The sequence below is a fragment of the Thamnophis elegans genome, chromosome 3 (assembly GCF_009769535.1).
Source record: "Thamnophis elegans isolate rThaEle1 chromosome 3, rThaEle1.pri, whole genome shotgun sequence".
Classification (NCBI taxonomy): domain Eukaryota; kingdom Metazoa; phylum Chordata; class Lepidosauria; order Squamata; family Colubridae; genus Thamnophis; species Thamnophis elegans.
The window spans coordinates 95248859-95537216 of NC_045543.1; the positions used below are offsets into that span (position 1 = coordinate 95248859).

At 36.9% G+C, this 288358-nt stretch overlaps 2 protein-coding genes across 2 annotated transcripts; one reads left to right on the forward strand and one right to left on the reverse strand.

Moving 5' to 3' along the window:
• Positions 1 to 2509: 2509 nt before the first annotated feature.
• Positions 2510 to 83203, reverse strand: DMXL1 (Dmx like 1). The gene is made up of 43 exons (XM_032212789.1): positions 82791 to 83203; positions 74120 to 74245; positions 72124 to 72198; positions 70488 to 70566; positions 69232 to 69358; positions 64942 to 65008; positions 62901 to 63076; positions 60467 to 60653; positions 60089 to 60254; positions 58367 to 58579; positions 57588 to 57841; positions 56841 to 57495; positions 56465 to 56586; positions 54049 to 54138; positions 53717 to 53819; positions 52062 to 52178; positions 50944 to 51168; positions 49000 to 50649; positions 48092 to 48202; positions 47000 to 47169; positions 43341 to 43438; positions 40616 to 40781; positions 39236 to 39488; positions 37617 to 38686; positions 36800 to 36991; positions 36504 to 36580; positions 32959 to 33086; positions 31314 to 31562; positions 24053 to 24225; positions 23049 to 23182; positions 21801 to 21886; positions 20745 to 20946; positions 18353 to 18470; positions 17716 to 17778; positions 16475 to 16561; positions 13678 to 13799; positions 13028 to 13169; positions 10888 to 10948; positions 10338 to 10465; positions 7697 to 7789; positions 6656 to 6747; positions 4748 to 4800; positions 2510 to 2722 (listed from the first exon to the last, which is right to left on the reverse strand). The coding sequence occupies exons 1-43, from the start codon at positions 82875 to 82877 to the stop codon at positions 2580 to 2582; spliced, it is 8730 nt and encodes a 2909-aa protein (XP_032068680.1). The 5' UTR covers positions 82878 to 83203; the 3' UTR covers positions 2510 to 2579.
• A 3730-nt stretch (positions 83204 to 86933) lies between these two features.
• On the forward strand, positions 86934 to 175554 carry DTWD2 (DTW domain containing 2). The gene is made up of 6 exons (XM_032214507.1): positions 86934 to 87901; positions 113864 to 113954; positions 122027 to 122121; positions 128328 to 128517; positions 169460 to 169588; positions 174657 to 175554. Exons 1-6 carry the CDS (start codon positions 87732 to 87734, stop codon positions 174825 to 174827), a joined length of 846 nt encoding a protein of 281 aa, XP_032070398.1. The 5' UTR covers positions 86934 to 87731; the 3' UTR covers positions 174828 to 175554.
• The last annotated feature ends 112804 nt before the right edge of the window (positions 175555 to 288358 follow it).

Sequence of the window (288358 nt, forward strand, 5' to 3'; positions counted from 1 at the left end):
ATGTAGAACGGGCATTAAGTGTATAAAGCTATTTTCACAGTGTCATTGTTGTGATTTAGCATTGGAATTTATATTCTTCCCACTGCATTACCTGCAAACTGACTCAAAATTTTTATTTTGCATCAAATAGCTGCACTAGCTATCTTAAAATGCTGCTATGTATTTCTCCTTTATAAGAATAGCCTAGGTTATTGCACAAATGTATTTTCAATTATGTTAACACTTGTTTCCTTACTTAATGCTTGCATAGAAATATCCTAAAATTACATTTAAAATGCTATATAAAAAGTAAGAAATGTTACTTTTAAAAGTAGTGTCCTGAGAATAGTACAAAATTAATTATACAAGCCCTTCACTTTTGTTTTATTTACAGCATCTATTCCCAGACAAAATCTGTTACACATGAAATTGTATTGGCAGTTTTTCCACAAAAATATTTTAGTAAACTGTTTATAATTTGCATTTAAGTAATTTATCTCTAATCCAATTATTTTTTGAGACTTTTACATGAGTAAAATAAAAATCGTTCAAAATAATTACACTACATGGCCTATTTTAGCACATAGAAAATTTTGAAAGCTTTGTACATTTCGTATTTGGTCAAAAAAGTAAGTGTACATAATTATTACATTTTAACAAAAACAAATTTCAAATTCTTGATTTTGTAAAAAAATATAAATCTATACTATTTATCATACATTAGAAGAGTTTTCTTTTGCAATCTTTTCTATTTTGTTTACTTCAGAACTGAAACTAAATACTATGATTAAGTGCCAGCGGAAGAGTAAGCATGTTGGATTAAAGGAAAACAAATTTACTGACAAAATAACATTATATCAATTTCCTGTGTTTTACCAATGATTTAAGCATAATGATTTTATAACCCCCATTCAGATTATTCAATTATCCTATGCAACATATACTTAAATTCAGTTTCATGAATTTTAAATGTTATGTATTATTTTTAAATATAATTCTTAAAACATCTGTAAGCTAGATATTTATACTCTATTTACCTATTTTAAATAAGAACTTGATTATATTTTCTTTATATCTCTTGGTTCAAGGAAAAGACTGCTATACTGATAGCAGTCATTCAAGCATGAAAGTTCCAACACAAACTTTTATCTTTCAATTCTTCACACTAAAGACCGAGTTCAAGTTGTAAAAGTGAACGAACTAGATCTCAGGAAAATATCACCAATGGTGGCTCATCTAGTAGCATTTCTTCCTATAGCAAATCTCAGTATAGCATGGGTATCTGCTTATGCCAAGTATGTTTATTTTACACGAGTACAACCCATATACAGTTAGAATAAGGAATTTGGCAACTGATTGTTCTGTCAGGCTAAAAGAGATGATATTATAAGGCTTCTTTAAGAAATGGTCTCTAGAAATTAAGTGATAAAGACCATGCTGAACAACATGGAATGAGGCATTATCAATTAAGAACAAACAATACTCAACAAAATACATAATAAATATTTACTGAATCATCAAAAACTATTCTTATGCAGAATAAGAAGGAACTTGCTAACCTTTAAGGCATTAGTGCATTAAGGATTATATCTCCAAATAAAATAAATATAAACACCAGGAAATATTACTATAGGGCTACCTGTACAATTATGCTTGATAATATTCTATAACATTTACAAGTGCTAACAGCACTTCAGAACACATATTTCACACCAGTTTTCAACACTTCACCAAATGAATTAAATCGATCAGGCAAATTCTCATCTTCACTGTCCCATCAGCTCCACAGGAAAATATGTGATTTGCTGGTCCTGTCTCAATCTGCATGACACCTGTCCCAAGATTTCTGAAAATAGATTGTCTAGATGTTCATTGAGGAAAGTATGAAGAAGACTGAAATTTGACAGACTCCATACCTAAAACACAAACAGAAAGAGAAAATGGATTGTGATTTTGAGTTGATCTCCCTAAGTTTGATCAATATGCTTCAATTATGTAAACACTCAGATGCTTTAGCTACGGTTTTATTATAAGTTTAATTAAGAATGAAATTAAAGATGAATATTTAAATAAGTATTTAAAAGGCTAAGAATAAAAGAGTTTAGAACACATTTTAAATAGGACATGTACCTGTCTTACCAAGTTAGATAGGGTGGGCACAATCCTAGCCCTGTCCCTTAAATATTGGCATCTTATGGGAGCTAGGAAGCATGCCATTTTTGTTGGAGTGCCTGTCCATGAAGTTCAGCAGGCTCTCCTCCCCTCCCCAAGCATTGGGATAAGGTGAGTGCATATTAGATGCTTGACTTGAAGCCAGATTATTGTTTGTAATGTATTTGTTTTTATAGTTTTAATAAGGATATTATATATTTTAACTTTTGATTGGAAACTGCCCAAAGTTTGTTATAAGTGGACAGTTATATAAATATTTAAATAAAATAAATAGTTCTCAGGAATGTTATAATGAATATAGAAAAAACTGCTCTATACAAATGAACAAGATGGAGTTTTGTAATGTAATGACCCTTGATATTTCCTTCTGCAGATCCTGTAACAAATATTCTTCTGTAGGATCTACAGCAATTGCTTTAACTGGAGAATCATGACTTTGGAAAAAACTGTCTCTGTTGCTTTTGACGAAGATCTATTAAGCAGGTATAGCCTCTTCTTCCACCAGATATTAATAGCTGGTGTTTGGGTGCATATGCCAAAACAGTTGCTCCAGTATCATGACAGGTGAATGCTGAAATACAAAAAAAATATTAAAAGAAATTATAATGTAAATAATATTCTATTACTATTGAATATGTTTGTTATATAATACTCTTAAATAAAGCCTCAGTACTGAATTATTGTATGAATCAACTTGATTTTGAATTAGATCAGTGGAAAACATTTTTAAAAATGTAGGCAAAACTCTCCTTTTTACCTTGACTATTTATAGATCTTTTGAAACCACCTCATTCCATACATATGTGCTAGAAGTTTGTGAATCCATTTGAATTTTCAATATTTCTGCATAATAATTATCTAAATGTGATCTGGTATCCATGCAAGTCCTAACACTATATAATAGGAACACAATAAAACAAATGAGTCAAAACCATTATATTATTCATTTATTTATTGAGGAAAATGTTCCAATGCTGCTTTGTGGCAAAAGTAAGCAAATCTCTCAGAATATCAGTTCAGTTGAAGGGGAAATTAGAGCCAGGTGTTTCAGTCAATGGGATGATGCTCAAGGGTGAATGTGGGCAGAACGTGCCATCTTGCCACAACCAATCGTCATGGCCAAGTCGCTGCGGGACAACTCACAGAAAGACAATTTAACAATTCAATGTAATTATTTAAAATAAATAAAAAAATATTTTTTGTCATTCAAACCTGAACATTGGGTCCTATCTAACAAAATGAAATGCAATGGTGAAAAAAGTAAGGTTCTACATTTAGGCAAGAAAATCCAAATGCAACAGTATAGTACAGGTGGTAACTGGCCATTTTTAGTAGTAATAGTAGTAATTGTGAGAGGGATCCTGGAATCCTGTGAACAATCACTTAAATATGAGCCAGCAGTGTGCTACAGCTGCCAAAAAAGTCAACACAGTCCTGGGCTGCATTAACAGAGGGATAGAATAAAGATAATGTGAAATGTTAATACCACTTTATAATGTCTTGATAAGACCACGCTTGGAATATTACATCCAGTTTTGGTCACTACAATGTAAAAAGGATATTGAGCGAAAAGCAACAAAGATGATTAGGGACTGGAGGCTGGAATTGGGTATGCCTAGTTTAATGAAAAGAAGGACTTGGGGTGACATAATAGCAGTTCCAATATCTAAGGAGTAGCTATAAAGAAGAGGGAGTCAAGCTATTCGCCAAAGCACCTGAAGGCAGAAAAAGAAGCAATGGATGGAAATTAATCAAGAGAGAAACAACCTAGAATTAAGGAGAAATTTCCTTAGAACAATTAATCAGTGGAACCACTTGCTTTCAGAAGTTGGGAATGCTAAACGCTGGAAGTTTTTAAGAAGAGATTAGACAACCATTTGTCTTAAACAGTGTAAGGCTTCCTGTCTGAGCAGGGGTTGGACTAGAAGACTTCCAAGGTCCCTTCCAACTCTGTTATTCTGTTACTTCAAGGAAAAGTCCCATAGCAAGATGTTTATTTCTATAAACTCTAGCACAACTTTCATTATGGCCTAGTTCACAAAACATGTTAAAGGTATACTATGGTAACATTCAGTATATTGTCTAAACAAAACACATCTGATATGAGGTCATAAGCCATAAATTGTAGCCATGTTATTTATTCATCTACTTTGTATTTATTCAACCAATTTATATAGCTTACATAAATTATATAAGTTTATTCTTGGCTGAGATATATTGTCATCGTTTACCATGTTATCAAAACCTGGTCTATTTTGAGAGCTGTTCCAAATTTAAAAACTTCTACAGTGACTCAAAAAATATTTCATGTGAGGTTGAGACAACTTCAAATTCAAAAGCATGGTTTTGAGTTCCAAATGTTTCAAATTTTGAAAGTTTTTATATATTCCTTATTTAGCATTACTGTATATGTACACAAAAATGGATAGCTCTTTTATCAAATCTTAACTGCATGTACAAGTGCATAATATTATATTAGCAAAATGGCTAATTCTAATCAAAATCTTATTTCTCAATAGGGAGTTGAAGTATAATTTAAGATTTTAAATCTTAAAACTTATAGTTTTATGTTTGTGTATATACTAGTTAAACTTACCATGAACCAAGCTACTAGAAGGAGCAACCAAAGTATCCCACAGACAAATATTTCTAAAAGGAAACAAACACAGGAATAGTAATGTATCTAATGATATCATGATAAAGAACAAACTGAATTAGTAATTAGAATTTAAAAAGCAACAAACAAGAGCAACAATTCCTTTGAAATTATCTGAAACATTTTATTTTTATTTTATTGGAAAGAAGTAATATCTATATGATTTTTTAACCTCTAACATCTAATGATTTCTACTCAAATATTTTTATAGAAATTGCAGTTTGACAGTAACCCTAGAACTATATAAAGAAAATATAATGTTTGGAGAGTATAATGCTAATATAATGCTTTCAAATATAGGTAGTTCTAGAGTTACGATCATAATTGTGCTTCATATTTATGTTAAGTGAGTTTTGCCCTTTTTTATGACCCTTCTTGCCATAGTTGTTAAATGAATCACTGCAGTTGTTAAGTTAGTAATATGGTTGTTAAATGAATCTGGCTTCCCCATTGATTTTGCTAGTCATAAGGTCACAAATGGCGATCATCTGATCCTAGGACACAGCAACGATCTTAAATATGAACCAGTTGCCAAGCATCTGAATATTGATCATATAATCAGGAAGATGCAGCAAAGGTCATGAGTGTGAAAAAAATCTCATGTCACTTTTTTTTAGTGACATTTTAACTTTGGTCACTAAATGAACTGTTGTAAGTTGAGGGCTACCTATAATATGATGCAGATATAGCAGAAAAGATTATACTTCAAATAAAAGCTATTGAATATAGATACAATATTTATTATTACAATTAATTGCATAGTCAGTCAAAGATTTAGACTAGAGATGGCATTTTTATCCATATTTCAAGTCTTTCCCAAGGGATACACAAATATTATTACTGTTATTATTATACAAAAATATGAAGTCATAGCTGCTGGTTCTTTAGCTGATTTTGGTCTTCACGTGTATAGAGTTCTTCCCAAAAACTTAGAATGTTGTAATGATCAGCGTAGTACAGGTGGTCCTGGACTTTCAACAATTCATTTAGTGACCGTCTGAAGTTACATCACTGAAAAAAGTGTCTTATGACCATTTTTCACACTTATGACCATTGCAGCATCCTGATGTTCATGTGATTTACATTCAGATGCTTGACAACTAGTTCATATTTATGACAGTTGCATTCTCCTGGGCTTAAGTGACCATCTTTTGTGACCTCCTGACAAGCAAAGTCAATGGTGAAACCAGATTCACTTAATAACTGTGTTATGAATTTAATAACTGTAGTGATTCATTTAACAAATGCAGCAAGAAAAGTTGTAAAATGGGGAAAAACTCACTTAACAAATGTTTTACTTAGCAACATAAATTCTGGGCCTTGCTTTCCCTTACAACAAGCCTAGATGAAAAGCTACATGACACTTCTAAACAATATCAGAGTGGGAGCCATCCAAATCTCAGGGGTAACCTTGCTGCAAAGGTTAGACACTACTACTGAGAAGATATGCTTCTGGGATCCTAAGAGATGATACCCTTTATTTGAAGGAACCTGTAGTACGTCAACGCTGCAGGATCAAATTAAGCAGACAGGTCTTATGGGGGAGGGGGCATTCCTAAAGGTCCTATGCCCTGCAGTCCTTTATAAGAAACAAGTAAAACAAAAATGGACTGTATCTAATGTAATTTTTTAACTTAATATATGCAATTTCTACTTTCATGTCACGGCACACTTGCTTCTTGCTCAATCTAAAAAGCTGTTCTCCACAGAATAGTATGGTATAAAAAGGAATGAAAACTGGGAAGAATCTTTTTGTACAAAATCACTACAGTACTAGATAAGAAAAGTAACTGATCACTTTTTATTTATACAGAGTTTATTGGTATGATCTTGAAGAAATTTTAATACCTGTTGTCAGTAGATAACCCGGCAGTAGCTATCAAAGACGAAGAACTGATGAAAACAAAATCACTAGCCGTTTTATTATGGCATTGCCATGTCTGAAAATATCAAGGAACAATAAATATAGTAAAGCAACAAACATACAGCTAATTTAACATTAGGGCTTATTTACTTAGAAATACAATAAATTAATTTCAGATTGAAACTTGAAACAGTATATTTAGCAGTACACTTTTTTCATAGAATAGCAGAACCTTCAATTCTGCTAGTAACTGAATCTTAATCCCTAGTTTATAGATTGTGCAGGTAGTCCTTGATTTACAACAGTTCACTTAGTGACTATTTGAAGTTATAATGGCACTGAAAAAGTGACATGACCATTTTTCACACTTATGACCATTGCAGTATTCTGATGGTCATATAATTTACATTCAGATGCTTGACAACTAGTTCATATTTATGACAGTTGCATTCTCCTGGGCTTAAGTGATCATCTTTTGGGAACTTCTGACAAGTAAAGTCCATGGGGAAACCAGATTCACTTAACAACTGTTTTACTAATTTAACAACTGCAGTGATTCACTTAATAAATGTGGCAAGAAAAGTTGTAAAATGGAAAAAACTCACTTAACAAATGTTTCATTTAGCAACATAATTTTGGGCTCAATTGTGATTGTGACTCGAGGACTACCTGTAACTTCCTGGACTGCATAAAATATTACAATCTAAAATCATAGTTAGTTTACAGATTTCAAATGATTCTTCAAGAGCATCAAATCTATGAAGAAAAATGTTTGAAGTATTAAAGTATGAAAGGCCTATTGTTGCTTGGAGAGAATTCTGTTCTCCCTTCCACAAATAAAAAATATAATGAAGATTTGTTATACATGCAGTTTTAAACCAGGAATATTTGTCTACTGTGTAAAAGAAACTATATACAAGTAAGGCAACTATGTAACAAATTAAAATAAGGAGTTAGTTGTCATGGTTATAAAAAAAATAAAAAGGTAAATAAAAAGACAACAATTAGGAAATATTCTGACTTACTAGGTATGGTTTGGGTGTGCTTCCATTATGTAGGCAACCTTTACAGTTTGTTTGATACAAACTTATATGCCCATCACCATCAACGATCCCAAACTAAAGAAAGTAGATACATGTTTTTACATTATATTAATATTTAATTGATTTCTTCATAGTTATGCTGCACCAGATGTGTGTGGATATGAATGTGTATTGTCATCAGTAATTCTTAGCATATCTGGAAGAACTGAATACTAATGGAATTCACATGAACAAAAGCCTCTTCATTCATATATTCAAAATATATTTTTGTGTAACATATTTTACAGTATAAAACAATAGGATACAACTACCATATTTTCACGACTATAAGCCGCACTGAAAATCCTAAAATTTGATCCAAAACCGGCAGTGCAGCTTATAACCCAGTGCGCTTTATATGTGGAAAAAGATCTCCCAGCTGCTTTCGCGGCTTCCTGGAGCGCCAAGAACCTTCGCGCTCTTCTCCGCTCCTCGCGACTGCAGTAGATGTCCAGAAGCGGCTTTTGGGGCTAATGGGGATTGGATTTCCAGCTCGATAGCCCCTGCCGCTTCTGGACGTCTATTGCAGTTGTGAGGAGCCGAGGAGAGTGTGGAGAAGAGCGCGAAGGTTCTTGGCGCTCCAGGAAGCCGTGAAAGCAGCTGGGAGAGGCGCGCGGTTTGGTTTCTCCTCCCTGGATGTCACAGCAGCAGCCCCAAACTCACCGATCTCGGCCCGATGCGAAAAACACTGAGATCGGTGAGTTTGGGGCTGCTGCTGCGACATCCAGGGAGGAGAAACCAAACCGCGCGCCTCTCCCAGCTGCTTTTGCGGCTTCCTGGAGTGCCAAGAACCTTCGCGCTCTTCTCCACACTCTCCTCGGCTCCTCACAACTGCAATAGACGTCCAGAAGCGGCAGGGGCTATTGAGCTGGAAATCCAATCCCCATTAGCCCCAAAAGCCGCTTCTGGACATCTACTGCAGTCGCGAGGAGCGGAGAAGAGCGCGGAGGTTCTTGGCGCTCCAGGAAGCCGCGAAAGCAGCTGGGAGAGACGCGCGGTTTGGTTTCTCCTCCCTGGATGTCGCAGCAGCAGCCCCAAACTCACCGATCTCAGTGAAAAACACTGAGATCGGTGAGTTTGGGGCTGCTGCTGCGACATCCACGGAGGAGAAACCAAACCGCGCGTCTCTCCCAGCTGCTTTCGCAGCTTCCTGGAGCGCCAAGAACCTTCGCGCTCCCTCGCGACTGCAACAGATGTCCAGAAGCGTCGGGAAACGTGCGGCTTATAACCCGGTGCGCTTTATATGTGGAAAAAGTTTGAAAAATTAACGTTAATTGATACTGCGGCTTATAATCCGGTGCGGCTTTTGGTCGTGAAAATACGGTAGTTTAATACAAAATGTTTATGTATAAACAAGACATTGGAGTCTAATAAAGTATGACAAAAAAGAGATTTCATAGATCTCACTATAATTTCACAACTGGAAAGATTCTGTATAATTTTGCTCATGAAATTGCATTTGCTAGTGGACAGGGTAAAGAACTTCAAAAATGAAACAGGAAACATTTTTCTATGGGAGATATTTTTCCCTCGTCTTAATGTAAAAAATGTAAAAAAACCAATCTCTTTTTTTAATCCCTTACAAAACAAACTTCAATAGGTAATTACGAAAGATAGAAACACTGATATTGCAGTATGTGGGTGCACTTTGAAAGATTAAAAACCCTATCATATAGTGCAAAAGATAGTGTGCACTAAAATTGGGGAGCTTATGCAAATGATGCCATACCTTTATAAGTAGACAATCCTTGTCATTTAAAAAGAAGAAAAAGAAAACTAGATATGTCTCCTATCCTATAATCGCTCTAGCTGTATAACAATCAACACTGTGTTAACAGCAAGGGCATATAATCAAACCCTATTAATAATTAAACTTAGTTTAATCTTTAAATTTAATTACATATAATATTGTATGCCTATGTTGAGAGCCACTTTTGCCTAGTTGTTAAGGCACCAGGCTAAAAATATATGAGTTCTAGTCCTGCTTTAGGTATGAAAGCCTTAGACATGATAAGTTAAAAGTCTAAATCTAGAAGAAAAGTTTCTTAGTAGCTTAATATTTTGGTTAAGGTTGTCCCAATGTGGAAGTGGAACCATGTTTCTCAATTCATTATTTGAATGATCAAATATTGATAATTGAAAATGAATGGTCAATCACTATTATTCGTACAATCAGTGATTAAAAAAAGCTAAAGAAAGTGCATTGGGATAGCAATGAAATTTTAGTTCAATGTTCTTTGCTAGACACACAAACTTTGAATTTAGAGGATGTTATATTGAGTAAAAACAGAGATATTAGCTATTGGATTACTGTTGGGCAATAGCTAATGTCTAATGTATTATGTTTTCAAAAGAAAAAAATAAATGTAACTATTCATTTGTGATGTTTATAATAGTTGGATTATTTTTAATGGTTAAAAACCATATACATTCTGGAAAGAAACAACAAATGTATAAGCAATTTTTATTGATCTATTTAGAAATCTGTAAATATTGTTATGATCCTTAATTAAAGGAATATAGAGCTATAAGTGACATTTAAATAGATTTATTTTTATTTTTATAAGAGATAAAAGGATGGTACCTTATTGCCTTGATAATTAAATCTCATCCGTGTAATTCTGGAGTTGCCACCCGATCGAAAGCATGCAAGTTGTTGAGAATGGCCCCATTCAAACATTCTTACACTGCCATCCTGGGCACCTGTCAAATCTGCAATAGAAAAATATATAATTTTGAAACTTAACGAAGGAAGGGAAAAAAAGGAACTTACAACAAACCCCCCAAAGAATTGAAGAATTATTTTCAAGACAGATTAGGAATTATAATCATTTAGAAGTATACTCCTAAATTATTAAAATAAACATTCTTCAATTTGTTCTTTTGGTTATACTTCTAGAAATAATAATATTTGGCTCTTTACTATTGAGGGCATACTTTGAATTGTATTACATTAAGGAGTTTTTAACTCATTCAAGCCCAGCCAAATCAAATACTATTGCAAAAAAATACAACTGCAAATAACTAACTGAAGTTGTCTATAATTTCAAAGATATTTAGACTTTTCTAGATTTCATCTAGAATTTTCTATCTTATGAATTACAACAAAGTTACAAATTAGAAATAAAACTTACAATATGGTAGTGTTGGGTGGGAAGCCATTCTTCTGACATTATTGAGATTCTTCTTGATCATCTATTAAATGTCCAAGATTAAAAGATCCATTTAGAATTATTCAGAAATATATTCATGTAACGTTATTAGTAGGGTAAAATGCAGACACTACTATGTTCACTTCCCTTCATGATTTGGGGTTTGAGTAATGGATGGCACTCAATGAAAATGAAACGCTTCCTACAGTGTTTATCCAAAGTTCATATCAACAGAATCTACATCCAGGTTCTTGGGAGCTTTTGGTCCATACATCTAAGGTTTGCTAAACACATACACTAGATTTCAATCTTACCTCTTTTCTTGCCAATTCCTTTCTGATTCCATTAAATTTATTGGAATATTCCTGTATATTGTAAGGTAAGTAAGACAAAGGCAGAAGCAGAGGCATGTAAGAGAGAGTTAAGCAAACTTTTACAAAAAAATAAGCAGGAGTGAAGAAACTATGTTTTTTGCATTTAATCACCCACGGAAGATTTAGGTGTGAAATATATTGGTTTGATAAAAATATTTATGTAATGAGTCTTAGATGACAAAGCACAAATTGTAGTAAACACTAAGATATAGTAATTTAATTCATAATTGGATTTTTTTAATTAGTCTGTATCGTAAAATTATTTTTTTCTAAAATGATATGTGAAAGATGTAAATAGAAATAAATAAATAGCAGTCCATCTGTTTAAAGTAAGGTTCATCTGATAAATTTTTTAAATGTATGTCAGCAATTTAATTATGTCTGTCTTTTTTTCTTTGATGTTATAACAGATTAAGATGACACTGAAGCTACGTTTTAGCGATTGAGCTATCATGCCTCTGATTTTAAGTGCTGGTTAGTGAAAACAAACAAAGGTTTTCAGGAATACTTATATGAGAAAATGATAAGACCTAAATGAAAAATTCACATGAGTTCCTGGTGAGAAAAGGAACATAGTACAATTAAAAACAAAATAGAGCTCAGGAGGGGGAGAAGTTTAAAGTTTGTTGGTAGAATCATTTGACTGAGGAAATATTGAAAAGCAAGAAGAATCAAATAAGATGTTGACTGTTGTCTGGTACACTTTTGTCAGATCCCTTCCACCTGTCTCCAAAATGGGTATAACATCTATTTATTATGCCAGTTTACAGTAAGAATTACAGTTAGTTGTGATTTACTTTGAACACTCTACATGGTAGTATATAAATACTGATTATATTGTCTTACTAAAAGAAGTAAAAAAACTATATTACATAAAATCTGTTAAGCAATGAAATATACAACAGTAGTTTTGAGTATAAACGGGGATGATTAAGCTGTGAAATGCAGAGCAAGCTAAAAACATAATAATTGGCAGAGACTTAATATAAGGTGGTCAATAAAATTGTGACTATAGACCCATGTTGCAATTTAATTGTTTCTATTAAAACTCATGCATTTATTGTAACTTAGGTTGAAGAAAACTTTGTCATTGCTGCAGGACAAAAATGTAAAAAATAAAAATGTAAGAGAGCTTTATGTTCTAATTTTAAAAATATTCTATATTGCATTTCATAAATCAATACATTATCTAACAGTGCATCAGAAACAATATCTTATTATAAAATACCAGCATAAAATCAACCTGTCACTTCAAAAATTCCAAAGATAACAGTTATTAAAGCTTGAAGCATTGACAAATGTAACCAAAAGAAAGAAATAAGTCTCATCCAAATCAAAAGATAGTGACAATAACACTCAAAAATAGTGTAAAGGTGCATTGAAAGAAAGCAAAGAAAGGGTCAATTCCAGAAGGGTTTCTTATAAATCAAGTATCAAGGAAAGCATGAGAATTTATTTGTTTTGCTTCCTTTTTTCACTTAGTCTGTATATTGCCTGAGAAAAAATACTAAAAAAGATAGGAAAACCCTCTCCTAGGTTTCACTTACACACAGAAGTTCTAAAAAGTAGTTTTAACATGTAACCTCACAAACAAAATTGTTCACATAAACCATGTTAAGATTGATTTAAATTAAAATTCAAAGTATTTGTTAAATCTTAATAGATTATTTAGAAGTATATATCATAAATAAAATAAAAGCCATTGAAATATGTTTATGGTCATTATTATTTGATAATAAGTGACTCACCATAGCAGCACCCCTGCCAGTCTGAGTGCTGCCAAGCCATGGCATATTGATTGGTGTTCCAGGAGTGCTGTGTGTATAAGGAGTAGTTCCTTGAATGTTTCCCAAGTCATCACGAGTATGTATAACTAAGAAGTCATCAGCTCTATAAAACAAAATGTTCAAATGACTGAATATTGCTCATGAATTACTACCTACAAATATCATATTCTATTCTAATTTAAAGATGCTTAGCTACCTATATCCATGAATTCTCACTTGATATCACATGAGTTATTGGCACTAAGTTATCTGATTGGTGGCACATTTGTACTTCAGACTTTCTTATGAGCGGTAATACCTATATAGCCAATCAATGGATGGTTCAAGTCATAGCCAGTTGAAGAGAAAAGAAATGCTGTCTGTCAGTCAAAAGAAATGTTTTTAATAGCACAATAAGTCAAATCTAGTTATCAGGAAGTTAGGTTTAGTAAGACAAAGAGAAAGATGTATAAGCTGAAGTTTACTAAAGAAAAGGACATAAGACTTAAAAGTTTTACAAAAAACTAGAAGATTGATAGTTATTTATAAGTATTTCAACAGGATATCATTAAATGTTCAATGTTAAGTCAATGTTAAGAATATTGGCAAAAAAATAAAATAAAAAGAAATACCCTTTAGCTTCCACTTCTATATCATCATCAACCCAAGTGTAGATCTGAGTTGCTAAAATTCCAGAAACATCCAGTTCTTGAATTTCATGGCTTGAGGCTATTGCAATACAATTCCTATTGGCCTAAAATGCATAAATACATGTTTATTTCACATCATCTGTCTATTGCCCCAATATGTATACCCAGACTCTAGGCAATGAACAAGGCATAAAATCAAGAATCAACTAAGGTAAAAGGACAAAAGATTTATACAATATGAAGAGAAACCAGAGAATCAACTAAGGTATATTCAAAGCAGAATTATACAAAGCTACAACAGGAACACAATCAACTTTGTCTAAAGGCACATTTGAACATTTTAAACAGTCTTACAAAATGTTGCAAAGGATGGAACCAAATACATTGGAGAAACACATTATCTTTTCTACTCCTGAAAAGGCCTATCACCTAACATTAAAGAGAGAACGGGCTCAGCAAGAATGGCAGATTAAATTTCAACAAGACAATTCCCGATATATGCTTATTCCTGTACGGGCTTTTAAGTAACTACCAGCAATTTGAAGAGACACACAAGACTATTATCAACCTATGCAACTTTAAATTGACATTATTCTGTAATGGTGAGATTGTCACATCAGCAGTTTTTTTAATAATATAATACATTATAAATATAATATTTAACATACATAATAATCTGAAATTAAAATAAGACTGCATAGCTGAGGTTTCTGAACTGTCTCCAGGGCGACATGAGATATGGATATGAATTACAAAGAAAATTGTAACAACAGAGGGAAAGACGACACTGCTACTCGGAGGCTGGAAGTTTGTGTATTGGAAACAAAACACTTTTACTTTCCTCACTGATTATTCTGGCACTTCAAGGTCTCACTGTTTTCTCTATAGAGAGTGATAAGAAGAAAAGCATACAGATGTTCCTTTGAAGTATATCTTTAACCAGAGAAAAGTGGAAATAAGACTTATTATGAATTTATGCTTAATCTTGTAAAAGCCTTCCAAGCCAGAACAGCAGTGTTTGTCAGCTTCAGATAAACACACAATCTCAACAGCAGAAAGAAACTTTGTTTGCAAAAGATATTGTTAGAAATTCAGAAATTATCAAACACATTTAACAGGACGGAAAAGTTGGAAAATCTGGAGCATCTAACAGTAACATATGATAAAGAAGTTGGAGATGTTTATCAAGTAGAAAAAGTGGAAGTTAGAATCCTAAAAACCGAAGAGAAAAATGACTACAAAGAAATTAAATCTGCTGATATCTATGGTGATTGGTTTGTGTCTGGAAATGGAAAGAGTGGAATACGGAAAGAGGAATTAAATGGAGGGGAACTCTACCTCAGATGGCAAGATACAGAAGAAGAAAAAATAAAAGAATTTAAGGATATAAAGAGAGAAATTTTGTTAGCAACATCGTTGAAAACACCACTGACAATTAAAGATAAGCTGATTAAGGAAACAGAAGAAGGGCATCGAAACTACATGAGAGACTTAATAAGCAATGAGTTGCAAAGAGGAGTCCATACAAGTTTGATTAAGGAGATGATTAGAAGACTGATACCACAAATGGCAGAAGACATGAGATTGTTTTGCTACTGGAAAGATACAGGTTGATAAATGAAAGGGTATAATCTAAAACTGGTTAAACAGTGAAATTTAGTGACAATATAGTTAAATAAATAATTGATAATGATAATAATGTATATATGTTTATTGCTATGATAGGTAATAATTGGATATGAATATTGAATGGTACCTATGAAAGGAAGATTAGAATTTTTTTTGGTTATATATAAACGTTAATAAAAAAGAACTAAGTTAAATTTAGTTAAGTTTTTTTTATTAGGAGGAAAAATGTTATGATAAAGGACACAGTCAAATAAAGGAGGGATAATGATAACAATGTATATATATGCATGGGTACAACATAAGGAAAGTAGATGCAAATTGTAAACAGTGAATTGGAAAGGAGGATTAGAAATTTTTGTTACTAAATATTATGGATCTTTAGCCAGAATAGGCCATAAGGATTCAGTGTTATTGGAGGATATTAGAAATAGCAAATGAAATGCCAGTATGTGGTTAAGTTTTAAATCTTGATATATTTTATGATGGATTTTTAAACAATTATAGTCAAATGAAAATGGAAGTATGATGATGGTACTGTGTATAAATATATCTGAGTTAAAATACTGAGTTAATATGAATTACGGTTGATGACTGTGGAAGATATGAATGAAAGTCTTTGTAACCAACTGATACACTTTCTACAGTATGTAAAGAAGGATTCTTTATGTTGTGTCTGTGTTGAATAATAAAAATTAAAAAAATATTTTAAAAATTATCAGTTTTATAATCATTTTAACATAAATTACTTCCCACTTAAAATTTTCCATATAGTTTGACCACATTAATCTGTTTGTCCTGATGCTATTCTTTAATTTTGTGGATATATGTTTGCAATGTTTTAAATTTTTATATTTATTTTTTATGTTTATTATATTTTATATGTTTTTAATGTTCTACTTGTACATCACACAAGGTCCCTCTGTGAGGAAGGTGGATGGTTTCTAAATGTAAACAATAAAAATAAAAACTATACTTCAAGAAAGATTTCAGTACCCTTAGTGCTATAGAACCAAAAATCTTTATTACAAAGTAATAATTTAGTGTAGATCTTCTAGTTGGAAGTACAATAGAAGTTACTTCATACGGATGCAAGTTACAACGTTTCAAAATATTTAAGGAATATTCCCCCGACCATTCCATTTGTCTATACCTTATTGACAGCAAAGGCAGTAATAATGTCAGACTCTTTATGGATAATTCTTGCTTTACTTCCAGGAGATCCTGCATCATGCTCTATCTGTGTTAAAAAGAAAAGACAAAAGGCAACATACACAATATAGCACAATGGTAAGGCTTTTCATCTTTTAGATCATGCTAAAACATATGATAAATATTAATCAGAAATATGTCTAGCCTAATTAAATATAATTATAAATTCAAGCTAGCCTAATAAAGCATTTTGGTGGGATCCTATCTCTATATAATCATTCATTCAGATTAAATTCAGTTCATTCATCTAAAAAAAACCCTCTAAAAATGGTAGTGAAAATTTCTAAAAGAAGCTGAAGTGAAGAAATATCTCATTTTTAACTCAGCACTGATCATGTAATTGCTTGGAATTTGAAAATTATTTGATATTTATTACATGTTATTTCAAAAAACCAGCAACTTCAAACCAGAACATTGTTAAGTGCAATATTTATTTATTTCATTTCTCTAGCCACTCATCTCAACAAGTGATTCTAGGTGGCATATATTATAAAAATATGAAGTAATAAAAAGCAATGCAGAATAAATGTACCTGATCACTGAATAAAACTATTGCTACACATAATGATAAGCCAACATATGGGACTCTAAATACATTCTAATTCTATAATTAGGTCTTTATGGCCTTACAGAATATTGTACAATTCTGTAAAGGTATTCCTCAACTTACAACAATTGAGCCCAAAATTAAGCAATACTAAGCAAGACAGTTAAGTGAATTGTACCCCATTTTACAAACTTTTTTGCCGTTTTTGTAAAGTGAATCACTGTGAATCAAATGGTTGTTAAGCAAATGTAGCTTTCTCCATTAACTTAGCTTGTAGGAAGCCAGCTGAGGAGGTTACAAATAATGATCACATGACAGTGCAACTGTCATAAATACATGCTAGTTGCCAAGCACCTGAATTTTCATCATATGATGATGGGAATGCTGCAATGGTCATAAATGTGATAACTGGTCAAAAGTCACTTTTTTTAGTGCCATTGTAACTTTGAAAGGTCACTAAATGAATGGTACGTCAAGGAATACCTGTACACTAGTATACTGCTTAGATTAAAAAGCCAGTTGATTGTAGATTTTAACAAATTTGGTTTGGTTAATATCTTACATATGAGGAAATAAAATATTTTCTAGAAAATGTTTTAGGATAATTAGTATACATTTATTATTATGATACATACCTTATTGACTCCTGATTCTTCTCCTGAACTAGTTTTGGTAAATTCAGACTGGTCTTCTAATGACTAAATCCAAAAGGAAAAACAATAACAACAAAAAGAACTACATGAAAAATTTATAGGTTAATAATATGAAACAATATACAAGGTGAGCATATATAGTAGAATCCTTTTTTTTGAAAAGCTCAAATATTACACCTAAAGAGTCAAGATTAAACTATTAATCATAGTTTTGTATGTACAGTAGCTATGAAAAAAGGTAAGGGGCCTGGCTGACAAAATTATTATTGGTGTTTTCTGAAGGTTAATTAGTTTACTTGGAATAAGCCTAGAAGATAATGCATGAGAACAGCAAAGTAATCAACCATATATTATTTTATATCATGTTATAGAGATAGCTAAAGTGATAAATATTTCTTTTTAATATTTAGTAATACAATCCAATGATTCAATAAACCATAGAGGAATGCAAATAGTTATGTGCAATACCTTCGCCTTTTCCATTACTAGAATCCTAGGGGAAATGTTTTGGAATTTATTTCTATAGAATAGTAGTAAAATTTTAAATTTGAAAAGAAATATTAGCTTAATTAAATTGCAATTAATGGATTTAAATTTCTACATAAATATAAACACTAACCTCATTTAAACACTTTCTTTTGGCAAATATGTTACTGATGAAGGTTTCTTGGACCATTTCTTGTTTAACAAGGTACTGCCAAAGTCTTTTTACGGATAATGCATAATGACTTTTGGATCTAAAAATGAGAATCATTTTTAACATGTGATATAATTTCAAACAAATAGCAAGTGATGAATTTGATATACATTAGTATACATATTGACAAAGCAGAAAATGGTAAAATCAGCAAGTTTAATGAGAAACAATAACTGCTTCATTCTAACAGGCATTTTGCTATGTACACGCTTCTTTAGTAAAATTGTTAGCATTTTAGAGAGCGATGACATTTAGGTTGAAGATACCTATTGCAAATATTTCTCAGGCATAGTAAGAAAATGGCATGAGTATAAGTAAAACATATCTGATATTATATAGTACATCATCTATTTTATTATTCTAAAAATAATTTCTATAGTTGTAATAAGTAGAACATAGGTAAAGTTTGCTAATCATACTGAATCATTTTACTGAGAAACTGCAAAAAGGTTTGCATATGTGATATGATGAATTTATAACATGGAATGATGGATGGTTGCGAGACTGAAGAAAGTTACTCAAATAATATATTTTATAAGGCAACATACATAATCTTCATCTTTTCTGTTCAGCTCGCATTAATAGCAATTATTGGACAGTTTTAGAAGTAAATGGTCACAGAATATTTGGGAAGAAATAATTAAAACTTGGTTTTCCCAAGCAGCTGTTTTTTACTGATAGCTATTGATTAATGGCTAAAGTTGAAAGCATGACTCAGGTTTCAAATTAGTATATTTAGAATATTAGTGTGGTTAAAGAATGGGTAAGGACCACAAAACTCATATTTAATCCTTAAAATAGCAATAGCACTTAAACTTATGTACTGCTTCACAATACTTTACAGCCCTCTATAAGTGGTTTACAGAGTCAGCATATTGCCCTCAACAATCTGGGTCCTCATTTTACCAACCTCAGAAAGATGGAAGGCTGAGTCAACCTTGAGCAGGTGAGAATCAAATTACTTGCAGGCAGCAGAATTAGCCGGCAACACTGCATTCTAACCATTGTGCCACCGTGGTTGAAAGCTCACTGAGAGAGTCTGAACTAATCCCTTTAGCTCTTAACTCATCCTTCTTTACATGGCTGCTGCTGTTTTATATATTTTTCTTGATATTTCTATATAAAAGTTACCCAAAGCATGATGTAATCTATTTTGCTGTACATAATTTTAAAAGATTCACAAGAATTAAAGAAGTTTCCAAGAATTAAAGAAGCTTCTAGAGAACACAAGTTATTACCCAACAAATTTTAAGTTTTACAAAGAAAATTGTCTATGTTGTCAGTAAGAGAAGAAGAAATAAAAATGAATGAGACAAACTCAAAAAAATTGAGTTTGCAAGAAATCAAGAAAATGCTAAAATACCAATTATGAAAGGAAAAAGGAAATAAAATGATATTAAAATTACAAGAAAAATAAGTTATAATAAGGTGAACATAAATGAAAAAATAATTTATCAATGATTCTAATTTATATAAAGGACAAGTAATTTCCCTGAAGAAAATGGATAAATAGTTAACAAAGTAACATTTATTAAAGATTACAGAGAAACACAGCTTTTGAACAGACATATAATAAGGGAAGTTTGTGGAATTATAAAAGAAACTAAAACCTGGAAAGATACCTGGATTTGGAGGGGGGGGGGAATATCTAGACCAGTGATGGGTAACCTTTTTGGTGCCGAGTGCCCAAAGTGCACGTGAAACCCCAAAACGCAATGCATTTTCCCTTCTTGCATGCATGTGTGTCCCCTGTACATGTGCCCCGTCCACCCTTGCCAATTTTTGGTTTCCAGGCTCTCTCTCTCTCTCTCTGTGTTTTCATACACAAACACAGAGCAAACAATAGGAAATAATAGAGAACTTGATAAATCTTGGCAAACATTAAGTCCTACATTTTATTTATAAATTCTGAGAGAGAGCATATTGGTAAGCCAAAGTAATTGCACCAAAATATCTATTTTTTTTTCTTGTGGGAATCACTCAAAACATATTAACCTTTTGGAGGTTTTGTCATGGAAACTCAAAGCCAATTTTTCCTTCTTAACTGTACCCATGGTTGTTCTTGATGGAAAACTTGCTTATCATTTTCAAGGCCCTAGTTTGATATAACTCTTACGTTTTCTTTTAGTTACTTAATCAAAGCTTAATAAGTTGCATTATTTGTGACAATGAAAAGTTAAAAAATGTACAAATGGCAGAGCTAAATTGTGAATTTGTGAATGAAAAATAAGCATTTCCAAGTGATTCCATATACTTCACTAAATAGTAGATAAGAAATGTAACAAAATTTATTCTGTTCAAGGTATAACCTTACTTGAAAGGAGTGTTTGTTGGCTCTAGCAAAGCTTTGTGGCGAAGTAATGCAGGGCCTGAAGATGAGGCATCTTGTAAAATGTGAATAGAAATAAAGTTTTCTGGTGGACCTCCATGCATTTCAAGTCGTCTGAGAAGAACCTGCTCCCACCGCTGAAGAGCCTTTAGAACTGCATGGCATAACGGTGAACAAACTGGAAGTTCTAAGGACAGATATTTTTTTATTCAGTATTTTCTTTAAAGTATATTATATTCTCTGAATGTTTTATACTACATAATTTTTACAACTGTTGCTGTTCTCAGAACATTAATAACACTAGACATGTTTTCTCATTAAGGTGAACTTTAGAACTTCAGAAGTAAATATCCAAAATTGAAGTTAGCAAACATATTATTGAGTGAAAAACAATGTAAGAACTCTTCAGACTAAACAGAAACATTTTACTGAGTTAAAATAGGACCTAGTTTCTCATTAAGTATGCAGAGGTTGTCTGCATCAGCTATTAATAGAATGTCCTAAAGAAAAATAAATTTACCCAATTCCTAGCAGCTCTTGAACTAGAAACATCGCCATCTGCAGCAGTATTGCTGAGAGAAAGGGAGAAATGCTTATTTCTCACCTCATCTCACCTACCCCATCCCACACTGCATGAATTGTGAAACTGTTTGTGAATTGGCAGTTGTGTCTGAAAAGTGTCTGCTGAAATTGATAAGAGAATAAATAGGCAGCACATATGAATTTAAATGACTGCAGTTAATATATTCTTACAATCTATTATCATATACATATATCATATATCAGATGTTCTGAATTTTACTGACAAAGTTCCATTTTGGCTGTTATCGTTCTGAAAGATCCCCAGATGAAAAACATGCACTACAAATTTGGTATTATATTTCAAATCAAAACTGGATCATTTCAAATGACACAACTAATAAAAGACTTCCCATTAACTCAAAATATCTGGCATACAGTACATCTAGTTTAAATGAATGGAGAGATATGCACATATAAAAACAGACAATGTCCAACAATGGTCAAAAATATATTAATTACCTGTAAGATCATGTCCAGCCAATGGGTAGAAACTTTTCAAGTTACGGAGAACAAGCTGAACCATAGCCAAGCGCATCAATGACCAACTAAACAACAAAAAATATGTTATTGTTTTTCCAGGAATTTGCATGTTGCTGAGGACCGAAAATATTTTGTATTTAACTATCTAGCTAATACTTGTTTTCCTTTTTCTCTTATAACTTAAACATATTTATTACAAGGCATTCTAAAATCATTTTAAGAGAAAAAAAGGATACAAATAATTAATATTTTATTTTAAATTTAACCCTAATTATAATGCTTTTGCAATCTTCTTCCCCATATATACTTAAAGTAGCTGTTCAAATGTTCTTTGGATAAAACATTATAATTAAGCAAGGCTACTCCTGAGATAAGATTTGAACAATGACTATCTAATTCACACCATATACTTTTAGTTACTAATCTAAAAATGAGTTTACATGCAAATTTTAGGAAGGACCCAGGTATTTTTTCTATTATTATTTGAACCTACAAAGTTGGATTGCTGTCAGTTATTCACACTTGCTCTTTCTGGAAAACCTGACAGTAAAGATTAGATTTTTTATAGTTCATGCTGCATAGAACAAATATTAATCCAAAAGAAATGTAAATTTAAATCTAGATTTCAGGAATTCTGCAAATGTAAGACATTCTGTCCTTCCCATTTAAAATGTGGTTTTAAATTTGTTTTGAATTTTATTTCAAATGAAATTATTTTATTTTATAAATTTTTAATATATATATTTTAAAAAATATACATTAAAGTATAATTATTGAAAGTGTCTATTTAATTCTTGCCCAATCCTAACTCTAATAAATCATTAGTCTGATCCATGGAATAGGGGATGGAAGTCACACCAATATATTAATAATTTTAAGAAATCATAGCTTTGGTAAAGAATTATATAATTTCTTCTGCAATTATATATTGCAATTTATGCCTATGCTAAACTAGAACCTGAGTTTTGCACCCTAGTTTTCTTTAGCGAATACTATAATGTGTTTCATTTGCAGGATTCAAGGAAAATATATAATGCATTGGTGAATTATCAAATGCTTTAGAGGGATTTCTTCTGACTAGTCTGCTGTCAAAACCAAAAGACAGGGAAAACTCTAAATTAGTAGCATCATACAATACATGACTTAATGTAAAATGAACGAAAACATGCCTACATGTTGAATTGTGTAAAGAAAAAACTATAGATACAAGTCAGTAATAACTTATACCTAAATGAATTTGAGTTAGAATGTTCCTGAAGTTTTGAATCTGATAAGAATGCTCCATCTTCATCTTCATCACTGCTGTCCTGACTTTCTTCTGAATCATATTCAAATCTAGTTTGGGATGCTGCAAGATATGGCTAAAAGAAGAAAACAGATTAAGAAAAAATTGTTGAAGTGTTACTATTTTGCTTATCAGAGTAAGAAAAATGCTAGCCTTTATCTTACCTTTATACTGAATTGGCATTTTATGCATTTCTAAGGTGGTATTATTATATTTATTACCGTATATACTCAAGTATAAGCCGAGTTTTTCAGCCCACTTTTTGGGCTGAAAAAAGCCGCCTCGGCTTATACTCGAGTCAGTGAAAAATTTGCCCGAAATGGAGGAGAAAAAGGGGCGGGGCCATGCCGTTGGGTGACGCTCGTGAATGGCCCGGCGCCCCTGTGAGTTTCCCCTCCCTCTGTGTCAGTTTGCTGCGCAGCGCGCACCGCACCATCCCCCCTCCTCACGTTCTAATGTACTGCAGGGCTGTCTTACGATTCCCCTTCCTCCCCCTCCTGCCACTCTGCAACGATGTCCCACCTCCTCCTTGTTATGGCAAGCAGCCACATAACGATGTCCCAGAGCTAGTTTACTGTTTTTCTTTGAAATAAATATTCAAAAACATTATTGGTATCTATTTTTATTTTTGAAATTTACCGGTAGCTGCTGCATTTCCCACCCTAGGCTTATACTCGAGTCAATAACTTTTCCAGTTTTTTGTGGTAAAATTAGGTGCCTCGGCTTATATTCGGGCCGACCTATACTCGAGTATATACGGTAATTAAATTTATAGGATATATACATGTAAGAATGCAAGATTAATCCTTATATATCTCAGCAGAGAGTAGGATATTATTTGAAAAGATGATCATTTGTAGGTGCACAAGTTTGAAGAAGGAGCTGACAGAGATAGATTTGTGAAGGAACAGTAGGACAAGTTTTATTTCCAACAACATAAAAATACCTTTGCTATAAAGTAGTCCCAAATACTAAGTTCAGGAGGAATAAATTTCTCTTTGTAAATTGAAGTATCTTGTTCTTTTCCAGGTAAATTAGTAGGTGAATTTTCTTTTGATGATTTTGATGTCAGTCTAAACCGCTTATTTTGCTTCTCACCATCATCTATAGGAGAAGAGGCTACAAAAAAATTACATTCATTTTTATAGGAAATGAAACTTATCAAATAAATAATATCTTCACCTTTCATATCAATTATAACCTACTTGCTTAATTATAACAAAAACAAACAAAAACAATCAATCAATGCCTGTTATGTTTCATTATTGCAATTAAACAACATGGCTAACTTTTATTCCCACTTGTAACTTTTTGGTTACGTTTCCAAGAAAATTTGAATGATTCATTATTTTTGCATAAATCTTGAGAATGGAAATATTCAATGCTCATACTACAAATATATATTAAATTTTATAAAAATGCATTATAATAGAAAATATAAACATATAAGGGGTATATAAGTTTCACTGATCTCTATTAGGTCTATGTAATAAGCATTTCTACTGAAAATAAATGTTATTTCAAAATAGTTGTCATCAAACTATTTAATATATAAAGATGAAAATCTCACTTACCTTAATGCTAAAGATATATCAAATATTACATATTACAGTTGAAAGTCTTTTAGCCAGAACAAGCATGCACATGCATTGCTTACTATGGAACGTTAGTTTTTCAACTAAATAAAATAAAACTTACTCTTATATTGAAATGGAGGCACCAAATAATAAGCTGAACAAAATGTTACATGATACAGAGACTGAAAAAAAATCTGTTTATCTCTAATTCCCATTCAATCTTCCCTATTAGGAAATAAATTTGCTATTTAAGCGGGCAATATTATTAACCCATAAATTATAAAATTATCAAACAACTTTAAACATATTATTAAAAAATGAAAATACCACTTTATTTTTTAAGAAATACACTTTAAACATGGTTTACCATTTTATTTTGAAGTTACAAGAACTCTTGTGGTATAAAGGTGTGGAACGGTTTATCTTTGTCAAAGACAAAAATGTTTTTTAAAATGTGTGTGGTACAAATGTAACACCTATCTATCTTAAAGCAAATGTTTCTTTCCAAGAATTCTGTTAATAGCTTTCCATAACAATCATATGACCACCTGAAATGACAATTTGGTTTAAGTACTTGCAGATCAGTGCTATATTTACTTGACATGATCTTTGACTCTGTCATTTTGAGAGGAAGAATTAAGGATGTGCGAAATCAAAATGTTTTGTCTTTCTAAAAGACAAAACAAAACAGATGATGAAAAAACTTCCGAGCCCCAAGCCTACAGAGATTGCACAAACCAATTCAGTCAAATACTATTCCAAATACTAAAATATAAATAATTTAAAAAGCATTCTGAAATGACACTCCCTTAGTATCAAAACCCATAAACTGTATCATGTTTTGCACAAGCAGCAACATTTTGAGCATTCCACAGCTTGCAATGGAAAGTTGCAACAGTCATCACAATATGCATTCCATTTAGCCATTTGAAATTCCAAACAGGCTGACCTAATTTTAATTGAATGATGTCACAGAATTATTTTGGTATGGCATGACTTTTTTTAATATATTGGGAAGAAATAGAATTACATTAAAATGTGGATTTTTAAAAAAGTACTGTATTTTTCGGACTATAAGACACACCGGTGTATAAGACGCACCAAGATTTCGAAAAGGTAAGTTTTTGTCCTCCCTCGCCCCAGGAGCACTCTGCAGGCTTCAGCAGGGCTGAGAAAAGGCAAAAATGAGATGCAGGGGCCAGACTTCGGGAGGCCAAAAAATGGCTGTATTCAGTGTATAAGACGCACCAATATTTCCATGCTCTTTAGGGCGGGGGGAAAGGTGCGTTTTATACTCCAAAAAATATAGTGATCTACAAATTTATTCTGTAAACTGTTTTTACTTGAAAGAATGGTATATATGCAATATTTAAATGGATATATATTCCCAGTTAAAAGGTAGCATTATTACTGAAATATTTGCTTGCAATATAATTTGTAAATCTGAATATACTGTATCCTTCTGTAATCTATCATCTTTTTACAAATGTCCTATTTATTTCACAAAATAGTAAGGTATGCAACTCATACAGAATCCATGCTAATTTATTTGGTAATAACGTATTTAAAATTTTTCATGTACATAAAACAAAGATTTTTACCATGATATTTTCTTTCTTACTACAATTTAATTCTCAGGAAATTATTTTATATAGGTTTTCAAAGAGGAAGCTATCATTTAAAGGTGTTATTCTTACATTTAAACTATTCAATGGCCTATTTTTATATGTTTTTAAATTTCAAACCTGACCTCCCTGAAACTTTATTGAATTGTTTAAAACTTTTAGAACTTAAACAGGTTTTCTGGGTACAAAAGAGGTCTGTTTTTTAGCACTTCAATCAAATAAATTGAAGAATTAATATAATAGCTAAACTAATCAGAGAACAGCTACTTACCCATAATGAATATACACTTTGTAATAAATCATTATAATTAATTACTGGTATAATATTTATTTGTCATATAGACTGCCTGAATGAATTCTGAATATTGATTTTGTTTCACCACTACTTCTCTACAGTATCTACATAGAATCACCCAATAATTGTTTCCATGAAGTAAGACACTGTATATTCCTTTGGCAACATCTGACCGGTAGTATGAAAATGCTTAAGCCTATAGCAGGGTAATGGCCTTAATAAGGTGGAAACATTTTTGTAGGTTATACAAACTAATTTTCTTTCTCCAGAGTCTCTTTTATTAAATTTACAACTGTTTCAACTGTTAATTCCATTTTTATTTCGAACATAGTTACTTTGGTGTTTGACACATTAATTTTCAGAGTCATGTTCCTCCTTGCATTGTACATTCTAACATGTATTGCAAATTATTTGGGTTTACAGCCAACAACATGGCATAAATTACATACTAAAATACAAACACATTCGTACTCCACCCAATACACTTCTGATATGCGCACAAGCTTCTACATTCCTTATTTATTCATCCACAATTGCATTATGCAACCAGGGAGACATCACATATCCTTGTTTCTTTCCTTCCACAATAATGAACCATTCACTCAGCATTCCTATGATTCCTATGCATGCTTTACTTTTTTCACATATTATTCTTATCAAGTTGAGCAAGCAATCTTCAGTCCATATTCTCATAAATCTTCAGGTTTATTCACATACTTTCTTTGAATCAAGTAACATAATATATTTTTCAATTATTGCTGAAGGACAAAAAAATGATCTATGCATCCTCTCCACAAAATAAAGCCTCATTTCACTCCCAAAATATTGCTCATGGTCACCATCTGTATCTTTTCAAACAAAATTCTGTCAAACACCTTTCAGGCACACTTCCAAAATTTTTGCATTCATTCTTGCTACTTTTCCTTTTATATAATGGAAAAGGGCATTTTTCTAGTCATCAGGCATAGGTGTGGTGTTCACACATACATAAAATAAGACCAAGGCCACACCATGAATTTTTTTTATTAACTTTTATCTAATTACCTATTATAACTCTGATCCTGAGATCTTTCGTTAGTATTATTCAATAGTCAACTGTCACCAACCTCTGAATTCCTATTTTCACATGCATCCACAAATCAAGATAATGCTAATTTAAACTTTCTGAGATATATCTTAACTCTTTATTTTAAGAATAAAACTTACACTTTCACATGCATTCATCAAATCCACCCCTAAAGATCAGGCAACTTTTGTTTAGATTATTGAATCTTTCTCATTTCTTGTATACACAATTGCATACTTTTCATTTTATTCATTAATGAATGAATGCTCCAAGTAGATCTTCTACATGCTCTGATCATTAGATAGGCCCATCAGCACTGGGCCCAGGGCCCATCATGCTTTTAGTTGACTGAAGTTTTCATATAACGCCTTTTAGCAATATGGAGCAGCAATGGTGTACATTAGATTACCAGCCTTAGTCAAACATGTGTCACATCAGCATTCTGTGCTACTAGTAAAGACAGTACTAGTGGCTGGTTGCTTTTGGCAGATTTAGGCCAGTATTCTATGAAAGCAACAAATTCTCAGTTTCAACTTAAGCATGGTTGTGTTATTCTACACAACCAGAATGCTAATTCATTAACAATCCAGATAATATTCCTAAATAATTAGAATTAGGTTTCATATCAAATAAACTCTATAGTAATATCAACTTTCTCCAAAGCTGAAATTTTGGATAAGATAGTACATTTTAATTTGGTGATTTCTTCTCGTTAGCACACTAAAAGTCAACACTTATGTCTTGGGAATCGTTAAAAAGTCTATCTTTTAATGCCTACCATAGTTATATTTTAACTACATAAATATTTCATAAACATAATAGCTAACTACAAATAATTTAAGTAACTAATAGAAAAATATTTATTTCCATCCCTCCATCCAACAACCCATCCATCTATACACACACACACACACACACACACACACTCAAAATGGCAAACATACTTAATACTCCTGTCACAATCCTGTGAGGTGGGGTTGGCTAAGAGAGTGCGATGACCCAGGACACGGCACAAGGCACAGTGTGACTGACTCAAAATCATCTAGCTTGCTTTCACGATTAAGTCAGGCCTAGAATTCACAGTCCTTACATCTATGCATCTTAACCAATCTTGCAACCCAAAATAATAAACTCACTTAAAAGGAATACTTTTTATTCTCAATTTTAGAATGTTTAAATCATTGAACGAACCAGAGAATGAAACTATATACAAGTAGGGCTTGACTTACAACCATTTGTTTAGTAATCATTCGAAATTATAATGGCACTGAAAAAAGTGACTATCGTTTTTCCCACTTATGACCATTGCAGCATTCATATGATTAAAATTTGGATGCTTGGCAACTAGCTCTTATTTATAATGGTTGCATGTCTCAGGAGTATATGACCACTTTTTGCAAAACAAGCAAAGTCAATGGGAAAGCCAGATTCACTTAACAATCATTTTATTAATTTAACAACTCCTGTGATTCATTTAACAACAGTGGCAGAGAAGGTTGTAAAATGGGGCAAAACTCACTTAAGAACTATCTCACTTAACAACAGTAATTTTGGGCTCAATAGTAGTCTTAATTTGAGTACTATCAATATACATTTTTGTAATATCAGTTTATTCTGAAAAGTTATATAATTTTCTATTTGTCTCTATCCAAACACAAACCCTTAAAAAGATTCCACCAACACTTCAAATCCAGATTAAATGTTTAAATCAATTATGCCTTCTCCTCCAAAACAGTCCAAAACATCTGTTAACCAATTAATTTCTTTTATCTGAATTACACTGAAATCAATTTTATTCCCTTCATCCTGACTTCTTCATCTAAACCCATAAAGAAAATTGACATCAGTTTCTATTTAAAATGTATACATTTAGTGTTGAAACTGTACGTATTTCACAATATTATTTTTACTTTACTAAAAATATTCAATACAAGATTGTAGATTAGAGATCTCTACTAAGATCTTTTGGTGTTAGACTTGCTAATTACATATTATAATCAAAATAAAATCATTTGTATAAGCCTATCATTTGTAAATGCCATTATGTTTTTATTATTTGCTAGCCTACACTAATCTTCAATTAATAAATGATTTTTTATTAAAAATATTTTTATGCTAAACTAATAAAAATTCAAAGCCACATGCATACAGTCATGTGACACAAACAAACAGCTTGATGGACACAAATATATTGAAATATTCTGATAATTGCAAGTCATGGTCTTCCTTCATTATTAACACTAATTTAGCATGAAAATAACCAACTGTGATTTGTAATAATTGAAATTTTGGTTAATTTTTCTGACATAATAAACCACAAATCAGAGATCATGACTTACAAAGAGACTGTTTTTGCTTTATTACTTTTTTATGCAAGATCACATCACATATCAACACTATATTCAAATGCCTAGAACTGAAGCTAGCATCTTGCCTGCAAGTTTGGTAGGACTATGAGTACTGATGGTTGTTAGAGATTTGGTAAACCCCACGCATTCCATAGAAAATACTACTACCTGATGTGGGCTAGGCATAGAGAAGTGCCTACCTGCCAAAGAGAGAAAACATAAGACTACCCTTAGATAGAATATTGCTGTCATACATAATAGAAAACAAATGTTTCAACATTTTTTTAAAAAAATGTTCAACCAATATGTTATTAACATTACAGTTACAAACAGAAAATGATTTTAATTTTCCATACAGAACTTTTTTCAAATCTATTTAGGATTCTTTATGTATGCATTATACATTCATAAGGCAACAATTTTACTTATATTAAAATTATGAATATAATATTTACTGCTGCACTAGATTCCTGAATATAGGGAAGTGTATTACCCTAAATAGGTATGAATGAAAAGGTATGATATTATTTTTTGACAATAGGCATATTATATACAATATTAAGTTATGTGCACTAATAGAAATCCTCCTATATTGGAGCCTGTTTTTTCTTTTACTTCTATGATGTTTCTCTCCCCCACACAAAATTCTAATATTATCATTGTTAAACAAGCTAGCAAGAGATAATATATCTTTCTCCCAACTTCTTTAGGATTTTTTTTCCACATTTATTTTCTTGTTCAAAAGGAATCTATCAACACTTCTAGTTTAAAACCAAATTCTAGTTTTTTTCTTTCCTTAAATTGGAAGGAAGAGATGGATACACAAAATATAAAAGTTCATTTTTATGTAATGATATTTCTGCTCATGTACGTAATGATAATTAAGGTTTAGTATCATTGTAGAATAATATAAAAAAATGTGTCCCTGCAGATTTTACTCCACCAGTCGTTGCCAATCATATTGGGTAGGGCCCATCTCCATTTCAAGGCCATTGACCTAGCGCTGTCCGAAGACATTTCCAGTCGTATCGTCAGCATTATGTCTCAGAGTGCTGTTATTTTCCCAATGAAGAGGTATATATTGATCTACTAGCAGTGGCATGCTTTTGAACTGCTAGTTTGGCAGGAGCTGGAGCAAGGATCTTTAACCTAGGCTGCCTGCTTTCCAGCCACCAAGCCCAGTGTCTTAATTGCTGAGCCACCACACCACTCTGATAACATACACAATATAAAAACTAGAAAGAAACAGAGTTCAGTAAATATTTATATACAGGAAAAAATAAGGAATGTACTAACCCATCTTGGTTGTTTCTTGAATTGGTCCTTTCTTGGGAATCTTTGCACCACCACCAAAGACAGCAAACCACATTTTGTCATTAAGGGGATGGGCCACAATCCTGAATAATTCATTGCTGGAATGAGTTGCTAGACCATGAATGAAGAGACTAAGGTAGATTGCCGTAAGAATTTCACAGAGCAAAATTGTGATCCCAGACTGAGCTTCTTCCCCAGCTTGATTCAGCAATTGTATTAAATCCATTATTCCTGAATAGACAGGGAGTACCATTTAGTGATAATACAAAGAAAGACAAAAGAAGCCAGTTGCAATTATCTCCACAAACACTATAATACTATAAGGTGTATAATACTATAAGGGGCAACTGCAGATGTTTGAATCAACATCCAGAACTCCCAAACAGTATGACGGTTACTGAGAATTCTGGAAGTCAAAATCCACAAATCTAAAAGTTACCAAGATTGAAGAATCAATGGCTGAGTGGGAAAAGAAAGGATTCCCTGGAGGTTACAAGGTATATTAAAAACTCTCTATGCATTCTTTATACTCTTTCCTAAGCAGAGAAGCATCCAATGCTTCCTTGGGTTATTGGTTTTTTATACAGATAACAGATTATTACTTGATTTAAATTTATATGTCTTTGGCATTTTTGTCTTTGTTTCTGATTTATACTATTATGATTTAGCTATTTTCATTTATTAATCATTTTATTTTATTGCAATGGCCTTCTTATTCTTTATTTTTGAACTACAAAATTCTATATCATGCTTTCTTTTTAAAATTAGTTGCCTTACCTTGACTTTTTAAAGTGTATTTACAATCAAAAAGGCAATCTGATATACTCATTGCAGCAATGTCAAAGGAAATGGATAAAATAACAAAAATGAAATTTCATGGATTTGGATAATACAAAAAGTTGCAAAATACTATTGCTTAACCAAGAAAATTATGATTAGAAGTTCATATTAAAAGCTTTTCACAAGAATTCATCTTGACTATGCTTCTGGTTCTGAAGAATGCAGTATGATTATGGGCTGAATTCAATCGTGAATACTAAACCAGGGGTCTCCAACCTGCAGTCCACTACCGGGCCATAACTATTGTGTGAACACTAGTAAGCATACTCATGACCTCATTCATGCACAAGCAGCCCCACTCGCACATGCACATGTGTGTGTAAAGGTACTTGCCCCTCCCTCCATCCGTGTCGTCAACCAGAAAGGCTAGGAACTCTGTACTCAAGTCAAAAGGGGTTTATTTCATAATTATTCATTTACCAAGGCAGAATGAATCTGGTTGACTTGGTGAATCTGGTTAAGCTACATGAGAGCAGGCCTGATTTAGGTATATTAATCTGAATGAAATCAAAGTTAACTATAGAGCCCAAAATAACCAAACAAGCCAGTTAACAACAATCAAATTATGCCTCATGAATTGGCCTTAATTTTAAAGACAATTAAACACTATGAGGTTACCTAATATTGTATTTAATCTAACGTGGAAGAAAAAACAACTAGTAGCCAGAAAGTCGTATTATAAGAAGAAACAGGCAAGAAAATATTTTAAACTCCCTGTTGTAACACAGAACAATATACTCTACTTCAAAGAAGCCAGACAGTTCAAAACTCCATAAATCTTGATTACCTGGCCATTGAGCTGGTGTAGTATTTGGTGTTACTGTTTCATCTGAACTTGCTGTTCTTAGAGAATGCCGATGGGAAAGCAACAACGTCTGATAAATCATTCCAGTGAATTGGTTTGCTTGCAATAAACTATACAAAAAACAAAATTGTAAAAATCAGTGTTAATTATGGTATTTTGTTTGAATATAGTGGTTGATCATAATTTACTTAGCTTAACTATTTTATACATATTCTAATCAAGAGTGTTAATAACATTAGCTGATGAAAAGCTACAAAATTTTGCATTGTGATCTGTTATTATAAGACCTGCTATTTAAAGTCAGCTTCAAACTGAGATTGATTAGGAATATATTAGTGATTTAATACAATTACTAATACTAATATTGATAGTATTTAATACTATCAGGTAAACTTCACATTCAGAAACAAAGTATATCACTTAATTTTTGGACTTCCTTGCTTCTTCCTAATCTTTATAGAAAAAGATAATTACATAGCACTGGAAATGGCATGTAGAAATAAGACGGTACTAAAGTACACACATTTATTTTGCATAGCCTTAAAATACTCCTAGTTACATGTAGCTGTTGTTTTTTGTTCAATTGTTCAATTGTTTTTAGAGACTGCCTGGAAAAGTCCCTGCAATTTACACAACAAGGTGGTTTGTTATTGTCTCCTTCCTAGGGATGAGAGAAAGTGACCCAAGTTAGCCACCTAGCTTTGTGCCTAAGATAGGATCCAAAATCATGGTCTCTAACCAGTATATGGTTTCTAACCTTATTCCTTATTCACTGCATCAAATGTGCCCTCACATTATAGCCTAAATGACCTTCAAAATACTAAATCTCTTGTGAAAGTATCAAAATATTAGACATAAAATAATTCAAAATTGTTTTAATATTTGTTCATGTTATTCATAGTTATGGCATAGAATCTTAACTCTGTAATGAGTGATCACACTGAAAAAAGCAGATTTAAAGGAAATATTTAATAAGATGGCCCATAATGCTTTGTGAAACATGCAACAAAAAGAAAAAAAAATGTCCTCCTACTCATATGTTTGCTTGAAATGTATGAATTCTAAACCTTGTTACTGCAAAAGCAAATTACAAGCAGATTCAAACTATGTTTGAATGAACCAGTACACCTAACCCTTTACTGGCAATATAATTATTTCATCTTTTAGACAATTTTAAAGCTTTATCACGAGAAAATAGGAATTTTTGTAATTGTAATTGTAAGTTTATTTATAGGCCGCCCTTTTCCCTGAGGGGACTCAGGGCAGCTTACAACTTGTGGGGAAGGGAATACAGACAGTGACATATAGAAACAGTACATAATTAAAAATAGAAACAACATTCATCATTCGGGTGGGGACGAATTACAATCTTTAACCCCAGGCCTGACAGGATAGCCAGATCTTGAGGGCTGTGCGGAAGGTCTGGAGGGTGGTGAGGGTACGAATCTCCACGGGGAGATCGTTCCAAAGGGTCGGAGCTACTACTGAAAAGGCTCTCCTCCGCGTGGTTGCCAGTCGACACTGACTGGCGGATGGAACTCGGAGGAGGCCTAATCTGTGTGATCTGATAGGTCGCGAGGAGGTAATTGGCAGGAGGCGGTCTCTCAAGTACCCAGATCCACTACCATGAAGGGCTTTATGGGTGGTAAGTAGCACCTTGAAGCGCACCCGGAGATCAACAGGTAGCCAGCGCAGCTCGCGGAGGATAGGTGTTATGTGGGCGAACCGAGGTGCACCCACAATCGCTCGCGCGGCCGCATTCTGGACTAGCTGAAGTCGCCGGATGCTCTTCAAGGGCAGCCCCATGTAGAGCACGTTGCAGTATTCCAGCCTAGAGGTCACAAGGGCGCGAGTGACTGTTGTGAGAGCCTCCCGGTTCAGGTAGGGTCGCAACTGGCGCACCAGGCGAACCTGGGCAAATGCCCCCCTGGTCACAGCCGACAGATGGTGGTCAAAGGTCAGCTGTGGGTCTAGGAGGACTCCCAAGTTGCGAACCCTGTCTGAGGGGTATAATATTTGGCCCCCCAGCCTGAGTGATGGAACACTAGCCAAATTATTGGGAGGGAAACACAACAGCCACTCGGTCTTATCCGGGTTGAGTACAAGCTTGTTAGCCCTCATCCAGTCCCTAACGGCTTCAAGACCCCGGTTCATCACGTCCACTGCTTCATTGAGTTGGCATGGGGCGGACAGATACAACTGGGTATCGTCCGCGTATTGGTGGTATCTTATTCCGTGCCTCCGAATGATCTCACCCAGCGGTTTCATGTAGATGTTAAATAGTAGGGGGGATAAGACCGAGCCCTGCGGCACCCCATATGTTAGGGGCCTAAGGGTCGATCTCTGCCCCCCAACTAACACCGACTGCGACCTGTCCGAGAGGTAGGAGGAGAACCACTGCAAAACAGTGCCTCCCACCCCCACCTCCCGCAGTCGTCGCAGAAGGATACCATGGTCGATGGCAGGAATAGAATAAAGAGACTTCTACATGTTTCCCAATTCTCAGATACATAATGTTTTCTAATACAAGTAATATGATGTTAGCAAAGATGATCAGGAAATAGCAAAGTATAATTATGAGAAAACAAATCAGTTTTGGATATCTGTAAGCCACAACTACCTCAGTAAAAGCTATTGTTTTAATAAATTGCTTGTTATGTCTGCTCTAAGAATTTGTAGCTTTTCTTATATTTCTAATTTAACTAAGTTAGCCAATTTAACATTAGCTGAGAAGACTCTGATTAAGCTAACAATCTAAAATCTAAAATAATCTAAAATAAATGTATTTGTCAGTATTATAGTTGGTTAAATACGAATTTATGTCAAAAAGTATGGATTCCCAAACTATAGAAATGTAATCTGGAGATGAAGATATAGCAATAATAATGGTAATAATCTTTAGTGAATATCATATCATAAATTAACCGTGGTATTAATGAATTATAGCTTTTCTTATATTGAGGTCCTAGTACTTCAGATTATCAGAGAAAAATTAACCCTATTTTTGAAGAATGCAGGTAGTCCTCAATTTACGATCACAATTGAACCCAAAATTTATGTTGCTAAGTGTGTAAATGAGTTTTGTCCCATTTTACAAGTTTTCTTGCCACAGTTGTTAAGTGAATCATTTAGATTCTTAATTTAGTAACCCAGTTATTAAGTGAATCTGGCTTCCGCATTGATTTTGCTTGTCAGAAGATTGCAAAAGGTGATTATATGACCCTGAGACACAACAGTGGTGATAAATATGAACCAATTGCCAAGCATCTGCATGAACTTGGGGATGCAGCAATGCTTGTAAGTATGAAACATGGTCATAGCTACTTGTTACAATTTTTGCTATTGTAACTTTGAACAGTCACTAAATGAACTGTTGTAAGTTGAGTACTACCTTTACAAGAAAAGATATATAAGAGGCAACATTTTGTGCATTTTATACCAAATTTAGATTCTACCTCACAGAAGAGAAAAATAAAAATGTTGTTCCCATTGTGCCCAAAAACTTATTTTTGTAAAAAAAAAAATACCTGTAGTTATGACCCCCGCAGAGAGACTGGTATATGCAAGCTGATAAAGATGCTGCTAATGTGTGCATTACATGTATCTGAAAGAAACATATATTTCAGAAAAAAATATTTGTATGATCTTGAATCCCTTGTTTTCATTTTCTTGTTCAAGATACTAGATGGCTATGCATTTAAACATAAAATAAACAACTCCCAATATACATATAATATTAAAATGGCTATATAATTACAGCAATTAATGTAATAAAATCTTTTTAAAAAGTTTAGTAAAATACTGTCAAATTATAGATACTTGCCTTATTATTCTGTACATCTGGGTGGGGTGGAGAGTCAAGAGAAATAATAGCATGTAGTATATCGTGTGTCAAGTTACTCAAATGCAATAATGGGTTGGCTACCACTGTTTTGGCACTTGCAGTACAGGCAAAAAGAAGAGGTATTGTGCTCGGCTCAGATACAATATTGCTATACAATTGCTCCGAAAATTCCTTTATAAATAGGATGAAAAATAAAGAGTATAATTTGACTTTCAAATTTCCTACAAAGATGAATTTTCTTCTCTACCTACACATGCATATTGATACAATGTTAATTGGAATAATTATTCTCCTTTCTAACCCAAAAAGGCCACTAAAGGTGGACAAAACAAGGAATCCAGAGGTTTTTTTTGGGGTGGGAAAATGTTTGTTTAGGTTGCAATAAAATCTAGGAACAATAGTATTGGCCCAGTGACTAACAGGCAGCATAACGTTGAATTTTCTAGGCCCAGGTTTAAATCTATAGCTGCTTTACTAAGCTTATTTTTAAAACTTCCAGTTCAATTTTCATTTTCAAGAAACTGAAAGTTCAAATACTGGAAGCATGAATTTAGAAACTTTTTATTGAAAAAAGGTAATCTAGAATTTTCCTGGTTTTTATCTGAAAACAAAATTATAAATATATAGTTCAAAACAATCTAGCATTCTAGATGTGGGGCCAGAAATATTTGATCAAATTGGTATATGCGCAAAAGTTAAAAATAGTTTGCTAGTACTTTATTTAAATCATTATGTATTAATATTTAAACCCAAGCCCAAGCCCAATCAATCAGGGGAAAAAATCCACTCCATTTACCTGTTGAGATTCTTGCAGAAGCAAAATCAGTTCCATTCGTACAGATGCCAAGCCTCCACCATGAGACCCATGGAGGATGCAATAACTAAGAAACATTCGCAAAAGTGATTGGTATTTTATAAGCCAGTGTCTTCTTTGAATATTTTCCTTTAGTTGTATATCTGATAGGTCTTCAGTTTTCTCATTTAAACAATTTTCACCCATTACTGGGATAATTTCCCTCTGAGAATCATCTGCTTCAATATTGTATTCACATGTCTTCTGAAGGGCTACCACCTCCCTTTCAAGCCAATTATACAGCTGGTATCTTAATTTTCCACCATCTACTTCATAGCCAGTGGATAATGTTCGAAGTTCCTCTGTAAGAATCTTCAGGCATGCCCTAAATTTCAGCTGAACAAAAATTATGTCTTCTGATGAAGCTAAGACATCATTCTCACCTCCTGAACTGTAGGTTTCAGTGCAGCTAGAGTTAACTTCATTTGTTTTTTCACCTGTTATCTTCTGCAAAGGTTTCATTACAAGGCAAGAATCCTCACTTTCCTCATCTTTGTCACTGTCCCATTTTAATTCCAACGGGTCATCTTGGAAGACTGCAGCTGGCTGACTCCAATCAAGCAAAGCATCAGAAACTGAATGTTTGTCTGGTGAAGCATCTGATAATGGCCCTAAACCATTTAGCACTGGTTCTGACCTGTCAGTCCTGAAAAACTGGTCATCTTTCAATTCTACTGGCATTGGAGAAGAGGGTGAACATTCTTTACTAGTGTTCCTTAAACTAAATGTTCTTCTTAAACTCTTTGACTTTTTGACCACTTTAGGCATCTTCGATAATACTTCTAAAGCCAACATGGGACAGCCAGACTTCAAATGAGTATATGCTGCAGTAAAGAATAATTTTCTTTCCTCTAAATTGATTTCATCTGCCAGCCCCTTTTCTCCTGTTACACATATCCTTGTGGAAGATAAATCAGAAGATCCAAAATGGCGTCTCAGCAAGAGAGGATGCGTCCTTAGATAATTATAAAAATTAAATACCGAAGGGCTACAGTTTGAGAAGCTTCCTTCATCTAGAAAGGTATCATATGAAAAAATAATGAAGAATTTATTTTCTAAAAGAAATAATTCCGATATTGTCTTGCTGTCAATATTATGACACATTTATACCCTAAGGAAACATAGATACCCCATGTATTTTAGGAACATGCAAAAAAGTCTAACCTTTGATAATGTTGTTCAATATGTCTATTCCGCTTCTTAACATGGCAAAGTGATTTATCATGAAATGGTTAAGACTTTTCCCTCTATTTCCGCTATATATTTTATTCCATCACAGTATGGTTCCTTAACATTCATTGTTGTAATAATCACAGAAAGCTTCAAGATGATGCTTTGGAATAACATTGTGACATAGTAAAAACAAATCAGCACCTACTTGTGCTTCTGGTAGTATGCTTCATTTAGATAACATTTGATCATTTCAAAATCACCGTTAGTTGGTTTGGAGGCCACAGTTCTTCATCATTCATGAGAACCACCGAGGATAATATGTAGAATATTACTTATTACCAGAAGAGTTTGTTTAATATTTTAAGGCTAAATATAACATGCACACATACCTTCATCATTCAAAGTGGGATGGCTTAAAAGAGTATCAAGAGCATGACCATACTCTTCCAAAATCCAGTAAGCCATACTTCGGAGAAAAGGATCAAAATGTGGCGTTGATGGACTTTCAGTAGAATGAGGCTTACTTCCCAGAATTCTCTTCTGAAGAATTGATTTGTAAGTACCAGATGTTTCAAATTCTGATTCATACAGTCTTGCAATTACAAGAGCTAGCTGAATGTCATTTAATTTCTCTAGGCAGACCTGATTAAAATAAACAAAGGAGTGATTTTTTAAAAAAAAGATCCAATCAGAAATAAGTAATACAGAGCTGTTTTAGTCCAGGATTATGTATGCAGCCATCCAGATACCTCTGGCGTATTTACAGATAATATGGAGGCTTAACCTTCTGCTGCTGTTGTTCCTTTAAAACTGGTTTTTGGGGCATGATGCCTACAACCTAGAGATAATGTTGCATCTTCAAGACCAATACCCTTTGATAAATCTGTCCTTCACAAATTTCTCCTACCCCCTTTTCCCAAACTAGAGTCCCATATAGTCTTGCCTTTTCTCATAGGGAAAATGTTCAAGACCCCTATATCATTTGATTACCTTCTTATATTTGGTTTTCAGCTTTTTCATATATAGCAGTTAAAAGAGTACATGGGGCTTACATAAGGAGGATGGCTCATGCTTGATTTGATGGCACCATGATTATACTCAGCCTATAACCAGTTTGGCCAACCTATGGCACGTGTACCACAGGTGGCACGTAGAGCCATATTTGCTGGCATGGCAGCCCTCACCTCTGGCTGGCACGCATGCACCGGCCAGCTGATTTTTGGGCAGATGGGTGGGCACACACGCGAGTTTTGGCACACCTTTAGAAAAAGGGTAGCCATCACTGGCATATAGCAATAGCACTTATACTGCACTCTGAGTGGTTTACAATGTTAGCATACTGTCCCCAACAACCTGGATCCTTATTTTACCAACTCTGGAGGGATGGAAGACTGAGTTAACCTCGATCAAACTTCAGGCTATGGGCAGAGTTAGCCGGCAATACTGCATTTTAATTACTGAGCCATCAGGGTTCTTTAGATTGAAAATTTCTCTATTCTGTATTAAAACATATTTTAGCATTCTATACTTCTTTTGTTTTGTTTAGACATTGAACAAGGCTATTCCTATTTTCAATCAGTTTTAAGTGTACTACCATATTTATATTCATTTCTGACAGAGCCATATTTAGATGAAACTATTAAGCATATAGCTGGACTTGAACATAACATTCAAATCTGCTTGTACTATTAAAACATTGGGTGTATGTAAATACATTATTAAATGCATTGTAATCTCTTTCAATAATCTGAAGAAAACATTTTAGTTACCTCAATGGCATCTTTTAAGTGACCAGCCAATAAAAAAAATGCTGTAGAATGTTCAAAACGTTGCTTGCCTAGCAATGAAAAAGCATTCTTCAGTGCTGCTTTACGCCATCTGTCCTCAGTAAAATTGTTTCCAAAGAACTGTGTCATTTTAGTATCTTTTAGGGACCTGCCAATGTAACCATTTATAACAATTAAGTCACAATGTATAAAAAAGCTGAATAATTTATGTTTATCAAACAATAAAACACATGCTCTCAGATTCCAAATGGCATATTTTAAAAATCAAGTTGCTTCTAAAATTCCCCATGTGCAATTAGAAATGGTCAATATTTAACTTGGGTTCTATGCTTATGATAGAATAAAAGTGCTCAAATGAAATGCCATGGCTAAAATAAGTCTTCAGAAGATATTGAAATAAGGCACATAAAATAATGTTTCAAAAACTTTCAGTAATTATAAACTGCTTGATAAAGATTTTAAAGCTGGGAGGATTGCCCAGTTAAATTAAGGTCCTATGTTCTGCTCTTTAAGAGCATGAGAATTCACATTCAATTATGTCTTTGCATTCCCTTCATTTATATTGTTTTAAACCAACAGTTCTCAACCTGTGGGTCGTGACCGGGGTCACCGAGGAGCCTCCCGTGGAGAGGCTGGCATGAAGTCATCCCGAAGGGAAGGAGCGGCTCGGGTTCCCCGTGCGGTGCAAGGTGTGTGTGTGTCCTCCACGAGCAACTCAGTGTCGGGAAGAGCTCCAGCCCTTTTCGTGCGCGCAAGCAAAATACCCTCTTGGGCCAGGATCAAGGTGGAGGGGATAACTCTCCTCCCGCTGTCGCCATTGCACAATGAGGTGAGTAACTGGGTATGCAGCGCAGGAGATTCCTCAGCGCCAGACTGTCAGCATGAACCGCGGTCCCCTTCATGTTGGCTTAGGAAGGATAATGGGGAGCAGCAGCAGCAGCTGGTTGGGTGCAGGGAGGGAAGGGCTCCAGTTCTCCTGTGCTACACAGGACTCTCCTTGCACAGGGCTCTGGAACTCTTCCCTCTCTGCATCCAGAGACGACTGCTCCAGCTCTTTCCTGAGTCAACACAAAGGGGAGCGACCTGAGTCTGGCGCTGAGGAGTCTCCTGCGCAGCGCAGCCAGCTACTCATTTCTCAGTGGTGGCAGGGGAAGGAGTCGTTGTCCCTGCCGCCGTGATCCTGGCCCAGGAGGGCATTTTGCTTGCACGCGCAAGAAAGAGATGAAAGAGAAAAGGGGAGAAAGAGAGAGAGAGAGAGAGAGAAATGAAAGAGAGCTGGAAGGAGAGAATGGAAGAGAGGGAAAATAGAGGGAAACAAATTAGAGGGAGAAGGGGGAGAGGGAGAAAGAAATGAAAGAGAGCTGAATGGCGAGAATGACAGAGATGAAAAAGAGAGGGAAACAAATCAGGGGGAAAGAAAGGAAGAGAAAAGAAAGAAAGAAAGAAACTAACTTTCTCAGACCTATGATGAAAGCAATGGCAAGCTAGATCTTTTGCTGAGAAAACTGCAGTTTGCCAGAAGGCAAAAATTGGAAGCAAGTCTGATTTTTTAAAAAGAAAATAACAGAGATGGCAAAAAGAAAATGCATCTGAAGATAAGATTATTTATAATTTTGGATAATGTATTATATTCTCAAACTCAAAAGAAATATATGTATGTATGTATGTATGTATGTATGTATGTATGTATGTATGTATATATATTTAGAGTTACAACCCCTGGTATGCCCAAATATGGGAGGAAGATTACTACTTCCATTCTCTGTCCTTCGGCTTGTCACAGGAGACCATCCAGACAGAAACCCAATATTTTTACTGTTGCCTTTGTTACATTTGTAACAAATACACACACACACACACACACACACACACACACACACACATTGCTGTTACTACAATCTTGTCAGCTTCTATCCTTAGAGTTAATTATGAAAAGATTACAGAGAAGCAATTTCCTACAATTAATAACTTTATTTTGGATTTGCTATCATATTCAATGAGAAAGAAAGAAAAAGAAAGAGGGAAAGGGAAGGAAGGAAAGAAAGAAAGGAAGAAGAGAAAGGAAGAGGAAAATAGAGAAAAACAGAAATGAGAGGGAGGGGGAGAGAAGAGAGAGAGAGACCCTATTCCCACAGAAAACACTGAGCCATGAAACCTTGGTAGGCATGTTGGGGGGGGATGTCATGTGGCTGGGTGGGAGTGATGTTGAGTTGGCCACACCCATCCAGGTTTTGTGGTTCCCGGTGTTACATAGTAGCAATGAAAATAATTTTATGGTTGGGGTCACAACATGAGGAACTGTATTAAAGGGTTGTGGCATTAGGAAGGTTGAGAACCACTGTTTTAAACCAAACTTTGAATCCAACATTTTAATCCAAATTTATTTATTTATTTATATTTATTTATTTATTTATTTATTTATTTATTTATTTATTTATTACTTGAATTGTTTTATGCACCCCATCTCATGTAACAGTGATTTCCTGAACAGAAATCACTTTCATATCACTGAGGATTATTCTGTTTCTGTTTTGTATCTGGTGACTCATATCTGGCTAGATAGCACTTAGCCTGTGCTTTAGTTGAGGCTCTATATCCAGTTGTTTCCTTTTATTATTCTATTTTTCTATTAGATGGCCACAAAAGTACAGCCTCAAGAAAACTAGTTGCAATATATATTGAATTAAATTCTGCTATAAAATTGTACCTGTATAGCCCCCAAATTACAGTCTTCTTTTTCATTGCAAGATAGAAAATGGCTGCATCCAGAGGGTCATTGTTTCTTTGAAAGGCTGCTTTAGCGACCTAAAAGGATAATAGTAAATTTTGTGGTTACAAATGTAGTATTTTGTCATAGTTCTTTTCAGAGAAATTTTGAGGAATTAATGAAATAATTTATTTGTATTGTTTAATACACAGAAAAAACTAAACCAACTCTTATTTATAAAGCATACATGATTTTTCTTTAGAGATGAAATCATTACTTATAAAAAGTAAACTTTATGTTGCATGTGGATAAGAAATTTACCTTCCCCAGAGGAGGATTGGGCCTACCTGATTGGGAATTATACTTCCAAGCAACAAACTTGATGTGGATTAAGGAATGGATATCACTAAAAAATTCTAGACTATTAAATGTAGAAGGTCATGATTTACTCTTGGGATGGCATGCTTTCTTATGGTATAAGGGAACTAAAGCATATGGCTATTTTAGAAGATACTATATAAGGGAGACTTTGTTATTAAACTGGGAAAAGGTAAAAAGATTACACTACTTAAAAATTCCAATCTGGATATCAACGATTGAAGCATTTTCATATCCAATAATATATAAAAAGGAACAAACAGTTAGATATGTTGAAATATTGAATGCAGAGGGTGAACTCAAATCTATCCAAGAGCTGAAACAAGAAGGGATAGAAATGAATTGGTATTCATATGTACAGATACAATTTAAATATAATGAAGATAGAAAATCCAAAGGTTTTTACAATAAAATGACTTAGATAAAATTTTAACAGGTACTGATGAAAAAGTAATTTAAAAACTATACGGATATTTATTGGAGGTTAAATTACCAGAAGAACAAGTTAAAGAAACTATGATAGCTTGGGGAAAAAACTTTGAGTATGGGATTGATTTAGAGAAATGGCAGAAACTGGTCTCAAAATTATAAAATGACAATGTCTACTGCATATAGAGAAAATTTGTATAAGATGTTTTACAGGTGGCATCTACACCCAACCAGAATTGCAAGAATGTCCAAGAATAAATCAGAAAAGTGTTGGAAATGTCATCAGATACCAGGCTCATATTACCACATATGGTGGATTTGCATTGAAGCTAAAAGATACTGGACTAAAATCCACATGTGGTTGGAGAAAATGACACACAAACAAATAGACTTCAAACCAGAGGTCTTTTTATTGGGGATCATACCAGAAATCTATAACAAAGACTTAAAATATCTGATTGTAAACGTGTTAACAGCAGCCAGAATCGTATTTGTAAAAAACTGGAAAAATGAAACAATACCAAAACAGGAAGAAATTATTCGAAAAATAATGGACTGTGCTGAAATGAGTAAATTGACACTTGAAATTAGAGAACAAGAGGATGAGCAATTTTATAAAATATGGGACTTGTTTTATCAGTGGCTGGGAGAAAAAACCTGGAAATGAAAAATGTCTTACTTATGTTTTAACTGAAGGAGTTAAATGATAACACAACCATGCTGTGAAATAGATTAACAACAATACAATGAAAAACTGATATATCTATGAATTGAATATTTTAGAACTTTTTGCTTTAAAAAGGATAAGGATTACAACGATTTTATGTATATTTGATAGAGGTTTGGTGATATAATGTATAACCTTAAGAACATATTACAATGATATCTTGTTGTTGATACATAATTTTAATAAGGGAATAATTAAAAAATTGGTATATATATGTAGCGACCACTCAGAATATTTTGTTGAAAAATGAAGGAATAAGATCTCCGTTTGAAGGTATGAGGTACAAGGATAACAATGAACATAAGCATACTTGATAGTTGATTGGTGGAATTATGTATAATGGAAAATAGTGATATATAAATATAAATGGTTAGTAAAAAAATATATCTTTTTTTCCCCACATGGGGATAATATAAAGATATACTGTTATTAAATAGATAATCAAGAATGTAAGGGAACTATGATTTATTGGAAAAAAATAATACTTCGTAATTGAATGTATACTGTACAATGAAAGGGAGGTATTTAGTTATACTAGATGAAAAATCTGTGATGGTAAATGTTATTCGAGAATATGGATGTTAAAACACCTAAACCAAACGACATGTTGTATGTGATGATGCTTTTTTTGTATGTGCATTTTTTTTGGTTTTTTTTTGTGTTTTTAAAATTGTTGTCTGTATGTATTGTTTGTGTAATAAAAAAAGTTTTTATTAAAAAAAAATTACCTTCCAGCAAACCTCTTGTATTTCATGCTTAGTGTAGAATTAGAAAACATAGAACAGGAATTTCCTGTTTGTACTGTATTGTGTAAACATAGTGTATGCTGTGTGTGGATTTTGTATGTTTGTAAATAAATAAAAATATAAAAAAGAAAGAAAAAGAAAACACTTTCTCTCCTTTGATCAACTGCTTGCATGAAATCTCATAAACTCCAGGGAATGCGTTTCTGATAGCTCATAGCTACCCTGCTAATGCTTATATAAAGAGCTGATAAAATATGAGAAAAGCAAAAGCTTGTCTTGATTGCATTCATGCCTGGTAATTTTGAAACTTATCACCAGATCACAGAGTTATGATCATTTTCATCTTGTACTTAAATGGCTGAGGACCCCATATCCGGTCATTGGGAGCTCTAACTCACCTGAAGGAATCTAGGAATAGTTGAACAACTTACTAAAGTAAATTCAATTAACATTTCTGCCACTTAAAACAAATAAAGCAAAGTAAACCTTGCAGACATAATATCCATATAAATGAAAACATATCATGAATGGGCTAGTTCAAAAGAAGTGTCTTTCCTTCAATTATCTAGGTGAGATATTCTAGTAAGAAATCTCAGCAAGGGGCATTACTTTGTCTACCTTGGTTGGTTTTGATTAAAAGCAGGTGAGTCTTTGTTTTACTTGTAAAGGAAAACATTTGTAGAGTTGTAGATTGGAATTTTGTAACAAACATTATAATTTTTCCTCTACTGATATCAAGGAAATGATATGGCTGTGTCCATGTAGTTATCAGGAATCAAGCTTAACGTAAAAAAGACTTTACTTTTACTTTACAAAATTATTCATTGCGTGACTCAGCAGTTAAATAAATATAGAAGAGGTTTTCACTTTAAGAGTAAAAATAGTAAGTCCTCTTTAGTTCATCTGGCTGTTCACTGCCATTTCTTAAAAGTATATCTATTTAAAATAATTAAAATTTTTGTTTCTACTTATTCTATCCCTCTTTATAAAAATAAAGCCATATACAGTTATATCAATAATTTCAAGTGCAAACTTCAGTTCTGTTCAAGGCAAAGTATTTGTCACATTGATTACTTTAACATTAATCAACTGATGTAAATCAGGCAGACAAAAACAGCCTATTACTGTTATCTGAAGCCATACTGAATGATTATATGAGAATTATAATATGTGACTACAGAAGATGAACTATATACAAGCCAATAGTAACAAAAGTAGAAAAAATGCTTTTCATGGCAGCATTCCTTTTCAATCTTCTTTTTAACCTATATGAAAAAACAATAACATTCTACTTAAAAAAAATCTGAAAAAAATGCACTCTATTATTTGAATGAAACTTACAGCAAGATACAAGCTAATTTGTTATAAATTGCCTTTACCTTCTCAATGCATCTGCGCAAATTATGGGTATTTCGAACCCACCATCCTATTCCCATAGCTCTAAGCTCTGACCATGTTGGATCACCTTTCTGTACTGCAGGAAGCATGTTTAGAAGTTCTTCTTCTGCAATAGAGTGAAACGCCCAGGCAAAATGACTCGAAGACAAACCTGAAATAATCACAAATAATTACTTTATAGTTATTTAATTTACTTTATAATTGATAACTATATTACCTTAAAATATTTAGTGATTATTTTTCTGATACTTTTTTTTTAAAGTTGGAAACATGAAGTAATATGCAAAAACAAAATCATGTTGTCATAATTTGTGTGAGTAATTAATGACTTGCAAATAGCTACACTTAAAAAGTTGTAAAACACAAAATATTAATTGTTGTGACTCAGCAGATGTCTTCTGTGAGTCTTTTCAGGATGCAAGATTAACACTGTAGCTGGGGCTCGCGAGTGGCGTGTTCTGGGGATTAAAGGACGGATGGTGTCACGCCCTGGTTGCAGGAGTCAACGTTCCTTGGTTCGTTCAACATTGATTGATCATCGGTCGTGGTTTATGTAAGATACACTTGGAGAAGTGCTTTGTTTTCCTGTAACCCTGATTCCAGGCTACACTTGAAGAAGTGCATTGTGTGTAAGGGTTTTTGTTTGGTATTTTGTTATTGCGTTAGAGACTTTATCTATGTTATTTTTGGGCTCGCAGCCAGTCGGAGCCGAGAACTGATAAAGAGAGTTCCTTTTAAGTTGTTTGCCTGTCGTCTGTTTAACGAGCGGAGAAGGGTGGACAGAACAATTAATTAAGTCTGTATGCCACAAATAAAACAAAAACTTAGATCCCTGTACTTAACTGTTTAAAAATACATCTATATCCAGAGACTTGATGATATTACCCTAGAGCCAAAAACAGTTAGAAAAACCTGTAGTATTCAACTGTTCAGTGTATTATCTTGATTATCAGCACTATGCCAAAGTTTCTCCATCTGCAAAGGTCACATTTCCTCAGAAACAATCCTAATTATATCTAAAATATTGTTCTATTTTGCATTAGTGCCTCACAAAGACTAAAGAAAATATTTACCTTGATATAATAGCTGAGGTCTGTGAGCAGGTGGTACAGAAGTTGTCATAAAAGTGTGAAGACGAACTGCCAAAAGAAACTTCAAACCACATTCGTCAAGTGTTTCTCCTCCTATGAATGAAGGTTTAATCTATAAAATGAAGCTCTTTAAACAAAACTATGACTATTTGCCACATTTTCCATTATTTTTATATATGTAAGTCTTACTTGTTAGGTAAGCGTAGTTTCACAATGTAGGGAATGGGTAAAAAATGTATGTACTACAATGGATTTTAAAGCAATCAATAATTAATTAATTAATATGAAGTAACATAATTATAGCAGACAAATATAGCCCTACAATGTTTATTTTTTATCCGATATCAATATTACCAATGGTTTCACCATAACTATTGCAGTATATGGAAATTTGCCAGTCCATATAGAAAGAGAGGCAATTCTTCTAACTTTTAAACTTCAAACCTTTAAGCAAAATGTTTCTATTTGTACACTGGGTAAAATACTTTCCTAGAAGTAGTAAACCTAATGCTAAAAAAATAACAGTAACTATAGAACACAGAAAAGGTATTTAGAGAATCACATTTAGTGTTTAAATAAAGTATAGTATTAATTTTCCTTGGGTACTTCCCAACTCAAGCTATTTTATTTATTTACGGAATTTCTATACCCACCCATTTCAATTAGTGACTTTGAGTGGCTTACAGTTCTAATTACCAAATTTAATCTATTGCGTATCAAATTTAATATAAGTTAGTAGTCTTCATAATTAATTGATATATTCTTGTATTAACAGTGGAATCTAATGTTTAGAAGTGTTTGCAATTGAATGACTGACTGATTAATCCAGTTAAGTAAGTATAGGCAGGACTGTTAAAAAGAAAACCTGGATTAGTCATTACAAAACTTACCTTTGTTTCTGTCTCTGCTTTCTCCTATATCAGTACTGGTAATGGCAATTGTATCAGCTAATGCCATCAATAGCATCTGTTCCATCCTGGTAAGTCCTGGTAAGCTAGAATGAAGCAAGTGACGAGAAAGAACTTGGGCATGCTCTTGTCCAAAGTAAGTTGGATTATACTGAGAAAGATCAATAACTTTTGGCTTTTTGTCATCTTCATCTACTTCAATTGTAGTCAGTTCATCTGTATACAGGCTGGAATTTTGAAATAGATCCTCATAATTTTCATCAGTCACATGTTTGTTAAGGTTCTTTGGAGTATTTGACTTTTCAGTACAAGCATAGGAACATTCTTCATCAGCAGCAAGCAATGCATACAAAGGAAGCGGTGGAACAGAATCTATTTCTGTATAGTCTGTTATTACACATCTGTTAAATGTCATAGGGTCTCTTGTACTACTCCCACTAGCACAGATTGAGAGAGACCGATACCTTTTCTCATGGCAGGGGTCACTTAAAGCAATAACTTCTCCAGCAATGCATTTGACTAGATGAGATAAAATGGCCTTTGCTCTACGTACTTTCCCTAGATCCATGAGTTCCAAAAGTTGCACAGGATGATACTGAGGTAAAGTAGGACATAATGAATGAGCTGCTTCAAAAAGACCAGAATCTTCCATCTCCAGTGACAGATCAAATACAGATCGTTTCCCACCAAGTTTTTGAGCAAAGCTAGCCATGGATCGGGTTAATGTTCGCTTTGATGGGGGAACACCAGACGACTGGCTTTGTTTAACTAAACTTGTTATAGATGGTGTACTAACACTGAAAGAGTCTGCAGTAATGGGATCTTGCTTTGAAAATGGCTGCCATTGAGAATACACATGCATTTCACAATCCATCCCAACCACAAGGATGCCATCACGAACCCAAGACAAAGAAACTGGTAAAGGAGGCGACCCTTCTACTGATGAGACCAAATCGACACATCGTAACAGTATAAATCTAGATGTACAAGAGGTTTTAGCATTATCCCATACTGGCAGTACAAGCATTTCCTTAGCACTTTGTTCCTGTATTTTCCCAGCCAACTGACCAAACATATAAAGCTTTGAACCAATGCCTACTGTTAATATATGAGAGCCATCTTCCCTAGACATCCAGTCTAAATGAACCAAATGCTTTGTTCTGAATGTTAAGTTCTTATTTCCTACTGCCATTGAACTACTATTGACACTCAGCGAATCCAATGTTAGGTTTAGTTCATCTAAATGAAGTGTTTGTTCCAAGTTCCAACAAGAGCCTCCTGTAGATTCACATTCAAAAATGCCGACATTCACAAAAAAATCTTGAGAATTACTGTTTTGGGGTGGTGTTCGCTTGTATGCCACAGCTAAACGATTTGTATGAGCGCAGCTAATTTCAAGAGATAAACCAGACACTTCAAGGGCACTGCTACTAAGATGTCCATCTTCAATTAGCAATGGCCATTCTTCCCATACATACATACCACTGTTCTTAGTATTCTCTGGTTTGGATAACACATCTGTTTCTTGTGCCATTCTACACCTCCAAAACCTAACTTTCCCATCTGAGCAAAGTGTTGCAAGAAGATAAGGAGCTTGGCGGACTGGATAAATTGAAGAAGAACTTAAGTGACCTAAGATTAAAAAACAAAAATCCTTAGGATACTAACCAGAGGAAAAAAATAATTGAACATGATATTTTCAAGCATTTTTTTCAAAACCTAAGAGCAAAGTTTAGTGCTCTATAGTTTATAAACTGTTGTAACATGGTGTAACTTTTATAGCAGTTTAGTAGCTGTTTTTATATCAATTTTCTTTTGCTTTAAAATTACCATTAAGATTTAATAAAAACTCTGAAGAAAAGTTAGATGAAAGACTGTTAATACATAATTTCCTCCTACCCTATTTGTTTTTTTTAATTTACAAACCTGCTGATGGTTTAATGCTTACTATCTCCACTCCTTCTGGTAAATTCAGTTCTTGACTATAGACAATTTCTGAAGAAAGAACTAATTGGCTGGTGCTCTGAAGATTATCTCTGCAAACTTGATATTTCTTTGTAAAGGAACTGTGAAGCTTTTCTTGGTCCGGAGAAGAAGAATGCAGTTCTTCTTGAGATGTTGTTTCAGATGCCTTAGGTGCTATTTTTTCATCTACAATAATTGGGATATTTTATTTAATGTTTACTTAAAATACAATCTGTTATAATAAGTTTCAAGATATTCTGAAATTACAATAACTAAATTCTATGTTTATATCAACATATTTATTTTTCTACAAGTCATTAGAAATAAACAGCATCAGAGGTTTAGCCAATTGCTAAAGACAATATTTCATATTTACACGGCCTGCCTTTCATATCCAAAATATTTTTCAGGACATATTGAACTTTATATGGACTATGACCCCTCTTTCATCATGAATTCTTTTGTATCCAGCACAATATTCTATGCTGTAGGAATTAGGGAATGGATTTAGTGTCTCTATAGAACTCTTTCACCAGCTCTGGAATTACAACTACAAACATTAAACATGTTGACCTTTTCCATTAAGCTTAGCATTTAGTTCATGTCCTTCATTAATATTCAGGTTCAAGCAGAATAATTCTGACTGCAATGACAAAGTGAAATTACTACCTTATCACTACCTCTTTCTATATGGAAGTTTGATTGACACTTTTGGATTCTACATACTTGTAATATCCTTCTACTTTCTAATTCTTATGGATTAGTGCACCACCAAAAAGCTAGTGTATACATTGTCTATTTAGTCTTAGATACAAAAGAGTTTTGAAATATTTTACTTTATTAATAATTTGCCCATGTCTTTAGTCAAAATATGTAAAGATTATGAGACAATGACAAAGAACAGCTAAAAACCATAGTTATGTGTATTTGAAAAAGAATTAAGAAATTATAGAACACAGAACTGAGAAATTCAATAATAAATATTTAATGAATTTATGCTGCAATTATCAAATGAATACATTCTTCAAGAAACATAATATATACATTCTTATATATATTGTCAAATATTTAGAACATACCCACTGAGACTGGTAGGGATTTCAAATGTAATTTCCACATATGTAACAGTGAGCAGTTTTGAGTATATTCAATTACAATTAAATAGAATTTTTCAGAAAATCCATTTTCCTGATATCCTGCAAAAAGAAAAAAAAAATTCAGTAAAAGACAGCAATTAAAAACATCTCCAGGTTTTTATTATTGTGTATTATTTATTTATTTATTTATTTATTTATTTATTTATTTATTTATTTATTTATTTATTATGTTTTAGCTAGGTCTTGCAAACTGATTTTTAAAGAAGCTGCAGTTCTCTACAGTTTATAATTCAAAAGTCTTTTTGGAACTGGTGGTGCAACTACAGATATCAATGGGACTTAATGTTCTTTATCAGATTAGGTTAAATTTATCAGATTAACTTTATTAAACAGATTAACTTCATTAACCATATGAACTCCTCACAGATGGTTCATATTACTATGGTATGTTCTATGCATGGACTACTTTAAGGGTTTTGGAATATGTTTAATTTAGTCCAGAAGTCGAAGTGATTTGAGAAAGGCATTGCTGTAGCTGCTGGACCAATCAGTGGCAATCTGAAGCACAGGGTATGACTGCATTTACATTTAGAAGAAAATCAATTGTTCGTTCTTATTTATACTTTTTGGCTTTGACTAATGTATAGCACATGTAAGAGGGAGGAGATGATAAAATGACTTACTATTTCAGATTACAAACAAAATGCAACTTTAGAAGTTTCCCTCACAATAAATTGTTCATAAACATAAAAATAAGGTAGCAAGGCATCAACTAAAAATGGATATTTATCCTAGAAAGACAACTTTGTCCTCCCATCGAAATTCTTCTCTTTTAAACTCAAAGATTTTTTTAACAATGACATATTTAATTTGTAATAAAACATTCAATCCACTCTGCAATTCATTCAGCTTCAGAGCCGAGATGACACAGTGGTTAGGGTGCAGTACTGCAGGCCACTTCAGCTGACTGCTATCTGCAGTTCAGCAGTTCAAATCTCACCGACTTAAGGTTGACTCAGCCTTCCATCCTTCCGAGGTGGGTGAAATGAGGTCCCAGACTGTGGGGGCGATATGCTGACTCTGTAAACTGCTTAGAGAGAGCTGAAAGCCCTATGAAGCGGTATATAAGTCTAACTGCTATTGCTATTCTTCTATTTGGTTAGTCTCAGCTCTATGGATCTTTCTTTCTTGTTGGTAATTATTACAGTTTTATATAAGAATAATGTATTACATGTAGTAATATTTGCCAAACATGATTCTCTTTCTATCCTGTTTGAATAAAAATGAACTTAGGAGACAGGAAATCTTTGACAGATATTTATTATTATTAAATTTCTATCTTTCTGTTCCCACAGTGCACAAGAGAAATTGCAAATTATAAAATCTATAAATATAATTAAAATAATTAAATTTAGGCATAAAATGGTATATATCAAAACCTTCCCATGTCAAAGAACAGATAAAACAGATAAGTCTTATTTGTATTATTTCAAATTATTAATATTTTAGTGTAGAAAAGAAATGTCAGTATCTGATTATAAAATATATTAACGGTTTTACTACAAACATAATGCTGCAAGCAAAAGTGCTTATTACACAATAAATGTTACTTAAGATTTAAAGTGTATATGCTTTACCAGGATCAAGTAGTATTGATTCTTTTTCGGAGAATCTATTCTCAAGATTATTCATAATGAAATCTTCTTGAAAAACATGAAGTAGCTGCATTTTCTCACCATGCTAAATTAAAAACAAATACATTAATCTATTATACATAAATATAATAAACAGAGTGGCAACAATCTAAAAACAATAAAAAATAAATTAATTCATTTGTGATGTAAAATATTAAATACTTGGCTAACAATAAATAATTGGATAACATTATTTTTGCTGTCTTTTATTTGTCAATATTTTACTGAAAAAGTTCAAATAAAGCATAATGAGATAAAATAATAGTAAATCTTACCAGCTCTGTAATAGAATTCAGTTCTACAATGCAACCCGGTCTAGCTGTAGATTGCTGACTTATGATGTTAAAAAATTTGCCAACGTATTTCTGCAGTTAGTAACAAAAGCCAGTAATTAATTGTCATGCAATTATAATATTTCATTAATTTCTTCATTTGGAACTACTTACTCTATTTAATACAATTAGCCATACTATATTAATAGGAACTACTTTTTGTACCAACAACCCAGTATTTCCTTACAGCAACAAAAATTTCCTTACAGCAACAAATACATGATGTATTTGCTTGTTTTGTTCTGTTGTGTATGCAATGCTTAAATGAATCAAAATGGATAAAATATTTTGCATATCTTGGAATATTTAATTAGCTAATTAAATATAGATTAGGTAAAATGTTATTTTACCTTATAAAAACAAGGACAAACCATATTTTCTACTTTTTTTACTTGAATATAATCTGAAAGCTATAAAATATTTATTTATTTAAATTTATAGTCCCTGAACTCCAATGGATTCTAATAGTCATTAGGGTAGTGTTGGATATTCCAATCTTCTCCATTGTATTTTGTTTTCATGTTACTTTTAAATTTTTGTGAACTACCCAGAATCAAGCAACAGCAAAACTGAAAATATAAAATAAGATAATGTTCATAAATTTTAATTCCTAAAAAATTACTTCCTTCAAGAGGCTCTTGCCCAGAGAGAAATAATGTTAGAAAGAGAGAAAACTGGAGAGAGAAGGGGAAAAAAAGAAACCTTCAAAGCAGATTTTTATCAAGTAGTCTTCAATGAGAATGTGTAGTATCTTTAAGCTAGTGAGTATATTTGGAATTTAACAGTGATTTTATAAAATAGATCCCAGTACAAAATAGATAGATGCCAATACAAAATAGATGTAAGTGATTTCTGACCAAATCAGAAAGTATGCATTTAGTAGAAGGCAAACTGCTTACATTTCAATAAAACTTTATGGAGTTATTTTGGGCAGGGAGGTAGATAACCTTCAAAACCTTGGCTCCAGTCATTCATGAAACAATTTTAAAGAGGTAATGAGATCCATGTAGATCCCATAGAGATTCTTGTAAGTAAAGATGATACTGGTTGTTGATAACAGCTTCCTTTTGTATTTGTTCCTTTTTTGTATTATGAGGGAAAAAAATCAAGAACTAATAACCTGGTATCAGGTCATCTTCCCTTCTCTACATTAAACTTCCACTTTTGATGGAATTTGGAAATTAAAATTGAAATAAGCAATTAACTCAGGTACAATGTAACATATTTAACTTTATCCTAAATGTTCAACGTTTGTGAAGGCAGCAAATCATCTGGGAAATAATAATTAAACCCACACAACTGTTGATAATGATTACAATTAAATTTATATATGGTAGTTTTTAGTTCATAGTTTAAGCAATTGTAAGACTACTAATTGTCTTTTTGAAAAAAATCAAAATGTACTTTATTAAGAGTGTCTATGCATAATACATAAAAATAGAACACTGACATTAATTCTGCTAATAGTGAAATACTGGAAGTGGGAAATAAAAATTTAAGATTTGGCAATTTATTATCCTTGTACTTAGTACTTTTTATTAAATTTATTTCAGATATTCTTAGTCCAGAAATGATAACGAACATACTTCAAACATGGTGGTTTATAGATTATATAGTTCAGCAATAATACAGTATGGTTAAGATGCCTAAAATAATATACTCATGTAACATTGCCCAAGTCTCCATTTATTTAAACCAATCCTACTTGTTAGGAATATAGTCTAATGGTTGGGTTGGCAACATATAAATCATATAGCAATGCTGTACCTGTTTCTTTAAATCATACAGTAAAATGTGATTGGTTGCTGTTTTCTCAATCGGCCATAAGAGGGAGCCAGAATGACTGTTAGCTCTCTGTTTGTTAAATGCTGGGCTGATCTGATCTGAGTGTTTTGGAAGCTGGCTGTTAGAAAGTGCCGTGAGCTATTGTAAGTTTTGCAACTCCTAGCAAATTTTGAGTACCAGACTGTTTGTATGATTACTGGACTATGTTATTTGGATTATCCCTTAACTGAAAGACCTTGATGACTGTCTTATCTGTGTATGACTTGGACTGTTTGATGACTCTGATACCTCTATTCCCACGAAAGTAAAAGCCTATTTAAACTGCAGTGTCTCTGTATGCTGGTTTGTGTGTTCTCCAACACAACTTTCACTACGCTTCACTGAATGTACTAGCGCTCCCAACGGGGAGCTTACCTAACACTACTCAAGAAAAAGATATGGTAGTTTCTTCAGAAGTTCTATGATCCTGAGATTAGAAAATATTTCTCATAAATCAAACTTAATCTTCTGGTTAAATAAACAGAGATAGATAAATTAAATTTAACTGGCAATATCACAAGTCTAGTTAACTTACAGAAATTCCTGGATTTGATAGTTCACAGAGTAGCTTTTTGGCATCTATTATAGCTTGATAGAGTCTTAAATGTTGTCCATCACTCGCAACAAAGCAAGCACTTGGTGAATTACAGTATGCACCTAAAGACAATGGGAAAAATATAACTCTTAACAAAAAGAATTCCAATGTCTTCATCCTAAGCTTTTTTTTTTAGATATGAAGAGCTTAATAAAGGCTATGTGTTTGTACATATCTAAACATGCTTCAGAGAGGCAGTTTAAAGGAGTTGCTGAGAGGTATTATGTAAGAATCCCCAAGAATTTCTTGTAAATGTTGTCCAATCATAGTATGTTTTCTATAATCTATATATATCAATTATAAGGAAAAAACGTACCTAAGCAGTAACTAGGTATGAGGCAAGGCAACCATGCCACATTTGAAAAAGCAGATACATGAAGAGAATTTATTCTTGCAAGCTCAGAAACTCCACCAGAAAAAGACAGTGGGCCAACTGGATCAACTCTCCAGAGGATAAGTTCACTGTAAACAGCAGTAAGATCCTGAGATTTGCAGGCAGAACTTTTATTTTGATGTTCTGGAGATGCCTCTTCTGTGCTATCAAGAACTGGTATCCTCACTGCATTGTGATGAGAGGTTGTGAGTAGCAATGGAAGTACTGAATGGCAAGCCAAGTCATTAAGGTGGAAACGATGTCCACAGTATCGTGATTTGTGGCAAATACTGAGAACATTTGAAAAAGCAGATTCCTCTGCAAAGCTGACTAGCCATTGGTTTAGCGATCCATCTGCATGCTTGGAAATCATCATAACATTTGGGGTGAAGATGCTTAGTTTTACATTGTTGGGCAATTTGCTATGACCTGAAGAAATTAACATAGAGCAGGAGCGACCAAGGCTAGTAGGTTTTTGTTTGCCTTGCTGAAGAGCAAGGTCAACATTTTTTGTACAAGCATACATCACTATACTTCTGCAAAGTGAATTTGCATCACCAGTAGGAAAGGCAACAGGAATCCTTGAAACAAATGACACCTAAAAAGGAGAGAGACAAAAAGTTCAGAATCAAGTCAAGCTTCCAAAACAATTACATTTTTAAATACATAGTACCTGGAAATTTGTAGTACCTGTACTTGACGAAACATGCCTGGTTGGTATTCATCTAGCCAATCGACATGCCATACGAGCAATGATCCATCCATTGGATGAATACTAAATAGCATATCTGCATTTTTATTCCATTCAGTTAGTTGTATTTCAATTTCATGATCAATAACAGCTGAAGACAAGGGAATGGAGCTTGAATTTAAAACAGGTTTTTCACCAGGAAATTCTTTCTGTTCTTGATTTCTTCTCTGTTCTTCTTTACTGTCATCAGTTTCTAGTAGAATTATATTTAAAAAGTGAATAGATCTCTATATATAAAAACATACTTAAATCTTAGGGTAAAAGACGTTTTTTCAGCTTCTCTGAAACAATCCAGTGAAAGACATCTCCAGAAATAACTATATAATTTAAAAAGTTACATTTCATTCATAAAATCCTTTGTTAGGCTAGTATTTGTTTGCACAAAGAGACATGCTATGTAGGAACTCTATTGAATTTTTATTCATAACTGTATTCGTTAACAATTTCCACCTCTTCTAAGAACCATCTCATTTGCTTTTACTATATGACCAGAATCCTAACATTTTCAGGAGAGCCAAAAAATGCCTAGGCTCATTTTATAAGCATCCCTATAAGTTCTATAAATGAATAATTCATAAATGTTTATACTCCCAAGGTCATAAGACTATGTAAAACACAAAAAATATTTCCACATTCTAAAATAGGCAGTGTACATGAATCGATTCATTATTCCATGAAGCCTGAAAACAATGAGAGAAGATAACATTATGCATTTTACCTTCATCAGATCTGAAAGTCATCTGATTAGGTTCTTCAGTGCTGGCTTCTGAGGAAATATGCTCAAAATTTCTTTTAAACTGTTGTAAAAAAACTTCCATTGATAGCGTAAAATGTAATTCTTTATTATTTAGCCAGTGCACTACAAAAGGACCACTTTTTTCTTCACTTTCATTAAGACTCAGAGACATGATAGAAGGGAGCAAGGGAATGTCTGCAAACAAAAATACACATTCTGTTCAGAAATACACATTTAAATTATTTTTACATTTTAGACAGACTGTGGCACGACAAAACCGCGCTTGACTAAAGCGCCCCCGATTAAACCGCGTCACTGACGTCATCAACAGGGTGACAACAGCGAGCGCGGAGAAAGAAGGGCGCTTTAAATAGTGCTTTGAAAGCAAGCCGATTCAAGTTAAGGTAAGGGTTAGGTTTAGGGTTAGGTTTAGGGTTAGGTTAAGGGTTAGGGTTAGGATTAGGTTTAGGGTTAGGTTAAGGGTTAGGTTTAGGGTTAGGTTTAGTGTTAGGTTAAGGGTTAGGTTTAGGATTAGGATTAGGTTTAGGGGGGTTAGGTTTAGGGGTTAATTTTAGGTTTAGCGTTTACAGCGTGCTTCTGTCTCTGCGCTGTTGTCGCCCTGTGATGACATCAGCTACACGGTTTCGTCGAGCGCGCTTTAGTCGAATGCGGTTTTGTGGTGGAACCAAGACAGACTACTTTAGAAAGGACATATACAGAATTAAAGGACAGATAATTTTCTTTAGCAGCAGATTAATAATCAGTAATTTACCAGGATACTCAGAACTAAGTTGCCTCGAATTTTTAGAAGTAGAATACATAAAACATAATTTATTTTAAAAAATAAATTAATTACCCTGTTTCCCTGAAAATAAGCCCTCCCCCGATAATAAGCCCAATCAGGCTTTTGAGCACATGCGCTAAAATAAGCCCTCCCTTGAAAATAAGTTCTCCCTGAAAATATTTGAATGCAGCAGCAGTCATGAGATGACCATGCTTGTGCCCTCCTACAGCTCAAAAATAATAAGCCCTCCCCGAAAATAAGGCCAAGCACTTATTTTTGGGGGGGGGGTCAAAAGAAAATAAGACCCTGTCTTATTTTCGGGAAAACATAGGACTAATGTTACACATATTTGCTGGTGCAACATTCTAGAGGGCTTTTAGAAGGATCTAATTAAGCCAAACAATGTAAAATTTACAATTTCATTTAGTATTTTGCAAAGAAAGAATATACTGATATATTTACATCTACACATTTTGGGTTAGGTTTTTAATAGACGATAATGCTATAATGACTCTAATTAACACTAATTACCTTAAAAACCAAATTGTTAGTATTCTTCATATGAAACTGTATGAAGATTTATAACAAGTTACTGAATGTTATGGTATCATTGCTACAAATCACATTTATATTTATTAATTCCTCTTCAGGCAGCGTGCAATATATGAAACTAAAAACATCCATAAAATCACAATAAAAATAATTCACAATAAATGCAATCATAAATACTATTAATAACTACTGAACCAGTAGGAAGAATTTTCAAAGCAACATTTTGAATGGTTTTACAACTTTAAAATTATATCCTCTTTTCAGCACAATTTTGGCATCTATAAACATTATTGTATAATATGCTTTATAGAGATAAATTTAAATTGAATCTACTTATCCTAGAATTAAGTTTGCTTATTTTTGATCACCTGTGGCTGGATTGATGCTGGCAGCAATATGGAAATGGCAAAGTGCATTTGACTGCAATGGGTTGTTTCGATGAACTACATGAGGGTCTTGCTGATGGGGCAAGTATCCAGTATGTGCAAGTGCTATTGATCTTCTTCTTCCTCGTCGGAAAGGTTTTAGATTTAACTGTTGAGACCAGGAATATATGGTTCATATGACATAATGAAATGAAGAAAAACATTTTCTACACGTCTGTAGAAAACAAAAGCCCCTTGATTACATTTAAATAGGATTAGATAGCTACCTTTCATAAAAATACAGATAAAAACTCATTTTCAAACTAAATGTTCAAATCAGAACTTATCAATTATTAATATCTGGTAGATGTCACTTCTTACCTCTAAAGCATTTTTCATGCTTTCTTTGCTAGAAGCATTCCTCTTAAAGTTATTTAATTTCACTGGCTCAGGCCAATTGTTATATCCATCTTCGTATAAGAGGCTATCATTAGGCAACAGAGTTTCTGCCCAGAGACGGCATATATTGTCTTTGCAGCAGGTCAGCAGTACATTACACACAGCACCACTATAGGAAAGAAAGCCAAGTAAAGCAAAAAGAAAATATAAATTTCAGAAAGAGGATTGTTGAATTCTATTCAGTATTATTGCAATACCACATACTTTGATTTCAATTACATTATTTTGGGCAACAGATGCTTAAAAATCTCATGGAAACATTTTTAATACCGGGTTGCAGTTTTTTAAATATTATTATCATCATTATTTCTATTATTCATTAAACATAAAACTCAGTAAAACCAAACATTTAAAAATGTATCACAAATATCATTAATTGGTGTTGATGGTTGATACGGGTTGCTGCCAGCGTCCTAAGTATCAACCAAGTATCTCCTTAAAATGCACGATGTTCTGAGTAGCACAGTTTTTTGCAGTTCCGATGGCATTATTGCAGAAAGCTGCAATTTTTTTATCTATTCTTGAACATGGTACTAAGTGCCCTGATGACAATGGGTATCACTGTTAATTATTATTATTGCTGTTGTTGTTTTATTATGAGATAACCTACTCACAGGGATATATAAACTGGTTTGCACACCATTCAAAAATGCCAATAAAAAAGCTAAGAAGAAAAAGTTCAGATGAACAGGGATTGACACCAGACAAACAATCAGGCAGAAAGCAATACCCTAATCCGGGAATTGGCAGGGCGATCTACTATATATTGGCAGAGAGTAAACTTCACACTCACTGGCATTGCTGATATAACCCAGTCAGGTAATAAAACGTATGTAAGCAAACAACCAAGTTTAAAGAGCACCAAGAACTCCACAGTTCAACACTGAATAATATATATTCTTTTCTAGGGAACCATCTGTTCCTTAATATCTTTTAAGAGAGTAGAACTGAAAGTAACTAAAACAAAATTCTTCATTGTAAAGAACACAAAGTGAGTTTTAGGTTGCTTCTTCTGTAGCCAATGTTATATTCTATATTTAAAATTATATTTCCAATACTAGTGAACACATTAACTACATATATTATCAATAACCTTGTCTATTAAAATTATATAGGTAGTCCTCCACTTACAACCCAAACTGATCTGCAATTATGTCTTACAAACATAAGTCATGTCAGTCATTAAATGGGTCAGCACATGGCTATGCCCAATTTGACTATTTTTGTGGCCATCACTGAAATAATCATGAGGATTGTTAAGCGAATGCTGCGGTTGCTAAGCAAGACTATTGTTCACATTTTTTCTGGGGGGAAAATGTAAAGCACAGTCACGTGACCGTGGGATGCTGCAAATGGCTGTGAATGTGGGCCAATTGCCGAGTTCTCAAAATGCCATCATGTGACTGCAGGGGAATGTTACAATTTTGATTCTGGATCCTAAGTAGCCCTGAGGAGGTCTGTTGTAACTTTGAACTGTCACTAATTGGCCAGCTGCAAGTCAAAGACAGGGTCTTATTTTCTTTTGACCCCTGAAATAAGCGCTTGGCCTTATTTTGGGGGAGGTCTTATTATTTTTGAGGTGCCGGAAGTGGTGAGTGTGGTCACCTCACAGCTGCTGCTGTGTTGCAATATTTGCTTATTTTAGTGCATGCGCTCAAAAGTCTGATTGGGCTTATTATCTGCAGAAGTGTTATTTTCAGGGAAACAGGATATATTTTTGGTAATTCTAAGAAAACTATAAGGTATTAAAATAAGTTTCACATTAATTGATCTCAAATGTATAATTAAATCACATTGGTTACAATCAATGTTCCCTTTAATTTCTCATATGCTGTGTGTGGGGAAAAAAGTTACAAAAATAACAACTATTGTGTAACTTGTGTGTCCTGAAACTCAACAGAAGTTGATTAAACCTTTGTTGGAGGGAAGATGGAAATTAATTAAACCTTTTTTTTAAAGAGGAAGATACTTTTTCATATATAGGAAGCTCTGGAGTTGTGCCTGACATATTTGAAGCTGGACTGGAGCTTCCACTCAGTCTGCACTGAGGAGCAGCTTCTGCCTAGGAGCTTCTACTTAGTCTGGACTGAGGTGACACCAAGCAATTTTGCTGATGCAATTAAACCAAAGCAGCAAGCTTGTATAGGACTCCTCGTGAGCCATGAGTTTTATGGTGCTTAAATTTATTATTACTAGGAAATAATTTAATGTTCTTTGTGCCTGTGTGCATAGGTTTGATAAGTAATGTTCATGTGCACAGGTTCATATGCTAGACAGAATATAAATTACAATATATAAACCATATACATCAAAACTTTTATTTATTGAATGTTATTTAGTTTGTAGCTATTCTTACCGTGGCATATAGTTGCTTGTTTTTCGCCATGAAAAACCGTCGACAGATCGAGGATGAATCAGATAAATAAATGAAAAACTGAGTTCCTCCATTTTGCTTTCTGGTGTTGTATGTTGTGATGCAATTACTGATTTCCAGCAATCAGTGTTATACCACACCTTTACAAGACAGTCATCCTGTACAATAATGAATAAATAATTCATACATATACATGCATACATGCATACATCTGTAGCTTCTACAGAAGATTTTTTTCAATTGTAACAGTCATAAATTCACTTATTTTTTATAACATGAATTAGTCTGTAGTTCAATTCAGTAACATTCCTATTTATGAAGGGAAAATGACAAGGAATTACTTAGATAAATAATCCACATTTAAGTATAGTAATTGGAACTGGAATTTCTATTGCTAAGCAATTCAACTGTAAGCACAAAATCATTTAATCACATACCTGAATCCCCCTTGCTGTTAAGTAGGGATTGTGGGTTGTTAAGAAACAACTTTCAACTTCCCACAAGCAAAGTGAATGCACGTGTACATGTATACATATTACATATATTATGTACGTATGTTATGCATTTATATACACACACACACACATGGACAAAATCTGTAGTGGTCCTCAATTGATTTATTTTTTCTGCTACTTTATTGCCAGCTAAAGCTTTAAATATATTAATACTAAAATCATTTGCCATTATTATTATTATTATACAATTGTATCACAGCGGCCAGTTGTTTCGACGGATTTGGCATTGGTTACTAGTCGGGCCTAACTCAGGGGCCTAGAACGTTGTAACGTATTTTCGTAATATGCGTGCAGATCCTAGCAGTGCTGCTTTTTGCATTTGACTGATGGTGATTTTGTCAATTTTTAACTGTTTTAAATGTAATTCCAGTGCTTTTGGAATAGCACCCAGTGTGCCAATTACCACTGGAATTACCACTGCTGGTTTGTGTCGTTGAATTTCGATTTTTAAGTCCTGGTATCTTGCGATTTTTTCATGTTCCTTCCCGGCGACCCTGCTATCACCTGGTATTGCGATGTCTATGATTGTGACCTTATTTTTCTCAACCAATGTGATGTCTGGTGTATTATGCGCTAGTATTTTGTCGGTTTGTATACGGAAATCCCACAAGATCTTGACCATCTGATTTTCGGTGGCTTTTTCAGGCTGATGTTCCCACCAGTTTGTTGCTGTTTTAATATTATAATTTTTGCACAAATTCCAATGGATCATTTGTGCTACTGAATTGTGCCGCAATTTATAATCAGTCTGCGCGATTTTTTTTACAGCAACTGAGTATGTGATCAACAGTTTCATCAGCTTCTTTGCAAAGTCTGCATTTGGCATCATCAGAGGATTTTTCGATTTTGGCCTTAATGGCATTTGTGCGGATAGCTTGTTCTTGCGCAGCCAGGATTAGTGACTCTGTTTCTTTCTTTAATGTACCTGTTGTTAACCATAACCAAGTTTGTTCACTGTCCACTTTATCTTTTATTTTTTCCAGAAATTGGCCATGCAGTGCTTTGTTCTGCCAACTCTCCATTCTTGATTTTATCACATCTTTTCTGTATTCTTGTTTTGTCTGTTGGGCCTTCAGTAGATTTTTGTTCTTTACTTCGATTAATAGATGTTCTTGACTTTCTTTTAAATAATCAGCCAGTGCATGTTTTTCTTCTTCAACTGTTTCCTTCACTTGTAATAATCCTCTGCCACCTGATTTTCGGGGCAGATATAGTCTATCAGTATCACCACGTGGATGTAAACTGTAGTGCATTGTCATTAGTTTCCTGGTTTTTCGGTCCAAAAGATCCAAATCAGCTTGTGTCCAGTTAACTATACCAGCTGTGTATCTTATAACTGGTATTGCCCAGGTATTTATGGCCTTGATTGTATTTCCACCATTATTATTATTATTATTATTATTATTATTATTATTATTATTATTATTATTATTATTGCTATTTCAAAATATTGATGTCCTACACAAAAAGTTGATACAAATTGAAATGAAAAATAAAGTACATCATACCTTTCCTGCAGTAGCAAAAAATTCTCCATCTGGTGAAAACATCATTAGATGAACTTGAGAAGCGGTTCTATAAAAAGGGAAAGCATGATAATTGAGATTTAAAAAGCTTAATAATTTGTTGTGACAAATTTGTTAAGACACTTTTTGGATATAATCATTTTTCCCATCAGCATAAATACTGCTTCTAATTCGGACATACTTAAATGTCAAACTAATCTACTTTGAAGGAATTTCTTTCATATTTTGATGTCTGAATATGTGGACAACATAACTAGAATTATGATCTAGCCTACCACATGGCCTTTTGACTCATCATGAGACCATCACAGATCAATCTATAATCAATTTCATCCACCCATATATCTTGGGTGCATCTTGCTTATTTTAGCAAACCAAAGACAGTTTATAGGTAGTCCTTATTTAGCGACAATTGGGAAAGGCAACTTGGTTGTTAAATAAAGTGTTGTTAAGTGTGACTATGCTTATCATCTTATTTCAGCTTTCTTTTGCTTTATAGATTTGTAACAATCATAAAAGCAAGGATTGATTAGAAAGTTACTTTTTCATCATTGTTTTTACTGTGAAAAGTCACTAAATCAGGCAATCACTAAATGAACACTATCTGAATCAGGTGGAGTCGGAGAGGATTGAAAACATTGTGATGAAGCCCTCCTGCCAGCTATAAGGGATGCAATGACCTGTATAATGTTGAAGATAGTCTCTCTGTAACCAATTATTTCAATCATCTCTCAGTCACAAAACAGCAGCTTTTAAAGAAAACATTCTTAAGAACAGTATCTATACTGGCAAATGTTCTTGCAAGTTAAGAGATTATCTCAAGTCTTTTCAGACTCAGTTCATGAATTGTTTGGAAATAGAATCAGCTTTGGCTGGCATAACAGATGACTTCTTGCAGGAACAACACAGAGGGAATGTGATTGTATTAATCTCTCAGCACCTTCTGATACTTAGCCATTATATTCTCCTGGACCATCTCTATTTGTCAAAGATTGGAGCTATGTTACAGTAGTCCAACTCCTACTTCCAGTATCGTCAGAGAAAATATAAATACTGAATAACTGTATGTCTGTATCTTGACAGCCATAGCATAATGTGGGTTGACAGAAGACATTACTTAGTTTCTGATGGTTTTTAATATTTATGTGAAGCTATCAGTACAAAATGTCAGGTCTTTTGCAAATAATGGTTATCAAAATGCTGGTGACATTTGGGTTTATTTATTTATAAATCTAGACTGGGATAGGCTGCATTTTGATCATCTGTTTCTGCTGTTACAAAACTCAAACAACTGCAAAAATTGTGAGGTCTTCCTGCTTATGCCAAGATTATACTCTGGAATATTCTTCTTCCTTGAAAGTTTAAAGATTCCTACTGTAATATCTTGAGTTACTTGTTGAACCTTTTTATCTTGTCCTTTGTATTCTTGTAAAGTATGTTGGATCAATAGATTCTCTTAGGGCTTTCTTCCTTACCCATCCCCAAATTTCTAATGGATATTTTGTATCGTTATCATCATCATCATTACTGTTGTTGTTACTGTTGTTGTAATTCACTGCTTTATATTACTGTAAAAATGTTTTATACATGTATTTGGAGATATTACAAAGGCTAAACTATTAGTATTACAGGTTAAAAGATAAAATGTAGTTTTTCACTGTATTTTCTAAAATGCAACACATACTATCTTACACTAAACCAGTGGTTCCAAAGTGGGCGGTGCTGCCCCCTTGGGGCGGATGGATGACAGGGGGGCACTAAGAAGCAAGGGGGGGCAGCAGGGGGGGCGCGGAAAAAAGATTGTGTATTGTGTTGGCTGCAGAGGGCGTCGCCCCTAGGTTGGTAGCTTCCCCTTAGCTAATTCTCAGATGGAAAGGAGAAACTTGCCGAGCAGGACTGTTTAAAGCCCATTGGTGCAGGCACAAGGACGAAATTACCCAAACAAACCTGGAAATAGCTGCAGGTTTCCCTTTAAGCAATGTCACCACCCTCCCCTCTAATCACCGCCTTCCTCCCAAGAGAGGGACGCGCACCACTTCAATCGCCTGCCCAACACTGCCGGCATCTTAAGCAACTGGCTTGGCTTATGAAAAGTTTTTTTAAAAAACGGTTGGTTGGGCAGGGAGATCATCCACAGTATTGTTGGGGGGGAGGGAAACCCCACCAATCGAATTCTAATTGAGAGAGAGCTCTTTACCACTGGTTTAAAAAACGGTCACATATTTCGTGCCATCCTTTTCCTTTGCATGGAGACGCTGCTGGGTAAAAGTAACTGGGGGGAATGATGAGCAGAAGTGCGGTCGCTCCCTTTTGGTGGTGTGGATTTTGGTTAGGGAGGTTTTGATTACTAGCAGGAGGGAGCTCGCATTGCAATCTTCCGTTGCTAGCCTTGGAAATACGGGTGTTCAACTCACGGGAGCTTTCTTTGATATAGGTATAGTATACTATATGTATATATTACAGGAGTCCCCACACTTGGCAACTTTAAGACTTGTGGACTTCAACTCCCACAATTCTCCAGCCAGCATAGCTGGGAGTTGAAGTCCATAGCTGTCTGGAGAATTCTGGGAGTTGAAGTCCACAAGTCTTAAAGTTGCCAAGTTTGAAGACCTCTGGTATAGGTTCTCCTGCTTGAACAGGGGGGCTGGACCAGAAGACCTCCAAGGTCCCTTCCAGCTCATTTATTCTAATCTAAAGCTTATAAAAGCTCCATTCAATGCTGGTCGCAGGTGGATTTTCTTTTAGGATATGTGTTTAGTTTTTTAAATATCCTCATTCCCATCCTCTCTCTTTGCGGAATTACTAGTTTTGAATAGTTGGTTCGGTGAGCAGTTTAGCCATTGAAACCACGTAAGCATTTAAAGACAGAATGTCTGTGTCGTGCAAAATAATTGGCAATCTGAAGGAGATAAGATTATATTGTATGCCTTTGTATGTGTGGATATGTGCACACATAAATTTTGCAGCAGGGTTAACAATGACCAGAGCACCTCTTGGTTAGCATAGCCAATAAGAAACTTGGCCAATAATATTAAGGCAAGTAAGAGCAATTATCTGTTCATGGTTGCTTAAAAAAATGACACCAGAGATTCTTGCCATTTTTGGACGGGGACTGGATGAAAACAGTAATACAAATCTTAAAATTGAGATTTTTTTTTAAAAAAAGGAAAAATAATTGTACTTCAGTTTTGCTTAGATGTGTGAAGTGAGTCAACCGTTTTTGCTATTTAGACCACCAAATTTTAAAGACTATGCAGAAGGGGCTTGGAAGGGGTTAGTAGCAAAGCTAGTGTTGATATTGTGGAAATTAATGAAACTGAAAATTACAATGATGTTATTGCAGGGATGTGACTATCCAGCTAAAGTTGTTTCTCTGACATTCTAAGACTTAGATGTCTGAGTGATATCAGGATCTTTTTTTGATGGAAATTCCAGATTGGGTGATAAATCCATTTTCAGATACTGAGGAAGATGGGGTAGTGGAGGAACAACTCATAGAGCTGTAAAATGACATTGAACTGAAGCCAAAGTTTAAGAAATCGTAGCAAGAGTTTTGGTTACAGAAAGAAATTTCTGATCGCTATCCTGCACAATGGACAGTGGTTAAGAAGCTCCTTGTTGCGTTTCCAACATCATATTTGGTGGAATGTGGCTTCAATGTTCTCTCCAAGCAAAGAAATTGACTCCACGTTCCTGAATGTGCTGATTTAAGACTCCTGCTAAGTGACTTAAAACCAGACCTTGGGAAACTGGTATCGCTTCATCAAACCCATCCATCACATTAAGAATTTACAAAACAGTGAAGTAGTTACTAAATTTTACTGAGTTTACTAAGTTACTAGTTACTAGTTACTAAGGTTCTTGATAAACGACTATCAGACTTTGAAAACTTGGTATCACTGGATCATGTTCAAATTTTTTTGTTGAATTAACATTAACTAAAAAGGTTTTTAAATTAGATTTTGAATAAATGTGCAATTAATTGTTACAGTTTTGAATTTTACTGTTACTATCTTCCTTCCGTCGTGCAAACCACCCAGTGACATGACCCCCCAGCCACACCCACCAAGCCATGCCCACAGAACCGGTAGTAAAAAAAATTGAATTCCACCACTGGATGGGGGGCACTCAGGATCAGTTTGTAGCACCAAGGGGGCGGTGGACTGAAAAGGTTTGGGAACCACTGTACTAAACTATAAATCAAATATAAAAACATAATAATGTTTTAAAGGCAATATTTTAAAGGCAGTAAGGCAATTATATATTTATTACTTGGTCTGCCAGATGATTCTCCAGTTCTGAGTATCAGCTTTTTCACGATTTTCATCTTCTGACAGATTTTCAAAACTGACATTAGACCAAAGCTGCAAACAACTTGAACTAGTCAATAGACGAGAACCTATATTTTTCAAATTAAAAAGCACAGATTTGTTTAGCTTAACAGATAAAAATTCCATTATGGAATTCAACATATTTAGATGAAAAATTTGAAGTATGTACTATAAAACCATGGAGAATACCATACAGTAGATAAAAGTTAGATAGACAAACAGACATTAAAAAAAAAACCTAGCAAATGAACATCACTTTAAAAATTATTCCTTTTTGTCCCATAAAAATGTTTGAATTGTAGACTGTAATCAATTACATGAAATGTGAATGTCAATCTCTATTTATATTGGTCACCATTTGGAAGAAAATAAAAGATAAGTTGGTTCTGTGACATTTGACTGCTTTAACTGTACCACATTCAATTATATTTAATTTTTAGGTGCCTTATAATCAGTGTAACAATGAGTAAAAGATTACTTTACATGAATATAAAAATGAAAGGATGCTTACAAAATTGAAATACTGATAGTAATACTAAAATTCCAATATATAGTATACAAGATGCCACTATAAGCGAATATATATTAAAATAATTTAAACACCAACTTATTTTATGGATATATTTTTGCAATCTATACATTTAACTATTCCTAATAGTCTCTTTCCTTTAATCAATCTTCTAATCTAAAGTATCATAAACATTTAAAATATTTAAATAAATAACACTCTGGTGATTAAAGCACCAAGCTGAAATGAATAAATATAACAATCAATTTACAAGACAAAAAAAGGAATATCAAAGTCTTTATGTAGAGAGGTGAGGAAAGTGAGATAGATCTGAACTAAAAACTTTGAATAATGGAAAATGAACACATACTTCATAAAGTAGTAAACTGCTTCTGGTAATTTTTTAACTTGTAGATTTTAACTTTTTCTTTTGTATAGCTTTATATATTAGAAGAACTTTTTTAATTTATAGAACTGGGGGAAAATCTCAAGTTGAAAGTAAGCTAAAAGTAAACAATTAAAAGCTATGAATACATATATGCATGTCTATGTGTGTGGGTATTATGAGTGTATATTCTTGCCTTGCTTGGATAATTTAAAGCATCTGGAAATATACTGAAAAGTGACTAGAAATGTTTAAAATAAAACTAGATCAGAGTGAAACCTAAGAAAGAAGTATCTTTCCTTACCTGTGGGATCCCAGGTTAAATTATGCACAACATGTTCCAAGCAAATCTGATCTGAATTCTGCCATTGATAAAATAATCCCTAAAATCACATAAAACACAAGGTGAAATCCTTAAATATAGCATGTAATCTGTTGAAAATGAAAAATTTGTAATAAATCTAACAGAATTGTTTTTTTATTAAACCAGAATACTGATATGGCAAAAAATGTTTTGAAACATTTGTACCTTTTTAAAACAACATTTAGCATAAATGGAAATAAAACTATGTATCTGGTTAGCTGTTATTATAGAAAGAAAAACACTAAAACCAAGTTTAACAAGACAAACACAATAGACCATTGATGTAACAGGTATCACACAAACATATTAATCTATTCCACAAAACAAACCGTATTAGGAGCAAAGTTTGATCATTATAATTCTATATATATATGTATATGTATGTAATGTGTATATGTATGTATGTATGTATGTATGTATGTATACACACACACACACACATACTATAATAGGTCATATTGAATTAAATAAACTTTATTACAGTATGAAGCATGAAAGGTTGTGCTGCAATGTTCCTTTTGTTTGACAATGTGTCATTTATTCATTCCAACTGTACTTATTTCCTTAAATGTTTAAATAAGAAGCTTGTATAAAACATTTCAGGAAATAAGTACTAGCTTGTCCATTCCCTCCAATTATCTAGCTTTAAAGAATAAACATGGGAAAGATTCATCTTTATATCTTAGATGTTACTTTTCAGTATATGTGGCTTTGATTTCTTTTTTCTCCCTCTGAAGAACTCCCTCTGAATTTTGTTTTAGTGTCTTTCAGGCAAATTCACTGAAACTCGTGTGGTCAATTAATTTTGAAATGTAATTGAAAAGCAGTGATCAGTATTGTACCATGAAAGACACTACAGTTGCATAAGTCAAACTTCCAGTGCTTTGTATTTCAAGATCATTTGTACTTTCAGGACACCTGAAAGTTTCCATTCTTTTATGGAATGAATAAGTAAAGGGCTAAAAATCCAGACATCTTAATATAAAAATAAAGCAGTCAAACCAAATGTGACTTAAACTTTCCACTCCCTAGAATGCTACTTGTAATCTGTGCAGCTTAATCCTTCGATTAAAAATTCTCTGGAAATTCCAGGACTATAGGAAGAGAAAGGGAAAAAAATTGCCACTCAGCAATGTACACCGTATGGTAGTTATGGTGTACATGGAAAGAAAGCTGGCTTTTTTCAGACACTTTACAAAAGTCTGGTGCTAATTCAACAGTTTCTATAATACTTTGTGCTTTGTCTAATAGTTGATAAAAATTTAAAACATGGGAGCTAAAACTAGCCTCAAGACTGAAGGCCATTAGTTGCTATTAAAAACCGTTAACTGTGCAAATGCTGGATAAAATCAATCAAATGAATTAAACTTACCAAAAATTCCATGAAAAATTTAAACTTAAGTCAACAATATAGTTTTTCTTAATGTCTTAAGTACAATGCACTCTATTATGATTTCAGGAAAATTTGTGTAATTGTTAATAATCCACTTAAACTTTATTACATTTCAGAAATAATCAAAGCAAATCACATTGTGTGTATAATTAATTAATATGACAGAAAAGATGAATCACTTACATAATTATTCTTCTTCTGCTTTAGATGTTTGACTGGCTCAAAGATGCAAATTATATTTCCATAAGCAGCTGCAATCTAAAACAAATTGCAATTTAAGTCAGAGTTTTTGTAGTCTCCATTTCATAGAATTATTAAGGCACAGAAGTTTATTCAACCATGTCCTGTTGACTGAAAAAATATCAGCCAATAAAATAATTATTTATTTACAATATCTGTAAGGCAGTCCAAGTCAAACAGTATGATTGTGGGTTGCATACAACATAAAGACAAATAATACCATGTTTTCCCCAAAATAAGACCCTGTCTCATATTTTTGAACCCCGAAATAAACTCTTGGCCTTACTATTTTGGGGGTGGCAGGTGGGGAGGGGGAGAAGCGAGAAGCACATTTTACCTGACTTCCAGCTCCGTCAACAGCTCTGTCAATGGTGAAAAATGTGATGGAGCTGGAAGTCAGGCAAGATGCCCCCACCCCACCTGCCACCCTCAAATTGCATCCATAAAGGGGGTGAAGGACAGGAAGCCCTGCCGTGCCTAGCAAGAGGAGGAGAAGAGACAGCAAGAATTGCAGCTGCTTTTACAGCTGATTTGAGGCTGCACAAGCAGCAGGAGGCCCCGCGTGCCTCGCGCCCCCTTCAAGAACAGTCTTATCGCAATGCCAAGAGCTTGGCCCCAATTGAGGCTCTCTGGGGTGAAGCCTGCAGCCTGGCGCTTGAGAGGGTCTTGTATAAAGGGGGAAAGCCCTTTATACAACCCAGCCTCTCTTTCAGGTGGACAGGAAGCTCCCTCTTACCATGCAGCTGGCTGGTTGAGAATCAGGCAATCCTGGGAATTGCCTGCAATTCTTGTTACTGTGAGAGGCTGCACGTTGCAAAGAAGAATGAAGCAAAGTGGTGGTGGTGGTGGAGGATGAAGCAAGGCAGGGGCTGCAGAGCTGCCCTAAGGCCCCATACAGGCTTACCTGAAGGCCCTTCAGCCAGGCTACCCATCCCAAACCCTCCTCCCTCCCCAGGGGAGCCACATCCCTTCACTAACTGCTTTCCAGTTCCGTTCTCTGCTGCACATTCAGGTCAAGAAAATTAGTCTGTGCGACCATGTTAAAAAAAAACAAACCAGAAATGCAGACCTTCCAACTTCTCATTAAAAAAAAGTCTCTCTCTCTCTCTCTCTCTCTCTCTCTCTCACACACACACACACACACACACACACACACACACACTCACACACACCACATTCTTTCTTTGGGATCGCAGCACAGACGCCCCTCCTAGAATTGTAAGGCTGAAGGTTTAGGATTGAGCCTTTTGGGGATGTGTTTTTGGTGCTGCAATCCCAAATCCAGAATGATCGGCAGGAAATGGGAGGAAGCCGGCAGCTGGCTCAGTGGGCATTAAGCGGCTGAACCTCCATGAGGTGCTAGGGAAGGGAAAAACTGTCTCCTTTGCTGGCCACCCCATCCCTTCACTAGTGCTTATTTTCAGGGGAGGGCGTATATTTATGCCCACCACAAAAATCAGGGTTGGCCTTCTTTTTGGGACAGGTCATATTTTCAGGGAAACACGGTATACTGCTATATCTATATTCCTAGCTTCTCTAGAACAAAAATCAATGCATACACAGACACACACAGATTGATATAGCATATATATGTTGCATGAAGTGTGTGTGTATGTGTGTGAGAGAGAGAGAGAGGGGGAGGGAGGGAGAGAGAGAGAGAGAGAAAGAGAGGAGAGAAAGTAAATTTATTCAACATAATTATTAATAAATACATTTGAATCTAGAAATATAATTGAGTGCTCAACTGCAAGAAATTGTTATGTATTAAGTATGTATTTCCATTTAAGTCTAATTAAGTATATATTTATGGACTTTTTATCTATTTAAGCATAGATCCATGTGAATCACTCCCAACAGCAAGTACAGAATTTGATATGTCATTATTATAATCATATTGTATAGCAAATTAGAATAAAGCTTAAGTACCATTACTACTTACCTTCCCTTGCTGCATGGAACAATCTACACATCCCACTTGTATATTTCCATATTTTGCTCCAGGAATTATTTGTAATCTTTCAAAATCTGTCCCCAATATCACTATGTCACATCCTGATGCATAAGCCTACAGGAGGAAAAAAGGAAAATTGACTAAATAATTGTTATTTTTATTTTCTGTTAATAGCCCAAAGAAAGGAACAATATCTAGTGTCCATAACCCAGTCTACACATGTACTTTCAATCATGTTTATAATGCAAAGGAATATTACCTTAATATCTACTACTAACATAAATAAAAAAGTTTTTCAGATGCTATGTGGATAGTCACTTTATATGTTTCCTCCCAGAATACCTTTAATTTTTATCTCATGAATTTCATTAAGATATAATCACCAAGGGAAAATGTATAATCTATGAACCATATAAGCTTTCCTTTTATGAGCTCTCAAACTTGAGATATAACTGTTTTATAAGAGATGCCTTCACTTTGGAGATTTATGACTCCACCAAGGGGGGAGGAACTATTTGAGCATCCTGTGGCTTTTACATATCACATGATTATCAGGAGGTAGTGAATGACTAGTTTTGTCCTTATAAATGAAACTGCATAACATAATGACTCTTGGATCATCATTTCAGAGATAGCCTTAAAAGATTCCTAAATGCCTTCAATAAGGGCAAAGCTTATAATATATTTGAAAAGTTCTTAAAAATTCAGGGAGATATTCAGAAATGATATGACTTGAAAGTAGTCCATGTTAAACTGTCAGAAATGTCATATAACACGTTCTACATTTTTCTAAATATACCTATTTGCCAGTCGAAAAGGCCATTGGATTCAATCACTTAATAAGGAAGAGAAAAAGAAACATCAAACTATTTTCTTCTACATTTACAATGTAGTAGAAATGGATCTAAAATTTGGCCTCAGTTAAAATTTGGGCCTATAATAGCTAAAACCAGACCACTAGAAGAATCATGTGCAATCTCAAAGGTATCAACAAACAATAAACAATTATTATTATAGCCATGTAATTGTTTATCCTAAGCTGATCAGCTCAGGTGTTGCAGGGAAGTAGGACTTCCTGTTCAGTTTATTTATTTATTTACTGTATGGTATATTATACATGTACTAGCAATACAAATTAACATTTCAAATACATTAGTAGAATCCCAAAAACTATAAATGTCAAAAAGATCTATATTCAAATGTCAACGTCTCGTCTAACCATTGAGGTAGAGTATTGTTTATATTTTAAAAAACTCAGATACTGGACTGGTAAATGCCCTCAGCTTACAGTGGTCATGATGTGATCTACAGTTTGACATGGGACCCCACAGTCATTAGCCCTAGGATTGGTATGCTCCTGTTTAATCCATTCAAGGTGATTAATGGCCTTTGATGGGCTTCAAAGGCACATTGGGATTTTTCCTGGGTAGCTGGTGGTCAGTTTCACTTGAGAGCTTAAACTTCACCTGGAATAGATATGGACAGGAATCTTGAATCAGATTGTACTCATATGGCTTTACCATATTCATCAATCCCATGGGGCTTCCTGGATTTCTGAAGGGCTTAGGAAATGAAACTACAAAAGAGATGTCTAGATCATCACTGGAAGATGATGAACAAAACCAGCCAGAGGTGTAAACTCCCTACTTAAGGATTACATTGTGGCAATAAGAGCAGCTAAACAAGGTACCCCACAAGTAAGGCTTTCTTTCTCCTCTGACTGGAACTAACTTCTAAGGGAGGTGAATCACTGAAGGATAGTGCCTTGCACTCCTGATTCCCATAACCAGTCAGAAGGTTACTGTGGTCAGACAGCATCAAAAGCTGACAAAAGTTCAAGGAACATTAGGATAGATGCACCCCCACCCCATCCTAGCTCTGACAAAGGTCTTTAACTAACCTTCACCAGAAAGATTGAAAACTGACAGATAATTCTCCAACAGAAAATCATGACCTCTTGAGGAGGGAGAATACCACCACTTCCTTTAAGTCTGGTGGGATCACACTTGTCTCAGGGTCAAAAGAACTGTGTTGTTACTTTCTGGCTGTTTTACTAACCCAGGTGTGGCCAAAATCTAATAAATAGGTAGCTGGACTGACAAAGTATCTTTTCCATTTTCTTGGGCATAACACAATCATAATCCAATTAATATTACAAGACTATTCCTTGGCAATTCAATAGAACTTAACCAATCAGATTCCAATCTTTGAGAGAATATGAGGAACTCTGCTGGACAGCAATATTCCTCAGAACAGTCCTGGAAATATTCCTATGGATCCTATTCCTTCAATCGGGAGTGGTTCTTCCTTAAGAGGAAGCTATATAGCTTGGCAGCTATAGAGAGATGCAATAAGAGTGGAGAAATAGCAATGTTTTGCCATCCTTATTGCGCTGATATATGTCTGAATATAGGCTCTCATTTGTGCTTGATCAGATTCATTCTTTGTCTTTCTGCAACACTCCTCTAGACATTGCTAGTGTTTCATCTCTTGGAGCTCCAGAAAACTATAAACCACCCCAAGATCAGCATACAGAGAAAGAAGCATAGGAGCAATTTAGTCCAGGGCCGCCCCCATACGCCAATCCAGGCTTCTGCCAAGGTCACTGCTGTAGTGCTGATATATGAACATCTCCAGTATATTTAGCCCTCTTAAACTATTATATTTAAAAAAATATTGAGATCTTCAGCATTATAACGCAATTTAGACCAATTCTACATTAAAGATACATATAGTATTCATATAGTAATTCTCAGTTGAGGCGATAGTTGACTACCGTATATACTCGAGTATAAGCCGAGTTTTTCAGCCCACTTTTTGGGCTGAAAAAAGCCGCCTCGGCTTATACTCGAGTCTACAACTGGATCCGGCAGTGCTGTTGCCTGTTGGAGGAGGAGGAGGCGAACCAGCCTGCCACCGCCAGCCACCGCCACCCCGCCGCTCTTCCCGCCCCCTTCCAAGCCCCACAGTCCAGCGGACGCAGCAGAAGCAGCCCCGGGGCTCCGCTGCCGCTCCCTGCATTTTGTGGACGGGGTCTCGCAGGAAGGAATCCCCTCTCCAAGGGATCCCTGTCCAGAAAATGCGGGGAGCGGCAGCGGAGCCCTGGGGCTGCTTCTGCTCCGTCCGCTCCTCTCTGCTCTCCTGTCGCCAGCTGGTGGGGCTGACCCTGATCCATAAACACTGCCGAATTCAGCCTCGGATCTTTGTCGGGACCTCTTTCTGGTCCACCTCTGAAGTCCATATTCTCCATAGTCTCTCAAACTGCTCCCCCCCACCTCCAGTTTCTTCCTAGTTTGATCCCACGCACCGCTGACCTAGGAACCGCATACCTGCCAGCAGTTTTTTCAGGCTGCTCCCAGATGGGAAGGGAGGGGGATTGTATTAGCCAAAGGGGGGAAAGCGAGCGAGCGAGCGAGCGAAGCAGTGGGAGGGGGAAAGGGTCCCTGTGAAGCCCTGTGGCCAAGGAGCGCTGCCTGCTTTTAAAGAAAACCTGGAAGGGGAAGAGGGCGGGTTTTTCCCCCCTCCCTTTTTCTTTTCGTTCCCGTGGCTCAGCCTCTCCTTTCCTTGGGGCCGCTGACCTAGGAACCGCATACCTGCCAGCAGTTTTTTCAGGCTGCTCCCAGATGGGAAGGGAGGGGGATTGTATTAGCCAAAGGGGGGAAAGCGAGCGAGCGAGCGAAGCAGTGGGAGGGGGAAAGGGTCCCTGTGAAGCCCTGCGGCCAAGGAGCGCTGCCTGCTTTTAAAAAAAACCTGGAAGGGGAAGAGGGCGGGTTTTTCCCCCCTCCCTTTTTCTTTTCGTTCCCGTGGCTCAGCCTCTCCTTTCCTTGGGGCCGCTGACCTAGGAACCGCATACCTGCCAGCAGTTTTTTCAGGCTGCTCCCAGATGGGAAGGGAGGGGGATTGTATTAGCCAAAGGGGGGAAAGCGAGCGAGCGAGCGAAGCAGTGGGAGGGGGAAAGGGTCCCTGTGAAGCCCTGCGGCCAAGGAGCGCTGCCTGCTTTTAAAGAAAACCTGGAAGGGGAAGAGGGCAGGTTTTTTCCCCTCAGTTGTGAGGGCAATGCTGCTCGCGACTTTCCCCTAAATGTTGGAGAAAACTTTTCACCGCTGTCCTCCTCGGCTCATTTGGGAAGGACGATTGTAACAGGTTGAGATTTCCTTTCAAAACAAAACAAAACCAACCCCTCCCCCGGTCCCAATGTTTCAAACAACCCCCTTTCCTGCTGGGAAGAGCCCAGCCAACCCCCCCGTCCCTTCCCATTCGAAAGGGAAGCTCGTATCACCTTCTAGAGAAAGTGGCAAATGCCCTCCGTGACTTCCTTGGTTTTTCTCCGGGCTCTGCTCTTCGGCATTGCCCTTGGGGAAAACTGCCGCGGTTTGTTTCCTTGAATATATTAACAGGCGCGTGGAAAGCAACTAAGCCAAGGAGCGTACGTAGTCCAGCCAAGCGAGTCTAGTTTCCTGGGGTCCCTTGCTCGCTCGCTTTCCCCCCTTTGGCTAATTTGGGCTTCTCTTTCAAAGAAAGAAAAAAAGAAAGAAAGAAAGAGAGCCTGAACTCTGGAAGAGGAGGAGCCAGGGTGTAGAAGGGGTTTACAATCCCATCTGGGAGCAGCCTGAAAAACTGCTGCCGCGCCACGCCTGCGCCCCAAACAGAGCTGGGTCCAATCAGCCTTTTTTCCCCTTTTTATGCCCTGTCTCAGACGTGCAGGCGCGCATGCTGTGAACTTGCCCACTTAGACGTCGAGGTTGCCACGTGCACTCTTGTATTTTCCCCTTCCTCTTACGTGTCCCCCTTGGTGCAGCGGGCTAACGCTGGTGAAAGGAATGGGGTGGACACAACTGGTAAATTATAAACCACAGATTTTAATCCTATTTAATTTTTAATGGTATCAAATTTAGCTATAAAGAAGAGAGAAAGAAAGAGGGAGTGTGTGCACAGGAGTGTGGATTTTCTAAAAATCCCATTGAATCCAGAGGAGGGAAGAGAGAAAGAAAGAAGGAGTGTATGAGGGTGGGAGATTTCCTAAACCCCATTGAATCCAGAGGAGGGAAGAAAGAAAGAAAGAAGAAGTGTGTGCACAGGAGTGTGGATTTTCTAAAAATCCCATTGAATCCAGAGGAGGGAAGAGAGAAAGAAAGAAGGAGTGTATGAGGGTGGGAGATTTCCTAAACCCCATTGAATCCAGAGGAGGGAAGAAAGAAAGAAAGAAGTGTGTGCACAGGAGTGTGGATTTTCTAAAAATCCCATTGAATCCAGAGGAGGGAAGAGAGAAAGAAAGAAGGAGTGTATGAGGGTGGGAGATTTCCTAAACCCCATTGAATCCAGAGGAGGGAAGAAAGAAAGAAAGAAGAAGTGTGTGCACAGGAGTGTGGATTTTCTAAAAATCCCATTGAATCCAGAGGAGGGAAGAGAGAAAGAAAGAAGGAGTGTATGAGGGTGGGAGAACGACAGCTCTGATGGTGATGACTGCGAACTCAGTGATGATGACAATGTCTATGCTGATAACCTCACACTAGCTAATGCTGAAGCTCTGTTTGGACATACAGATGATGAGGAGGAATCCAGTTTTGAAGGATTTTAACTCTTATGTTTTAGCTTGGTTGCTGAATGAGCTAAGGTTTTTGTACATTTAAAGTTATTGTTGATACCATATTGTTTTTATTGACCCACTTTTCCACTTACAGAGCTAGTTATTTATTTATAAATAAATAATATTTATTTATTCAAAAACATTATTGGTATCTATTTTTATTTTTGAAATTTACCGGTAGCTGCTGCATTTCCCACCCTAGGCTTATACTCGAGTCAATAACTTTTCCAGCTTTTTGGGGTAAAATTAGGTGCCTCGGCTTATATTCGGGTCGGCTTATACTCGAGTATATACGGTATACTGAATTTACCACCTTCCTCATCTTCCTTGATTTGATTATCTTATTGAAGTGTTAAATCTATTATCTTGCCTTGCAATATTCCATTTTTTGGGGTGTACTGTTAGAAATTTATCAGAATGAAGAAAATAGAAAGAGACAATAGAACCTCCATCTACAATAAGAGAATGCCTTCCAAGGAACCTGAAACAAGAATGTGATTTCTGAGGTAAAAGCTTCCTTGTATTCTCATCAACTATCATTGTTGACATTAAATATTCTTGGATTATTTGGTAAACAATACATATGCTTAGCTTGTAAAATTCTGGTTCTTCAAGGTCTGTCAGGTTCTTCTCTGCTTGAAAAATGCAAGATGATGTCACAATAAAAAACCTGATAGAGCATTCTTAATACACTTTCCAATGCACAAGGTCCCACTTTCAATTCCTATATATAGTAATATATATAAAATGTAGAGATAAATGGGAATTAACATATAATGGCTGCTACCATCTAATTTTACTCTAAGAGGAATAATTACAACAGTTATTCTTTCCACATAGCCAATGTTTAATGTAACATACCAAAATATTTGCTGTATATCCTATATAAGCAATATTCTTGCATTGCTAATGAATTATTTCACTAATGGATATAATTTCACAAAGCAGCAAATTAAGACTTTTAAATGAAATCTTTTGTAAGAAACACTGAAAGTATAGTTTTAGTAGCCATGTCTATTCGTCACCAAACAAATAACACCCTAATAAATTCCAATTCCACAATTCTTCAGTGAGATTAGTATATACTGTACAGATGATACATGATTTTGTGCTGTCCTTTAAGACCATTAGTTCAGAATAAATGGTACATTTTTGTAACACCTCCCCTGCAAAAAGTGCAGTGGCTACCAGTAGGCTTATGGGTGTTATTCAAATAGTTGATTCTTATATACAAAGTCCTTTAACTTAAGGCCTAGTTATCTTAGGGAACATTATTCTCCCATTATTTCTGACTATTCTGAAAATCAGACTCAGCATACTTCGATTCTCATCCAAGAAGCAATATCATTTTATGGAACATGGGAGATGTTGGTTGTGTCATGACACTTGCCTTTGAATCAGCATTGCCCCAGTTTAAATGGCACATTTCTCCTTAAATATATTTTGAAACTGAGTTTTTCCCCAAGCTTTGAATTAAATTACAATTTGTAATGGCATGTGGTAATGACATTGGAAGGCAGGGGGAAGACTCATATCCAGGGCCAATGGTCAGATAAGCAGTGGATTAGCCAGCAAAAAGAATGTGGCTATGGCAAACATCTCAGAAATAATTTTTCATAGTTTCTTAGGCTATAAAGGTAACGGGGGATAAATGTACTTTCAGATTGGCAACAATCTGTTAATGTATTCTTACAATACAGTAGAACTAGTACTCTGGTTATGCTTCTTGTTTGGACCACCTCACAATACTGACAGATGTGGGCTCCAGAGGTGGGTTGCTCCCGGTTCAGCCGGGTTCGGGCGAACTAGTAGTGGTGGCAGCAGGAGGTTCTACCCACCTGCCCGGACGCTTCTGCGCATGCAGAGAACCTTCTGCACATGCACAGAAGCCTCACACGTATGCACTGGTAATAAAAAAAATAGAAACCCACCACTGGTAGGCTCCATTTGTAAAAGCTTTTAAAAGACATTTATTCTATTTCACATTTGATATTATTTGTTTTTAATTCTGTTTAACACCTAGAGTCAGCTCAAGGACTTTCATGAGCTATAAATATGAGTTATAAATAAATAGAAATTACAAATTTAATGAAGAACCAGAAGTCAGTCTTTGAATACAAAGTCAGACCGAAATAAAATAATTGGGGTCAACAGAGACACATTGTATTCGCAAGATGCAAGAATTCTCATATTCAATGCACTGTGCTAGATTACAATGGAATTGGGATTAGAGATTGCAGTGGGAAACATACTGTGTGAGATCAGATCAGTATGTTAAGCAGTAATATGATTTACTGGGTTGGACATTATAGATGATTATAGAATAACAGACTTGGTAGGGACCTCAGAAGTCTTCTAGTCCAACCCCTTGCTTAGGCAGGAAACCCTACTACTGTTCCTTAACCAAGGCTTGGGGCTTAAGCATACTGTGAATGTAGCTAGATTTTCACAAACTAGTCAGATAATTTAACCTAGTATTCCCATAACCAGTCAGAAGGTTACAAAGCCGGTTGTTTGTTTATAATCCAAAAGGGAGTCATGTGAACCCAGAAAATGAAGTACGAACAAATAAGCCTTCCCCTTTCTGACTATAAGGAAGCTAAAAACAAAAGCTTGAATTCTAGCACCTCTTCCTCCTCTTCACTCTGATATTCATGTTTCATATATTTAAATTAGTCGCTGAGGGGTGGAATGAGGGAGGAATACAATTCAGTTGTTACATTATTTCTTTGGTAAAGGCGAATTCAGGATGAATAGGAGCAAAAATACTGACAAGAGAAAGGAAGACGGAGGAGGAAACCAAAGGATTAATAAAGCCTTCCCAAACTAGCCCCTTTTCTTAGTTCAGAAAGGACAGGATTCATCTACCACCCACCCCCGTTTTTAAAACTAACATGGGCGCCGACACCGACGCTGTGCGGACAGGTCGCGCGCAGGTTAATAAGGCACCTGCTGAACCACCCGCCAACGACATCCGGCTCCGCGCTGAGGTTGAGGCCAAACCCAGCCAGGAGCCGGGGAGAGGACGCAGGAGGAATCCGTTAACCGGCCCCGACAGTGAGGCAGACTCACCGTGAAAGGGTGGCCGTCGACGTTCCCCACGGAGAAGCAGTTGTCCCCGGGGTTGACAGCCCCCGTTAGCACCTGGTGCAGGTTCATAGCGGAACCGTCCTTTTTCCGCTCTAGACCGACCGGCCGGCCGGCCACGCAGCCGTCTGAGCCCACCGCCGATGCTCTGTGAGCTGCTCGGCCGCTGATCAGTCTCTCAGGAGCCGGAGGAGGAGGTGACGGGCGGACATAGTGTGGGGCGGGCCTCCTCACAGGCTCCTCCCCGCCATGGGCAGACCGAGAGCTTCTTTCTGGCTAATCACGCAGGCGAGCTCTCCTTCCGCCTCAAGACGCCTTCCTCCGACAGCCTCAATCCGAGAGCCTGCGCCGAAAGCTCATAATGCGAGGAAACATCGCGAGATCAATGAAACAATGACGTCTCTCCCCTAAACGACGAACATTTTTTTTGTTTTCCCTTTCTCTAATATAAACAGCACTAGGTTGGATGACAGCGGACACACGCATGCGCTCTAACATAAACAGCACTAGGTTGGATGACAGCGGACACACGCATGCGCTCTTTTGAAAGACGGGGGTATGGGCTCGGAAGCATGCGTAGTGTTGACACGCGGCGATATTTTACGACAGCTCTCGGCCGCCGATGAAGGTGGCAAGAAAGCTCTATTGCATCTGCGTTGATACGTTTGTGCTTCTCTAGGATAAATATCAGATTAAGGCGCGTGAAGTGGATAAAAAATATGTGACAATAGCGGTGCTAGTTTACTTCCGTGCAGCGTGAGAACTATTACATTTCGATAAAGTTGCAATGTTCAGAGCAAACGACCCAGGAAGACATAATGTGAAAACAAATTGGATTCTCTTCCTCCTATATTCAAGTCCTATATGTATTTACGTAGAAATAAGCCCCTTAGTTCAGTGGACCTTATGTTTGCGGATAGAGTGTTCCGTTAGTTGGGACTGGCAGATGGGTTATGTTAAGTTTGCTACATTACTGAAAAACTAAATAGATGAGAATTTGTCGGATTCACAGCACTGTTGTAAGTTTCTGTTTAGGTATTGATTTTGGACTTTCAACCCATGCGATTTCTCTGCGGGTTGTTCATGAAGCCAATGAGGAAGGAACACTCGGACACGAATTCCCTTCGAGACGAACCGACCCAGAACGGAGTCCGGGGGTCCTTTTTTATTGAGCATACACAAGGGAGGGGTGGATTCACATAGCCAATGGGGACCAATCATGAATTGTGCAAGCTTACAGTATATGGTAACTCATTTACTTCCATGTAGACCTAAAGAATACTCATAGTCAATAAACCTTTTATCGCCATGTAAACTTCCAATCCTTAATTAATGTTTGAGAGTTAATTAGTTGTAACCCCTGATTTAATTAACGAACTCCCTGATTTAATCAACGCTTATAATTAAGAGTCTGTGATTGCTGATCTTACTTAGTGTTAAGAGGTAAACAGTTGGTCTTACTGATCCAATCATATGGTTAGTCATTACTTCTATACATGTTTCAGCATAGCTAACGTATGCCTGCGCGTATATCGCAACAAACCCAATCCATCTCAGGGTTATTTTGGGGAAAACAGGAGGAAGGAGTATTAGATATATTCATCACCTTGCATTGTTTATAAACAAAAGTGGGTTAAAAATCAAATATTGTACTGCAAATGCTAAAATAAAATTGAAATACTTTTTCATTTTATTTAGAACTGTTTTATGTGTGGGCTGTCCATTTTCCCTAGCTAACCAACCACTATAACTGATAATTTACATGAGCTGATGTGTGACATATTCAGAGACTATCAAGTTGATAAAAACTGGTCTATATAGTGATGAAACAGGTAGATGTGGGAAGGAATATCTACTTACTTGTAGTTTCTGATCTTTTAGGCTGCAAGTATCTGTGCATCATAAGTGTGATTGACATAGAGCTCTTGGTGGGATTCACATATCAATAGAAAGCACTATAAGATTACAATTATGGTTACAATTCCAGATAGTAAACTTGCCTCACATTTACACAGTTGTGTAATAGCAATAGCAGTTAGACTTATATACCGCTTCATAGGGCTTTCAGCCCTCTCTAAGCGGTTTACAGAGTCAGCATATTGCCCCCAACAACAATACGGGTCCTCATTTTACCCACCTCAGAAGGATGGAAGGCTGAGTCAACCCTGAGCCGGTGAGATTAGAACCGCTGAACTGCAGTTAACAGTCAGCTGAAGTGGCCTGCAGTACTGCACCCTAACCACTGCGCCACCTTGGCTCTTGTGTACTACAAGGTTATGTTTAAACAGCAATGTAACCCATGGTACTTGTGAACCAAGCCAACTGGGTATATTAAGTTAAAACCAATGTAACCCATGGTTTTAACCTTAATATACCCAGTTGGCTTGGTTCACAACAGTAATAAGTCATAAACCTTCTGAAAAGGACATTTATGGAGACAAAATTAAGCTATGCTTTTTAATCCCCTGAACAGTATTGAAAATACACTATATTGCCAAAAGTATTCACTCACCCATCCAAATAATCAGAATCAGGTGTTCCAATCACTTCCATGGCCACAGGTGTATAAAATTAAGTACCTAGGCATGCAGACTGTACAAACATTTGTGAAAGAAGGGGTGGCTCTCAGGAGCTCAGTGAATTCCAGAGTGGAACTGTGATAGGATGCCACCAGTGCAACAAATCCAGTCGTGAAATTTCCTTGCTCCTAAATATTTCAGTCAACTGTCAGCTGTATTATAAGAATGTGGAAGTGTTTGGGAAGGACAGCAACTCAGCCACAAAGTGGTAGGCCACATAAACTGACAGTGGAGTCAGCAGATGCTGAGGCGCATAGTGCGAAGAGGTCGTCAACTTTCTGCAGAATCAATTGCTACAGACCTCCAAACGTCATGTGGCCTTCAGATTAGCTCAAGGACAGTGTGCAGAGAGCTTCATGGAATGGGTTTCCATGGCTAAGCAGCTGCATCCAGGCCATGCATCACCACATGCAATGCAAAGCATTGGATGCAGTGGTGTAAAGCATGCCGCCTCTGAAATCTCGAGCAGTGGAGACGCATTCTCTGGAATGACGAATCACGCTTCTCCATCTGGCAACTTGATGGACGAGTCTGGGTTAGGCGGTTGCCAGGAGAACAGTACTTGTCTGACTGCATTGTGCAAAGTGTAACGTTTGGTGGAGGAGGGATTATGGTGTGGGGTTGTTTTTCAGGAGCTGGGCTTGGCCCCTTAGTTCCAGTGAAAGGAACTCTGAATGCTTCAGCATACCAAGACATTTTGGACAATTCCATGCTCCCAACTGGCCCCTTCCTCTTCCAACATGACTGTGCACCAGTGCACAAAGCAAGGTCCATAAAGACATGGATGACAGAGTCTGGTGTAGAGGAACTTGACTGGCCTGCACAGAGTCCTGACCTCAACCTGATAGAACACCTTTGGGATGAATTAAAGAGTGGAGACTGAGAGCCAGGTCTTCTCGTCCAACATTAGTGTGTGATCTCACAAATGCACTTCTGGAAGAATGGTCAAAAATTCCCATAAACACAGTCTTAAACTTTGTGGACAGCCTTCCCAGAAGCTGTTATAGCTGCAAAGGTAGGGACTGATGTCATGTTGAACCCTATGGATTAGGAATGGGATGTCACTTACAGTAAGTTCATATGCAAGTAAAGGCAGATGAGCGAATACTTTTGGCAATATAGTTTATTTTGCACAGTGTAAGTGATGAAATGTATATCATGACCTTATGCAATCATAATTTAACATAGTTGTGTTAGATTTCAGGACTTCTACATAATTGTGGAGTTTAGATATTAAGAGAATTTTAATTTGACAGTTCAATGCTTTGGAGTTCTACAAAAAGCATTTTGGAGGATGTAGAAAAATGACTTTAGCATCCACCTGCCATACCTTCAGATAGATGCAACTTTCCTTATTATTGTGTTGTAGTTGTAGTTTTAAAAAAAGCATACATGCTTTAAGAAGATGTATACAGATTCTATGTGTTCCATATATCAAAAGTAAATTTTTGCCTCTGAATCTTAGAGGTGTTGCACCTTGCCGATTTCTGAAATAGTCACTACAGTAGACACAGGACTTATATGTGATTTTTTTAAAAGTTTAATCTTATGCTACTTAGAAAATCATTTTTATCATCCCATAAACAAGCTTAAATTACAAAGTGTTAATACAGCTTTTCCAAGTCTGGCATACAGTGAACTTATTGGGACCTACCCAGTGATTGAGAGTTTGGATAGTAGCAAGTCCTAGTTGTCCAAGGCACCACAAACCAGGCAGCATTCTACTTCCACATGCTGTGAAACTGAACATTCGGCAATCCACTTTATGTTGTTCAAATTAAAGCAAATGATTCCAGTAAACCAGTCTTGAGTAAAATCAAAGATCTGAAAGTAAACTGGGAAGATCAGTTTAATAGGGCTGCTGTATTGGGACAGATTACAAGACTTGTTTCTAAACATGACTCTTATTTATAGGCATGCTTCCCTGGAACTAAAGCCTTCTAACTACGTGGAGCATTGGCAAATAAACTTTTCATACTAAACAATACCGAACCACGCCCGCATTCTTCTCCATCACACGAAACTAACAAGACTTTCTAGCTGAGCCCCCTTGCGGCCAATGACAGACCCATTTTTTGCATTTGTTGTGGATGCCAGGAAAGGGGAAGGCGGACACATTCTAACCACGTGTCCAAGCTTTGCTTTTCGGGCTTCTTCGGTTTCAGAGCCGGTCTTTCTTCACGTGTCCTTAAGAGACGCACATCAGGAAACAGAGGTGGACCAGGCTGCCGTTTCGGCTGCTTAGAAGATTTCAAGGCAGGCTCCCTCAGCTCTGCCTGCAGACTCCAGGGATTACAGCTGGCCCGTTCTGCACATAAAGCAGTCGAGTTCACTCTTCGCAGCAGCCATGGAAAAGGGGCCGTTGTCGGTTGACGCAGCGGAGAACGGAGAGGAGCAGCGGCAGCCTACAGCTCCTGCACCTGAGAACGCAACCGAGGGAAGCGAAGAGTGCTACGAAGGTCTCTGGGAGCTGCCCGTGGAGCTCAGCGCGCGGAGACCCGAATGCGGCCGCTGCGGGTGAGTGGACGAGCTAAGCCGCCTGATCCGTGGGACGGTCACGTGTCGCTGAGTGTTTCCCTCCCTCCTCCCGGTATTTCCCGCCCTCTGCTGGCTAAGTGGTCGCAATGCACTCGTTCCCGCCCGGTCTCTGTTACTCTTTCCCCTCCCCCCGCCGCCTTTGCAAACACGCTTCTCAGGGCTTTGTTCTCACTTCAGGTGTACATCATGGCCAAACTAACCACAGTCCTCCACGTAACATAATATTGCTCACATCCTACTCTGAACAGTATCTTAATCACACGTTGTGGTCGTTATTCCAAAATACAGCATCCTTGCCTTAGCGCACTCCCAGGAAGACTTTGACGCCTCCCGTTGTTTGAACGGACCAAGGAATGTCAGCCTTCTCTTACTTGCCTGGCTTCTTCCTTTTGGAAGAACTTTTCGAAGTAAGTTGGAAGTAGATTTGTAGGAGGCACTAAACCCTAAACAATGACAGCTGGTTGATATTGAAACGCTAAGGTGGATCAGGTAATGTATTTGAGTGGATAGGAGAATACCAGGAAATCCCATATTTGTGGGCTACGTTGTTATGTTAAAAATAAATAAACTACAGAAAGACAGAAACTACTTGGATGAATTGGTGAAGTTACCAGAGGATGAGCTCAATTTGAAGGAGGTTTTATAGTTACCCCATTTGTTCATTTTGTCATGTAAATGCTGGTAGCTCATGCTATCTAGGTAAGGAAACATTTGATTGCTGGGAAAGGGAGAAATCAGATAATTTATTTCCTTATTTAGTTCATCTGCCTGTGTGTGTGCGGCAAGGAATATTGAGCTTTGTGGCACTATTTAGACTCCATAAAAATTCATGTCCCACAATAATTGCCTAAAACTATAGTGTACATCATTCTAAATATACTGCAGTGTGATTTCTGGTGTCCGTCTAGTATAAACTCATCCATTATATGTTGTAAGCCACTGATTGTTTTAGGAGGTAAAGACAGTCATGCTTAAAATCATATGGTGTAGCATAATGTGAGAATGTTTTCTCACATTAGGCTAAACCATGTGATTTTAAGCATGATTGTATTTAACTCTTAAAAGCAAAATATGCTTTTCTGCAACCTACTATCTCCACATTTGTTTGAAACTAAGTGAGTTTATAATTAACTTTCTTGAAAAATACCCAGATGGGAAGGTGAAGTTCTGGAGAGAATGTGAACAGCTATAGGTAACAGGGAGATGCCACTTCAGCTATTCACTTACTTGTTTATTTGTGCTGTCACACTTTCTCAGGCTGACTTACTGTTGGGAAATGGGTCTAAAAAGCCCAGTCTTCTTTATAGTCTACCTGGGGTACATAGTTAGTCAGATACATGGTGACCAGAAGGCTGGCATTAGGAGACTGGTTTTGTCCTGTTTAGGACTTATTGAAGTAGTGGGTTTTGGATCCTATTCCACCGGTACGGTTGGAATGGACCTGGCGTCGTCCACATGGGTGCATGCAGCGTGCATGCGTCTTGCCATCCAGCAACGCCTCTGCGAGTCTCCGCAATGCTCCAGCTGCTCGGTGGAGCATCATGCAGGTGCTGTACGCACCGTGCGCAGAAGCACTGAAGTCTTTAAAGACAGGTAAGGAGTGCGGGTGGGCCCTCCAGAGCACCCTACCCAAGTGGTACCTGATGCTCCGGGAAGGCTCCGGTAATTCTGTACCGGGGCGTACCGCCTGCGACCCACCACTGACTTATCGGATGTTATTTTGTGAGGTCCAAGCACTTAAGGACCTTTACATTCTTTCAGAGATAGAATCAGTTTTCTCAAGAATGATGTAATTTGTAATGTATTGCTTTTTTTAAAAAGTTTGGATATCATATTAAGCCGTATAACATAGACAAACATCAGAGCAAAAATTTTAATGACATTTTGTATTTCATAAAATGCTTTATGATAATTTATATCATAAATTGTTTTAAAAAATTTAAATTTAAAAAATTCCAAACAAGCTGTGTGGCATAATAACAGCCCTTTATCGCCATACATCCTGTAAAGTAAAAGCCTATAATGAAGAAAGTGACGCTTTCACTGTAAACTCTGGAGTCAGGCAAGGTGGTATCTTGTCACCAACTTTATTCAACATCGGAATGGATGCTATATTGTCGAAAGCGCTTGATAATCAACCGGGAGGAGTCATTATCTACCCAAATAACTTTATACTGACCGACTTAACATTCGCCGATGACATTGCCCTGTTCGCAGATTCGTTGGATTCACTACAAGGCATGGTGGATAGAGTGGCAAAAGAAGCTGCAAGTCTAGGCTTAGTCCTTAGTGGCAACAAGTCCAAGCTTATGATATGCTGCAACCACATAGACGACCAAACCATCCACATTCAAAATGAACCAATTGAAGCTGTTGATCATTTCACCTACCTTGGCAGCAACATTACGGGAAATGGAGATGTTTCTTCAGAAATAAGTGCTAGAATTCAAAAAGCAACAATTGCCTGGAGCTCACTCAAGAAACTCTGGGCTAGGAAAGACATTCGCCTGAAAACCAAAGTCCGTATATACAAGGCTGCTATCATACCAACGTTATTATACGGTTGTGAAACCTGGCCAATAAAAATTGCTCATCAACACAAACTGGACTTATTTCAAAACCGTTGCTTGCGTAGACTTACGAAAATCAAGTACTCTGAAAGAATATCCAATGCTGAAATCCGCCGAAAATGTGAGATCAATGAAAATGTATCTGCCATTATAGAACTTAGACGCTGGCGCTGGCTAGGCCATACATTGAGAATGCCAGAAAATCAAATCCCAAAAATTTCCCTGCTTGCAGAGCCTGGTCCGACCTGGAAACGGCCAAAAGGAGGTGTTCGTCTAACCACTCTGGGTCACTTCAAACGGAAAGCGGAAGATATAGTCATGCGCCCATTCAATCTTAGCCGAAAATCATATAATAGCGACTGGCTGCACCACCTGACAACCCTAGCCCAGGACCGAAAACAGTGGCATCAAATTTCCATGGAAGTCGCCTATACCCACGATGGGTGAAGAGGCGTCAAGTATAAGTACAAGTAAATTGTTTTATAGTTTTTGCCAAATTTCAATTCTATAAGGGCATTTACAATATGTAACAGTGTTATGTGTTTTGAAAGCTTAGAGGAAAGTGAATTGGTAGATTACATGATTTCTGAGTATAAATATGTGCAAAATTATACATAAATATGGATCATTAAATATTACACTTTATATATAAACTTCACATTTCACATTAGTTTAATCAGTGAAAAGCAGGCATTATGGAATTATTTCTGTCCACTTGTTTATTTATACAAGTAGTCTTCAATGTACGACCATAATTGAGACCATAATTTATGTTGCTAAGTGATAAATTTGTTAAGTGAGTTTTGCCCAATGTTATCACTTTTCTTGCCACATTTGTTAAGTGAATCACTGCAATTCTTAAATTAGTAACACAGCTGTTAAGTGAATCTTGTTTCCCCATTAACTGCTTGTCAGAATGTTGCAAAAAGGGTTCACATGAGTCAGTTGCCAAGCATATTAATTTTGATCACATGGATATAGGGATGCTAAGTCACTTTTTTCAGTGCTAACTTTGAACAGTCACTGAATGAACTGTTGTAAATCGAGGATTATCTGTAATCTATACTATATTTGTCTCTGGTGCTAAAGGAGATTGCTCTTGTATATTTTGCAATGTTAATTGCACAGATTCAAATAACTTAATAGTCTAACAACAGTTTGGTTCTTATTTGAAACAAATGTGTTAATCTTACTTAGTTAGCTTGACACTAGTGCTATTCCTACGGTAATTACATTTTTGTTTAAGACAAATTTGCATTTACAGTAACTGGAGTCAATATTATACTGAAAGACATGTAATAGCTATTGTATTTGGTACGCCTTGATGATCCTGTACTGCCATCTAGTGACCAGTTGTATACTTGAACACAATTTTGTAATAACTTGTCTCCCTTTTGCCTATATTGTATATAGTACTCAATTTAGTAAGTGAATGTTTGGAACATCTTAATTCAAGGGTGTTTGCTAAATTCATTTAAATACTGAGATATTTTAATATACCCTTTTCAGTCTTGTAAACTACTTCAAATTTGTAGGTCACATAAACTAATGAATACAAGTGCATATCAAATCAAAATTGCACCTGTCTCTAAAATTGCACCTGTCTCCACTTACAGAATGCCTGGGCAAATGTTCTTCTCAACACTTGTTTGACTATTTCTGAGAATGAGGTTACCATTAAAAATGGAAGAAAGAGACAGTTATTCACCTTTTGTAGGAAGTCCACGAGGCAACCATGTTTCATTTTAAAATGCTACAGTACATGGCATTCAAGATGCCACCCAGCCAGGAATTGGTGTTCCCTTACTTCAATGCTCAGCATTCCATCGCTGCTTTATATTTTTGCAAATGTCAGGGTTTCTTTGCACATATTGATCATTTTAGCTTGTTTCTTAGTAGCCCCATTTTTATTCCTTAGTTGAATTCTGCTTTTTATAGGATTTATGTTTAATTAAAAAAAATGTTACTGAAACTAGGTTATAGTATAGTAATGCACCTACAATAACACTCAAGTGAAAGAAAGCATAAAAGCATAATTTCAGTAAAATGGGGCAAACTCTTGCTGGGGAAAATAGTATTTCAGATCACTTAGTCCTAAATCATGTAGGGTTTTAAATATCATAATCATGTCTTTGAGTTGTATTCATTGTATTAGGTACATATAAATTAAGATTTTATCAATAGAAGACTAACAACCTTTAAATCATACAGTATTCGGAAACCACAGTCTTGTATTGTTCACAGCCTGCATTTAGGCAACATAGTATACTGAAATAATTGAACAGCCATTTGTTTTCCTGCATAATTTAGAGCACTGTAAGAATTTTAAAGCTTTGAATTATTAAAGATTGCAATATTTTAAAGATTCTCTTTTCTCATGCAAAGCTACCCATCTATTGAAATCACCAGAAACTCCCCCATGTATGGCTATAACCTCTGATACACTTTTTGATGGGACTAGAACAATACTTTCTGGAAACTCAGCCAAATAACTAGAATTCCTTTCTAAGGGAAATCCTTCCCATTAAAATAATTGTTCTTTTATTTCAGGAAGACCTTGCGTTTTTACATGTAATATTAAAAAAATGCCTTGATGTTACATGTTGCTATTCCTCCTGCTGTTTTATTCTTTCTTGATCATCTTAATTCTGTATGGTTTTTTTTAACTATTATGAAGCACTAGGAACTTAGTGGAGGATTGGCAGGAAGTTTTAAATAATACAGTGGGGCAAAAAAGTATTTAGTCAGCCACCAATTGTGCAAGTTCTCCCACTTAAAAAGATGAGCGAGACCTGTAATTGACATCATAGGTAGACCTCAACTATGAGAGACAAAATGAGAAAGCAAATCCAGACAGTCACATTGTCTGATTTGGAAAGAATTTTTTTGCAAATTATGGTGGAAAATAAGTATTTGGTCCATATCAAAAGTTCATCTCAATTCATCTCACAGTAGGTATGGTGTTCTTTGGATGCAACTCAGCATTCTCTCTCCTCCAAACACGACGAGTTGTGTTTCTACCAAACAGTTCTACTTTGGTTTCATCTGACCATATGACATTCTCCCAATCCTCTTCTGGATCATCCAAATGCTCTCTAGCAAACTTCAGACGGGCCCAGACATGTACTGGCTTAAGCAGGGGGACACATCTGGCACTGCAGGATCTGAGTCCCTGGCGGCATAGTGTGTTACTGATGGTAGCCTTTGTTACGTTGGTCCCAGCTCTCTGCAGGTCATTCACTAGGTCCCCCGTGTGGTTCTGGGATGCTCACTGTTCTTGTGATCATTTTGACCCCATGGGGTGAGATCTTACGTGGAGCCCCAGATCGAGGGAGATTATCAGTGGTCTTGTATGTCTTCCATTTTATAATTATTGTTCCCACAGTTGATTTCTTCACACCAAGCTGCTTGCCTATTGCAGATTCAGTCTTCCCAGCCTGGTGCAGGTCTACAATTTTGTTTCTGGAGTTCTTCGACAGTTCTTTGGTCTTCACCATAGTGGAGTTTGGAGTGTGACTGTTTGAGGTTGTGGACAGGTGTCTTTTATACTGCTAACAAGTTCAAACAGGTGCCATTAATACAGGTAATGAGTGGAGGACAGAGGAGCCTCTTAAAGAAGAAGTTACAGGTCTGTGAGAGCCAGAAATCTTGCTTGTTTGTAGGTGACCAAATACTTATTTTCCACCATAATTTGCAAAAAAAATCTTATCGTATCAGACAATGTGATTGTCTGGATTTGTTTTCTCATTTTGTCTCTCATAGTTGAGGTATACCTATGATGTCAATTACAGGCCTCTCTCATCTTTTTAAGTGGGAGAACTTGCACAATTGGTGGCTGACTAAATACTTTTTTGCCCCACTGTATATAAGCCCAAGGGTCAGCAATTAATAAGAATATTAGGTTGGGGGATCAAATTCAGCTGGGTAAACTGTTCAGGTAATATGCACTTTGGTTTAAAGCATATGGATTATTTATAGAATTGACACCGGGTATGGAAATATGTGCATACATAGGAAAATGTAACTACATAAATATGGAAATGTATTTACCATGGGGGGCAATATGGTATCTCAAGGAAGGAATTACAAAAATACTTATATTGAAAAAGCTCTTCATAGTAACCAAGATCTAATGTTAGAGCATTTATTAGAGTAATTCAGTGTTTTCTGTTCAAAGGTAAAAGAGTGCAGGTGGCATGAATGTAACAGCTGACAGCAACTCCTAAAACAAAATGCATCTTCTCCCTAGCGTTTCAGTCTCCAAGAAAGAAAGTGTTTCTTTACGGAATTGCTAACTAGTTTTAATTTTACACCCCTGTGTATGTACTCCAAAATATCTTTTTGTCTTTGAATCAGGACCACTGCATAGCTCTAATGTTTATCCAATATAGATGTCTGTAATTCTACACTGTGTAGGCTAAAACTATAGAAAAGGGCCTTTATTCTCTGAAGTGTGGATGATCTGAAATATATTTGGAGGGCTAACCTACATCTTTAAGACATGATAATTTCTATCATAATCTACAGGGAATTTTGAAAGATGCAGTATCAGATAAGGGCATTATGATGAGTAGGCCAGGTTCAAAATATGTCTCTTAACATGCAGGGCATTAATATGTCCTTAATCAAAGCCAAGGCAGATTTACTTTATGAATTATGAATCAGTTGCTTCAAAGATTTCCATGCTTTTCCTCTAACAATCTCAAAAGTTAAATTTAATAAATTATGTTGGTACTAATGGTTATGACTGACATGAAGTAAAAATAGCATGGCTGGTACGCATATATCTGAAGAACAAAGTATATATCTGAAGCAGAAAGAAAGCATTGCTACAGGAAGTTTACAGGTCATGAACAGATTTATATGTATGACTTTATATTGTTCTGGTGTATTAAGCCTCATACTTCACTCATTTCATAGCTACTGGGCACAAAGCAATTACATGGAAATCATCACTTTGTGAATTCATCTGAATCCTTCATCTAGTCAAATAGAACTGGCTTTTTGGATTGATACTGTTCTTAGTATATAAATCACTTTAGACAGTAATTTTCTTGCTTACTTGAATGCAAATTGAGATGTCTTAACCTACATTAAAAAAAAATCAAAACAGGTTTCAAGACAGCATTTGGAAAAATGCACTTAATTAAAAAAATGTTTATTAGGCCACATGCATCAGACATACTTAACTCCTTATTCAGGAATTAGCTTTCTTATTAGATAACTTATAACTAGATAACACTTCGCAGATAAATTAGCTTTTTTTAAAAATTGCCGGATATATAGGTAATCCATAGGACTGATCACTTAATGGCTAGTGGATCCCCTGTTTCTGTTAATCTGCATTAACACTTGACATTTAATTTAGAATTTGCAGAAATTCCTTGAGAAATTTAGAAATTTAATAAAGCTTTAAAAAGGTTTATTAAGAAATTGTCCATAAATACTTATGTTAGGAGGATGTGACCCCCTGTCATCTGGGTGAATCATAATCATAGGGAAGTTCATGTTCTGGAATTCAACTCACAAGGAAGTGGGAAAAAGGGCTAACTCTTATGCACCATTTCCCCCACCCTTTCAAATCCTCATCTCAGATCTGAGACATTTAGCAAGGGAAAATCAATGTTAGCATTTACATTCATTGGAGAGGAAGGAATTACAATACAGTAAGTAAGTATACAATGGCAAATACACATTGAAAGTAATGCCTTGATGCTGGCAAGCTTAACATGCTTTAGAATCTCTTTCCTCTGCAAGAGAAGAAATTCTGGGAGGAAGGGAGAGTAGAAAATATACCATGCAGCACAATTCCAGAAGTGGATGCCCTGTTCTCAGCTACCACTGGATATAAATGTTATCCAGGGCTTTGCCCTCCCTGCTTGATCAACTTTTATTTAATTTTAGAGATGAAACTGCTGGCCAATAAGCAGTAAAATCTTATGTGATGAAGTAATGCGATGAAGATCTTTGTGACATATTGTCCCAAAATAAACTTCTTAGTCTACTATACAGATATCATAAACCATTGAAAACATGTCTGAGGTAAATTGACTTGACTGGATTAATAAGTTCTGGTCAGCAGCCTTCTTTGTATCCTTCAAGAAAGATTGATACCCTGCCCCTTCCCTATATCTGTCAACAGGTGAATGGTGTTTGAGGAGTTATCGGAATCTCTCTCTCTCTCTCTCTCTCTCTCTGTGTGTGTGTGTGTGTGTGTGTCTGTCTGTCTGTCTGTCTCTGTATGTCCCTCCCTCCCTCCCTCAACTGGCCATGTCACTACTTTTAATAACAGATTTATATAGGCTCTTTGTGAAAGCGTTATAATTATGGCAAAGTAGCTCTCCCATAGGTAGCCTTTGAGAAATTAAAAAAGTTAAAAATGATTTCTATCAGAATAAAACTGACCAATGAAACATACGACATTGTTAAACTATGTTAATACTGTTAGCCCATCATATGGAATTTGAAAATATTTGGAACCATCACACTATAGCTTAACTAGGATGATAGTCATTCAGTGAGCACAGCATTATTTGAAACGTTTTTAAGTCAACTTCATAACTAATCATAACACTTTGTAAACAACACAAGTAAATTTGGATGCTGTCATACTTTGAAAGAGAAAGTTAACTGATCAATTCACACCCTTCCTACAGCAGTTCTTAAGAACAAGATATGTAATCCACTCATTGAAAGACTCTGTCCATGAGTACAATATATTAATAACACTTGCCCATAATTTTTGTACTTGTCTTTTTAATACTGATACCTGAAATTCATAATAGCTTCCCTAATATTAAAAAAATAATAGGTTTCAGATGTTTACATAAACTGTTCAAAAATTGTATGGCAAATATGATCAGGAAGCCTGGCGGATGCTTTATTGATACAAAAGGTGAAGTGAAAATTTAGGTAGGAAAATAAAATCAATAAAATTGAAAAAAAATTCTTTTAATCACATGAAATTTTAATCTTCAATCTGTGATTGTATGATTGGATTGATCGTGATATTTTGGAATTTTTATTTTTCAGAAGTTTTATATTTTAGTTGCTTAGTGATTTAGCATCAGTATTTTAATGACTTAAATAATTGATTAATTTAAATTTTAATTATTTCAGTATATTTAATTATAAATAAATATATTTATGTAACAATTTTATTATCTGCACCTGTATTATTTAGGTTTGTTCTAATTTGTATAATTTAATTTAGTACTTAAATAAACTTTTATTTATCAAAGATTAGATCTATACCAAAATGCTAGCTACTCTTCACAGCATTATTTAGAAAATTGCCAATTTGATAGCATTGTCAGATGGTAACTGGCCAGTATCTAAAGGAATACATTGCTATATATCACTATACATATATTACATTACATTACTTTATTATCTAGAAAGGGTGGGGATGAATCAGTAAATCATTCACATTCTTGAATTTAGATCATCCTTATAATACTACATGCAAATAAATATAATATCTGGCTGGCAATGTATAACTTAAATTCACACCATTAATTCCTTCATCTGTAAAATCAGGCATTGTGGGGATAGATATAAATAAATCAGTAGCAAAATAAAGTATTCATGCTTCAAAGTTCCACCAATGCTCAGTGAGCATGAAAGAGCATATTAATAATATTCTTGAAGATCAGTAGAAACCAACAGTCTTACGGTATCATACCCCTCACATCTTCCAAGGAAAGCATTATTCAAACTTGTTCAAACTACAATATTCAGCTCCCTTGGTGCTTCAAAAATGCTTCATACAATAAAAATTGTATATGAGTCCTCTCAGTCAATCAACTAGCAGTATTCCCCAAGATAAAGGTGATGATCTGTAAACACAGGGAATATCAGTCAAGCAGGTTAGGCAATTATCTGTGGACATGTCAGTACTTCTGAAAGGACATTACAATCAGAGACAGGAAGAGTTAGATTGTACACTACAAAGTCATGTATTTTCACTGAAAGCTCTTCTATGAAAACAGATTGAAGTGGGTAATCAAAATGAATAGCTGAAAGAACTACCGAATTCACTCAGTAGCTACAACTGGTCATCTATTCACTTATTGTGGGAGTATGGCAGCAATTAAGTTGCAGCCATCATCTTTATGAACAGAAGTCTCTGCTTTTAGACAAATTGTTTTCAAGCATGTTTTTAAGCAAAAGGTTTGTAACTTCTTTAGCAGATCTTCTATTTGATCAGTCCATGGAGGGCACAGACAAGCTATTCTTTTTTCTGTCACTAGGAGATGTTCTTTTATTAGCACTGATTTCTGCTCTCTATCATTTGACCTTGGTGGAAAAAACAGCATTAGATCTGCTGGTCAAAAGTGTATGTGGAGGGTGGGGGGAGGGAAATGTTGTTTTTAAGAGTAGATTCTAAAACAAGCTAATTTTTAAAAAAAAGAGAATAGAAAGAAGGAGTAGAAAGTATAAGAAAAAGAAATTAGTATTTTGGGAGTATGCTTTAGATATTCAAATGATTAGGAAATTTTCCATTAATTGAAAAGACTGCGTTCAAATCCATTTTTCATTTCATAATTTCATGAACAAGAATTACAGAATGGGGCAGATATAAATTAAATTGTTTTATAATTTCCATGTCATCCAGGACTTAGTTTACCTATTGCGTTAATGATTTGTTCAATTATAAGTTAATGAAGAAAATACAATTTGATGGATTCATACAATATTTTAATCTAGTGATGATAATTGACAAACCACAATAGTTTGCACACAACTTTATATCATTAGTTGAACAAACTACAGCATGGCTTAGCATAAAATACGAATGCATTCAGGGCGTGTCACTAATTGCAGCGAACTCTGCCTGTCTGGTTTCCTAACCTTAAGGCACACATTTTCAGTTTTGATTTTCCTGTGCTTTCTTTATCACATACGTGATTATTAATATTATATGCAAGGAAAATGTTTAACATTAAGATGAATAATACGGTATCTATACAGGAGAAGTTTGTATACTAGAGAAAGTTTATATTATTTAGAGGGTTTTTCAAATTTTATATTCTCAGTCCATAATACAGGTTACGATCTGACAAATATTTTTACTTTCACTGAATCTCAGGGTGTAGTTCTTTATTTTTCCTAGACTGAATGGCAATATAGTTATTATATACTACTTAAGTGTGACATAAAGTTCTTACCTGCTCCACTGATGTCATTGTCCTATCCTAGGCCCTATTTCTTACACTACAATCCTATGCACATTTTATTCAGGAATAAGTTCCCCTTTCTTCACTGGAACTGTTTCCTTGATGCTGTATTTAGAATTGCAACCTTTGTAATGCAACTTGAAGGAAATATTGAGAAGAAGCTTTGCAAATCAGTGTTAATAAAAATAGATTTTAGATAACAGTGGACTTTTAAGGATGCTTAGTAATTGGCCAATTTATGAAGGTTTGTTCGATTATTAAAAACCTAGAGCATTTCTTGTTACCTTCTGTTACTTCAGCTACCTTTCTGAAGAACTTTGCACTCATGCCATTATTTGTAGCAGCTTCATTGTGACATGGGGATCTTCACTAGCATTTTACACCGGATTTTTAGTGAAGTAGCATGTTGTCCTACTTTGAAGACATTATTAGAGATTAGTTATTACATGATGTCTTGTGATCTTTTCAGGACAATTCACACTATGCCTCAAAGAGTAGTTGCCTCTTTTGGCATTTAAAAAACAATGGAAAACCAAATCTGTTGGCTGATGAGAACAAATGCCTTTGACCACATTACAGATAAATCTTCTTAATTAATGTTACTACCCTTCAGATCAACTTTGTCTTCTGTAATTATCTTAACTGCAATCTTGCTTCAAGGCATGTATCATGTGCAATTGAGAAAAGGGGTGTATTTCCATATAGGCTGATATTGTAGAATAATGTCAGAATCCATATTAACGATAGAAAATTTTAATTTGAAGGATGACCTAGTTTAGAAAAATGAACCATTAACATTTTGCTTTCTAATATATGCAATATAATACATGAAATGCTAACTTTTCAATTACTGAAAAGATATAAATGTACTTAAATAATATACATTTATGAACATTTTTAAATATTCTTCTTAGTGTTTTCCTGCAAGTTCAGAGTCCCCAATTGATTGTGACAGGAATTGACCAACCAGTTATTGCTGAATTCTGACATGATGGGCTGAGGGAGAATGATTTACCCAGAGTCAGCCAGTTGGCTTTCAATCCTAAACCAGGACTGGAAAGCATGGTCTCCTGGTTTCTGGCCAAGTGCTTTAACCACTAGACTAAACTGGCTCTCTAAAATTGAGCCAGTCTTGATTCCTGATGATTGCTTGGACAAGTCCCTGCAGTTTTCTTGGCAAGATTTCAGAAGTGGTTTGCCATTGCTTCCTTACTAGGACTAAAAGAGTGACTGGCCGAAAGCCACCCAGTCGGCTTTGTGCGTAAGGCAGGGCTAGAACTAGCTGTTTTGTGTTTCCTAGCCTGGTGGCTTACCACTGAACCAAAAAGGTTCTTGAAAAAAAATTATAAATGAAGTACATTATTTAATTAAAGTTGAACATGGTAATTTGTTCTCAGGATTTGCACTTTGAAAATATAAATGCAGAAATAAATTACATTTTATTTTTATTTTAAGATTTTTCATCAATTTACAGATTAGACCAAGAACTCTTTTAGATTATTCTGATAAGTCTAAATATAAACTGGCATGCCATAATCCACTATTTTCTCATCTTTTTACATTTATATCAAAATAATATATTTTTAAGTTTTCTTCTTGTATGCAGGAAGAGATATTATGGAACTTCTATTAAGCCTCCCTCATTATATCTTTAGATTGAGATGGGAAAGAAGGCTTGAGGTCTGAAAGGGCCAGTTTCAGATCCTGTGTTGTTTCTAGCTGAAAATAGAAAATGAATTGCTGACTTTGTTCTTCCCTTCTCATAGTGATTCTTATTTAAATTGAGAGCCAGATATTTACCTGAGAGTAAGGAAACAACAAAAGGTCAACTTGATAATTAATGCAATAGGTAATTTGTCACTATGTTGTCATTAGCATCATTGCAACCATATGTTTGTGTTTAATTCTTGAAAGTCCTGAAATTATTTAATAGAAATAGATGGAATGCCCCTCAAGTGAGATAACACTCAACACTACTATTGAGTAGTAATGGCAATAGCAGTTAGACTTGTATACTGTTTCACAGTGCATTACAGTCTTCTCTAAGCGATTTACAGAATCAGCATATTGCCCCAACAATCTGGGTCCTCATTTTACCGACTTCGGAAAGATGAAAGGCTGAGTCAAGCTTGAGCTGGTATGACTAGTAGACACACACGGATTTCTGGACCACTTCCTCTTATACCACTTCACAGCCTGGCAGTTGACTATATAGGGCCTGCCCACCCCCAGGTTGATTCCCAACCCAGATGTTGGTGAACCTGTATTAATCTTGTCATGCTAAGCTAATCCTGTCACACTCGGAGAAATTTGTCACAGTGACAGTATAAATGTGCTGATGCAACCACACCAGGGAATTCTATGGTCTGCTGTTGGCAATTCCAAATGCAATTGGCATGATAAATAACAGTGGAATACATGAACAGGAAATACAAGGCTGGGCTTATGCCAAGAAGCCAAGCATCAGTAGCTTCATTAACATTTAGACATACCCGAATCAAAGAATATACCATATGTGCTATACACAAGTACAGTGAATCAAAGAATATACCATATGTGCTATATACAAGTACAATGAAGGCTAAACTCACATGTCAGTGGCTTAAATTGAGCCTTACGGACCTCTGTAGTTGAAGTTGTCTGGGAGAGTATTGTAAAATACACCTAGTTCAGCTCTGGAGGGGCAGTGGCACAAAGCCTTGCATCAGGTGTGGAGTAGGTGTGATAAACCATTTCTCATTGCATCAGGGCTGTGGATATGAGCTGAGGAACTTTCAGAGTATTAATGGCATTGTATAACATAAATTAAAACCTTTCCTACACTGTTTTTTCCAAAATAAGACCTCCCCGGATAATAAGCCCAATGGGGCTTTTGAGCGCATGCACTAAAATAAACCCTCCCCGAAAATAAGCCCTCCCAAAATTTTTGCAACACAGCAGCAGCCATGAGTTTACCACGCTTGCTATCTCCTACACCTCAAAAATAATAAGACATCCCCAAAAATAAGGCCAAGTGCTTATTTCGGGGGTCAAAAGAAAATAAGACCTATCTTATTTTCAAAGAAACACAGTATGTGATGTTGCAGGAAAATAAAATTGAAAACTGCCAAGACAGAATTACAATTGGAACATGGAATGTCACAAGTGTGAATGTGCAAAAATTCAACATGGTTAAAGGAAAAATGAATTGGCTGAGTATTAGCAACCTGATCTGGATTAGAATTAGACACTTTGAGATAAAAAAAGGATAGTGTTTATTACTCAGGACACATACAGGAAAAAAAAAGATGTTTTTAGTCATTTCTGCTCTCTTATCATTTGACCTGAGAAAACAGCATTAGATCTTCTGGTCAAAAGTGTGCGTGCGTGCGTGCGTGCTTGCATGTGTAAATGTTGCTTCAAATACCCACATTAGCATTTGATGGGAGCAAAGATAGTGACTGTTCATATTTTTGTAGTGCTAAATAAAAAAAACAAACCTAGAATTTATTTCAACTGGAATATTGCAAGTTTTCATTGACAATGTAAAAGAGCTGGATCATTTCATTCCCCTGGTCCATCTGTCTCTCTCTGTTTGCACCGCATATGTGGATCACAAAATTTATGAATTTTACTTTGAATTATTGTTTTGTACTGTGCTTTAAATTCTTATGTTTTTATTAAAACCTTTAAATATCTTTCAAAGAAAGAAACTTGTATGAAAATTGAGCATATAGTTTTAGACTGAACTGCAGAGGGCAGTGGCGCATTTCTGTAATGTATTTTTGTCCTTTGAAATTTTGCAGACACTATTCTGTTTCCTTTCATTTGTACATTTTATAAAAATTCTTAATGCTTTTTAATTTATTTTACAGTTGTCACAACTGATGTAGTCAAACTCATTAGATCTGCAATTTATATATTCTGTGTTGTATAAAGCAATTGAAAATATTGCATCATAAACAATAAAAGCCAAACATAGAGTTTTATGTACTTTTTTTAAAAAAATCAGAATATTTTCAAATGAGTCTATGCAGGATTGTGCACAAAACAAGTGCTGAATTTGACACATGAAATGTGTCAAAAATAAACGGTCATGCATTGTAATTTCTGCTAAACTGTAGAAAATAAGGAACATGGTGTTGATGGAAATATGCAGGAACCATTAGCTAGGCAAAAGTGGTTGGAAGACATTTTAAGTCTAGAAAAACAGCAAAGTAATGTTCAGTCTCCCAGAGTTGCTTAGAGAGTGAGATGGATGCCTTATAAATTTAATAAATAAATAAAATATTCAGAAGTGGCTCTGATAACACTGAAGTAAATTCACTGAACTGTAAGATATAGGAATAGGTACAGAATTTTGCAATCAGTTTTGCAAGATTCTGTTATTATAGCTAATCTCAATAAAGGTAGTATTATCCTTCCTGTAGAGTTGATTTCCTGGTCTGGTCTTACTAGAGAGCTAACATAAGCTGTTTTCTGAATGAGAGCAATTTGGCAGAAAGAAAATGTGGAATGTTTTAGGGATTCAGCCACAATAAAAAATGAAAGTATTCTGGAGTGAGTTTATAAGGTAAAAAAGGCAAGGCTAACATGGCTTACCCCGGTTTGCCTGCTTTTCTCAATAGCTACTAGCATCACAAATTTGTTCGTCACTGCTCCAGATTTTCCTAGCAGCTTTCCTTTTTTCCATTCCATTTTTCCTCAGCCTCTGCTATTAATGTCTCAGTACCATATGTCCTACAATTCTTCCCCACTTCCCACCATGCCCCTCATTTTCCCAGGACTGTTCTTACATGGAGCAGTAAATCTTTCAAAATAAATCCATATGAAATATCTTTTTTCAGTTCAGTATTTCAGTTTGCAGTTTTTCCATTTGCAGTTCTGTTCCATTTTCCAACATGCTGACATATCTTAAAATTGGCAAGCTTGAAAAACACTGATCTGCACACTTTTCTACTGGGTTTCAAGCCAGGTTTTAGGGCTGTGTTTTATTACAGTTTGAATTGATCTGTTTGACTTAAGTTATGGATAGTGTATTAATCCTGTTTCTCTTTTGTTAGTCTATATTAGCATAAAATATTGTATCCCACTGGACTGATTGATTGGGTAACTTCCACTAAGCTGGTTATACAGTTGAGGTGCTTGAAGAGAGATACTGCTATGCCTCAAGGGGATAGTGTAGCAATAAAAGTCTACACTTCTCCTTAGCACCCAATTTCATGAGTAAGATTCATGCCTGGCTATCTATGGAACAGCATCTTCTAGGTGCCACCAAAATCTTCCATGTGACAATAACTACTTCATTTGCCTGTTCCCTCTTCCTTTGCCCACCCAGAGGCCCTCATTTTTATGCAATGACTTTCTCTAGCCATGGAACTTCTGACTGCCAGAACATCAGATTTAGTCTTTATAAAACTAAGCCACTCACACCCAATCAGCCCACCATTGCTGCACACAGAACTCTGTTACCTATGGGCTGGCCTATCCTTGAGTGTGGAAAGACAGACGCAAGTTGCCATAACCTTTTCTTTTTAATGTGTCCACTCACCCTTCTCCCAAGTTGTATATGCCCTTTTCTATCCTATTATTCTTTTCCCATCAGAAAGAATGAATTAGTCCTCTTCCAGTCTTGTACAATGCTCTTTCTCGTAAATAGATCCAAGGTCTCCTTCAAAACATTTCTGGAATTTACTTTTTCATATTTTCAACTATCTGAGTTCTAACCATAAAGAATTAAAAATAGATATTTCACTCAGAGAAGCTTCCAGCAATAGACCTTTAATATAATTTCCTCAAACAGACCAAAGTACCTGTACCTCTGTATCTTTCTCCTAAAAACAATAGAGGTATATCTAAAATATCTTATCTCCTTATTCTCAAACTAACCAGTCCACTTACAGTACATAAACATAAATGAAACAAGATAATTGTAATTTTGGAAGAGATTAAAATTCATTCATTTTAGAAACAGAAGTGAAATTGCAGTATTAAGAAGTTAAAAATCTCTAAAGGATAAAATGGGCGAACTGTTGTGTTTTTGTGTGTCATTGAAGTCAAAAAATCATTGTTCATAGCACAGGAATTTACTTAATTTCACATACTAAGAATGCAAGTATAAAATAGAACTGTCGAATTAATATTTTTGAATAAATTAATAATTGCTTTTAAAGAAAACTCACTGATTTTGTAGTTCCAATTATGTTGATTTGGAAATAAGTTCCATTGAACCATTTGGACTTACTCTAAGTAAATATGAATAGGATTACATTCATGCAGAGCTGTTTCCAGGGTGTTTCCCTTAAGATAGTATTGGCAGGAATTATAAACAGCTGATTAGGATTCTCTTCACACTTTTTCTGGAATTTGGCAGCAAACGGGAAAGAGAAAAGAGTCCCCTTCCAAAGATAAAAACTACATTCAAAATGAATCCTCCAATTTTCTTGTAGCTTAATTTACTGGATCTCCAGGGGTTGAAAGAGGATTTTTAAAAAAATCAAATCTTTAGAAAACAAAGGCAGCTTTTTGGCATGGAAGAATTGGCTTGGTAACTGATAAGTTTAATAGAGTTGGCATCTAGCATGTCTTAATTTTTTCCTTAAAAGCTTATGACGGACTAATCATCCAACCAAACTAAGCTGTAATTCATGAAATCTCAGAATTCCTATCAAACATAGATTCACACCTAAGCTGAGAGAGAATTCAATTGCAGACCAGGTCAGTCTGAAGCCAGGATGAAATTCAGCAGTTTTAGACAGGTTCTGGAGAACCTGTAGCAGAAATTTTGAGTTGTTGGAGAACCAGCAAATACCACCTCTGGCTGGCCCCAGAGTGGGGTGGGAATGGAGATTTTGCAGTATCCTTCCCCTGCCACACCCAATGAACCGGTAGTAAAAATTTTTGACTTTCACCACTAGTCTGAAGCAACTTCCAGTTCACAATGGCAGTCTAGCTGTGGTAATTCTAAGCCAGGAAAGTTTTTTTTAGATCTGTGGCTCAACTGTCAAAGTGATATTTGATTATGTGATTCAAACATGAATTATTTGTGTGTTTAATTCTACATGTTCTCAAACAGGCTATGTAATGTATTATTTTACTCGCCGGAGCACATGCGCCGGTAAACCCGGTGGCCAGGGTGGAGGGTGGAGGGACCATAGACGCGGGAGTGGGCCGAAACATTAGGGTCATAACGGGGAGGGGCAGATATGGCGGGAACTTTAGGGTGAGCCATTACCAGGGAAGGAGGGTTCCCTACATCATAGGGATCCCTCCTTCCAGCCCTATTAGTTCCACTCCAAGGCCAGATGGTGTGAGTAGTCAGGGCCCTGGTCTCAAGTTGCTGTTGCTAAATGCCAGGTCTGTGGTTCACAAGGCTCCCCGCATCCAGGACCTAATTTTAGACGAGAGGGCAGACCTGGCATGTATTACTGAAACCTGGCTGGGCCCGGAGGGAGGAGTCCTCCTCACTGAAATGTGCCCAGAGGGTTTTCAGGTGCTTCATCAACCGTGACTCAGAGAAGGGGTGGGGGAGTGGCCATTGTTATCCGGAAGTCCTTAGTTCCTCGTAGGATCCCTGCTCCGGAGCTTGTCGGGTGTTTGCTGGTGAAGTTGGACCTTGCGGGTCAAGTGGGCTTGTTGTTAACGTACCTGCCTCCCAATAGCGTGACAACAGCTCTCCCCTTGCTTCTCGAGTCAGTAGCCAAGCTGGCAGTTGAGTTCCCCAGGCTTATGGTGCTGGGGGACTTCAATCTGCCTTCGCTCGGCGAGCACTCTGATGGAGCGCAGGAGTTCATGGCTTCCATGGCAGCCATGGGCTTGACTCAAGTAATTCGGGCCTGGCTACAGCATGGAAACTGCTTTGGTCGCACTGACCGATGTTCTCTGGAGAGCCAGGGATGGAGGTCATGCCTCCGTCCTAGTGCTTCTTGACCTCTCAGCGGCCTTTGATACCATCGACCATGGTATCCTTCTGCGGCGGTTATGGGAGGTGGGGGTGGGAGGCACCGTTCTTTGGTGGTTCTCCTCCTACCTCTCGGACAGGTCGCAGTCGGTGTTGGTTGGGGGGGCAGAGGTCGACCCCTAGGCCCCTGAAATACAGGGTGCCACAGGGTTCGGTCCTGTCCCCCCTCCTGTTTAACATCTACATGAAGCCATTCGGTGGCACGGGATAAAATATCACCAATATGTGGACGATACCCAGTTGTATCTGTCCGCCCCGTGCCAACTCAGTAAAGCGGTTGACATGATGTGTCAGTGCCTGGAGGCTGTTAGGGTCTGGATGGGGGTAAACAAGCTTGCACTCAATCCTGACAAGACCAAGTGGCTGGTGTGTTTCCCTCCCAATAATTGGCTAAGTATTCCATTGCTCAGGCTGGGGGGTGAAATTCTACGCCCCTCAGACAGGGTTCGCAATTTGGGAGTCCTCCTGGATCCACAGCTGACTTTAGAACATCATCTGTCGGCTGTGACCAGGGGGGCATTTGCCCAGGTTCTCCTGGTGCACCAATTGCGTCCCTACCTGAACCGGGAGGCACTCGCAACAGTCACTCATGCCCTTGTGACCTCAAGACTGGACTACTGCAATGCGCTCTACATGGGGCAGCCCTTGAAGAGCATTCGGAGACTTCAGCTTGTCCAGAACGCAGCCGCGCGACCGATTGTGGGTGCACCTCGGTACACCCACGTTACACCTATCCTCCGCGAGCTGCACTGGCTACTTATTGGTCTCCGGATACGCTTCAAGGTGCTAGTCGTCACTTATAAAGCCCTTCATGGTATTGGACCTGGGTACTTGAGAGACCGCCTGCTGCCAATTACCTCCCAAAGACCCATTAGATCCCACAGATTAGGCCTCCTCCGGATTCCATCTACTGGCCAATGTCACCTGGCTACTATCTGGAGGAGGGCCTTCTCTGTGGCTGCTCCAGCCCTCTGGAACGAACTCCCCTCGGAGATTCGGACCCTCACCTCCCTCCAGGCTTTCCGTAAAGCTGTTAAAACCTGGCTGTTCCGGCAGGCCTGGGGTTGATGAGTTCCCTTCCCCCCTCAACTTGTCTGACTGTTGATTGTTTTTAAATTTTTCTCTGTATCCTGTTTTGTTGTGTTACCTTGTTTGTACTACCCCCCCTCCTGGGTTTGTTAGCCGCCCTGAGTCCCTCCGGGAATAGGGCGGCATATAAATGCAATAAACCTTTAAACCTTTAAACCATTTTATTTAAACTAATTATTTAAAATTAATTTTTATTTAAAATTAAAATTATTTTAAATAAAGAGATACCTCTTTGAGAACATTGTGTGTGTGTGTGTGTGTGTGTGTGTGTGTGTGTCAGAATAAGTATAGAATAGGTTTAGCTACTATTTCCATGCTTCTCTAATTATGTTAATATTAGTGGTTACTCACAGTGATGGACCTGGGTGAATAATCACAATGAGGTTCCCAAAATTAGTCCCAAGGGCTGTTTCTAGTGGTTTTTTTCACAAGTTCAAGGATATGTTTTATACAGAACATTTCTAACTAGTACTCATTACATGTCCTACAAAAGTCGTAGATTGCTGCAAACAGAAAGCAAGGGTATTATAAGCCTGAGAACTTTTTTTTAGCATGCTGTAAATCTTCTACCAATAATTGAGTGAGAGCTAAAGGGCAGCAATTTAGACAGAAAGTAGCAAAGACTGTTCAGAGAGAGGTTGCTTGCCCTCATAAATAATGCCAGTGCTGCAAGCCTTGAGAAGTTTGGAGGCAGGAATGCAGAGGGAAGTCCAAGATCATCCTTGGGTCAAGCACCAAAGAATTTCACAGAAGGCAGTCCAAACTGAAGGTCCAATTGCACAGCAAAAAAACCTGGGGAATTTAAAGTAGACTACCACGGGAGCACAGATCAGGAAGCAAGAGAATTATTTCCAGTTTGGAGAGTAGAAATAGAGCAAACTATTTCGTAATCTGAGTTCTTGGCTTTGCTTAATAGATAAATGAATACTTCCTTTGCTTGAGGAATTGCGCCAATAGGTTTTCATGGTAGTATAATTTAGGGTTTGACACTCTTCCAAGAACAGGCCCTGACACCTTACTGTCATAATCAGTGGCCATGGAGCCAGGCTCATCAATTACAGGTGACTGATAGGCTTATGAGCTGAGGTGGCACTGCAGGCTACTTAGCTGACCGCAGTTCGGCTGTTCAAATCTCACCGGCTCAGGGTTGACTCAGCCTTCCATCCTTCTGAGGTGGGTAAAATGAGGACCCAGATTGTTGTTGGGGGCAATATGCTGACTCTGTAAACCGCTTAGAGAGGGCTGAAAGCCCTATGAAGCGGTATATAAGTCTAACTGCTATTGCTATTGCTATTATTGAACTACAGATTTGGAATCTGCTAGGTTGTCTCCTTCAGCCTTAGAATCAGAGGAGTCCGTAGTATTAAGTCACATAATTACAGGTAGTCCTTGCCTTACAAGCATTAGTTTAGTGACCCTTGAAAGTTACAACGGCACTGAAAAAAGTGAGTGATGACCATCGTTCACACTTACAACTGTTGCAGCATCTGCATGGTCACGTGATCAAAATTCAGATGCATGGCAACTGGCATGTATTTATGATAGTTGCAGTGTCCTGGAATCAGCGGATCACCTTTTGTCATCTTCTAACAAGCAGAGTCAGTGGGGCAAACGGATTCACTTAACAACCATGTTACTAACTTAACAACTGCAGGGATTCACTTAACAACTGTGGCAAGAATGGTTGTAAAATGGGCAAACTCACTTAGCAGCTTCCTTGCTTAGCAACAGAAACATTGGGCTCAATTGTGGCTGTAAGTTGCAGCTGTAATGTAACAGCTAAAACAAAACAAAGTTTCCCTTTCCTCCATTGAGTGTGAATATCAATCTGTTAAGAAATATTGCTATTTTAAGTCCCTTATACATGAATGTATTCCTTTACCCATTTCTTCCTACCTAAACTTTAGTGACACCCCGAAATCTGAATTTTTCAATTGTTCTGTTCTGTTCCATGAATTCAGATTGTTGTTGGGATTGAAAATCATTGCAGTGTTACAGCTGTTTTGGAGATATATAAAGTCATGTAAAGTGAATTAGTGATGTCAGGCTAGGTGTCAACAGGGGAAAACTTGCAATAAAAGTAATTTTTTTTTGGTCTGTTTAAAAGCAAATCGCTTTCATGCTAATGTGTTTTATTTCCCATCCTTGAATAAAAAGGAAGGAACATTGGCATAAATTGTGCTATGTCTGTGGCATATCTTTATCACGTCTCAGCAGTAAGGCTAAAAACTGTTGCTGCCCTCGGAAAATTTAATGTGATGCTATCTCAGAGTTGTAATACCCTGTTATTATTTCCCCAGGCTAAATACCTCAGAGTATCCCCCCCCCCATCTTTTATTATCTTTTGGAGAAAAAAACAATAATCAGTCATCCTCTTGAACTTGTGCAAGAATATAAATAACAATATAATTGTTATTTATTTTTCTGTAATTTCTATTATTTCTGTACGCTTCTTTTGAAGGAACAATAAAACAGTTTCATAGGTACTGCCAATAAGAGTTTGTACAGATCCCTGCAAGTTGAGATTTTTACAGTACTGACCTGTGTTATTCCAATTGCATTAATTCAGATGATCTGGTAATCTCCTGTCAGAGAAATAGAAGACCAATGTACTAATACCTGAGTGCCTGAATGAGGGGCTGATTTGGAAGGCAAAGCCAAGCTCAGGCAGTGCTTTTGTGCTTCGGGGGCTTTCTTTCTTTCTTGATGCCAATTATGCTCATCAGGGTGTGAGGCAAAGTGTCTTTTTGCTTTCGTATTTCTGTGTGTGTGTGGGTGTTGCCTTCTTTATGATCAGACCCCTGCTTATCTCGTGCTGGCTGCTAAAGGAAGCCTAAAAAGGAAACAGAATGCACTTCTTCCAATAGCCAATACCCAGATAAATAGGAATCAGCATTAGATAAAAATCTAGATGACATAGTACTCTAATCAAGGAACTGTGAAGGAGAAAATCACAGCCTTACCAGGAGGGCAAGGTACTGCATATATAAATGTCCAATAATCTTCAATCTCCTTTGCACTGATGGTGTTTCCTAGCCTGGTAATGAAACATCTTCATAAAAAACAACCAAGCTCAGAGATCACCAAGAACCCAACGGTGATTTTATTATTGTTGGTAATAAAGGGTAAAATGTCTAATGCTCTGCCTCAGAGGATTCTGTCATGAGAGAACCACTCCTGGGAGTGCAGGATGGACTTCAGCCGGAGGAAGTAATAGGCATTTAGGCACGCTGATCCAGCCAGAAATAATCAGGAACAGCTGCATTCACTGTCAGGGGATAAGGAACAGGAGCTTGGGCATCTGGTCAATCCACGGGCATACCATGTGTTACAGTGAGCACAGATGCTCCGCAGGTCTCCTTGACTGGCAAGGGCATTCTTAGTCTTAGTGACTAACTGACATAGGATCTACTTAAGAGCCACCATTAGCCAAACTGTTCTTTCTCAAACATTTTTGTTAAGAAAAGGTTAGGTAAAGCCAATATCAACTGCAAAAAATATAAAGGATAAAAGCCACCACAAACTCCAAATATATATAGATATACATATAAATAAAATAAATTCAAAAAGGAGAGGGCAGAGGGAGGTGTGAAAAATAAAAAGAAAGGAAAAAAGAGAAAGGAAAAATAAATAACTTCCCTCTTCATCTCAACAGACAATGTTGCAACCATTGTTACGGTAAGCTGGTTGCCAAGCAATCAGATCATGATTATGTAACCGTAGGGATACTGCAACAGAAATTTGAAGACCCATTATAAATACCATTTGTCCAGCAACTTCATAGCTTCTGAACAAGAGAGGACTACCAGTATATAGATATTTAAAACATGCTATTTTAGGCAATTAAGTATCCATTATTATACCTTTGGAACTCATTGTTATTTCTGTGTTACACAGACTATATAATAGCACAGTGCAGTATATTTAGTGACCATTTGAAGTTACAACAGCACTGAAAAAAACATGACATGACTTTTTCACACTACATGATCAAAATCTGGGCGCTTGGCAACTGTCTCACATTTATGACAGCTGCAGTGTCCCGAGGTTGTGTGATCATCTTTTGGGACCTTCGACTAAGCAATGCTAATGGAGAAGCCAGATTTACACAACAACCATATTACTAACTTAACAACTTCAGTGATTCACTTAACAACTGTGGCAGGAAAGTTCATAAAATGGAGCAAAACTAATTTAACAGATGACTCAGTTAGCAACAGAAACCATAATCATTCTTATTAGGAATATTAGACCCGAAAATGGACAAAAAATTTCAATACATAATACTAAACATACTCAATGCAACTAGATCGCTTTCGGACAAAAGTGGAAACAAATTAATATACCCGCAGATGAAACAATAATTAGAAAGATACTCGAAAGTGCAGAGATGGACAAAATGACCTTGGAATTAAAAGAAAGAGAAGAATCGGATTTCTATAAAATATGGAATAGAATTTATAAGTGGCTAGAAAACAGAAGCCAAAACAGAAAATAGAAGTCTTTGTGTTTTTTCTCTAAACTAGTATTGAATAAAAATTAACCAGAGTTACTAATTACTATCAAAATTAAAATATTGACAACAATGTAAATAAAATAGTGATATGAACAATTAATAGTATTACAAGTGTTAGTACAACTGTTATTACACTATTACAGAAGTTAAAATCAATAGGAAGGCAATGGAGAATGGAGAATTACAAAGGCTAAACATGAATGCCGATACAGAAGGTTGCATAACAATTTTATATTGTAATGTTTGTCTTGTTTTTTATGTGTGTGTGTGGTTTTTTTTCCTGTTTTTTAAGGTAAAAATGTTCAATAAAAATTATTTAAAAAAAATAAATTTTGGGCTCAATTGTGGTTGTTACTTAAGGACTGCCTGTATAATTTAATTCCCATATGTCCAATTTTGTTATTTAATATTTTTGAATGTTTCCCTATTCATTTCCTAAATAAATATTCTGTGATTAAGGGAAAATGTGAATTATTATAATATAATAAAATAATAAACTTGCATAATACTTTCTTAACTGTATTTCTTTCTTTCTTTCTTTCTTTCTTTCTTTCTTTCTTTCTTTCTTTCTTTCTTTCTTTCTTTCTTTCTTTCTTTCTTTCTTTCTTTCTTTCTTTCTTTCTTTCTTTCTTTCTTTCTTCAATATAGTCGTCCTCAAAAGGTGTGCCTGTGTCCATTCTTGCCAGTTCATCCTTTGAAAGTCTCTACTTGTTTGTACATTATCCAGCATCCAGCAGAGGTGAGTAATGTTGATGTCAATTAGCCATTTGTTTATCAGCAAAAGGATGATGCAAGTGAAAACTAAACCATGACAAATTTTATCAGTAAAACTAACTTATTTCCTTTCATTTTTATTTTTTGTAACCCTCTGATTTATGGTATATATACACAATACAGACTTGAAGACATATAATCAATTGAAAATGTGCATAATGGATATTAGTAATAATGTGCAAAATGTGGACTGTAATAATAAAGAAATAATAAGTGAATGAAATTAGAGGAAAATACTTAACAATACATATTGTCTGTTGTTCTGCCCTTACAAATCATCCTTCGTGTCTTTATGTCCCTAAATGGGTAGCTTTATATAATGCTGTGATGCTTTAAACTTCTCCTTTCTCTCTAATAATTTTGTCAGTTCCTAAAAACCTTAATTTCTCTCATTTCAATCTATTCATTCTTTCTTCATAGGTTTATTTTCTTCTGATCCTCATTCATTCTACAACATATGATCATGTTTCAACTCACATTTATGTTCAGACTACATTCAGTACCTATGTCTTCCTGTTTTATCCCACACTCTTTTTTAGTATTGTATTGTTATGGCATTTCATTCAGCTTATTATTACTTTTCTCTTTTCTCCAACAAACCCCGCTATCATTTTTATATAACACGTCAGCATTGGCACCTACGTAATCTTTCTCACATACAATGAAAAAATGTTTGAAGAGGAATGGAGGATGAAAGATAGAAAGTAATTAAGGAGAGAACCAATCTAGAACTAAGGAGAGATTTCCTAACAGTTAGAGTAATTATTTAGTGGAAGGCTTGCCTTCAGAAATTGTGGGTGCTCCAATACTGGAGGTTTTTAAGAAGAGATTGGACAACTATTTGTCTGAAATGGTATATGATTTCCTGCTTGAGTAGGGGGTTGGACTACAAGACCTCCAAGGTCTCTTCCAACTCTTTTATTCTGATTATCAATCTTGTGACATTTCCTCATTCCAACACAACTGAAGTTGTTACAATGCAGGAAGACAAGAATTGGGGGAAAATGTAGTAATAAATATTACTGCAGAGACACATTGATACACTTCTATGCAGAAGTGGCAAATTTGATATATGTTGCACATCCAAAGGACTGAACTTTGCAATAAAATATATATTTTATTTAGTCAGCAAGAATATAATCTTTGGGTATTGTGTGTAATCGAATGGTATACTGTTTTAGTTTTCCCAGTCCTACAAAATTGATGAGAACTACAACATAGATAGCATTATTTCCTATAAACCTGCAGCCCCCTGCTCCCTGCCCAATTCACTGGCAAGCTCCATATGAACACTAGGCATATTTATTACACGAGGCTGGAGAGATAGCCTATTTGCCTGTTTGCTCACCTTGACTCACATTTTGCCTGTGTAGAGTTTATATATTGCTTGAGACGAGCCTAAGATTATTATTATTATTTTTGTAAAAGGGTGGTTTTTTTTGGACAAAGACAAACAAAACATAAAACATAAAACCTTCACCAGTTACATATCAATTACATATAGTGTGTCATTTGGTTACAGGCTTTTGTGCATCACCGCTTTCAATTGTATATAAAGTCACAAATTATCCATCAGATATACATAGGTACATTATTATCATTGTACATCATTTGTTCAGCTGCAATTGTTTTTTTTTTTTAAATATATTTTATTCATTTTCACATTCCATTTTACAATCACTTATATACAGAGTATTTGCTATAAGAAAAAAAAATAAAAAAAATAAAAATAAAAAATAAAAAAATAAAATAAAAAGAAAACACAACTCATCATTCACAACCCCACCTGACACTCCCATCCTCCATACACCCCATCTACCCCCTCCAACTTTCCTTTCCTCCCTCTAACGCTCCCCTCCTACTTCCCTTTCCCCTCAAACCTTCCTTCTCCCCTTACTCCCAACACACCCTCCTTGCATTCCCCTTACTCCTTCCTTACTCCTCCCTCCTCTTTCCCTCTACCTCCCTCCTTGGTGTATTCCTTTATTCAAGTGTTGTTTATTATAATCTGATAAAAAGTAAAATAAACCAAGGGAAAAAATTTTTTTTAAAGAAAGAAAAGAGTAAAAAAAAAAAAGGAGAAAAAAAAGAACAACCGTATATAAGTGCATTCTTGTTCTTATTGAGACTATGTTAACACCCACCCACCCACCCCCCAAAAATCCCCATCCCTACTCCTCCCGACTTCCCAGGGCCCACACCTGGCACTGCCTTCTATCTAAAGTATCTTATATTCATATGGATTAAAAATAAAAATAATATATTAAAGGAAAAAAAAAACAAAAAAAAGAAAGAAAAGAACAAAAAAAAAAAAGAAACTCTTTGTGTTAAGCTCAGCCCCCCATCTTTATCTATGCTTAAATAGTGTAAATCATTCTATCTATATTTTATTCTCGTCTCTTGCTTCTTTGTTATTTACCCTGACCTCCTGTAGACTCTCCCGTTCCTCTTCCTTAACCTTGTATTCAGATAAACATTTATCCAAATTTGTAAAATAATTTCACCAAGCTTTCCCTTCTAATAAAAATTAGATAGCATAGATCATTCCACATATTCAAATAATACTTTCAACAAAAATCAGTTTACCTTCCGTTTTAAAATTATCTTATCCAGCTTTCCCTTCTAACAGAATTTAAACAACATAAATCATTCTGCATTCATTTTACATATATACATTCAGTATCACCCCACCAATATACGTAAATCATTCCGCATGCATTTTACCCTCATCCCTTGCTTCTCTAATATTTGCCACTATCAAATTTATGCAAGCATTAGTTTAAAATCTAGCTCAAAATAATTAGTTTCAACAAAAATCAGTTTACCTTCTATTTTAAAATAATCTCTTCAAACTTTCCCTTCTAACAAGATTTAAACAGCATAAATCATTCTGCATGCATTTTACATATATACATTCAGTATCACCCCACCAATAAGTTCCCCTTTTCCTGCCGGAGAGAGGTCGCAAACCCCCATTCAATCCACAACTTTGGTGAATATTTTAGAATGTCTAAATCCTCAAACTCCGCTTTTCTGCTTCTCCTCTTTTCCAAGTGAATCAGGAAGTCCCGCCTTCAAAGTCTTGTAATAGAAATCCCGAGCCTCCGAAACAGAATTAAGACGAAGTTTTTGATTCTCAAATGTGACCGTAATACCGGCTGGGGCCTCCCATCTATATTGAATCTGTTGATTTCTAAGCTCTTTAGTTAAGAAGGTATAGTCCCTTCTTGCCTTTAACATCTGGAAAGGTATTTCTTTGAAGACAATCAAGTTCTGGCCGTCAATTCTCAAACTATTATTGTAAAATTTTTGCACGATCGCGTTTCTGGATTCTTTTGTGGAGAAATATATAATTATGTCCCTTGGGAGCTGTCGCTGTTCCGCTACCAACGAATTCTGGCGATAGATTTTCCGAATCTGCCAATCAAGGTTAAGTCCCGGGCTTCCCACCGCATGGCTGAGGGCTTCAACAAAGGTCTGTTTCAAATTCTCTCGCTCCTTTTCGCGGAATCCTCTGACTCTTATTGTGAATGCCTTCTTATTAAAGTTTATCATAACGAGCTGTTCCTGAGTGTCTCTAATTTTTTGTTGTAAAATTTGAATATTAGTAGTCAAATTAGAATTAGCCTCCTCCAAACTTTCCAATTTATTCTCTATTTCAGCGGTATAATCTGACAGGGCAGACACGGCTGCAAACGTATTCGCCTTCATTTGGTCAATTTTAGACTTTAAATCACCATATAGCTCCAATACAAATTCCTTAATTTCTTGTTTAAAATCATTAAAGATTTGAAAAAAAAATTCCTGTGTTAAGAATTCTCCAGTAGAGGGCGTAGGAGACAAGGGCTGCGATTCCAGTATAAATTCTTTAAATTCCTTCACAGATTCTTTAGGCACATTTGTAGAGAGACGCTTCGATTTTGACCTGGGTGCCATTATAAATCAACAAATAAACAGTGCTTTCGCTCCCCTCTGTTTCCAAAAAAAAAAACAAAAAAAAAATTATTTTGTTAAGGAGCGGTCTGCAGGAAGGTAAAACCGGCTACGTACATCCCTATCAGTCACCAACGGAGAGAAATCGCCATTTTGAAGTCCGTTTAAACAAAGAAGCCTCTAAGACGAATGGTGCTGGTATTTAAGATAGTAATAAAAGCATAAATCTCACAGGAGTGGGACCCGCCCGTATTAATCCTAGCTTCAAACAACTTTGCTTTGTCCTGGGGGGGGGGGGCTCGCCTGTCTGGGGCTGCAAAAAAAGGCAGCTGAGAAGAACTGGCTGGAGATAAAAGCTCCGCTCCCGCTGGATCTAATCTCTGTCCACAGCCAAAAAAAAGGAGAAAGGCTGTGAATTACGAATAGACCCTAGCACACAGAGCTACTTCCTGCCCCTTTCTTAGCCAAAAAGGGGTGATATCTATGATCTTAATTAGATATACAGACCAGTTCTCTGAGAGGAGCTCGGTTGAGCTCTCCTCGGCAACAGGCTCCGCCCCCCCGGCCCCGTTCAGCTGCAATTGTTATTCTGTCATTTTGAACAGAATATTCCAGGTATTGGGTTTATGTTTGTGTGTGTGTGTGTGTGTGTGTGTATGTATGTATGTATGTATGTATGTATGTATGTATGTCACAACCCCTGGTATGCCCAAATATGGGAGGAAGTTCACTGCTTTATTTATTTATCAGCACAAATACAACATACATACATACATACATACATACATACATACATACATACATACATACATACATACATACATATACACAGTCCAATATCTTTTAGCTTCTATGGAAGTCCACCATGATGACATTTCCAACACTTTTCGGATTTGTTCTTGAACATTCTTGCTATTCTCATCGGGGTAGATGCCACCTGTAAAACATCTTAAGTTTTCCTTATGTGCTGTTGACATTGTCATTTTATAATTTTGAGACCACAATTTCTGACATTTCTGTCCATATAATTTTTACCTATCAGAATTTTATCTAGCTCAGTCATTTTGTCATAGAAACCTATCTCTCTCTCTCTCTCTCTCTCTCTCTCTCTCTCTCTATCTCTATCTCTATCTCTATCTCTATCTCTATCTCTATCTATCTATCTATCTATCTATCTATCTATCTATTTGACTGTTGACTATGATGGACCTTGCTTGCTTGCTACTAATAATTAATTCAGTTCCCCCAAAAAATATTTATATAATAAAATGTATAAGCATTATACTTAGAATAAATATAATAATTTAGTATTACTAGAATTATTAGAAAATGTATATCTTAATCATGTATATTATGGATGGATGTCTGTTGTGACCCTGGTAGCTTAAACAAGCTAAATTAGTGTGCTAAGATTTGTAAGCAAATCTTTTCTAACTTACTGAAGCAGCTGTTGGGACTTTGAGCCAAAGGTATTGTCCCAGTAATAGGATGAGAACAGCCCTCATTGATCAAATGGCATCCTAATTGCAAACTGTTCCATTGTATTCCTCTGTCACTAGCTTTGTATCCAAGGACAAGGAAATGCTTTCAAGGCACTACAAGATGTTTCAGAAATAGTGACATATAGCTGCCTGTGCATGAAAGGACAATCTGATCTCTTACTGGAAAGGATTTTTGGCTTGCCCATCTTCCAGCTCCTAGCAGCAAACTGGCATAATTAGAAAAAGAAAGCCAAATGCAGCATTGCCAACGCATAACATTAGGCTTGTGGAAGGTGGCAGATATTTGCCACTTGGCTGAGCACAGAAACGTGACGGTGGAAGGGGGAGATGCTAACAAATGTACAGTATATAAGTAAGAAGGGGTGTGTATCCAACCATAGACCTGAGAGTATGAATTATTGATGGAGTACTGATGGGCTGACAGTTCTGTCTTTAACTATTTGTTGGAAATGACAAGTGCTAATTAGCTGCTAGTTGAAATGGAAAAGCTCTTTTTCTGGAAGAGCCCCAAATATCTGTGAGGTTGTTTTTGATCATTCTGGTTTATTTTAGCAGTTTTAAGTAGTTATACTTTTCTTTTAATGGCACAGGTGTTCATATTATCAACATTCCTTACATTGGTTGTCCCTTTATTATAACAATTAAAAAACCAGGATATGAGCCAGCATTCAGGTTTTGCTTTTATGCATCATAGGCACATATGTTGGAAATAATATAAATAAGATACCTAAAGAGAGATAGGCTGTTATGCTAAAAACAATACTATATCGGAGACAGAATTGGCCTACTTTGCCTCATTTTGAAAACTGGACTTCTGGAACACTCTACATCTGGTCTATGTCACGTTACAAGATATATTCCATCAAATGTTTGCATTATTTGGTAAATTAAAAATGCACAAGAGAAAATACATTTATGTACATATCAAACTTCCAATTTTATACACAGCTTTCCCAAATACTGGATGTTATTTGATTGTACATTTATGTACATATCAAACTTCCAATTTTATACACAGCTTTCCCAAATACTGGATGTTATTTGATTATCATGTACCATCAGGTTACTATCAATTTTTACTACTATATAGTTGGATTTTCTACAGGAAGATCTATACCCAATCAGATCTCCCAATGGTGTACCCATTGCCACCTACCATGCTACTAATTTGTTTGTTAATTCATATATTTGTCATATTTAAGAACCACTCATCTCTCTCATAGCGGGATTCTGGGTGCTGTACAATGCTGTACATCTTTTTATCCCCTTGTCTGTACCTCCTTCCCTGATTGAATTGTGAGCCGCCCTGAGTCCCCTTCGGGGAAAAGGGCAGCATATAAATGTAATAAATCAATCAATCAAATCAATAAAAGATTAAAAGCATAAAAATTGTGTTAAATTTAAAAGAGGCAAGAGATGTTAAAAGTTGATTAAAAGCAGGGAGGGCTTTCAGCCCCTTTACTGCATTTTCAGCTGTCTACCTACAAGCAAGGGTGCAGAGCCATGTTTTTATGCCTTTACAGAAGATCAAAAGAGTGGAGGCTCACTTCACCTCCAGAGGAAGTATTTTCCACAGGGTGGAGACAATAGCAGAGACAGCTCTCTTGCTGGATCCCACCAGTTGAAATTCTTCGGCTGATGGCATGCAGCACTCACCACTGACCTGCTACAACAGGATGATATAATGGGATGAAGATAGTTTGATAGGTAACCTGGCCCTATGCCATATAGTCTTTAAAGGTCAGAATCAACACCTTGAATTGGATCTGGAAGCAGACTGGTAGCTAATACACCTTATATAGCACAGGTGTAACATGCACCATTCTTTGGGCATCCAAGATTGTCCATGCTGCCACATATTTTTTTACCAGCTTTTGGATACTTTTCAAAGGTAAGCTCCATGTAGAGAATATTGCAGTAGTCCAATAGCAGATGACCGAGTAGAGAATCTCCCTATCTAGGAAAAGCATAACTGGTGCACAACACAAATTGAGGAAAGGCCCTCCTAGCCAGGACTGCCACATGTCCTTCGTGAGTCTAGGAGGACCCAGATTATTCCACAGGTCCTTTGGGACCTATTACCACAACCTCTCTTTTACCAGGGTTCAATTGAAGTTCGGTTGAATCCGGGCCTCTACAGCCACCAAGCACTGTAAAAGAACACCCACAGCATTCCGGGATGGAGATGTATAACTGGGTGTCATCAGCATCCTGGTGATACCACATCCCATGGCAGGAGATGATCTTGCTTAGTGGTTTATGTAGACATTAAAAAGAAGTAGGGAAAATATCGAGCCCTGCAAAGCAGGGGATGAGAGCTGGACCTCTTGTTCCCTGTCAACATAGATTGGGACCAACCTCAGAGAAAGGAATTAAACCAGCATAGAACTTTGCCACACATCTCAAACTCCCCAAGCGAGTCCAAAATGGTTGATGGTATCAAAAGGCATTGAGACTTTTAATTCAGTATATAATTATATTGTTCATTCACAACCAGTGCTTTGTTTATGTGCATGTTTTATCTAGGCATTCTCTTATGTTTCTAAATGGAAAACAATTACAATATTAAATCATATGTTATTATATTCAATTTTAACTGCAGGAAAGTAGAGTGTTACGAACTGTACCTCTTCTAACTGCTTGTCTTCCTGAAGACAAATGTAAAGTCTTGATTGGACGACGCTTCTGTGAAGACAGGTGAATATCACTATTAAAGTCAGGTTTTTTTATATTTTCTTTGAGAAAAATAGTAAAGCAATATTATTTTAGATTTGTAGTTCAGTGTTTTATAGTCCACATATCAGAATTAATCTTAAAAACTTTTAACATTGCAAAATGCTTAAGCATCAATAAAAGTTATAAATGATGATAGTTTCTGTATCTTCAAAATGTACCTTTCTTATCTTTCAATATCCTAATTATCTTTACTTTATCAATTGTTTTAGACTGGTTTTTATTTAGTTCATTTCCAATAAATCCAAGTTAGTCTCATCTGATTTCATTTCAATATTTCTATTATATTGAATTCAGCAACCGTATTAATGCTGGTTTCCTATTAATCATTCGTAACATTCTAATCTTTACATTTTATATCATATTTATCTGTTATTCTGCATTGTATTATCCTGCAAAATCTTCTATGAAGGACTGAAGAAACTTCTCTTTTTCTTTCTAGAAGTCTGGTGCACATATTTGAGAATAAATAAATAGTAATTGCTATTAGTCATTTCTCCACAGTATCTCATACCCTTTTAGCTGACAGTGTCTCATGTACTCATTACTTTTTCTAACTTTTAGTCAGCATACACTAAACCTCATTTCTGGCTTTTTGATGATCAGCCCAGTTACCAAAGCTATGTTCAGGGTAATCTGATCTCTTCATGTGTGTGTGTGTGTGTGTGTGTCTGTGTCTGTGTCTGTGTCTGTGTTTGTGTGTCTGTCTGTGTGTGTGTGTGTGTGTGTGTGTGTGTATTGTGTCACCACCCTGGTATGCCCAAATGCAACACACACACACACACAATTTCATTTTTAGACATTATAATGACAGTAATACTCCAGCTTTATCCTACTTTTATCCAATTAATACTTCCTAGTCAGTAACTAAAGAGAGAATTGCCATTTTTGGCTTTTCATCTTCCTGAATTATTACAAGTTTAAGGGTAAGGCATATTTGTGCATGGGATGGAGATAATAAATGTGATGCTACTAGAAAAATAAAATTAGGTATTTTTTGAAGTATCAGGAAAAGGAAATAAAAAGTACCTTAGCCCTATGTGGTAGTTCAACAACATAAAATGTAACCACACATCAGATTTTTGGCTCAATAACTTGTATGCTTTTGCTGAATATATCTTGGCAGAAATCTATTCAAGTAAACATTACTAGATTCAAAAACTGCTATATGTTCTCCTATATTATCTTTGTACTGTCATATTTAATTTAATGTGCGCAATAAATAAACAAAGTGTAACTTTGTTTAATAACCACCAAGTAAATGTGTGTTCTATTATTTATTTTGAACACAGTTTCAAATAATGAAAGCTCCTATTTGGGAACTTGTTTTCTTTTAGGTTTATAATTAATTTTGCAACCCGATCTTTCATCATAATTATTGTTTCATTTGAGGAAAAGATAATGTAATATTTATTCTAAAATAAATACTATCAACAAATTTTAAAAAGTCATTTTATCAGGGAGTAATTATCTTTATGGAGATTCTTAAATTATTTTCTTTTTGGTAAAGCAATCTTTTCTGTTGAGTTCATGTTTTGAATTTTTTTTTAAAAAAGTCTTGATACCTTGAATTTTGAGAGTGAAAAAGTTACAGCCTGATTGAAATGGCAGACAATACTACAGTTGTTTTAGAACTTAATAGTATTTTGCGTAGAATAAGTAGAATTATTTGCACATAAATATAGTGAATCCAACATAAATTCTTTTATATGGCATAACTAAATGTTACAGTGGAATAATCCAGACAAAAATACTGTTGTGCTTAGTATAAAAATGTTGCCACTTTAAAAAAGGACTTTCCTATTTTTTCTTAGTTGAGACTAAGGCTCTATTTTTCAACCATTTTAACAAATACCAGTATCTCAATACTAAAACTGTGCATAGTAATTGTGCATAGATAAGAAATTAACATCATAAAAAGTCATCACTTTTAGAAGAGGTGATATAAAGAGAATGAACAGTGATAGAGTTTACATGTCATACATTACAGGGGTGTCAAATTGGCGCCCCACAGGTTGGATGCATCATACACATGCCATGGCCACCCAGGCTCTGTAGAGGCAAAAAACATTGTGATATGTCACCTGATGCGATCAAGTTTGTCAATGAACCAAACTTTTTTCTCTTCAACTATTGTTATGTCTGGTGTGTTGTAGGCCAAATGCCTGTCAGTCTGAATTCTGAAATCCCACAAGATCTTTACTTTTTCATTCTCTAGAACCTTCTCAACCTGATGTTCCCAGTGGTTTTTGCTGTACTCAAATTCAAACTTCTGGCACAATTTCCAGTGAATGATCTTAGCAACTCGGTCATGGCATTGTAGGTAGTCAGTTTGTGAAATTTTGTTGCACCCACTGATCAAATGGTCGACTGTCTCATCTTTCTCATTACAGAGGTGACATTTGCTATTGGTGGTAACATGCTGAATTTTTGCCTTCATGTAATTTGTGGCTAAGGCTTGTCTTTGAGCTGCCAAAATAAAGCCTTCTGTTTCTTTTTTCAGTACTCCTGATCTTAACCAGTTCCAAGTTAGCTTTTGGTCAGCTTTGCCTTCAATACTTTTCAAGTGTTGGCTATGCATAGCTTTGCTTTTCCAATTTTCAGCTCACTTCTCAATTACTTCTTATATTCAGCTTTTGGCTTAGTTGTCTTCAGAAGGCCTACTTTATTTACTTCCTTAATCATTGGTTCTTCACTTTTCTGGATGTAGCCATTCAAGCTGTGTCTTTCTTCTTCCACAGTCTGCTTTACTTGTAGGAGTCTTCAACCACCTTCTACCCTTGGTAGATATAATCGGTCAACATCACTTTTAGGGTGCAAAGCATGATTCATTGTCATAAGCTTCCTTGTTTTTCTGTCCAAATTGTCCAACTCCATCTGGGTCCAGTCAATTATTCCTGCAGAATATCGGTTCACAGGTATAGCTCAGGTATTTATTGCATTTCCTTCACTCAATTTGGACTTTAATATTTTGCGAATTCATTGAATGTACTTGGCTGAAGTTGATTCCTTGACTTTATTATGCATTAAGTCAGAAGCCTCTAAAATCCCCAAGTACTTGTAACCTTCTTCTAGTTTTACTGCCTTGATCATTTCTTCATTCTCAAGTTCTATTCCATCATCATCTATGACCTTGCCTGCTTTGATTGCCGTTGTTGCACATAAATTGCATGCCAATGTCTTGACTAAATTCTTTTGCGCTTACAATTAATAAATTCAGTTCGGATTTTGTTTTACCAAACAGCTTCAAATCATCCATGTATACCAAATGTGAAATTTTCAGTCCTTTTTTTTCAAATTCGTATCCATGGGTCACCTTCTTCAAAATGATTGTCAGTGGTAGCATTGACAGTATAAAAAGTAAAGGTGAAAGGGAATCACCCTGGAAAATGCCTCGTTTAATTTCAACTTCACCCAGTTCTTCTCCATTAGTCATAAGCTTCGTTTTCCAGAGGTTCATTGAAGTTTCCATTGATTTTTGTATGTTGCTGCTGATACCAAAGTTTTTCAGGCATTTCTTGATCCAGCTGTTGTTGTTGTTGTTGTCGTCATCATCATCATCATCTGATACATGTTGCTGCTATAACATACATTTGTATTTGATGCTCTTTTGGGAATAATTAATGCCTGGTCCATTAAAACTAATGCACTTTTGTATTAGAACAAAACACTGCTCATTCTCTGGGTCTTCTGTGCTGTGCCCTTGTTTCTTTTTTTTTGCACTCTTTTTTAGTATGATTTTCTTATTCACTCCCTGGATATAAATTTTCTTTTTAAAAGACTTGGTGTGGACTGTATTAGTATAAATTAGTATTACACACACACAGTATAACACACACACACACACAGTATAAAGTAGTATAAATACTAATTTATTTATTATTCCTCCTTTTTAACTCATTGCTGAACAAATGTGCTTATAAAGTGTGTGGTGTTTGCATGTAGTAATTGACTCTCATGGGGAAATATGGCCAAGCAGAAGCAAGCAGTAGGTGCAGAGTCAAATGGCCTCTGAGGAACAGAAGGCTTGTTGTAGACTAGAGTCTCTCATGCTCAGTGAAGAAATTAATAAGAAAAGTACCATCTGCTGGATTCTTAAAGGCAATTAGTAACAATAGGTCACTAGGTAAATGGCAGTTGGCACATCTGTTATGTTTTACTATCTCAGTACTCAGTTCAATTTCTCTTAGAAATGGCTTTCCAAGAAATTGATCTAAAAGAGTCCGTGTAGTATTGGTCAGCTCTCTCTGTATAGGATATGTCTTCAATCCTAATTTAACTTCCTTTTTAAATGTGCAGCTATAATTGCTTTTTAAAAAAACTATACTAATTTCTACTTGAACAGAGGAATATCCCTGTAAATCTATGGCAGCAAAAACTAAAAACTACAGTGAGTCTTGGAGACCCTTGAAACAATAACATATTCCTTATGATAAAAGTTTTGTGAACACAAATCAGTCAGCTTCATATGATGCTGGAAAATTATTCTCATTGACAATTGTATTCAAACATGAATGTAGGGAAAAACAAAAAGTGAACAGTGAAATATGAGAAAAATAAAAGTGTTGAAAGTACAAATTGTGATAATTACATTGAAAGTTAAATGAGTGTTGAATAAATACAAAAACTATTCACAATCCTTTATTAAATATAATATAAACATATTGGCAACACTTGACAACTCAATTTTGCATAGATCTGTAATAATTTGGGTGAAGTCAACTGTTCTTGCATTTAACATTTAAGTGGCTGAGGTTTACAGCAACTCTCCACTTCCCCCCAAAAATGTCGCATTACTTTGGTCTTCTTGCCTATTTGCTCAGTGTAATCCATAATAGCAAAGCTCCAATTTGTTCTTCAGATGTAATACTTGATACTGAATGAAGAATACAAATGATTTTGGGGTGGGGTGGGGTTGATAAGCAAATATTAGTCTCAGTTTTCAGAGAGGGTCAGCTTGGAAGTAGGGTCAGACCTGCTATTTAATTTGATGAACTAATTGTGGGAACAGGATGAGAGCATGGAGAAAGTATTAGGTTTCTCAGAAATTTGGAAATGAATGAGAATTTGGACTTTTTGGTGAGTACATTAGAAAAAGTTTTATCTTGAATAAATGGGTTCAACCATTGATTCATATGAACAAAGAAATGTCTTAATACACATGACTGATTACATGGTTTCAGAGGGGATGACTGATTTTGACTGTGGAAGAGATAGTTGTTGAATGGATCTTGAGAAAAAATGGATACAGAAGAAAAGGAAACAAATGAGACTAGAATGAAGAAAAAATGATATGAAGAAATATATCAAATGAGTTTCTAGGAACTAATTTTAACTATTTTTCTTTTCTTTCCTCGTGGCTTTACTTGTTACTTACTATTTCTTACTCATTTTCTATGCTTTCCATTATATTGTTTACTTTACAATGGCATGAAGGGTATATACCTGTGATAGCATGCATGTGAAGCCATATTTGCCAGCACGGCAGTCCTCAGCAGCTGTCAGTTCCGGCGCGCATACATGTGCCAGTCGGCTGATTTCCAGAGGGCCGGGGGAGGCCATTTTCTCCCTCCAGAGGCTTTAGGAAAGCCTCTGGAGCCTAGAGAGGCAAAAAACAGGCCCAACAGCACAACCAGAAGTTTGGGTTCTGGTTGGCCCATTGCGCCTGTTTTTTCGCCCTCCCTAGGCTCTGGAGGCTTTCCTGAAGCCTAGGGAGGGAGAAAATGCTTGTGCATGCGTAGGTGGGGGTCGCTCGTGCATGTGCAGGTGGGTACGGTCACGTATGCGCAGGTGGGTGGGCACACATGCGCACACGATAGTGCACACACACACACACACAGTTTTGGCACACCACACCTTTAGAAAAAGGTTAGCCATCACTGGTATGTACACTAGAAAGTGTATATACATTAGAAATATTAAAAATTATTTCCAAATGATTACCACGAAAACTGCATAGACATGTCCAGGTAGTCACCAGGAGTCAAGTTTAAATTGTGGATATCTTTATTTTTAATTTTAAAAATATTATTCCTAACTGGCATAATATTCTATGTTTAGAAGGTAAATATTTTGGTTAGTGGGACAGCTATTTTCGAAAAGATAGGTTAGTTATTTTTAATTGCCTTAAATTATTAAAACTATATTTTTTTTAAAAAAAATGTTTATAGGTACCCTGAATTAGCATCCATGTGCAAAAGTTCAAATACCTTAATACTGTATCCTGGAGCTGGAGCAACAAATTTGGAAGAAATGGATTTGAGTTCCACTAATTCCTATGCGATCATAATCATTGATGGAACATGGAGTCAAGCAAAAGATATATTTTCAAAGAATCCCCTTTTTCAAATACCCAAGCAGGTAAGATTTAGAATTCTTATGAATACAGTTCAAGTTCTATGTTGGAAGAATTCTTTGCATATTTAAAATATTTGTAATTCTGTATTCATACATACTTTTTCTTAAATTTAACGTGCCTCCCCCTTCCATATATCTTGTATCTTTGTATCTTATCTTTTGAAAAATGTTTGATTTAAATCAAATCCTCACATTTTAAAAGTTCACAGCAGTTTAATATGCTTTGCCTCCAATTTTTTTAAAAAAATTGAATATAGCTGTTTGTTTAAATACATATTTTTGCCCATTCCTCAGGTAGATCAGCTGTCTTTATCTCATTTACCCCAAATGATCTTTTTTATTGGCTAAGGGCTGGTTCTATTTATAGACCAGTTTCTGTATCCATAATAAGCTTACAGTGTGTATGATATTTAGATATCATAGGCATCAATATATAATCATAGGCTTGATCATGCAGTTTTTCACTCTGGGATAGCAATAAAGCATTATTTGAATTGGCTTATGTGAATTAGGATAAGTTTTATTGATGTTTTGTTCTTTGCCTATCTCTAGCAATGGAAATAACATATAAATAGTGGTGACAATTAACTGAAAAAAATATATAACCAGCTAATTTATTTTCATGGCAAAGGAAGGCCATGGTCTTGATCATTATAAGTTTAGATGTGCACATTTTATACTTGATGGCAGATGAAAGCTGCAAGCGCTTTTGCTATTTGAATTGCTCTTTTAGAAAAGAGCATAATTTGCCCTTTTGTAAATGTGTTTCATGATTGATACGAAGACAGTAGTCCTACTGTGATATTGTAATAACAATTTAATGTCTTCAGCATAGAGCCTTTATTGGAATGATATTGCGTGACAGGATTAATTTTGACTTTTTTAATAATGTTGTACCAGATTGTGTATTTTTGTGGTATTGCATTTTGGCTGATACATGTGACAATTTTAGATTTTCATTATGTTCTTCAAATTAATGAGTGTCATAAGAGGAAGAATTGTCATTATTTTAAGGATCATGAATTAACTTCTCTTCAGTCATATTTTGACTCTTCAAGACTTCTAATTCACATAGTCTTAAGAAAAATTAGATCATTATCCAAGTTACAAATAATCCTTCTAGTTCAGAATAGATATTTGCCCTGTATTCTTATCTTCTATTAAAGATAAAGGTAAAGGTTCCCCTTGCATATATGTGCTAGTCATTCCCGATTCTAGGGGGCGGTGCTCATCTCCATTTCAAAGCCGAAGAGCCAGCGCTGTCCGAAGACAACACTGTCATGTGGCTGGCATGACTAAACACTGAAGGCGCACAGAACACTGTTACCTTCCCACCAAAGGTGGTTCCTATTTTTCTATTTGCATTTTTACATGCTTTCAAACTGCTAGGTTGGCAGAAACTGAGTCAATTAACTCGGCACTAGGGATTCAAACCACCGAACTGCCGACTTTTATCTTGTAGGAACACAGTAAAGGGAATAGAATTAATTAGTCTTAGAAATTATAGTAACATTCTTTTTAGAATGGTTAACATATTGTCTTTGAAAAAAAATTAATTCATCTTTCTTTCCAAAATGAGTATAGAGGCTTTTTAAATGTTAGAAATACTTGTGCAAAGTAAAGTAAAGTAAAGTTGTAATATGTAATAAGTTATTGAACTATGTTCCTTGTTGCTGTCCACAGGATGGTTCAGGTTTGCACTCAAGGTTAGATGATTGACTCATCTTTAGTTTCATCCTCAGCAAAAAATCCATTGGGTGATTTGGCCTAGTCACTGTCTTTCAGCCCAAGTTATTCTGCAACGTTGTTATGGAGAAAGTTGGATAAAGAGAGTGGTATTCTTGCTGCCTTAAATGCCTGAAAGAAAGACTGTAGAATGAACAAATGAGAGAAATATTAATTCTCCAATGTTGGTGGAGACAGCGGTCATGCATGGGTTAACTCAGTCAGTAACCAATAGAATTGAGTCTACCAAAGTGATGTCATCGCCTCGGGGGAGTGTCCTCCCACTTTTCTAGACTCAGTTTGATCGAACTGGCTGTGCTAACTTTCTCCTCAACTTTAATAGTTATTTAAATCGTATTTAATTGGATTTTGTTCTAAATTTCATCTAAATTGGAAGGAATCCGGATAGCTCTTCAAAACTATGTCTCTCAATTAGCCCGGGGCTATTGGAAGAGACTTTTGAGGCTTTTGCCTCTGGAGTTTGCCGGTAGAGAGGCTCTCCGGCAAACAGTGCCTTGTGGCAACGGCCATTGGAGGCCGTTGCCACCAATGGCCGCTATCTCTGCGCTGCTATCTCTGCTGGGCTTTGCACCGCCCCTCGTGCCGCAGCTGCTCCAGCTGCCGCCAAAAGTCACCAAGGACCGCCAGCAGCCTGGAGCAGCTGCCAGCAGTAGCAGCTTGCCCCCTCATGCCGACAAATTCATGAGGGTCAGGAGGAAGTCCCTTGTATTCCAAAAGATCTGAATCCCTTGCCGGGCATTGTTCTTTGCCAAAAACTGGTTGGAAGTGCCAGGGAGCTCATGCGACAATGAAGCTGAGAGATCCCCATCCCTGCGTCTGGAACCCAAGGAAGAAGCAGACCTGTGAGGGATAGAGTGGTTAGAAGATCTGTGAGGATCAGATAGCTCGGGGTCTCTGGTCCGACTCCGACCTTTCCCACAGTATGGATTGGCTAGAGTTGAGGGCCATCCATCTAGTTCTCCTTCTGTTCCATTCTCGGTTCACAACACACATGTGCTCATTTGGACGGACAACACGACAGCCAAGGCGCATGTCAACTGCCGGGGGGGGGGGGGGTTAGAGCTGTTTCTCTCATGGAGTCTGACTTTCACCTAGGGATCTGGGCGGAAGCCAACCTTCTCTCTCTCCACACCCAACACATCTCGGGCTCCAACAACTCCAGGGCGGACTGGTTGAGCAGTACAATAATTCCACGGAATGGACTCTCAACCATCACATCTTCCAAGAGCTGTCGACCAGGTACAGGGACCCGATCCTAGATCTCTTCGCAATGGCATCCAATAAACAGCTGCCCAGGTACCTGTCTCGTTACACGACACCAGGCGTGGAAAAGACGGACACCCTGATACAGAGGGTCATTCGGAAAATGATAGAGGAGGCCGAGCTCATTCTGCTCACCCCCCATTGGCCACGCTGGCCATGGTTCACGGACCTCATCAACCTCTCAGTGGGGTCAGAGTGGTGGCTTCCCCTGATACCGTCCCTTCTTCATCAGGGTTCCATCCAACACCCTGACCTCTCTTGGCTCCGCCTAAATGCATGGAGGCTGAGTGGGAGGTCTTGAGGGCGGCTAACCTTTCTGAGAATGTAATCCAAACCATTCAAGCTTCCTGACACCCAGACACTAATAGAATCTATGAATCAATGTGGCAGACTTTCAGCACATGGTGCCTCTCTAAAGTTGTCTCTCCCCTAGAGGCTTCGGTTTCCCAGGTTTTGGAGTTCCTACAACAGGGACTAAATAAAGGACTTATGCCTAACACCGGAGGCAGGTTTTGGCTCTGTCCTCGGTTCTCTCTCTTCACCAAAATGAGCCTCTCTCCTTGCACCCTCATGTACCACGCTTCATTAAGGGCACGTCTAACCTCTGCCCTCCTGTCATTCACTGCTTCCCCTCTTGGGGTCTCACCAGGGTCCTTGACTCCCTCACTGGACCACCCTTCGAGACTTTCAGGTCAGCCTCCCTGCATCACCTCACATTGAAGACAACCTTCCTGGTGGCTATCACATCGGCACAACGCGTCTCAGAATTGGCGACTCTTTCCATCGGTTCCGACCTGTGTACCTTTCACCCGGACTGTGTGGTCCTTCGGATTGATCACACCTTTGTCCCAAAGGTCAATTCGGCCTTTCATCGGTCCCTGGACCTCACACTACCAAACTTTTGCCCTAATCCCTCTCATAGTCTCGAGTGCAAATGGCACAAATTAGACGTCAGAAGGGCTCTTAAGATCCGAAGTGGTGCAGTGGTTAAATGCAGCACAGCAGGCTACTTCAGCTGACTGCTGTTCTACAGTTCGGCTGTTCAAATCTCACCGGCTCAGGGTTAACTCTGCCTTCCATCCTTCCGAGGTGGGTAAAATGAGGACCCGGATTGTTGTTGGGGGCAATATGCTGACTCTGTAAACCGCTTAGAGAGGGCTGAAAGCCCTATGAAGCGGTATATAAGTCTAACTGCTAACTGCTATTGTTATCTATATTGCCAAGACAGCCGTCTTCAGACACACTGAGGTGCTCTTCGTCTCTTTCCATCCCACAAATAAGAAGCTAAAGACTTCAACATCTATGGTTGGGCGCTGGATCCGATCGGCTATAACCAGGGCTTACGTGGCAAACAACCTCTCCCCTCCATCCAACATCAAGGCGCATTCCACACGAAGATTTGTAGATTTTTTGTAGATTTTATTAACATTTGTAGGCCGCCCTTTTCCCTGAGGGGACTCAGGGCGGCTCACATAAAATCAGGGAGGGGGAACACAAACAATGACATAGACACATATAATAAAAGTAATAAGCAACATACATTCATCATTCGGGAGGGGCGGCTATCCTTATCCCCAGGCCTGACGGGCTAGCCAGTTCTTAAGGGCTGTGCGGAAGGCCTGGACGGTGGAGAGGGTACGAATCTCCACGGGGAGCTCGTTCCAAAGGGTCAGGGCTACTACTGAGAAGGCCCTCCTCCTTGTAGTTGCCAGCCGGCACTGGCTGGCTGATGGAATACGGAGGAGGCCCAATCTATGAGATCGAATTGGTCGCAGGGAGGTAATTGGCAGAAGGCGGTCTCTCAAGTACCCAGATCCACTACCATGCAGGGCTTTATGGGTGACTAATAGCACCTTGAAGCGCATCCGGAGATCGACAGGTAGCCAGCGCAGCTCGCGGAGGATAGGTGTTATGTGGGTGAACCGAGGTGCACCCACAATTGCTCGCGCGGCCGCGTTCTGTACTAGCTGAAGTCGCCGGATGCTCTTCAAGGGCAGCCCCATGTAGAGCACATTGCAGTATTCCAGCCTAGAGGTCACAAGGGCCCGAGTGACTGTTGTGAGAGCCTCCCGATTCAGGTAGGGTCGCAACTGGCGCACCAGGCGAACCTGGGCGAATGCCCCCCTGGTCACAGCCATCAGGTGGTGGTCAAACGATAGCTGTGGATCCAGGAGGACTCCCAAGTTGCGAACCCTCTCTGAGGGGTATAGAATTTGACCCCCCAGCCTGAGTGATGGAATATTGATCGAATCTTTGGGAGGGAAGCACAACAGCCACTCGGTCTTTTCTGGGTTGAGCACAAGCTTGTTTACCCTCATCCAGTCCATAACGGCCTCAAGGCCTCGGTTCATCACGTCTGCCGCTTCATTGAGTTGGCACGGGGCGGACAGATACAACTGGGTATTGTCCGCATATTGATGGTATCTGATCCCGTGCCTGCGGATGATCTCTCCCAGCGGTTTCATGTAGATGTTGAATAGTAGGGGGGATAAGACCGAGCCCTGAGGCACCCCATATGTTAGGGGCCTAGGGGACGATCTCTGCCCGCCCACTAACACCGACTGCGACCTGTCCGAGAGGTAGGAGGAGAACCACCGCAACACGGTGCCTCCCACTCCCACCTCCCGCAGTCGTCGCAGAAGGATACCATGGTCGATGGTATCGAAAGCCGCTGAGAGGTCAAGGAGGACCAGGATGGAGGAATGTCCTCCATCTCTGGCTCTCCAGAGATCATCGGTCAATGCGACCAAAGCGGTTTCTGTGCTGTAACCGGGTCTGAAGCCTGACTGGAAGGGGTCGAGATAGTTTGCTTCCTCCAAGGACCGTTGTAGCTGGAAGGCCACCACCTTCTCAACAACCTTCCCAAGGAAGGGAAGGTTGGAGACTGGGCGATAGTTATTAAGAACAGCTGGATCCAGAGATGGCTTCTTTAGGAGGGGTCTCACCACCGCCGCTTTCAGTGCGGCAGGGAAGTTCCCCTCCCGAAGAGAGGCGGTAACAACCGCCTGGATCCAGCCTCGTGTCACCTCACTGCTGTTAGTAACCAGCCATGAGGGACACGGGTCCAGTACGCAGGTGGAGGCACTTACAGCCCTCATGGCCTTGTCCACATCCCCGGGGGTAACATCCTGAAACTCAACCCAGAGATGTTCTACTTGATCCTCCTGTGCCTCGGCTGGAACTGCGGGGATGGAGTCCAAGTCCGACCGAAACCGAGCAATTTTGTCCGCTAAGAATTGGGCATAGTCCTCAGCTCTGCCCTGCAAGGGTTCCCCCGCTTCCCTTTTATTCAATAGGGAGCGGGTTATCTTAAACAGGGCGGCTGGGCGAGACTCAGCGGACGCAACCAAGGTGGCTATGTGAGATCTTTTCGCTGCCCTAAGTGCCCTGGTGTATTCCTTGGTGCAGGTGGTTACCATTGCTCGGTTCGATTTGGACTTATCGGACCTCCATCGGTGCTCTAGGCATCTCCTCCGGCGCTTCATCTCCCGGAGTTCCTCGGTGAACCAAGGAGGTCTCCGGGATCCACCGCCTCGGAGGGGCCGTAGTGGCGCAATCCGGTCGAGGGCCTCCGATGCTGCCGAGTGCCAAGCAGCAACCAGAGTCTCTACCGGACTGTGGGCGAAAGTATCAGGAATGACCCCAAGCTCCGTCTGGAACCTTAACGGTTCCATAAGTCGCCTGGGGCGGAACCACCTGGTCAGTTCCTCCTCCCTACAGTGGGGGTTTGGTCTCCGGAAGTTGAGCCTCAGTAGGCAGTGGTCTGACCACGACAGGGGTATGATGTCGTTACCCCTCAGACCAAGATCACAAATCCACTGCTCCGAGAGGAATACGAGGTCGAGCATGTGACCCGCCGAATGGGTTGGGCCCCGAATTACTTGGGTCAAGCCCATGGCTGTCATGGAAGCCATGAACTCCTGCGCCCCATCAGAGTTTTCACCGAGCGACGGCAAATTAAAGTCCCCCAGGACCATCAACCTAGGGAACTCAATTGCCAGCTCGGCTACCGACTCAAGGAGCGAGGGGAGGGCTGCTGCAACGCTGTTGGGAGGCAGGTACATTAACAGCAGACCCACTTGACCCTTGAGGTCCAACTTTATCAGCAGAGACTCACACCCGACAAGCTCCGGAGCAGGGACCCTACGAGGAACTAACGACTCCCGGATAACAATGGCCACACCCCCACCCCTTCCCTGGGCTCTCGGCTGGTGTAGCACCTGAAATCCTTCTGGGCACAGCTCTACAAGGGGGACTCCTCCCTCTGGGCCCAGCCAGGTTTCAGTAATACATGCCAGGTCTGCCCTCTCGTCTAAAATTAAGTCCTGGACGAGAGGAGCTTTGTGTACAACAGACCTGGCATTTAGCGACAACAGCCTGAGACCAGGGTCCTGATTACTTGCGCCATCTGGTCTCGGAGTGGGACTCATAGGGCCGGAAGGAGGGATCTCTGTAATGTAGCGAACCCTCCTTCCCCGGTAATGGCCTGCCCTAAAGTCCCCGCCGTATCTGCCCCTCCCTGTTACGACCGTAATACCCCGACCCTCTCCCATGTCTCTGGTCCCCTCAACCACCCCCATGGCCCCCGCATCTCCCGGCAGGTCCTCCGAATCACACATACTCATGCACTCCCCCAAACAGTCCCCACGTAAGAGTTAAAAACACAAAAATTTACAACAATATGATAATAAAAAGTGGGACATTCATTCATCTCATACGTATCTCATGCATATCCCATACAAAGAGAGAAGAGAAAGATGAAAGAAAAGAAAGAAACTAAAAATAGTTGCGCAGTTGATTAAAATTTAAGGTGCGAGTTCAGATGGCAAAATTGGCTCTTAATGTTTGGAGTTAAAGTGGCTAGGGACCAGTTATAGTTCAGATGGAATATACGGGGGAGTGTCTTGTTGCCCCTCTCTTCTTTTGCAAATTTGCTGGTCAAAAGGTCCTGCGGGGGTTCAGTGCGAACACACAATACTGCCGTCGTCTGTCCACCCGCAGCCCGGGTCCAAAATTTCCTTCTGGGGGTAAAACCAGTATAATAGTGATGGTAACAGTCAGGGCTAAGAAAGACAGGATCACAGGCCCTAAATATATGGGTGAGGGAAGTCAGACAGTCAAAGTCCAGAGTGGCAGGAAACAAATGTTGGTAAAAAAGGTAGTGTTGAAACCAATGTTGATGGAAAAGGCAGCGTTGGAGAAGATGGTAAAGATGGTATAGATGGTATTGGGATAGAAGCTCCAAAGGGGCTAAGATGGTGTCTCTTAACAACAACGGGCGGCAATGATCGTACCAACCAGGACTAGATCGTGAGTCCAATGTCCAATGTCCAGTAGCCGTGAGTAAGGAACCATATGGTAAAGTCCCGTATAAGTAAGAGCAAACTGAAGACCAGGGAAAAAAGGAGAGGCCGTGCTGTAAAAAAGGCCTAGGGGGTAGATTAAGGGGTTGTGATAATGGCCGCAAGGCCAGCTGCCAGGTCTTATACCGCCCCATATCAAACCAACTACCCCTCTATAAAGTCAGCAACAGAGTCTAAAGAGATTCCAAGGAAAACAGGGCCAAAGATGTCGAAAAACGCCAAAAACATCCAGTAATATAATCCACCAGAGTAGAAAGGGAGGGGGGGGCGCCTAAAGAGACTACAGCAGCCGGGAGAAAACCAGCTGCCTTGCCTCCTCCAGCATCGTTCGAATCACCCACCTCCTTTGAATAACAATAGTCCTCCGGAGACAACTAAGCACCAGGGTCCTCCCAATCAGCAAAGGAAATAGGGCTAAAGCTAGGACCATAAAAAGATCGTAAAACACTGGTCCAAAGCTGCTTGTGGGTGACTAAAACGCCTAAGGCTTAAAAACGCCGAAGCAAAGCCTTTAGCGCAGCGCCGCCATTCCGCCAGCCTAAACGAGCGCTGCAAAGCACACTCCGGGCTGCCGCGTGGGACAGAGGACGTTTGGGAGCGTCGACCCTCCGAAAGATTGTTTGTTCAGCTCCCCAGGATCTCGCTCCGTTGCAGGGACCCTGTTTTGTAAGGCTCCGATCCAGAACGGCGGTTTATTTCGGCGTTTTTTTTCTCCACCGGACGGAGCAAAGGAAACCAGCGGCCATCCTGCCTCGCCCTCCTGTCATTCACTGCTTCCCCTCTTGGGATCTCACCAGGGTCCTTGACTCCCTCACTGGACCACCCTTCGAGACTTTCAGGTCAGCCTCCCTGCATCACCTCACATTGAAGACAACCTTCCTGGTGGCTATCACATCGGCACAACGCGTCTCAGAATTGGCGGCTCTTTCCATCGGTTCCGACCTGTGTACCTTTCACCCGGACTGTGTGGTCCTTCGGATTGGTCACACCTTTGTCCCAAAGGTCAATTCGGCCTTTCATCGGTCCCTGGACCTCACACTACCAAACTTTTGCCCTAATCCCTCTCATAGTCTCGAGTGCAAATGGCACAAATTAGACGTCAGAAGGGCTCTTAAGATCCGAAGTGGTGCAGTGGTTAAATGCAGCACAGCAGGCTACTTCAGCTGACTGCTGTTCTACAGTTCGGCTGTTCAAATCTCACCGGCTCAGGGTTAACTCTGCCTTCCATCCTTCCGAGGTGGGTAAAATGAGGACCCGGATTGTTGTTGGGGGCAATATGCTGACTCTGTAAACCGCTTAGAGAGGGCTGAAAGCCCTATGAAGCGGTATATAAGTCTAACTGCTAACTGCTATTGTTATCTATATTGCCAAGACAGCCGTCTTCAGACACACTGAGGTGCTCTTCGTCTCTTTCCATCCCACAAATAAGAAGCTAAAGACTTCAACATCTATGGTTGGGCGCTGGATCCGATCGGCTATAACCAGGGCTTACGTGGCAAACCACCTCTCCCCTCCATCCAACATCAAGGCGCATTCCACACGAAGCACGGCTACATCAGCAGTGTGGACAAGGCAGGCCTCAGCGGAAGAGATCTGCAAGGCGGCCACCTGGGTGACCCCTAATTCTTTTATCCGCCATTATAAGATGGACAGATATGCATTGGCGGATGGGCATTTGGATGGCGAGTCCTCCAGCAAGTTCTCCCTTCTTCAAGTTCCTAGCCCAGTCTCAATCCCACTCGGGGACAAGCCCAGTTCTGGTATATCTCATGCATGACCGGTATCTCCACCAACGTTGGAGAATGGGGTGTTGGTTCTTACCTGATACACCCCTTCTCTAGGCAGGTGGAAACAGCGGTCATCCCCACTCTTGGTTCCTGGCCTAGTAACGGTGGGCGTTATGGAGCTAGGGGGGGGGGATTTTTTTGGAGGATTGAAAGCAGTCAATTAACACACAGCAGTCTACTTATCTCTTTCGTCACAAAAGCGGGAGGACACTCCCTCGAGGCGATGACATCACTTTGGTAAACTCAGTTCTAGTGTTTACTGACTGAGTTAACCCATGCATGACCGCTGGCTTCACCTGCCTAGACAGGGTGCGTATCAGGTAAGAACCAACGCCCCAGGAACAGTAGCTTCAACAATGCAGTTGGGTCATTCTTATTTGAGTTTTCGTTCAATAACCCACTAATATAACTAAACTGATTTGTTAGGACTGCAGTAATCATTGAAAAGATTGGCATACAGAAAAATAGCAAATTTCTTCGTTGCATTTCATGCTCAAATCTGAATTTTAAATACTATCAGAAACAACTGCTCAGAAAGGATTTGAATTGTCCAGAAAGGTTCTGCCACTGGCTCTTTGATAAGGAAGCTCTTTCATGATTATTTCAACATCTCTTAACCTGAAATAGTACCAATTTAGCCATTTCAATTGACAGCAAAACCTCACTGTCAAATATAGATCATATTTCTTTGTCTATAAATTACTTTAATCCCTATTATGTACTTTGAAGCTGAAGTATTAGAAATTACATTAAATAATGAAAACATAGAAATTTGAATCATTTGCTAAGTTCCCAATACTTATATTTTTAAAATACAATTTATATATGAAAAGGAACAATTTGCTGTTGGCAGTAAAAATTATTGGTGTTTTTTTTAGTCTGAACGGCCAATACATTTAAAGAGCATCTTCCATGTCTTGTTTCTTTTAACACAAAATATGTATTATAGCACTATAATAATTATTCATATTATTGCAACTATCTTGCCTATGAATGTCTATGTATACACATATGCACATGCTGTATATGTCCTTGACTAATCTTATAATAATAAGATCCCTTATAATTGGTAATTCTTATTTTCTCTAGGGCAGTGTTGGCGAAACTTTTCAGCAGCAAGTGCCTGGAAGTTGAGCTTTCGGTTTCTGGCATGCGCACTGGTCACCTGGTTTTCCAGTTTCTGGCATGCATGTGTACATGAAGACCAACTGGCCAGTGTGCATGTGTGCGCTGGAAACAGGAAGCTCAGCTTCCCACATACCAGTGGTGGGTTCCTACTGGTTCAGACCAGTTCAGCCGAATCGGTATTGGTTTGACAGCCTGGGTCGTTGGAACCGGCAGCGACACAGGCCTGCCATGCCTCCAAACCAGTTTTCGCAGTGGGACTGTAGGCACCGCCATCTTGTTTTTGGCTTCTGTGCATGCACAGAAGCATTTTTATAGTATTACACACACAGTGCGCATCAAACACATGCACTGCGTGACCACGACTCAGCCGGCAGTAGCAGCTGCCGGAACCCACCCCTGCCGCATACACATGCACACCAGGGAGCTGTTCTTCTAGTTTCCAGCACTCCTGCACGTGTGAAGACCAGCTGGCCAGTGCGGATGTGTGTGCCAGAACCCGGAAGAGCAACTGGCGACAGCTGGCGTTCCCGGAGAGATAGCTCTGTGTGCCATTTACGGCACATGTGCCATAGGTTCACCCTCACGGCTTTAGGGAATTACCTGTTTACTAAATAACTTTTCATTTTCTACCATCATGTATATACTATAAATGTGAAGTAATTGAAGCAATTTCTCTTTCTCAAATAGTTCGTCAAAAGAATATCATATAAAATCTAGGATCATGAATCTGCAAACACATGTCAAAATATAATCATTTCATTAATTATAGTAGCATACTAAGTATTGTGTTTTCCAGAAAATAAGACATGTCCTGAAAATAAGGCCATGCTAGATTTTTGGGGTAGCAAAAATATAAGCCCTCCCCCAAAATAAGCCCTATTGAAATGGTGAGTATAGCCATTGGGTGCCATTCAGGCCTCTGCCTCCAGCAAGCACCAGTTTTGCTTTTGCAGCCAATTGCGGCTGCAAAAGAAGCCAGAGGCCAAGCAATGCACCTACATGTCTCACGCCCTCCTTACCTAACAGTGACAGTCACAGCAGGCAATTCCGTCCACAGAACAGGAAAGGAAGGCATGGAAATCAATACACCTGGAAGAAGCCCTGTGAGGAGACGCCACTGCTGATGTGCAGGAAATCTCCCCCCTCCCCATCTGCAGATCGTCCTTTCAAAGAGGAGTTTCACCAAGATGAAGGCGGCACAAATGCCATCTCCAGCCACCTTTGCATCCTGGTGAAACTCCTCTTTGAAAGGACGATCTGCAGATAGGGAGTGGGGAGATTTCCTGCACATAGGCAGCAGTGTCTCCTCGCAGGGCTTCTTCCGATGTCCCAGGTGTATGGATTTCCATGCCTATAGGAGGTCACTTCTCACCTGCATATTCACATTGAAGGCTCGAAATGGGCCCCTTTTTTCCTGGCAATCATTCTTTCCTTGGGATCTCAGCGCAGACACACATCCCCCAAATGCTCTACCTGAAGCCTTCAGCTTTGCAATCTGTGCGTCTGCAGAGCTCCCAAGGAAAGGATGGTGTGTGTGTGTGTCTGAGAGAGAGAGAGAGAGGGAGGAGGTTTCATCTTTCACTCTCTTTCCCTTCCTTCTACTGTGAGGTTTTGCATGGAGGAGCAGATCGCTTCTTGCAGGTTTGGCCTTGGCACCCACTTCAGACAGCAAACATAAGAGCTTTGCTCTCTTTCTTCAGGGCCTTTGAAATTCCCTCCCACCTTTTCTGCTATAAAATTCTGGGCTCTGGCAGAATTCTCTGCACAGTTTCCCAGGGGGGGAAAGGGGTGAGAGAGGAATGGGAAACAAATGGAAAGGACGCCCGGACTTGCGGTGCTTTGTTTTGTTTGAACACTGTGTCTCCTGAGAGGCCTCATAGAAAAGCAGTTCTGCTAGGAGGGCGAAGAGCCCCATGAGGCCAGAGCAGCACAGTCAGCTGTTTGGCGGCCAGCCAGCAGCAAGGCCAGCAAGCAGGATAGGTGAAGGCCAGGGCGCAAGAAGAAGTAGGGTTATTGCAGCCGCAGGTAAGCAGGTGGTAGGACAGAGAGGGTGGGGCCGATGGCTTGGTGCCTCATGCAACTTAAAAATAATAAGACCTCCCCAAAATTAAGGCCAAGCCCTTATTTCAGGGGTCAAAGGAAAATAACACACTGTCTTATTTTCGGGGAAATGCGGTATATACTTTGAGTGTATACTAAAAGTAGCAATGACATATCCTTTTCAAAATAAATATTTCTATCATTCTATGCTGTTACTTTCTATTTTCTGTTATTTGTTATGAAATGGAAGATAAGTCAGAAATAAATTTAAAGAAGTAGTAAACCAATTACTAAGTATGTTAATAAACTTTATTGCCATTAATGTTATTGTTTTTCAATTCTGATACATAAACTTTTTTGTATGTTGACATAGATTAAATGGAGTTATTTATGATATTACATATAGAACAGAATCTTAGAGGTAGAAGGAAGAGAGATAGTTATAGACCACTCAACTCAACATCTAGGAGTCTGATTGCTGATTGACCTTGTGTCAATATAAATAAGTAAACCTAAGTACTTCTACTTACAATGTAAATAAAGCTAAAACACTTACTTCGCTGCCTCCATTTAATCATTGAAAATCATCCAATACTCTATTAATGCTTGTGCGCTGAAAAAAATTGTTTTCCAAACCTAGAGTAATAAACTTGCAGAAACAATTCGAGATAGATAAGTCTTCTTGTCTTCATGATGATGTGTTATTATTGCTACAGTTCTAAAGAAGATGTTCAGTGCACAGTTTCATTTAATTTACGAGATAATCATAATTCCATAAATAAATCTCATAACTATGTGCTTTCTGTCTCTCTTTCTGTCTTCTTAACCCCAAGGTCCAAATTGTGGGCATTTTTATCCCATCTTCTTGAGTTTACAGACTTTTCAGTTCTCTTTCATTAGCCTTAAAGCTTTCTGCTGTATCTATCCCTTGCTTATGAAACAGCTCTTTATATTGTGCATAACACAGTTTTTTTTGTTTCACCTGGATTCTTATACCATCTCCCCACCTATGTTCACTTCCCTTTCCTCTTATCTAGGCTTTCTATAAATTATTGTTGATATTTAATTAGCATTGGTTTGTGTAGTGATAAACCAAAAGCCAAGTTAAAGTACAAAACATCCATCATAAAAGTCCTCTTCATAGCAGAAGCTAAGCATCCAGTTATCTTTGATAAATGATTCTAGGTAGGCCAGCTCAGTATTTGACAGAGGGCAATGGCATTATGCAGGAATCTATGCTCCAAGAATTAATAAATAATACAGACACAAAATCAGCTGGATGAAGAAGAATAGAATCTGTACTCCTATCTTTACCCATCAACAGAGTCTACATTTGGCAAATAAGAAACTCTGAAAATGAAGGTAGTTGTTGCTATTACCCCGACTCATGATTGTTTGATGGATTTTAATATTGTATTATTTTTCAACATTGACTGCAAACAATTTTGATTTCGCAGACCCCAGAGCAGGTCTTGTGGGAAATTCAGGGGACCTAGGAACACACTTTTAGAAAGCCTGATTTATTTTCTAAAAAAGGCAGAGATGAACTGATAAAATTATAATATAGGCAGTCCTCAACTCATAACCACAATTGGGATAGAGGTGATATTCAGCCAGTTCTGACAGGTTCTAGAGAACTAGTAGCAGAAATTTTGAATAGTTCGGAGGCCCGGCAAATAGGCTAGCCCCACCCCTGCTGCCTCCAGCTGATCTTCTTTTGTTGCTCTTAACAGGAGAAAGAAGAACAGAGCTGGAAAGCAGGTTAGTGGGCTGGGGAGAGAATGGGGATTTTGCAGTATCCTTCCCCTGCCACATCCCCAAAGCCACGCCCACAAAGCCGCACCAACAGAACTGGTAGGAAAAAAAAATTTGAATCCCACTACTGAATTGGGACCAGAATTTATATCAACAGTCATTGCAATAACCTCTGGGGAAATCCTGCAGGTAATCAAACAATTAAAGCTAGGGAAAGCACCAGGTACAGATGGCTTAACAGCCGTTTATTATAAAAACTTACAGTTAGAAATGGTAGAACCTCTTAGAGAATTATTTAATAAAATTCAATCGGAAGGTAAAGTGCCCCCCTCATGGAAGACAGCGTTTATATCGTTGATACCCAAAGAAGACCAAGATCTTACTCAGCCGAAAAATTATAGACCTATTTCACTACTTAATGTAGATTATAAAATTTTTACCAAAATATTAGCAAATAGGTTAATGGTGGTTATTCAACAAATGATACATACTGACCAAACAGGTTTTATACAGGGTAGACAGATGAAGAGCAATGTCAGGTTAATTACTAATGCATTAGAATACTTGGGAAAGAATAATCAAATCCCTGCCGCATTCATATTTTTGGACGCTGAGAAAGCCTTTGATCGAGTCAATTGGCAATTCTTGTTGAAGATATTGCAAAAAATGCAGATAGGAGATGGCTTTTTAAGGTCAATTGGTGCAATATATCAGCAGCAAAAAGCCCAAATTATAGTTAATGGAAGTTTAACAGATTCCTTTCAAATAGAAAAAGGTACAAGACAGGGTTGTCCTTTGTCCCCACTATTGTTTATTATAACTTTGGAAGTATTGCTGAACAAGATACGGGCTTTGGACGCTTTAAAAGGGATCAAGATCAGACAGCAAGAATACAGAGTCCGCGCTTTTGCGGACGACTTGGTTATAATATTGAAACAACCGCAGGAATCCAGCAAGGTTTTAATGAATACGATTAATCAATATGGTCAAGTCTCTGGATTTAAAATTAATTTAGGAAAAACCAAAATATTAGCAATGAATATGAATACCAAACAGAAGGAAGAATTGGGAGTGATGTTAGGATGTGAGGTTGTTAAAAAAGTCAAATATCTTGGAGTTAATATTTTAACTTCAAATGGGAAATTATACAAGCATAATTATGAACCACTCTGGCATAGTATACAAATGGAGATGAAAAGGTGGGAGAAACTGCATTTATCTTTGTTGGGAAGGATAGCGGCAGTGAAAATGAATATTTTACCAAAATTTTTATTTTTGTTTCAAATGTTACCAATACTTAAAAGAGATGCGAACCTTCTAGAATGGCAGAAGGGTATCAACAAATTTGTATGGGCAGGAAAGAAGCCGAGGGTTAAGATGAAAATAATGCAAGAGGTACGTGAAAGAGGAGAATTGAAATTACCAAATTTAAAATTATATTATGATGCAGTGGCTTTATCTGCAATTAGTGATTGGATCCATTTAACCAATGACAGAATACTGAATATTGAGGGACATGATTTGGTATATGGTTGGCATGCTTACTTGTTATTCAACAAAAAACTGGATAAGAATTTCAAAAATCATATTTTAAGAAATGCCTTATTGCGGGTTTGGAAAAAATATCAACATAAACTAAATGACAAGTTGCCCATGTGGGCAATTCCTAGACATGCAATTGAAAATATAAATATAGAACAAAAACACGATAGAACCACTTATAGACAACTTCTTAATACAGAAAGAGGGGTGCTGCAATTAAAATCTTTAGAGGTACTTAAAAAAGAGAAGGTAGTTCAAACGTGGTTTCAGTATGGCCAATTACAGGCCAGGTGGAAAATAGACCAAAAAATAGGTTTTGTAATAGCTGAGGATAACTTGTTTAAACAAATAAGAGATCAAAGTTTAATGCACATAAAGAGGATATATAATGTATTAGTACAGATGGACTCAGAAACCGAAATGGTTAAAGATTGTATGATAAAATGGGCTCAGAATATTGAAGAACCTATAATGCTGGACACATGGGAAAAAATATGGGTAAGAAATGTAAAATTTACACAAGCACAAAATTTGAGAGAAAATTTTTATAAGATGTTTTATAGATGGCACTTAGATCCCAAAAAGCTTGCTTCTATGTATTCAAATGTTCAGCCTAAATGTTGGAGATGTGGTTCTTTCGATGCTACATATTTTCATATATGGTGGACATGTCGTAATGTTAAGGCATTTTGGATAAAAATTTGGTGGATCCTGCAAAATATCTTCAAAAAAAGGATAAAATTCACTCCCAAACTGTTTTTACTAGGTATATGTACTGATTTCGTAGCAGTAGAGATTAATTTGGTTCTGTACTTAATAACGGCAGCAAGACTCTTGGTGGCGCAATACTGGAAGAAGAAAGACCTGCCTACAATTCAAGAATGGATTTTAAAGGTTACAAACTTAGCCGAAATGGCAAAAATTTCAGCATATCTTAAAGAACATTCAAATGAGAAGTATAAACGAGACTGGAAAAAATGGATTGATTATATACAAAGTAAATATGGGACTAGGAAATTCCAGATAGCTTATGCTTAAAATTAGTAATAACGTAAATTGTTAAAAATTTGGGTAACAGCAAGAAGCTGAGTTCAATGTAGAGATATTTTAGACTGTGATTGTCAAAAAGTTATACCATGTATGGGCTCTGGGAAGTCGGGGGGAGGGAAGGGAGGCGGGGATCTAGGGGGAGGGGGGGAGGGGGGAAATATAATATGTGTTAAATTCTAAAGCATGATTGCACTTGTATACTGTGGTTTTTATTAATGTTAGTGTTAAAACAGAACAAACTGAATATATCAGAAAGTAAGAGATACCGAAGGGAGGAGCTGAATGAAAGAAGAAGGAGAGCAGAGAGAGTGAGAGAGAGGAGGAGGAGAAGGAAGGGAGGGAATGGATTAAGAGAGGGAGTGATAGGGTTAGGGTTAGATAGAGGGGGAGGGGAAGTAGGTGTAGAGGGGTATGAGAGAAGGAAGAATGAAAGTTGGAGGGGGATGAAAGAGGGTGTATGGTGGGCTAAGGCGGTATATTGGGTTTGTATTGTAGGGGGCATTCTCTATAAAAGTGAGGGCTGTGTTTATTACTCAATGTTATGTCTCGGTTCCACAGTAAACATGTGATTGTATAGAATGAAATGGAAATAAAAAGATTTGTACCAACCAAAAAAAAAACAAAAACAAAAAAACAGTCATTGCAGTCAAGTCAAGTTGGACTCAATTTTACAACAAAGTTAACAGTGTCATTAAAGAAATCATGTGATTATTAAGTGAATCTTACAGTTAAATTAAACCAGCTTTCACAATCGGTATTTTTTGCTGAAAATTGGCAAAGAACTAGCTGTAGAGTTGTAAGCCTTCTAAATAAAATCAGCAAATTATATCCAAGGTATTTATGCTAAAAGGTTTGAGCAAGCTGGCTTTGGGGAATGAGGACCTGATCTGCTGCATTTAGCAAGCAAATGTATATGGAACACAAATTCAAAAGTTAATCAGAAGTTGCTTTTGATTTGATCTTTAGAACCTTCTTTATGAGACAAATTCCAAAATTCCACTGTTGGCAGATGTTTACTGTTATTAATGTCCAGACTATATTAAAACACCAGTCTGAGGATTAGGTTCAATCATACAGGGCAGCTGGACTATCTTTATTACATAAAAATAGGAATCCATATGTACAATGAAGTTATCTATGGATACAGAAAATCTTCAGTTCTAAGATTCAAATTATGGCCTTCATTTTTACTGCCTTTCTGAGTTAATATAATTTTGGCTACTCTTTTTGAAGATTTGAAGTTAATTATTGTTGTCCCTTGTTTACAAAATGCTGCTTTCTGGCATAAAAAAATTCTTATCTCATCATGTTCTATCCAAATACCTATAACCAAGGTCTGAAGAGATGCTCTGGCTCTCTTTGAAGTTTGTGAATTGCTATTATCAGTGAAACAGAGGTGGGTCATCTCCACAGTAGTACTTATAGTCTGGGATTACTTCCACTCTCATGCCTCAACACTGATATGCTTTAGGCATCTTTTTACATTTAGCCCTTCCTAACCAATAACTCATGCTGATTTTTTTTTCTTTTAATGGCCCCTTTTTCACCATTTCCCCCTCAAACAGTATAAAAATGCTTGTAGTAAGTAAATAAATGATCTAAATTATTTCAGAAAGATATTCTGTACCCCTGTAAAAAGAATGAAAATAAGCACTTCTCATACCGTAAATTATATCATAATATTATGAACAGGGGATTAGATCACTTTTGCTAATATGTGACCTGCTTTTAACTTGCCTTTAAGGCAAATCCCAAATGCATTTGCACTGAATTTAATGTCACTGAATTCAGTGGAATTTATTTCCAGAAAAATATATTTAGAAGTTCAGCATTTGTGCATTTTTCCTCTCCCCCCCCAGTTCTTTGATCTTAAAAGATTTAAATAAAGTTAACGAAGATGATAAGATTTTTAATTTGCAAACATTATTTTTATAAAATAGACTTTAAAAAAAGACTTGTAATCTTTTCTAGTAAGAATACTTTTTAAAACAAAACTTAAATGTATACCATCTAAGCAAAGAAAGTGAGTTCACAGATGATTTATAGTTTGTTTTCTATGTTCACGGCCAAAGCTATCAAGTCAGGAGCAAAGAGCTTGAGATGAGACAAGACTTTCATCAAAATTGGTGCTGACCTCCATATCCAAGGCTAAGAAACAAGCAGCAAAACAATCCATGGCCATCTAAGTGCAGGAGAAAGAGACATAAGATTTAAATGCTGGAACTGTTATAAATAGGAGACTTTATTATTTGATTCTACAATAGATCATTTCTATAGTATATGCAATAATTTCCATATGAGCCTGAAATGTTATTATTCCATTGTTTGTTTATTGCCCTGGGTGAAACTATTACATTTGAAACAACATATTTATTTACTTTACAAGTAGTCCTTGACTTATGACCAAAATTGATTCTAGAATTTTGGTTGTAAGTCATTGCAATTGTAAGTGAAGTCACCACATGACTTGATTCAATTTTATTTTATTTTGTATTAGTTTATAATATAAAATACAAAAGAAAATAGTAGGGAAAATAGGGGAGGGAAAAGGGAAGTGAAAAGTGTAGGGAAAAAAGGGGAAAAAGAAAGAAAAGGCACTGGCTTCTGACTCCCTGTGGTGCAGTAGAATAAGATACCACTTTATAATGCCTTGGTAAGGCCACATTTGGAATACTGCATTCAGTTTTGGTCGCCACGATGTAGAAAACATGTGGAGACTCTAGAAAGAGTGCAGAGAAAAGCAACAAAGATGATTAGGGGACTGGAGACTAAAACGTATGAGGAACAGTTGGAGAAACTGGGTATGTCTAGTTTAATGAAAATAAGGACTAGGAGAGACATGTAGCAATGTTCCAATATCTCGGTTTGCCACAAAGGAGGGGGGGTCAAACTATTCTCCAAGGCACCTGATTGTAGAACAATAAGCAATGGGTGGAAACTAATCAAGGAGAGAAACAACTTAGAACTGAGCAGAAATTTCCTGACAGTTAGAACAATTAATCAGTGGAACAGCTTGTCTCCAGAAGTTGTGAATGCCCCAACACTAGAAGTCTTTAAGAAGATGTTGGATAGCCATTTGTCTGAAACAGTATAGGGTTTCCTGCCTAGGCAGGGGTTGGACTAGAAGACCTCCAAGGTTCCTTCCAACTCTGCTATTGTATAAGATAATAACATCAAACCCCCAAAAGGTGCTTTTTCAAGGGGCAACTGTTACCTGTTGAAAAAGCAGCTTTGGGACAACCGTGACTTGCATGACTGAGAATCTCCATAAACAACTTCAAATCTCAACATTTTACTTCAAAAAATGGCTAGTGTAAACTAGCCATTTCTATAACAACCAACCTATGTAATCGGTAAAGCCCAAAATCAAAGTTTCATTTTTTCCACCTCAAGCACAAAGTCCAGAAGCGGTTTCCAAATAGAAACAAAAGTAATTGTGTTTTTATTTCTTTAACCAAAGCACTCAGTTTAGCCATCTCTGCTAACTCCATCAACTTTTGCAGCCATTTGTCCATTGTGGGAATCCAAGAGTCCTTCCAGTAATCTTGCTGCCCTCTATATATATAACATCAAAGTTCCATTTTCTCCCTCAAGTCTTTTTTCATTAAACCCAAAAGAATGGCTGGGTGGACTAGACATTAACATTTGAACTACTATAAGTCCATGTATTTGCCATACACTAAATAAATAAATCCAAAAGAAAAGTTTCTGGTTTTATCTTTATATCATCCTTTATATTAGGAAGTGAATATTGTTACAATATTTTTTTTGCTTTGGCACATGCCCATCATAAATTATAAAAGGTAACTTTACATTTGCATTTCCAACATTCATTTGAAATACCTTTATACATTATTGACAGTGGTTAAACTCAATTTTATGACCATTTTTACAACGATCATTCAGTAAATCATAAGGTTATTAAGCAAATCACATGGTTATAAGCCCAAATCATCTTATTCATTGGGCATTTTTTTGACAGAAAACACCAATAAATGTTGCAAAGTGTAAACACATGAACACATTTCATGAACACAAGCTGATTGCCCAGCCTCTGAAATGTGATCATGTGACCAAAGGGGGGCATGCTGCAGTCATAATTTCAAGGACAGACCTTAAGGAAGGATGGAGGGCAGACTTTTTTTATAGTAACTTTGAAAAATTAAGCAACTGATTGCAAGTCAAGAATTACTTATACTTACTTATCTAATTGCAATATGTGTGAATTCTAGATTTTGGTTTGGATCTCACATATCTTGCTGGTAGTATGCAATAATTTGGCCTATTCTCTCTCTCTCTCTCTCTCCCTCCCTCTCTCTCTCTCTCTCTCCCTCACTCTCCCTCACTCTCCCTCACTCTCTCTCCCTCACTCTCCCTCACTCTCCCTCACTCTCCCACTCTCTCCCACTCTCTCCCACTCTCTCCTACTCTCCCACTCTCCTTCCCTCCCTCCTCTCTCTCGTGTATATCACAATTCTTTTCTTTATGTGTTCTGTCCTGTCTAATTACCAAACCAAAAGTTTCTTTCTTTTTAATGCAGAAAGTCCATAAGAGATTCTCAATCATCAGTAAGTGTAGATATTCCATTCCCCAACTATAGGTATAATACTGCTAAATCTCCCATCTTGGTATAGGCATTAATCTTGTTCCAGATATCATATACAGGTGAAACATGGAAAATTAGAATATCATGCAAAAGTTCATTTATTTCAGTAATGCAACTTAAAAGGTGAAACTAATATATGAGATAGACTCATTACATGCAAAGCAAGATAGTTCAAGCTGTGATTTGTCAAAATTGTGATGATTATGGCTTACAGCTCATGAAAACCCTAAATCCACAATCTCAGAAAATTAGAATATTACATGCAATCAATAAAACAAGGATTGTACATAGAACAATATTGGACCCCTGAAAACTGTAAGCATGCATATGTACTGTATATACTCGAGTATAAGCCTAGTTTTTCAGCCCACTTTTTGGGCTGAAAAAAGCCGCCTCGGCTTATACTCGAGTCAGTGAAAAATTTGCCCGAAATGGAGGAGAAAAAGGGGCGGGGCCATGCCGCTGGGTGAAACTCGTGAATGGCCCAGTGCCCCTGTGAGTTTCCCCTCCCTCTGTGTCAGTTTGCCGCGCAGCGCGCACCGCACCATCCCCTCTCCTCACGTTCTAATGTAATGCAGGGCTGTCTTACGATTCCCCTTCCTCCCCCTCCTGCCACTCTGCAACGATGTCCCACCTCCTCCTTGTTATGGCAAGCAGCCACATAGCGATGTCCACCTCCTCTGGTACAGTGATCCAATGATAGGAATCACTGTGCCGTGTGTCATAGGAGGCGGGACATCGCTCCCGCGGCTGCACGGGACATCATCATCACAGCGGGACATCAGCATCATGAGGTGAGTGAAGTATTTCATTGAATACACCGCTAGTTTACTGTTTTTCTTTGAAATAAATATTCAAAAACATTATTGGTATCTATTTTATTTTTGAAATTTACCGGTAGCTGCTGCATTTCCCACCCTAGGCTTATACTCGAGTCAATAACTTTTCCAGTTTTTTGTGGTAAAATTAGGTGCCTCGGCTTATATTCGGGTCGGCCTATACTCGAGTATATAAGGTACTCAGTACTTGGTTTGGGCCCCTTTTGCAGCAATCACTGCCTCAATGCGACGTGGTATGGAAGTTATCAGCCTGTGGCACTGCTGAACAATGCTGAAGCATCCTTCAGCTCTTCTGCATTGTTCGGTCTCATGTCTCTCATCTTTCTCTTGGCAAAGCCCCATAGATTCTCTATGGGGTTCAGGTCAGGCGAGTTGGCCAATCAAGCACAGTAAACCTACGGTCATTGAACCAGGTTTTGGTGCTTTTGGCAGTGTGGGCAGGTGCCAAATCCTGCTGGAAAATGAAGTCAGCATCCCCATAAAGCTCATCTGCGGAAGGAAGCATGAAGTGCTCCAAAATCTCCTGGTAGACGGCTGTGTTGACCCTGGACTTAATGAAGCAGTGTGGACCAACACCAGCAGATGACATGGCTCCCCAAATCAACACAGACTGTGGAAACTTCACACTGGACTTCAAGCATCTTGCAGTGTGTGACTCTCCATTCTCTGGGTCCTTGGTTTGCAAAGTTGCTCTCATCAGAAAAGAGGACTTTGGACCACTGAGCAACAGACCAGGTCTGTTTTTCTTTAGCCCAGGTAAGACGCTTCTGACGTTGTTTGTTGTTCAGAAGCGGCTTGACCAGAGGAACATGACATTTGAAGCCCATGTCCAGGATCCGTCTATGTGTGGTGGCTCTTGATGCACTGACTCCAGCCTCAGTCCACTCCTTGTGAAAGTCCCCAACACTTTGAATGATCTTTTCCTGACAATCCTCTCCAGGCTGCGGTAATCCCTGCTGCTTGTGCACCTTTTTCTTCCACACTTTTCCCTTCCACATAACTTTCTATCAATGTGCTTCGATACAGTGCTTTGGGAACATCAACTTCTTTTGCAATTACCTTTTGAGGCTTTCCTTCATTATGGAGGGCGGCAATGATGGTTTTCTGCACAACTATCAGGTCAGCAGTCTTTCCCATGATTGTGATTCCTACTGAACCAGACTAAAAGACCATTTAAAGGCTCAGGAACCCTTTGCAGGTGTTATGGCTTAATTAGCTGATTAGAGTGGGACACTTTGAGCCTAGAAGATTGCATCTTTTCACAATATTCTAATTTTCTGAGATTGTGGATTTGGGGTTTTCATGAGCTATAAGCCATAATCATCACAATTACGACAAATCACGGCTTGAACTATCTTGCTTTGCATGTAAGGAGTTATCTCATATATTAGTTTCACCTTTTAAGTTGCATTACTGAAATAAATGAACTTTTGAACGACATTTTCAAGTTTCACCTGTATAAAAACAGTGTTCCACAACTTTTAAAAATTATTTATTCATCAGTCCCAAAAGAAAAAAAATATGGTTTTAACTGAATATTAATATTTAAAATCCTCTGAATCATTGCACTTATGAACCCAAAAGTTTCCACCTTTTTTACTTGTATACCAAGCCCAAGAAATGATCTTTCTTGCTTGCATTTCCAACGTAAATTTAAAGAACCTTTATACATTCTAGATTATTTTTCTTATGTCATATACTAGTGGCACACTACTTTACTTAAAAATATATCTTTAAGATTATAATATAATATAAATTGTATTATTTTAAACCATATATTTTCCCATTGTCCCATTTGTGTGTTATACATTCTGTTCTTTTTCAAATTTCAATAAATGTTTACACATTATCAGTTATATGCTAACCATTTGTTTACAATTCTGTTTCAAATTGTCATATTGTTCAATACCATGAATTTATTTTTTTAAAATATTTTTGATAATTGTAAATAAAAAACCATTGACAACTATCTGCCTTTGTCATCAGTTGCTCTCTTGATTTTATTTTATATTACCTTTGACAAAATTATGCTATCTTGCAACATGTTAACCATTTGTCTTTGCATATTATTTGTAGTCTATAAAATGCTTCTTGTGCTAAGAGCATGGAGATGCTTAATGCACAGCCTGAGTTTGTATCTATTCAATTTTCTCAGAACGGCACATCTACCATAATTATTTTTGTAATTTACATTAACCTTATTATATCACAAGTATCCTTGCCATCCAAATCTCAGTTCATGTTCTTCTTACTCTTAATAAAACACCTTTAATCAACAATACTCATTCTTTCCTGCAAACCCAAAGAATAAGCTGCAAAATACAATTTCAGAGCAGGTAGACTTAATTCTCCTCTTTCCTTTGCATCTTGTAACACTTTATATTTAACTATTGGTTTTCCCTCGGCATATAAACTTATTGTTTAGATGGTACATCAGTTGTCAAAGCAGGTATTATCTGAAACAGAAACATCATTCCAAGAAAAATATTGATGTTTATCATAAACATTTTCTCCACCAGTGACAATTATAATTTCTCCTATCTGAGCATGTCCTTTTTAATTTCATTCCATATTTTAACATAATTATTTTAAAATAACATAGCGTTTACATCTGTAATAGTGATACTCAAATATTTATAAAAACATTTGCTATATAGAAGTATATAGCAGCTCTATAGTGATTTATAGCACTCTGGGTGGTTTACAGTGTCAGCATATTACCTCAACTATCTGTGTCCTCATTTTACTGATATTGGAAGAGGATGAAAGACTGAGTCAACCTGGAGCCCTGTGAGAATCGAACTTCAGGCTGTAGTCAGAATTTGATTTCAGTACTGCATTCTAACCACTGCACCACCAGGGCTTCTCTCTCATTTATGAAGCTAAGTTTATGAGCTTTGTGGGAGGTTTAGTGCTATTTAACAGGGGGGAAGAGCTAGCAAAAAAGAAAAGTCAAACTTTAAAATTTGTTTCATTCTATAATGAATCATGTTCCAGAATAGTTGGGCTTCCCTACATTGCTACTAAGTGTGAAAGAATGATCTTTCTGATTATTGTCTTTCCAGTATTTTTTTTACAAAATGCATTATCTATTGTGGTAATCAATTTTTGAGTAATACACCCTGAATATATTGTTAGGAATTCCCACTTGTTTTGAGCTCCTTTTCCCATTAGCAATAGCAATAGCAATAGCAATAGCAGTAGACTTATATACCGCTTCATAGGGCTTTCAGCCCTTTCTAAGCGGTTTACAGAGAGTCAGCATATTGCCCCCAACAATCTGGGTCCTCATTTTACCCACCTCGGAAGGATGGAAGGCTGAGTCAACCCTGAGCCGGTGAGATTTGAACCGCTGAACTGCTGATCTAGCAGTAGCCTGCAGTGCTGCATTTAACCACTGCGCCACCTCGGCTCCTCATTGGATCCTATTTGGCATGGCTCAGGTTATTAAGATCCACTGTATTAGATTAGCCTGACTACAGTTCCATTTGTTTTCTCTTAACCCCAAAAAATTCCATTACACAGGTGCTTTCCCAAAATTCTTTGCATTTCCATTTTCTCAAGCAAGTCTTCCCTGTTGATTAATATCAAGTCAAGAATGGCTGATCCTCTTGTGCCTTCTTTCATCTTTTAAAAGAGAAAATTTTCAGGAAGAAACTCAGAAATTTCCTGAAAAGATGAGACTTGAAAGAATTTAACTCCAAACAGGCCTCAGGATAATTAAAGTTTACTATCACTTTGTGCCTTTTAGAAGGTATTTTGCTATAGCAAAATGGAGCAGTAACATTGTTAATTTGAAAGCGTGAACTCAGAAATGGAGAAAGTACTGTAATAATTGGTTGAACAAAGCAAAACAGAAGAATGACAGCATATAGCTTCAAAGATAGATACAGACAGACAGACAGACAGACAGACAGACACACGTAAAGCGACAATACAAGAAATGTCAACATTCAATTGACAAACATGCATACCGAACAGAATTGTTTGTTCTTTCTTTTAACTGTCAGAAGCATCCCCTTATCAAAGATGACAATGAATATGATATATTCACTGATATATATGCAGCTTTCTTTTCCAGGAATCAAGTCTATGTTAGAGAAGGTTTCCAAGTGTTATATGCTATGCTATTGCAATTATTCATATTTCTAGTTAAGAATATTTATCATTTATGCTTATCATCTACCGAAGGTTTATATTAAACAATAGTAGCTTGTATATCAAACATTCTGCTATTGTGGCTCACCTTGAAGCTGACAAAACACTTCTAAAAGAAACAGATAACACTGTTGAGCTGGGCTGTATTAGGAAATAATAAAGTAGCTAACTAAAAGGAAAAGCTGGCAGGGAGAAGGATGAAGAGAAGTCCAGAGGCTTGCTGTAGAAATCGAAGACTTTAATAAACCATAGTATGTTCAGGAATACAGAAAAGTGTCTATTTTATTCATGAAAGCACAGATCGAAATGGGGCATACCATTGATTCCTCTGCCATTACCATAGACTTCTGCAACAATGTATACAGTATATACTATAATTTGCATTGTTTGTTTCCAAAATTCCTTGAAAAAATATTAACATCAATAAAGGCAATGATTCCATACTAAAGAACTGCTAGGATTTCATGCAAAGATTTTGAAAAGCATTTCATGATCTATCCAAAAGAGCAATGGACAATCAAGTTCACAAGCTAAAACAGGAACACTCTAGGTTTCATACCTATAAATTTGATTTTACAATTATTTACTAGGGAAATAGGCAGGGGTGGGCTTCAAAAATTTCAAAAAATAGGCAAGGGTGGGCTTCAATTGTGTTGCCTCCTCGTGAGACATATGACTGTACCATCAATTTGAAGTCAGGAGTCCAAATTATAGCCAACAGGCAGTATCCAATGTTTACTCTCTACTTTGAACCTGAGGGAATTTCTGGATGACAGTTTAAAGGAAGGACTTAACTCAAAAGCAAGTAACATTCCAGGAATTGAAAGTCCCTTTCTTTGTACAGCTGCTATTCAAACACTCAGATTATTCCTGCCAATTTATAGTGCAAACGGATGCAACAGACCGTGGTATATAAATTGTTCTCCCAGAAGTGAAAGAATGGGGAAATAATATATTACTTTGTGCATTTTATTCCATGTTGCTTCTACCAACTAAATGGAGCTATGATATTTTCACTAAATAGGCATTCCAGCCACTGAGGTACTTCCCTACCTATACCTCCAGTACAGGTAGTGGTCCTTAATGACCATTCACTTAGCATATGACAGACATGCTATTTACAAACTCATTTTGAAGTTATGGGTGTTACAGCTCTCCCATGTTCATTTACCCTTAGGACTAACTGCAGGATACCTCAACATAACCCTCCCTCTATCCCCTCCATCCCACCCACCCCCAGGACCCAGCAGGTCTTGGGCCTATTCCCCACATGCCCATCAACCACTACACATTTACCTTTAGAAGATCTCCAGTCTTCGTGTTGGAAAAGAAGGCCACACATCCCTAGGCTGCATGGTTGCCTTCTAGAAGTGAACACTATTTTCAGCATGCCCATGATTCTTTCTGGTCACGCCAAAAAAATTGGCTGTTTCCATGAGGTTGCTGCATGGACTCCTGGGTGAATTGCTCCTTTTTGCTTAGCTAATGTGGTCTGCAAAGTGCTGCTGAAAAGCTTGGGAGCACTGAAGATATTCAAAATGTAAGTGCATGATAGGTGACAGATTATGGGAAGGAGGCCCAAGCCCTGTGGGGGCTCGGTAGGGAAAAGAGGCCTGCAATGTCCCAGTGTGGCAGGAAGCAGTGTATGGGGTATTTCAGCGGGTGGGGGAGGCCTAGGGCAGATGGGCCTGGGCCTGCGCTAAGATTCCCAGGCCCTCCTCCGCACTGGAGGCATTCTCTGCTTAATGACTCATGTATTTATTTAATCACTGTATCAGGGAAAGAAGGAGGTTGGAATCATTAAGCAAGGCTTAAACACAATCACAGATCTCAATTAAACCCCAAATTGCCTTCAAGTCAGTACTGACTCTGGCAACTGCCTGGACAAGTCCCCTGAGGGAGAATGACTGGCCCTAGGTCACTGAGTTGGTCTTGAGCCTAAAGTGGGACTACAGTTTATAATCTTCTCTTTCTAGACTGTTGCCTTAACCAGTAAACCAAATAGTTTCTCTCTTCCAGTTATTAGACATTAAAATTTAAACATTAAAAATTGTTCTATCATGTCTTTGTTCCTTGCTTTCAGCAGAGCACATTTCACATATATTATAATTCTTCACATTAAGGAATGACCTACCATTATTTTTCTCTTCATTATCTTATAGAATACAATTGCATCTCATCACCTGCTATGCAAATATCTGGTCTCCCAATCCTCATAGTCTATTTTGTTGTCAGAACTTGAAAATTGTGAGTTCCAGCAGCATACAATATCTTGTCCAGATTTAATTTCAGTGAATGATTAGTCAACTAGATTGTCAGCATTTCCAGATACCAATTTAGTTTATTTACACTAAAGCAGCTGACTGGGCAATATATTTAAATAGTTACCGTCTATACAGCCCAAAATATGCTGGGACTATATTTCAGTCAGGATATTTTGAGCAACAATCTTCAATTAGCTAAGTATTTAGGCAGCCAATTGAATTACTGTATTCAGCCAATTAATAAATAGTTTGTTAAAAGTATATATTTTGTATCTCAATTATTAATCAAACTGACATACCTAAAGCCTCTTCTTTAATATATAAGTTAGCCTTAAAGCTAAGTAACATCATAGGTTTATCATAACAACCAACAGCTTGGTGATTGCTTGGAGTAATCTTACTAATATAGTATTTGTTCACCTAGGGCTCCTTTACCTGAATTGCAAAAAAGAATAGCTGATTACTAAATGGCAGCATAGTGCTTTTGTTCATATCTAGTTGTTATATGGATTTATGCAACCCAGATATGATAGCCCTAAGTCAGCTTTTAGCTAGGATTGAGTTTACAGAGCAAACTTGATATAAGAGCACCATAAATGCATACACAAAGCAAATTGTGTTATTGTAATTCTCCAATAACAAACTGCATTATCATTCCATATAGGCCAAATCAATCCCCAGAAAATACCTGATGTTTGAAGTAACGAACCTGTGTAGTTCCTGATGTTGGCTTACAAAGTCAAGGCACAGGTGAACTGTGTAATCCAAATCATATATTCTCCCCAGCAATTCTTATTTTTACTCAATGTATTAGTATTCAGAAGACAACAAAAGTGTTTTTGTTTTCTTGCCAGAAAAAAGCCTCACCTTGCTATCAAGATTGAAAACTTAACTTATAAGGACAGGCAACATTACAAGAAGAGACCTATGCACAAAGCTATGCATATTATCTCTTGGCCTTTTTATTTCTGTATCAAGTCTATACTATCTGATATAAAGTTGACTCTAATTAGATTCTGTATGTATAGCCTAGCAAATAGTACCATAACTTTTTTCAGGATTCTTCACTCAAATATTAAATGCAATAGGATTAGACAGCTTATTTCTTTATTATTTCCCTCCATTTCATTCATATTCATATGGTCTCTGCAAAATTGTTTGCATATGAAAAACATAGACTTCTACACAAATTCATAGTTTCCATTGCTTGAATGTGAGTATTCTCAATCTTTTCCATTTATTACTAAGATTGCCATAAATACTTGGAAACTCTGCAACATCTTCACTTGCAAGTGTCACATTTTATCAGTTTTATTTATTTTTCTACCTTTTATTCTCTGTTGGCAAAGATTTTATCTCTTCATGCTACCACTGAATAATTTTTTCCTTCACAAAAATCAAAGTGATTTTCTGAAAGCAGCTACAAATTGTTGTTTTGCTGGCTATTAGTTAGATATACCTAAAGATGCTGATAGCTAATATAATAGTCAACAATAAACAATCCAGTAAGCCCAAGTGCTATCTTGCCTTTCATAAATTGAGTTGAATATCAGAAGTTTGCTTATGTCGCCAATCACATATTAGATTGCCACCACATTGATCACAGATCCTGTTTCAGAGCTAAATAAGTTGAAGTCTTTCACACAGTTTGAACTTCCATAGACATTGGCCAGTGCTGGATGGGAATTAATTAGAAAATCTGGAGAGCCAAGGTTTGCCTACCCCTGGATTCAGTTACAGTCATGCTGCTCAACTTGGCTCTCAATGACTAGATTGTGAAATGCTTACCATCTTCAGCTGATTCCAGTAATCACTCTTCCAAGGATATTCCAGTAATCTCATAGAACCATAGGGCTGGAAGGGACCTTAGAAGTATTCTAGTGCAAATTCCTGTCCAAGGCAGGAAGATTCTGTTCTTTTATGTATTGCCGTCGTCTTCTTGTATTTCCATCAATCTTGTCAAACTTGATAATTATTTTCTACTTCTATCTATTTGCTATTCAATGAAGTAATCAGATTTTATTTGTCTTCATTGATTGATTCTTCTAATAGTCTCAGTTATTCTTAGTAATGGCCTCCAGATCCATAATTCAAAAGAACCAATCTTCTTTCTCTCACTTTTTTTTCTAGAGTCCAGATTTCATAACCATACATTACCATACTTTAACAATTCTGATTATTGTTGTGAATGAAATGTCCTCATCTCCACACCTTGGTTTAAGTATCTCATTAGAGTCATCTGTAGGACTAATTTCATCTTTATTTCCAACATATGGTCCACATTTATCTTTTCTTCACTCCAAGGAAACAGAACAATATAGCATCTTTACTTCTTCTCAGTCAACAGTAATGTAACCTGATCATGCAGGTTGACATTGCCATTTTTGTCGTAATATGTAGCATTGACCTCTAGTTTAGCCTTCTGAATGCATTTGTTTGTTTTCAACCTCCCGTATTGTTTTCTGGTGCCATTTCTGCTAACACTGCCTTGCTAATAATATATTATATAAATTAAACTGATGTAAAGACAATATACATTCTTGTGACCTTCCATATTTCAAATTCTCTGTTTCTCCAAATCCTGTTCTTGTGTTAGCTTTTTGTTCACTGTAAAGATTCTGGATTGAATAATTATTGTATTAGGGCAACCTATTAGTTTTAAAATATTCTCAATACTGGCAAAATCTATGTAATGAGAGGATTTCCTATGTTCAATAATGCAAAGGCAACCTACCCCCTCCTTCTTGCTCTTTCTCTTATCTATTTTGTGTTATCTATATAAATCTCATATTCAGCAGTCTCTTTTAAAATCTTCCTGTTCATTTAACACAGCTCTAATTGGTAAGTAAAACTTTACTTGCATAAGGAATTAGTGCACTGTTAATTTGCACATTCTCTTTTATTTCTGTTCCCCAGAATTTGGTATATACACTATTTTTCCAACTTCTAGGTCAGACAATTTTATTCCATAATTTTGACATAAGAGTTTTAAAAACTTTAACTATTTCTTGTGAAGTTTTATGTAGTTCTATCTGAATGTCATTTGTGCCTGCTGTTTTTTCTCTATCAAAGATTGTTTATTGCCTATTGTACCCAACTTTCTTGCAGAAGAGGTTCCTATATCTATTCTGTTTCAACGAACATTTGTCATTCAATATATATATATATATATATATATTTCTTTACTTTGCTTCTATCAATTCTATTCTTTGATTACTCCTTAAAATTCCTTCTTTGGCTGTAAGTTACCTTGTAATTTCTTTCATCTTATTTCAAAAGCTCTTGTTTGCCTTTGTTTATGACACATTTTTCCTCATCCTTGCTTTATGCTGAAAGTATATATTCAGTCATCATGCATCCTTCTTGTTGCCCAAAGCTTTAGTCCACTCATTACCTGCTTATCATGATACCTTTGCTTAAAAGGCACAATCTTTTCCTCTTTGAAATTCTTTCAAATGAGATAAAAAGAGATGACATTGTATTATTTTTGTGGGGTTTTTGTGTTTTGTAAATCCTGTATGTATTAAGTCCGTGATGGTACACCTGTGGCACGCAGCACCCTCTCTGTTGGCACACGAGCTGTCACCCCACTTCAGCTCCTCAGCGCATGCATGCACTTCTGCTGGCTAGCTGGTTGGCAGGTCGGTGGGAAGAGCATGCACATGTGGGAGCTGGGCGGATGGTGGGGGTTGGCATGCATGCACATGTGGGCAGCAGGGTACATGCAGGGGTCTGTGTGCACATGTGGGGGGCGGAGACCCTACACATGCATGCATGGGGCACATGGACACATTGCATTTTGGAGCACACACACTTTGGGCACTCGGTCCAGAAAAAGTTAACCATCACTGTATTAAACTGTTGTGAATCAATATGGGGCCAACATCTTATAAATATCATTAAATAATTACCTGAGAATATTTTTTTGCATTTGTTTTCATAGCATCTTATCACTTTTCATAATTCTTCAAGTTCATTTTCTCAGAATGTAAACATATTAAAAGTATTCCTTATATTTTATTTCATGTTTATATTATACAAAGTCCACCTTGGCTGGTACAACCACTCATCATTTTGTAGAAGTGTTTAACATACTATGTATTCTTGAAAGTCTCGTACCTTAGAGGAGTGCATTTCATTTTCTGTTTCCTATTATTTATACTTGTTCATTTTGATGTCCATAAAACAAGGGCGTCTTCAGAATCTGCTATGCAGATATCTAGGTTGAAAGGAGAACATGGGATTTGTTGTATATATGTCTTGAACTTACATTTTATGTGGATTACAGCCATTCCAAATGTTTTATTCCAGGTTTATCCAATTTTTCCATTTTCATCCTGCAGGTATTATTATATCCTTTATTGATATTCATGATGAACTTCTTGCAGTTTGTCACATAATTCCCTATTGGGTTTGTAGTAGATTGCATAATAATGATTTTTTATTGAATATTAAGTCTACTAAATATAAGTCCAAATTGATTAATTATATTCAATAAACTCGGTTTTTTTCTTTTGAGTCCTTGCAGAATTGTGAAAATTACAGTTGATACCATCTCATATTTTATATTTTATAAAATTGAAATGTAATTACCCTGTGGGGAAAAATAACTCTGTAAAGATTGAAAACATTCTGTTGCAACTGAATTAGGTGAAGTGGTTATTTAAATAGAAATTGGTAAGTTTAGGGAAAAATTGAAATTCTGAACAGAACTATTTATTTTACAAGGAAGGGCTACACTGTAATTTTTGTATTCCAGGTCCAGCAACGGTTTCTGAAAGCATAAAGTAAGAAACATCCTTGCAGCATAGCTAGGCTTAAACTAACCTAAACTCCAGCCAGCCTTGTCATATGGTTTACGACAGCAGAGCATGGAGCACTCCTCATCTTTTTGTCTACTTCTAGCCTATAAATTGTGGTTCTCATCTGGATTTCACCTTTGCTGTCCCCAAATTGGTTCTTTCAGGCTCAGAATATATTATTATAAATTTTCTTAAATCAATCTTTGTTAAATATTCTTTTCTCTTCCAATTCCATTATTTCAATTAAAATATGTAGTTGTATCTTTAATTGGTACACTCAGTTTTTCAAATTGTTATTGATTGATCTTACAGGTTGTTTATATGTATGCATATGTGTTTATGCATGATCTTTTTTCTTGCATACTTCAGGAGATATCCAGTACCATTAACAAAAACATAAAAGAAATGAAAATGTAGGAAATTAGTAGCCTTCCAAACACTTCAGTAAGGAGATAAATTGCTTTTCTCTTAGAGTGTTTTTGATATTTACAGTTAATTTAAGGTAAACGGTACTTGCAATGTAGTTAATATTTCTTTCTTCACTTCGTGACAGACTTGAGCTCCTTATTCTGCTCAATGCCTACATTTTTTTCAGCACTTTTCTTTTGCATTAATTATTAAAAGAATAGCACTGCATAAAATATTGATCGGTTGCCTGACATTCATTTCAGAACTATACACAGAGCAAAAAGGTAATACAAGTCTTTTCAAGAGCTTGCTGTCCTCTGTTTTTGTAGTATATGAATAGAGACTTAAAATGTTTATTTTACTATCTTGGTATTTTAACATTCTCAAGTTCAACAGCTATTCAGCTTAACTCTTTTCTAGTAGCAATATTTCTTATTAAAATTAGCATTTTCTAAGTTAGAATTTGCAAATGTCTTAACATGAGGCAGTTTGAATGGCAGTTGGTGCACAGAAATATGCAGACTAAATTATTGACAGAATAGTGAGAGTCTAATTTTCCACATGGAAATTGTGAAAGTGCTGTTCTTTTTCCTCTCTTTTTTTATATAGCTATTTCAATTGCAAGACTTAAATAGCCTTCTCTAGAAAATGCAGCATGCCCTAGAGGGAAAATCATACAGTACAATAATCTAATCTTTAAAATAAATCCCTTGAGTCAAACTCAGTTCTTGGTGGCTACAGAGATCTCACATGCTTGTTTTCTTGGCAACAACAGAGATGTGGTTTGTGAAGTTGTTGTTTTCTGTTATGCTTGCTTTTCAATTCCCAGTCTCAGCTATAGTTAAAAATATATGATACATAAAGCAATATCTTATGTATCTCTCACTGTTATAAAAACATTAATGGTTTTGTAATTTCTTACACCATTGGCAAAAAGTATAAGGCTGAATAAGAAAAGAAAAAAAAAGACGGGCCGTTCTTGACATATGGTATATGTAGATGTAAATCACTAAAAAGATATAACTAATTTTAATTATTTGTACTCGTTTGCATGTATATGTATATGTATATATATTTTAAGGGACATTTTTGACATTTTTTAAAAATAGCTTTTTCCAATAACTAGAGATGAGCAGTGCAATGAGATAAAGAAGAATTGAAGAAAAATCAAGTCGGACAACAATATTTGATTGAACTAAATAAACTATTAGAAGTAAAAGGAAAGAATATAAAGTTGGTTTATTTGATCAAAGCTAAAATAAGACATTTTTTTTCTAATGTTCTGGCAACCCATTCTGCAGATTTTGCAATACCAGGATTGAAAAGATGTTTTTGGTAACAGATAGGGGATGGGATATGGGATGAAGAGATTTCTGTTTAACCTTATAGGTAGTGAAGAATTATTTAATTTATTTATAATTGTTGTGATGAAGGTAGGAATTCACTTTTTTATATTGCTTCTTTTTTCACTATATTATTTATTATTATTTTCTGTTCTCTTCTTTCTCTACCTTTGTACAAGGTTTTACTATTGTAATTAAATTTCTTAATGAAATAATAAAAATAACAATTATATTGTTATTTTGTTATATTTATTATTTTTATAAATAATAAAAATAACAATTATATTTAAAATGAGTTATAAATAAGTGCTTCATGTACACGTAGACGTTTATTTTGTCTTGGTGTGTATATGTGTGCCACATGCCTATAACCACGTTAAATGTGTGTGTGTGTGTGTGTATATATATATATGTATGTATGTATGTATGTATGTATGTATACATACATATATATATATTGTGTTTCCCTGAAAATAAGACATAGTCTTATTTTTTTTGACCCCTGAAATATGGCCTTGGCCTTATTTTGGAGCCAGGCTCTTTGGAAGCCCACTCACAAGATAGCAGCTGCCCAGCAATGCCCCCCTACAGCTGGGAAGAGCGCCACTTAGTGACCTAGTGGTATCCCAAAGGCACAAACCACATGAGCAGGGGGAGGGGAAACCGGTGCTTGTGCGGCTTGGCATCTTCAGGATACCACTGGGTTGATGAGTGGTGTTCTGTCCAGCCGGAGGGGTTGGTTGTGTGAGTGCCTTTTCCCCCTGCTCACGCGCCTCCCAGTCCTCACCACGATCTGGGCCAACTCTCCCTGCAGGGCCAGTGCCGGCACCACCATCCCAACACTGGCTTCTTCTGAGAGGCAGGTCGGGCCAGCCGCTTGCTGCCAAGTCTTCCAGGAGCTGGGGTACAGTGTTCCGGAAGTGGTCGCTCTGGGAGTGCACTTCCCGCTCTATGGTTGTGGTCTGGCTGCCAGAAGACTCTCTGCCCTGGCTACCGGAAGAGGCCTGGGAGGTGCATGAGTGTGGGGGGGCAGGCACTCGCGCAACCCCTCCAGTGGGGTTTTCCCTGCCCCCTGCTCACGCAGCTTGGCACCTTCATGATACTGCTGGGTCGGTGAGTGGCGCTCTGCCCGGCTGGCTGGGGGTGTGTCCACTGGGCTTATTTTCAAGGAAGGGCATTTATTTTTGCCCACCCCAAAAATCTGGCATGGCCTTATTTTCAGGACATGTCATATTCTTGGGGAAACACAGTAGGAACACAACATTTTGTTTTCCAGTGACATACAGTAACATAATTTTGGAGCAGAATGATTTTCCTTGATCTTTTTATGGAGTGTGCCAAACTCTAATCCAGCACTTTCTCTACCTGCCAGCATCTAGCCATACATTTAATTTGATAAGAAAAAATTAACCTCTTTACTTTGAGAACAACAAAGTAATAACAAAGTAATAAAGTATGGGAAAATGTATTTATGACCAAAGTGAAAATAGTAATTTAATAAAAAGCTTTCTTTGTGGTCATTGAAATGCACTTTAACATTTCTGTAAATATATCATGCAGTGGTAGCAAGATTACATAGGCATATGGATGCATAAGACCATAAAGAACAAAAGTTTTCTGACATCAATTTACTTTTTCTGACTATCTGTTCCTTACAGTTGCATGGCAGCTATTCCCTATAGAATATAAAAACATGAAGCTCTTAAAATGTCATTTTAAATTAAAGCCAGTATGTTTCAATTGACTAATTTATTTATATTCTTGATGTAATTTTCAAAAGTGAGTTGACAGTTTAGCTGTGCATTTCTTTTTCCATCAAGAAAGTAACTGATGGGACTTTATTCAGCAGCAAGTGGATATTTTTGCTATGCATAGCTTTTTAAAAAATGATTTGGACTACATATAGGATAGCAATACTATTTATTATTTCATACCAGCTCAAAAAAACTTCAGAACTCTTTTCTGTTCAGTCTGGGATTCCTTTCATTTCTCTATTTTTTTCACTCCATTTCAAACTACTAATATGCTGTTCATTTTATTTACCTTATTTTATTGTTAATTTTTTAAAAAAATCTATTAAAATTTTAACAGGAGATATTGTATAATTCTGTTGTAATAGAAAATGAAATTAGAGGCCCATAAAGAAAATAAAATGTAAAGATAAAACAGAGGCATCATAATGCATCAGCTGTTATTTATATTTTTATTGAGTCTAATTCTTTATGGAGTAACTTATTTATGATTTTAATCCATATAGTGTCCCATTTCAAATATATGAATTTGGGAAATTTACAACAATTCAAAACAAAACAAAAAACATACCGTATAAAAACTTATTGTAATGGGTTGTTTTCATGTAGAGAGAGATGTTTCTAAAATAAAAATCCAACCACAAATGTGGAGCCTTTAGTGCTCTCTGAGCTTGTTTGTTTATTTGTAGATGTTCTGTTACCCCACTAGTTAACATCTCAGTGCTAGAATTGTAGATGTTACGCATTCCGGTAACAATGGTCTGTAAGCAAACAACAGAACTCAGAGAACACCAAGGACAGCTTAACCCTGAGCTACATATATTCTCTTCTAAACACCAATGTGGTTTTGTATCTCCAAAGGTTCATGTAGTTAAAATAGCAAAATAGTCTCCAAAACTAGATAAACAATATTTGCTTGGATTTTGCCAGTTTAGGTTTTTCCCCTTTATGTTCTCCTTGTGATATTTAGTTATAATTGCATGCATAGATAAAACATGAAAATAAATGAATAATTTAGGGTGTTATATTACTTTAAAGTTTTATTTTCTGCTTTTGTCTTTTCAGTTTGAGTATCTTGCTTTTAGACTTTTAAGAGTTGATGGACTAGGGTGTTATAATATATATCCATATCCATATCCATATCCATATATATATACATATACATATACATATACATCATATACATCTACATCTACATCTACATCATCTACATACATACATACATACATACATACATACATACATACATACATACATACATACATATATATATATATATATATATATATATATATATATGATTTTTACAACCCCCCGGTATGCCCAAATATGGGAGGAAGATCACTACTTCCATTCTCTGTCCTTCGGCTCGTCACAAGAGACCATCCAGGCAGAAACCCAATATTTTTACTGTTGCCTTTTTGTTACATTTTGTTACATTTTGTTTTATCAGCACAAATACAACTATATATATATATATAAAAGCACAAATAATATATATATATATATATATATATATATATATATATATATATATATGTATGTATGTATGTATGTATGTATGTATGTATGTATATGTATGTATGTATTTGTGCTGATAAAACAAAATGTAACAAATGTAACAAAATATACATATACATATACATATACATACATACTAGAAATGCAAATACATAAAAACCTAATATTGATAGTGAATTCATCCAATAAATACTAAGAGGGGTATTAAAGCAGTCCTCTTCTAAGCTCTGGGCATAAGACCTTGAAATAAAGTTGTAGATAAACAGAATTAGAAAAATGTTTGAAATTTTATTTGCCACATTAAAAAAAAACTAATTGTAATAATATTGTACAGAAGAGTTAACCACATTCAAGCTTGAGAAATCCAATGTCTATCTACTCTGATTTTTGATATTCAACCTAAATCCTGTTTGTGGAGAAGAGACTGACAGTATGTTGGTCATGGTGGGAATATAGAAGGCTATGAAATATTAATATTGTGTTATGATTTTAATTAACATGAAATATGTGTATTAATAATAGCGAAGGAGCAGATGCTGTTATTTGTATTCATGTCTATATTGTGTTTTAGTTGTTTGATGTTGCTTTGATATTATTGAGAATTTTGTAAAGAAAGCCTATTCAATTGTGAAATTTAAACTCTTGACGACTGTTTCAAATTATAATGATTAAGGAGGGGGCTACATCTCTCTCCAGATTAACTGTTAAAAATGTCTTTCATACATAGCTGTCATTGGGTAGACATATTTAATACTGTACAGTGAACTGTTGAGCATAATATAATAGCAAGTGTAACATTTAATGACTCATTAAGCAACAAGGTCCTTTATAAGATAAATTTAATATGAAGATTGACACACTCTTCCATTTTGCAAAAATAAAGCATTTTGTTCTCAGGATAATCTGTTACATACATACATACATACATACATACATACATACATATACATACATACATACATACATACATATATTTATATATATATATAACCATCTAGCTGTAAAATTCTAGTGTGAACAGGCTAAACATTAATTGTATATTCTGCTGGTCCATTTGTAAAAATGTGCTATGTAAGAAGTATAACCAAAATTGATGATAAGGACAAATTCTTTCCCTTGTAATGCTGGTACTATATTATGGAGCACTGCATAGTTTGGCAAAATATTTTTTATGGCTGTAAGTGTCTCTTTATGGGAAGGCAATAAGCAGAAATCACCTTACTTTCCCCACCCTCCAATTTGTTCAGTTTCATCCCACCAATGCTTGATCCAGTTCAGTAATCATGTAGCAGTTCGAACTATGGTCTCTTTATATGTATATTATTATGCATTAGCATAATATTTTAGGTTTATCCTATTTTATCTTTGTTTTTGTGTTGGTGGTAAAAAACATCATAGGTTGTTTTCCTTATTTTTAATCAATATAAAAATATGTGTTAATATATTGCAAATCCTTGTTCAATACAACATTTTATTACTAAAAACTAAAATCTTATATAATTAAAGGAATTTTTTAGGAAACAGAGAGCACACTGTGTTTTAATGATGTATTCCTTTAATCTGAAATTACTATTTTCAGGTACAACTGAAAACCAGCTTTTCAAGTCAGTACATAATTCGTACCCAGCCCACAAATGCATGCCTGTCTACACTTGAATGTGCCGCTATTGCCCTAGCCATCGTGGAAAAAAATGATGCAATTAAAGAGGTAGGTAATTTTAAAGTCATGTACACTACTAATGGAATAACCATATGCAATCTATGCTTCTTTTTTTTAAACCAGGCTGTTTTACTGACCAAGTTTCAAATTTTTCACTCCATCTTTTCTTAAATCTTCCTAATTAAGAGCTGAAATACATTAAGTTTAGAAAACTTGGCAGGAAGAAATGTCATTCTCCTGTTGTTGTTTTTCCTACACCACCTATTCTTACATTAATCTTGCCACTCCTTTTCATGTGGTTCATCCTACTTCTTTGACAGACCTTCTAGAAAACTTCTTTTTCAACATTGGGTACTGTTTGTCCACTATGGCACAAAGTACATAAAATCAATTTCCTTGATTTTTCACTGTAATTTTGTTAGCTAAATAAGGGTTTGTGTGTGTTGGTGGCTAGTGAAGTCAAGGAAATTTTGAAAATATTTCAAAGAAAGAGTCAGTGATGTGTCTTTATACCTAGCAGTAAGACACTTGATTTGTTGGTTTTGTTGCATAACTTTGTTTGCATTTTTTTCAGCAATTATCAAAGTTATGGTGGCACTGGACCATGACCAAATTAGGGTGACAAATGGACTATGAGTGGTTTCTGAATAAACAAACATTGCAGCACTCCCAGTCACATGATTGTGATCTGGGCACATGGGAACTCAACTCACAACTATATTATAGGAATCTGTAGTCACATGATTACACTTTGTGACTTTCCCTGCTGGCTTTTCACAAGCTAAGACAAAGGGGAAGCAGGTGGGGGAAGCTTGCAGGTCACTCCAGTAAGTCATTTCCACCAGCAGCACCTCTCTGCTCATGACCTCCATCAGATTTCCCAAGACCTCTACCAGTCTGTGCTGGCCCTCGTACTATTTCCCACCACCGTCTATGGCACTCCCATATCTGGGACCAACATCATTTCCCCCTTAAGACTTCACGTGTCTTGGGCATAATAGCAACTGTGACTGGTAAGATTGCCATTAATAAGTGATACAATCATGTGATATCACAATTTACAACGGCATTGCTGAGAAATGGAAATTTCCATCCCAGTTGCCATTATAACTTGAGGAAGCTTGAATTTTCACCTTTTAATCCATATTATGTGGATGTGCAGGTTTGAATAAATATAGAAATATATGTTAAACGTAAGCTTCATTAAATACATTGCATAGCTATCATGTGATCATATATATGTGGGATATTATCAAGTTCAGTTTAGCAGAAGTGCATTTTTTTCTCCATGTAGATTACAGCTTTAGTTTAAGGTTGGCAGATTTCTGCAGCTGAATGAATTTTCAGTTGAACAGATATAAGAGGAAGGAGATAAAGAAAGCAGGTATAATATTTGCAACCATGTAACAACAACCTAATCTTGTTTCTTTATTCAGAAACATGTCCCTCTCACTTACCGAGGCTTCCAAAAATAGTATTTGAAATTACAGTGTCCTCTGTGCCTCCTTTGCTTTTTTACCACCCTTTTCTTTCATATTTTTCCTTTTCTCTCTTATTTTAGTGTTATTAATTCCTCTTCTAACTCAAAGCTGTGACTGCAGTTCCTTGTGTAACTGCTGCTTAACTAACAATTATGACAAGACTTAGAAATTAGTCCTCTCATCATATATGTGCAAAGGGAGTTTGTGAGGAAAAAGTTAAAAAAAGAAAAATGTAGTTTTCCTTTACAAAGGTCACGTATTGATTCTCTTATCTCTTGGTAAAGGAATATTTTTGAATATTTGATGGAATGTACATACCACATGTAGCTTGGATATTTGTTCCTTCACATAGCCATGCTCAGTTCTGAGTAAAAACAACATTGACTATCCTGAATGTCTATAGTTTTCTTTTCAAAGAATAGTAGAGGATTCTTGTTATTAAAAACATGTTTGGTTACAATTAAAATACAAGAGTATGGTAAACCTTTTAGAAACAATAGATCATGTTTGTGATCAAGAAGGGAAAGAAGGTAGAAATAAGAGGTATTGGCTAGGATGGAAAACTGCTGAATAATTCTGTCACGTACTACCACGTTTTCAATAGCGGCTGATTATCCTTCCCTAAGTTAAAAAAAGGATCTCAAATCCCATATTTTGTCTCCCTGATGACCCCATACTCTCTGTAAATAATAAGTTGGTTGTCAGACAATTGGTGAGGCAACTGATAATGGACAGATCTTGTTGCTCTACCTTCAAATTGATCTCAAAAATATTGATAACTTATTTTGTCCCTGACCAAAGGGATCATTTCTGCCATTTTTGCCATTTTCATACTCCATTCCTCTATGATGGGTATGTCAGTATTTCTCCTTTATTGTGCAAATAATAAACTTGTTGAAGTCACTATATATAAAATCTTCCATATTTTTTTTCTAATTCACTATTCATAAATCTTAATAAAAAAAGTTCTGGCTTTTTCCCAATAGTAATCTTTAAAATTATTTGTATCCTAACGTCTGAGTGAATCCAGGAAGTGGGAAGAGACAGAGGGCTGGAAGTGTGTGTGCTGGGCACAGGCTGTGGGTTTTAAAAATGTCTTGTGTGTGCACAGGCTGTGAGTTTTAAAAACATCTGAGTGAATCCAGGAAGAGGGAAGAGGCAGAGGGGCTGGAAGTGTGTGTGTAAGGTGGTCAGTAATGTTGAAGACTGGCAAGGACAGTCATATTTCCTCTGTAAGTAGCTCTTTTATTGTTTTGTGTACTTATTTTATTCTTATTTAAGTAGTAAGTGCACAAAATAATAAAATTTCCTTTTTTATATCTTCTTTTTGTAGATCTGAGGACCCAGATTGTTGGGGGCAATATGCTGACTCTCTGTAAACCGCTTAGAGAGGCCTGAAAGGCCTATGAAGCGGTATATAAGTCCACTGCTATTGCTATTGCTATTGTCATTCTTTGAGGCAAAGAATTCAGTGACATCTCATTGGTCACTGCCACCCAGTCACATGAGTCCCAAGCTACTCCCACCTGGTCACATAATTGCCAAGGCACTACCACTCAGTCACATGACTGCCAAGCTACTCCCACCTGGTCACATGACCACAAAGCCACTCCCACAAAACAGGTCACATCTACAGAATAGGTTCTAAAAAATTTTGAAACCCATCACTGGTCCGCAGGTACATAAAAAGGTACATCCTTTTATAAAAAATGTTTCTTAAATTATAATATGATATGAATTTCAACCCATTCATCCACATTCTCTCCCATTTAACTGTCTGCATATTATAATGAAAATGAATTGCCCATTTTATCATGCAATCTTTAACCTGTTCCTCTTCCATTCAAATTTTAACGAAGCTTTATACATTTTACAGGCACATGTTCATCATTTCTATATAATTCAGTTCAAATTTCATTTTATATAGTCCAGTAATATTTCATCTACATTAAATCTTTTTTTAAATGTGCAGATGAAAACCTTTGAAAATTAATTTAATTGTTCTCACGGCATTATCTGAATTTTTCCACTCTCCTGTACTGATAAATCTTGATATGTTAAGCAGTTTCTTTTCTATAAAATGCTTCCTATACTGAAAGCCATGAGGTATTTTCGAGCATAGCCCTTATTTGTATTTATTCCATGTTATTAATATGGTACTTTCTATATAATGTTTTTTCTACATTAATTTTAACTTTGAAGGCTATAAAAACTAATGCCACCCAAATATCAGGTTATATTCTTCCAATTCTTACATTATTTTATGAGCAACAATCATTTTTTCATCCAAACCAAGCAGCAGGCTGCAAAATATAATTTAAAATAAGGAATCCTAATCCTCTTTTCTTCTGCATATTCAAGAATTTTACATTTAATCCTTTATTTTTTCCACTGCCATATACATTTGGACACATCTGAGGTCGAGAAAATGAGGACCCAGATTGTTGGGGACAATATGCTGACTATGTAAACTGCTTAGAGTTGTCTGTAAAGCATTGTAAGCATTTCAAGAACTAAAATGAACAGCTGTGGCAGAAATGGAGTGCCTCGAGTTGTCTTTTTGTGTTTGCTACAGGATCTAGTCCATTGACTGTAATTTGTGCTGTTTGTGTATAGAGATCTCACCCACTTAATAACACTTTTTCCAAATTTCATATTTTCCAAAATTAAATAGAAAAGTCTAGTTCAAATTGCGAATGGCTTTCCTTACATCAATAAAGATGAACACATCTTGTTTTCCATTATGGTGTTCTAAAATATTTTAATATAATAAAATTATATTTTTGATATCTGTCAACTGGCTTTTGGGTAAGAAACTACATTGCTTATCATGCATAAAATCCTGCAGAATAGTTTTCATCCTTTTGATTAAAATGATGCTAAATATAATCATTTTTCAATAATGATATTGGTCAGTCTTTTGGGGGGTAAAGAAGTGGGTAATCAAAGGTAACCGGCACCCAACTGGAAAATGACACTGCAGAAAGGAACACAAAATTATCTTGGTTGATCGAAAAAAACCCTGAATGCAGTGACAAATAACTTCAATATTATTGCCAGGAAAAATGCATGATGTAACAATGTGTCATTAGGTGTTTTACTCAGGGGAATCTACTCCTTTCTATCTCCTTACACTCTTTACAGAGACAATTTTGTACTTTCAAGATTTATAATTGTGTCACCAAAAATAATGTCTTTCCTATAATTAACATTATGGAATAGTGGTAGTGGAAAACATGTTGTATACAATAGATTCTTTGCCCCAAACTTCTCATTGTCCTGTTTTCTCTTAATTTACTGTTTCTAGTTTATTTAGCAAGAAATAGTAGTAGAAGCTAAACTCATTCTTATTAGTGACATAGTACTAAGCAGTTCAGCATGTAAACCAACAGAGAAAAGTGTGAAACTGAGATTGTAACAGCTTTTAAAATCATGCTTGAAACTGCTTCACTGACTTTTTTTTTTAAAAACGGACATATTCCATAGCCTCAACCAAAAAAATTGTAGATTAATATCACTTCCAAGTAAATATACTCAGAAGCAAGGTATTTATTTCATTTCATGCAACTAGAGGTCTATGTAATTTATGTCTAGCTCTAAGTTTTCTTTTCTTTTTTCTCTTTCTTTCCAATCAGACTGTACTTCGTCCTCTTCAAGCTCTTTGTGCTTTCCAGATCCAGCATGGTGCCCAGGTCCATCACAGCAAGGAACATCTTCTTAAAAATGGTTTATATGACAAACCAATGCCAAAAAATAAACGCAAGCTCAGGAGAATGGAACTTTTAGTGAATAATGTTAAAATTTAGGGGTGTCATATAGATTTATTATGAAAGATTTTTATTCCTTTTAGCTAATGAAGTGGAGTTAATTATGGATTTGATCCAAATAAAAGTATCCTAAAATGAAACACATTCACCTGGCTCCCTGCCCAGAATTCAAGACTGATATAAAGGCAAAATGCCTGGGAAGCTTTTCGAATTTCTGTCTGAATTTTTCATGATAATGATGAAGCTGAAGCAAGAAGGAACATACATTTCTTCGGTGTTTCATTGTGACTTAAATTAAACCATAATTTGAATGTTTTCTCCTTAATTTCTTATTAAAGTGGAGATGTGTAGTATTAATATTGATATGGCAGGTGGATATTGATACTGTAAGTCATGGAAATCCTAGTAGACATAAGAATCTAGAATTCCTGTTTTTTCAATAGTTAATAAACCTGTGTTGAAATAAGTGTATTTTGGGGGCTAGGTTTTCCTATTCATTAAAGCCTGGCAAAAAATAGACATTCCAATCTTAAAACAACAAGCAAACAAAGAGTATGAGAACACTCCTCTTTCTATGAGATTGCAAACAGACCATGGCATGAAAGCACAGATTTTATTATGGTGATTACATTCTACTTTTTCTAGATAGCATTGTTGTGTTTATGTCAAAAATTATATTTTTATATGAATAGTGCATTTTTCTCCAATTTAAGAACTATTGTTAAAGATTGAAGATGAAAAATTAAAGATTGAAGATGAAAAATAACGTCTTGAGTCAGTATTATATATCTATCCATATAGTTTGTCCAGAAAGAAATGAAATCAATATTTCTGAAATTATAAATTGCAAGTAAAAACTGCTAATTTGGACATTGCTATTGTATCGAGATCTACAAGAAACATGGATAATTGGGAAGTTTCTAGCAATTAGGCATTGTTTGTATTGATGAGAATGGTACCATTTATTTTTCCTTATTTCAGACTCAGTACCACATACATTATTTTATCCTGATATTTGTCTTCATTATCATGAAGGCTACTTTTTTTGTAAGAATATTTAAGTTTCTTAAAGGAAGAAAAAATTTTGTACTTTAGAAGTGAGCCAACTAATAAGCGTCTTGGAACATCAGAATTTTGTAAGTTCCAGCCAGTCAAACTTTTTCTTTAGACTTGTGAGATGTAATCACAAGCTCTCTCACAGTAGATGAATGATTGGCATCACCAATAAACCTCCAAGCAGTCTATTCACAAGGTTAGGGAATGTGTTCATGATAATTGCAGCAAATATTTCTGTTATATTAAATATTTCTGCAATTGAAGCTCTAGGTCACCAATGTAATCCCCATGCTCACAGATGCTTCCACTGACACCCATCAAGTCCTAATTTTAACTGATTTTGATTTATACTCTTTAAAACTTAAATTAAATGCAAAAATGGTACTTCCTAATACCAATTTTCAACTTTAAATTTATTTCCAAGAATATTGCTGGTTCCAAAAAATGATATGTAGACATTGCAAGAAATTAAAAATTGTGGTAGCTGCAATCCACTGCTTGCAACTTTGCCTATATGTTCTGGGGGGAAAAAACATTCTGAGTAATGGAAAGAATCAGTTGGAAAAAGTAAGCACAGCATGGAATGGCCTCATCAGTTTGTTCGCTGCTAGTTATGTTTTAAACAATCTTAAAAGAAAAATCAGGAAATGTTTTCAGAAGTTGAAATGTATTTACTGGTCCCAAAATATTGGAAACCCTAACACTATAGGGACTAATCAATGACATTGATCATACTTTTTAATATTTCAAAAATCAGTGGATATATTTGCCTGCATTTTGTCTGAAGATTTTGGTTCATATAGAAGAATATGAAGCATAAAACTAGCTAGACCAGCTGCTTTTATTGAAGATATTGGATCTTTTAAATACATTTTAATAGTGTGTTTAACATACTACTAATACTTGGAAGACAAGCTGTGATACTTTCTATATTGAGCTGCCACTAAAAGCAAATTCAGAATTTAAGTAGAGGTAAAATTATACAAATTGCATTGATTTTGTGATTTCCAGATTGCATATTACACTTTGTTTTCAATCTTTTAAAGCTCAAAATAGTTTGTGGAAAAGTTGCTAATATTATCTCCATCTTGATAAATCATAACGTATGTCACTAAATTCCATTCAATAATGTTTTTTCAAAAATATGGGTATGGGTATGATTATGTATATTTTAAAGAATGGTTATATGTTTTTAGGAGCTGAGGTGGCACAGTGGTTAGGGTGCAGTACTGCAGGCCACTTCAGCTGACTGTTATCTGCATTTCAGTGGTTCAAATCTCACCAGCTCAAGGTTGACTCAGCCTTCCATCCTTCCGAGGTGGGTGAAATGAGGACCCAGACTGTGGGGGCAATTTGCTGACTCAATTTGCTAAAAATCTGTAAACCGCTTAGAGAGGGCTGAAAGCCCTATGAAGCGGTATATGTCAAATAAATAAATAAATAAATCTGGTGAAGAAGCTTATGTACAAAAGGATCTCCTGCACTTTTCCTGTAATAAAACTGGTCTTGCGTACCAGTCTGTCTTATGAAACCCCTGCTGTAGCATTGCCCAGTTGATATGAAGACAAGAATTAAACATCAAGTTCAAATTGAAATTCATCTAATAAAAACCATATAATAATAATAATAATAGCCTCTTATTCTAGCAGAACTGTTTTGTCAGAAACATTTGAAAAGAGATTATTCACATGAATTCAGAGAGTCTCTTGCATGATATTCTGATTTAAACAGAAGAAAATTATTGTCATTTTCTTAAACAGGAATGCTTGATTAAAGAGTTTAGGGCGCAAAATAAGTTCACATTTTTTTTCCTGCAGGATAGCTGTTCTTAACATTGCTGATTTCTACCTGAAAATATCTAATGCATTATTCAGTAAAGGAAGAAGCAAATGCTGAATGACCCAGGAATTCCAACGTGAAATTATGTTGTAACCAAAACAACTATGTAAAATGCATGATAAGAACTAATGCTCAATTTTAAATTTTAATTGGTTTGGTCTCAAAAGAAAAGCGGAGGCATAGTTAGCATACATTCTTAAAAAGCACTTTGGCATGCTACCTATTAGAGCTATTTTAAGTAACTTGCTCTAAAAAGGAATTCAGGGGAGTGCACTTACTTAACATGTGGTAGCAAGTAGTAACTTGACATGAATAGAAGGGAACAAAGCAAATCTTTATAGACTTAAGGGTGATTTCCATATTTGGCAGTCAGTGGTGGCATTTAAGAAAAACCTCATGCTTGGACTATCCAGTTGCTTCTTTATTTCTCTAAAACAGTGTTTTTCAACCTTTTTTGTGCAAAGGCACACTTTTTTCATGAAAAAAATCACGAGGCACACCACCATTAGAAAATGTTAAAAAAATTTAACTCTGTGCCTATATTCAATATAGGCGGGTGTTTTTCCCACGGCACACCTTACACTATGTCACGGCACACTAGTGTGCCGCGGCACAGTGGTTGAAAAACACTGCTCTAAAAGACATGGGTGGTTCTGCTATGGGAAACAATCAAGCAGAAAATAAATTTTACTTAAGAAAGATTATCAGTCCAGTCTCTGGTTTATCCAAGTAGGGTTTGGAGTTGGTATCCATCACTGACGATCAACCTTTCTAAACATTCAGAAATCTGGAATATAAGAAAGAACGAAAATGTCAGTCTTGCTGTATCTGATTCCATCACTGCCACATGCCCTGTTTGGAAAAGAATGAAGTGGCAGCCAAGAAAAGGTTTCCTGCTGGGTTTTTTTAATATGGCCTTTTAAAAATCCATCTAATAAAGACAAGTTGATAGTTTCTGTTTTGAAACATATTTTAATGTGCTTTTTTAAATTGAGTGTTACACGTATTTTGAATTCCAACATTCTATTTAATCACTGCATCCTTTTTTAAGACACATACAGACACAGACACAAATGGTTTATAAAAATGGAAAGACATTTTAAAAATATACAATCCAAAACAATAGTAAAAGAAAGAAGTTGTTTATAAGTTTTGGGGATTACAAACTACCTTTAGATAACATTATTCATTAAACATTAATATTTTAAAAGTTTTTTTTAAATGAAAATATTCAGCTGTTGTCAAATTTAATAAAATCTATACCAAAGGGAAATATGTTTCATCAGTTTTTATAATATTGCAGATAAAATTGCCTTTTTAAAAATAGAAATTACACATCTCTTGAACCTAAACCTTAATATCAAGAATAACGATACATTTGTAATTTTTCAAAATAATTTTCTTAGCAATATCTAATATCCAGTATAGCACAATTCATCAAAAATACTCAGATTCTAATATTTGAACATAACAGTAATTTCTTTAACATAAAAAAAAATCTTTAGATCTATTTATACGGATCTATGTTAAAATAATTCATAAATATCTCAATAACTTACAAGGTCAAATCATATGACACAATAACTCCTCCACTCAAACGTTTTAGGGAGGCAAAATTCTATTCACAGTTGATCAACATCATTCATCACTCTGTCTGCTGAGAATGTATGTGTGAATGTGGAATCCTTAGCATTGTTTGGCCTTGTAATGTTTGCTGATTGCTTTCCATTAGTTACTGGTTGGTCTTGGAAGTATTTAAGGAGACTGTTCATAGGCTTTAACAGACTATTATATAATACCTGTAAAAAGTTGGCATTAAATAATTAAATGGGAGTTCAGGTCAAAGAAACTTATCTCTAGTTCATTAAAACATCTCACCTGTATCAGCACAAAGCTGGAAGTTTAATTAGTGTCATTAGAAACTCCAGCTCGCCTCAATCCAAAATTTAGAGATTATTTGTCTTACATTGTTCCTTACCTTCCAGTAAAATGTTTACAAGTCTTGCCCCATGTGAATAAGTCAGAGACTAAGTGCAAGGCACCTGCATATTTCCTGAAACTTTTAATATAATTCTAGATAGCTTTAGATGATACCCTTTCTGTACAGATAACTATTTCATATTTTTCAAACTATATCATTTTGACAAATATCAAATTACCTTTTTTAAAATATCCACTATTTACAAGAAAGACACTGTGTTATGGGTTGCCACATGCAGTAATCAGTGCAAAAGCATATTTGACATATCAGAAAAAGACAGGTACAAGAGCCACTGAGCATCACAGGATGCATAGTTTTGATAAATGAATAATTTAGGTTTAGTAATAAGCATGGCATTTTGACAAGTCTTTTTTCTTGGCCCTTCAGATTGTGTTAGAAAGCATTTGAAGAAAGAAGTCAGCAGTCCAACTTATTTCCTGTGCATAATTATATACCGGTACTCTTGGCTTGAGTCTTCGTATGCTATTCTGAAATGATAGGTCCTTGGTGTTCTCTGAACTTGCTTGTTTTATTGTTTTATTTCATTACCTAACTAGGTAACTAGCACTGATGATGTTACCTAATTAGGGTAATGAAACATCTGCAAGAAAACAAGCAAGTTCAGAGAGCACCAAGGACCCCTCAAAACAAGTATTTATCTGCATCTTTAGCTGTCTATGAGAAGAACACACCATGGCTAGTTTAGGTTTTGATGGCTGAACCATGAAAGCTTTATCATGCACATTACTTTAAGTCATAACCCAGGTGTGCTCAATAAAGGCTTTGGAAGCAGCATACGGCACTTCAAACTTATTTGCCACCAAACTCATTTTTCAGGAAACAGAAGAATCTAAATATTAACATTTAATTCAAATATAAGGCCCCCTGTTTTCTCTCCCCTATTTTTTCTACTCCTTCTAGTCCATGGATGTCAAACTCATTGTGTCACATTGCTGTCACGTGACGTTTCATGACATTTTTCCCTTCGCAGAGCGAGTTGGGTGTGACCTGTGTGTGAAACATCTGGCCCACATGCCGCCAATTTGATACCTCTGTTCTAGCCCATCTGCTTTGCTAATTTCAGTCCCTAGAATTTCCCTCAAATATGGTGCCATCCTTTAAAGTTCTTTCATAAAATATGAGTTGCAAACTGTAATGCCTTCAAGCAACATTCTAAACTAAATCCAAGGATGTAATGTAATAATCTGCCTTATGAACCCAACTTGGAACTCTCCACACCAGTGTTGAATTTCAACATTGCTGACACATTGTTTGCTCTTCTTGCCAAAGAATTCTGTTAACCATCATTTGTAATAAATAAGAGCAATATAGGATAGGAGAAATTTTTTAAAAAGCGAAGAATTTAAATTCGAATCAGATTATATTTTTGTTTTTGCTTCCTTTAGATATTTTTTCCCATCCATTCAATTCTGGCTTCACCTATTGGCCCTAGTAGGGAATGGTGATATTTACAAAGGAGCAATCACTTTTCCAACATGACAAATACATCACAGCAGTCCAGAGTGTTTGTAAAATTGAAGGCATAGCTGACCCCTGCCTACTGTAAGATTTGGCAGATACATTTAAACACCTGAGATGTTGAAGCAAGTGAAGTTTTGTGTTAAAGAGTAACTGCTAAAGGAAAAGAAATGCCATATTTTCTAGAAATCAGTGCTGGATTCATAGCATGGCATTACACAGTAAGCCATAAGCCAGGGACCATTTGTCTTTTTGCTGTCAAGGAATTCTACTTTCTTATTTTGGCCTCTGAAGGTTGCAGGGTTATGACAGTAACTGAGAAAATGTTTGAGGAAGTTAAAATGCACTAATATATTGTAGCAAAATAAGAACATTTGGACTAGAAGATGTCCAAGTTCCCTTGCAAATCTGTTATTCTGTTAACATGTTTAAATACTTTGGAAATTGTTTCCTACGTATTTGTACTATAAGCTAATGGAATCACTGTTAATGAAACAATGGTTTGATTCACAAGGTGTGCAAGAACAGAAACAAGGCACATTATAACTATTTTCATGTTTGAAACAAGCAAAGTTTTACTGTGAAAAACTGTGGAGAAAAATGAAAAGAAAGCAAGCTGAGTCTGAAGAGACCAAGTCTACAACAATACCTTTTTTAGTCTTTTACCATAATTTATAGCCCCATCAATTTGCAACCATAGAAAAAACCCACCTATGTGGTCACTAATAGTCATCACCAGATTGATAGCACATAATCAATTTGCAGGCTATCTACCAAAGTTAAATAAGGACTCTAACCTCAAGCTGATAATTAATATGTGACAATCATTAAAATATTTGCATAGAGTTAGGCATGCCTTTTAAGTTTATTCTTTAATAAAATCTTAGATTGCTTTGATCCCATGTCACTTCATGTATATCTTAAAGAAACCTCCAAGGTATTTTAATTTTAGGCCTATCAGATATATAATAATAATAATAATAATAATAATAATAATAATAATTATAATTATAATTATAATTAAAAAAATGAAATTAGGCTACCAAACAGCCAAAAAAGCTGAAAAAATTTCGCATTTACTATATATGGATGATTTGAAACTCTATGGAAAGTCAGAAATAGAAATCCAATCATTGACAAATACAGTCCGAGTATTCAGCACCGATATTTCAATGCAGTTTGGCATGGAAAAATGCGCCACTGTATCCATAAAAAGGGGCAAAATCACTGCATCTGAGGGAATTGAAATGCCCAATGGCCAACTAATTAAATGCAAAGAAAATGAAGCCTACAAATACTTAGGCATTCTGCAGTTGGATAACATCAAGCATGGAGAAGTAAAAACTATTGTCAGGCGAGAGTACACCAACAGAGTTAGGAAAATTTTGAAATCTAAATTGAATGGTGGAAATACAATCAAGGCCATAAATACCTGGGCAATACCAGTTATAAGATACACAGCTGGTATAGTTAACTGGACACAAGCTGATTTGGACCTTTTGGACCGAAAAACCAGGAAACTAATGACAATGCACTACAGTTTACATCCACGTGGTGATACTGATAGACTATATCTGCCCCGAAAATCAGGTGGCAGAGGATTATTACAAGTGAAGCAAACAGTTGAAGAAGAAAAACATGCACTGGCTGATTATTTAAAAGACACTCAAGAATATCTATTAATCGAAGTAAAGAACAAAAATCTACTGAAGGCCCAACAGACAAAACAAGAATACAGAAAAGATGTGATAAAATCAAGAATGGAGAGTTGGCAGAACAAAGCACTGCATGGTCAATTTCTGGAAAAAATAAAAGATAAAGTGGACAGTGAACAAACTTGGTTATGGTTAAAAACAGGTACATTAAAGAAAGAAACAGAGTCACTAATCCTGGCTGCGCAAGAACAAGCTATCCGCACAAATGCCATTAAGGCCAAAATCGAAAAATCCTCTGATGATGCCAAATGCAGACTTTGCAAAGAAGCTGATGAAACTGTTGATCACATACTCAGCTGCTGTAAAAAAATCGCGCAGACTGATTATAAATTGCGGCACAATTCAGTAGCACAAATGATCCATTGGAATTTGTGCAAAAATTATAATATTAAAACAGCAACAAACTGGTGGGAACATCAGCCTGAAAAAGTCACCGAAAATCAGATGGTCAAGATCTTGTGGGATTTCCGTATACAAACCGACAAAATACTGGCGCATAATACACCAGACATCACACTGGTTGAGAAAAATAAGGTCACAATCATAGACATCGCAATACCAGGTGATAGCAGGGTCGCCGAGAAGGAACATGAAAAAATCGCAAGATACCAGGATTTAAAAATCGAAATTCAACGACTATGGCACAAACCAGCAGTGGTAATTCCAGTGGTAATTGGCACACTGGGTGCTATTCCAAAAGCACTGGAATTACATTTAAAACAGTTAAAAATTGACAAAATCACCATCAGTCAAATGCAAAAAGCCGCACTGCTTGGATCTGCACGCATATTACGAAAATACGTTACGACGTCCTAGGCCCCTGGGTGGGGCCCGACTAGTAACCAATGCCAAATCCGGCGAAACAACTGGCCGCTGTGATACAATTGTACAATAATAATAATTCAGCTTAGTATTAGAAATGTGTGTGTGTGTGTGTGTGTGTGTATGACACACATAGATATGATAATGTTAACAATGTGTTTTATTGCAATGATCATGGTGTTTTTAAAAAGCCTTGTAAATATTACAATATATTTGAATAAATTGCTGTAATTTGATGTTTGTTTCTTGGTTGATTTTTTGCTGAAGATGCAAAAATAAATTACAATAATAAAAGGAGTTGATTTATCATTTCATTGTCTTATAATAATTATTTTGTTCATATGCATAACCTCCATAAATCGTAGTAAGTTAAAAATACCATAACCAAGCAAATATATGTACTGTAGCTTTATCCAACAATAAGTGGTCTTAAGTTATGTTAATAATCCTGTAACAATAATAGGACAAGTAAAGCCATATGGATCGACATTCCAATTACTGATTAAAAGTAATATTTTTAATGTGATTGACTAATTTAAATACATTTATCTTAAATGACAAAAAGGGAGAGAAAAAAGGATAACATTTAAAAATAACCTATAAGTGATTATTTTTTTATAACATAGTTCTAATTATTTTACTAACCAGAAAGTGTAAATATATAATTAGGAGCTACAAATTAAATGTGGAACATTTTAGTTGTCTTTAGCTAAAACTCTAATTGCCAGCCAGATTTTGGCTAAAAGATGAAGCAATAAGACAAAATCAACCTTGATAGATATACAAGGAAGCTATTTACGGTTCCACCACAAATGCGCGCACAACAAAAGCGCGCCTGACTAAACCGCGGTGTCTAGAGCGCGGTGACAAAACCGCATGATGAATGAGCGACTAATTAGCCCTAAAGCGCGCCGACAAAAGCACGCCGACAGAAGCGCGCTGTAACGTAACCCTCAACCTAACCCTCAACCTAACCCTCAACCTAACCCTCAATCTAACCCTCAACCTAACCCTAAACCTAACCCTAAACCTAACCCTAACCCTAACTGTAAATCTTACCTTAAATGAAATAGCGCTTCTGTCGGCGCGCTGTTGTCGGCGCGCTGTTGTCGGCGCGCTTTTGAAATCGCGGTTTTAGCGCCGCGCTGTTGTCGGCGCACTTACGACGTTCACACTTTTGACGGGTCACAGCTATTTACAGTCTGTCAATTTGCGTCAAGGATTCAATAAAATATTGAAATTTATCTCATAGGCCATACTTCCTGCCACTGAAGACACTTTCCTGAAATGTTGGACTTACGTAGCTTAAACCAAAAACAACATAATGTGAGACTTTTCATTCCCATTGTTTAGTGAAGGGGACAGCATACTTTCTCCAGTAAAGAACTTCTCATTGTAAGTCTAAGACACATCACAATTAATGGCAGAGGCTTATAAGTTATAGAAAAAGAGAGGCTGTAATACAGTGAGCTTTCTCAATATCTGCTTGATGTTTTGTCAAAGAGAGTATTTCATGTATTTCTTTCCATAATCAGAGCAGAATGGTCATCTCCATTTGTTCTGAACTTTCAGTCCCCTGTAAATTGGACCTTACTAGCATTTAATAAGTTAATTATAGATGTATCAATAGAGTTCCAGAAACTTTCAAGTGAGACATTTTCTTCTCAGCTGAAAAAAAATCTGACACTTATAGTATGAACAGTAGTTTTGATGGTTTTCACATCCACCTCATTTCCACGGGAACAAACATTTCATAGTTTATGCTGCACTGTTTCTTTTGCTAATGTTGAGATAATGTAGAATTTTTCTCAGCTACCATCCAAACAATGCAAAAAAACCAAGCCCTCTCTAAAAAGCCAAAGACAAGTTAGTCAACTTTTTCATGTTCTAGTAATGGCAACAGGTATCAATATTGAAATAAATACTTGAATCCCTTTTATAATTCCATCTTGACCAGAGGTTTGAAGATTCATAGGTGATTTTTTTTCAGGCAATGAAATAATAGTGAAGAATAGTTACAGGTTAGTTATATTAGGACTAGGGTTAGGAAAAGTAGAACAGAAGAGTCAGAAAAGAGTAGACATAAATAGAAATAAATTATCTTGAGTATCTTTTGGAGAAAAAAAATCACTCTAGGGCAGGAGATATTAACAGTGGACTCTGCCAGCCCTAAGTGGATTTAAGTGTCTTTAAAAAAATTCTGGAATCCAAGCTAAGGTCTCATGGCTTATCTGTTTCAAAATTGTTGAAGAGAACTTGAGCCAGAAGAACCAGTGATAATTGTTGATGTTGATAGATTTAGTTCAGCAACTGCTGGAATAGCTTAGTTTTTTTTTTAATCCATTTATATCCAACGATATAAAGTGCAGGAAACAAGGCAGAAATTTAACTACTTAATTCATTTTGTTTCCTTTTGGAGGAACTGATTATTTCTTATGTCAGTCACTATCTCTTCCCTTTCTGAGCCTTCGGGATTAGTGGGTTCCTCAATTTAACAACACACTACCTTTATTTTATTTATTTATTTGATTTGATTTGACATATGTTTACAAGATAATAGGTATAAGACTAAACAAGAGTATGAATGAAATGGGGATGAATAAATGGGGACAGTAGGACAGAGGTGGTAGGCACGATGGTGTGCTCCCCTTGTAGACCTCTTAAGAATGGGGTGAGGTCAATGGTAAACAGTTTAAGATTAAAGTTATGGGAATTTGAAGATGTAACAACAGAGTCAGGTAGTGCATTCCAGGCATCCCACTCTGTTGCTGAAGTCGTATTTTCTGCAATTGGTTGAGCGGTTTACATTGAGTTTGTATCTGTTGTATGCTCTTCTATTATTGCGGTTGAAGCTGAAGTAGTTATTGACCAGTAGGACATTGTTGCGGATAATTTTGGGTACTATGCTGAAGTCCGACCATAGGCAGCATAGTTCTAGGTTGTTCAAGTTGATTCTAAACTGCTATGAAGGATGGAAGATTTCTTTCCAAATTATGAGCCTAAAAAGTAATAATACCCAGTTGGATCAGATCATCTACTTCAGCTTTTTCTTCCCCTCCAGAGCCAGCTGGAGCTCTCAGGAAAAGTACAAGTAATGATTATTGATCTGTGTTCCATTTTCAGTTCAGACTCATTTCCATTTTTAAAATAAAGTTAGCATATGCATTAGAAATGCTTTAATCTACCTTCTTTTTAATTAGCCCTACTTCTGTGTACAACTATTGTCCTAACAATGTCTTCTCAAAATATAAGAAACAACGATTTTTAACTATAGAAGAAAAAATAAATTAATCCTCCGAAGAACAGGTCTTGCATTAAAAAAACACTACATCCATTCATATGAAACCAACTAGACTTGATAATTTCAGAATTCTGTCTAAATAAAATATTGTGCAATTTATTTCTTTTTTTTAAAAAAAATCCTAAATACAAAGAGCAAAAAAACTCTCTAATCATATTTTTTCTCACATTTGGTACATTGTATTCCCCTCTAGGTACAGTTGTTTCTAAAAATGGTACAGTTTATGCTTTGATTAAAAATGGAAACATTATTTTAATAATTTCTGATTACAGTGGAAGATAGTGGAAGATAGTGGAAGATAGACATACACATTTTCAAGATAAGGTTCTTAGTTGAGCTTAGAGTCGAATGAGTTGTCTCCAGGCCAGTTTCTTGGCTACTCACTATTGTGGTACAAGCCAGATCCTGTGTTCTGTTGTGCCTCGCCTTTTCCTTCCTTTTTTTTTAATTTTAAGATTAGCCAATAACCCAGCATTGCCCGGGTATTTATTTATAGGAGGAAAATGTCCAAACTAAACGTAATTTCTAACGTCGTATTTTTTCCCCTTACCAGAGGGAGCTCTCTTGTGGAATACTGTGAAGCCATTGTCATATCAACTCCATTATGCTGTACAATAGAAGCCATTTTAAGGCCCAACAGGCTGTATCCTAACAGAACACACACCCTGTGGGGGTTTAGGGTATTTGTTTTCAGAGACTAAGCCATCTGTGTACCAAGTTTGGTTGAAATTGCTCGAGGTGTTCCAGATTTATGCTGGAACACACACACACACACACACACAGACAAAAGTTTGGTTAATTTTTTAAAAACCATTAACTAGTATGATTTTTCATTACAGCTTGAGTTATTATATTTAATCAGGATATCTGTAGATTCTAAACTTTAATCACAAACAAGAATATGGCTTACTATATAACCTGTTAGAGGAATGTGATATTGAATGCTTCTTTCTCATTTAAGATTATCCCTTTTCAACAGTTGATCATAAGTTTATAAAGCATATCATTCCCTTCCACATTCTTCTCATCCTATCAAATAGTCTTGGAGAGTGTATTAATGAGAATAATGCTTGTGGTCTCCAATTACCTACTTAATGCTGTCTGTTAAAGACTAATGGCCAGCTTTTTTCAGTTCCATTTTTTTTAAAAAAAGAGAATAACCAAGATCCTTTATCTTGCTACGGGATAAAAAGTAAAATTGCCAGTAGTTTATTTTTTATGGGAGGGGAGAAGAAAGAGAGTCATAAATAATGAAGTCTTCTGGGATTATATTGTAATTTAGTTCTTCCTGCTCACAAATGGAAAACTTCTCCTCCATGACTTTCTCACACTCAGCAGAGTTGCTGCAAAACCTTGCAAATGCCTTCTTCAAAGCAAAAAGGTATGTAATGGCTGGATGGAATTTCACTTTCCTGAATATCCATTAGGTTTGGAGACAGGCTAATTACATGCCTGTCTTTTGGTGAGAAGATATTAAGTTTTAAATTCTGAGGCACCTCAAGGTTGTGGAAATCCAATCAATTTTATCAGGCTACTAGGCTCAGTTGATTACACTGAGAAAAAACAGGACTAGTTACTTTAGCAGAAGTTTAGCTGAATTCTTGCAATTGATGAACTGCTGCCATCTGTTCTATTGACCCTCATTAATTTATTGTACTGCCTGTTATTTCTTACCTAGGGCTGCGTATAGGATTTTTGTTTTTAGTTAAATGCCCATGCTACCAAGGTCAGAAGAGAACTGTATCTGGTTGTCATTTGCTAAATTAAATAGGGAACATAGAATTAGTTATTAAAGCCATAATTGCACTTTACTATTTTAGGTACATGGACTTAATATCTATAGCTGGGAATGAAGATGAAAGGCACATATCAGGCTGGTATGAAACATGTCATAACTTTTACTGTCTGTAATTTTCATTAGCCTGGCTGGAAAATGTGAAGAATATGGGGCATGTTTAACAATTGAGTTTATGCAGAAACAATTCTTGATGAACTTTTTTTCTGGCTACTAAGGACAAAAGCCTACTCAAATGACAAAATTCAGAAGAAAGCCAAAGACCTTGTTCTTGTTTTCAAAACTCCTATAAGCTAACATCATTTCTAGTAAGGAACATTATCATTTTAGAAAAACTGTAACAGATACTAGTATTCTGACCAAAAGTGCTGTGCTGCAAAAGTGCTCTACAGAACAAATTAGCTGCAGTTGATTTAATGGTTTCCTTGTTCCAGAAAATTGCTTTTCATAATATACTAATACATTTTTGTTTTCAGGCTGTTTAGAAATGTAGTTCAAATGAACACATTTCTAATAGCCTTGATTGCCAATCCTCTATTGGCTTCTTAAATCTCCAGACCAATCACATTAAAAAATAAAAAATCCCTATATAAATAATAGAGAAGTGCTGAAGAATAAGAAAATGCTGTCTTGGACCATTGTGTTGCATTAATACTAGGGGCTCTGTTTTCAGGATGACTAAGACCAAAAAAAGCTTTATTAACAAGATGATGACTCTCAACCTTTCAACGCTATACTGCTACATTTTCAAAGATTCCAAGCAGCTTACTGAAATATCTTACTTTCTTACTTTAAATAAAAAAGATTTAAAAATAAAACTGCTGAATATAAATTTAATTTACCTAATTCATTACTGTTTTGGAATTGCATGTTGCACCTCCAAATGTCTTCCTGAAGAGCCATGTCTTCCTTTTATTCCTCTTCATGTGTGACTTTTAAATTTATTACATTGTCTCAATCCAGAAAGACCATCATTTGGAGTTTAAACCCACAATAAGCTTTATTTACAAATTCTGCTGAACAGTTCTGATTTGGGGGAAAAAAAACAAAGCTAAGATTCTGCTTGAGGTTGCATCAGGATCTAAGGAGGGGATGTGTGTTTTTCTTTTCTTTTATATGATATACAAATTATTCTCGTATGAAACTACTACATTCTAGTATCTAGTTGATTGTTTGGCTGACATAGACTGTATATAGAGAATCTGTATTTTTGCAAAACAATCAGTGAACCCAACTAGTATGGTCCACAATGGGATTCATTGGCTCCCTAACCATAATTTGAATGGCTTGGATCAAGATCATTTTCTAGGACTTTCTGCATCCATATTACACTGCCAATCATGGTAATTCTAGCTGAGGAGCAAAAAGTCTTATTTTTATGTCCTGCAAATAAGAACAAAGAACCTGAGGCAAGATAACAGGAGATGATAGAAAGATGTATGCTTGCCTTCCTCCTGAATTATTTTAATTGAGCTTATGTAAGTGAACATGCCTTTATTTAAATAGCTCCAGGTAGCAAAGAATGCTGTATAATCTAAAATATCTTTTCTGGCTTTGGTGGTAGTGTGTTAACAGAAGACGTCAAGGAAGAAACACTGTGCTCACTCACCCCTGGAGTCATAGGATTTGTAGTTAATGATATTTGTTCTGTCACTTGGAAAGGAAGGCCCTTGTGGGAGAAAAGCCAAGAGCTAAAGGGCTGAAGATGTAAAGCTGTGAAATGATGGAAGGAGCAAGCACCTTTGACTTTTTCTTGTATCACCCAAAGCTGCTGACTCTTAAGTGGATTGAAGGGATAATGTTCCAGCAGAAATTATTTTGTGTGCTATGCTGATTTCAGGAAAGAGGAAAAACTTTGCATTTCCCTGTTTTGCTTTCACCAAATAACAGAACTTCAAAGTAGAAATAGCAGGAAAATAGGATCTTCCCCAGGCAATATCTTTTTTAGTGAAGTTCTGCAATAAAAATGGCTCTGCCATTTTTTTTTTAGCTTGGTTACCTAAATGCAAACATACCATTTGAATTTTCTATTCAGCAAATATAAAGTGAGCTTGAGCAATGTTTGTTTACTGCTTCTGCATTAATACAGGGAAACCTGGCAATTTAATAGTTTAAATGTTATTTTAAAGTTTTTAAAGTGACATTATCACACAGTTGACAGCTACATCCCACTGTTCTCATGACAACCTTAATCAAAGATGAATTACTGGTAACGGCTTTTCCTGTGCAGACTGAGAACTGGTTCAACATATTTCCTCTTTGTATCATCTAAGTACCATGAATGATACATTGCCTGTGTTATTGACACCCCTATACTTCTAACATAGTTTCTTCCCCTATTGGACTCCTGTGTGAGAAATCATTTCCTAAATTGGCTGAACTGAGGAAGATACAACATCTGGAGAATATCAGGATTCATGCCACTGGTTCACTTAAAATATGTTTCACAACATTGTACAACTTTTCAATTCTCCCAAGGGTTTTGGAGATGCCTGTTACAGAATTCATCCATTTGCTGAAACTGAACACCACTCAAAGGAAAAAAAAAAACCTGGCATGCAAGACGTTTTTAAAACATAGATGGTCCATAGAAGATCATATAATTAATCTTGCTTTTATTAAAGCAACCAAGCTGAGAATGTTCTTTGTTATGAAAACTTTGCATTATTTTAGCTACTAACAGTTCAGTTTGCTTGGGCTACGTCAGATCTTGTTTCTACTATGATGTATAGAATAAACCAGAGTGGACAGTATTCTCATCAATTCTTATACTTGATTTTAGGTGAGATAAGCTATCTAGTGGGATGTGCTAAAAAGTACTAAAAAACTGAATGTCAGCATTTATATCATTTTATTGTTGAGATTTTCCATTTTAAAACAGTGAGATTCACTTGAATGAAGACCCAAGTATATCATTTTGTTCAAGCATTTACTGTATCTTTTGTATTGGATTTAGGTTGGATATAAGGTTGCTTCAATGATAATTGTAAGTTTGGGCATAGTAATTCTTCTCCACTGCTATTTGGTATATTCTAATATTCACAAATTTTGGGATATTCTAGCAGAAGACAATGAAAGAGAAGCCAAAGGAGCAGAATGGGACAGGAAGTCATGCTTTTAAGAAAGTCATCTTCCACAACAAGCTTTATTAGGTCATGACCTGCACTAAATTATAACCAGGTAATCTGGGATCACATATTCTAAACCAAAATATGTGGTACATTCAAGTTTATACATTGCTGCTTGAATCTTTAAAAGATCCCTGGATCTTTAAAACTAGTGGCACTAAGGTACCGCACAGAATAGAATTTAATATCTGTTTTCTTTTAATTTGAATTGAAGCTTAACCATATTTTCAACTGGAAAATTGTGAACATTTTAGAACAAGCTAAATCCAAAAATGCTAGGGAATTTCTAAAAGCTTGGCCATCTGGAATCAGCCATCAGTAAACATACAGAGATAAACCACATTTACATACCATTCAAATAATACAATAAAAAAGCTAAGAAGGAAACAAAAAGACTAGAATAAATGCTTACCAGCAGCCTACATTATGATAAACAAGGATTAACACCAGACAAAACTTCAAATAGAAAACAGTACCATTATCAAGGGATTGCCAAAGCGAAAACCACATCTCCACCAACACAGGCAGGACAAGCTACTCTATATAAGCAGTAAGGAAACCCCACACTCACTAGCACTGATGATGTTAACAAGTTGTATAGTAAAACATCTGCAAGCATACAACAAGCTCAAAGGACTTCACATTTTTATCTTTTAATGCAGCATCATCACCTTACTTAATTAAAACCTCATGTAATTCTTTATTCAAAATGCATATTTTATTTATTTATGTATTTATTTATTTCTTATTTATCAAATTTAGTCATTGCCTATCTCACTTCCAAATGACTCTGGGTGGTTTACAGATTTTAATGAAAATAAAGGTTTAATGCTATAATTTGTGTCATCTATTGAAAAAGGAGAAACAAAGAACATAACGAATAATAAAGTATTAAAATAAGCTTAGAGGGAAAAAATCTTCCTAATTCCAATTTTTTATTGGTTCTATCTACGCATATATAAGAAGAGATGATATATGGAATTAGTGAACAAAACCAGTTTCTCCCTTCATACATAAATTCCAGTGGAATACTATTTAATTATATTACTTAACTTAATTCATCTTCTGCTTGATCTTAGTGGGCAAAAATAACAAAATAGAAGTTTCTATGTTTCAAAAAAAAATCTATGCATTTTGATGAATAGTGAGTTTTAGTCAGATAAACATTCAAGTTCGGGAACTGCATTTTGAAGACATCTTTTAAAGCATCAAAACCTTGATACTTCTTGAAATTGAGTTCTTCCAGGTGATGGGAGATAAATGCCCAAATGTGTTAATTGAAAGATGGAATCAGTAAAGATATTTAAGCAAACGGTCATCCATATATAACTTCCAACTGGGTTGTTACTTCTTATTCCTGAACTTTCCAACTTTCTTTATCAAGACTACAATCCATATCTGTAAACGTTATCTAATGAAAGTATAAAATAACAAAGCAATTCATTGTTGCCTGTTATAATAGTGAGGGTCCAGAACAAGCATCTAAAAGAATTGAAAACAATGACTGAAGCTAGCTAGATGGGGAACTATCAATTCAAACTGAGTTTAGAATTCTATTTGAAAAGTTGCACTAATGTATCAAAACTCTGGGGTACAATTTCTATACTATGTAATACTATACAATAAGAATGTTAAGTAGATCTATCATCCTGTTGTTTTCAGCTGAATGAGGAAATTGTGTGAAATTAATAAGGAGTATTTACCCTTGTCTTGACCTCAAGGAGGTGATTTTTGGAAAGGGTGCATTGCAGAGTGTAGCAAAGGAAAGGTACATCTCAATCCAATCTCATAAACCTGCATTTCAGTTTTATTTTTCTACATGTTGTAGCCCTGCTACATATTTTAATTTGAAACATATAAATGTTTTATAATAATTAGACACCTGCTATGTAATTTGGACTTGATTCTTTGATTAATCCAAATTGCATTTTTTTTACCTCAACACCAATAATTCTGAGTGGAATAATATGTGAAACCTCAAAACTATTGCAGATTAAATTTAGGCAGAGCTCTACATGTGTATCAAACATGTGAGCAAAACAAATTCCACATAAAAACTTGAAAGTGCTACCTTTGCTACATCTTTTTCTCATTTCTGATTTTTGTTACAGAAGTGAAAATGTAATGTCTCATTAGTTGGTTGAGTGTATATGACTTAATGGATTCACGCGTTTACTGAAGCAACCAGAAGCATCTGGCTCCATAATGCGGTTATACTATTCATAATTAATTTAAAGGTAAGCTAGTTTCCCTTGTTTGAAATGCCTGCTTTATAGTGGCTTTCTTTTAAGCCTTTGAAGATTAACATTTGTAATATCTTGCGGAAGAGCATACCTGCGGCCACATCTATCTTTTTTTGTTTCATTTTTGTTTTAACCAAGCAATTTATTTATTAAGCCCAAACATTCAGTCTTGTCTTTTGAGAGCAATATTATTTCTGTTGAAGTTACTGACTACATTTTTTCTTTATGAGCTTTTTCTTTTAAAAATGATGTCAATGCAGTTTCCATTCTTGCTGATACTAAACAAGCACACTGTGTATCTTCCTGAAAGGAGAACCAAATGTTTCCTAAATAATATACATTTAAATGGAGCACCCATTTAAATCAGGTGGTGATAGGGTGTGTAATCTTTCTTTGTGGAGAAAAGGTTCATCTTAAATGCAGAGTCCCAAATGTGCTTTTTCAATGGACTTTCTGGTTTTTCCTTTGAAGATGTTTCGCTTCTCATTCAAGAAGTTTCTTTAGCTTCTTCTTCTGAAGCTTCTTGGATGAGGAACGAAATGTCTTCAAAGGAAAAAAACAGAAAATCCAGTTGCCTCTTGAAAAAGCACCTTTGGGACAACCATGACCTGGATGACTGAGAATCTCCATAGACACTTAAATGCAGAGCTGTTTTTCTTTGGACTCATAATTTTGGTACTAATGGTTTCCCACTATCATGGATCAAGAAGAAGAAACCATCCAGAATATATTTCCCAAATACGCCTTTTTATTAAGGAAAAAGGTGTAGGTTGAAAATACAACACACCATTGTTTGATTATGTTTTAATCTCTTGGTTCATTCATTTTCATTGGGAAACATTCCTGATTGTTGGATTCTCATAGGCCAGGAAAGAGATATATAGTAGCTGAAAAGAATAGAAAAAAAGATCTGTTTGCTATTTGACTACAAAAATCCATCTGCATAAGTATAACATGTTTTGTCCTCTAATGCAGTGGTCTCCATCCTTGGCAACTTTAAGACCTGTGGACTTCAACTCCCAGAACTCTGGGAATTGAAGTCCACAAATCTTAAAGTTGCCAAGTTGGAGACCACTGCTCTAATGAAACACACAGGTATGTTGTTCTGACAGTGCTTTATGCTAAGAACATTCAAAATATTCCCAGAGTCATACATTAGCTTTGCGGGCTGAGGAACTCTGGGAGTTGAAGTCCACAAGTCTTAAAGTTGCCAAGGTTGGAGACCATTGCTCTAATGAAACACACAGGTATGTTGTTCTGACAGTGCTTTATGCTAAGAACATTCAAAATATTCCCAGAGTTATACAGAGCAGACAACAACTGAGATAACATCTAGTCTGGAAAGGAACATCCATGTATTCACTGAGGTACATCATTGATTTAATGTCACAAAACATGTGCAAACCATATTGGACTTTAAGCACAGCTCAATACTTCTTCGCTTATAACCAGCAAACATGTGTGCTCTTTTAAATTATTATTACATTTTTCTCCAAGGAACTAGTTTTCTTCCTGTGTTTTATTGTTAAGGAAATGTCCTAGGAAGTCACCATTTTTCAAGTTTTCTAGTCACCTCAGGGACAAAAGGTAGGCAGTTTAGTGGTGCAGAGCAATCACTGGCTCAGTTGAAGTAGCCAGTAAATTGCTGAGGTCAGTCTGAAACCAGCTAAAGTGCTCTTTCCAAAATGGACTGGGACACTGGACACAGCATAACAGAGAAAGCAGCAGGAGAAAAGTGTCCTTGGTTTTGCTTGAAGGGATTAATAGAAAGCAAATCATCCAGTTCTAGCCTACTGTTCTGGTGCAAGGCAGTCCATTCAAGCTCCTAGACTTTCTGCCATTCAAAACACAACATATATTTACCAAAAAAAAAGGGGGGGGGGAAGAGAAATTGGACTACAGAGAGACTACCTACTACCTCCCCCCCATTCTTCAAGGTTGTTCTGTCTCTCTTTTTAATTAGTTAAAATGATTCACTAAGCATTCATTAAGGTAATGGAAACACTAGCAATTCACTTTCTGACCAATGTTTAAATGTGATTTATGACTTATGTGCAGTTCTAGCAGGTTTTACACAGAGAGAGAGAGATGGGATACAAGTAGCATACGTCTTAGACTGTAGCTTTCCGCTTCTAAAATTCCTGCAGCTGATGAAAAGAAACCTCTCTTCCCTCCCCACCTCGTACACACACACAGAAACACAGAAATAGACACATTATAGCTTATAGCTAAGCTTTAGATCCAGGCTCGGCATTAGATTACACCACTATCTGGTAGCTGACAAGGCTTTAGAGCTATTTTTCTCCATCCTATTGTGCATTTGTTTGCTTTTATCTTTCTTTAAACATACCTATGACCTTCGTTATAAAATTCTGAAAATGGTTGGTCGTGATGTAACTGATACACTCTTGTGTGCCAGTTTTAGGTTGGCCAATTATCCTGATTTGCATAATTTCAGAACAATTTATCATCCAAATGTAATTCAATGTCAAACTAACTCACATAAAACAAACCTTCCCTATGCACCAGGTTAATCTCCTTTGCTGCCAAACTCCTCCAGGCTGTGATAGAGGAGTCTCTCCCTCCCATGAGCGATGCTCTTCCATCATTTGGACACTGTGTTGTAGCCATTTACACAGGATTAATTCTATTTGTTTTTGGAGATTTATCACTGGAGATTCTATTTCTGTGGAAGTTGCCGCTTTGCCCCCTGCCCTACCAAGGCAGTTTATCATGACTTTGCTGTACTGCTCTGATTCTGCTTATCCTTTAATGATCTGTGTGACTAAGTGGAAAAGCCACAAAAGGAAGTTAATAAAGCAAGCTTTGCTTCCTGGGTTGCTTCCTGTTTAAAGTAAGCGCCTTTTGATCTGTGAGCCAATTTTTAAAAAATTCTGGTTGCAGTTCCACACAACCTTACATTTCCCAATTGCTGCCAAAGAAAATATTTCACTCCCTTTATCCCTCAAAGTAAGCTAAAATCCCATCATTTTCTTTTTCTAGGTGTGTTTACTATTAACATGGATTTAAATGGAATTTGCTAGATAGATGGTCACTCTTTTTTTCATTGATTCAACTCTTTCCCCCTCACCAACATAAAGACATTTTGGATCGATTCAACAATTGATAAATCTAATAGTATTGCGGAGATTGTTTCCAGAAACAAGCTGTAGATAAAAGATACATAAAAGACCGATTATAATAATATAAAGAACACAAAATAAACATGGCATCTTGTAAGATCATGTAGCCCTACCAGTTTTAATTCTTCTCACTATGTCCAAATAAATGTTCTAAAGCTGTAGACTGAAGTGTTCTGTACATCCAACTATTAACCAAGAATCCAGATGAATATAAAATTTAACAACAACAACTGAAGCACTACTTGAATACTATTTACTTCACAAAAGTCATCATTAGCAATTGCAAAGAACAGCTTTATTTGGAACAGTGTACATGTTTCAGGAACAGTTCCTTTAACACCATAAAGCAACATCAACAGCCTATCAGCCTAGATCCTTGGGAAGGACTGGATAGTGACAAAAATGTGAAATCCAGTCAAAACATCTGGTTTATTGTGCAAAAAGCCATAATAATCACCATCACTTCATTACAAAAGGCATCTTTACTTGGATCAGTTTACATCCTACAAAGATACTTTTTAACACCATCAAACAACTTCTACCTATGCTAGATCTCTGGAAGGATGATCGGTGGATAAAAAAGCCAAATCTAGTCTAAATATGTGGCTGACTGTGTGATAAATCATATTAATAGTAATGCCAGGAAAAAGGATCCCAGCCTGCATTTAACTCAGATTTTAGGTGACATCATTATAGCAAATATATTTTGTTCTTTTTATCTCATTGTCTCTTGGGGTCACAGTTTTAGAATCAGATTCATAGAGTTGGGAAAGGTAACTTTGGAGGTCATCTAGTTTACCCCTGTGCCCAATGCAGGAATCCTCAGACCACTCCAGACAAATGGATGTCCAATCTTTTCTTGAAAACTTCCAGTGACGGCGGTATTTATGACTTAAGTCAAAGGTGTCAAATTCACTTTGTCACGGCAGCATCATATGATGTATCAGGACTTCCCCCCCCTTCGCTAAAATGGGTGTGAGCGTGGCCAGCACGTGACGTATCCAGCCCATGCGCCGGCAGTTTGACAGCCTCGACTTAAGGAGACAGACAGTTCCACTGCTTAGTAGCACTCAATAGCACTGAGTCCCCTTCGGGGAAAAGGGCAGCATATAAATGCAATAAATTCAATTCAATTCAATTCATGGTCAGAAATTCTTCCTCATTTCAAGTTTGAAATCTCTTTCCATAAAGTGTCCACCTTCCACTGATTTTTCTCCTACTTTTGGCATTAAGGAGAATAAATTCACACTTCCTTCCTTGGGCAGCCTTTTAAGTATTGGAATGTCTTTAAGTCAGAAATACTCTTTTAAGTTCTTTATGACATTTAGCTACCAAGCCCTTCACCTTCTTTACATCAGGGCCAGATCCAATCCCAACAAGGGGTCTAAGAAAGAGGCCACTTCAGAAGACTTCAGGGAAAGTGCTGAGTGAAGGGCAGGAAGTATAAATTTCTCTTCCTGGAGCAAAGGCATTCCCATTTTTGAGTGTTTGCGATTCAAAGATTTTTTTTTAGAATCACCACAAGTAAACAATTCCTTGTAAGGAACAACTACCCGGCTTGCCAGAAACTCTGACCATTTATTCCCTGAATGTTTGGTTGAGGAAACTTATTTTTAATCAGGATCAGCTGAAAATCATGATGCAGGGACAGGTTTAACACATAGCCTACTAAGAAATCCAGAGCTTTCACATCTGTACTATTGTTGAGCCAAGTTTCACTTAACTATACATCTGATTCTTTTTCTTCCTAAGAGCAGAATCCTATATTTCTCATTTTGAAGTATTAGAAAAACCTGTATTAATTAGAGAAATGGGATGAACCAGAATGCCTCATCCAATTATGCCCTCATTATAAGTCTTCAAATTTCTGGGTGGAAGGTGGTGAAGAGATCTCCAGCTTGAGAAAAGTATTAGTGAAAAAGTTAGGTACAGTACATTAGGATTATCAAGCAAGGAATGAATGAAGAATCACCATTTGAGAAAGCAGTAATGTGACACATAGGAAGTGGATTAGAAGGCAGGTGAGCACATTTAAAGTTTTGAGATCATATCACATCATGGATATTTTCTAATGAATTTCCTACAGGATTTTAGCAATGAAACCAGTAATCCTGACAGATCATGTTCCATTGTGTTCAAGCAGATGCTAGACAAGATCTACCAATTTTGTTGTATACAATGACAACAAAGGCTAGTAGGTTGCTTTTATTTGAGTTTCTTCAAGTCATAATTCTATTATTCTACTTGAGTAGAACAGTACCTTTCTGAATACACTTGCCCGGAACAGATATCTGCATGTTCTAATGCAGGGATGTCAAACTTAAGGTCCATGGATGGGATGTATCACGTGCTGACTCTTCCCCCCCACCCAGTTTAGGGAAGGGGAAAAAAGTCCCAATACATCATATGATGCCGCAGTGACACTGTGAATTTGTTCTAATGGGTCTTTGGTGCTTTCCCACCTTAGTTGGGGTTTTTTTTTTTTTGCAGGCATTTCATTGCCCAAACTAGTTAACATCAGCATTGCTAGTAAATAATGGGTTTACTTCAGTATTGGGGATGGTGGTTTTAGAGAGTATTTGGTTAGGCTGTTTATTGTTGGCTTGTTTTGTAGTTTTTTTTATTGTGGTATTGTTTACTTGATTGTTGGTCTGATGTTAATCTTGGAGTTAATCTGTACTCATCTGGGTACATCTGTATTGCTGGTGGAAGGGTGCTTAGGTCTTTTGGTTCCCCTTTGGCTTGTTGATTGTCTCTTTTACTTAATGTATAGATACTGTTTGTGTCTATGTATCTATTGATGGCTAATTTGCTAGAGTTCCAGGCTTCTAGAAATTCGCTAGCATTTTTGGACTTAGCTTGATCTAGGTTTCCCAATTTGAACTATGGCTAACTCTGTCCATATGCATTTTCTGGTATTCAGGAAAAAAATAGCCATACTGTGGCTGTGATACTGTATATATCACATCATTAGAATTGTATCCAAATATCTGCTGAAGCTAATCCAAAATATTTTATTTTATTATTTTAAATAACATGTTATCATTGTTACATATATAAAAGTGTTGTACAAATCATTGGTGAGATATAATATGTTCCAGCTGTTATCTTAAAAAACTTCTTAACTTTTCTCCATCTAACATCTGTAACCATTTTGCCCAAGAAGAGATATGCTGATCTCTGAAACAAATTTAAGAACATGTTTATTGCAAAAAAAAAATTGCAAATTTTTCTTTGTAGTAAAAAGGGAATTCAACAAAATCAATTGAATAATTATCATTTTAGAATAGTCTAAGCATCTATTCAAATACACATCATTTTATGTCATGTATTATTTCTCCCTTTACACACAAACACACACATACACCACACACACACACACACACACACACACACTTTCCACTCTCATAACAATGTGTGGCTAGTTAATTTGACGAAGTGCATCTTTCTCAATTTGCAATCTCTTTCACACTGTTAGTAACATTTGATACTGAAATACTTTAAGATTCTTACTTAGCTGACTTGGACTTTGCCTCTAACCAGTTATTAATAAAATAAAGTAAGTAATAATTAAAATACACTTAATAATTGCCAGAGTGTACAAAGTGCGACTATTATTTTGAGATAACCCAGGAGCAAAATACAGGACACAGATGTTTGTCTTACAAACAATGGCTTATATAGAAGACTTCTATATACAAGGCATACAGTATATGTATGAGAGGCGCCTTCACATAGCTTCTCTTATGTAGACAGCTTCTTAAAATAGCAATAACTCGGCTTCTTAAAGCAGCAATACCTCTGCTGACACATACTCATTTCATCATCTTACATTGGCTGGTCTGCTTTAAATCATCATTACCCTGACAATAATGTTTTAATTAAATAATAAGATTCATTATTAATAATAAATTAAATAATAATAAATTTGAATAAGCTACATATTTTGAAGACAGACATTGTATCTGGCGCAGTGATTAAAATGCAGAATTGCAAGTTAATTCTGTTGACTGCCAGCAATTTGATCTTCACCGGCTCAAGGTTGATTCAGCCGTCCATCCTTCCGAGATCGGGTAAATGAAGACCCAGATTGTTGTGGGAAATACACTGATTCTGTGAACCACTTAGAGTGGAAAGAAAGAAAGAAGTTACACACATTATGGAAGACTTCTGGTAATTCTCCTCTGCTTTCTCCCTTTCCCTCATTCTGTATACCTATTTTATAATTAAGACTCTCAAGTATTTTTATTTATTTTTATGCTGCTTTTTTTTTTTTTTTTACAAATAACTCAAAGTAACACACCTAATATTCTTTCTTCCTCCTAATATTCTTTCTTCCTCCTACTTTCCCACAGAATTAGGTTTTATTTGGAAAATTTATATAGCCGCCTACTTACTCACAGCAGTTCTAGGCAGCTTACAGAAAGTAAAAATACAACGTAGAAGAAATAAAAATACTAAAACAATAAAATAATAACCCCCACCCACCCTAAAATACACTAAAATGCAAGATTAAAAATATCATTTCACGTGCCATTGCATTTAGCAATGCAATGTTTGTTTGTTTATATCCTGCCTTTATTATTTTTACAAATAATAACTCAAGGTAGCTAATGTATCCAACACACCTTTCACCTCCTATTTTCTCCACAACAACAGCCTTGTGTGTGGTGGGTTGGACTGAGATAGAGGACTGGCCCAAGGTCACCTAGCTGGTTTTCATGGTTAAGGCAGGACTAAAATTCATGGTTTCCCAGTTTCTAACTTGATGCCATAATAACTACACCAAATTCATCATTGTACTTTTCCTTTCCCCATAAGCAGTTAAAGTATTCTTAATACACTAGTTATCTATATTGTTATCTATTTTTGTTGTTTTATTTACATCCACAAAAATGAATTATTGTCAATCACATCATAGCAACAGCACCTAAATATACATCCTTTCACAATGCAGTTTACAGGGTCAACGTATCGCCTCCAACAATCTGGGTCCTCATTTTACCAACCTCGGAAGGATGAAAGACTGAGCCAATCTTGAGTCAGTGAGAATTGAACTGCTGGCAGTTGGCAGAATTAGCCTGCAATACTACATTCTAACCACTGCACCACCACACAGCTCAGATGCATAAAACAATATGAAAAAGTAGCTTAAGGTTATAGAGTGGTATAGAAATTTGCAGATAATTTAGAGAATCAAACTGCTGGCAGTTGGCAGAATTAGCCTGCAATACTGCATTCTAACCACTGCACCATCATGGCTCATAATATATTTTTCCCTAACCCTGCCTTCTTCTGTACTCTTGCACAAAGGGTGTATCTATGCCTTAACACTCTGAACATTTCTTGCTAAGTTTCAAGGTTCTTTTTTTAACTGCAGACTGATCTTTTTTTTCTTTCTCTTTTTGCCTCTAAAGCTTGTTAAACTTTTTCTTTTATTATTATTCTCATGAAAACTAAAATAGAGAAATCACTGCTAGCTTGTAGGCTCCTACAAATCTCCCTCTGATCCTTTCCACTTAAATACAAGAAAGTACAGGGATGACACATAGGCTGTTGCGAGGAGATCTTGAAAGATTACACTTATCCTTCAGAAAGAAATGAATATCCTTGCTGCAAGCAAGCACAGCTGTGCCTGCCCTAGATTTTGTTTTTCTGTAATTTATATATTTCATATGAAAGACGGCAGGAGAGAGTAGGGCAGACGGACCCACTTTTTAAATTTGCTGAAAAAACCCTTGGCTAAGCCAGGTTGAAGAGGAAATGCATCTACCTTTCAATATTGCGGAGATGGACAGACAGTAAAGATAAGGGTTAACTAGAGAATAGAGTCAAGCAACAATAAATCCAAATACAGGTAGTCCTCAACTTATGACCACAATGGAATCCCAAATGTTTGGTTGCTATTTGAGAAATTTGTAAAGTGAGTTTTGCCCCATTTTATGACTTCTCTTGCCACATTTGTTAAGTGAATCACTGCAGTTGTTGAGTTAGCAACATGGTTGTTAAGTGAATCTGGCTTCCCCATTGACTGCTTGACAAAAGGTTGTAAAAAGGTGATCACATGACCCCCGGACACTGCAATCATCATAAATATGGACCAATGGTCAAGCATCCAAATGTAAATCACATGACCAGACAATGGTCTTAAGTGTGGGAAATGGTCAAAAGTCACTTTTTTCAGCGTTGTAACTTCAAACGGTCACTACATGAACTGTTGTAAGTCAAGGATTACCTGTAGTTCTTTTTCATTTTTCTGGAGATGTGGAATATCAGCTTGAGAAAGAGGCTTAATGGAAAAGCAATGTATGTAAAATGTCAATGGCCTCCAAGAACTTTTCCATCGGAAGTTGCCTCTAGCTTGGCTCTTATCTGGATATTAATGTTTGTTAATGTTTAATAAATTTATATGCTGCCCAATCCCGAAGGACTCCGGGCGGCTTACATAAAAACAATTTAAAAGAATACTAAAAAGTTTAAAAAGTAGAAGACAAGGCAAGTTAAAAGACACAACATGCACTCAACCTTAGTGGGGCTGGACCTCATTCAAGAGGTCAACAGCCCCAGGCTTGCCGGAAAAGCCAGGTCTTAATAGACTTTCGGAAGGCCGCAAGGGTGGTCAGGGTCCAGATCTCTGGGGGTAGATCATTCCATAGGGCCGGGGCAGCTACAGAGAAGGCCCTCCCCCGAGGCCACCAAACGACATTGTCTAGTTGATGGCACCCGGAGAAGGCCCATCCTGTGAGATCTTATCGGACGCTGGGAGGTATGTGGCAGAAGATGGTCCCGTAGATATCCAGGTCCTAAGCCATGTAGGGCTTTAAAGGTGATCCTCCCATTTAATATTCTACTCAATATTCCAGAAATAGATATAGTGATGATACCATTTAGAGAACAAAGATTAGGAATAAGGATTAGCAAATGAAGGAAAATGTCAACTTTGGGGACCAGTTTTCTCCTCCAGTCAATTTTTAAATACCAACCAATTTTAAAAATTGACAAGTCAAAGCTGGGGAGTGGTGAAGCTGTATTTTAAAAATGGGCTTTGGGCTAAAGAATTCCTTCAACGTTTAAGAAATATTGCCTTTTCATAGTATTGGTGGGCTCTTTGTAGTGTAGCTTCTTCTCTGGCGTTTCTTAAAATGTTTCACCTGACGGTTCCAAAAAAAACCCCAGGGATCCAAAAAGAAAAAGGAAAAACCACAAGAAACCTCAGATGCTTTTGGATAAAACAACTTTGGGACAACCATGACCTGGATGATTGAGAATCTTCATAGACATTCCCCACTGAAGCACGATTTCATGCTTTTTCCTCTGCTACCTTTTATTTGCCTCATTCTTTAGCCAATATATTTGTACAGTAGACTGAGAAAGAATTGCACACAAACCTCTGATCTTTAGGCACTGTCCAACCATTTAGAACATATTTTCTAAATATCCAACATGTGCTTGATGATATCTAATCATGCTAATTGGACCCAAGGTACCTTTCTCTTTCCTTGAGCTTGGGCAGGTTAACCTAACAATTGGAAACCAGATGGTTTTAGTTCTTGCCAAGTTCTTCCTGCAGGAATGGAATGTGAGGATTTTGCACACAATGGCTTATGGCAAATATTTGCACTTAATTATCTGCAGCACACACCTCCATTCCCAACTGAGGCCAAGATAAACAAGAGGGTTTTTTTGTCTTAGGAGGGACTCAGACTACCCTGCTAATAAAAGGCCCACATGAGCATTTGAAGATATTATGCAATTTTAATCAAATTAGAATGATTAAAATGGAGAATGAGAACTGAACATTTTAAATAAATAATTACGATGATTAAAATGGAAAATGAGAACTGAACATTTTTAATAAATAGTTATGTTGTGCAGTATCCATTCATAAAAGAGATGTAATGATGCATTATAAACTCTGGGAAAATGTGATCAGCATAGCAAAGAAATGTAATGAAATGATTGTTTAAACAGTGTAAAGCTAATGTTGTAATGATTATTTCCCAGTGAGCTAGGCATGGAACTCATTATACTGACTGTGCTTTATCAGTGATCTTGCCAACAACATCTGGCCATTGGCTCCATTTTCTTTTAATGTGATTAATTTAATATAATTGTCAAACAATGTGGGTCCCTAAATAAATGAAGTCAAAGGTGAATGGAGGCAACTATCGAAGCAGGCTACTGTTCTCGGGTTGGTTTGTTGAACTTTCCAGATATATTGGATTGAAGGTAGAACTTCAGTGTGATGTAGGAGGGTATATTTCCTTCACTCTTACAGATTAAAAAAGAAACTCACTGTAGATATAGCACCACGGCATGTCAAAACATACATTTCTATAAATAATGAATGTTAGCAGATTCTTGCTGTAGCCTGCTCAAGATTTATTTACTGTATGTGAGATTATGGAGAGAAACCTCTTTGAAAGTTGGTAGGAAAGATTCCAACTTCTCTTTATGTAAGTGTCTAGGAGTATGGTAATAATGTTTAAACTGTTTTTCTGGTTGAAAAGTTGTAAGTTTTAGTATGAAAATCTTATCTGTACTTTTGTTTTATGTAAATACATACATGAAAGCTGAGCTATAATTTCTCAGAAGAATTTGGAGGTGGTTGGGTTATTGCTCTTTAAAGAAAATTTATTTCAAGGTTCTTTCCTTGAGTGGCAGGAATGCAGGGAAGACAGAGAAATGAGTTTTAAAATATTTTGCATACATCTGGGAAAAATCACCCATCTTTATGTACGAAAGCAGTTAGTACTTGCCTTCCCAGTACAGATGAGAGGAGAGCATAGCCAGGAGATTCTAATAATAGACCCAATCTCTGGACAGAATTCCAGGTGGTCATCATTGCTATAGTACAGTGATGGCAAACCTATGGCATGCGTGCTGGAAGTGGTCCACAGAGCCATCTCTCCAGGCATGTCAGCCGTCGGCTGTTGCTCTTTTGGTTTCCAGAAGAGTTTATCTTTGTGCGTGTAAGTGCCAGTGGTGGGATTCAAATAATTTAACCACCGGTTCTCTGCCCTAATGACCAGCTGGGTAGGCATGGCTTGGTGGTCATGTGACCATGTGGGCATGGCCAACTCAACGTCACTCAGGTCGATGGGCGCTTCGTCTTAGTTGTGACAATGTAATAAGGGTTAACTGGAGAGGCAGTTTCTGTAAGCAGGGCAATAAAGATCAGGCTAGAAACAACACCAGAATGTTTCCTTCCTGCCTTCCTTACAGGATTAGTCCTGCAAAGTGGGAAAAAAACAAAAGGAGGTTTCTTCCAACAACTGGTTCTCTGAACTGCTTAGAAAATTAACAACCAGTTCTCCTGAATAGGTGTGAACCGGCTGAATCCCACCACTGGTATGTGCACAAGAAACTGGAAGACAGGTGGCAGGTGTGTGCACCGGGGAGCTGCTCTTCTAGTTTCTGGTGCTTCACCACTTGAGTGCACCCGCTCCCATTTTGGCACTTAGTGCCGCAAAGGTTTGCCAACACTGCTATAGTACAAGAATGGAGTGAACTCCAGTCTCAACTTTCTTGAGCTGGTAACTGTAGCATGTGGCACATGAAGCTTGGGATGAAGCTTCAGATCACCATGCAGAGCATCTGCACTTGACTTTACTGCCCTGTGTCATTGATATTTACATAACTGTGTGTGTGTGTGTGTGTGTATGTGTGAATGAAACAAGAGGTATACTAAGGTTTGGACATTTTTCAAGAACTAACATAAATCCTAGAGGGCACTTTAAGATTGCTTCAAGTAAAATAAAACCAAACAAAACTCACAATGGTGTTAGGTTGTGACTAGAGTAATTCCTTAATAAGGAAGGCAAAAATATGTGCTTTTGACCCATTTGCATCATGTAAGTTTGTTCTTCTATCACTATTAAATGTATTTTAAAGATCATTGATGCTTTTTCAAGGAAAACCTATAAACTAAAAGTTCCCTAAAATTCTTAAAACATTAATGTTAATTTCTACTTTGACTATGATAATTTACCTATGATGCGTTCCTTTTAATTCAAATTTTCAGAGTGAAATCCACCTCCTCAGATTAAGGTTGATCTTTATCTGATAAAGGGACGTGGTGGCTAAGATGTTGAGCTTGTTGATCAGAAAGGTCAGCATTTCGATGTTTCGAATCCCTAGCACCAAGTAACAGAGTGAGTTCCTGTTACTTGTCCCAGCTTCTGCCAACCTAGCAGTTCAAAAGCATGTAAAATGCAAGTAGAAAAATAGGGACCACTTTGGTTGGAAGGTAACAGCATTCTGTGCACTTTTGGCTTCTAGTGATGCCAGCCACATGACCATGGAGATGTCTTTGGATAGCACTGGCTCTTCGGCTTTGAAACAAAGATTAGCACCGCCCCCTAAAGTTGGGAATGATTAGCACATATGTGCGAGGGGAATCTTTACCTTTACCTTTTATCTGATAGATATCTTTGGCCAGTGTGGTCTAGCAAACTATTAGCTGCTGCAGCCCAATTTCTTGAAACTCCACAGGACAACTATTTTGAGACAAATTATTGGTACAACCAGTGAGATTCATGAATTTCTTGCCATTTTTTGAAAAAAAGATTGATTTAGTTCAGAACTTTTAAAGGCTAATCCATCTCCAACCCATTATCATTCCAAAAAGCTTTCTAAACCCTGATAAGGATTGGGTTCAAATCAAAGCTATAGTAATTTTAGCCTACTGCTGTTTCAAACTTTGGCTGAAACAAATCATTTGGGGTTTACTATCTGGTTCACTTCTCCTACTGAATAGGTTCACCTCATCACTGAGGAAGTGAATTGATTTTCATCTAGCATCTTGTGACATCTAACTTCAGGCAATATTATCTTTTAGGCCAGACAAAGCCTTAATTGACTCAAACCAAGGATTAGGGATTTAGTTTCACAAAATTACAGAGTGAAAATCATCAATCTTTAATTATGTTGCAGTTGCAGATTTTCATGAATGATTTCTAGCAACTTCTATACCTCCCCGAATACTTCACACAGGAAATATTTTATTTTGGCTCAGATTGGTGCCAAAATGAGCCAAAATGGTGCTAAAATTTATGGGGATTATGAACAAACATCTTCTGAACAACAATCACATGTTTCTGCACAGATACAGACCAGGGGTGACTTCTGGTCAGTATTATTGCTGGTTCGCTTATGCGTGTGCTTTGCGTGTGTGCATGCACAGTTCAATGGAACTTGTTCTGTAAATGCGCAGAACTAAAAAAAAATGGCGGCAGCAATAGCGGCAACTGCGGAACTGGTTTGGAGTTGTGTCCAGCCTGGGTTGCTGCTGGTATTGCCGGCATACCACTAGTGATTTGGCCGAACTAGTAGGAACCCACTTCTGATACAGATGGAGAATCAATCATCCAAATATAGCTATACTTATCTTAATTTATTGTCAGAAAATTTAGTTTATGATCAAGAAATTACAATGTTCCTTTTGCAAGACTTAACTTGGACAACCACTATAAGGATTGCCACATTTCTTGCAACTATGTACAGCCTGCAAAAACTGGGTGATGTCTTCTTTTTCTTATTTCCCCAGGTTTAGTTTTTCCCCATGTATTTTAAATTTGAATTTTACTGATGTTTCTCTATTTTAAATTCTGTATTTGTATGTTATTGGTATGGGACTATAAATAAAGATGAATGTAACGTAATTTTGCCTTATTAAAAAAATAAATTCATTTTCTTTAGAATGAAATTTAGTAGTGTTGCCAGGCAAATTGGGACTGTCAGAAATAGCTTAGAAAACTCCCAAATCAATTTAATCACTAATTATGGAAATGGGGAAAAAAAGTATTCCATTACTGTATTTCTCTGCCTCCAGTAAAACCATGCTTTTTAAAAAGCTCCATAGATGTTTATAATATACTTTGTTAGCACCTGAGATACCAAGGCATTCATTAGTATGTTTTTAAGTGAAAAGTGTTGTGGATGATGATGATGATGATGATGATGATGATGATGATGATGATGGATGATGGATGATGATCTTGATGCTGATGGAAGTGAAATGCTACTTAAAGATAGCATCTTAGGAATGCTAATTAAGCAGAAGAAACAAAACAAGCAACTCTTAGTTCATGTAGATATTTCTGGTTTTTTTTTATCAGCAATAGCATGACATCTGTTCAACCATGAATGACACACTGAAGGCTTCTAAGACTTTTGACTGACTTTAGGAACAGTTGCTACCAGATGGGCCTCTGTCTGAAAAAGAAGGACAATTTCATGTTATTTTAAAACTGGGACAGGTGAAGTTCAAATAGTTACAAGAAGAAAAATAACAAGTGACATCAGCTTCAAGAAAAAGGCACCATGCCAACAGATTTGCAGTTGTTCTGTTTGACAAAGGTTTTCCTTTCATATAATAGAACTTTGTTTTGCTTTATTAATAAATACAAGTTGGAATTCCACCCAAAAACTCCCAGGTAAACATAAAAGATACAGTATGAGTCTTCCACCTTTATAAAAAACATGAGTCTTTAACTGATGACTAAAATGGATTTAGATTTTGTAATGTATAATTCTCATAAAAATGAATAGCATTTTCTTTTAAGTTTTACTTCATATTTAATATATATTTCATAGTTATTCTTCATACATTTGTAGCATAGTGTAGCATATTATTTTATGAAACCTTTAGAAGAACCTGTGAAACACATTAAATAGCTTTCAGCTTCTTTAATAATATTGCAGCTTTTCTGGAATGTCATACAGGTAGTCTTCATTTACTGCCTTTTTTATTGTTCAAATTATAATAGTGATGAAAAAGTAATCTTATAACCAATCCTTATATTTATCACCTTTTCAGGTGTGTAAACAAGAAAAGACCAAAGAAGATCATTAGCACAATTTCAATTTTACTTAATGATTGCTTTGCTTAACAATCAAACTATGATTCCCAATTATGGTTGCTAAATGAGAAATGTCTATATTAAGTGAATGTCCACTTTCTTAAAATTAAGATGGATTTTATTATTCACTACAGAACTGATTATACATACATTACATAACTATTATAACTTATATACAGTTATAATGATATAATGTATTGAATTCAACCTAGACTTTCTTCTAAGTAGAGACATGTGTAGCCTGATCGTGAACCTAGATAAAGAAATAGATGTATTTCAGAACAGAACATATTTAGGGTAATTTAACACTTCTTTTTTTGGAACTAACATCCAATCTTTTTTACCTTAGTCTTAAATATGCTTAGAATGATTATATTGTCTCCAAAGCAATCTCACAATAGAGGTCCTTCAAGGCCAGTATTAATGATTAAAGGGCTGCACCAGGAGCAGGGAGAACTGAGATTCTAGCCTTCCCCTTGGGTCTACAAACCATTTTGGTGACTTTGGGCTAGTCATTCTCTCTGAGGCCTATACTGTGAAATTAAAAAAAACAACAACAGGAGAAAATGACAAATCATTTCCAAAATGTTGCCAAGAAAATGGTGTGGACTTAGCTTGGAAGCACCAGGCACAAGACTGACTTAAAGACAAAAGAGCAAGTGGAGGAGGAGATGGAACTATTTGCCCAAATAGAGGCAAAAGAGCATGGCAAAAGAGCATGGATCTGAACTGTGTTAAGCACAAGACCACACTGGTCCTCATTGCATATATTCTAGGTATTCGAACACACAGGAGCAGCGCCCAGACAGAGAATGTATAATTAAGTCAGTCTGCTTGACACAAACTTGTGGATTTATCTGTACGGTAAGTATAAATAATGCAGGACTATCAGTTTCTCAAAATAATATTTTGAACAATTATTTTGCATAAATATTTTCCTCCACATGCATACATGCCTCTACATACATACATACCGTATATACATACACTCTTTTTGTTTGCCATAATGGCTTTTAAATTATCTAGGCCATAAATAAGCAAGATGACAATAGTTTATACAATCTGGACATTACATGATAAGTATAATTGTCTCCAAAGTAAACACAACTTAAATCTCATGCACTTGAGATTTCAGGTCACATCTGTAACTGCAGACAGGATATGGAGACACTAAGCAGGCTCTCCAATTCAATTTATCTTTGTCAGAGTAGTAACTATGCTTAGCCTTAACATTTAAAAGGTATACATGTTTCTAAGGAGAGTAATTTATCAAGATTTTAATTTGACTCAAACCACTTTTCAGACTCCAGAGGTCACTTTGCAATAGGAAATAAATTATCTAATGTATATGTAATAAAAAGAGCCATGTGGTTGAAATAGTATCAAACAAAAATGCAGCAAGTCACATATATGAATTATAAGAGAAGTGCTATTTCTCTGTAATGGTATTTCCTGCTTGGCATCCTGTCTGTCTTTTTTATTTGATGGCAAATAATCAATCATAAAACATTGATCAGCCACTTGAAAATCTCTGCTTTCTCAAAATGGGGTTTCCCTCTAGACAAGTTGATTACAATTCCAAGAATTCCCAGATATGAGGTTAGGAGGTTATGAAACACAAAGCTAAAAAATGCCTTCGCATAAGCTTTATTGCTAGAAGGCTATATGCGTATGACCTACCCTTAAATTGCACATCTATATCATAAAGGATATAGCTCCTCTCTCAAGGCAATTCTCCACTGCAGCCTAAGCTGCATCTGCCCCATGCTATCCTGTTGACAAGAAGCTGTTTCCTAAACTGACTTCAGAAATTAAAATGCAAATTGTGATGGGATATTACTGGGGATAGGCTTGTGCTTGGTCTAGATTATGACCACTGAAAGACCTAGAGTAATTGGTCATTCTCCTGCTTCTTTTCTTTTTATCTGTACAAAGAAGATTAACTGGTTAGCTTCTGTGTACTTATTCTGTGGCTAGTAGCCTACTGTCCTTTTATGTTCATTGTATGCCTGCCCTTTTGTTTCAGTCATTGTTTCCTTCTCACTAGTCCCTGTGCCTTTCATTTCCCTTCTCAGATGTTTGCACACATGGATATTTTCATATATCTATACACTCTCAAATTCTTTCCTTTGTCACTAACACAGGCCATTTCTTTTTTCCTTTTCTCTTAGGCTTCCATGTCGTCATGATACTAACAATAATCAAAACAACATGGAATCAGTTGTTCCTTTGCTTACATATTCCTCTATATCTTCACACAAGCTTTGTACCAAAGAAAGTTACCAAAGTTCAGCTACTTTAGAGAAATGAAGTAACAACGAGAAGAGAAGAGACCTTTGCTGTAGAGATAGACTTCATCTTATAACCACAATTGGGAACAGAATATCCATTACTAAGCAAACCAGTTGCTACGTGAGTCAGGCCCAATTTTATAATTTCTTTTGCCATGGTGATTAAGTGAATCATTGCAGTCATTAAGCAAATCTGGCTTCCCTCCATTGCTTGTTTGAACCTGGCTGAAAATGTAGCAGAGATAATCATGTGACTCTGGCAAGTTGCAACTGTTATAATTACATGCCAGTTGCTGAGCTCTCAAATTTTGATTAAGTGACTGTGGGGTGACATCCAGCAAAGATCACAATCAATTGGATACCACCAGATGGTTGGAGAAAAAGAGGAAGGCCAGGAAAAACCTGGCACCAAACATTTCAGGAAGATCTGAAGAACATCAACCTTAAATGGAAGGATGCAGGAGATTGTAACTGTGGACTGAGAACTCTGGATTATGCTTGTGCATAGCACAGAATGTGAAGACTCTGGGGATACCATGATGATTATAAGTGTGAAGAGCAGTTGTAAATCACTTTTTTCATTGCCATTGTAATTTTGAACAGTTGCTAAATGAATGGTTGCAAGTTGAGAACCTACCTATATGGTGTCAGAGATAGGAAAGGATTCTTCACTCAGCCTGAAGAGCAGCCCAAGGGTACTCATTGGAGTTGTCAGTGTTCAGCAAAGCATTGGCTTTTAGGGTCGAGAATAGTCTTCTGACTTAATGAGCTCAGTGGATCAACCACAAATTATAAATAGATATCAACTGCCAAAACAGAGGTGAACATAGCAGCACAGCAATGTGACATTAAATGGCTGCACAAGGCAGTGATGATTGGCACTAGAGAGAGGTGGTTATGCCAGGCATTGTAGCCAATTAATGCTGGGACAGTTACTAGAACAGCAAAAGAGCTGTAGGTTATTTACTTTGCAGGGATTAAAATGACTTGTGTTGGAAAACAGCAGTTCTGAATTGATGCTGGAAAACATAGATATGGGTTGTGTCTGCAACAGTCTGTGAATGAGAGAAAGATGTCATTTGTGCCTCACTCAAGAAATGTTGAGTCCCTGTAATGAGCCAAGTAGAAAGTACCCAGAGTTACCTCAGAGTTTTGAAAACTTTTCAAGTGCTTCTGTAATAGGAAATGCATGCATGAGATCAGATGGATTGGGCCTGGCACCTGGGTAGGGTTCATTAACAATCCTACTGCACATTTCCTAAAATTGCTAGGAAGCATCAACTTGATAATTCTGCCCCCAAATTCTCCTCTATCTTAACTTACTTCAAAGGAGGCAACTGATGACCCTTCTTCTTTCATAATCTTGACAAAATGTGAGGTTGGTCCCTTTCCCCAGAACAACCATCATGAAAATTTAAAAGGCAAAAATGGAAAATGGAAAGACATGAACAATTGTTTTGGAAGAGACTGATCTCAGCATTTAACTGATATCTCTCTCACACACACATAGCTCAGATCACAATCCATAAAATAAAACCAGGTCTACAGTGCGTCTAGCTCTGTTGTTCCTTATATCCTACATAATTTCTGATCTCCAACTCAAAGTTTCATAGATTGGTGTTCTTTTCTAATTGGGCTTGAACCAATTCTAACAAAGAACTCTAAAAGCAAAAAGCAAAATGGAGCTGAGCCTCTCCCCTTTTTAAAAAATGGTTCTTCACTCTTCCTCCTCCCATTCTGACAACTCTTTTTCACTTTTGTTTCTAGATAAAACCCACCAAATATTTCGGTAGCAAAGCTGAGTGGATTCTCTGTAACAATCAGTTAGAAATAGGCTATGAGTGATAACAAAATATTGATCAGTTGGATTTTGCAGGAATTATTATTTCTGTCCTATTTTTTAAAAATAAAACAAAAGAGCCGTCAACTTAAACAAAAACAAGAAATACAATGAATTTTAATATTTTGTGGAAATGGGATAGAAAGCATCTATATGAATGAGATTATATCTGGACCTTTTATTGGAATCGAGTATGCTGTCAGCATAAGGCAGCAGGTGGGAAAAAATATAAAAGTTCTAAGCTCTTTCACACCAAAAAGGAATGCAGATGTATTCCAGTTAAAAAATGAATACAATCAATCTCCAGTTAGCATAAATAATGAAAGGATGAAGGAATTTTACTAAGAAGGAGGAAAGACTAGCATTTCAGCCCATGTTATTAAAGACAAGGCTGATGCGCTATTTTCAATAAATTAGATGTAAGATACTATTACTATTGAAAAGTTCTTATATAATTGAAAGGAGGACTAATATTTATGTACTGTTATAGCTGAATCATTTCATCATACTAATACTAATACCACTAAGGAATGATGGGTTATTTTGAGTTACTAGGAGTTAAATTTCATTAGTAATGTGTGCTCTGCAAATCTAATGGAATCTTCCCAGCTTCTAGGAAGGGGCTTGACATATTTTGAGTTTCCAAAGCATGAGGATTCAAAGAAGTCAAGGAGCAAAATCAAGAGGACTTAATATCATGATGCTCTTATGAGCTGACAAACTGGTATTTTGTAGATCCAAAAAAGTGTCCCAGACAATGAGATAACATTGGTTAAGAGATGAAGATTCAATTATATTTTCTGAACATTCTGGGGAAAGTGTCTTCATTCTGCAGTGTGGTTTTCTGTATGTGTTTCTGTGGATCTCTTGGAAAACTAGTAAATATGAGAAAACACTGAGAAGGAGAAACACAAAGAGCTTTCCTCTTCTTCCCTCCCTCCTTTTTTTGTTCTTTCAGAATTAGTCTTTTGGTTTATTTTATTTATACTTATAATAAGAGTTCTATGTCACTCTAGGGATGCAGTGGCTCAATGGCTAAGACGCTGAGCTTGTCAATCAGAAAGGTTGGCAGTTCAGTGGTTCGAATCCCTAGCGTCATGTAACGGAGTGACTTCCTGTCACTTGTCCCAGCTTCTGCCAACCTAGTAGTTCGAAAGCATGTAAAAATGCAAGAAGAAAAATAATGACCACTTTGATGGGAAGGTAACAGCATTCTATATGCCTTTGGGTATTTAGCCATGCTGGCCACATGACTATGGAGATGTCTTTGGACAGCACTGACTCTTCAGCTTTGAAATGGAGATGGGCACAGCCCCCTACGGTCAGGAACGACTAGCACATATATATAAGGGGAACCTTTACCTTACCTTATGTCACTCCAGTCAAAAATACTTGGAATGGTATAGATTTCGCCCTACAGTATTAGAGTTGTAATAAGAAATATAAACCAAATCAAGCCACTTATTCACATTTTCCCCACAAGGTTCCTCAGGAGTAATCTACCTACAAAACAACAATCATCACATTTTCATGGTCCCTTTGAAATCTTCACAGCTTTCCATATCAGCACCAGGGACAGAGCCATTGCATTCTTGGAGAGTAGACTTTTACACAGCAGCTACTATAGAGAAAGACTGGCCTTGGGTCCCTGATGACAACAATTCCATGGCATAAGACTCAAGATTTCTCCATCCAAGATTTCACTGGATTGGAATGTTCTATGAAGCCACTAATATGAATTATATAATAACACAAATGATATAAATGAAGTAAAGGGACAAAAATAAGACATTTTTATTCAATTGACCTTTGGATTTATTTGTGTGTACATGTACATATACATGTAGCACTCAAGCCCATACTGTTATATACCATATAACACTGGAAATAATATGGCAACAGCTTAAGGTAATTTTTCCAGGATTCCTCCTATTTTATATTCCTAATCCAAAACTGTGTTTTAGCATCAAGTTTTGGAATCAGCCAACATATTATACTAACGCACCAAATCAGGTGCCATTTTGGGCCTTTGTGTTCCACATTTGCCAAATAAAGAATTAGAATTGTTTTCTGGGGGAACTATAAAACATGGAAAGTTACTCTAGAAGTACCCACGGATCCCACTTGCATCCAGTCATTATGCATTCATGAAACTGCCCTTGAAGCTCTGGACTTATCACTGACTTAAGGTAGTATAATATATTAAATTTTGTGTGAAATAGCAAGACACAAAGTCATTTATTTTCACTCACTTGTTCCAGCTCTGTCTTATTCCAGCTGTGCTCAGTGTTTAATTTCAAGTATTAGGTGAGTTTTGAAGTGGCAATATATTCCTCAACTGGGGTGACAGTTTTGGAGGGCATGTGAAATGAAACACATAGCTCTGAGGAATCTGATTCAACAGACACCACATCAGGAGCTCTAAATTAAACTTCCTCCTTGTGAAACAATTTCTTTTATCTACCCCAAATGCTGTTAAACAACAGACATTCTGCTTTTGGATACACTAAAAATTCATGCAATATCAAACAAAAATCAAAAAGTCTAGAAGTAAAAATGAAGTTGAAACAATTATAGCAAATAAAACATGACTGGATTTGTTGAAGCCTCTTTAAAAGACTGAGGTGCTAAAAGTACAGTGCTGGAAGCAACCTACCTAAACTCTCTTGTTCATTTTTCTAAGGACTAGTATACTGTGGAGTATATATGGCAAACTGGCTAGCTTAATAGCAGTAATTGATAACAATATCCATTATTTGTGCTTGAAAAATACACTATTATATTACACTATATACGCTACACTACACTACATTATATTACACTATTATACAGTGAAGAACTTTGTTAGGATTCTGACTTGAATATGACCCTGATTTAGTCCATACATCTTCTAATTCTTTCTGTATCAAACTGATTTGGTTCAGAATTTGGTTGAGCCTGATTGCTATCATCATTTGGTTACTGTGTCATCCATTCAAAAGCAAGACTAAAGCCAGTTCATGTTCTGACTCAAGTGAATTTAGGGACATTAATATAATTTGTATGTATTTCAGTGTCTGTATACTGTGACTCATATCCATATGAGCGGTGCAGTGGCCTAGAGGTGAAGCTGCTTGCCTCCCACTCAGAAGGTTGAGAGTTCTATCCTAGGTAGTGACAGATGTTTCTTTATCAGGATGCAAAGAGAAAATATCTGCTGTGAACTCTGCATAGGTGTTAGAAAGAGCATCCGGCCAGTGAACATTCAACTTCATTCAGTCACTTTGACTCCACCCCAATAAAAAGGGATTACAGGATCATAAAAAGAAAACCAATACTGCTACTCATACCCATGATGGATTCTTAAAATGTCATATTTACATGCACATACAGAAACACCATCATGTTCAAGTAGTTCTTATCTAAGGAAATTATATGCACATTCTTTCAGGAAACATATCCCAACAACCACACATTCTTGCATTTAGAAAGAGGAGAAATACCATATTTTTCAGACTATAAGATGCACTGGTGTGTAAGACACACCAAAATTTTGAAGAGGTAAGTAAGAAAAAAAGTTTTGTCCTCCCTGCCCCCCAGGAGCACTCTGCAAGCTTCAGCAGGGCTGGGGGAAGGGGAAATTCCCCTGTTTTTGCAAAAATGGGCAAAACCCAGGGCATTTTTTAACAAAAATGGGGGCATTTTCCCCTTCCCCGAACCCTGCTGATGGCTGCAGAGTGCTTCTGGAGGCTGGAGGAAAAATGGCATGTTTCCCGCCATTTTTTTTTTGCAAAAATGAGATGCAGGGGTGGGGCTTTGGAAGGCCAAAAATGGTTGCATTCAGTATATAAGACACATCAACATTTCCACGCTCTTTTAGGGAGAAAAAGGTGCATTGTATACTCAAAAAAATATGGTAACTCAACGTAGAGAAAGGAAAAACCCTAAACATTTGACATTTGAGGGCAGGATTCTACAAATATTTATGTCAGAACAAAAGAAAAGAAAAACATTTGCCAGTTATGATAAGAGAGATAGTACTAGTGCAATATAACAGAATAATCACCAGAATTGATGATTATTTCAAGGGAATCTTGGTGACAACAAGAAGGATGTGGTGGGAATAGGTCAGTGGTGGATTTCAAATCCCGTTCCAAACGGTACAGTTGGAATGGGGCTGGCAGCATCCTCATGGATGCATGCAGCACACACATGCGTTCTAGCTGCTCTGCAGAGTGTTGTGCAGGCAGTGTATGCACCATGCGTGTGCATGGCAGCGCAGAAGCTTTAAAACCCAGGTAAGGAGCGGGGTGTGCAGGTGTGCCCTCCGGAGCATCGTACTGGAACGGTATCGAATGCTCCAGGCTGGCTCTGGTACGCCCGTACCAGGGCATACCATCAGGAACCCACCACTGGAATAGGTAGAAGATATGAAAAGAAAAGAAGAAAAGAAGAAAAGAAGTTTCACTGAAAAGAAAGTTTCTCACCACACTTGCACACTAGATAAAGAATATGTGGAAAGTATTGGCTATAATTTGTAAACATAGAATTTGACTGGAAATCAAAAACATAATTCAGATTTAACAGGGCTAACAGAAAAACAAGGTGAAGTTCAAGAATTGCTCCTGGGGAAGTGCATCCACTGACTTCACTTTCATGAAATGTGTGGAAATGAAATAGGGCCTATTGAGAATGATGATACTGAAGGAAAGAATAAAACTTTTCCAATCCTTCTTAGGCCCATAGTGTACTTCTACAGTTGAATATAGGCATTTTGTAATTAAATCACTTCACACTTTAGGTCATAAATATGCCAATCTCAGTGATGACTGAGGGTTTTCCTTTGGGATATGTGATCCAATAAGGTATTAGGACTCTTAATTAGACTGACAAGCTGTGACTTTAAGTCTGTGCAACTTCCTGAATGCTTAATCAGGAAGATATAAAAAAATTTCTTTTAGAATTTCTTTCTAACTCAGTTAAGAGTCAAGGTTCCTAGAACAATTTACCGTGAACTTCTTTTTTGAAAGGAATAGATAATACAGCAACTCTCAAATGAAACAGACACAAACATTGGGAGTTTCAAAACAGTTCAGTTTTGTGTGTTGCTGCCATCTTGACATTTTTGACCTTCTCTCATGACTCTGACAATGGCTAACTAAAAATTGCTGAATAGATCATTACAAAAATTCAAGATACTGGTTTCAAACTGATTTAGACGAGATATCAATTTCTATTACATTTGGTAAATGAGGTCTTTCCTTATTCCTCATTAAAATTGATCTGGCAATAATTCTTTGGAACAAAAAATCAGCAGTGCTCAGCTGCTCCAGTTACTTCCTCTCATTTGTTTTAATAACATGTTTCATTTTTACATTGACCTCTATTTTCTGAAATGAGGTGTTCTAGGAAACAAAACTATGAATATGTTTCTTATGAGAATTATATGCTTGTCTGAATGTATAGTTGTCTTGGAAATACTAACTTCTTATGAATGCTACTGAATTATTAAGATGTGAAACTTTTTGGAACAAAGATATCTGGAGAAGCTTCTCATAATAAAAGGTAATCTTCTGCTTTTGTACCTTGCCTTTCTAATTTTTAATATTATCCAACATTACTGATTGAGCACAAAATCTGTGAAGAACAATGCAGTACTGTTTATAAGCCTTATAAACCAGAGGTGTTAAATTGGTGGCCCGCACGCCAGGTGCATCATGTGCAGGCTATGCCCACCACAGCTCCCCAAAAAACATCACAATACATCACATGACGCAATTAAATTTGACATCCATGAAATAAACTATATTACTTTTGCTCAACAACACAGATGACTTCAAAAAGAAAAAGGGAAATATATATATATATATTTGATAGTTTTGGACGGATGGAAACATCCAGCAACAATCACAATTTATATTATTGATGAACTACTTTAATTGACTCTTTTTTTAAAAAAAAGTGAGATTCACGTCATTGCAAAATTATTTCAAAATGGATTCCTATGCTTCTTTTCTTTGTTTTCATTCTTTGAAAAGACATATGTGATTCATTGTAGTTAACTCAATATTTGTTGAGAATAGGTAAGGAATTTTATTTATGGGCCAAAAACAATTTTCTTTTCGTATAGAACTGTTGTGTGGAGCTGAGATTTATGCACTACATTGTTATCGTTTTTGGATATCTCATAAATGCATGAAATCTGAGCTAGCTGGAGCACACAAGTGCCTGCTGTAAAAAGACTTCCATTGAGGTATTGGATATAACACGGGGATGTCAACATTTGTTGGTTGACAGCTGTTACAGCTGAATCAGATAGGACTGACAGATTTAGCACATCTCACCCTGATTGCAAATGTAGACTAGAATTTAATGCAGAGGCTTCCTTTATGAAAAAGTTCATGTAAAAACCTGCAAAGTATTCTGTGCTATGGAGCAACAACTGTGTTGCCAAATAAAGAGTGCATTGGCAGAAGTTTTTTTCGCAAAGGCTTTGGAGATTCGCAGTCATCCAAATCATAGGTATCTCAAAGGGGCTTTTTGAAGAGGCAACTGGACTTTCTGGTTTTTCTTTGAAGATGTTTTGCTTCTCATCCAAGAAGTTCTGCAAGGAGAATGCTCTAGGTCTGTAATGGCAAACCTATGGCATGCGTGCCACAGGTGACACGTGGAGCCATATTTCCTGGCATGGCAGCCCTCAGCTCTGGCACACATGTGCATGCTGGCCAGTTTATTTTCGGCCTTCCGGAGGGCGGGGAAGGCCATTTCACCCTCCCCAGGTTTTAGAAAAGCCTCCAGAATCTGGGGAGAGCGAAAACTCCACCCATGCAGGGCTGCACAGGTCATGCTCACAGGGGTAATGGTGGTGATTGTTCGCACATGTGCAGGTAGGTCTGGCACACCTTTAGAAAAAGGTTAGCCATCACTGCTCTAGTTTCGTTCTGTCTGTCTGTCTGTCTGTCTGTCTGTCTGTCTGTCTGTCCGTCCGTCCGTCCGTCCGTCCGTCCATCCATCCATCCATCCACTTCTGATACAGAATGACTTTTTTCTCTCTTTATGAGAGCAATTAGGCAGCTCACAGAAGGCTGGTGCCTAGGGGCACTTTTAGATTTAATAGCCTCAGCAGTAAATAAAAGTAATGTGACCAGAAAAGAAATCACCCATGCATTGATTACTGAGGTGGGATGTTTATTGATCCAAGTTTTAGGTCAGAAGTGCTGCATAATTGTTTTGCTCTTTGACTTGCTTTGAATCACACCAAAAGGATTGACAAGACTCAGAAGTGGCTTCATGCATTTGTTTTCATGCACAGGTATGGAATAGATTTAATTTCAAATAATTTGCCTAGTGAAATGATGAGTGCTTGAAAATGCAATATGTATAATCGGCCTTCAGCGTGGAAAACCAGATGAAATAATGGTGCTTTCACACATGCCAATGATAACTTTCAAGGTTTTATAGACATTCAAAGGTTTATAGAATTTTTCAAGGGTAGTGAGCCGAGGTGGCGCAGTGGTTAAATGCAGCATTGCAGGCTACTTCAGCTGACTGCAGTTCTGCAGTTCGGCTGTTCAAATCTCACCGGCTCAGGGTTGACTCAGCCTTCCATCCTTCTGAGGTGGGTAAAATGAGGACCCAGATTGTTGTTGGGGGCAATATGCTGACTCTGTAAACCACTTAGAGAGGGCTGAAAGCCCTATGAAGCGGTATATAAGTCGAACTGCTAACTGCTATTGCTACAACAGCAATTGCCATAATTTTCTCCATCAAGGGGCCTATATTCTCTAAAGCTGAACGCATGTGTGGAACTATAGATGTTCTATTTCTTCTAGTTCACTTGGATTTCTGTACTATCTAAGCATCTTTGAAACTTATTTGCTTCTTGTAAAATGATGCTCATGAAGATTGTAAGAATTATTCAGGGTTCACTGAAGTGTGTGCATTTGCCAGAATAATCAGGGGCAGAAAAGGGTTATATAAAGCCGGTTGTATGTTGAGTCAGAATGCTGGCCCTAATAGGCTCTTCCACAGCTGGCTAGTTTCAAAGTCAATCTTTTTTTTTCCAGTTTCTCTCCCTTTGCCAATTTTGATCCTGTTATGTTTTTGGAAAGTTAACAGGATGGGGGGACCAAAAATTCTTTATACAATTTCTTTCTAAAATTTCACTGAGTTGGAAAGAATAATGAAGTAGAAACCAGCTGCAGAACATAATTTCTAGAATTCTCCCGCCCCTTTTCCAGTGGTAGCCAAACAACATGTCTGCATTTCATTCTATGTAACAAAATAATGGTGTCTGTTTTGTGTGCATTCGGATCTCTCCCTTCAAGTTGTCCCTGGGTGTGTATTTCTGTGTAGGGAGAACACAGGTTGCTGCGGGTCACATGATACTTAGTTGCACTTTGTATTGCACTGAAAAATTACATTGCTAGGAAAAAAATTAAAATAAGTTCAAAATAATTTCTGTAGCTGTATTAACTTTTTAGAAAGTTTTTAGAAAGTTGACAAGCTATTTTATTCAATTAATGAAACTGGTAAAGAGGTTCTCCCAATACTGAGAAATAAATATGTCAGATTATGATAATTTGAAGATACTCAAGATATATTTTTTTAAAAAATTGCCAGTTAGCTATTCTGACGACAACATGTCTAAGTCTAAGACAGTAATAATAAATTGTTGTTGTTGTTGTTGTTGTTGTTGTTGGACTATTCTGTAAAACAGTTCTAGCAATTGTTTTCTTGTGAACATATGCTTCAGTTACATGGAAGTTAGGCAGCACGTACAGTACATGTAAAAAAAATACTCAAATAAAGAAATATTGAAAAGTGTGAAATATTTTAAGCATATTGTGAAGCCTCTTTAAATGTAATAGCTCCTATAAATATACATTTCATTTAAGATTTTTAAAAATATTGAAAAGCTGTTCTTTGGTGTGTTATATAAAACACATCTGTAATTTTATGCCCACACATTGTCTCAATGTGGATAAACTGAGCTAGCGCCTTATGCATAAAATCTCCCATTCAAATGTGGTATTTTCAAGTTATTTCTGGAGACATTAAAAAAAACACAGATCCTACACTGTACTCAAAGTGACAACATGTGCTGATTTGGATTTATGAAGTGACAACATTACTATCCATACACAATTCCCTTCTCCACTTTCTCTGTTGCACAAATTCATTACGTACAAAGGGAACCTAACCATTATACTAACTTATATTTGCTAACTAAAAAATCAGCATTCTTAATATAAGAGAACAGTTTCTTTATGAAATTGCAACAAATCTCTTTCTGGATACCATTTTGCAGGATTTGGCATTTCCAGATATCCCTGTTCTGGTACTAAGATTTATTTATTAATAATTTGGATTTATTATTCCATACCATAACTTTATTTTTACTAGCATGGAGTACAACATAAAATATTCCTTCTTGAGCAGGCCCTCAGTTTCAAAAGCGTCTCCAACTTGAGTTCTACTTAGAGGTCAGTCTGTTATGTAACATGATAATGATGAACTTTGTCCTCCCTTCATTGTGTACAAAAAAAGCAAAAAGCCTAACAATGCTACTACATGTCCTATTTATTTAGTTTGTTTGTCAGAACATGATGGTATTTGTAGATTTACTGTATTTCTTTTCTACCATCTACTGTTCATCTGGACTTTTGCAACTGAGATATGATATGGATATCATTCAGAGAAATTTGCATTTCATGTAAAAAATATACAGAAAGTGTCACTTCTATCTAAAAGTGCAGAGAGGAACCAAAAGAGAAAAACATTTCTTCCCCCCTTTTTACTTTTAATTACAGAAACTCTTTTAATTACTGAATAGGTCAAATTGAGAAACAAAAACAGGCCGCATGTGAAGCCTCTTCCTCTTATCAGCTCTTGCTATGTACCCAGGTTGGCAAAACAGAGTCATTGAGGCAAATAGACTATCATATCCCAAACAAAAGGGACACTGGGTAACAGTGAAGTATGATAGTAATGTACATCTACTCCTCTTTCCACATTCTTGCCATTCATCCCAAAGCTTTGTAAGCATCTGACTGTAAGAATCATTATGATTTAAAAATGGAGTTGTTGAATTCTGAATCCAATAACTGCCTTCTGCCTCCTTGCCAATATTTGATGGCATACAAATTAGATAAATAAGTAACTAAAACCCAAACGCTCCCACAAAGATTGGTAGTACACTCTCCAAGTCACAGAGAGTATTGTTTAGGCTTGGAATCCTAAACCTTCTTCAGTCTGCAGGCCCCTTTGGAAAGCATGCTGTGGGATACTCCTATAAAAGGGCTGTCCTAGGGAAGGAGCTAACTTCAAGTTTCTTCCTAAGGCTAAAAAGCTAGGATTGGGGCAGAAATGGAGAAGAGCTGAAATCAATTCTGGTTCTCAGATTATGTTGTTTTTTACTGTGTTAAGGTAGGAACCAAATCACACACACTTGGTCTCACTTTCAAAAAATTTCTCTTCCTTGCTCTACATCAGGGGGGTCAAACTCGCACCATCACAGCATTGTCACATGACATATCGTGACTCTCCCCCCTTCACTAAACTGGGCGTGGACCTGGCCAGCACATGACACATCCAGCCTGCGGGCCACAAGTTTGACACCCTTGTTTTACACCAGGGCTAGTCAACCTTTTTATACCTACCTTCCACTTTTGTATCTGTTAGTAGTAAAATTTTCTAACCGCCCACTGGTTCCACAGTAATGGTGATTTTATGAAAACCTAATGAAATTGTTTTTAAATAATGCTATGACTTTTTAAAAAAAGTGAATTAAATTAAAAAAAAAGGAAAGTGCTTCAGTATCGGACAAAACCCCGACCGCCCACCATGAAAGCTGGAACGCCCACTAATGGGCAGTAGGGACCAGGTTGACTACCACTGCTCTACACAATCAGGAGGAGGAATTAATGGAAAGAGAGGGGGATGACAAAGGAAGGAGCATTAAATTAAATGTAAAGATGAGTTTAGTCTTTTACTTCCATATTAATTGAAGTATAGTTATTGCAACTATAACTATTAGATAAAAGCTGGAACGAATGTATAAGATGAAATAAATTCAGGTACTGCCTTTCTGTTGTTTTAAAGCAATGTTTTTCAAGCTTGGCAACTTTAAATGTGTGGACTTCAATTCCCAGCATTCCTCAGCCAGCAAATTGAAGTCCATTCATATTACAGTTGCCAAGGTTGAAAAGCACTGTTTTTAAAGGATAATGCAAAGATAAATGGCAGTAAATTAAAGAAGAAAATGCTTAATGATCTATGTGTAACTATGATGCATTGTTATTAATATGTTTCTTTGGTGGCTTGCACTAAACAGGATTTATGCCAAGGATGAAACATTTGGTGTTTTTACAAGATCAATGATGTAGAATCCTACATAGCAACATTATATGCATAATCAGGCAGCAAGATGCTCATTCCATAAGATAGTTGGACTTCTTTCTTTTAAAGTCAGTAATTATCTAGAATTTCTGGCACACATTGTCTGCATGAATAAATTCCACCTGATTTTGCCTTTGATTGCAATAATACCAAAGTACAGATCCAGGGCATCTTCTTCTTGCACACTTCCACCTTTAGAGTTAGAAAAGTAACTCTGAATTAGATACCTCTGAATTTCAAGAGGCAGATCATTCCACAGCATAGGTACTACCATGTGAAAGGCCCATCTGCAAGCTACAGTTCTTCATTGTATCTGTTTTGGCAATTTTGCTTTGGTGAGGAAATGGTAGATTGGAATGGAAGCAGTGTAGGGGTTTACAAATCAGATTAACAACTCAGTGTGTACAAATGTCTCAAGATTAGTTCAACCAATTTTTGCACAATTATTTGACTATGTTATTTTGACTTTGATCAAAGAAGACAATTTCTATATAGAACAAGATGCAAATAGATGGAAAAAAAATCTCTTTCCTTTGGTTTCCTGTCTATAAGAACAATTTAGCAAAATATTTTTTCATTTAGTCAGGGTAGATTGATAGAGAGAAATGAAGTCTACAGTTTTATACTGCATACATTTTCTTGAATGTATGCTCCGTTCAACGTGGTTGAATATAGCCCTCCATTCATGCTTGGATTTTTTTCTTCACTAGTCCCCCTTTAAGAACAGCATGGAAATCCAGAGAAGATATACACCTATCAAAAAGAATATGTCAAAGTTTGTTACGTTTCTCTTGAGTTGTTGAAAGGTATAGTTTCAGTTATCAATATTTCAATTCTAAATCAGCTTGTAGTAACATTAAGAGAAAATTTAATAATCACAAAGGAAACCTTTGATATAATATCAGCTGTTTATTTTAGAAATGTTTTCTTTCAAGGCTTATAAGAACATAATATCTTATAAATCTGTTTAAAACATTTGAGACAAGAAGAAATGGAGGGAACACAAACAGCCAAGGCAATGCTAGATGGCATTTCCCACTGCTTGTTTTCTTTGATTCACTTTTTGCTGGTTTATTATTGGCTTTCTTGTCAGATTGCTGATGCGGGACGAATTATTCAGAAATAATAAAGGATAAAGTCACAATCTATGAATCCAGTTCAAACCAGCAGGGACTGCAAGGAATATTCCACTAAATATTCTATTAAGTAGGAAAGGGTTTTTTTTGAATTGCAAAGGCTGAATTGTATTTATTTTTGTCAGCATTTGTTTTAAGTGCTGAGTGCAAAGGAGAGCTGAGGGGGGAAAAGAAGAAAGTGGCAGCCTGAAGCAAAATGGCTGAATCCTGTCCTAATCTGCTTATCTACCCTGCACATTGGTTGGTGAATTGTGTTACTAGTAGGAACCACTTAACTGACTCCTAATCCACTTTACAGATTAACAAGGATGCTCAGCAGAAATCCCCAAACAGCTGGCCCATTAACAAAAGGCTTGATGAAGGCCTATTTGTAATTTCCTTATGGGTAAATGAGATCTTAATGTGCATTAGGAATGACATATTTAAACTTTTTTAAAAAAGCGAATAGATTGGAAAGACACAGTAACTACGCTTAACTGAAATAATTTCTTAGGTGGCTTCAAAAGAAATGTGGAGAAAGAACTAATGGCTAATAGGAATCCAATTAGATTCACTACTGGGCTTCACACTGAAGGGGGAATTTCAAAAAGGATGTTTGATAGAACTTCCATTAAAATAGTAACCTTGCTGCCATAATTCAGAAAGGATTTGGCAAGCATTATTGTACAGTCAGCAAAGCCAGGACACATTTAAACTCTTATCCTGCTCAAAGTTAGGAGGTGCTAACAAGCTCAGCGAAGGTATTAACTGCAAGAATGCAAAGCGGGTAGAGGGAGTTTATTCCTGGGCTGACAATTTTAGTAGCTAATGCTGGGAATCAAGATATTTCAGGTAACAGTCAAAGAAATAAAAAAAATTAGGGATGTGTTTCGGGGATCATTGTTCTAAAAGAAAAGCCTTATTGTTTTGTAACAGTAACTTTTTCTAATTTGTATTTACATGATATATTGATATGTACAATCAGAACTCATTGGTGATAGTAGTTGGTGAGTTGTTAAAGGGAATACATCAATTAATTTGCTGATTCAATGTAATGATGTAACCAATCAAATGAAAAGCTTAATTTGCATATACCAATAAAGAGTTCTTAGAACTCCTTCTCTCTTATTAATAATATTTCCTTTTTCTGATTAAATATAATTGCCAATATATCAATATATGCTTCTATGTAAGTGTACCCTGGTCTCCAGGTGTAAATGAAGTCCTTAAGGGATGGGATTTTTCTACTACAACACTGACTGAGTGGCCACAATGAAATGGGTAGGACTTGAAAGCAGCAATGAGTGGATCCTGGAGATAAAAATTATTGAGTCTTAAAAGATAGGTACAAAAGAGGAAAGTGTATGGTATGAATTAATTAGATGAAACAGGTAACAAACTTCAGTCCTATATTAAAACATTTTTGTTTTCCCACAAATCTGTATGGGTTAGTCTTTGTATACCTCTAAATCAGTGTTTCTCAACCTTGGTGACTTGAAGTCCTGTGGACTTCAACTCCCAGAATCCCCCTGGCTGGGGGATTCTGGGAATTGAAGTCCACAGGACTTCAAGTCGCCAAGGTTGAGAAACACTGCTCTAAATGCTGAAATATTTTATTACTTTATTATTATTTTTAAAAAGTCTGCACTCTCAAATCATATGTCTCATGGCAATGTACAGTAATAAAACACAATCAGTGCATGGTAAAATCAAATAAATAAAACATAACAATCCATAAACAGAAGCAATTTAGTATAAACACTATCCTATCCAATCACATCAACTGTAACTACCATAAAAATGGGTGGCCATAGGTTCTTAAAGCCCTACAATAGGGGTGTCACATGGGCCAGATGAGTCATGCACAGGCCACACCCACCCCAGCTCCGCAAAGGAGGAAACCATCACGATACATCATGTGATAGTAATGTTATCCTGTGAGTTTGACACCTGTACCCTACAAAATAACTTGGTTTTCACTGCTTTGTCAAGGGTTGAAGCTATGGGGCTGCAGGATAAACCAAAAAGCATGAACCATGCCTCCTTTTACCATTCCTATCTTGTGTATACAGGTAATAGATAGCCTGTATTAGGGATGGGTATAGCAGGTGGAATGGTTCTACCTGAGGAAGGTAGGCTATAGCAATAGCACTTAGACTTATATACTGCTTTATACTGCTTTACAGCCCTCTCTAAGTGGATTAGGTCCTCATTTTACCCACCTCGGAAGGATGGAAGGCTGAGTCAACCTTGAGCCTGGTGAGATTTAATCTGCTGAACTGCTGGCAGCTGGTGATCAGCGGAATTAGCCTGCAGTACTCCACTTTAACCACTGTGTCACTGCAGCTCATACCTGAATGTGGTACACTAATTAGAGTGCTAGTGGATTGAAGCAGTAAATAAATCTCATAAGTAAGTAAATAAATAGAAGTTATAAAAGTATATCTCAAATGCTTAGCAGCCTGTTTTCAAAACTAGTTTCCCCAAAGTTTCATTTATCAAGATTTACTGGAGGAAAAGGTAATCAGCCTTTCAGCCTCTGAAATGCTTTTATTTTAAAACCTTGTTTATTAATTAGCTATTCCTCAACTAGTTAGGGCAGATATGTTTTCGGTCTTTCGCTAATGGCCTTGGCATAAATTGGTAAGAAGACCGTTCTCTTCACAGGTAAATGAAAAAGGTCTAAGAGGCCAGTTTTTGAATTCTCTAAAGCTCTGAACATTCCAGGCTCTCTAAGATATTATGGTTATTTTTGTTGTATATGATTCACTGCCCTAATGTCTTTTGATAAAAAGTTAAAATTGTCTTAGAAGATAGGAAACTGCAGGCAGATCTGGGATTCACACAACAGATGCCTGGTCCATGGTGACTCTTGCCATAAAGAAACATGCAGCAGGCAGGATTCCAGAACAGTGAGACATCTGACTGAAAACCCACCAAGAGAAACTACTTGGTTTCTGGGCTTCTCAATTATAGTAGTTGACTAAATACTACAAAAATCTATTTTTCTGCAAGGCAATTAATTGGAAGTTCAAAGCCACAAGGGACACCACAGAAAAAAATACTCAAACTTGCCAACCTATATTAAGGGGAATATATGTCACCACTGGATCATGTTCCCTATGATGGCTTTGAACAAAGCAGTTCAAAGATATTGTGGATTGTCTGGGCCAAGGCTGAACAACACATTAGCCTAATTAGCTTGAAATTTAAATTGACTGAACATTAATTAACTATAGTAGCTATAAATATTCTTCATGTATTCCATATTTCTGTCGCCTTTCAGGATAAAAGTTATACTTAAAAGATTCTGGGGTCTTGTTGGTGGGGGACACTAAATTTTCAGCTAGTGTCCCCTATGTTCCAGTATAAATTTAAAAAATAGACCAGTTCTGTGCTATGCCATTAGTGTAATTTGTCTCTAGTTGTTCCAAACTTTCTTAGAGATGCATAAGAACCCCTTGGGGTAGTCAGCTGGTGGTGGAGAGGATAATGGAATCTACACTGTATATTGGACATTAATACGATTGAGTGGGTAATACAGACATTAGAATGATTGAGTGGATACAGAGGTACTTCATGATGAGAGTACTCCACTCGTCTACTCACAATAGATTTGCCTATGCCACCAGACTTGAAATTTTGGGCTTGGACAATCTGCAACTACACCATCTGTGGTATGATCTAAGCACAGTATACAAAATTGTCTGCTACAATGTCTTACCTATCAATGACTTCTTCAGCTTCAATCTCAATAATACAAGGGCAAAAATTGATACAAACACAAGGTAAACCGCTCCAAATTCAATTGCAGAAAGTATGACTTCAGCAACAGAGTGGTCAATGCCTGAATGCTCTACCTGACTCTTTGTTAAATCCTCTAACCCTCACAGCTTCAACTTTAAACTGTCTACCCCGGACCTTACCCCATTCCAAGAGGTCAGTAAAGGGGGTGTGCATAATCACACCAGCATGCCTACTATCCCTGTCCTACTGTCCCATTTATTTGCATTCATTTCTTTTGTTCATATCCATGTTTATATTTATATTACTATCTTGTACATGTTTGACAAACTAATACATATAAATAAATACAAAATACAATACAAAAATCATGATGTGTCTGCAACCAAGCAGTTGAAGTCTCATTTATGAGTACACTTCTGTACCCATGTGACAGTGGCTCATGTAAAAAAGGGGCAGAGTTTCAACCATACAATCGGAACTAGCATCTTGGTCTTTTTAATCATCCCTGCAGTTGTCTCTAGAATTTCCACTGATACTCTAAAGTCATATTCTATAAGCTCCACAAAAATAATCAAAGTTCTTATCCCATGCAGCAAATACTGTAAGTGAACTATGCTAACTATGTTAATGTATTACCAGTTGAAAATAACTTTCTCTGTCTCCTGATTCCTCTTTGTTAGCTATATAACTAGTTAATCTTTAGAGTAAATTGCCTGGAGATAGCTGATGAATTAGATCACCGAACCCCTCTATTAAAGTTACTAAGTGTTAAAAAGCAATACTTCATTCAGTCCCTTCTCTATGCAAACATTGATGGCAAACCCATCACAAAATGTAGCTTTCAAAGACACTGAAAGATCTATAAAGCACTGTTTGCAATGGTGCTTTCTATCCCAGGAAACTATATCACCAACAAATTTGCTTCTTGATAATTAGTTAAGATGATTTTTATTCCTTTTGCCTGACATGAGGCTGCCCATTATATTTGGGGACATTTTGATCATTGTTCAGAGCTATGACACATTAGCTGTTCTCACAGCAATTACTCTGACTCTTAATTTCTTAGGTTTGAATTGGTGACATATCTAATGGCCAGCAGGCAAATGTAATTCAGTGAGGTATTATTCCAGTGACAGGTATAGATTATGTGTCCAAATATCCAAGTAAGATTACTGTATGTTTGTAATCTTTGTGCTAATGTGGATTTTTGATTCCCTTAAAACTGCTTAACAATACTAGAACATTTTTCCACAGAATGTCTCTTATTATGCTATCTAGATGTAACACAAATGACCCTGCACTTGCTTTGTGAATTTTCAGTACAGGTAGAATGAATCTTGCATTCATGACCAAAGAAGCAGGTTCAACTCAGTTTGGCTGGGATTAACTGAGGTCCATGTCTTCACGCTACATGGAGTCACTAAGTAACACAAGGGCAGTCGCAGCCTAAGGTAATTCACAGGGCTGTTGTGAGAAGATAACATGAAGAGAAACAAAATACTATCTGGACTTTCTCAGCATGACTTCTTCAAAATGACATCCAGACAATTAATTGATAAGCCTCCTGTGATACCTCCACAGAAAAAGACAATAACACTGAAAATAGAACTTGCTGCTAGACTGATGACTGAGGAATTCATGATGCTTGGGTCTGGACGATCCAGGAGGTGCAGTTTGGGTCATGATCAAAGGGCAATCTCTATTTGAAGAGGGTGAAAAAATAGAAGGCAAAAACTGATATTGTGTCAGGCAGCAAGAGTCAGTTAGGAAAAAAAGCTTTGTTCTGGGCAAGTTTATGGAAGGAAAAAGGTACCACAGGAGCAACCAAACTAATGGACAAGAGTGTTAGGAGTTGTTCTACTTTCCTTTCCATTCCAAACTATTTAATACTTTATAAAATAGTTTGGGAAGTTGGGATGTCTGTTTCTCCTAACAGCATGGTTATGGAATAACAAAAACAACCAGTACAGCAGTGCAGTCCAACAGCTGGATGATTAGCAGACAAGACAGAAAATTCTGCAATAATTAACAAGAGTCTCAATTTGATTAGAGAAAGCAAATGGATCCTCTGAGTTCGGCATATGGCTTAGAGGAAAGGGGAAAATGGCTGGCTAGATATATAAGATGAAACCTGAAGATGACCCTGAAGCTTTATTAATAACTTTGAAAGAGTGGCATTGGCAACTGGCTGGAAATTGTCAAAAAAAGCCCTGACATTAACCTCATGTTTGTCTTGGCTTGTCTAGGAAGCAGTTATTATCATTCCAAGATGCTAGGCAATACCAGAAGATAAATATAGCAATTTTAAGTATGCTAAATATTACAGAGGTATTAAGAAAAGAACGGTGTGGTGTATTGAAAGAGTCAGTCTCTAAACAATCAGCAGAAGGTGAGTTTCAACTTTCTGTGGTTCTCTGATATAGAAATTTAGATATCAGAGCAACTGGCCAAATTAGTTTTGCTAGAGAATTGTTTAACATTCTACTCCCTGACACTCATAACTGGGTGCAGAGCAATATGTTAGAGAGGTTGACACAATCTGAATAATGGAAGCTCATATCCCGCATATAAATCTACATATCTAGAATTATGAATCTGAATTAAATAAATTTGAAGAAGGCAAGAGACATTTGCAAGGACCATTTTTCAGAAATGTCCAGGTTTGGGTTAGAGTTAGGATTAGGAAAAGATTATTTAAAGAGAAATCTTGAAAATGTATCTTGGAGGGAGGAAGATCAACTTATCCTTTAGTTTTCAGACTTTGTTCCTTAGACCCAAACCAAGGAATAGAGAGTAGTTATCTCAATACAGAGCCTCCAATTCTTGGAAGGGGCAGACAATAAGATCAGGAACCCACGGATCTTTGTGAAATTGATGGCCATGTTTAAGTTCTAGTAGATACTACTGTTAGAATTCCCCTAATCTCCTAAGGACAAAAGGGAACCAATGAAAGAAATATTTCTAGTCAGATACAATCCATAGAGATAAGAAAACAAATTGAGCTGAAATCAGGATCAAAGAAAAGGCTCATCTACAAAAAAATTACACTAGAGAGGGATTGCCGGGAATTTTAAATGCTGCCGCCATATTTTCTGGGTGGATTAGCAGCTGAAGATGAACACTGACAAAGAAGATGCAACAAAAGCCATAGGATTCAAAATTTCTATTGACCAATTATGAGAAACAGAGGTTAAGTGGTTTCATGTATCCTCCCCTGAGTGATGGTTGATTCAGATATTAAGGTTGGAAGACTAAATGTATCTACAGTTGGTCAATAGTGAAATGCAATAGTAAGAGGTCCAATAGTGGGTTCTTCGCCCAAGTCATGTTGTGATATATATTGCATTTTATGAGTATTAACTATTCTTGCTCAAAGCAAGTTTCCTGTACAATTTGTGATTGTGCTTCAGTGAGGCAATTTGAATGAAATTTGTCACTTGAAGCATCCTCTGAATTTTTTGCACAATTGTGCTTGACATGAATGATCTTGGCAAGAGGCCCAGACTATGCAGATTCATATCAGCCTTCTTCATTGCCAAACAGGCCTACTTTAGGGTTGTTGGAATCAGGAAGGATGGCTACATATGAGACTGATTTATGGGCCTGTCTGTTGGCATTGCTTCCTCCTCATGAATATACCAGCTGTTAAAGTTCCAACTTTCCCTTGAATTGTTTGTAGACTACTCCGAAGGACTGCCAATAGCTACCTAAGTAATTGTAAATTCATAAATGCCAGTGTTGCAATGCCTGCTTGACAGCAGTCTCCGCTTAACTAAGAATTGGAATATGAAGAAAATGGAGGGCAATAAATCCATCCCTCTGTTTTCCTCACCAGCACTGCAATCTTAGATTTATAAATGTTAAGTGTTTCCCTGTATGAGAAGATCTCCAGCATGAGCGAGCAGCCATTACTGAAACCATGAGGTAGTGTTCCCCTATTCCTGAAACACTTCTTTTCATAAAAAAGAATCTCTTTAGCCTTTCTCCATAATTGAATGGGGGGGGGGAAGTATCACGATTCCTTTAGTTTAACCCTAATTTATTGGCCTTCGGTGAAGGTAATAAAACCTCTTCCCCATAGCTCAGTTTCTGTTCTCTTTGTTAACTTGTTATATTTCTGTACAATTTTTACATAGCTGTTATAATGCTGCACAAATGTCATCTGTCCCTCACATATACTGAATGTATGTAAGAGTCGGATCATGTCTGTTGGTCCTGCTTGGATTATGTTAACCTTGGCCCTTACTCAAATAGTGAAGTAGGTCAATACAATAAGGTAGATAGCAGACCAAGGTCCAAAGCAGAACAACTTTGACAGAGCTAATAGTAGTTTAAGAAATAGGTGATACCTGGTTAAGCACAGTGCAACAGATCAAAATTGTAACAGAGTAACAGATCAAAGTTATCTCACTGATGCAATCTGTAGGAAATTCTGAAAGCAGCACAGAAGGGAAGTTAAGAAAGTCCAACATTATGAGCTGGATTATACACATGGAAAAATGCTGTTTTATTAACTACTAGACTTCAAGTAAGATCTTCATGATTTCAAACCCTACCCATGTCCAGATACAAGCAGATATATTATTTCCATACAATCTATTATGGCCATGTACATAATACTCATAATTAGTTATGTTGTTTTCAGAACTATCCCCTTCAGATATGTTTTCATATCTGAAGGGGAGAGCACTTGTATTTCCATTGTTATGAAAATAAGTCACTTATCCCCAGAATTCTTCTAGGACTCTGATGGCTAACCCTTTTCTCATCATGAGCCAAAAGAGGGTGTAGCGGTGTGTGTGTGTGTGTGTCATGCATGGGCGTGTCCACACCCATAATGCTATGTGCGCGACTACTGCGGTTTGCGCTTTGGGTTGTTTTTTGCCCTCCGGAGGCTTCAGGGAAGCCTCCAGAGGGCGAAAAATGGCCAAAAAAGAACGCCAAAGTCAGCTTGCCAGTGCTCGCATGTGCGCTGGAACTGACAGAGCAATGCCTCACATACCTTAACAAATGGCTCTGTGTGCCATCTGTGGCACGCATGTCATAGGTTCACCATCATGGTTCTAGGACATTTCATGGCATAAATCTGATGTGGTTTGCTCTTGAGTACTGGTGACAGGAATAAACAATCTCAATATATGTTCTTGGATCTCCCGATTCAGGGATGTTAGGATCTTTGTCATAGGTACCATCTCCATGGATTAATTACTCAAGAAGTATGATAGCATTAATTAAAAGGAGTTTCGCTTCATAAGATCCAGTGAAAGTACAGCTTCTTATATCTTACTGAACAGAAATTGGCCTAACAGTTTTTATAATAGCCATTTTTGTGAAGATGGCATATTGGAAAAGATCTTCTGTGATGGCTGCTGTGAATAAGATTATTGCGCAACACATTTAAAGTAAGGTTGCTTTAGTATAATAGTAATCGAATACCATTGGTATTGTTATAATCAGCATCATTCAATTGCAAAAGACAGCTTTATTTGGAACAGTTTACATCCTGTATGATGCCATCTGTCCATTCCAGATTCTTGGGAAGTACTCAATAGGTGGATAAAGATTCTAAATCTAATCTAAACATCTGGCTGACTGTGAGTCCAACCTTAATTTACTAGATTTATATGCCACCTAAATCCAGAAATTCTGGACATCTTATATGACTTTTTGTATGTGCTAATGGATGGATCTCCCAGTGAAAATAAGCTGTAAGCAAAGTATGTGAACCAGGCCTATAGGTAGTAGCATCGGTGTTTGAAACTCAGTTTATCTAATAAAATGCTTGCAAGCCAATGCTAGGAAGCTCTCCATAAATAGGTGAGTTAAGATGAGATCTGCCCATATAAAAAAGCAGTCTCAATGGCCATTTTTGTCATCCCGTGAAGACATATTCCTCTGTCATCAACACCCAATGCTTGCTTGCACCGTAGACTATTTTTCTGTTCTTTTGATTCCCAGGAATGACAGGCAATCTACATTTTGTCTGTCATTTGTAACCTTGCTTTTGTCTGAGGACAAGCTTATGCATTTGCTAATTAACAACTGTGGTTCTAACTGTCAGAGAACAACAAGAAATCCATTATGCCCATGATTAAAGCTCAGTGAGATTACAGATTGTTTTCATAGATCAAAGATGAACTGCCAAAATTCATTATAGAAAAAGAAAGACACCTTGACTTCAAATATTATCAAATCATTTCAGGTTTTCCTCTTGGAAAATAATTTTACAGAAAGATGAAAAATCACTATAGAGTCTTAAAATGTATATGCTTTCTAAGTCTTCTTCCTACTTTTAGCTGGAATGTGATCTTTCTTTGTACTTGTTTTTAATATTTTTATTATCTATTATATGAATGAAATTATGATTAAATGCTTAATTTTCATGGTTTCCTTCCAGATGAGATAAAATCATCACTAAGTCACCTTCTATTTCTGAAAGGGATTAGCATATGTTATATATTATTTTTTTAAAAATATTGCTGAATGAATGGCTGGCTCAGAATCACACACTGGGTTGAAATGTGAAGACTAGATTTTCTGTATTCAGTAGACTGTTACTTGAACACTAACTCAGTGGTCTCCAACTTTTTCAGTCCACTGCTCCCTTGGTGCTACAAACTGATCCTCAGTGCTCCCCAGCGGTTCAATCTCACCGGCTCAGGGTTGACTCAGCCTTCCATCCTTCCGAGGTGGGTAAAATGAGGACCCAGATTGTTGGGGGCAATATGCTGACTCTCTGTAAACCGCTTAGAGAGGCCTGAAAGGCCTATGAAGCGGTATATAAGTCTACTGCTATTGCTATTAATTCAACAAAATTTTTGAACATGATCCAGTGATACCAAGTTTTCAAAGTCTGATAGTCATTTATCAAGAACCTTAGTAACTAGTAACTTAGTAAACTCAGTAAAATTTAGTAACTACTTCACTGTACAGTACATTATTAATGTGATGGATGGGCTTGATGAAATGATACCAGTTTCCCAATGTCTGGTTTTAAGTCACTTAGCAGGAGTCTTAAATCACCACGTTCAGTAATCTGGAATCAATTTCTTTGCTTGGAGAGAAGTTGGATGACCACACTGAAGCCATGTTCCACCAAATATGATGTTGGAAATGCAACAAGGAGCTTCTTAACCACTGGCCTATAGTGCAGGATAGCGATCAGAAATTTATTTCTGTAACCAAAACTCTGGTACGATTTCTTAAACTTTGGCTTCAGCTCAATGTCATTTTGCAGCTCTATGAGTTGTTTCTCCACTACCCCATCTTCCTCAGTATCTGAAAATGGATTTATCACCCAATCTGGAATTTCCATCAAAAAAAGATCCTGATATCACTCAGACATCTAAGTCTTAGAATGTCACAGAATCAACTTTAGCTGGATAGTCCATCCCAGCAATAACATCATTGTAATTTTCAGTTTCATTAATTTCCACAATATCAACACTAGCTTTGCTACTAACCCCTTCCAAACCATCTGCATAGTCTTTAAGATGTGGTGGTCTAAATATCAAAAATGGTTGACTCACATCACACATCTAAGCAAAACTGAAGTACAATATATTTTTCCTTTTTTAAAAATAAATCTCAATTTTAAGATTTGTATTACTGTTTTCATCCAGTCCCCATCCAAAAATGGCAAGAATCTCTGGTTTTATTTTTTCAAGCAACCATGGACAGATAATTGCTCATACTTGCCTTAATATTATTGGCCAAGTTCTTATTGGCTATGCTAACCAAGAGATGCTCTGGTCATTGTTAACCCTGCTGCAAAATTTATGTGTGCACATATCCACACATACAAAGGCATACAATATAATCTTATCTCCTTCAGATTGCCAATTATTTTGCACGACACAGACATTCTGCCTTTTAAATGCTTACGTGGTTTCAAAGGCTAAACTTCGGCTCACCGAACCAACTATTCAAAACAAGTAATTCCGCAAGGAGAGAGGATGGGAATGGGGATATTTAAAAAACTAAACACATATCCTAAAAGAAAATCTACCTGCGACCAGCATTAAGTGGAGCTTTTATAGAATAAATGAGCTGGAAGGGACCTTGGAGGTCTTCTGGTTCAGCCCCCTGCTCAAGCAGGAAAACCTATACCAGAAGTCTTCAAACTTGACAACTTTAAGACTTGTGGACTTCAACTCCCAGAATTTTCCAGACAGCTATGCTGGCTGGAGAATTGTGGGAGTTGAAGTCCACAAGTCTTAAAGTTGCCAAGTTTGGGGACTCCTGACCTATACTATAGTAGTATATTTATAGTAGTAGTATATAGTAGTATATATAGTATACTATACCTATATCAAAGAAGCCAGTGGCAAAGAGCTCTCTCGCAAGCACAACTAGAATTCAATTGGTGGGTTTTCTCCCCCCTAACAACACCGTGCACGATGTCCCGCCCACCAACTGTTTTTTAAAAAACCTTTTCACAAGCCAAGCTGGTTGGTTAAGATGCTGGTGGTGTAGGGGGGTGGGTGATTGAAGCGGTGCACACCCTGTCCTGGGAGGAAGGTGGTGATTGGAAGGGAGGTTGGTGATTATGCTTAAAGGGAAACCTGCAGCTATATCCAGGTTTGTTTGGGTAATTTCATCCTTCTGCCTGTGCCAATGGGCTTTAAACAGTCCATCTTCTGCTGGCAAGTTTCTACTTTCCATCTGAGAATTAGCTAAGGGGAAGCTACCAACCTAGGAGAGACACCCTCTGCAGCCAATACCAATTACACAATCTTTTTTTTCCTCTCCCTCTTAGCGCCCCCGTGGGTACCCCCCTTGCCTCTTAGTGCTCCCTGCCACCCACTTGCCTCTTAGCACCCCCTAAATCATCCCACTGTCCCCCAGGGGGCGGTACCGCCCACTTTGGGAACCACTACTCTAACCTCTCAAAATTCATTTTTTATCTATGTATATACTCTGTTCTCCTCCCAACAAACCTAGGATTAAATAATTTCAGACAGCCAAACATCTTAAAGGCTCTGTGATTAAGAAACACTGATCTAAAGCAAATTACACTAGAAGATTGTCCATTTCAGTGCTAGGCAAGTAACAGCATATGCTCCATTCTTCCCAGTGACAGGCACAACAGTGGCTCCCAGATAGGTAGGTAGGTAGGTAGGTAGGTAGATAGATAGATAGATAGATAGATAGATAGATAGATAGATAGATAGATAGATAGATAGCTATAACCTTTATTATAATGTTTTTTTACTGTGGGCACATTGCACATTAAAATGAAATTCTGTTGTCCGCTCTCAAAAGTGTACACATACAAAACATACATATACACCAGTGTGGGGTTGCAGGTGGTACGCCCCCGTACAGGTGCCTGCCAGGAGCACCGGGTACCGTTCCCCACCATCCTTAACTGTATTTGAGCTCTTTGGTGCTTCTGCGCATGTGCACGAAGCGTATGGCACCTATGCGATGCTCCGCTGAGCAACTGGAGTGTTGCGGAGTATTGGCAGGAGGGTAATGACGTACAAGCACACTGTGCATGTTTGTGTGCGCGCTGCACACATTCATGTGGTGGCTGCCGGGCCCCATTGCACCGTACCAGTTGCACCGTACAGGTTGCACTGTGATCCGGAAACTACCACTGATATAAACATGCTATATACATACATATATATGTACCTACCTACCTACATACCTACCTACACACACACACACACACACACACACACACACAAACCACTGTCAATCTTGAGTATATATCAGAAAGAGGAAGCTTCAGCGTGACAAGGTTGATACTATATGGAACAATGTTGTGGTTTGGCAGGAGCCTTTGGAGCTGCTATCAGACTCTGACACCGAGGGGCCCTATGAGTCAGGCAGGAGGAGGCAGAGGGCTCTGGACAGGGTTCTGACTCCAAGCAGGGCTCAGAGAGACTAGCTGGTCCCCAGGTAATGACTGAGCCTTGGATCAGTGAGGGAGGCTGACACAGAAACCTCCTGTGAGTTGTTTCGGGATGCACGCAGGAAAAGGGCTGACCGACGTAAGGAGCAATTGAGGACTCACAGGGGATGATAACGAGCAGCTGTGGCTCGTTAAGGTCTCCTCCTGTGGATAAAAGACTGATGGTGCCATGTCCTAGTTGCAGAAGTCAATGATCCATTCCGCTTCTGTTCTAGTCAAGCTCTCCATTTGTGTGCAACCATCGAGAAAAAGCACTTGGACTAAGTGACTTGATTTATATAATTCTGTTTTGTAGTAGTTATGAGTGAGGACTTTTGCCCAGAGCATTTATCTGTGTTTATTTGGGCTCGCAGCCATCAAGAGCCGGGACTGATAAAAACATTCCTTTGCACGTTCTGTTTGGCTTTCGTTTTTGAACGGACAAGGTGTGGGTTAGAACAGAACAAAACTGTGACTAAATTTGCATGCTCTGCTTTGGATACCACGAAGCTTCCTCCCAGAAGGTAACAAGGAAAACACATTGTGAAGAGGATCTGTTGCATCCCAGATATACTCCAGACCCTGGTCAAGCAATGCTTATATACTATGTTTGGATAGAAAGGAGTGAGCTGCCAATAATCTTCTCTGCCATCCTCACCACTTGTAAAGTTTGCAATTGCCAAAGTTGCTGTCATATTTAAAGGGTTGTGAGGCAGGGAGGTAAATGGCTTTTCCTTTGTTCTTTTATCCTATACTGCTCTGCCTGTACTGGGCAGTAAGCTCATACCACTAGAGTTCCAGCTAAGGCTTGCTTCCTTTTCCAATCTGGACACAAGCAGTTTCTGAGAAAGGTGATGGAACATCAATAGGGATTCTCAGCAACTTCGATGTTTCATCTTCTTTGCTTTGTGCTCAGTGCTGTTGTGCAAACAGTGCTGTAGACTAGCAGATTTATCTTCCCAAACTGGAAAGTACGGATAGCATTCAGGAACATTCTAGACCAACAGACATTAACTATCAACAGTGCCACAGACATAGAACGTAAAGGTTGTGTTTTAAACTGGGTTCATTTGCTTAATTCAGCCTTCCTGATATGATTGGCTGGATTTTGGATACCACCAGTTCCAACACACCTGGGAAAACTAGTATGGTTCATGGCCTTAAAGAGTTATTGAAAGAGTCTCTGGACTGTATAGAACAGTGGTTCCCAACCTTTTTTTGGCTATACTCCCCCTAAGCTAAGACTGTGAGTTAACATTATTTCTCTGGTGGCCTCACCTTTAATGTTGCAAAACATGCTTATATAGACCAGGGGTGTCAAACATGTGGTCTGCGGACCGGTTGCATCATGTGCTGGCTATGCCCACCCCCGGTTTAGCAAAGGGGGAAAAAGTCACATGATATGTCACATGACGACAATGTGATGCCGCGAGTTTGACACCACTGTTATAGACCAATCTCAAAACTGTAGTGCACTAGAAAATGATTGCATATCATGTGAGCAGTCTTCCATCATTACAGCAAGAAAAAAAAACAAAAATCAAAGGCAAATGGCGTTTCGAGAGATTTTTCTAAGAAGTATTTTACAAAGCCAGTGAAATTCTACATAAAGTTACTGCCATAATGAGAAGTGAGGTAAGGCTTTCTCCTGCTTGCCAAGGTTAAGCTGCATGTACTTATTCAATGGCTGAAAGGAACTCTTTTTTGTATGCCATTCCTTTCAAAGGATGGTCACAAGGTGGTGCTGCTCCAGAGCATAAAATATGCGGGAGGCTGATTTTCTTGTGCTGGCTTTGCTCATTAAAGACAGAATGCGTCAGATTCTTTAAAGGGTAGCTAATAAGGGCAAAGAATAAGAGATTAATGAAATGCACTGCATGACACCATCCAGCAGTCCAAATGGAGTAATAGTAATTGTCGTGGCTACTTTATGTTTTAATTTTGACATGAATCATCTAAATGCAAGATATAAATAGCTATGCTCTTAGTGTGCAGAAGTTTACAATCAAGCTTATATTTCCTCTTTGTCTTCATTATTTTACAGATCTCTTTGAACCTCTTTCTTTTGAGGCCGATTCTTTTTTTCTTTTCTTTTTTATAACCAGCCTTTAAAGATTCTCTCCCTAACCTCTTGTCTTTATGAACTTTGGGACAGCAGGCACAATTAGAGGTAGAAAATATAGCAGAATAAGGAGAACAGAAGCTTATTATTAAAAATGATGTTTCACGACTTCCAAGCACTGTTGCTCAATTATTTATTAAAAGTTGGAGGCTTTGTTTGTAGTTTGCTTCTGCAAATCCTCTGACAGCTCTCATGGGCATACATAACAAGCTATTACGCGGCTTTAACTTTAATCCAGTGAGAAAGTTTCACGTTGTAATGATTTCTGCAAATCAGCTTCAAAGGCTAGTTTACTAGTCCACCTTGCAGATTGTAAACATTAATAACAGTGCCTGACCAACACTTGTTTTGGGAAAAATAAAACCTCTTTGGAGGGACATTTCTGCTTGTTTTGGGACACTGTGGCTGTGGAACACATTTGACATGGCTGCTGAAATAATAGGATTTATAAAAAGTGGTAATTGTACTTGTTGAGCCTAAGCTGACCTGGTCTCTTTGTTCTTGCAGCTGTCCCTTGATTTCTCTTAAGCAATTCCACATGGTTACACAGTGGGAGATGACTTCTGCCTAGGTCTAATTAACAGCCAACTGAAAATGCACCAGATGTTTGATTATCTGGGCCACAATGTCTTTGGTTTCCTGATTTTCTACCTGGGGGATACATGGAGAGTATTTTCAACTTCTTTCCAAAACTCAACTACATATAACATATTTTTTTTTTAAAAAGGAAACTATAGAAACATTCAAATATAGCATTAAAGCACATGGTTACCTCCTTTTTCTTTAAGTGATTTCTTAGCTGCTTTTCATACTTTAAGGCAATTTACAGCTAAATATTTAAACAGATCTCAACTGATTAAGAACATTTTAGGAAAATGAAGACTAAACCAGATGTCCATATGTTGTTTAAATACAACATTGCTGGTCTGGGTATAAAGTGTGGGTGTGCATTTATGTTTAATAGTGGGTGGAGAGCCGGAAAGAAAATTACCCTCTTTGAACCATAATTCCTTATGCATTGCTGTTTTAAGATATTTTTCATCAGCCAGATTTTTATAGAAAAGTTGAGCCAACTAAGACCCCAAAGCCCCCTCCCCAAAACAACCATTCCCATATTTAAGAGTAGTTAACATACAGTATATCCTTGCCTTATAACCTAAGAAAGAGAATGAGCTTCTTTTTAAAAAAAATGCTCATCTGGTTTGGTCATCAGGTCAACAGACTAAAAAATGGAACTAATGATGCCTTATGACCATTCTTAAAATAAAAGAAAACCTATATAAAGCAAAGCCTCTGTTTGTATTTGATTTTGCGCTTTTTTGCCCCAGTAACCCACATGGAAAGTTCATGCAGTTTTTCCTGACGGCATTTTTGGAAGTGGCTTGCCGTTGCCTTCTTCCTAGGCCTGGTGAAACCATCCTTCTTGTACTAATAGAAGAGAATATTTGAAGCTCAAGAGTTGAACTGTGGGGCCTTTGGGGTTCTCTGATATTGGTTAGAGAGCTCAGAGACCACTAAGGACCTCATCATTATTGACATGGAAGAGGAAGGGCAAGTCCTGTCTACAAACTGGCTGTCCTTACGGACATAGGTAATCATGAAAGCTGCATTTATCAAAAGGCAAAGGGAGGGAGTTGTTTTTCACCAGCTCTCTGGCATATATCCATAGCGTATTCTCCAGTATCTAAGCTTTTTGAGGTGTTTTGTCCTTTTTTCTCAAGGGAGAATAATATGTCCATTTGTCTTTTTCCTGGGCAAGAGATATTCCAGTCATGGCCTGAACTCAAGACCACCCTCAGACTGCAGAATCATTGTGTTCTGACCTAGGCTTCCCCAACCCACGAAGCAGACTCCTTCTCCTGACAAAAACCCTTTTTATTAAGTTACTGTGAATTCCTCTCATTCACATCCAGCAAAGTCTTTCCAGGATGAATATACAGTCATAGACCTTATCTGGCTTGGAGAGCTGCCAGGCCCGTATCTTCAAAACCTGGTAGGAGTCACAAACCAATTAAGCAAACTAATTGTCTCCTGCAAACGCCACTCCCTTTTCGCTCCTCTTTTATTCTCTATGGGAAGAGCCATTATTGTCCATCTGTGGCCTATCTCCCCTCCCCAATCGGCCCTTACTCCTTAGCTGTTCCTTTCATCTGGCAACTCTGCACATGCACACACTGGAAACAGGCTCCAGCTGTTCATCTGTCTCACTGATGTCTGATTCTGAAGACAGTTGATAACTTTCAGATGGCCCCATCTCTGCCTCCGACGCAGACCTTTCATCAGAGCCTTCTCCAGAGTCTAGGACTGGCCCATGTTCCTCCCCAACCTCCTCACTGTCTGAATCTGCTGCCAGCTCCACTGGCCACTGGTGGGCCACAACACACTGATTCAAAGTGAGCAGAAACATGTTTCAAAAATATATAGGTAGTCCTTGACGTTTTGCTTAACAATTGGTTTCGGTTCACGACTGCTTAATGACTACGTCAAAAAGGTCATAAAATTGGATTGGACATGTGACCAACCTAATTTACAACTGTCAAGGACTGCTCATACTATATTTTTTCCCCTGGAAGCAGTCTCTATATTGCCTTCTTCAATTCTAAATACCGGTTTTCGGCAGGCTGAGGTAAAGAAGCAGTCCCTGAACCAGCAAATCTGGGGGCTGGGCAGGAAACAGAATGTATCTGCTGTCAGCGTGGAAGGGATTGCCACTCATGAATTGGACAGATGACTGCATTAGGACCTCTTTTCCAGAGCACAATACCATAGTCTTTTTGAGACCGAAGGATGCCTAACAATTCAACTCTGTCTATTGGTTTTTGTTAAAAACAAACAACTGGTGCATGATTCCATATTTATTGCTATCACTTGAGGTAGAAAGTTTCCATCTCAGTTCCCAAATGGGGTTAAACGAATAATGGTGGCAAAGGACTTATGACTACATTTAGCTAGACTGGAGTGGGAGGGAGGAAGGAAGGATGTGAGTTTCAGTTAGTTTCAACAGATCACCAGTTAATTTGTTTATTTAAAGTGAGAAAAACGAGCAGCTCAAGGAAAAAATGAAATTAGTCAGTGCCTAGGATCTGGTTCAAAAGCAAAAGTGGCACAAATATGACATTTATCCATAAATGATTAAAGCAGCTATGCTTCCAGGGTCCAATTATGTTCAATAGATATCTTTATCTTGATATTTGCTTTGGTAGTTTACCAATGATGGTGGGGATGTTATCCACAAATGTTATTGATATGGTAAAAGACACTAGATTTGATTCCAGACAATGAAATTATTGTAAGGCAAAAATCTAAATTTAATGTTTTTTTCAAAAAAAAAAGATACACCTGCTTGTAAAAAAAAAATTAAAACTATTGTTTACAAGTTTAAATATTTTTCTTTAATAAGCTTGATATGTGGTAAAAATACAAAAAATGGCATAAAATGTTTTGTCCTTTGAATTATGTACATATATAATATGTTTATGTATGCATGAACTGCGTATGCCTTTTTTTTTTTTACAGAGTTGGATTTTACAGCTGAATGGTAAAACTATTGCTAGAAAAAAGATGGCAGTGTACCATGCGCTTGACAAATGAGCTATGGCTTGTTGGGAAAAATGAATATTAAAACCATTCTAGCAGAAGTACATGGAACATAGGCATTCAAGAAATTAACATGAGATTTAAAATAGAAACATGGTTTTAAACCCCCCCCCAAAAAACTAAAATTGCAGAGATAATACCATAGTGTGGTAATAAACAATTATCACATATCTATAGTATGCATTGAAAGCCAAGAAAAAAGCCAAGCCAAGAAAAAAAATCTATTATAATTATTTAGATATGTGGGGAATTGAAATAATCAGAAAAGTCATGGTGGTTATTTATTTATTTATTTATTTATTTATTTATTATTTATTTATTTATTTATTCATCAAGCATGTATTAGATTATGCATACATAAACATATTATATATGTGTTCATGCAACATAAACATATTATATATGTGCATAATTCAAAGGGCAAAACATTTTATGCCATTTTTTGTATTTTTACCACATATCAAGCTTATTAAAGAAAAATATTTAAACTTGTAAACACACAATTTTGAATACATGAAATGGATACAAATAAAAGGAACATTAGAACAGGGACAGTAGGCACGTTGGTGCGCTTATGCACACCCCTTATAGACCTCTTAGGAATGGAGTGAGATTGACAATAGACGGCTAAGGTTAAAGTTTTGGGGTTTTGGGGAAGAGACCACAGAGTCAAGTAGTTGTATTTTCTGCAATCGAGTTTGGAGCGATTTACCTTAAGTTTGTATCTATTGTGTGCTCGTATATTGTTGTGGTTGAAGCTGAAATAGTTCATTGACAGGTAGGACATTGTAGCAGATAATTTTACGTACTATGCTTAGGTCAGACTGAAGCGGCATAGTTCTAAGTTGTCTAAGCCCAAAATTTCAAGACTGGTGGTATAAGGTATTTTGTTGTGAGCAGAGGATATTTCTCATGAAATATCTCTGGACCACTCAATTGTATTAATGTCCGACATGCAGTTCGGGTTACAGATAGATGAACCGTAATCGAGAATTGGTCTAGCAAATGTTTTTATTGCTCTGGTTAGCAGTATAATATTACCAGAGAAGAAGCTACGTAAGATTAGGTTAACAACTCTTAATGCCTTTTTGGCAATATTGTTACAGTGGGCTCTGGCACTTAGATCATTAGATATGAATACTCCAAGGTCCTGACAGAGTGAGAATTAGGTTAGCTTTGAGAACCAGCTTTGAAAGGTTGCTTCAGAATGCCCTAGAACTTAATTATAGTCTGGCCACAGAGTAGTCATAAGCCTAGTCATATGTGAGGTAGTTAAATAAATAATTCTTAAATAAAAGGACAGTGTTCATAGAAAAAAAAATGGATAAGGCTTTGGGGAATTTCTTCGCTCAGAGTCTTACTACAAGCTATACTAGTGATGCAAAAAGCTGTTCTGCTTGTGTAAGATAGCTATTTCAAGCTGAAAGAATGAATTAAAATGTGCTTAAACCATGTTATAATGTCTTAGGACCACCAGTCATATATTTTTAATACCCATCACTCAGGATGTTGTAGACATTGTCAAATGGGTAAAGGTCTTGTTTTAATACTATTATAAACTTTCTCTTTCTCCCTCTCACCATAGCAATCAGGCATTATTTTTCAAAGTAGTACTCCTCAAACATTTAGCTATTGAGTTAACAGAGCCGAGGTGGCACAGTGGTTAAATGCAGCACTGCAGGCTACTTCAGCTGACTGCAGTTCAGCAGTTTGGCTGTTCAAATCTCACTGGCTCAGGGTTGACTCAGCCTTCCATCCTTCCGAGGTGGGTAAAATGGGACCCAGATTGTTGGGGGCAATATGCTGACTCTGTAAACCGCTTAGAGAGGGCTGAAAGCCCTATGAAGCGGTATATAAGTCTAACTGCTATTGCTATGAGTGTTGATGTGAATGGAGACAAACTGGCCTATGAAATGAAGAAAAGAGTAATATAGACATTTCAGAGATGCTCCCACATATTCACAATCTTTAAGAAAGAGACCCCCAAATACAACCCATTGAGGTGTGATCATTTTAAGGAATGCTAGCTGGTGTAAAAATCGAAGACAACAAAGGGAGCATATAGGCATTCAGAACTTTGTACAGAACAAGCTGATTACAGATAGTCCTCACTTATGACCACAACTGAGCCCAAAATTGTGGTTGAAAAGTGAGACACTTTGTTGCCACAATTGTTACATGAATCACTGTGATTGTTAAGTTAGTAACACAGTTGTTAAGTGAAACTGGTTTCCCCATTGACTTGCTTGTCAGAAGTTCGCAAAAGGTTGATCACATGACCACGGGACACTGCAAACCATCATAAACAGGAGTCAGTTGCTAAGACTCTGAATTTTGATCCCGTGACATGTGGATGCTGCAACAATCATGCGAAAAATGGTCATAAGTAACTTTTTTTTCAACTTTGGTCACTAAATGAACTGCTGTAAGTCGAGGATTATCTGTACTGTCAAGGTAATGACAGATGTGACTGGAGGGTATCTGTTACCAAATGATTATTGTTGTTGAATGTTTTTGTGTTATTTCCAATTTACTTCTTTAATAAATAATAAAGCATTGATTTATTAAGTCTGAACCATCAAATGTGGTTTTTTTTTTTTAATGTGTTGTTTTTCGAAGGCCAATTGAAAAATAAAGCAGCTTTGTAGACATCCATTTTGGCCCACAAACATAATGACTCACTCCTATTGGCAGTATTCATGACACACAAGCCATTCCATGTGATATACTGAACATGACTTTGTTCCCCATTATTTCCCTAATAAGAAAAAGCTGCTTTTACTTTTAAAATTCCCAATGGGACCCCAACTGTATTTAAACACTCTTTCCAGTTAATGGGAGCACTCTGTGGTCCATTGGAGGGTATTCCAATAAAATTAAGTATTCTGACTTTCTTTTAAAATGGATCATAAAGACTTAGAAGTGGAAAAAACTGTTGTCTGGAAAATCCCATGGTATCAGGATGTAATTCATATTGCTTAACACACACAAACACACACACACACACACACACACACAGGGTCCTTGGCGTATTCGGGTCTTTTCCTGTGTAAGATTGAGAGTATCTTCGCAACGTTTTGACGAGCGGTCCCACTCGCCATCTTCAGGCTGGTGCCTTCGGCTTTGTGCTTTGTGTGAGCAAAAAGTACCCGTGAAAATCTATGAAAACAATACACACACACACACACACACACACACACACCATAATACAATAGGCTCAGTGGCTCAGTGGCTGAGACGCTGAGCTTGTCAATCAGAAAGGTCAGCAGTTCAAATTCCTAGGGCCGCGTAACAGAGTTAGCCCCCGTTACTTTTCTCAGCTTCTGCCAACCTAGCAGTTCAAAAACATGTAAAAATGCAAGTAGAAAAATAGGGACCACTTTAGTGGGAAGGTAACAGCGTTCTGTGTGCCTTTGGCATTTAGTCATGTCGGCCACATGACCACAGAGACGTCTTGGACAGCGTTGGCTCTTTGGCTTTGAAACCGAAATGAATACTGCCCCTAAGTCAAGAATGACTAGCACATATGTGCAATGGGAACCTTTACCTTTATCTTAACATTATATACATATATATAATGAAAAATATAAATAACTGTGTTTCAGTTTTATAGTCCTGTTTTTTAATTCCCCTGTACCTTTTCTGTTGTAGTTTCTTTGTGTTTACCTCCCCCTTCCCTTTGGGTTTGTGAGCCGCCCTGAGTCCCTCAGGGAATAGGGCGGCATATAAATAAATGAACCTCGAACCTCGAACTCGAACCTAAAATATTTTGCTGGCACCCATAAAGCATTTAAGCTGTGAAATATGTGTTGAAGAATATGAACAGATATATGCAGTTCTAGCTATACTGGATGATACTGACCCATTTCAATGAGTCTTTTAGCTGAGATGTAGATTAAGACTTCACTGATTATTTGGTGGATAATTTATGATAGAAACTTTCAAGCGAGGAGTATGACTATGATAGTTTTTCTAGATGCCTGGGCAGCTTTCAATACCACTGACCATGATATAGTTCTGAGCTCTCTGGAAGAATTGGTGTTGGAGATATAGTTCTCTTTATTCATATTGGAACCATAGGCAGAAATTTGTGCTGGAATTTACTGTTGTGTTGCCCTCTCTTATTCAATATATGTATGAATGGCTGCAGGAGATCATTTGGACATAACAAGTATATTAGTAACATCTAGCTCTGCTATGGCTTACTATCCATTTCGATGGAAGCAGCCAGAACCTTTGAAAGTAGGCCAAACTATTAAAACACTACATGAGGAGAATAAACTAAAATTAAATCTAGACTGATACAGCTATTTTATGTGAATAGCTAGATTTGGTAACTTGAGGTTTTACATAGGTATAGTAAGAGTGGAGAAATATGGACAAGAGAGAATGAATGGTAAGAGATAGAATTAATCTGTGGGATTGAGACAAGGGTGGATAAATAATATGATGCAGAAATGTCCTTGGATTCATGTTTGCACAGATATGAAGATGTAAATAACTGATAAAGTGGGCCCGGCGACCTAGCAGTTAAGATGCTGGCCTAGTTAACCAGAAGATTGGTAGTTTGAGACCACAACTATTGTGCAAATGGAGTGAGCACCCATTTTTGCCCCAGCTTCTGCGCATCTAGCAGTTTGAAAAACATGCAAATGCAAGTAGAAAAATAGGTGCCACTTTGGTGGGAAGATAACACCTATGCGCTTCTAGGATATAGTGATGTTGACCACATGACTAAGAAAGTGTCTTTGGACAATGCTGGCTCCCTCCGCTAAGAAATAGAGATGAGCACCATCTCTTACAGTTGGAATTGACTGGACAGTTGAATGCTCATACCTGTATTTTACACAAATTTAATAGATCCTCCCCCACTATAGTTATTATATAACTATAATAAATAGTTATTACTTTTTCATTCTTGCTAATTACTATTTTACATCACCTACTCCTAACAATATCCCAAATGTACAAATCTATATAAGTCAATCAAGTTGACTTGATTGTTTGTTGTAAGCAATCTGTACTATAAAACCTCACCCAAAAAATAAACTTCAAGGCCCCGTTAACAGTCATTATATTTAAATCACAGAAATTCCACAAATGGCTTCCAAACTCTTATAAACTTGTCCAAACCATCCTCCCTAATTGGTGCAATTAATGTTGCCATCTCTGTCAATTCAGTCAACTTCAAAATCCATTCTTCCACCGTACTCCTTTTTCCTGCATTCCTTTTTCTTTCAATTTTTGGAAATAAGGTTCCAAATTGTTTTTCTGTCAATTCATCCATAATATCTAAGAGAAAAGCAATCCCTTGAGGGTATGAGGGAAACAGAACCAGATGTAAGGTGACATTTACTTTGTATACGGTTGCTATTCTCCCTCCTTTTAATGAATCCACTACTTTTTCCTCACAGTCATGCTTGTGCCTTTAAATCTGAACTGAACACATTGTTCTGGACACTTTGAAAGAACGAGCCTCACTTTAGGAGTTCTTATCCTTAATTATTACTGGATTCACAGCTGGAAAATATAGCAAGGAGCGTTTTCAGATAATTATTTTTTCCAACTGCAACCCTTTCTGAACAGTCAGCTTTGGTTATAGTTCATTCTGTTGATTGTAATGTGCACTACATGGATCTACTTTGAAATGCTGAATCTAATAAAAAAATATTGTAGCTGGACTGCTGACCAGTGCAAGGTACAGGATCACATGATGCCTCTACCAAAAGGTCACTGGCTATTAATTGCTTACCAGGCACAATATATTGCTATAACATTTGAAGTCCTAAATAGCTTAAGGCCTTTTACATTAGAGAGACTGCTTTTCCATTTGAATCTCTGTGAATATTAAGAGCTTCACAAGCCCTTCTGAAGAGGTCTCCACTGGAAGAGGACTGTCTGTTTGAAACATGGCAGATGGCTTTCTCAGAGAGGAGGCAAACTCATTCAGAAGCTTGGCTCTCATCCTTGATAAAATCTGTAAAAACATTTCTTTTTAGAGTTTTAATGGCTGGTTATTTATGATACCAATGTAAGTTTAGGTTTTTGCTTTTGATTCCTAATGTTGCTAGTTTCCTTGAGCACGCCCTTAATAAGATAAGTAAATAAACCTGCTGATATAGTCTAGAGCAGTGATGGCAGAAGTGGGTTCCTACTGGTTTGGATCCAGTTCGGCTGAGTAAGTAGTAACTTGGCCTGCCACACCCCCAAACTGGTTCTATCAGCAGCACTGTAGGTGCCACCACCTTATTTTTTGCTTCTGGGCATGCGCAAAAGCATTTTTTACTATTGTGCATGCATGTGTAGTGCGCCCGCACCCGAAGCGCATCTGTGAGCCAACTGGCAGTAGCAGAAGCTGGAACCCAGCCCCTGAGTGATGGCTAACCTTTTCTGGACTGAGTGTCCAAAGTGCAAATGCATGAGAATATGTGCACACATTCATGTCCAAATCCCCAAAATGCAATGTTCATGTGCCTCTTCCACCACCTCCCGCACATCTTATTTTTGGACAACAACAGTGGCTCAGTGGTAAGACACTTGTCAGTTGGAAATCTGACATTCAGGTTTGGGACCTGAGCTCCATGAAATGGGGCAAGCTCCTGTCCTTCCCTCAGCTCCTGCCAACACTAGCCATTCGAAAGCAAGAAGAGACCTGAAGACCAGCTGGCTGACAGGAGATGCATGCGCGGCAGAGCTGAAATGGGGAGATGGATCACATGCCATCAGAGAGGGCTCTGCATGCCACCTCTGGCAGCGTGCCATAGGTTCGCCATCATGGGTCTAGAGATTATAAGCCAGTCACATGATATATGACAGTTGTCTAAAGGGAACTGAGGGTAGTAAGTGCAAAGTCAGAGAATGTGCATTTGAAGTGGTAATAGAGAAACCACAAGCAACCGGGAATTTATTTCCTTGATAACCTACAGGGAAAAAAAAATACTGTATCAATGATGAATTGTCTCGTATCTTTCAGTCCTAAATATATTGGTAGAGCACTGATTTTTCACTAATTTCAGTGGGAAGTTCTTGCAGATAGGTATTTATCAGGAAATTTATCTTTCTCTTGTCTGATAAATACACTTTCAAGCTATCTATCTTGTCTTATTTCCACGTTTTGTGGTTTCTCTAGCCAAAAGGAAAAGCAAACATATTAGAACAAATGGTCTCTTCCTCCAAGCTTTTCTGTGGTTTATAAACATGATGGTTCCCTACCTCTTGAGGGGAAGAAATAATTAAGCTGTGTCTTCCTTTATTGTAGTGCCTATTTTTTCCCGTTTACCTACAGACAGCTGTGGGTATGATAAGTAGGTATCATTAAGTTTAGAGATTGACTAAAGAGCTACATCTTATTTTCTCTACATCAAATAAAGTATGGAGATGAAATGCGACTCCAATAGAAGAACTTCTTGAGTTGGGAGCAATGCAAGAGAAAGCCTTTTCTAATGTTCCTTTTAAGGCCCTTTTGAAGATTTTGTCAAATTATTTGAATCTCTTTGTGGGTTAAGAAAGGCATTTAATTGACCATGGAGTCTTATTGGCATGGAAAATGGAATATTTATTTGTATGAACATACATGCACATTTTAACCTTCTTTTTCACATTGGCACTACCGTGTAATTATCAGAACATGTTCAGTAGCTGATATTGGACACAAGACTAATGAATATAGTCCCACAGCCTTTCTATATCGGGTTTCTGTCAATGTTCCCTCTAATTTTTTTTCAGTGTGAGAAAAGTATAGTGTTTGAGCGGCACATTTTCATGCCTGAGCACCTGAATTTTTTTCACAGATGTCACCTAAGACAACAACGAAATCAGTATTATTGAAACTCAAGTTATGTTTATTCAAGGTACCCGCTTAATTAAAAGTGTTATATAATATCAGTATCACTTAACAACACTCCTGCTTAGCAACCAAAATGTTGGCTCAGAAAGTCTGGCATTTGAAACAAAAAATAGCCTTTTAAAGTTGTGGTGTGTTAGGAGCATTTTTATTCCTGCATTTTAACACACACACACCATACACACACACGGAGAGAGGGAAACATAGGAACTTCAAAGGGTGAATAATTTGAAATGGTAGTTGGAGGAAAATAGTGTAAGTAAAATAGTGCTTTATATAAATTAATGAACAGGGTTTTTTTTTAATAGTTTCTTTTTACATTCATTTCTGTGTTCATTTTCTTGGGAATGAAATTCCTTGAGGCTAACTTAATTTTTGGAAGAAAAAAAATAATGCCTGTAAACCAGCAAGAAATGTAAGACAATCTTTTAAAATTTGTATTTGAAGAATTTAACAAGAAGGCATTTCTGTTTGCATTGCTTTCAGCAAACATTTCCTATTTTTACTGCCTTTCATTCACCCACTTTTCACTGATATGCTTATATATATTCATTGTGACAGCATTTTGGCACACAACATTGCTTTTTCTACATTACTGTATGAAAATGTCCTGCATCTAAAAATGACTAATCTATGGCCTTATCACTGCTGTGACGAACCCCCCCACCAGAATAACTGCTGCCGCCTCCTCCTCCTCCTCCAACAGCACCACCACATTTGGTGCCGGCGCTGCAGCTGAGGTGAAGCCGCCAAAGCTCCGCTGACGCCCCTGCCCAATGGCAGCGGCGGCGGTGCCTGCCTCCCCCTCCACTCGGAACACCTCACCTAAGCAGGGGTGCTGGCGGGAGCTTTGGCGGCTTCACCTCAGCCCCAGCGTTGGGTGGCAAATCTGGCAATGCTGTTGGGGAGGAGGAGGCAGCAGCAGATATTCCGTTTGAGCAGAAAGCATGGCAAGGGATGGGAGGAAAGAAAAGAGCCTGAAGCGCCCGAAGCAATGGGCTTCCGGAAGGTGGAAAGCGGGGGTGGGGGGTGGGAGTTACCGGCAGGTCTGGCATCCAGGAGAGCCATCTCGGTTGCTGCCGAGGGGGAGGGGAACGCCAGGTGCTGGGCTGCCTCTGACTCGCCCTCTCCATGGCTCCCCAGGGCTGCAGCAAACCAATCAACAAAGCGAGCTAGAAGGATCGCCGTTTTTTAAAAATATCTCTCCCAGTCTGGGGAAGTCCTTTGCGGGCGGCCAGTTCTAGCCGCCTGCAAAGGACTTCCCCACGTTGCTTTGATAGAAATCTCTGCGCGGCAGTTAGAAACTGCTGCGCGGGGGTTTCTTGCCATGTGCGCGGCCGCGCAGCTGTGCACCTTAGAAGTTTCTCAGATCCAAAAATTATGAAGAATTTGGCTTCATTAACAGATCAGAAAAAAAGAATAACCTGATGTTGTGTTACTGTTTTGCAAATGGTTATGATTAGCAATTTTACACGACTACAATAATGAAAGCTTTTCTCAAATAATCTCAATATATTTTCTAGGGCTGGTTCATGCATCTACCAATGTCCTGCAAAGAATGAAGCATTTATAGGATGCTCCATACACACATACCTAAACAACTCGGGGAAACAGGTCAAGTTATTGACCAAATGATGGAAATAATTCAATAAAAATGTATCTTATATTTAGATAGCACAATAATTCAAACAACACTTTCTGGTCATTCATGGTTGGCCTTGTGAATCAGATTTGTACTTTTCATTCCCTATAGGATTTCATTGTAAGATTACTTTCTAAATTTTTTCTTCTCTATTAAAGATGAGTCTAAATGGCCGATCCAGATCTTGCTGAACTCCAATGCCCTTTAACTCGAGCCAACATAGTCACTGATGATGGATGAAGTCTGGTCCAGCAATATCTAAAGGACCAAATTTGTTTTATGTATCAAAATATCTATGCACTTTCAGAATTTTTGCTGAAATTGTGAGATCAATATAATTGATACTAGCTCTCTAGACAGCTTGTGTTTTATTCAGATCCTCAAATGCATCTGAAATGTTCCTGCTAGCATTTCCACAATCATCTATTTATTATTTATGCCTTAATGCCTTCCAAACCTGTTATCTAAACAGAGATTAAACTGGTCTTATGATTTTGCCTCCCTCATTTCCCATAAATATTTAATTTATTTCAAAATAAGTTAAAAATAGAGAGGTAATAGCAACATCAACAACAGAAGAAAGAAAGTATATATATATATATATATATATATTATATATATATATATATATATATATATATATAACATATATATATATAACATATATATATATATAACATATATATATAACATATATATATATAACATATATATATATATATATATATATATATATATATATATATATATATATCGTGTGTGTGTGTTAGCAGTAGACAAACATAGATAGATAATAGACAGACAGACAGACAGACACAGATAGATAGATAATAATGCATATAGCCAGACAGCTTAAAGAGACACTATTTCATTTTTAAAAGTCTGTCTTTTTTAAAAAAAAATTGATCAGAGACCAGAGATTACTCTTTGATTAAACAAATGTCTCTGGATGTTTATTCTTTCTCCTTAGAGTCCTGGGGCTATTTCTTTCCAGTTTTGTGTCTCCTTTTTTAGTTCATAAAAGGCCTAAAAGCATTTCTTCACACTTCTCTTCACTTTCTCAGATTTCCATTTGGGGCAGACAAACGCTATCGATGTTTTTAGACTCTGAATAGACTTCTTTCTCTGTATAAACAGCTGCTGGAATGTATATCCCACTAAACTGAATATTTGGATTCTTTATCTTATTGAACGAATCTTTACTTTTTTACTTTACTTTACAATTCTTCACAACTTTGCTATTGTGTATTAAATTGTGATACAAAGTATCCATACTTCCATAAACATATATATAAAAACAATAAATAAATAAACATAGTATATCCATACATTTAAAATTCAATGTGTATTCTCTTTAGATTTTACACTGAAAGATGAGGATATGTGTGCATTACAACACAATCCTCCTGAGAACAGCCATACTATTTCAGTTGCTTAGTTAATAATCAATATACAGTCAACCAGCTACAAAGGGAGGATGTTCCAGTATAGCAGGGGTGCGAAACAGTGGCAACTTTACAACCTGTGGATTTCAACTCCCAGAGGTATTAGGAAATTAAATAATGTTTAAGGAGTACAAACTGAATTTATAATTAATTCCCTATCACCGTGTTGAAGAACCTATGGCACGCATGTCAGAGGTAGCACTCAGAGCCCTCTCTGATGGCATGTGATCCATCTCTCCACTTCAGCTCTGCTGCGCATGTGTGCGGACCTCCCTCCAGCCAGCTGGTCTTCTTGCTTTTGAATGGCTAGGTTGGCGGGAGCTGAGAGAAGGATGGCGCTCGCCCCGTTTCATGGAGCTGAACCTGAAGTCTCAGATTTCCAACTGATAAGCCCAGCGTCTTAACCACTGAGCCACTGTTCTGTCCAAAAATAAGATGTGCAGGGGGAAGAGGTGTCCAAAAATAAGAGGTGGGGGGGACAGGTGCATGCGCATTGCATTTTGGGGATTTGGGCATGAATGTGAGCACACATTCATACATGTTTGTGCTTTGGGCACTCAGTCCAGAAAAGGTTAGACATCACTGCCCTATCAGGATGGGGAAAAGTAAGAAATTCATAACAACTGGCTCAAATCCATATTAAAATTTTATGACAGATGTTTGAAAAAAGATGAAACCAACTTTTGGCTTCTTATGCAGGCATACCTCAGAAATATTGCAGGTGTTTCTGGCCCAGCCTTAGCAGAACCAAGAAAAAGAACCCCTTGTCCTGAAAAAATCCTCTTTATTTAACTACTGGGAATTCATGCATTCACACACAGAAAAATCCAGGCAATAATCCTTCCAAGGGTTAACTGAAGTACAGACCTTATCAGTTCTTGGATAATTGCCAAGCTGGGAGCTTCCAGCCACAAAGCTGTAAATTAAACTCTCTCAAGCAGTCTCTGAAAAACAATCAGCAAATCTTCCTAAATAAATCTGAAAAGTTGTTTCTCATGACGCCACTCCCCTTTTGCTTTTATTTATTCCCCAGCCAGGGAGGGACCACTCAGCATTCACATGTGCCTTTCTTTCTAAGTCAGCTCCTGGTACTCAATTGTTCTTTTCTCCTGACAGCTCTTAGTGTACACGCATTTGTAACAGGCCACAGCTGTTCTTCTTCGCCACTTATCACTGACTCTGAAGGCAGCTAGGAAATGTCAGATGGCCTTGGCTCCTATCTCTGCTTCTGACGCAGAGCATCCATCAGAGCCTTCCCCAGACTGGCCCAAGGTCCTCCCCAATCTCCCCATCATCAGAATCTGCCCACAGCTCCACTGGCAGCTGGCAGGCCACAACAGCAGGTTCGGTTCTAGACCCACCGCAATAAAGTGAATATTGCAATAAAGTGATTCACATGAATTGTTTGATTTTTCCGTGCAGATAAAAGTTATTTTACACATATTGTGATCTATGAGGTGTGCAATTATGTCTAAAAATCATATATGCCTTAATTAAAAAATATTTCATTGCTGTAAAATGCTAAACGTCTTCTGAGTTTCTGAGCTAATCGACTTTGGCAAGTCATAATCTTTTTGCTGGTGGAAGGTCTTGTAAAAAAAAAGAGGAAAGCCACAATATTTGCAAAGTGCAATAAACTGAAGGGCAATAAAATGAGTTACGCCTGTGATCCCCTTCATTTTCCATTCATTTTCCAATATCTATTTAGTCACCATTTTAAACTTAGTTTAATAGAGTCCTTCCATAAAAGATATCATACAATAAATGTGTGAACTGTATCTGAAATTTTGTTATAACATATTTTATTCTGAATCCTTCATGCAGTCCTCTTTGCCTTAAGGTCTCAGATATGAGATATGGATGGTATGCTATGCTCCAATATATAAGGTGTATATGGTGTTTTTTAAAATACAAACCCTTCCTTTGAGATTGTGGGTTTTTAAATGTATACAAGGTAAATATCCTATGTTGTAATTTCAGTTATGTTACTACCAGGAAATTGAACATAGATTTGAATTTCATGAATATCACTTTAATGGTATGGAATTGGTTTGAAATGTATTGCATCAAACTATTAGAATTGCCTATAAAAGGTATGTATGGGTGAGAATATACACCTCTAAATTTCAGTATTTAATATTGAAATTTTAATATTGAAATAAAACATTGAACATTTACTGTTCTACAATTTACTGGTAAGAGTACAAACAAATTGAAAGATTTAACTATTATTGAATAGTTCTGACTGAAAACTTTTGAAAAATTGGGAAAATAGCCAATCTTATATAATAAATACTATAACTGCTTTATTATCAATTTTTCATATATATATTGATAAAACATCAGAAATTTATACAGTTTCTATTATGAGCTATAAGGTTTCTGAAAATAATAGAAAAATAAAATATTTTAAATTCTAAATTTTATAAAATAAAATTTATTGCCATTAGGATATTTAAAAAGGGGGATCGTCTTTACCTGAAAATTTAATACAGCAATAAAGTTTTTAAAGATGCAGGTACATTATTTGTAGATCTTGACAATATTTTAACACATTTTTTCCTAATATATTATCTCCTCTTACAAGTGTTGTTCAGCATAGAATTCCTGATTAGGATGTTTAAAATGACCGTATTTCTTTTTAAGATCAGATGGGTATATTTATAGACAGAAAGACGATGCACTCTGAAGATTCCTTTTCTTGTTTCCCTGGTTTTTTTTCTTTCTAATTCTGCATTTTTTACATTTGTCTACTTCTTTTGTGAATCTTCATCTTTAAAAAAGCAATTTTTCTTTGTGAAAGAAGTAGGGGGGCTGCTATTGCTTCAAGCAATGCGTCCCTTCACACTGGAAAGTCAGTAAAAGCAGCACAAAAAAACCTCTATTATGAAAGCTAGAAGTCGTAGAAAGAAATAAGCAAAATTTATACATATATAAATGTTGCTGTAAGTGGGTTGATTGGGTGTGTACCGTGTTTCCCCGAAAATACCACCTGTCCTGAATACACACACACACACACACACACACACACACACACACACACACACACTATTTTGAGTCAGCAGTCAAATGGGATCAAATTGTCATTATTAGCTGGACAAATGCTCTATTCAGCAGATTTTTCCTTATTGAGAAACTAATGAAAATGACCTTGCTTCCTTCCTAATGGTAGAAAACAAACTTTAATCAATATCGTTCAATGGCCATGGATTTTCAGTTCATGTCAAAGCTTCAGTTTCTTGAATTCTTTTCTTTGCCTGCCAATGTACATCGTAGATAATCCAAAAAGCCTGCCGCTAACAAATCTTAGTGGCTGTCATATAATATTAGCTGCCATATAATATAACCAGGCAAACCAATATTTAGGCAGGGTTTTGTGCTTTATTAAGCACTGACATCCATGGAGCATGCATGTAGAAACACAATACTTTTTAGGGGTTTTCTGCTTATGCTCTTGCTGATTTCTCTTAGTCTTTTGCCACGGTAAGCAGGAAAATGTGGTTCTTTGGCTGCATTATCTTTTCAGGCTGTATATTCGGGTCTTTTCCCGTGTAAGATTGAGAGTATCTCGGAGACGTTTCGATGAGGTCTCACTTGTCATCTTCAGGCTGGTGTCTTCGGCCCTCGTACCTGTGCGAGCAAGCATGATCGGAGCTGCTGTCCCTCTATAAATACTGGTGGGGTGTATGTGGAGTGCTGGCTCTGTTGCTGCAAGCATATTGGTTGGCTGTGTTGTAACATCTTATTAATTGATGTTTGCAGATTAGTCAACTGTTTTGTAACCTCCTGTGTGGCTGAGGTAATGGTTGTGTGCCTATTGTTCTTTGTGTTGTAATGACATGGGTAATGGTGCCAAGTGCCTATTAAAGAAGCCTTGACAGCTATCCAAAACAAATACAACCCTTCTAAGCACATCCTAGATCTGACCAACCACTGCCAAACCAACACAAACTTTATCCACAATGGACAAAGATAGAAACAGATAGAAGGAGCACCAATGGGATCACCCCTCTCACCCGTCATCGCAAATCTATACATGGAACATTTTGAAACCAACGTCTTAGTAAATCTGAACACAAACCCAAACTATGGCTTAGATATGTAGATGACACTTTCATAATCTGGCCACATGGAAAGAAAAAACTGTGCCTAGCTGGATAGGGGGCTTGCTGGACAGTTGCTCACAAGCGTGGTCACCTCATGGCTGCTGTGTTGCTGCTGTGACAGCAGAACACAGCCATTCGACACTGAGGCTGTGCCCGGCTCTTTGGGAGCCTGGTCACAAGGGAGCAGCCATCTGGCAACTCAAAAACAATAAACCTTTCCCTTTAATAAGCCCAAGGCCATATTTCATGGGTCAAAAATATAAGACTTTGTTGTATTTTGGGGAAAACACGGTAGTTGCATCCTGATTGGTAGATGGAGTTGATGTTTATAGATTGGTCAGCTGTTTTATATCATCCTGTGTGGCTAAGGTGCTGGCTGTGTGTCCATTGTTCTTCTGTGTTGTAACGACCTGGGTGGTGGGTTTGGAGATTAATTTGGTTCCTTCAAAATCAATTTCATGTCCTGTTGCTTTAAGGTGCTGGAAAAGGGAGGAAGTTTTTTCTTTTTTCTGACTGCGTTCTTGTGTTCTGTGATGCGTGCATTTATTCTCCTATTAGTTTGGCCATGTACGTGGCAGGGCAGATTTGCATGGTATTTCGTAGACTCCTTGGTTTTTTAGCTGGATCTTGTCTTTGGGGTTTCTTAAGACGTTGGCGATTTTAAAGGAACCAAATTAATCTCCAAAATAGAACACTTCAGCAAGAGAATAATTATGGAAGCCATCGAAATAGAGAAATACCCCTACAACATGAATAAACGTGACAATACCTCCGACCTACCAGACATCTGGAAACCAGCCCTAGTCAACAAACAAATCCCACCCACCAACCAGATCATTACAACACAAAAGAACAACAGACATAACTCTGTAACGCATAACAGCATAACTCTGTAACACCTGGCCCGTTGAAGAGAGCAAATGCGGCATCCTAGAGTGGCATTTGTTTGTGATATCAGTTCTTTTACTGCTTCCTCTGGAAAGCCAGCTGTGACATTTACCCTCCAGTGGACAAATGGGGAAGTGCCTGATGGATTTGGAGCAAAGTGCCAGGATTGTAGACAGGGCAGGAAAGAAGATCACATGGGAGGGGGAAGGGAGAGGGCAGGGATGATGGGCATGGGAATAGGGGGAAGAAATGTCCCTCTCAATGACTCCCTGTCAGACAAATGCTTTGACAAATATAAATTATATTTGATATTATATAAGTTATCAGATAGTTTAGAAATAAATCAGAGTTGCTTCTGAAACACTGTACGGGTTAGTACTTGCGTTACAACCATAATGGAGCCTGCAGATTATATGGTCATAACCTGCATTGGTCATAAAACAGGCCAGTCATGTGACCCACCCAATTTCATGATTTTTTTTGCAGCAATTGTTAAATGAACCTGGCCCTCCCTAAGTGAAACCATTGTTTGCTATTATTTGTTAAATTTATTTGCTGCCGCTCTTGCTGTGGGGCTATTATTTGCTTACAATAAGGCATGAAAGCAGAACAGAAGTAAATAATATAACAATAAAGTAAACAATGACAAAGGAACACAACAAGAATAAATACATCAACATGATAACAAAAAAGATGGATGGGTAGAGAGCAAAGAGCAAGGGTGGGAACTGCTATGGTGCCATTTTGCTGAAAGCCCTAAAGTAAGTGCTGGATTTAACAGAACCATTGTAAAACATCACATACTGCAAGGATACTGCAAATAGGTATAAATGTGGCCCTGTTGTGGAGCACCTGAAGTGTACTCAATGACCATGAGTGGAAGCAAGTGTTGGAACTTTGGATTTGGATTGTAACTCTTCTTTTTCAGGTTGTTGTATCCTGTGACTTCAACTGTTCGCTAAATGACTTCTCATAAAGTTGACGACTATTTATAAAACATACCTTTTGGACATACTATTTCTGTGTGTGTTCCTTGTCTCAGTGAATTTAAATTCTGCTTTGCTATAACTTTTTTTCTGTGTGAAGCTGAGCACATTATTGCCTCGAAACCTGATGTTCTTCATGGTTTGCTTTCAGCATATTGTTGACATGAATTGTTTAGCTCTCTATCCAGAAGGATGGGAAAAATACATCAGAAAACAATAACTTCCTATCAACTTTTAAAAGTTTAAAAGATTCCTTGTTAATATAGAGACATTCCAAACAGAGATGAATATGCTGAACTGTTTTGTTACAATGCTAATCTTTTGAAACCTGCTTTGTTACAATGCCCTTTTCTGAAACCTTTTGAAAAACCTCTAAGAACAAATAAAGGGGGGACTTAATACTTTTTTTCCTCGTAGCTACACAGCGGGCCAGTAGACTTTGAATAATTGTTGAATAATTGTTTGAAGAAAAGATATAATGGCATCAAAATTAAATCCGGGGAAACCTCTTCTTAGGAGTACATCTCACACACTTGGCACAAAGTTGCAGCTTCCACCCTCTATGGCCCCCTACTGGAGATTTGCTAACGAAAGAACTTTTTTTGAAACTTCAGAGAATTCAGAGAGGAGATAAAGAAACTTAAAGCAGACTTATATGATAAGCTTGATACTAGGATTGCCAAAACAAATGATGATATGCTGGGACTTGTAACTGTATTGACAGAATATGTTTCTGGAATGGAAGATAAGCTAGAGGTTCTTGATGAAGCCAACACTAATTTGACTTCCAAAACTGAAGTGGTGCAACAAAGAGTTGAAAACGCTGAAAAACAAATTGTTATGATACAGTACAGACAGATGGAGCTTGCATTAAGAGTCAGGGGGCTGCGCAAGACAAACAGGAGAACTTGAAGCAGATTTTTTCAGAGGCTTTTAACCGTCTGGTGGAAAGACCGGGGTCCAACTTTGACTGGCAGATCGAAAAAATTTATCGCGTTAACTCTTGGGTGGCAAAACAGAAGCAACTCCCCCGAGATGTAATTATATACTTTGCTACAAGAGAGTTCAGAACATGATACTACAAGAGTCTTATAATACCAGGCCTCAAATTGGCGGACAGTATTTCTTTCAAGACAGGATTGTCTTGAAAGAAATACCACCCCAAATGCTAAGAGCCAGGAGAGATTATGCTTTCTAGTGGAAGAACTCAGAAACCATCAGATACAGTATAGATGGGATGTGCCATTTGGTATTATAATTACATTTGATAAGCAAAAATATCGTCTCAACTCTGTATGGGAAGCCCGAGATTTCTATCACAAGATCCTGAAGGTGGGACACCCTGAATCATCTGGATCTGGAGAAAGACCACGAGAAGGACAAGATAAACAGCAAATCACACAACTACCAGAGAAGAAGCACCATATCCTCCTTCTGGAAGGGCAAGGGGTCAGGGAACAAAGATCTAGCCATATGACTACCAGAACGAATGGGAAAACAAGGTACAATGCAACAACCTCAATAATCACCGGCCATTGATCAAAGAGTTGTGGTCTGAACTCTTTACAGAAGAGAAAGAAAATATTTCACTATCTCAAACAGTTCAAGAACGATATAATTTGTCTGCAAGAAACTCATATCAAATCAACTGATCAAAAATATTTGTTCAACCCCGAACTTGGTCAATATTTTGTGACCTCTGCTACGGAAAGAAAAATGGTATAATTGTATACTTAAGAAAAGACATTAAGGCTGAACTAATTGAAGCAGATCCCTTTGGAAGACATATCGCATTAGACCTAATTCTAGAAGGGAAAAAGACTTGATGGACGACTTCGAATTGAGAAATGTTTGGTGAGAAAGAAATGCAGAGGCATATGACTTCACCCTTTTTCTGATGGACATCAATCCCTTTCAAGGATTGATTTTATACTAATCACTAATGATTTATTTTCTAGGGTGAAGAAGACAAAGATTGCGGCGAGGGTCCTTTCGGATCATAACCCAGTCTGGACGGAATTGGGAAGGGTAGTGCAGGCAAGAAGGTCTTGGAGGTCAAATGAGAGCTTATTTAGATATGAAAAGTATATTAATGATTGTAAAAATTGCTATCTGAATACTTTGTTCTGAATATGAATAAGGGTACATTCATGGAATTTGTAGGGGATGCAAGTAAAGCGTATATGAGAGGAGTACTGATGAATATAAATAAAATACATAGACATAAACAAGGGCAAAAACGAAAAGAATTGGAAGAGGAAATTAAAAGAAAAATTTGAAATATATCCAATTTTGTTATAGAGGGAAGGAGGTGTTTCAACAGGAGGAGATTTAAAAGGCATTCCGGGAATTTTTTTACAGAATTGTACAAAGGGGACAAATTAAGGGTTTAGATATAGACAGATACTTAAATAAAGAGATAATACCCCTAGTTAGAGAACAGTACAGGCAAAAGTTGAACCAACCAATAACCTCTGGGGAAATCCTGCAGGTAATCAAACAACTAAGATTAGGAATAATGTAAACTGCTTAAAGTTTGTGTAACGGCAAGAAGCTGAGTTCAATGCAGAGATTTTATTGACTTTTTTTCTTTTTTCTTTTTTTAATTTCCTTGGTTTTAATATATTTTAGACTGTATTTGATAAAAAGCTATACCGTGTACGGGCTCTGGGAAGTCGAGGGGGGGGAAGGGAGGTGGGGTTCTAGGGGGGAGGGGGGGAGGGGGGAAATATAGTATGTGCTAGATTTTAAAGTAACATGATTGCACTTGTATACTGTTGTTTTTTTAATTCTAGTGTAAAAATAGGAAGCTGAATATATTGATAGTTAGTAGAAATACACCAAAGGGAGGAGCAGAGGGAAAGAAGAAAGAGGGGTAGAGAGGGTGGGAGAGAGGATCGGAGGGAGGGTGAGATGGAAGGGAGGGAGTGTATTGGGAGAGAGGAGTGATAGAGGGGAAGGGAAGTAGGGTAGAGGGGAATGTTGGAGGGGAGAAAGGAAAGTTGGAGGGGGGTGAAAGAAAGGGTGTATGGAGGGTTGAAGTGGTATATTGGGTTTGTATTTTGGGGAGTATTGTTGACAAGAATGGCTGTGTTTATTGTTCAATGTTATATGGCCCCGGTTATGCACAGTATATATGTGACTGTATGAAATGAAAATGAAAATAAAACATATTTACATTAAAAAAAAGAAAACAATAAACGATGCATATCCTAATAACATTGAGGATTTAATTTACAGTGCTGAGTGGAATACATAAACTATTTGTATTTTTTGTTTTTATTTTATTGTTTTCTTTTCCTGGATGGAATCTAACCTCTACACTTCTCCATGCAATGATTAACTATGCACAACAACATTTGAATGTTATTTTGGATGTTCTATAAACTTTGACAATGGCCTTAGAAAACAGTCTTTCTCTGAGACTTAACCTCCATTTTAGAATGGCTGAATCACTATTTCTTTCTTTGTGACTTGAAATCTAATCCTTTATCTTAAGCCAATTGTGTTTGCTTTTGCTTTATGGATAAAGAACTTGAAAATAAATGGAACTTTGATGTTATATATGCTGACAAAAGCAAGAATACTTTAGGCAAAAAAATGGAAGCATACTTTGATTCCCACAGTGGACGAATGGCTGCAAAAGTTGATGGAGTTAGCAGAGATGGTTAAATTGACTGCTTTGTTTAAAAAAAAAGAATATAATTATTTTTGGCTTCTATTTGGAAACCACTTTTCAACTTTTGTGCTTGAAGAGGAAAAGAAACTGATTTGGGATTTTGCTGATTTAGATAGATTTGTTGCTATAATAATGGTGAGTCTATATTATTACGTTAGAGTAAAAAGTCAAGGTTGGATGTTATTACCTTATTGTACTGCAGTAAGCAAAGCAATAACTGTAGCATCAATCTATACTGAGTAGATAAGTAACCTTGGTGACATTAAACTTTGTCAGTTCCATCAGGTTCAAACTAGACAAGATAGCAGTCCAACAGATTCCTGTGGGAGGTATTCAGATATCTCCAGAAAATTAATAAGCAGAACATGAGATTGCTGCTATTTTTTTCTCCCACTATGTTCTCTCCACCAATAATATTCTGATGATGGTTTCTCTCATTCTTCCAGTAGTATTTACCTATTTTAACAGACATTTATAACTTTTTCCTCCATGGATTCATCTAATTTTCCCATAAAGTTACCTAAGCTGATGATATTAAGATAGGATAAGATTTCATTTTTTAATGTGTGCCAGTATATTCACAGAAAAAAGGTGATAATAAAGGTTATTTCATCTTATCTTGTCTTAAGCTGATGATCTTACATATCTTACACATTCCACAGGAGCTTCCCTCTCTATTTGGGCATATATTTGCCATAATATTTTATTCTCTATAGCATACTGTCTGCTGGACCATTGTGATTTTATTCAGACATAAACCAGGCATATGCCTGAATCTTACAAAAATAGCCCACAATTTGTGCTTTCACTTTCCTGTTTTGTTGTTTGCTTAATTATCTGTAGCTAATGCACTTCTGAAAAAAGTGCCATAGTCTCTTAAACGTAGTGAATTATTGCTGTGGAAACTGAAGACAGCACTGGAAAACCATAAACCACCACTTGATATCCAGTACATGAAAGATCAAGAAACTCCAAGAGAAAAACATCACTTCTGAAATCAAGAGACTATGATTTGTATTAATATAAGTTAACTTAATAACTGCCTTGTACTACCTTTGGTTAGAATATATCCATGTATTTTTCCTAGATATCAAATGAACTTTTGATATATTGAATGTTGCACCTGCGCTTATGTTTCCCCCATTCAAGAACATGTCCTTGTCATTTATATCAGTGTTTCTCAATCTTGGCAAACTTGAAAATGTGTGGACTTCAATTCCCAAAATTCTCTAGCTAACCGTACTGCCAAGGTGATTTATCAAAAGTACATAATTAATAGGCTTCTCACATTCCAAATTTGTAAACAGAAAATAAAATTGCTTAGTGATTTGGGCTTCATAATGTTGGAATGAATAACATTTTCACATTTGTCTTCCCCATTTTGAACTATTATACTCTGTTACTTCTGGAACATCATAACCAGAATGCCAGAATGAGCTCTGCTGTTGCAATGATCATTCTTTTATCACCTGATGCTGCAGAAGCCTTATTTCCATGGGGAATCAAAGATAGGCAAGTCTCTTGTTCCAATTCAACAACATTCTGCTTCAATAAATGCCCATTGCTTCTAAATTGCTATACAAATTAACAATCTGTCCTGGGATCTCTATTGTACATTTTGTATTATTGAAATCCTTTTCTGCTGGCTCCAAATGTTTATAATTCAGCCGCGTAGTTTAATATAGCACACTGTAAGTTTGTGGAGAACTGTTTTCTGTTTGTTTCTTATTTGGGGTGTGCATCCTTATGGTTAAATTAATGTAGTTGATAAAGTTACTCTAACACTAGTATCTGAGTACAGTTTTGATCTGGGTAAAGAATTGAGAAAAGTTATAACTGAACAAGTTGTGTGAGTGTGTGTGTGTGTGCATAATGCAATAGACAAACACATATACATACATACACAATTGTATATACAGATGTGTTATGTGTGTATACATATATTATATAAATATATAGTCAATGGTGCTTTTACGTATCAGCAGTTTTAAACCTTTCCTGCAAGGTTTCATAAACAGGGTTAAACTAAGTCAAAATAAACAGTGAAAATAAGTCAGGAAATGCTGGTAACTAAACAATTTAATTTGTCCATCTTTCCATGAGGTGGAAAGATGAAAATTACAATTTTTAATAAAATTTACAATCCAGAAGGGAGGAGAATCTCAACTTCCATGGTGGAGTACTCTCTCCAGTAAAAGATGTTTATTATATGCTGTAACCAGTCGAGAATAATTTCTCTCCTTGAAGACTTCTGATCCCTTCAAACCTGGACTTCGCATTTCAGCCGGCCTGGAGCAAAATTAATCACTCAATCTATAAATCAATCATTTTCATCATCTACAAACTACAAAGCTTAATGAAACATTGTGTTGATCTTGAAACACAAAGAGGTATTTACTCTTTTATTTACAAAATGCTGTGCTATTTCAATTAATTGACTTTGGGTGCTTAACAACAACAACAACAACAACAAAGAATAAATAAACAATCCATGAATGTAAACTGCACCCCAGTGAACAAGTAGAATGTAACTACAACTGTTGATTCAGCAACTCAAACCAAAAGCCCACTTTCCTTGACAAGGAAAGTGTTTAGAGCCTCCTGGAAGCAATGCAAAAAGGGTCCAGACTTCCACCAAGAATGGGTTCCACAGCATCAGAGGAATTCTGTTTTCTCGTTCATGTTTGTTTCACCTTTTTTTCAATGATGGGACCTTGGGGAAGCCTTTCCTTGATGCTCTTATAGGTTGGCAGAATCATTTGGAGGTTATGGCAGTCTCTGATGTAATATGGCACTCCATCATATAGGACTCTATAGGGGATAATCAGGTATTTGGTTTGGGTCCAGAAGCTTAATGGCATCCAACATTGCAACTGCAAAACAATGGTGTGTTCCACCTACCTTGGCCACTGGCTTTGTACCAATAGATAGTACAAAGTTTCTGTAGATGGGTATGGTAGGACTCAATGCTAGAATTTAGTATAGATAGTATATACAGTCTTTTGAGATTCCTTAGCAAGATCCATAAAAGATAAAAAGCAGATCTTCAAATTATCTATGACAGTAAGTCCCTGTAACAAACAATTGACCAATTTCTTGAGTAGGTTGAAAACATATTAGCCATGATATTAAACTGGATTCTTTGGACTTCAACATTTTGCTTTCATTGTTGAAGGTGATGAAAAAATATTTTGATTAATGCCGTAGGTTTCAGATTTCCATAAATCTGCAGAAAGATCAGCATTTCTGTTCATTCATTTGTCACAAGTGAAAGTTATGTGTAAGTTTTCATATGTACTATTATTCATTATCTCAAATTGCTTTTGTACCTTCTTTCCTCTTTGTTAAATGATTAGTTTATGCCAATCATGTGATTAGGGCTTTTTGAATCTCGAAACAGAATTAATGGAGAAGACAATCTCATGTACTTAATCATTATTCTTAGATTTGGGATATTAAAAAAATCTTGTGTTGCTGTGCTAAGCCAGGATCTAAAATTAGAAATTTCTTGATTAAAAACTGGAGTATCAAAGATCCCGAGACCTCCCAGGATGAAGATGGGGAAAAATGAAAAGGTTTCTGTTTCCTCTATTTCTTGGACTCAAGGCTGTCTTGCCAACATCCGCAGAATTGAATGGCTAACCTTTCAAACTGTGTTGTGCAATTAAAAACCATGTGAGGTCAAAAGATCAAAAGAGTTGAAAAAAAATTGGGGCAGACATTTCTTTTTAATGTATTCTGGTGGTTTCCTTTTCTATTAGTATTCTGTGGTTTTGATTCAAATGTTCTCTTGAATTAAAAAAGAAAAGTAAAGTAAAATACTCCCTTATACTGTATTCTTAGAATAAAGTGAAGTTTTGAGTAATTCTTTTTCCGTAGTAATGTCGCCATATTAACGCTAATGCTAGAGAACAATTTTCAGTGCCTTTCAAGTCATGGAACCTCAGTCATTTCAATGAAACTTTTTCTGGCTGAATGTTTTTTTTTTCTTTTAGTGTCTTATTTAATGATGACATCAGGATGGATACTTTGGTGTTTTTCCAAAGAGAGTAACATTGATGTGTTTAAAAATTGCATTTCCTGAGTTTACATTTCTAGAAAGATTAATTAGCAGTTTGCTAGTTCTTTTAAAAAGTTGTTAATAGGCATAATTAATCCATAAATACAATCTGTAATCTGCCCTGTTGCTAATATTGTTTGAACAGATAAAAGTGACTGCATGAATGGAGATATGAAAGGCTGTTTCTGATACATTCCCATATCACTTGATTTCATCTCATTAATATTCTGGTAGGAGTTCAAGGATACTTTACAATATTGGCTGATATAGTTGAGGGCATTCAGTATAGCAGCACTAATGGTTATACAAGCTTAAAGAATAAACCACTGAAATGAACCTGAGCAACTTGAAAGCTTAAATTGCTTTTCGGAGTAAAAATAAGGGCTTGATTCTAAGATTGGCTTGACTGGCAAATATGGTTTTGGGTGAGTACTTTGTGCTGAGACAAATGGTGAAATGAAAAAAAATTTTTTTTTAGCAGATTAAGCTACCACTAAAATGTTTAAATCTGGAGCAAGAAACAAAGAAAAGATGAGAGTGAATGGGACAGTCATGCAAGAGAGTTGGATAACATTAAAAAAGAAATGGTCATTCCAATGGTTCCAGCACAGAAATACAATTGATATTTTTGCATGCACTTTACATAATACTCAAGAACGATGAAAAATGGTGTGAAAATAATGATCAAGGAAGTAAAGATTTTGGTTATTGGAGACAGATGTTTCCAAGAATAACCAATGTCAAGATTAAGGAAGGTTTTCTTGTTGGTCCTCAGATCTGATATATTATCAATGACAAGCGGTTTGAATATCTGTTAACAGGACCAGAGAATCATTCAAGGATCAAAGAATAGAGGATCAAATTATTCTCCAAAACATCACAGGGTAGAATAAGAAACAATGGTTGGAAATTAATCAAGGAGAGAAGCAACCTAGAATTAAGGAGAATTTCCTAACAGTCAGAACACTTAACCAGTGGAACTGCTTGCCTTCAAAAATTGTGAGTGCTTCATCACTGGAGATTTTTAAGAAGAGACCTGGACATCACTTGCCTGAAATGACATAGGATCTCCTGCTTGAGCAGGAACTGGACTAGAAGACCTCCAAGATCCTGTCCTGTCCTGTCCTGTCTTGTCCTGTCCTATCCTATCCTATCCTATCCTATCCTATCCTATCCTATCCTATTCATGAAAACATTCAAGAATGTCATTGAGAATTTTCCTGGCAACTACATAGCACCAAGTTACATCCAGATAATTGACAAACTTCTTACAGCATACAAGACTATTAAGTGCAAAATGTCACTGATGATTCATTTTCTGCATTTACATTACACTAAGCAACATTTTTTCAGGGTCCTGAAAAACTTTTGGTGATTATGATAGACCCCTTCAAACTGAAGTCTAATATAACCATCAAAAGGTTTTCAGGAAGCTGAAAAAAGTCATTGTACCAGTGTAATGTGAATTCAGAAAATGAACCATCAATTGCCACTATTGCAAAAAAAAAAATGTCCAGTGTAATGATAATAGCTTTAGTTTTAAAACTATTTTCGAACCAGAATAGTACAATGAGACTGGGAGAAGACTTGATAGATTGGGTCAAGCTGGTGACAGTAATGTGTCAAGAGGTTGGCAAGCACAGAAGAATAGTAAATTGTGCAAAAGTCATCAGGTGTCAACAACCTCACTCTCCATTTATCAATGCAACATGGAAGCATAACAAATTTCTTCAGCAAATGTAAGGAATATATATGCAAATGCTTTACATACTATTTACACTGAAATTTGCTCAAATAAATTTATATGTAAATTCTGTAAGTTACAGCCACTAGTTTTTACAAAAGAAAGGTATGTCATACTGCAGTTTCTTTATTTTGTCCAGGCAATATCACTTGGTTTTTTTCAATTCTTATCTTTCCACATGCTGTTTCATTAATTGGCTGCCATTTATTGATTTAATCTATTAAAAATGCTGATAATCAAATCAATCTTACTGATGCTTAGATTCTATTTCTTTTCATTGTCATAGATGAAGTAATGTTTCAATATTTTCTGTCACTTATTTTTCTGCTTGTGAACAGTTAATATTTTATGGTAATGTTCTTGCTATTAGCTTAACTCTAAGTATCTTGTTAGTCTAAGTAGAAACTCAAATTATGAATTATATTGCTTTAAAAATTATTAATAAAGACTTTACAAACTGTAAGGATAGTTACTGGATTATTTGAAGGAAGTTGGCATAGTTATATATTTAATTCTCTTAATTGTTTGAGAATTAGATACTGTAATATTGTACTGCATATGATGAAATGTGTTATATTTTTCCTATTAGTTTTTAAACAATTGTCCAGATCATTTGGCAAAAAGCTCCAGGGAGGTCTATATTATATTTTTTACTTTACAGGTTTACATTTTCTTATGTAGAGAAAGGCTGGTTTCTTATTAGTGATGATATTCTCACGGGTGGAAAATAATGTTTTTGAAGACTTTTGTTGTTATTAGATGGTTGAGGTTTTGTGTTGTGTGTGTGTGTGTACATGTGTAAATGTCTTCTCTTGCAATGTACTGTTCTACATTTTTGTAGCCACTTAGGAACAACATTTTAAGTCAAACACTCAAAATTTGGTTACATAATCAACCCAACTATTGTATCTTCAATCTGGATTAGAAGGTCCCTTTTTTGGATCAGTCATAACTTCAATCAGTCACTAAGCAGCTGTTCTTAAGTTGAGGACTACTTGTAATGAAGAGCTGCTTTGCTCTGTACATATTACTGAAGGTGAGATTCAGAGATGGAATCCGAATGAGGAGTAGAAGCATAGAAGTATATATGACAGAAGGCACAAAGCAGGTCTCTGATACCTATAACATTATTCAGAGACTATCATAAGGGTTTTTCTTACCCTTGTTAAGAAGCAAATCAACAATGACAGCAGATAACAAGATGCTCCAAGTCTCCCTCTCTAGCATACTCAGTCTAAAAATGTGGATAAGCGCTCTGCATATTTCTCTGTGTGTGCACCAAAGCAAAGGAAAGGAAATTAATAGCTGAACCTCAGAGTTTTAGCCAATGCTGTATTGTCAATAGAAGGAATCACTTCTATTATTAGCTTTAAATGAACCTGAAAGGAGCCAGTCTCAGAGAAAGTACCCTAGTTCAGCAGTCAGTTTAAATTCATTAAGCCTACAAAAAGCCCTTGAGACAACTATAGATGAAAATCATTACTTACAAATCATCTAAGACAGATGATTTCATTCTCAACTATGATCATATAAAGAGATCTGTCTGTTTTTCTTTTCATAGCAAATCTCCAGGCAGATAAAGTTTTCCCCACCCTTCTTTTCAAAATTCAGTGAACATGATGGGAAATGGGGGTTTAATTAGATTTGGTTGTTGTAAGCGACTGTTGATATATTCAAAGATAACAGGCCCTCAATCAGCTTATCATAGTAAACAAATCTGTACAGATCCATTTAAACATATTTCATATACTCTGGTCCTATAAAAACAACAATCATATGCTTGGCATTATTTCTTTTCAAACGAGACCGTGGGGAGGTATGCATTTTCTGGAGTGTCAAGGTGGCCCATACGATTTCGCCTTCTAACCTGTACTGCCAGACCTAACAACCAAAAGCTGATATATCATAGTCATGCTGATCAGATCTGTTTCCAGTGACATGTACTTTACTGCATTTCTGACTTCTGCAAAAATGGAAACAATCGGGAAAAAACTTGGGAATTTTTCTAGTGACCTTTTTGGTTTTACCATGTATCTGGTCACCTTCTGGACTGAGGAGTTGGTAGAATGTTGCATGTAACTGCTTCTGAGAAGTTTATCTTTCCAGTTGTCATTCCTGGGGCACCTCTGGTCTTCTGAGGACCTTTTCAAAATGAAATTAGTAAAGAAGTGCCTATAGGTGGTACACAAGAAATGAATATAATCTATTATATGTTATCAACCAATATTCTTTAATAGTAAGAGAGGTGAAATTTTCAGATTGCTTTGCTCTTATTACAGCTATAGACTAGTGGTGGGTTATCAATTATTTTACTACTGGTTCGGGCGTGCTTGCACACAATGCTTCTGTGCATGCACAGAAGCATCTGGGTGGGTGGGCAGAACTTCCTGTCACTGCTACTATTGGTTTGCCTGATCTGGGAGCAACCCGCCTCTGCTATAGACCTTTGTACAATTGCTTGCTCAAATTAATCCACTCACTTTGGTAGAATGGTTAGGACAAGAATTCTCTTAATTTTTTTACATTTGCAAGATATTTTGCAAGTAGAATTGCTCATATGTATCTGGTTTTAGATATTGCTTGAATGGAATCTAGTGTGATAATTAGAGCAATGTTAACTGGGGTTAATTTGAGCTTATAGAGGTTGAGGAAGTAGAGAAGGTTGTCTTTGTGTGAATCCTGCTATATGTCAGCTAGATGATCTTGGCTTCTTCAGGTCACCAGGGAAGTAGGGGTGAATGGCAGATTTGAAAGATAACGAATGCGTCTTTCAGGTAGAGCATACTGCCATCAGTCTTAAAAGAGGAGATGCACACCATTTCTTAAGAAATCATTTCTTGACCTGACCAAGCTTGGTAATTTCACAATTTTCAAGCTTTCCCTAATGGGTGAGTGGATTGAAATGAATGGTGAGGAATGAGCTACAGACACATCTAGACAAAACTGATAATCTGAATCCTTTCCAGTCTGGATTAAAATTCAGATTGGTATAGAAACAGTTTTGGTCACTCTGGTAGGTTCTTCGTCCTATTTGATTCCTTTGTAAATTTGATGCCATCAAGATATGAATGAATGAATGAGAGTTAGGAGTTGGGCTGCTGTATTGCTGCAGACAGTTCAGCTGTAACAGGAGATGAAAAGTTGAGCCTGTGGTAACTCTAATGTGATGTACATCTGCATCTGTACAAGATTGTTTCTTATTTTGTATTATACGTCTGTATGAATTCTTTCAGAGAGATCAACCATCAGTTTAGGTTGAAATATCCTCACTATATCAATGACTCTTTACTAAACCAATATTTCTCCTAGACTATCTTCCTCAGGTTTGACAAGGTTGTGGGAAATTTGGATTGGCCAAACCACGCTTTGGCTGTTTCCCAACTCCTGCTTAACAGAAATATCTTGGTTTACTGATGACCTTTGTGACTCCTTGGATGGGGTTAACCAAGAAGTAGATCTGCAACTTGGGGACTTCCTGAAATCATGGTTTCTCTTAAAACAACAGGTGAAGCTCTTGGTATGAGAGCTTTCAACCAGTTTGATTTGATATACCAGTTTCAGCCCTAATGGGACCATTAAAATATAACAAGAGTAATTCACACCTTTATTGCCAAAGTTCTTGGACTAGTATACCATACTGCATATTTTTTTTGAAAATTATCAAGAAACTGTATTTATTTCCAAACTCAGTGCTACAATGTTAGTGCATGACAGAAATAACTATAATATAATACTAATTCACTGGCAACCAATTCAATATGTGTGTTTTGACCTATAAAGCCTTGTCTGTCTAGTTTCCAGTTTCCTTAGAAACTATTTCCTTCAGGTAGAAACTCCCCAGTCTGGCATGCAAGCAGGAAATTATTATTTAGGGTCCTACTTCCATGAGATAGCAAAGGGGTATGGATCCAAAAGCATCTTCTTTAGAACTGTTCCCTTGCTTTGGAACACTATATGCTAAAAGGTGCAACAAGCCCCCTTTTAATTGACTTATTTTTCAAAGGTGTTGAAGTCTGATAGTTTTCCTTTTTGATCATTTAGCATTGGTTGATGGTCTTTTAGTTTGCTGATGTGCATATGTATTAAACATAGTGACAGACGGTGTGGACATCCTGACTCCTAAAGTAATTAAATGCACAACGCAAAGGCAGAGGATATATCTATGAAGATGCCAAAGATCAGAAATAAGCTTTTTTTGCAGAAGATGCAATGCACAAATTATTTGGAATAAGTGACCGATTCACTGTGCTTATGATGCCAAAATAAGGCAATGAAAGCAACAGTGATGTCTTTTCCTCTAGGAAGATTTTAGATTCCTATTAGCAGTTATAATTTACATTTCAATTCAAAATTCTCTTCCAAAAATGGATACAAATTATGGAAAAGCTGATCATATATATGATCATTGAAAAGCAACTTTTAAGAAGCAGGTATATCAATCCATTCTACTTTCCTTTCCAGTCCCACTCCCAATTTCCCCTTTCTTCCTGTTCTTCCTTCTTTTCCATTAGGGCCTCTTGGCTTCATCTGCCCATTGGATTTTGTTCAGCTTGGAATACTTCCATTTACTGATTCTTAGTAGTGTGCAATGGAGAGGAGAGGAGCCTGCCCTGAGACTCAATGGGCTGGATAAATTAGACTGTAGTAATTCAGCCCATGGACCAAGGTTCCCCATCATGCAATATGGCATTTCATAACAATTGCCCTAAAGCTACATAAGTAAATCTAAAAGGAAGGAATGATTGTTGACCACAATGCTATACTTTCTCATCTCCTAAAGATTTAATTCTTTCCAACTCTGAAAAATACTAACAAACAGTAAGAAGTATTGATAGAGTCCGGTGGATATTACTTCAGTATTATAATTTGAGAGTCTTGGAAACATTACCTACTGTGATTTGAATGATCATCCACTCATCCTGTTATCATTTAATGTCTTATATAGAAAATGTTTGGAGAGGAAAAGCATTAGTTTTTTCCAGCACTGTGTTATTGTGTCCTGCTGAATTCTGATTCACTAGCACATCTATCTGTGGACTCAGAATTAAAGTTAATTTGTTTCTATTGCAATCTCCTGAAGCTTTCTAAATCAGCCCATTTCACTCTGAGATTTAAGCTCAGTCTGCAGCATAGCCCTAACCATCAAGCATATCCAAACTTTCCGAAGGTTCTTAGTAGAGGTAGATTCCTGTACTGGTTGGTACTGGTTCGCATGCATGTGCTTGTGCATGCGCAGTTGACTTATTTGTTTTGCACATGTACAGAAACATGTCGGCAATGGTAGAAGAGACCAAGTAACCGGTTCGGGGGCATGGCCAGCCTGGGTCGTTGCTGATTCTGCAACCCAGGCTGAATCACCACTAGTGGTTTGGCCGAACCAGGCCGAACCGGGAGCAACCCACCTCTGATTTTCCCCCTTCTCAGTTGCTGCTCTTAAATGTGGAACAAAATTAGGAGTTCATATTTTTTATTGACATATCATTTTAAATATATAATGGGATTTGTAGTCTCTATTACTTACACATTAACTGCCATTTCCTGCCCTATCAGTATACAGTAACACAGACTCAGAACATGACAATGATACTAACGTAGTGACTGACAGACACTTGACATCTGAGAATTGTATAGGGAGCCTTCTTCTTGTGGAGTTTATCAAGAGATATGAGCCACCCTATTTAACAACTCTCAAAGTGAAAGATCATCCTAAATTAACCTTGGAATATTTTTGAAATTCTCTTAAATGAAATAATTTTAAAAAATAAATCCTCTTTCATTAAATAAAATAAAACTGATAGAAGAAAAATGCAGGAGGATTTCTACACCTTGTAATACTTTTAAGAAGCTGAAATGTAAGATTCAGCATGTATGTGGTTTATTAGTAACTATTATTTATTTTATTGAATTGTTTCTATGTTAACTCTGCTGTACTATTATGCTGTCTTGCTCTTGATCAATTTTCTATTTTCTACATTTATAATTTATTTTATACTTTTTTATATACCTCAATTTCTCCATAATATGTTGTTCTTATTGTTGATTTTGCAGGTTTATATTATTTTATTTTATTTACTATTTGTCCTATTTGACTGGCTCAATGAAGCTAAAATGAAATCAATTTTCACTATTTAGCCTAAATTTATTAAAAAATGTGAATACATTTATATCTCAATTTCTTTCCAAGGAGTTCAAGATGGATGTTCTTCATTCCTGCCATGTTTACATTCCAAACAGTCCTGACAACGAGTGGTGGTGTAGTGGGTGAGATATTGGACTGGAAGAAAGAGGAAAAGCAAGACACTCTATATCATGATTAAGTAGTGTTCTGCCCGGGCAATGCGGATTGGGCAGCCAGTTAACTCCACACGTAGGAATCTCTTTTCAGATCAAGTTATTATCAGGCATCCTTAATAGCAAAACTTACAGTTCAGTGTTAAGATTCTTCTGACTTTCCATGATCTGTCCCATCACGTAGTGTAAAAAGACATTAATTCCTCTAACCCATGCTACTGGCGCAAAGCTGCTTTCTGGTAGAACAAAAGGCGATTCAGCAAGTGGTCAGTAATAAATCACTTTTCCCGGGCAGAGTACCCCGCTGCCCAATCAGGGAACACAGATGTTGTCACATGTTATGGAACTACATTTCCCACAAGGTAGTTCTGCATACATTTCCCATAAGGTAGTACATTTCCCATGAGGTAGTTTCTTAAAGGAGGCAGCTCTTAATTCCTACATTAGCTATATACTGTTGGGACAGCATAAGTAGGTCAAAAGTTTTGTTTTTCTTCACCTGGGTCTTGGGAAAATTAAGGTGTGAAATCGTGCATTAAGGCATTTTTTAATTAAAAACTTCCCTAAAAACAGAAAAAAATAAACTCATTTTTAAAGATGTGAAATGGATCTCTTCAAGCTTGACAAGGCTTAAGGTATTCTCTTTGCCCCATGTTTTGCTCCTTCTGGATTTCCTCAGCTAATGTCCACAGTACCTGGACTTTCAAACACCACATTTCTTTCATATTAGATGTGTCCTGACCAGTGGTGGGTTCCTACTGGTTCAGACCGGTTTGGCCAAACCAGTAGTGGTTTGGTGGCCTGGGTCACTGGAACTGGCAGTGACTCAGGCCTGCCACATTCCAGAACTGGTTCTCCCAACAATGCCACAGGTACCACAATCTTTTTTTGGTTCTACACATGTGCAGAACAATTTTAATCACACTGCGCATGCTCACACAGCACACATCAAACACGCATGCACGTGAAGCGCACATGAGCAAACCGGTAGTAGTGCCTGCCAGAATCCACCCTTGGTCCAGACCCTGCTAGACCTTCGCAAAGAATTGAAGAGTTGGATGTGCTTCAGAAGATGGAGGTCAGGAAATTAGATGGCCTATACATTTTTGCTGGCCTGATGATTGTTTTCAGTTTATTTTGAGTGTCCATTGTAGGATCTTAAAGTTTGATATTATTTTTAAAAATTGGATTAATGCATTGTTAGCTGCCCAGAGTCATAATATAACTCCTCAATCATCCCAAATAAAAATCAATGGGCAAAAATGTTGGTCTTGTTGTGCAGGGAATATAAGGACCCACAATAGGTATGTTATTGTTTTGCATTTTTGTACTAAAATACTTAATGAAAGGTGATGTCAGAAAAACTGATATGCTCTGTTGCTCTAAGAGCTCCATCAAACCAGCCAGCTGTGAAGATCAATACAGCTATTAATGATGAGCTATAGCGTTTCACTCTAATGTCAGAGAAATCTTAATATTTCCTAGCTGTTTCTTGTCCTAGATTAATTAATGGCCTAGACTTACCAGAGCTACAGGCATCTATTTCTGTTTGTTAAAAATATCTGTCCCAATGACCTTGCTGATACAGTCCTTTAGACCATGAAACTATCAGACTCCAAAAGAAGCATCTGCTAGTTTCATAACACTGACAAAGATGAAACAAGGCTTAGATTACCGAGAGATTCAAATCCCTCATGAAAGTTTATTTATTTATTGTCAGAGCCTTTTTGCAGTATTTTAACATACAAATACCGTGTTTTCCCCAAAATAAGACAGGGTCTTATTTTCTATTGACCTCTGAAAAATGTGCTTGGCCTTATTTTTTTTGGGGGGGTGTCATTATTTTGTGGGTGCAGGACATAGCCACTCATCAGCTGTTCACTGAGGTTGTCTCTGCATCCCATTTCCCTGCACCTGGCTCTTTGGGAGCCTGCTTGAAAGAGAGCAGCCACCGGGCCTCTCTTGCTACATGATGCCCCTCTCCCCCCAGCAGACAATCCCCCCTCTGAGCTTTCAGTAGCAATTGAAATGGCATTGCCCAACAATGGCTCTGAGGCCAACCGAACCTTACTTCTAGAGAGCCCATCACAAAGCCCTGGGCAGCCTGTGCATTCACAGCTGGGAGTCTCGCAGAAAGAGGCTCTCTCTGTGTGCTGCCATCCAGCCCTGTCCTTCCCGTGAGGTGGGTAGGTGGAGGGTGGAATGCAAGTGGCCCAAAGGCACCAAGCAGTTTGAGTGCCTGTTCCCCCACTCACGCACCTCCCAGGCCTCACCACGTCGATGTAAGTAAAGTCAGTGAACACCAGGTCGGGGTTTGGAAGCCACAAAGGAAGCCATCCTCAGTGCTGGGATGGTGATGGTGGTCCTGGCCCTGCAGGGGGATCTGGCCCAGGCTGTGGCTTCTGCACAGGTGCTGGTGGTGGGTGCTGGCAGCATTGTCTGTGAATTCAAGGACCTGGTGCTCACTGGCTTCATCCATATCAACCTCGGAGACCTTGGAGTGTGTGCGAGCGGGGAGGAAACAGGCACTCACATGACTTGGTGCCTTTGTGCTGCTTGCATTCAACCCTCCCACAGGAGGGACACAGCTTAATGTCAGCACACGGAGCGAGCCTCTCTTGCCTGACTCCCAGTTGTGAGTGCGCAGGCTGTCCAGGACCTCCTGACCAGCTCTCTAGAGGGAAGGTTCTGTTGGCCTTGAAGCCATTGTTGGGCAATGCCATTTGTGCACTATCGAAAGGTCAGAGGGGGGTTGTCCACTGGGTGAGCACCACATGGCAAGAGGGACCAGGCGGGTGCTCTCTTGTGAATGGGGCGGGGTTTGCAGGTGAGGGGAAGGGATAGATGGATGGATGGGAGGCAGGTGAGGCAGGTGAGCGCCAAGAACTCTGGGGAGAGATAGAATGAGAGGCAGCTCCCGATTAGCTCAGCTGATCCGCAGGTCGCAATTAAGGGGCCCAGTTGCCATTAGCTGACTAGGGAAGGGAAGGACTGCTTCCTGTGCTGGCCATAGCCACTCTTTCACTAGAGCTTATTTTCAGAGGAGGGGGTATATTTAGGCCCCAAAATCAAGCTTGGACTTATTTTCAGGACATATATTTTTGGGAAAACACTGTAGCATTCCTTCAACCATTATTTTGGATAAAAGAGATAATATACTCAGTAGTTAACTACTAATAATCTCCATCACCAATCAATACTAATATGGCACACCTCTACACTTTGACTCTCTTAATATATTTACTGTCACTTGTACCTTTCTTCCATTACTGATATAGATCTATATTAACTTTCTCATTGCTCTGATTTTGCTTGCTGCCTTAGTCTCTTTGTTCATTCATCCAATATGGCCCTTTTCACATACATAACTAACACAGCCTGGTAACATCATTTTTGCTATTTCTTCATGATCTTGCCTTCATCTCAAGAGTAAAATAGAAGAGTTAAAGTAATATTTTTCTCTTATTTTAACACCAAGGGCAGTATCAGAGTATGTACAATTTATTAGGTTTTAATACCCATAACTTGCTGGAACTGGAACTGGAAGAAAAGACATTAGAGACAAGATAGGGATTGACCACAGAAATGGCAAATTACCTGCTGGTTTTAGACAATTTTGGAAAGGATGTGAGGCATTTCATTTTGGCAGTGGTGAAAAGCCAGCAAATACAAAGTATCTTCTTCCAACAAATTCAAAGTGGTAAAGTGTTCCTTTCTTTCAATTTCATCTCACTGATCAGCTTTCTGTTTCTGCCTTAGATTCATTGGTAACATAAATTTTCAAATGCTATTATTGATACCTTGAAGTGATATAAGTGTAGTTTACTTGGTTGCAATACAGGTGAGCAATAACCAGTAAGATTAAAGTTTACTGGAAACTGTTAAAAAGTTTTTTAGGAAAAGTACAGAAGTTAATATGGATGCTAGGATCCAGTTGCAAAGATCTGTAAAATAATCAGAGCAAATAGAATCCTTGAAGATGCTAAGGTAAATAGAGATGGAGATTAAGGGAGATTTCAAGAAGCTTATGTTACTGTAGGAAGCCACCCTCATGCCAGAAGAATGAAATATTTTCAGGATATTAAAAAAGGCAAAATATTATATTTCCCTAAATGAGAAATATGTTTTTTTTAGAGGCAGAAAGCAGTCCCAGTCTCCATGCCTCAAAGCAGAAATTGAGAAGGCAGCTTTTAGAAATGCATTCAAGACAGGATATTTTGAAAGAAAGGCAGAATGGTAGGATTAGACGCAGCCCCTCATCCAAGATCCAACATAGGATGAAAGCCATTAGACACAATAGGAATTGGCCAACTCTCTTTTAGAACACAAACCCCTTCATTACATCACCCCCTGAGCAGTCAAAACCTCAACCAAATTAGCTCAGAGATGACCCCCATAGGAATTTGATAACAGCCAATAGAATATTAAAGGACATGTTGTTGTACAGGAATAGATAGCTCAAAACCTTCTTTGGGTGGATTGCAGGCGGTATGTCCCAGTACAGGTGTACCGGTGCCTGCCTGGAGCACTGGGTACCGTTCTGGTATGGTACTCCGGACGGCCCACCTGCCCGCCGCCCGTCATCCTTATCTGTCTTTAAACTCTTCGGTGTTTCCGCACACGTGCAGGAGAGCCGAGGTGGCGCAGTGGTTAGGGTGCAGTACTGCAGGCCACTTCAGCTGACTGTCATCTGCAGTTCAGCGGTTCTAATCTCACGGCTCAAGGTTGACTCAGCCTTCCATTCTTCCAAGGTGGCTGAAATGAGGACCCAGACTGTGGGGGCGATATACTGACTCTGTAAACCGCTTAGAGAGGGCTGAAAGCCCTATGAAGCGGTATATAAGTCTAACTGCTATTGCTATTGCTATGGTGCATACAGTGCCTGTGCGATGCTCCACTGAGCAGCTCGTGGAGGCATCACTGGAAGGTAGGATGCATGCGCATGCTGTGCGAGTTCATGTATAGGATGCCGGGCCCCGCTGTAACCATACCAGTTGCAATGGGATCCAGAACCCACCACTGTATAAAACCTATCCACTCTCAACTCGATTTTGTCAGCTTCCCAGAACCACAAACCCTGGTGGTTCTGCTTTATCAATAAATGGACCCTCTTTCCAATCAGCCTCCAACCTCCATTTTATTTCCAGTGCCTTCCTTCTGGCTTGGAACGGAACCAGATGGATATTTATTCCAACATTACCTTATAGCTGGTAAGAAAAATCAGAATTATAGGCCTCTGGGAAAAGAGAAGTGCTGACCCAATCTATTGAAGTAGTATTCTAACTCCCTGTACCTAACAAGGGAAGAGGGACAGCTGGTGGAGAGAGAGACAGAGAGAGAGTGTGGGTAAAGGATAAGGAATATTGGCACTTCTTGGTGAACATGGACAAAGAGAGAGGACAGCAAGTTCACACAAAGATTATCCGAAGAATGGGCTTAGTGGGAGGCTTAAGGTTCGAAGGTCAAAGGAGAGCAGAAAGATAGGAGAAGGAACTGGGCAACTAGAAAGGGAATGCTACATGAGATTTTTGAGAGGATGGCTCTTGCTGTGGGCATTTTTTCAAGGGAAAAGGGCAAGTTTGGCTTGTGTATGGACTGCACCTTTAAGGAGGTTTCTCAATCTGCTATAAACTGCTTGCTCTGAGAAAGCCTCTCTGCAGGATGTAGTCTTTTCATTGAGTTTAATAGCTTCCTGTCATTTAAAGTTATTCTTGTACCTGTGTGATGCTGACAGTAAAACTGTATGGTGGTTGCTTTTCTAGTGCAAGTAGTGCAATAAAATTGTTCGTGTCTGCTCATAATTAGAGTTTTAACATTTTTTCATATTAAGCCTTCCCTGCTGGTGGGTATTTAGGAACAAGCTTGCATAAAGTGACCTACATAGGTAAGTATTTTGTTTGGGAAATATGTCAGGGAACTAGGTCCTCAGGTCACAGAGCAGTATATGTATTAAACAAGGAACTATACATTGGTATAAGATAGTCTAATACAAATCTAAGATCAGTTTATTCCATCTCATGTCTTCCTGTTGGCTTGCAACTTTCAGAATTTTAGAGATGGCTAAGGAATTTTGAATGATAGCTCTAAGGACACTATGCTGAGAAAAGTTAAGCCTAATGAATAGGTGGGAGCCACTGAAACATTCTAGACCAGTGTTTCTCAACCTTGACAACTTGAAGATGTCTGGACTTCAACTCCCAGAATTCCCCAGCCAGCAAATGCTGACTGGCTGGGAAATTCTGGGAGTTGAAGTCCGGACATCTTCAAGTTGCCAAGGTTGAGAAACACTGTTCTAGACTGTAGTAAAAAAAAAGAGTCAGCACAGATAATCCTCGATTTACAACCGCAACTGAGCTCAAATTTTCTATTGCTAAGTGAGACATTTATTAAAGTGAGTTTTGCTCCATTTTACAACTTTTCTTGCCACAGTTGTTAAGCGAATCACTGCACTTGTTAAATTAGTAACACAATTGTTAAGTGAAGTTGACTTCCTCATTGACTTTGATTGTTGAGACGTTACAATAGGTTATTACATGACCCCGGCACACTGCAACAGTACGAGCCAGTTGCCAAGCATACGAATTTGACCACATGATCATTGGAGATGCTGTAATGGTTGTAAGTGTGAAAAGCTTTCATAAGTCACTTTTTCAATGATGCTGTAACTTCGAACAATCATTAAATGAACTGTTGTAAGTTGAGGGTTACCTGTATAGCATCTGTGATATTGTGACAGAAGTTCCTCCCAATTTTTTGTGCATTAAAAATAGGCGGAGTTTTGATTATACCATCATGGACATCAGGTTGACTTTTTAAAATCACAGCCTGGAACACCCCTGCTGTTTTATATCTATCTGTACAGTATTCAATAAATATTCATAGTAGCTGCACGATAAAATGAAAGTTCCTTTTCTGGATCTTCTTACAATTCAAACCAAACATACTGGTGTCTATATGGTGAAGTTTTGTGATTTCTCGGTTAGGTGCCTAAGTTTCTGTTCTAAGTGATGGTCGCAATATATTTAAAACGTTAGATCAGCATCTGATTACAAATTTATTCTGGTGTGCAATCACTAAATATAGTTGCCTAGGTTTTCTATGAATATAAATTACTGTTTAAAACAGCCATGCTAGAACTAGAAACTCATTGATTAGCCCCAAAATCTCCTTTGCAACTCTTCATAAAATGGTTGCAAAGCAGAAGTAAAGTTTGAGTAATAAACAAAGGGCTGACTCATCTCTAATTAAGCAGGCAATTTGCAAAAGGAATTAAGGTTTACAAGTACAAGGGGATTTAGAGAGGAAGAAAGAGCTATAAGTTTTTTTAAATAGCCCATTATTAACAATGTGCAATAAATTGATCCGTACCTGCAGCTTAGACAACCCTTAACCAGCTGGACAACACCCAGCTAATTATTTGAGGAAATATTGTCATTATAAAAGGCAATCAATGCCATATTGTTGCAAAGTATATTTTTTAACCTATTGTGCTTTCCTATAACCTAGCTAGTGTTACATATGAAATAGTTGTGCACAATGCAAGGCAATATAGATGCTCAGCTCAAATCGCAAAGCAAGAGTGATGGTAAGAATCAAAATAATCGGCTCTGCATTTTACTTCTAAACTATTGTAAGGTTTTATTATGAAACTGCAGTAAAAACCAATGTAAATGGTTTAAGTTTATTTTAGCATGTTTTGAAATAGCCCCAAACTGTGTGTATTAAATATAACCACCTTTTAAAGTTATAGGGTGTCCAAGAATTGTTCTGGATTAATACCAAATCATTGTTCTCTGTAAAAATAAAAGGAATCAAATGAACATTGCTCACTTTTGCCATGGTAGAACAGCTGAATATAATGAATAGCATCTGCGAAGGATGAGGATAGTATGAAGAGTAGGTTAGGGACTGGGTTCAACCAACTGCTTATTTCCCCCATAGATCTGTTTCAATCCAGGTCTCTGCCAGAATAAATGTAAAGGTTCCCTTCGCACATACGTGCTAGACATTGCCGACTCTAGGGGGCGGTGCTCATCTTCATTTCAAAGACGGAGAACCAGCACTGTCCAAAGACATCTCTATGGTCAAGTGGTGGCATGACTAAATGCTGAAGGCCTACAGAATGCTGTTACCTTCCCACTAAAGGTGGTTCCTATTTTTTTATTTGCATTTTTACATGCTAGGTTGGCAGAAGAGAACATTTAAAAAAATCATCTTGAAACATGTATTTCGCCCCTCCTGTGCAAAGTAAAGTACCCTATGTTCAGACAGTACTGGACTGATTCAGCTACTGAGCAATATTTATTTATCTATGGAAGTCTCATGAGTAATATATAAAGGTTTAATAAGAGTCCAAAATGAATGATAATGGTACCTTATTGGTATCAGGTTCGAACAATCTAGGGAATAGGTGTCATCACCAACTTTACTGATTTGTCTAGATCTGTAACACAGAGCAATCTGCCAGATATCTTAGTCCCAGGTTCTTTACATCATTAACAATGATTGCCCCAGTTTGCTTGTTTTCCCCAGCTATTGGGAGCCAGTTGAGTGGAGTCCCTTTTGGTTGTTTGGTTATGGTGATTGGTCATCATTTTCATATTTATATGTTGCATAAATGTTATCTTGTATATATATATGTGTGTGTGTGTGTGTGTATGTATGTATATGTGTGTGTGTATGAGTGTGTGTGTGTTGGAGAGTTGCAAAGTTTTTTTGGGGGGGCTGTTTGTTTTTTCACATTGTGTCCTATCTAGAATAACATGTTTTGAATTGGGCAGCCTTATTAACCTAGTTAATAAAGAATTCATACATAGATTATATTCCCAAAGTAAAACAATTGAGTGGTAGTTGTGGAGGGGCAGAAAGGCAGAGTATACTGAGCATTCAGAGGCTGAGGGTTGTGTCATTCAGCATCATTCAACAAAATCTAAGACCTTCAACCGTCTGCCATTGGACCTTTAAAGAGATATGGAGGAAAATCTGAACAGTGGCTCTTGACAGTCTCTGAGGTTATACTTATGTTGGAAATGCTAAGGTTCCACATCCTGGGCAGGCAAGGGAGCATTCTGCAGGATGGAGAAAAGAGAAAAGCTCAGGAAAAGGCAAAAGATTCTCATTCTAGAAAAATCAGATACTTCTGGGGGAGATCAGGGATTGGTTGCTGCTGGCATTACTGGTGGTTCGCTCTGCACGCATGCACATTAGACCATAAATGCAATAAAAATTATTCTGCGCATGTGCAGTAGCAAAAAACAAGATATATTTTTTCACCGGTTCGGGTGTGTGCCAGACCTGGGTTGCTGTTGGTTTCAGCGACCCAGGCTGCTAAACTACTATCAGTTCAGCCGAAATGGTTCGAACCAGTATAAACCCACCACTGGTGGAGATGCCCTTTCTGCAGCTTTATAAGAGGTCTCTCCTGCTCCTCTCTTTCAGACTAAGTCAAGGATCATGGCATTATTTAATAATCAAGCCAAGCTGATTTATTATCTTTCATCTTTTCCTGAGAAGATGGCCTATTTCTCAT

Coding starts and splice junctions, on each gene's coding strand:
- DMXL1 (XM_032212789.1), bottom strand. CDS start 82,877: ATGAACCTGCACCAGGTGCTAACGGGGGCTGTCAACCCCGGGGACAAC. Junction 60,255..60,466: donor GCATGAAAAATGCTTTAGAG/GTAAGAAGTGAC, acceptor TGGTCTCAACAG/TTAAATCTAAAACCTTTCCG. Junction 24,226..31,313: donor TCAAGAAACAACCAAGATGG/GTTAGTACATTC, acceptor ATTTTTTTGTAG/CCTCTTCTCCTATAGATGAT.
- DTWD2 (XM_032214507.1), top strand. CDS start 87,732: ATGGAAAAGGGGCCGTTGTCGGTTGACGCAGCGGAGAACGGAGAGGAG. Junction 122,122..128,327: donor CGACGCTTCTGTGAAGACAG/GTGAATATCACT, acceptor AAATGTTTATAG/GTACCCTGAATTAGCATCCA. Junction 169,589..174,656: donor AAAATGATGCAATTAAAGAG/GTAGGTAATTTT, acceptor CTTTCCAATCAG/ACTGTACTTCGTCCTCTTCA.